Here is a 288,358-nt window from a genome sequence, read left to right on the forward strand (position 1 = left end):
GAAGGAAGAGGAGGAGGCGGCTTTCGACGCCGCGGCCGGGGACGCGAGGCCCCTTTCGTGATTCACCCCGTCGTAGCCCCTGCTATGGCTGCGCCTTTCGCAGGGCCCTCTCCCTCCCCACCCCCGGCGTGCCCCGGAGAGGTGTCCACCGGGCCGCCGCCTATCCGTCCTCGGGGTCTGGCGCCACCGCCGCGCCGCGCTTGGAGCTCCGGGCGGGGGAGGGGAACGGAGAGGACGGGAGGGGAGGGGCGAAGGGAGGCAGCGGTGGCCGCTGTGGGGCCCAAGCTGCTCCTCGCCTCCGCTGCGTCTCTCCCGAGCCTCAGGATCTGGGGCTGCGGGGGGGCCGGCGGGGGGGCGGGAGGAGGAGTGAGCGGAGCCAGCCTGAGAGGTATCCAATGAGGAGGCTCAAGCACGCAGCTGGGGCGGGGAGAGGGCGATCACCGCCCAATGGGGGAAGGGCAGAAGGCGCACTCGAAGCGGGGTGAGTGCAGGCAGGAGACGAGTTGGTACGCGGGCTGCGAGCGGGGAAGACCCAGTCGCCGCCGCGGCCGCTGCGGTAGCCGCGAACTCGCTTGTGCGCGGGGCGCCGTGTCGGCGGCGTGCACGGTGCCGCAGGACCGGGAGCCGTCGGGCGAAGGACGAACGAACGGACTGACGGACGCCGCTTCCCGGAGGGAGCAGCGGGCGGAGCCGCAACCGCCCGGAGAAGTTTGGCTGAAGCAGCGGCCGCCGCCGCGAGAGGAAACTTTCCTCGGGAGGCCAGAGGCGGGGACAGCGGCGGCAGGAAGGAGCCGCGGCACACTCAGGTCCGCCCGCCCGGTGAGGGGGCTTCCGAGAGGCTCCCCCCTCCCCGACGCAGGCCGGGCTGCGGTGGCCGGGATGTACCTGGCAGCGGTCTCGGCGGGGAGGAGGCGCCCGGGCGGAGACAGCGGCTGGCACCTGGCGGCGGCGGGGTGGCTGCTACTGCTGGCCCTTCTGTTGGGCGAGTCGGGGACGCGGGCTCTCGTCTGCTTACCCTGCGACGAGTCCAAATGCGAAGAACCCAAGAGTTGCCCCGGAAGCATCGTCTTGGGGATCTGCGGTTGCTGCTTCATGTGTGCTCGGCAACGTAACGAGAGCTGCGGGGGAGTCTACGGGTTGCATGGAGCTTGCGACGGGGGCTTGCGCTGTGTCATCCGACCGCCCCTCAACGGAGACTCCATCACCGAGTACGAAGTGGGCATCTGCGAAGGTAGGAGGCGGTGGGACATCATCCATCCCCCGAGGTGGGACAGCGGGGAGGGAAGGAAGGGCTTTAGGGAGAACCCAAGGCGCCGGTGCGCCCTCTTCTCTTCCCCTTCCTGCTGTCCACCTGTCCCATCTGCGAGCGTCTCTTAACCATCCCTGCCTAAAAAAATTCCCCCTATTTAGAAGTTTTACCCTTAATTTTCTTTGGGTAAACTTCTAGGCTCTTAATACTTTCCATAGTGCATCACTGGGGTTTATTTTTTAGCTAATAGCTTACGCCATCGACCCATGCTCAACAGAAATTCCTTGCTAAAGGGCTTGGGAAGGGTTCGGTAAATGGAAATCGGTGGAAGTCGGTGATGCACACATGATGCCTGTTCCGGATTCCCTCCTCTGTAAGGAAACACAAAGGCTGATCATCTGTTGTAAAGTTTTCCTTCCTTTTCCTGTCACTGAGTTATCTCCCTGCCTGTCCAGCTCAGTGTATAATGATAAGGGATGTCTCTTTCCCTGCTGGAGCATCAAGAAGGAGGGAGAAATTCCCCCTGCAGAACTCCTTTCAAAGTCACTTGACTGCTGGCTGCTTGTGAGGTGATAAATTGTCATGGCATGTAAGAGGAGGGGTTCGTACACACACTCTTCGCCTGCCTGTATCTAACAGAGACCTTAAGATTTAATTTTCTGTATTTAACAAAAGGCGAAAGGCAAATTTGCAGTCTCTTTTGGACTTGTACAGCCAGCACCCTTTTCCCTCAACTTGAGGGAAAATATGGCGCTGCAAAGAGGTTACAAATAAGCAGTAGTTTGGGGTATGTCTAAATGTATGTGAGCCTCTGCGCGGGAGCTCCGACAGATCTGGAAGGGGCGCGGGAGGCAGCCGCCTTGCTGCGGGTAGAGGGCAGCAGGAGGTCCGGGGAGCTGGTGAGGCAGCATCTGGATGAAACACTTGCATTTAAAATGATGCACTGTTCTCAGAGAACTAAAACCAGGCATTTTCTAGTCGGCAGCTGACCTTTCCTATCGCTCATTATTTGTTTAAAACTCCATTTGCCTGCTTAACAAATAAATTGCAAACCACAGCAGAGCAGGGCAATGTGTCCTGCCCGTGCTGTAACCAATGCCATCAGACCTTGCAGTTGTTGCTTGGGTAGGATGAGCTGCAGGGTTAAAAGCCTTTGTTGTTTAGTACTATTTTTAAATGGTTTAACTACTTTGAAGACCTTGGTTGACATTGTGTTGCTGAATATGTACATTGCTGTAGTCTCTTGTTATTTATAATATGTATCCAAAAAGGGTTTTTTTTTTTAAATAAGAAGGTACAAAGAGGGAAAAGATTCTTTAAAATAAACTCATCCAGAAACAGGTAGATGATCTTTTTGTGTGTTTTCATGTAAAAGCTTGGCTTAAACATCTTCCCTACCCCCACCTCTTGTTTAAAGGAACTAAAAGCCTGCAGTCATTAAATGCCTTAATCTTCCTACTCCCTTACTGTATCACAGTACAGATGTCTCTGGCAGTTTAGGAGTATTTCATTCCTTTGAAGTGATGCAGTGTGTACGTTTCTGTAGTTCAACTCGTAACATGTCCTATCTACTGTTGAAAACAGTATGAAGCATTTGTTGGCAAGATTGCATTTCAATTAGTGTTGTGGTTTGGAGCTAGTTCCAACTGTCCCTGTAGGAATAGTCAGGGAGACAACTTATCTCTTTTCATTTATGAGAATGACAGTTCAGCTCAGTTGCATTGATTTTCAGCCTAATAAATAGTCCTGGAATACCTATTACTGAATTGTTAGGAAACTGTCTAATTCTAAGCAACAGAAGTAATGTTCTCTTCTTTGTGGTGCCTGTTGTACACAAGGGGTGGCAGCAGGGGAAAAAAAGAGGGCCTAATATGCTACCTCTTATCACTAAAATGAGGTTGATTAGCTCTCTGGTTTTGATCTTGGTGACCTTATACAGTTGTGCAGTTTATAGGCATGTGTGCTGCAGGCTAAGCTAGTGATGCCTGGTGTGTCAGTTACACTAAGCCTTGGCTTTATCCATTAAGAGAATAAAGGCTGCTCTTTTTTTTAAAAATCCTTTTCCTACCCAAGCTCAGGGAAGAGGTAAGGGAAGTGACTTACAGAGCTGTGTGAATAGAAATTGATGGTTTTACTCTCCTTCCTGCCTCTAGCCTTTTCTTTCACTGCAATTTTTTACACTGAAATGACCCCTACTGGCTACAGTTATAAGCATTTTTTATCATTTTTGAAGCTTCAGCAGTGTCTTATTTCAGAGTATCAACACACACTAGGCTACAGGAAACTGGAATTAAGAGCTGGAATTGCAGCAGGTAAAAATTCTTGTCTGCTAATGTAGTTTTAATATTTAATGCACTCAGCGTAAGTGAGCTCTTAACACCTGATGGAGAAGTCTCTGTGGCATCTGTTGCTGGTAGCCTCTCTTTCTGAAACTAGAAATGGAATACTCTTAGAAAAGGTGTTTATTAATGAAATCCATTGCTGATTCTGGATTCTCTTGGTTTTCTTTCTGAAACCTGAAGTATGTCCTTGTTAATTTCCCTACCTTAACTATTCACATCTTTATGCAATTCTAATGCTCTGTTTTTAGCATTATCCTCAAGTATGTAAATACTCTTTCTGAGTGTAGCTGTGTTCTTGGTAAATAATAATTCTGAGGTCAGCTTTCGTTGGCACGGGTGAGTACCCTTCCTGGAGGGCAGTCTTCAGGAATCTCGAACCTCTGGCTTTACTGGAATGCTGCTGAATTGGTCCGATGAGGTGCCAAGAACCTACAGCCCCTTCTAAACACTCTTAGCATTGAGAAGTTTTGAGTTCAAAGTGGGGACTGCTCTTGGTCTCTCTGCCTTTGAAGGTAGACCTAGAGCTAACCCCCTAATGAGACTGAAGTTCTCCAGAAACATGTTAGCCTTGGCTTTTCAGCAGTCCAGCTGAGCAGGGCTTCTGCCTTCTAGGGTGTAGGAAAGCCTTGGAAAACCTCTGCCAAAGAAGTTTGGTTACCTTCTGAAGGCATTTCTTGAGATGACTCTTTCCTTGTCTCAGTTTCAACACTTCCCCAGTTTCTGGTGATGAAGAGGCCTTGATTGTTTTGCTAAGTTTTTCTGAGGCATAACAGTAGCATATCAACACTGAAAATGAGCTGAATTTTTTTTTACCATGTAATATAAATGTAGGTTTTTGTGGTAAATTTGAAATGCATGGTTAACAGGACTGCTAATGTCACTGTGTTCTTAAATTCCTTTTAGAATATACTTCTGTATGAATTAACCTCTAGGTAGTCGTTGAAAGAAGATTTTTCTGCTCCGGTAGCTTACCAATAACATGTAGTACTTTGGGTTGGTGGGGTTTTTTTTGGTAGTGTTTGTGTGGGATTTTTTGGGGTGTTAGAGTTGTTGCTGTATTCTTTTTGCCTGCTGTAGGTAACTTAAGGCTGGCCTTGAATACTTGGGACTTGTCTGCCTGGCGCATAGCTTTTGAACCGGGGTTCCCTTGGGGCTGGGAGAAACCTACTGTAGCAGATTTTAGGCAAGTATCAGGAAGTATGTGGGTTAATCCTCTAGGATGATGAAAACCTGCCCTGCTCTGGCTAGTCCTAGTCTCTTCTACTGAACTGCATCTTTTTGGGAGCTTGGAGAGTTACTGTCTGTCTGACTCCTTCTTGGGACAAGCGGGGAGAGAGCTTGGGTATTCCTGTAGACACGAACCTTTAAGCTTACTGTGGACTATTTTTCCTCCCTGGAAACCTGTAATAGCATATGATCTGTAAGAGCACAGTATATTGTACTGAACCTGAGAAGAAAAAATGAAACTTTGAAAACCTAACTTCCAAAATTGGGAAGAAGAGAGTTAAGCTCTTTTTTGTTTTGTTCTTGGTGTGTGTTTTTTTTTTCCAGGCATTAGTTTATACGCAAGCTAATGGAGTTCTCTTCTGCTCTTCCAAAGTAAGAACAACTTGCTTACAGACTTGCTAGTATTTTTTCCACAATTAGTACTGCTGCTTGTAACTTCTACAGCTAGTACCCTTGGGACAACCTTATTTTCAGTCCCGTGCATTGTATCTAATGGGTCAGTGGACCCTAAGCCTAGAACATGATGCCTTGTCTCCAGACAGACATAAGCATACAACATGCTTGGCTTCCTGCCTGGGATGCAGGTCCAGACTCCTAAAGATCAGGTAGTATTTTGCTTTCAGTATGATTTGCTGAAGTTCAGTTACTTTAGAAGTTACATGTGAGTAACCTAGTTTTTATATGTTTGGCTAGAACAATGTAGCTCAGATTTCTTAACTTTTTGTTTCTTTGGGTGTTATTTTCTCATTCTGTTGTGTAGTGAATGGCTGGGGGAAATGCCCAGGTAGTTCTGATGTCTTTCTGTGTACAAAGAACTTCCTCAACTAACATCTAGTGTTATAAGTGATGATCTAGTTGGGGGCTTAATCAGTGGTGCACCAAATGATTGTTGGCATGAAGACAACCAGAAAACTTGGTTCAAAGGCTGTCAGCAATCCAGACTGTTGGGAGGATGAGAATGGAAAAGTTATTCATGGTATCAAAAGAGAAAATTATCACAGAAATTACAGAACTTGTGAAACTAGGATGAGAAGTAATTCTTTGGCAAATATTCATCTTCTGATATGCTAGTCTTGATCATATTTAAGTTTCCTTCCCCTGTCCCCCAGAAAACACTAGGCACACACTGACTTCTTATGCACAGGCTGGATAAGCTATTTCTACTCTGACTTGTGTCAATGCCAAAATCTTGACATCAGTAAGAACATGTGTGGTGTGGAATTTGAGCTAGATCAGGTATTTTTTTTTCTTGGAAGTGGCTTCTTGTCTGTTTCTGGTCATCATGTTTTTATTTTAGAAATTGCATGGTTCCAATATTTCATCAAAAAAGAAACGGAAAAGTCTGACAAATATGAGGAGGGATATTGATACAGGAATTCATAGTTTTTTGCTGTTGTGAATCAGCACAGTTCGTTTAAAACTAGAAATCTCACTGTGGATGGGCCTAATAACTAAATCTCTTAACTTCTGTTTAGAGTTATAGAGTTAGTTAAGAGGAATACCTCAGAGGGGCTGGGGGGTTTTACTTTTTAAAAAAAAGCTATTTGATCTCACATGATTGTATGTCAAGAATTCTTTGCTGATGTGACTTTTTTCCCAATAGGAAATGATTATTTCATCAGGTTCCCCAAAATCATGCTGCTTATAAAGATTTTTTTTTTTAACTACCTCCAGACTTGTCAGTAATTTCTGCACCCCTAGGCATGTTTGTACTCTCTCTAGTTGACTCAAGACTATTTGCATATTAAATTTCTTGCATAGTACTTAGTCAACCAAAATGTCATTTGAGTGGCAGGTATATTATGCACTAATCCATTAAAATGGTTCAAAAATACCCTTCTCTTCCTCTTCTTCCTTTGCAGCCCCTCAACGATCATTCTTTAGTCTCATTGAGACTAAAGTTTTTAGTGTCTTGCAGACAGGATGAAGTGTTTCTCTGTTTTAATGGATTAAATACTTTGCAGAGTGACCTATTCAATATCTCTATGACTTGTAAATGACTTGCATTTGAGAATGTGTTTAATCTATGGGGAACATAGACTTTAAAATGGTGAATTCCAGGTTTTGCCTGAGACTTCATGTGACAGCAGTAGTGTGGTCTGGCACTGTTAGGTTTTACCCTCTGCCTTTTAGTAAGTATGCGTGCAATTTGGACAATGACTGATACTGACATGGAAAACTTGTGTTTATGGAGAAACTTACCCATATAAACTAAGATGGAAAGATAACTTTGTATAAGAGGTATCTAGATTAAATTCCACATAAACATATGGATTAAAAGATGGTCCCTGAGAGAGCTCTAGTCTAAACAGACTAGTTTGGCCAGGGTTGGGGGAAATGAGCCCTTAGTAATGACTGAGATGAATGGAAGCAGTTCACACCTTTACCAGAGGCAATATTCAGTCCCTAGCAGCTTTCACTGGGTATACTGGATACTTAATTACAGAATCTGCAAATCATGTTAATGCCTTGTGGGTCATGATTGTATCTGTCTGTCAATAAGAAAAAAAAACCTGGAGAACATAGGGTTGTAGACAGGAAGAAAAGCACTGACTCATGCATGCACCCATTCCTATATTCTTACACATTTCCGAAGCTTTAAGCTTTATAGAGCCAGCTACCTTGATACTGGTGGACTTAAAGTGGTGTTTTTTAACTTAGTGAAGAATCTAGCAAGCCTAATGTTTCTGAATATGAGATAAATCATTCAATTGGGTCACTTATCCTTGAAAGAAACTTCAGTGTTTCGCTACAGCCAGTGTTCAGGGTTATTTCAGAAAGGCTGGATGTATGCATGTGGGGGTGTTTCTTCCCCTCACTCATGGGCTGTTAATAAAAAGCTGGGGTCGTACCACTAATGGCATTAGATGTCTAACATAAAATATGCTCCTATGGTATGTAGAAATGCTCAAGTTAACATGTATTTCCAAGCTAGTTTCTTTTTTAAAGAAAAAATAAGATAAAAGAATTTGATTATAAATCTAGGATATGTAGCGATTTTCCTGCAATCTTCTGTTACTGTACACTAAGGAGTGTAATTCCTCTGAAACATCCTGCAATTTTGATGTTCAGTGATGCTGTGTTAATGAATGGGAGGAAAGGTGACAAAAGGTTTAGAGTATCAAGTTTCTTCTAATAGCATGGACTGTTCTTAGTATAAGTTGCTTTATTCATAGCTCTGTTCTAGAATTTGTCTTATGTGAAACTTTTCCTGCCCTTTCCAGTTTGGCTCTGATGAGCCAGTGGTTTGCAGTGAAGCTGATTTGTGGTGCTGTAGGTGCAGGCTTCGGAAGCCTGGGGGTGTAGAGTGTAACATGAAAAAATAAAGAACTGGAATTTTAACCTCCTTTGGAAAATGAGTGCGAAGGTTGTTGCCCACTCCCGAGGCTTTTTTTTTTTTTTTTAAATTTGCTTTCTAGAGGTAGGGGAAAATCTGCTAGGACAGCTGAAATGCTGCTGTCCATGCTCATTCTATTCAGGGGAGTAGTGGCAAAGGTTCTGATCAATGAAGGCTTGGGACACTGTGTAGTATATTCATTCAAATATTTGCAAACAGGACAGGGTTCTGGTCTATTGGAAAAAATGTTTAGACTTGTTAGGGGGAACCCTAATAGTGAAAGTCTTAAAAAAAAGAAACAAAACCAAAACAGCAACCAACTCCTCCCTGACACCCCTCCCCCCCCAAAAAAAAAAAAAAAAAGGGTGAGAGTAGACAAAGGAAAACTTTTAAGACTTGAAATAGTTGTCGACATCACATGTTTCACTTAACTCTTTCATTCATTTCCTTGCTTTCCTCATGGCATCTGTGGAGTTTCTGATAATTGAGTGGAAAGCTGGCTTGTTTAAATATTTTCTGCTTTCCTTAGTGTGAAATAACTGCCTTGAGACACAAGCAGAGCTGCTGCAGTGAAAATATTTCCCACTGTATTAGAGATTTGATCACCTGAGATACCCACTATAGTTAGGATTAAGAAGCAGACAGTCAAACTTGAGACAAGCCTTACGTGTATGGTGTTCCTGAGTTAACTTTAAATGTTGTGGTATGGTTTTTCTTCCTAGCTTTAAGTATAAATTTTATCAGGAGACTGCAAAACCCTTATACTGACTTGCCTTCCACATAAAGATTTGATCTCTAAAACTAGACCTCTCTAAAAGATGGGCAACTGCTTTATTGTAAAAATCTCATCTGTGTGTCTTGCCATGAAAACTTTTGCCAGCTCTGTCCCCAGTTCGTGACTTCACTGAATGAATAAGTTACGAGAGGGAAGGGGATTGCAGCCAGTATATGAGCTCAAACTCACTTCAAGGCTAGCCTTCCCTTCTGCTGCTTTTCAAGGTCTGGGGCTGGGTTTCAAGCATTCTTTAGTGGTGATTAGTCACTTCTATTGTTCAGCTCCTCCAAAACATGAATTTCCTTTCCATCATTCTTTTTTCCTGTTCAAAGAGAAGCCAAAGCCTACTGGCAAGAAGTATTTCCGTTTTCTTTTTATATTATTTTAGAAAGTCTGTAGAATCCTTTCAGAGTCTCATACTGTCTTCATGAATACTGATGATTTGAAAATACTGTTATGTTATAACAGTGTGCCGGAGTGATGCGACTTAGATGTTGGGTCTGGCTTGATGGATAAACTTCTGAAAGGTTCTCTCGTTCCCCAGAGGGCAGTACGAGTCTCACTAAGGATCGCTTCTGTGTCACTGCGAAATCTGTTCCTCTCCTGCTTCAAATGCAGGAGTTAAAAGGATGCAAGAGACCTTAAGGTATGTTTCACTTTCAGATCAGTAGTGTGTTTCATGGTCTCTTTGCACCTTCAGCATCCTGAGAACTTGCCTGTCATGCTTTTTAAAAAAGACAGAAATAGTCAAGTAACATGCTGCAGTTAAATGTAAATTATGAGAGTTCACTCAGTTCACTCCAGTTATATTTACCCTCCCATCTCTGAACTGTAACTCAAGATTATTGAGGATTTTCAACAGGCGTATTTTGGTGATAGTTCCAGTGTGTTGCTTGCTGTTTTGAGTGAGTCATTATAAACATTGAAAGAGAACAATATACGGTTTTCCAAACAATAGCTAATATTCACTAAATGTCCAGAAAGGGAGAGAAAGGTTGGGGCACAGAAGAGAGGATTCTATGGCAGGCAGAAGGAATTCAGAGCTTGAAGTAAAGGTAAGCAAAATCTTAAATGGAGAAGAAGCCTTTGTAAAGGTCATTCCTTGTACCTTGAACTTCTGTCTGTTTTGGCCTGATCCTTGGCATATAAATACATGCACAATACATGTATAATATATATAATAATAATAATAATATTATACATGTATAATAATAATACATGTATAATACATGCACATACATGAACAATAAATGCAACTATATTGAGCTACCATGTACTTGAAAAGTAAGGCTCCAAGTTAGTTCCTCGTAGTTGCGTGGTTTTCTGGAAACACAGCTAGCTCTGAGGGTGAAGAAGACAAATACTTTAGTTATGAGCAACACTTCACATGCTGCTGTGGTGCTTTGTTGTGAGTGCAGATATGTAGGATTTAGCATGGAAGTGATGGAATGCTGCTTACTTGAGTAATTTTCAGACTATTCTCAGTCTGTTTCCCAGACTAGACCTGTTATTTAAGGACCTCTTGTTCAACTTGTTAATGCCTTAATCCTCTTCCCTACTTAAGATGCATACTATGACAGGACTTGGGAGTTCAGCAACCTAAAGCAGCCCTTGAGTTGACCTGCTTCTGCAGGGGAGTTGGACTAGATGATCTCTAAAGATCCCTTTCCCCCTACGATTCTATGATTCTACAAATCTATGATTTGCTTTGAAGAAAGCAAGTAATTATATAAATGATGGAAGAAAATGGAAAAAAAAATTGGAATTAACATGATACCTCCCTTCCCATGACTTCCTTATGATATGAAAGCATACTTAGAAGTATTACAGTATTATGTCCAAGGCTTAACTTTGGTCTGAAAAAACGAAGAACTGCTTTATTGTCTGAAAAGGGAACTTGCCTGAATGAATTGGAAAGAATAGGAAACTGCATGTAGATGGAAATTATTTGGAAGAGTGGCTTCCAAGCTATGGTTATTGGCCTGCTGGGAGCACTTGAACCAGTTCTAGGTGTATGTGCAAAAGGTAGTTGAGTGTCTATATAACAGTCCAATCTCAACTCAGGATTGCTCAGGAGAGTGGCACTCTCCTCTTTTGCCCCTACCTACCTGATGCTAGCACAATGAGATGGTGGAAATTGCAGCTGAACTAAGATCAATTTGGTTGAAAACTAACAGTTGGGCTGCACTTCAGCTGGATAAAAACTTGATGTTAAACACCTACTTGATTGATTTTGTGTTTTGTTTTGTATTTTGAAGTGTCTTAGAAGTCACCTGGTGGATGCACATAGTGAGATTTGAGAGGCTTTTGAGTTCTTACATTTGGGTTTTGTTAGCCCTGCTTTCACAGAAGTGTTCATAAATTATTATATCTCACTTTTTTTGTTGTCTGAATTTCTGAGAGGTATGCATGAAAGAGCATTCTCTGAAGAGGAAGCCAAAGAGAAGGTCAAACAGATTATGCAAGAAAATGTTTGTGCTACAGACTGGAATTGTTCATGAGCTGTCACAGGTCTCCACCGATATGTAAAGTTCGTGTTTTGGAATAGGCCACAGTACATAGTGATTCGGGGAATACTAGAGGCTAGGTTATGTGCTTCATGGAGCCTACACTTTGTTCAAGATTGTATCAGTTTCCATTATCAGTTGAAATACTTGTGACTTCTTAACGAACAGGTGTGCTGTACTGGACCACCATTTATATGCATCAAGCAGAGCACTAAATGCCTTTGCATGAAATAACTAAAGCTTTGAATTCAAGTGAGACATTGGATTCATTGCTTTAACTCAGGCAAGTGCTTTCATGTGGTTGTGCTTTTCATTCCAAGGAATTTTGCTCTGCTTATACTGAGGATGTGACTTCTGAGGATTTACTCGAAGTGGTAAACAAGTCTTCATTTAACAGGACCTTTAACTTCTGTTTATAAAAGGACAGAATCAACTAGGAAAAGGAGTCTGCATGAAAGGTCATGCTAGACTTTGCATTGATTTACTAAACTAAGCTCTGTTCTTGTTATGTGTTTGTTACTTCAGTGATGGAAATCTTGTTTCTAAATGAATTGTGTGAAAAACAGTCCGGTAGAAGATACCCACTCGGGAACGGGATTTGCATTCTTCCTTTCTGTGGCTTTTTTGTATTCACTCTGAGTAAAGCAAAATACTTTGTTTTAAGATTCAACATGTTAGATTTACAGTCTGCAAATATTACTGAAGGATTTATTTTCTATTCCATCTTCTTAATGGCTATTGAGCTAGTTTTTGAGGTGTGTGGCACTGAAAAATTTAGGTGCACCACAGCACTTCCCATGTACCTCTTGTTTTGTTCCCATCTGAAGAGCCATGAGAGGTGGCAGCTGAGATATCAAACACTAATCTATCCTGGTAGCCAGATAATCATGTGGATAGTGTCAGAGTGTGTGGTGCATTTGCATCAAGGCATTTTGCTGTGAAGAAGAAATGGCTCTGCTCTTCATGCCAAGTGGGTCCCAGCTTATGTGAGTGAACAGCTGTTGTGTAACAGGAATTCTGCTCATGTCAGTTAGGCTCAAAATGATCTAGGGCTGAAATACCCCAGGGCAAAAACTCTCAAATGCTCTAATGTGCTGGAAAAGTAAAAGTGTGCCCCACCTGTCTGCACTGTGCTGATCTCAGGAGGCTGGTGGATAGAAGAGCCTTAGGGAGCTGGGGTCAAGCGTGAACTGCTACACAAGCCCTGTGGCCACTGTGATGAGCAAAGCTCCTGGCCCATATACAGGAATAGGGGAGAAAAGAGCCTGTGTGTCAGAAACAAGGAGTGATTCAAAATGTTTTTCTTAAGACAGTTAAACAGACTAATCTGGATGGAGCTGTGGTCCTTGTGGTTGGAGAATTTGAAACACCAAGTCTTGGAGCATAGCTATAGCCTCTTTTGTTCTTGTCATTACGTAGATTACTGCTGTGATTTGTAAAATACAAATTGTCCAGGCTGTATTCCGGCTTCTCAAAAACAGGATGTATCATTGTTCTCCAAATTCTCATGACTGTTTTTTCTTCCCTCTGCATGCATGACCTCCTCACGGTGAAAGTATTCCCGAAGCATTACTGAAGCAGTATCTTCTCTTAAAAGAATTTTAATAGTTTCTCTTCAGGAAATTCTATAATTCTTTGACTTTCATTGATACAGATACTGTATGGAAAGATAGGTTAACTTTAACTGAGGAGTGGGCCAGGGAGGAAGAAAAAAAGACAGATTAATTCCTAGGGTTAATGACTGCTCTTATGTTGCTATTTTTTTATGGAGTAGAAGAGATATGAGGTTCCCATGGACGTTCCCTTTTTCACATCTTAATTTGATTTAGTTTTTTATTTAATGCTTCTTGTCAGCAGAGTGCCTTGCCAGCTTAGAAAGAAAGCAGTTGATTGTACAGGGAGAAACATACCTGTGAGAATCTACTGTGACACTTTCTGTAGACTATGTATGGTATTTAACTGATAAACAGCTCTTTCCAGGTGTTAGTTGTTTTTTTTTTTTTTTCCAAACAGGAGAAACTGCAGGTTAGCAGGTATTCTGCATGTCTCTGAGTGGACGGTATTTACATGTCAGCCTCACTGTGTATGTGTGTATGTACTGTTTTTTTGTATATTTACTGATTGTTTTTAGACTTCTACTGAGTGGCATATTACTGAATGATATATTCATATTTGGCAGCAGCCTCCCATACTGGAGCACAGTTTCTCATAAGGCCAAGAGCAAAAAAAACCACCCCACCCTTCATAGCCAGAATATGTCTTAGCTTTTTTTGAAGTGTTTCTTGGCAGGATCTCTATTGGAAAATTGTTTGTAGATAGTATATAAAATTAGGATGAAGTAAGAGAAGGCACACACAGTGTGAGTGCTGCTGTGGAATATAAGGATGTAAAAATTGAAAATAAGTATTTGTTCCTTTTGTCATTACTAGAAGTCGGTAGATTGTGTAGTGTGTATTGTAGTATAGTAGACAGTCAAGGTCAGCAAATGATGTGGTGCTATACAGTAAAGAACACCTAATGCCTAGTTAATTTTCTTCAGTCCTGCTTAAAAGGCACATACCTTGCTTAAATTTCTGCATGGGTAAGATGTTGCTGCATGTGCATTTGACCTAAGGAAGCTGAAGTTTTCTGGGATAGATAATCTTGATGGAACTCTGGATCAATTGAATTTATTGCTTCCTGGAGAAAAAAAAAATCTTGTTGCTTGTAGCCTCCTTCTAGAAGGAAAATGGGCAGTTGTAGAGTGGGAATATCAGTTACACACATTTGGTGAGACTGATTCAAAAGGACCAGAATTATCTGAGCAGAGAGATTTGTTTTGGACCAACAATCCCCTCACCCTTGGACATCAAGGAGCATGATGTACTTGAGCAATTCTCCTAGAATGTGGATGGTAATCCTGGAAACTCCTGGTAATGCTGGAAAACTAACCTTTGGTCATATTGCAGAATCAGAAGCCTGGCATCTTGAGTAAAAACTTACCTCTGTTGTATGAGTTCTTTGTGATGTATGTTATAACTGGGTTTAAAAATGCACTCTAACAGCTGCAAATTCTGTCCAACATTCTCACTTCCATGATAAATATAACTTCAAGTATCTGCAAAAGTTATTTTGGTTAGAATACCACTCATTTGTACTACGGTTATGCATTTCCCTGAGATACCGTAGTTTTTCACACTGACGGAAATAAATAATGCCAGTAGCTGTAGCAAAATGGGCAATAGAACAGCTGTGGAACACATTCTTTGGCAAATCCCACAGTTTAATCAATTTTTCTTTTAATCTATTATCTTCTATTTAGCACTATGTTGAACTTGAAGTAAATCACATGAAACTCCAAAGCAGCTGAATCTATAGATTGCAGTCAAAATCCAAGAGTGAGCAAGAGAGTTTCTTTGTTTATTTTAGATGAAAACTGGGATGATGATCAGCTTCTTGGATTTGAACCGTGCAATGAAAACCTCATAACAGGTTGCAACATAATCAACGGGAAATGCGAATGCGACACCATTCGGACCTGTAATAATCCATTTGAATTCCCAAGCCGGGATACTTGCCTGTCGGCCTTAAAAAGGATTGAAGGTAAGCACTTGTCTTCCATAATTCAAAGTTAGTGATTTTTTTTCTGTGCATTTGATGAAAAGCTAGGGTTTACTTTTGTATGATTTATGATAATTTGGTTAGTTTCAGATATTTGTGATCTTGTACTTTTCATAAGACAGCTGAATGTTTTAAAGGAAAATAGGAATTCAGTAAACCTGGCCTTCCAAGTGCCTAGATTCAAGAGTGGAAGGAGCTAATGCTTTTTGCTTTGTCTGTTGTGATATTTGCAGATTTTAAGACTAAAACTGTTCTACTTGTAGTGTATGGTAGCTACCTTTGTGTATCTTCAACCCTACAGTGGTGTAGAAAACTCTTTTTAGATGTATTGATTTGACTGAACCATGAATAAACAGTGGATTTTAACAGCAAAGGTGTAGAAAAAGGAATAGTTGTTGGTTATATTTCTGTCTTTGTGCATATGAATGCATGAATTGCCGTTTTATTTAGGCTTACAAAATATACCGTTACTTTAATGCTCATATTTTTCAGTTTCTTTGTTCCCTTGATTAGACTTTCATTAGGCCGTATACGTTTATACTTCTGCACATAAATGATTTTTTTTCAGGTTTTTCATTTTGTTGGGAGTGTTTTGATTTTTTTGTTTGGTTTTTTTTTCCCTTGTTTACTGCTGAACTAGCAATGAGTTGGCTCAAACATATCCAGTTGGAATTAAATTCCCATGGTGTTTTCTAGCATTGTTTAGAACAACTGTCAAAGATTTTGATGTCGGACCTTTTCTACGATGATATATTTACTGTTTATTTACCAGGAAGGTGCAAAAGTTGAATAGTGATGTGAATCTGCTTAGTTAGTCTACTTTAAATTTTAAAGTCATAATACAAAAGTAAATGTGTTTATAAGGCTACCAGTCATATTTAAAGTTACTATCTGTGGGTTAAGGAAGTGTGATCTGATGTCATCTGGCTTATTCCTTGTTTGATAAGAAAATTGTTTTTGAGGTACAAACTTTAAATAAGGGAGTCATGTGAGGAAAATGTAGCTGGCAGAGACATGTTCATTGCTGTCGGTCGTGATATTGCACATAAAGGCATACGTGTGCTTTGTATGGTATTTGGTGGAGTTTTTTAGCTCTAGGAAATGAGACACAATCTTTCACCCAATACATTTCTGTAGTAGTGCGAAGTAGCACATGAGTTTGTAAGCTTACCACTTTTTCATTTACTTGTGAATGTATGACTAAGTCTGTAGTAGTTAAGCAGGCCTCTATTGGCATTACAATCTATCATGTGTTTAACTTGCTAGAAAAATCTGCCCTGGCTGCCTTTTTGGTTTTTTGCAGACTTGTAAGAAATTGACTTAGTTTGTAGAATGGCATAGCTAAGAGAGATTGATTCTTGGTGTAGCTTACCTTCATTGAAATTCTCCTTTAGCTAATTTTCCATCTTTAGAAAGAATAATATTTTCATCTTAGCCACAAGGTAACAATAATCTACATGTAAACTGTCTGGTATGACAGCAGTAATGCAGATTTTTTTCCAGAGATGCAATTTTATGTTTTGTTTATTTGTTTTCTTGGTTTTACTTCTCTTTTTGGGGGGAGTGGAATGTGTGTTCTGCCAAAGCCTCAGACTGTAGGCCAGCAGTATGAGAGTTTAGAACCTGTTGGTTTTTAGTCCTTCACAGATAGGAAGGATAGCTGATGCAAGTGATAAAATGACAACAGAGCCTTCAAGTACCAGAAATCTAGCAGTTATAACCTGTTTCTTACAACAGTCCATCTTTTACTCATAAGGATGGGAATTTGCATTTGCATCCTTAGACTGTTAAACCTTACCATTGAGAAATATTTGAAGTCAAATCTATCTGTACTTCCAAATAGAAGGGCAGAATTCATAGTGTGACTTTGATTTGTCTGTGTTTGACAGCTGTAGTCAACAGTTTCAACACCAAAATGGTGGTTTGCACTGATTTTGGTGTTTTGCACTAAATGTTTATTCCTCTTTCTCTAGAATTGGGAATTAAATGTGAATTGCTTATGGAGGTTGTTTTAAATGCATTGCTACTTGTTTTGGTAATTAAGATACATGCTTCATTCTGTACTTAAGTTAACGGAAAAGAAGAATAACTTCTGTCTCCTTGTGCTTGCCACAGTCTGTTTGGTAAACAAGTCAAGTCTCTTAGACTCCTGTAGAATGGGATAGACACTTTGTGTCGGAGCCAGTATTTGCTGTTTGAGTATTCCAGACTTTCAGAGTTTACAGTCTAATAGTTGAATTAATGTATTCAGAAAAGTCCACCTGAAACATGGCTTAGGGAGTATGCAAACCACATACTTTGAGCATGTTAAAATAGAGAAATGTATTTCCATTTTTTTCAAGGCAAGCTAAATCTTAATCTGCAGTGTCATGTAAAAAGACATGATTCTTAAGATGTGTTAAATACATCTAATTGATGTTTTCCAACAATCTAAAGTACTGATGTATATATTCTGCTGATGTACTGATGTATATATTTTGGCTTGTCTGTTAAAGATAATAGCAGGAAGATTTGAAACTAGTAGCTTAAATCTTGAAATACTGTAATTGAATCTGCTGCCATGGAAAGTGGGACCAAGAGAGTAATCTAACTTCTCACTATACTTTATATGAATTAAGTGTGATTAGAGACGTAAGTTGAGCACCTGAATGACAGATACACCACAATCAAAGTTTCTGAAGAAAACTTGATGTAGAAAAGTGATGCCTAAGCAGCTGCTTCCGGTGTCTCCGACTTTGAGGATACTTACTAAGCAATTGAATGTTTGTATTGTTCAGTGATGTGTCACTGTGCAAGACTTTTGATATTCATTTTAAGTCTCTGTATCATTCACATGGTGATGAACTTCCATAACATAACTGAGGCATCCTACTGAGGGGAAAATGGGTCGGGTATTGGGAAGTATGAACATCTTATCAAGTGAGCTACTTTTTTTTTTTTTTGATGGTACTATTCTTAAAAGCACAGCTAAGATAGATGTATAATTTTACAGAATATTCGTCAAATTGGAACCTAGAAAATTAACTTACAGTGGTATCTACAGAAATTCTGTCTCAGGCAATTTCATTAAAGTTGCATAGCTGTGGCAAGTAATCTTAGGTTGTATAAATTCATTTAATGGAGGGCCTGTCTCTCAGTTTCCTGAGCAGTTTCCTTCCTATCTGAAGGCTAGGGCTATCTAGAGGCCAGTGGTGCTAGATCAGTGTGGATTGCTGTTCTGATTAAAATGTATTCTGTGGGTTTTCTTTCTCTTTTTTTCTCTTTTGGATTTTTTCTTCTTGAACAGAGGAGGAACGGTGTAGTTAGTCTGCCCCAACCATACCAAATGTATGGAGGTTCATGCACAGGAGTTGCTGCTGCTAATGCATCGTGTTAGTTGTAGTTGTCAGCTCTGCCATCCTGTATGGCTCACTGAACATCACCTTTACCTGAAGCTGTGGAGTCTGTTCTATAAATATGACCTGGCAAATAACAAGCAGTAAGCTGAAGTCTGAGTCTTGTTTCCAGATATTAATGCCTATGTGCTAAGGAGTCAGGGCTTTTGCATGTACTTTGGTTTCCTGTGTTTTTGTGCTTGCATCTTCCCCTTCAAGTGGTTTTCTAGTCATCTTCATTTTTTTTGTCTTACACTTGAGCTTTTTGTACCTTGTGTGGTCTTCCCTTCTGGGCTTCAGGTAAGTTTTAGGTTGCTTAGTTAGCCAACCCAAAGTTCTATCTTATTAGCTTCATATAGGAACTTTCTTTCCCTGTGGGCTCATGTCTGCCTGCCTTCCTGAGCTCCTGCATGTTTTGTTCCACGTTTACCTTTCCCTGCCTCCTTTTCTTGCTTTCTTTGCCTACCTGTTTCATCCTGTTGGCACCTCAGTTCACTTAAATCACATGAAGCAAATAAGACAACTTTATCTACTCTTCCTTCACAAAATCAGGCTGCGTGGGCTCTAACATTACATTGCTTATGTGTCATTGACAGGGCCCAAAAGCCATGTTCTTCGTTTTGTCTCTCAAAATCTTGCTCTGCCCTGAACTAGGGAAGCCTGTAATGAGAAGAGTTTTTTTGGTTTTTTTAATCACCACTCAAATATATGCAACTTCTGTAAGGGTTCTGATATCCATTTGCAAGAAAGCACTGGGGCTCATGCGAAGTCTTGGTGATACAGGTACTGAAGGCAGTTGTCATCCCCACCTATTGCCCTTGTCCTGAAAAACAGGAGGATTAGATATATTTGAAAGTTTTGGTTTTGTTGTAAACTTGATAGCTCACTTCCAAGCATAGCTGTACTGCAAATGTTCAAAGACTTGTTACTTGAATAGGGTGCCATATAGCTTGAAGAAGATTTGAGCTTTAGAGGTCTAACTTAATTTACCGGGCTTAAAGTGTCTGCTTCTCTACATCGACTGTCAGTGCGTTTTCATATTGAAGGTTTGTATAGTGGTTATAAATTGTCTTACGATGAGGAAATGCACATATTTAGGACCAGAAGCTGTCTGGAAAAGCTATTACATACCTAAATGATAATAGATCTGTTGGTTTTTTTTTTTTCTTTAAAATGCTTTTGCTTTTGGTTGTTGTGTTGATGAGTGTCTCCTCTGATGTGGTTCAGGATATCCTGTGTTCTTGAGCTTGGAAAGCTTGTTCCTATTCAGGAGATTGATGACAACTTGGTTGAAGTGGAGACTGCTGGAGTGGACTGTGGAAAACAGCCAGAGAGTGAAAAGTGACAAGATGCTGTCGTGTCTGCTGAGCCACAGGAAGAGGCAGAAGTCTAATAAGCTGTGCCTATGCATTCTCATAGTCATGGTTTAAGAATTAGCCGGAAATGGTACAGAAGAGTCAGTTCTTAAGACTTTGTGTGAGACACAGAGGATTAGAGGTGAGGGAAGTAAAAGAAGAAGCATTTTTTTTTTTTTTTTCATGAAGATAAATTTGTAGGGCATTGGTAGATAGTAGCATTGGAAACTTGTTGTATAGTGCTAGTCCAAGTACTTTGAAATCTTATCTACTATGTATGAAGAGTCAAACAGGAAGTCAGTATCTGAAGTGACCCAGCCTCAGTAGTTCAAAAGACTGTGTCCAGTTCTGAGATTTCCTTCTTTCTCTCCCTCTGTGCTAAACTCTGTCAGCAGTTCCAATATCCAGTAGAGCTTTAAAGAACAGGAGCCTAATGATGTCTCCTCCTCCTCTACCAGACAGAGCAAGTCATGATCTGTATTCTGTGAACTGCCTGTGGGAAAGTGGTGTGCTTTGCCACTTTGCCCCTTCAGAGGCAGTGACAGGTCTTTAGAGTAATAAATCCCACCTTAAAAAATATTCCTTACTAGAACAGCTATCTCCTCTTCCCTCTGGAAGGTCGTGGGTCAGAGGGATTCAGGCTTTCACAAGGTGAGATATACTTAAGGTTGAGATCTCTTCAACTGGATTTACTAAAAACTTCAATCTGCAGATTCTTTCAAAGATGAGAAACCTCCTGGTATTAGCTGGCTCCTTTAGAGTAATTTGGCAGCTGTGTTTTGATAATAGCAAGTACTGATGTGACACAAGGTGTTCTCAAGAGAGAGCATAAGTGCCACTAGCTGTAGCAAAGGTGGTGGTTTTGTGTTTCTCAAATTCTCTCACTGTACATTTGAACTCTTAAGAGGAATCAACTTTATCAGTTCATACTCTACTAAAAGCATGAGTATTTTCCATGCCAAAGTTAAGCCCAGTCTTTTCAGAATATGTGTAAAGGATAAAACTTGTGCCTTTTTAATGACAGATGTGATTAATGCTTTGGGTAAACAAACACCATTCACTTGCATTGCTGTCTGCATGTAGAACCTGCAGCTGATACTAAACTGCTATTTTAACAATTGCTTCTTGGTTACCTGACTTGCACCTTTCTGAGCTATTCACTGCTGTCCTTCATAGGTGAAAGGAAAAGGTCTTTTAAGTCTCTGGTATCTATTAAACTGGCTTATTGCAACATACTCCTTGCATTCCATTATTTTTTACATGTAACTGAGTAACTTTATGCTGGCAAAAGTAGCAATACCTGTTAGACCAGTCCTGGAATGACAAATATGAGAAGGTAATTTTATTCTGAATGCTTGTTTGTTGTTGTTAAGTCTGATTTTGTGTTAAACTTCACTTGTGTGGTCTTAATAGCTGCAGCTACATTGAAAAACTAGAATTAAAAAAAGCGCATCAAAACAAAACCAAACTACAATAAATGCAGTTTTATGCTGAATTATCAAGCAGATAGGAGAGTGAAATGTGTTTAATCTGATACACTTTCCACTCCTCTCACATAACAACTAACGTATGTTTTTACTCAAATAATTGAACTTACAAGGTTGTCATATATTTGCTATAAGGAATGCGCTTGTGGCAAAGGTCCAGATTTTACCCTTGAACATGCTTGTAAGAGCCAAATAAATACATTTGAAGGCAAAACTTTACATGAAACAGAGGAAAATAGCAGTATATCTTTTGGGCTTTGCTTTGCATAGGTACAGAAGGAAAAGCCATTTGATCTGGAAGTAGTACAAATTAGGAATGCTGGTATAAACTGGAGTACACAAAGAAATCTTCCAAAAAAAATAAAAAGGGAAGATAGCTTGCTTGTTAATTGCTAACAGGATTTTGTAACACTGGCACATCTGGCAGTTGCCTTCACAGCATAAAAGAGCAGTGTTCAATTTGCAGGACTTCTTGCTGCTTCAACTCTAGCTCCTCAGAGAACTGTTCCCTGATCAAGGAAGTATGATCTCTTTCTGATGTATTGGCTCTTTTGGCATGTCCTGTTTTTAAGATGAGTTGACACACAGAGAACATCTGTGCCACGAAGTTTCAAGCTAACAGTAAAAAAAACCTTGCAGAAGTTTCAGAAAGATATATCAAAAGGGAAAACTGACTTTCATATTTCTTTAGTGATGTGTCTGGATACATGATTTTATTTTTAATTAGACTATGAATAATACTGTTTGTAATAATGGAGGGAAAACAGCATTGCAGAAAACATTAGGAAGGAAGATTGAAGAAAAAACCTCAAACTAAGCGGTTGGTTTAAAAAAAAAGCCCTTACAATTGTAGCTAATGTTATATCTTTGTGCTTCTATTTTTTTGTTGGCATTTTCTGTAAATGTAGTGTTTTTACTGCATAGTAACTGAGCACATTGTCTTTCTGTTCTATGTTTGCTTATGTGAGCTGCTGGACTGATGCCACCATTGCCTGCCCTTCTTCCAAATCCAAGTCTGTTGGGTATATAATGCTTATAGACAGTATAGCATTTTCAGTTTGTGACACTTGAGTATCTGTCAAACTTACAGTTTCTGAGATTGCTGTGGAAAGAAGTATAATGTTAATGGTAGGCTTTGAGATAGGACTGGGAGACAAAATACATCCTACAAAGCTAGTAATTAGATGTGGATGGTCAAAGCATGTTTACAAAGGAGGATGTTTCTTGCCTTTTTCTGTTTCGAATGCCTACCTGCATTCATCTGAAACTGAATAGAAAATTTTTTTTATACCTGAAGCCTCTATAAGAGGAGAAGAACATGGCAGGTATCTTACAGCTGGTAAGATCTTGCTTTTGATAAGTTCAGTGCCTTCTAAATGTTCTTTTCCGTGTTGGTAAGTAAGCTGTGCTGAGGTTTGTCCCCTCTAACTGTAGTGGCAAGTTACAGATTTTAATGGATGCTTCACCTTAATTTCTGTTAAAGTTGGAAAAGAGAGGGGAAAATGGACCACGTGACTTTTAGCAGAATGCTTCCTGGTGCAGTGTTGATTTTAAGGATCAAAAGTTATCTTCACATGACAGAGGAGACCTGAGCAAAGATCTTGAATTGAATGGTGTGTAAACATTAGGCTAATGTTGCATACTAGCAGGAATCAATATTCCTGTGGCACTTGGTGTGCTGGGTCACAGGTCTTGTTTTGACAGGGCAAGTCTTGTTTGGCTACATGCAGCATTGATACTGACAGAAGTGTTAGATGAATGTGTCCAGTGATAGTGGAATCAGTGACATACTGGTCAATACGACAATTCTACTAGAATGGTTATGTCCCTGTAAATAATGAGGAAGATTTTATTGGAAAAATGTCTTTTTGTTTGATCACCTCTGCTAGACATCACAGTAGTCTCTCTAAAGAATGATACACCATTTTGTAACTCTGAGTAGTAGTATAGCATAGTGACAAACTGCTTTAGCTCTTTGTCTATAAATTTAGGCTTCTAATTATTTTGTGAAGTTTTGTTGTTGTTTGGGTTTTTTCTAAATTATACAAACATAGTGCAGCTTCCACAGCATTTCCACATGCTTTTCTGTGCAATGGAATGAAACATTACCAGCAAAATGTTTGTCTCTAGGGTGGATGGCTGGAGACTAGAGTCAAAGCAAAATCCTGTGAACTGGATGAGTTTTGAAGGAACTTTGAAGTCCCTTGCAGAGGATGGAAGGTGGGAGGGGAAAGGAGAAAGAGCAGTGTTTCTGAAAAATTTCTACTTCAGAACAGGCTGCAGATAGGATGCTTAATAAGCTTGGTTTGCCCCAGCAGCTTTTGAGTAGGGCAAGTACACTCATATAGCTGTTCGAACAGTACCCTCTTTAAAATGTATGAGTATTTGACTCAGTCCAACTTAAACATTCCAAAAATGTGCGTGAACCTGTCTCTTGTCTGTATTCACTACTAGAAGGAAAACTCCTTCCTCCCTATTGAAAAGCACTTGATGATTAATACCGTAATAGAAGAAGTCTCTGTCAAATAGCTCACAATTGTAAAGTTGTTGCTCTGGAAGTAAGCAAAATGATTAATATGTAGAATATAATGGTGATATTAGCATGATAAGAAAAACAAAGATATTCCCCTAACAAATATTTGTGGTTGGTTGTTTTTTTTTTTAAAAACAGATAATAATATTTAGCATTCTGTATATTAACTTATATGAGACTTGGCATGCCTTTTCACTGTTGTTTTTTCTATGCTGGTAAATGAAGGGGAATTTTAATTGCTGGTCGAGCTTTTTGAAACTAGCTGATCTCTTGCCTACCTTTTCTCTAACCCAAGGTTCTGCTGACCTACATGGAGAGAGTCTCCAGTTTCCACGTTCAGTAGAAGTGTTTCAAAGACTTGTGTAATGACCTTTGGAAAGTAATGTTGTAAATCAGATGCTGTCCTAAATCTATCATGGGGCTCTGCATTGAGCACTTGCCCTCTGTTGTTTAGTCCATTTTTAGTGTATGTTGTGAATCATTTCATGTGGAATACTTGACCTGCTTCTGTTCATCTTCCTTCATCCCATTACTGTTACCCACTTCCACCAGCCTTGAGCACGAGATATTTGGTTTGGGATTATTCCCTTTCAAGAAAAGGCAAAGTTTCCTTTTGTGTCAAGTGAATACCTCATCAGATTTAGCTATGAGGCACCTCTCTAAGAAACTGTCCTTTCATTATTACTAGGTGTGATTATTTCTCTAATAGAGGTGCAGCTTTGGGGAAGAGCACTTCTATTATAACAACTAAAAATCACGTCTGAATTTCCTCAGATGTGTGGCCATCTACTTTTCATCTTACTGTGGAGCTGAATACTTGTATGGAATTAAAAAAACCAAAGCATTTTAAAGAGCGCTTTCAGCTACAAATTATCAGTCCTTATTACAGAATCAGAGCATGGTAGGAGTTTAAAGGGACCTGTAGAGGTTGTCCAGTCCAACTCCCTTGCTAAACCAGATTCACCTTCATCAGGTGACACAGGAACGTGTCCAGATGGGTTTTGAAAACCTGAGAAGGAGACTCCACAGCCTCCCTGGGAAGCCTGTTGCAGTGCCCCTTCATCCTCAAGAGAAAAGTTTTCCTTCTTGTTCAAGTGGAACTTCCTATATTCCAGCTTGTGCCCACTACCCCTTATTCTGTCACTTGGCACTACAGAAAAAAGACTTGTCCCATCCTCTTGGCACCTGCCCTTGAGGTATTTATAAGGGTTGATAACATCACCTCTCAGTCTTCTCCAGGTTAAACAGCTCAAGGTCTCTCAACCTTCCCTGATGAAAGAGATGTTCCAGTCCCCTAATCATCTGAAGAGAGTCCAGTGGATGGTACCAAGAAGTTCTCTGACTCTGTTGAACTGGGGAGTTCAGACTGGATGCAGTACTCCATAGCCTTGGTAGGACAGAGCAGAGAGGTAGGATAAGTGCCCTTGACGTGCTGGCAATTAACTTAATAGCACTAGATCTGGCTGATGCTATGTGACAAATCCATAGTTTGCCCTTCCCTTTTTGAAAAGATGTGGGTGTGTGTAAAACCATTTTGGATTTTTCCTGTAGCCATGAACTAGCTGTAATCTGTCACCGATAGCCTGTTCTAATGACCTAGGCAGAAAGTTTTGTTCTGAGCTTATTACTTCTGTCTGCCTCTTGCTCTGCCCTTCTGGGTTCAATATGAGCAGGTGTTGCTTGATTGTACCCTCCTGCCCCCCAGAAAAATAACCTTGCATAAAAGTTTTTTTGTAAGTTCCTTTTTTTGTACAAAGACCTCTGAGAAGAATTTATCACTCTGCCTCAGTGTTAGCAGATGTATAGCTCACAGTATAAACAAAAGTTCAAATGTCAGTTTAAGGGTACAGAAAATACCTAGTTATAAACAGGCTTTTTAGGACTCAATTCCACCATTCTCGATGACACTGTAGTGAGATGGTACTCTGTCCAATATTTTTATGTGCTGGAACTGTGTGTGTGGTACATGTGTGTGCTTTATGGATGCTAAAAAATATAATGCCTGCCTTGCAAATGCTGAGGCATCTGTCTGTTCATTGTCAAAGTATTTTGGGCACGTGATTGTGCTTATAATTACTTATAATGGATTCATCTGCACAAATAATACGGGAGAGGATAGATATTTTATAGGCAAGGCACTAACTTCAAGGTTGAATGGTTTTCTCAAAGAAACCAAACCAACAAGCCCTAGCCAAAGGTGGTTTTAGCCATAGTGCCAACCAGCAGTAGCTCTCCCCATCTTGAATTTCTATGCATGTTCTCTTCCCTGTTGTTTTAGATTCCCTAAGTTGTTCTGTATTTAAAATATTATTTACATGATACATATGATTTACATTAAATATCTTATCTAGAAGCAAATGTGTCAACTTATGTTAAAAGATGTAAATTCTGCCTTTCTGTCCAGAAGACGTAAAGATTTCATCAGCTTTTAGCTTCAGTTTGGAAGAGAACAAATAGTACTATTGTATGATCAACTTTGTTGTAGAGACATGTAAAAATTGTTGTCATAGTGACAAACCAATCTACATAATTTAAGGTGTTAGAATTTAAATGGCTTGTCAGATACATATGCCAGAATCACAGCTCCTATAAATGAATGCACTAATATGGTAAGTGTGTTTGGCACTAGCATATAACTGCAGAAGGGCAAGGAAAACACACTCTTGATTTAAACAAACAAAAAAAAACCCCAAACTGAAAACTCAAATCTGATTTGACCTCTGGCTGGAAGATAGTCACATATAGCAGTGGAGGAAATGCCTGACATTCTGGCCTTCTGAGCTGGGACTTCCAGCTCTTTGGCAGACTCCCATGTGTAGGTCTGATGTTTTTACTTAGCTGTCATTGCAGACTTCTTGTAGAAGTGAATAGGGGACAGAGTAATGCCAAAAGCAACAGGTTTCATCTTTCTGCTTTGAGTCTTTCTGTAATATGTATTAATTGCTTTATGAGAGTTTGGAAGGCAAGTTCCTAATCTCTTGTATATTTTTAGAAACCAATTTAGAATATTAGTATGAAGATGTTATAATTTGAGGAAAGGTACTCTATTTTTTAAAAAGCCATTCTGCATGTTTCTGAAGAAAACCACTTCAAATGTCAAAAATTGTCCAATAAACTTGACTGATACACCATATGGGAATGATGGATAGAAAACAAAATGTAAAATAATTCTGTTAAGCAAAATTTTCTAATTATTGTGCCATTATAGTTTGTGGGCAATGTGTGTATTCCTTATCTGTATAGATTGCATGTAAGAGAAGACTAAAATCAATCTCAATGGTGCTGCTTTTCAAAAGTCTTGCACTTCATACTGGCACATCAGCCATGGAGTTAGACCACATACTTTAGTTTGTGATGCTGTTCTAAGCATCCAGTCCTTACCTGTCTTCTGTGTGCAGACTACTGCTTTTAGCTTCTGGCTTACAATAACTGGATACCTTCTGCTGGGTCTTTGATGTTTTGCCAAGTAGGCAAACTGAGTAAAAGGACAAATACATTGAGCCTGGATCTCACTTGGCTGAGCTAGAGAACTGCTGGGAGCTAAATGCTTTCGTGTCTTGTTGAGCTAAGTCTACCCCAGAGCTTGATGCCTGCAGCCCCAGGAGTCATGAAAAAGAGCATAGTAAGGCAGGACTCCTCATCACATCTTTCTAGGACCTGTAAACACCGATTGAACCAAGCAAGATAAAATGGGAGTCTGTATGTGTGGGGAGGATGAAATCAGAAAGAAATACTTAACTTTTTTTTTTTTTTTTCCCCAGACATCTCCTCCTAGTGTTGGAGAGTTAAATTGCTCAACAGATCAGTCTGCTAATGCTGTTCGTTGTGTGACATTAGGTGTGTTAAGCAAGAAATTAAGTACTTTAAGAAAGTGGAATTTTTGAGAAAGTACAAGTAATGGAGAGTGGATGGGGCTCAGATCCTGACTCAAGGGCTGTGTCTGTATGGTAGGGCTCTGCTCATTATAAAGAACCAGGCTGACCAAGTGATTCACCGATAGGTCTGGATCTCTTACCGTACATGATATGCATACCATCTAATGCATGAGTCTGAAGCACAGCTCTAGAGAGCCCTAGAAATGAAGAGAGAAAATGCCCTCCTCAACATGAAAAGTGTGTTGTTTTAAAACTTTTTATTACTACATAAAGTAATTCTAACTTTTTTCAATGTGTGTTTCCTTAGTCTTTTTTAAAACTCTGGAACATGTTACTGAGGTTCCCTAACTAGGTCTGTAGGAACTGGCATCATCTAAAATGATAATAGATATTGATAGTGACTAAAACCAAATTTCTGGTTCCTATGCTATTCTGAGCAAGCTATTTCTTGAAATGAGGCATAAATAAGGACTCAGTTTAACTTCTAATTAACAATACCTTGTGAGGATTGCCCTATACAAGAAGATTACTTATACAGTTTACTATTTTAAACTTTTATACTACTGTACTCTGCAAGTTTCTTAAGTTGCAGTTGAGTTTCAACAGTTGAGGTGAAATTATCTCAGTCTTCAGGTTTCACTTACAGATGTATCTTCACAAAAGCACATCCCTGACCTCTTTTGAATGGTACCATGACATTCCAGTAATGTGAGTAGCTTTCTACACATAGAGAATGAACGCTCACTGTAAGAAACTCTAACACTTTCTGTGCTGAGTTATCGCTACTTCAGTTCAGGACAGAATAGCAATCTGTGTGGCTTTTGATTACGGTCCTACATTTGTGAAATGTTGCAGAATATGTGTTGCCAAAGCAGTAGTCTTTGTTTTCGTTCTCTAGGAATCTTTGTTTTCGTTCTCTCAATCCTAGAGCCTATTACTGTGAAAGCTGCTAGCTTGTTGACAAAGGAAAGAGCTTTGCTTTCTAGCAGAAATATAGTCTGTCTTTACAGCTACAGTCCACACAATTCATCACTGAGTGATCAAATATGGATTCACATCAAGGTACGCATGGTACGCATGCACCTCTTTATCACGGAATCTTAAGGGTTGGAAGGGATGTCAAAAGATCTTCTAGTCCAACCCCCCCTACCAGAGCAGGACCACATAGAGTAGGTCACACAAGAACTCATCCAGGTGGGTTTTGAATGTCTGCAGAGAAAAAGACCCCACAACCCATCTGCACAGCCCATTCAGTGTTCTGTCACCCTCACAGGGAAGAAATTTTTCCTTGTATTTTTTTGGAACCTCATGTGTTTCAGTTTATATCTATTGCCCCTTGTCCTATCATTGGACATCATTAACAACAGCCTGGCTCTATCCTCCTGACACCCACCCTTTACATATTTGCATACATTAATGAGGTTACCATTCAGTCTGCTCTTCTCCAACCTAAAGAGCCCCAGCTCCCTCAGCCCTTTCATCATAAGAGAGGTGCTCCACTCCATCATCTTGGTGGCTCTGCACTGGACTCTCTCCAGCTCCTTGTCCTTCTTGAACTGAGGGGCTCAGAACTGGATACAGTATTCCATATGTGGTCTCATGAAGGCAGAGTAGAGGAGGACAACCTCTCTTGACCTACTGACCCCAGCCCTTCTAATACACCCCAGGATGCCATTGGCCTTCTTGGCCATGGGGGCAAATTGCTGACTCATGGTCATCTTGCTGTCCACCACGACCTCCAGGTTCCTTTGCCCTACACTGCTCTGTAACAGTTCATTCTCCAACCTGTACTGGTATATGGGGTTATTCTTTCCCAGATGCAAGACTCTACACTGAGCCTGTCCAGGTCTCATTGGATGGCAGCACAGCGTTCTGGTGTATCAGTCACTCCCCCCAGTTTAGTATCATCAGCAAACTTGCTGACAGTGCCCTCAACAAGGTCATTAATGAATAGACAGAACAATACTGGTCCCAGCACTGATCCCTGAGGGATTCCTCTAGATACAGACCTCCAACTAGACTCCGCCCCATTGATCACTACTTTACCTTCTTTGCTTCAACCAGTTAACAATCCACCTCACTACCTGATCATCCAGCCCACACTTTCTCAGTTTTGTTTCAAGGATGCTTTGGTAATTCTTACATGTTTGCCTCCCAGATGTATCTCTCAGCTGAAATTTAAATTTGTGGAATACAGAGTAAGAAATAAAACTTACTGAAACCTCTCTCCTTTTATTTTCTGATAAAAGCCCAGCAGACATGTGGGAATCATTGCTAGCTCTGCAGTATTGGCCCACCTGTGGTCTCCTGTGACAGATTTTCCTCTTTTTTTCCTTCCTACCTCTTAGAGGAAAAATTGCCATAGGCTACAGCTGAAGAACTTAAGGAGGAGTGCAGGATTGCAATGGAGGCAGGCAAAAATTAAGGCAAAGGAAAAAATGTCCTAAGTATATGACTTACAGATGCATAGTGCTTGTGATCTTGCATATGCTTTGGGGTTTTTGGGTTTGGGTATTTTTCCTTGTTTATATTTTGTGGAGGTTTTTTGTGTTTCAGGATTTTGGGGCTTTTTTTTGTTTTGGCTTTTTTTATCTGTTTGTTTTCCCCTGAAGTGAAACTAAAATATCCAAACCTATCTACTATTTACTAAGGAATCTGTAGTAGATGCAGCCTCGAAGTGCTCGTGGGTTACCAGGGTTACGGAAGTTTGCACAGGTACATAGCCTAGTAAGAAATCACTTCAAATAACTTTGTCAGTAATCCCACTGAGGAAGCCTATCTGTTTTACATGGAAAAGGGTTGTTTGCTACCTCTGAGTTATGTTCTATGAGTATGCCTTTGATAAGAGTTTGTTACTTAAGTTGTATGTTGCTCTGCACTTTGTAGTCTGGTGGCTAGGTCTGATCCTGACTGAGCTGAATGAGTGATACTTCCATTCTCGTCCATATTTTGTGTAAACAAAGACTGACCTAGTTTAGGCATTAAAGTGCTTCTGGCTTTGAATCTCAAGTGGAAAAGGGGACTTTATGGCCTGGCAAAAAGTGAGGATTCTGCTAGCTGTTTGCCTTGAGTCCCCACCTATGTGCTACCAGTGTCTGTGTTGCCTTGATATGACATGCTATGGGTCCATGCTGTGAACTGGGCAGGGGAATTCTTTAAGCTGTTAGGACTCACAGAGATTTTTTTATTGACAAACTGCAATGAAGACAGTCTCGTGAAGAAATGAGATTTTTATCATTCTGCTGCTTCCGTGTCTCAGACTCTGCCCTTCCCTGTTATTACTTTTGAGATTTATCAGATCCCAGCAGTTATGACAAATGGATAGGGACCTGAAAGATATTATAATACTTCAAGTAGAGAAAATGAGCAGCCAACTGAGGGGGACTATACAATACGAAATCAACTTCAGTATTAGGCAGCAGAGAATACAGGAGCTGGAGGATGTATGGAGAGAAGTATACTGTGACTTTCTGAACAGATAGAAAAGCATTTGAAACTCTCATCATCTTGGGTGCTACAGAATGCAGTTGTTTAAATGAAGCTGCAGAGAACCAGGCTTGGTAACTTCAGTGCAAGTGAAATTGTATTCTCTGTTCTGTTCCATGTTTTCAAATGTTTCCAGTTAAAACTAATAAGAATAAAAATGTAATAGTAATGAGTTAGAAACAATACCTTGAGGCTCTAGGTGCCACTAGGTGGCAGAACCCCTGCATCTATTCTGTGGATGTCTTTTTTAGCATCTTGGCGGATTCTTCATCTATAACAAGTGCTTTTCAGCTGTAGTGTAATGAGTACCAGACATTAGTAGGGATGCTTAGGTGGTATCCTAATAGGACTCATATTGGCTGTTGCAGAAAACATACAGAGCTTTCAAACTATATCCTTTATTATTCAGACTTGAACCACTTCTGCAAAGTCTGCAACTCAAAGCAGTTGTTGGCATTTAGGTGTCACCATGTGACTTACCTATCCCTCTTTCTTGATTCCATTGTTAGATCAAAAAATGAGGTGGTGACAAAGTGATGCTTAAGAATGCATTGTAAGAACTGTCAACAGTGACTGAATCATGAAAATGTTGAACGGCTTTAATCTGTGGTGGAAGGGAAAGTACAATTGAGTGTCGGAAGCGTAGTGTAGTGTAGTGATTCATTTCTGTTGGTGAGATTATTGTAGCTGGGTAGAGTTACCACTTGGAAAAAAATGTATCTTGAAGCATCACTTGTTTAGTGACTGTCTTTGAGATTCCTCTTCTCTTATTTTCTAGTCTTGATTCCAAAATGCTTGTCATTTGTTGAGTGTGGGAGGTTATTTTAGCTTCATTTTATTACTGTTTTGACATACAGAGCAGCTGGATAGATGGCTGAGGACAACTCAACAACAAGGCCTATATTTACTAGTAGAGGGCTATCAAGGTCGTGGGTATGGGGACATGATAAATTCTGCAATTATTTTTGTATGTGTGCTTATTGCAATATCTGAGGTAGAGCCCTCTTATCCTGCATTTGGGGATTCACTAGGACAAAGTCAGAAGATATCCCCATCCTTGTGATCTACTTCATAAATATCCCATCTCTTCTAATGAAGACCTTGATGAGTGGATGCTCAGTAATGAGTCCACTAAATACTGAATGACAAATCTAAAGGCAACAATATGGGTGGGTTTTTTTTCTATAGGTGCTTTGTTTTAAAAACATATGGATATTTCAGCTTGGAGTATTAATGCTGATTAAAACTGATGTGTCAGATTTCAAAGCAACTTGATTAGGGTTTTTGAAAGGGATTTGAATCACTTGGCAGAATGTGATGCCTACTCTGAATTTCGTATACAGTTGATGCTCTGCTGCAACAGAACAGTTTGATACAGATATGTCTGTTCACCGTGAAGAAATACAGAGGAGTGCTAGCTTATTGCATTTGTTGGGTACCTGTTGTTAGTTGATACTATCATTTTGCAGTTCTGGAATAATTGCATGAATGAGAGTGAGCTTTTTGTGTAGTACCCTGGAGGAGTTGTACAAGTCTGTTATTTCTCAGTAACTCCAAATAAAAGTTTGTATGTAAAAGGTTTCTCCCGCTTGTAATTTTCTTCTGGTGCTACATTCGGCCACGCATGACCTTCTTACTCTACCTTTCTAGCACATCTACTGTGCCTACTCTTGACCATATTTCCCCAGCTATTCTGCATCAAATCAGTCCTCTCTTCTGATGATCTTCATGGACATCTCATTCTTGCTTCATCTTCCATGGATCTACTCTGAACAGTTGATCAGGAAATACAAGTGCTATTGCAGCCACTGTCCAGTTCTGCATTACCAGTTTGAGCATGTGTTACAGATGTTTTGGAACTTCTACTTTGGGTGGTGCTAGGTATAATTCTCATTCTAGTCTGTACAGTGATAGTTTGGTTTAGGTTGTTTTGTTGGTTTGTTGTTTTTTTTAAGAAGAGACCTTAGGCTGTCAAATGCAGGCAGTGTGGCCTATCTGGAAAAGCTCTTTGTCTGTGTCTGAAGAGGGTTTGTCTTTGTCATTCCTTTAAGATTATTGCTGTTTAACTGAAGAGTCTTTGTATAATCTGTAAGGGAATGTTGAAGGAAGCACTGTGAAAGGAATAAATTCAGCCAAAAATTAGGGTAGTGTGTAGGGAAATGTTACTTTGGCTGTAGGTTTATTTATTATAGGAAGATGAGTTAAAATAAAACTGCCAAATACCAAGGAGTCATCTGTTTTTAATCTATGTATGTCTTTAAAAATACACTACCCTGACAGAAATACCTGAAACATCATAGTGTTCAGAATAGTGTCCTGTTCATGCCATCCAACTCCATATAATGGCTTCCTATAAATTGCCACAGAGATCCTTCAGCAGGCTTTATTTGTGGTGTAAAAGCTATGGGTGAGCAAGAGTGATGCCTTGCCATCTCAATTTTTTTGACTGTTTTGGTGATGACTTCTGATGAAGTCAGCCCTAAGATGCTGAAGAAAGTAAGTGTTGGTGAAGGGGATTGCTTAAAAAAAAACAAATACAAAACAAAACCCCACAACAACAACAAAAAAAAACCAGAAAACACCTCCAAAAACAAATTACGAAAAAACCCAACATTGGGGTCATGTGGAGATACTGAAAATAGTATTTTACTGATAATACCCTGAGTATAATTCCAAAGATAGCTGTGGAGTATGCATTCAGAGAAGCAGTATTGAAGATAAAGGTGTATTTTTATCCTGTTGATGAGAGGATGAGGATGAATAACATTTAAAAAGTTTTCCTTTGTGTCCAAGATCTTACGTGGGGACCTCATGAGTTTTTTTTCTTTGTTCAGAGAGGAAGTGAAAATATACAGTGAAGGAAAGTATCTTGTACTACCGGCCTTTGATTGTATTAGATGTTGTTTTAGAGTATGTGAAATACCATAGTATGCCTGTGAAACTGCGAGACATGCTTGAAGAGAGGCTTGGTTTTAAAACACTGTTTTCTGATGTACAGGGTTGTGCTGAGACTGTATGAGTGCAGTGGACTTTATTTAGAAAAGTTATTTCTGAATTCCTGAAAGGATGACAATCCTTTAGTTGTTCTGAAATGAGAGACAGAGAACACTAACAGTGCTGGCTTATACATTCAGATTGTGGCTGTGGTCTTGTCAATCTGGGGAGAAAACAGTTCAAATAAGCTTTGTGCCAACTTCTGTGTGAAAAAGTTTAATTTCAGGCTCAGTTCTTTTTCCACTTGACTGAGATGTAAGTGTTCTGATTCTGCAATATAACTTGACTTGGGATATTAATTTTCAGCTTATGAAAGTGCCTTTGGGGAGCAATACGTTGGTCTGGTGTCTTTGTGCTTCCTTAGGGACTGCTGTCATCCTGGGCTCTTGGCTGTAGATCGTTTCTGTGCCTCTGCCTGGCCAAGAAGCTAGAGAATCAAGTTTTATAGGGATGTCACACTGGGTTAAGTAAATTAGTTTTGGACTGTGCAGCCAGTGGTTCTTACCAGCTCCAGCATGATCCTTTTTAGCAGGTGGATTAAGTCTATCAGCTCTGCAGTCCCTGGCTTCCATCAATCTTGAGCCCGTGGATTCGTTGACACTGGAGAAGGTAAGTCCCTTAAAAGGGAATTTTCTTTGGAATTAAAAAAAAAAAAAACCAAAACCACAAACCACCAAACTCGGCATACTTTCAATTAGTTTTTGAGGAAGTGTTAGTACTGTGTGTTTAGACCTTTATCACCAATGCTGCACATGTCGTGTGATCATATTGTGGTCATAACTCCTGCAGAGAAGCATTTCTCTGAGTGGCTTTTTGAGACTCACAAAGTTCTTTTGCTGGATCCAAGGGGATCACAGAGTATTCAAGAGTAGTACCACATCTCTTTCGCCTGTGTGTCTGCTTTGCTCTGTTTTGCTAGTGTGGCAGATGAAGAACAGGCTGCAGTTACTGACTTGGGAGCATTTGCAGAAGCTACTGACAGCTGTTCTCCTCTGAGGGAGACAGGCCAGCAGCTGCTCCTTGCTCCGCTCACTCTGTGGTAACTGAGCTGCAGCTGATACAAAGAACAGTGCAAGAACAAATGAGCCTAGCAAATACTGTGCTTTCCAAAAGTTTTGAGACACTCTGTCTTTGAAGGTGTTGACCTTCTCTGAAGATGGTGGTGGAATTATTTTCTTTTGAGTGTAAATAAGTGGTTGTTGCCTTCCCTGCCCCATTAAGACTTAGAAAAAAGAATGCTAAATGTGCAGATGTTCTATCTGTGGAAATGTGAAATATCTTTTTTTGTAGTCATGTCGTAAGTTCTTTTATCAAATCTTAAGCAGTTCATAAATGGACTGTGGTTCTTAATATAAAAAAAAAAAAGATTAAATTATTGAGACTTCTACTATCAGTAGCTTAAAGGTATCTAGATATTTGTGATTCCTACTGTTCTGCCATGAACTTTGTGTAGGACTAAAAACAAAGATAACCACTGTATAAGTCAACTCGCTTGCTCCCACCTACAGGTCTGGGCCACATAAGAATCCAACTTCATTTTCAATTAGTAATCTATAAATCATTAAATATTAGTTAAAAAACATTAAGAAAACAATGATGCATCAAGAATTTAAGAATTGGGGAAAAGGTGTAAGTGTGCCCCTTGGCTCATTTGTTGGACATTGAATAACAAGAGTGTTTTGGGTTTCTGGTGCACAGAGGGTTGAATCTTCTCTGTAAGGAAATTGCATTTTTACCTTGACATAGTTCCATGCTTTTGGGTTGGAAAACTGATGCTGAATCATGAGTGAGTGTTCAATGCAAATTTAGGGTATTGGTGCACTGTAGTTTTCCCTTCTGAAGTTTCTTTTGGAATAAATAAGAGATTATTATAATTAATGTTATATTGTTGGTAACTTCCTCTTGGTTCGTCAACAAACATGGTGGAAACTGTGAATCTCCTTTCAGTTTTCTTGATAATTTTACATATTACAGTTTTCTACTTGTAGTCACTTTTTACATACTAACATTTGTGGTGATGTTTTTTTGAGAGGCTAGTAGAGGGAGCTTTGTATTCTTAGATTTCACTTAATTCACCTATAGGGTTAACATTTTAGAGCACCATTCACTTTTCTCCATAATAAAATCCTTTCACCCCTAGTAAAGACATCAGCTTTATTATGTGCTGTATCTTCCCAAAAACTATGGAATGTTCCCTCTTCAATATTATGCCAAAATTGCTCTTTGCTTTTTGCATGTGGAAGTACAGAGTAAGTTTTACCACTGTTTGTAATACTTTTGTTTCTATGCTTCCATCCATGGTCGAGGAAAAAAATTCTTAATGGATTTTTAGAGTTCTGTCATTAAATATTAAATATATATTTAAATACAACAACAACCACTTCCTCTTCGCAAAAAAAAAAACCAAAACCCCGAAAACCTCCAACTGGAAAAGGTAGGAGAAGCAAGAAGCAGTACCTTTTTCTTTCTAGCTCTTCCTTATAGGGGAGAAATGGAGACTAAAGTGAATTACTTCCCAGTATTTTGCTCTTGCATAGTCTATTTAGGTTCTGCCTGCCAGTTAAATCCAACTTTTTTTTTAAGAGTTTATGATCCATATTTTCTTGAAGTGCCAGGTTTTATAAGAAGCAGATCATTTTTGCTAGGTCAGCGAATCTGTAATATATACTATGAAAACCAAGTGCTTGGAAAGCTTCCTAAACTTTAATTATGGTGGAAATGTCCTTACAGTCATCAGCTCAGAAGCAACCTCATTCTCATGCTTTATTGGTATGCTTGCCCTTTTAACATGAAGATGAGTAACATAAACAAAAGTAGTCAAAATTTGTTCCTTCTCAGTTTTCTTTAATTCTTGTGTGATATACTTCATCCTGCAGATTTGTTTTTGGGGTTTTGGAAGTGGTCTTATTGATTGTGACAGTCTGCGTAATAGCATTATCTTTTCTGAATGCTTTTGGAATATAAAATATTTGATATGAGTGTTGAATAAATCTCAGTTTTTATCCATTAATTTTTTTTTTCCAGCATTCTGGACAAATCTTTGCCAGTCTTAGTCTTCACTTGTAATATTTCCACCACTATTAAATTCTTTTTACTCTGCTGTGTTGTACAAGCATAATTAATTATTTTTCATAATTCAACACTCATCATCATTCCTATTGTAATGTATTCCCATTAGTTCTTAGTGCCCAACAGTGATTCTGTTTTATTTAATATAGGAAGTTTTTCTAATTGCTTTTTGTTGTAGCACACCAATAATTTTATTCACTGAGTCCTCCTTGTTATATGTATTTGTGTATATAATGTATATGATCTCAGGTTATCTGTTCTTGTATTCTTTTCAACTGATATATTGATGACTTAATTCTAAATGTCAGTTTTTTTGTCTAAAGTCTTAGTAAAAAAAATAAAGGACTTTGTGTCCCTCTAAGAGTTCAAGAGCAACACTAAAATATTTTTGGAGTAATATAATGTTGTACTTAGCCTCATTCCTGTCTCTGCATTGCCTGCCTGTTGCCTTTTACTTTCAAAGCTGGTGATACAGATAAACACTTCAAAGATTAAGGAAGAGGATGCACTTGAGCTCAAAGCACTTTAGAGAGGAAGTACAACTGACCCATCAATGAAATTCTCTAAACAGCAAATGCTGGTAAGTGTACTACATGAAAAAAAAAAAAATTACTTTTAGCAGTCCTATAATAGGACTACAGTGTCTAGATGAAAACATATGTTTGCTTTTCAAGTTGAATGGTGCTATTTTAATCATCCTTTAATCATGTCTTTAATTCTTCCCTTCTTTTGTCTTGACTTTAAAATTGACCATTTCTTTCAGATAATACAAGAAATTACTTTCCCTAGGCTATTGCCTTTTCTTGGGCAAATTTCTTTACTACCACATATTCTGTTGTTCCTTTCACAGTAAGAATATTTCTCAGCAGCAGCTCTACTTATCCATGTATGATCTTAAAGCATAGGTTTTCTAGTGGAGGAGGGAATTATTTCAATGAAGTATCAATGGAAGCATATAAGAAAGTGTCTCGGGTCCGCACATAAATTGTGTTGATTATTTGCTAATAATGTTAAGTGTCTTCACTGAATGTCACTCAAACCATTTGGAATCCTTCTATAATCAGATTTGTTTTGTCTTTCTAAAATACAGAGGTGTGTGATAGTACCTAGGTGTAGCTAAAAATAAGCTCAAAATTAAGATTCATAAGTTTAGTTGGAATTTGCATTTGGGAGAGTAAGCACTCTGTCATTTCTTGTCACATTTAGCTGATAGGTGGAAGCTGATTAATAAGTATTTATTAATGAGTATTTATTCATTAATACTATCTTATAAGTAAGATAGTATTTATATGGTTTAGATAGCATATTTTTGTATTCTTGTCCTTGGCCTCAATGGAAGTACTGAAAAGTTAGAATTTGACCAGTATTATCCATCCTTGATTTTTACTCTCTTTTTATACTACACTGCAATAGCTAATACTGTTGCTCTAAGTTAAAAGATCTTTTTCTTCTTTTTTTTTTCATAAGCCTGAGAGAGCCCTTCCTATAATAAAATAGATGTTTGAAATTTCTTTTAGAGAAATTGTCCTTGTGGTAATTTCCTAGAAAAATTTACATAGGCATTGTCAAATGCTACAGGTTTGATTTGACTCTGAGTTCATCCTCCCCACCCCAAATATTTTTCATTATATATTCTGTTGATGCTCAATGTCTTCAGATGCTTAATTTTGAGTTGCTTCAAGTGTTAGATGTTCATTTCATTGACTGAAAAGTTTGGTGGAAGTTTTGCTTAGTCCAGTAATCCCAGAGAGACATGGAACTTTTGTGCATTTTTTTTTTCCGTTTTTAGGAAAGCTGCATGTAGTGGGCTTTCTGTTGATAGTCTGGAATTGTTATTTCCTTTCAGCATTTTCAAACAGGATTACTGATGGCTTGAGTCACTGTATTTTAAGTAAGTCACCGCTTGTCTTACAGACTAGGTTTCCATTAACAAAAGCAAAAATGTTTTCTAAAATACTAGTTGCCCCCTCTGCAGCAGAGTTGTTGAACATTCTCATAGAATCATAGAAAGGTAGGGATTGGAAGGGACCTTTAGAGATCATCTAGTCCAACCCCTCTGCAGAAGCAGGGTCACTTATTTAAGGTTGCATAGGAACATGTCCAGGCAGGTCTTGAAGACATCCAAGCAAGGAGACTCCACAACCCCTCTGGGCAGCCTGTGCCAGGGCTCTGTCACCCTCACAGTGAAATAGTTTTTTCTTATGTTTAAGTGGAACTTCTTGTGTTCCAGCTTCATCCCATTACCCCTTGTCCTGTTGCTAGCTACTATAGAAAAAAGGGATGTCCCAACCTCCTGACACCCACCGTTTAGATGTTTATAAATGTTAATAAGATCTCCCCTCAATCTCCTCTTCTCCAGACTAAACAGCCCCAGTTCTCGCAGCCTTTCCTCGTATGAAAGATGCTCCAGTCCTCTGATCATCTCGGTGGCCCTGCACTGGACTCTTTCCAGCACTTCCCTGTCTCTCTTGAGCTGAGGAGCCCAGAACTGGACACAGTACTCAGATGAGGCCTCACCAGGGCAGAGTAGAGGGGGAGAAGAACCTCCCTTGACCTGCTGTCCACACTCTTCTTGATGCATCACGGAGTTCCATTGGCCTTCTTGGCCACAAGGGCACATTGCTGGCTCATGCTTAGTTTATTATCAACGAGGACTCCCAGGTCTCTCTCTGCAGAGCTGCTCTTCAGCAGTTCGACCTCCAGCCTGTACTGATGTGTGGGGTTGTTCCTTCCCAGATGCAGGACTCTGCACTTGTCCTTGTTGAACCTCAGGAGGTTCCTCTCTGCCCAACTCTGAAGCCGGTCGAGATCCCACTGAATGGCAGCACAGCCTTCTGGGGAATCAGCCAGTCCTCTCAGTTTGGTGTCATCAGTGAGGGTACCCTCTTCTCAATAGCATTGTACTCAGTTCTAGCTTCCCTGGTGTCATTCCTGGTAAAACTTCTCAATGTTATAGTTACCAGTGAATTTATAATGAACCTTGAGAAGAAAACAGGCTTTCTCAGACATTTTTTTTTGTTAAACATGAATGGGAACTTGTATTATCTTAAATAAAGACTGAAGTAAAAGAGATACTGTCTCACGGTAGTGCTTTGGAGCTTAAGGCTCTAAGGGGCTTTCTATGGTCCAAGTTAATTTTTAACCAGAATGCAGCTATGAGAAAGCAAAATTCAAAGAGCAGAAAATGTAAGACCTTCTGTTTTACTATTGAGTCAAATGCTGTTTCACAAAAATTCATATTTATGCATTGCTTCTGTCTGAAAACATCTGTACAGAAGTGTCTTCCTTCAGGATGTAGGGAAGTGTCAATGTTTGTACATGATTTTAGTAAACATTGTGCCAGACGGATGTAGAACTGCAATGGGAAATTAAGAAATGCAGTAATACCACTTAACAGGAACTCTAATTGAGGAAAGAAACAAGTAGTAGTGTGGCCAAGAACTGGATTTTTTTATGGTTGAAAACTGGAGAGGGAAATTAAATAAATAGTAAAGTTGACAGCTTAGGGCCTGTGTGAGAATCAAAAGAAGAAACGAGGTGTGGTCGTTGCCGGTATGGTGCACAGAAGGGTCTGGGAATGAAACAATAACACAATTCAAGAGGATAACTGAGAAATGATACATAACTTCTGTGCCATTTTGAACAGAAGAAAAGGGAGAAAATGAAGGTGACAATCACTCAGAAAAATCCTGACTCTGTAGCTCCGGTACTAGGTAAGAATAAGCTAGTCATGCAGAGGCTGCAAGATCCTTATGCTGCTTGAGAGCAGTTGAGAAGAATGCCTGTCACCAGGAATGGAAAAATGTCACTCTTCTTAAGGAAAATTGTTTTTCTGGAGGATGATATGAATTGGTGATGGAAACTACAGAAGATACAACAGAGGGATGTGAAGAGTATTAATTCTCTAAGGCAGAAAGGTCAACTGTGGGTTGGGAATTCAAGGACTCTCTTTTCTTTTGAATTTGACAGAAACATGACATCTAACAGAAGCAAATGATATTGCCATCTGGAAAGTCATTGTAGTGTTAAATACTTTTTGAAGGGCTTTTGGCAGCCTAATAGTTTACAAATGTTTTCAGAAAGCATTTCATAAGATAGATGCTGAGTAGTGGCAAGGTGCATTCTGTCAGGGTGAAGAACCTCACAGTATTTCCCACATGGAAGCTTGTTTTCTTGAGTGAACACATAGAATCATAGAATTATAGGGGTTGGAAGGGCCCTTTAGAGATCATCTAGTCCAACCCCTCTGCAGAGGGGTTCACCAACCCAACTTGCTGAGGGTAACACTCTCCCCCCATCTAGGTTGTTGATGAAAATGTTGAACAAGACTGGTCCCAGAACCGATCCCTGTGGAACTCCACTGGCCACAGGCCTCCAACTAAATTCCGTGCCATTGATCATCACCCTCTGGACTCTGTCATTCATCCAGCTCTTGATCCACCTCACTGTCCACTCATCCAAGCCACGCTACTTGAACTTTCTGATGAGGATGTTATGGGAGACAGTGTCAAAATCCTTGCTGAAGTCAAGGTAGATGACATCTCCTGTTCTCCCCTCATCTAGCCAGCTGGTTATACCCTCATAGAAGGCTATCAGGTTGGTCAAACAACGTTCCCTCTTGGTGAATCCATGTTGACTCCCCCTGATAACCATCTTATCCTTCATATGTTCAGTGATAACATTCAGGATGAGTTGTTCCATCACTTTTCAGAGATGGAGATGAGGCTGACCGGCCTGTAGTTTCCTGGGTCGTCCTTCTTGCCCTGGAGTGGCAGACTGGAGTGACATTGGCCTTTTTCCAGTCCTGAGGCACCTCGCCTGTCCTCCATCATTGTTCAAATATGATGGAGAGAGGCTTAGCAATCCCATCAGCCAGCTCCTTCAGCGCTCTAGGATGCATCCCATCAGGACCTATTGACTTATGAGGGTTAAGCTTGGCCAACAAGTCTTTAACCTCTTGCCTCTTCCACCCAGGGCAAGTCCTCTGCTCTCCTGGTCATCCTGTTATCCTTGCTGGATTGGGCTTCCCGAGGGCTGGCTTTGGCCATAAAGACTGAAGCAAAGAAGGCATTCAGTACTTCGGCCTTCTCTGCATCCTTGCTCACCAGGGCACCCTCATCATTTAGCAGTGGGCCCACATTCCCCTTTGTCATCCTTCTGCTGCTGATGTACTTGAAAAACACCTTATTGCTGTCCTTAACATCCCTGGCTAAATTTAATTCTAGAAGGGCTCTAGCCTTCCTAGTTGAACCCCTGCATGCCCTGGCAGTGTGCCTATACACTTCCCAAGAAGCCAGCTCCTGTTTCCACCTCTCATACATGGCTGCTTTCTGCCTGAGTTGTCCCAGCAGATCCTTGCTCATCCATGGAGACCTCCTACCTCCTTTTCCTCTTTTCTTGGGACACAGTGATCCTGGGCTTGGAGGAAGTGCTGCTTGAAGATTGACCAGCTCTCATTGACACTTCTGTCTTCTAGAATCATATCCCATGAGATCCATCCAAGTAGATCTTTGAAGAGGCCAAAGTTGGCTCGCCTGAAATCCGAGGTCACAGTCCTGCTTTGTGTCCTGCCTCTTGCACACAGGATCTTGAACTCTACCATCTCATGGTCACTGCAGCCGAGGTTGCCTCCAACCTTCACATCCCCAACCAGGCCCTCCTTATTCGTCAGCAGCAGATCCAACAGCACACCCCTCCTTGTTGGACTTCTGTGGAAGAAATGCTCATTCACGTATTGTAAATAACTATATACTGGCTAGGGGAGGTGGAGGGTGGAGTAGCATTTAAAACAACTGGTAATTGGTTAGATGTTTGTCTGAAGGAGTTTTGTGCCTGCACTTTTCCAGTGTTTCTTCTATGGTACCTACTGGGTCAAGATTTTTGAATGCAGTGTGGATTAAATCTTTAGTGCCCAGGGCACGTTTTTTTTAAGCTATTGGACTTCATGCTTCATGAGAAATGGTTTAGTCAGCTTCTGGCTTCAAACTAGGAACTTTCAACTCCTGTTCAATTGTCCTGTCTAATTCCACGTGCAAAGGTTCTCCACTTTGTTAGGGACGTTTGAGTGTTTTTGAGTGGCAGGAAGAGTGAGTACTGCTTCTGTTTTTATTGTGGTCTCCCATAAGCTGAATGCTTGTTTCCTTACTTATTTAATATGCTTCCTAATGTTCCTTTGTCATGATTTTTTTTTCTGCTTGTATTTTGTTGGTAACTGTTACCATCATTTCAGGGTAGGTTTTTTGTTTTTAAGCATGATCGTAAAAATCCAAATGCCAAAATGCAGACTCTGTTTTTGCAGAGAAATTAAATTGGAACATATCTAATTATCTCTCTAAGAATATCCTCCAGGAACAGCCTTTGGCAATCTGAAGAAACTCCATTGTTTCAAAATTCTCACCTTGGTGAATGTTGTGTGTACAATGCTCACCTTAACTGTAGTGAGCGTGCTGGGTGTCTCAAGTCAATAGTTCAAACAGCTATCACTTTTCTCATATACTGTCTTTATGTGTGGATTTTTTTATTTGGCACATGAGATATTTTCTGTGGTTTGATTTTTTTTTTTTGTCAAATAATGACAATTTCTTGTTTACTCATTTCATCCCTCTTAAAGTAGCTGTAGTTGCTGCTTGCTACAACTACATGTAACAAACTGTACAGAGATAAAATATAAAAAGGTTGTTTTTTGAGCTTTCTGTCTTTAAAGAATAGTTTGTGTAAATGGTAGTAATATTTGACTATCCTTGAAAAATTTATATGAGTTGTTGGATCAGTGGTTTATTTTTTGATTCTCAGCTCCTAAACTAGACCATTTATAACACTTCTGGTAGAGAAACGTTCTTTACAAGAAAGTTAGCACCAGGGAAAGGTGAACTTCAGATAGAAAGATGATCTTATTATTGTTTTCTCTCACCACCTCATGTATCGTCACATTAACCTCTTGTCTATAACTAAGCTTTCTATACCTTTTGAGTTCTACAGACATGAGTTTTAAATGTGATAATGCCAATAAATTTGGCAGCTGAAATCCCTGTCTCTTTCACTTCAAAACAAAACCCACTTTTTTTTTTTTTTTAAATAAAGCACTTTTAATACTTGGAAAAAAGCATGTTAGAGGCATGAATTCTTATGACAGCTTTGTCAGGTGTCCTCATTTTAGACAGATAAATTGTCTTACATCAGCTTACACAGTTCCTAAAAACAGTTTTACACTAGTCATTACATTTTATATTCCTCCTCTTCAAAGACTTCTGAGAATAGGTAACTTTTTTCTTCTGTATAAAGATTAGATTAATTTAGCAGATTAGTACCCGTTCTTTCTGTTGGAATTGATAAAAGTATAATATGCTTATCCAGAACCTCTTAAAGAATTTACTGATACATGGTACAGACAGCATAGTTTAAGATGCATTATGTGCATCAATCGTACGTAAAGTCTTTTCCCTGCAAGTTACTTTAATGGAGAAACATGTCCTTGCACATCTGTTGTCTTCAAAGGACAGTAGCCATTACAGCGAACAACTGCAGATACTTGAAATTTCTAGTCGCAGTAGCACATCATCTTATTGTACTAGCAAAAGTAACTGTTTGTAATAGCAACAAAGTCCTGTTTCTTTGTAACTTGCTATGTGCCATTAAGCTTCAGATGTTCTCCCAATGTTTAGACTGACAGATTTGGATGCATGCCTCAAGCATGCATTTGGTCTCCAGTAGCCTTTCTTTTCTTTGTGATTTCTTTAGCAGAGGCTCCTATTTAAGAAATTTGTGGCAGGGGAGAAAGAGAAATCACCTACAAGCCATCACATCTCTCCAGCCTCCTGCAACTACTTTTCTTCTATTTCTTCATTACTGTTTTTGGTGTTGAAGTTTTTCTAGGTTCTTATATGTAGTTTAGGTCTCCATGCTATGGAAATGTAACTGAGATGGAAGTGCACAGACTAGTACTTCCCAAATAACCATGATTGACAATTCTTTTGCTTCCTGGTAGGTGGGAGCCATAACGCTGGAGGAAGAGGAAGACTGCAATAAACAGGGCTACTGGTAAGTAAGATGTCCTCTCCTCCCATGAAAGTCCTTAAAAATATATGATGATTGTTCTGGAAAAAAATGATTGATTCTAGATGAAAATGTCTGTTCCTGAGGTTTCCCAGGAAACTTTCTATATTACTTGGGCATGCATCTTAAACTCTTGAGGAGTCAGAGTGCAAAGTGCAGTCTGAACTTGAGAGGCTTCAAAGTAGTGGGATTTTCAATCTGCAGCGTGTTTCTGGATGAAAAGAGCTCAAATGCAATGTTAGGAAGCATCTCAAGCATAGAAAGTTCACCCTCAACAAAAGTTGCCTGACAAAATCAGATGGAAGAACATTCCTAAAAAAGTCTGCTGTTTAGCTGAATAGCATTTCAATATTTCAGGCAGCTTATGTTCCTTAATTGACTTACCTCTGTTATGTGCTTGGAACGATATGTTTAATTCCAATACGCTTTAAAAGTCTTTAAGATTTTTAAGTGATGTTATGATGGACTTGAGGAAGAACAAGATGTTGTTGTTTGCATATTGGCATTGATAAAGCCCATAGCACATTTGCTTGTAGCCAGAGGAAGAGAAGTGTGAGTGGTGACAACTGCCTGTCTTATCTGTCTGTACGTGAGAAAAATGCTACCTGAATTTGTTATCTGTTGCTCTTTGTATAGCCTTGGAGAACAGGCAAAGTCTTGGTGCGGTGTGATGAAAATTACTACTTTTATGTATAGCATCAATGTTTCAGCTCTCTTTCAGTGTTGATTTTCAATGGAAAGTGCGTGGCTGTTACTGCTATGTTAGAGCCAGCACTAAAAATTAACAGAAAGGCTGCTGGAATCCTCCTGGCCATGTTCCTACACTGAAGATTTTTCCTGACTCCCTAATGACTTTCATAAAGTATTAGAAGGTAATGATAGTACATTAAAAAAAATCTGGTCACAGTAATGTGTAAAAGTTACTGTTTTACAAGTAAACTTTGTAACAGCTTCATAAGTGTAATCACAAAAACAGGTTGTGGGATTCATCAAATGGTGTTTGACCCCCTTGTGCTCACCTCCCAGTGGGCACCTCTAGGAAGAGCTGGCTGCTGCTTTCTTTGTAGCTGCCTGTCAGGCAGTGGAAGTCAGCAGTTAGATCCAGTTCAGCCTTCTCCTTGAGACTGAATGATACCATTTCTGTTTGCTTCTTCCTGTATGTTTTGTGCTTCAGAGCCAGTTCATCTTGGTGGCTGTTTAGAGCTTGCTGCAGTGGATCAGTACCTCATACTGAGGATACTGAAACTATGTGCTCAGTGTAGCATGCCAAGTCACAGAGAGAAATAATTTTCTGCTAATTATTTTTTACTATTTTTTGCTGAATATAACTCTACAGGCTAAGAGAAGCTTGACCCTTTGTAAAAAGACGATTTTCTTTGCCATGCAGCCTGGTGTCTGGTAGCCTGTGTTGCCACAAGGCTATCCTGCAGACTCTTGCAAGCTCTTGTCCAACAGCACCCTTAAGCTGTCTTCTGCAAAGCTGGTTTCTGACCAGCTAACCCCAGCCCATAAAGTTCTGTGGGATGACTTCAATCCCAGCAGCAGTGCTTTTGTGTTCACTAAACATGTCAGCCTGTTTCTCCAGCCTTTAAGGATCCCTCTAAATATCCTGTTTATCAGCCACCCCTCCCAATTTAGTGTCATCTGCAAACTTGTTGAAAGTGTGTTCTGTCCCATCATCCAGTTTCAGGAAGATACTAGACTGCATCAGTTGCTGTAAAGGTGCCTGAGGAGCACTACTAGAAATGGGTTACCCACTGTACACCAAGTCTATGAGCACCATGCTTTAAGCCTGGTAGTGTAGCAGGTTATCTTGTGCTCATCCTGTCCAGTCTATGTCTCGCTTCTTTGGTTAGAAAGATGTTATGGGAGACCTGTGTTGAAAGCCTTGTTAAAGTCAAGAGGAATAACATCCGCTGCTTCCCCCTCATCCAGCCTTTTTGTTATAGGGAAGTGATTAGATGTAATTCAATTGATAGTGGCCGTTCCAAATCACATAACTTCATGTAAGAAATGGCTTCCACAACACTTACTGCATATTCTTCTTGTGAACTGAGGAATCCTGTATGTCCAGCTTGCTCTTAGCAGTCTCTAACTTCATCTTTCTCAGCCCTGTCCTTTATTCTTACAAATGTGCAGTGATACTCAGGAGGGCTGACAGCAGACCTTGACAAGAAAGACTGAGGTAAAGGAGGTATAGTAAATCAGTCTTACATGTATGTTTCTATTGCTAGATTTTTTCATCCATTGGGCAGCTGCCCTTGCTTTCCCTAATCTTTTTGCTACCAGTACAGCCTGCAGAAGTCCTTGTGGCTTTTACCCCCACTACCAGTTTGAAATCCAGCCCAACCTTGGCTTTCTTAATTTTTTCCCTTGTGTGTCTGAGCAATGTCTCTGTATTTCTCATGAGTAGCCCAGCTCCACTTACACTTTATCTTGAGTTTGCACAGGCAGAAATACCTCACTGGAGGATAGTCTGGGAAAAGTTTGGTTTTAGCTGTTCACAGATTAGGGCTATTTTTTACTGAGTATTACTCTATGGACTAAGAGAAGCTTGACCCTTTAAGACAAACAAATTTTAAGATATAGTTTGCAGCAGTGGAGTTAACTACCTTTCAGGTATGCAAAAACAGGAAGGAGGCTTCTCCAAAAATCAGCATTAAAAATTCAATGTAAAGCATCAATGTTGTCTGTTCTGGTTCCCAAGGTACTAAATGACATCCTTCATGAAGTTGTAAGGAAAAAAATATTGGTAGTTGAAGTACAGATAAAAACTTTAGAAAACTAGCATTTGATAAACTTTATTTGTAAACCTTAAACAAATATCCAAAAGACCAGATGATGAGAATTTGGGACTTACTTGCTAATAAGTCCTAATTAGTTGGGGTTTTTTTACTAAGAAGAAATAAGTTTTATTACAGTATAGATATGAAAATCTGAAAAAAAACCCCAAAACATAAATGGCTAGAAGTAAGTCTTTTTTTATGCTTTCCTAATAAATGCAAACATTCAGAAATTTTAACATCAACATTTTGTACACAGTGAAGGCAAGCAAGTGGCCTTGTGCCTGGGTCTGTGACCAATAACCTTTGCAAGGCAGAGCAGCACTTCCCACAGTCAGTTCCTTAGCACAAAGTCCTGATAAGAAGCATCTTGGAGGGGGGATACTTCTCCCGTGGAGATTTCTCACCTTGTGTGTGCATTTGGGAGAGGATTATGTGCTTTGTAGCTCTTCTGCCCTTTAATTTTTCACGTTGATTTAGTGATCTATAGCCTCCCCATTATTTCTGTTTGCTATAGTTATTAAGTACCAGCAGTATGAAATAAGTGATGGAAGACTGTAGAACCATACAATAGTAGGGGTTGGAAGGAGCCTTTAAGAGATCATCTAGTCCACACCCCTGCAGAAGCAGGTTCACCTAGATCAGGTCATGTGGGAATGCGTCCAGATGGGTTTTGAAAACTTCCAGAGAAGGAGACTCACATCCTCCCTAGGCAGCCTGTGCCAGGACCCCCTCACTAAAATAGATTCATCCTGATGTCTAAATGGAACTTTTTTGTGTTCCAGCTTCATCCCATTACCCCTTGTCCTGTTGCTAGATACCATTGAAAAAAAGTGAGGCACCAGCCTTCTGACACCTACCATTTATATACTTGTAGATATTAATGAGGTCCCTCCTCGGTCTCTCTTTATCCAGACTAAACAGCCCCAGTTCCTTCAGCCTTTCCTCATAAGGAAGATGCTCTAGTCACCTGATCACCTTGGTGGCCTTGTGCTGGACTCTCTCCAGAAATTCTCTGGCTCTCTTGAGCTGAGGAGTTCAGAACTGGACATAGTACTCCAGATGAGGCCTCACCACGACGGAGTAGAGGGGGAGAAGAACCTCCCTTGACCTGCTGGCCACACTCTTCTTGATGCATCACAGAGTGCCATTGGCCTTCTTGGCCATGAGGGCACATTGCTGGCTCATGTTTAGTTTATTATCAACGAGGACTCCCAGGTCTCTCTCTGCAGAGCTGCTTTTCAGCAGGTCAATCCCTCAGCCTGTACGAGTGCATAGGCTTGTTCCTTCCCAGATGCAGGACTTTGCACTTGTCCTTGTTGAACCTCAGGAGGTTCCTCTCTGCCCAACTCTCAAGCCGGTCGAGATCCCACTGAATGGCAGCACAGCCTTCTGGTGAATCAGCCAGTCCTCCCAGTTTGGTGTCATTGGCCAATTTGCTGAGGGTACACTCTGTGCCCTCACCCAGGTCGTTGATGAGGATGTTGAACAAGACCTCGTGGACTGTGTGTGCTTGGCTGAGTGGCTGAGGTTGAAGTCCCCCATGAGGACCAGGGATTATGACTGTGAGGTAGCTCTCAGCTGTTTGTAGAAGGCTTCATCCACTTCCTCATCCTGATCAGGTGTCCTGTAACAAACTCCCACAACAGCATCACCTGCCTTACCCTGCCCCTTAATTTTCACCCACAACCACTCAACCTGCCCGTCATCCCCACCCAGACACAGCTCAGTGCACTGTAATTGGTCCCTCACTTTGAGAGCAACTCCACCTCCTTGCCTTCTTGGTCTGTCTTTCCTAAACAATACATAGTCACCTATGACTGTGCTCTAGTCGTGTGAGCTGATCCACTATGTCTCAGTAACTGCAATGAGGTCACGGCCGTGCGTCCTCACCCACATCTCCAGTTCTTCCTACTTATTCCCCAGGCTGTGTGTGTTCGTGTACAGGAAATGCGGGGGCTTACTTGAACACATAGGTTTCCCTGGATGGATGCAAGAGGATCATCCTGATCTTATACTCTCTCATGGTCAGCCTTTTGCATCTCATCTTGCGGTGCAGCTGAGGGACACTCATCACTGCATTTCGTGCCCTGCCCTGTTTCCCTGTTAGATGGGGTGGTTTGTTCTTTGCCATTTCTACCCTCACCCCCCAAGTCCTTCAGTTTAAGGCTCTCTTGATCAAGTTGCCCAGTCTATTCCTGAATATTCCAGTGCCCTTGTGAGAGAGGTATATTCCATCCTGCCCTATCAAATTACAACCATCACATAAGATCCCTTCTCACCAGTGCCAACCTCTTAGCCAGGAGTTAAGTTGTGCAATTTCTGCATTAGTGATTTCCCTTTTTCTTTTGGTGGGCAGGATGGAAGAGAAAATAACTTGGGCACCCTTAACCTTCACTTGCTCTCTCAGGGTTTTAAAATTCTTCTTGATTTTGGAAATATCTTGTCTCATTACATCATTCATACCCACATGGAAAAGAAGTAGGGATGTGTAGGTGGTTCATGAATTGTATAAGCAAAATAGGAAAGAATGGGTGTCAAGAACACTGAGTTTCTCTCTGGTGTTTTTATGATGTTGTCAATTATTCACTTTTATTGCGGAATTAATGTCTGCTTTAAGCAAGTATTAATGTAATAAAGCAGCACTTCAGATGCATTTGAAGCTGAAATACTCATATATTGGAAAATAGTCTAAGTATAATGAAGAAAAATATCAAATGTGACTGAATGTAAGAGTACTGTGTATGTGGTTACATACTGCGTCATGTTGATAGAGTAGGTTTTTGTATTGTCAGACAATGTGGTAATAAACTATGTAGTAAAGCTCCCACATGATTATGACTTGAGTTATTTGTGCTAGAAGTATATTATTAATCCAGAGAGACTAGAAATATGTAAGAAAGTCTTCACTGAAAATTTCTGTGCATACTGTTTATATTTTAGAGGGAGGCTAAAGAGAGGAAGAAATGTAAGTAATTACTAGCTTAAAACAACCCCAAACCTGATAATTTAATGAATGATGAAGTGATTGAACATCTGTTGAGATACAGCTGCAAGGATATACTGTGATTAGGTCATTCGATGATCTGTTTAAATAGCCATTGCATAGAGGAGCAGGAGTAAGAGTTGTTTCCTGAAGCTCAGCATAGATACATCAACTGTTTTATCATCCTTCCTGCACTAATTTATCTTACTTCAAATATATATACCTTGGATCTATTTGATTTGAGATTTCATAAATGGAAATTTTAGGTCTGGTAACAGTTTTGAAACTTTCTAGTGTTGAAACTCTATTTTTCTCCTACTTTATATAATCAGTAGTACTGATTATATTACTCTTGTAGTAATTTCTGTACACAGGAGCATGTGCAGACTTCTGCAATTTCAGAACTCTCTGTATGTCTTGGTTTTACAACAGTAATTTTTAAATGTAGATATCAGTCATATTTTTAGGATGCAAAGGAACTGTTTATGACTCTTAGCTTTCTGACTCAGATTGTAACATAGTCAGATCTAGCAGTGACATACAGTGAAAGAACTTACTGGGAACTGTCATTCATGGAAATTTGACACTTTATTTTTACCATGTCATGAAAATTTAGTTTTTCATGCAACTCTGTGTTCTTTAATTATGAATTCTTACTTGTGTGATTTAAAAGGAGCTCTTGAGAGTTTAATTGCTGGTTCATCATCTCAAAATGGTACTCCACTTTTAAGTTTCTGCATTTAGAATAATATTCAGCAAGGAAAGGAGAAGTATTTTCAGCAACAAAGGGGAATGTTTTTGGGAAGACAAGCCAAGAAGCAATGGAGAAGATCCTCAGGACTAATTCTCTCATTAAGTTGCTTTCACCTTGTGCTACAGTACAAATGTGGGAGTATAGTGCTACTTATATCAGATTTGACTCTGAAGTAGTAGAAATTAATGAAATGCAGACATCTATTTCCTGCATGTTGTTTTAAAAAAAGGAGATTACAGTATATGTAACGGAATTCTGAAAGCTGTTAAGGTTGGAGTAGTAGTTCCAGTAGGCTTATTAATTACCCCTCATAAGAAATTTTACTGTGTAAAATTCAGCATACTTTTAGATTAAAGCATTTTCAACACAGAATTCTTGTAGTTTAAGCCAGAATATACCCTCCATTCCTACCTCCAGTTTAAAATGACAAATATAATTTTAGCCAGTGGAACTTGAATTGAAAAGATTAATAGCAAGATGATCCAAAGACAAAAAAAACAGTGAAAATATTTAAGTGCAGTAAACACCTTAAACCATAACACTCCTTCTTGTTCTTTCCAAAAGAAACTTAAGGTTGAAATTTAGACCTTACTGTAGGAGAAAGGTAGGCATTCAGAACATAAAGAAAAGCAAATGTGCTGGTTAAAAAATTGCTAGTATATAATGTAAAAATTTATTCTTGGAATAATTTTAACATTTTAGAGAGACAAAGATTCTTTTTGTATTTGTGGTGATGGCTTTGATTTGGATGGCTTGAGGTAGAGTATCCTGCTCTATACTTACAGCGAGTCTCTCAAAATACCCAAGTATTTCCTTTAAAGGTAGATTATGTAAGAGTGCAAAATACTAACAAGTCAACCTGTGTACCACAGGAACTCATATCTGCATGGTGAAATGTTAAGATTAATGATTTCAAATCAAAGCTATCAATTCTATATTGCAGAATTTCACTTTCCAAGCAGGCAGCTTTCACAGGTGTCACAGCAAGCCTTTCCAAATTCTCACCTAGACCCTGGGAAGATCCTGTTGTCTTTCTCATATCTGTGACTTCTTTGTTTACCCATTCTCTGCTTTCTCAGGAGTCTCCTATGCATTGTTATCCTGCCCTGTTGTGCCTCTCCCTGCACGCTGTCTCTTCCTGGCACTGTAGTGACTTCCCCTGACAGAATATGGTTAGCTGCCTCCAGGGAGAGGGGCACTTTTTCCCTTTTTCTAAAAGATCTCAGATGAAAGATATCCATAGGCTGGACAAAGTAAACAGGCAGCTTTCCTCATGACTATTTCACCATACTCAGTATTTACATCACTGAAGAATAACACACTCAACACCGAGTGCTACAAGTGTGCCTCTGAGTACAGCACACTGCTATGGGGATACCCGTGCATGCTCTGTAAATAGTTGACTTGGATACTGGAAGAGCATAGCTGTCTTAATGAGTACTTGACAGATTAATCCACGATGTGTTGTCTCTGCTTTCCCTCTGATATGTCTGTATGGGAAAGTGGCTGAGGTCCCCAGCAGCCAGTGGTCTGCCTTGAATTACTGTGGTAGCCTCACAGCATTCCAGCTTATGGTTCACCACAGGGTAGCTGCTTTGTGGTGAACCATAGGAAGTCTGACTGGAGACTGTCCCTGGCTGTTGTTCCCAGTACAGCTGGGTATGTTCCCCGTACAGTTCTGATACAGCTCCAGAGGGAGGAGAGAGGCAGACCTAAAGGAGAGTGGTACGACTAGTAAAGCCAAGGCAACAACATAAATCTAAAAATCAGGTCTTTCAAGTAAAACACATCTTGTTCCATTGTGACTCGTCTCCAAGGCTTTGTACTAGCCCTTTCAAAATGCTTTTCTGGAGGAAATTTTCATTTCACAAGGAATAATTATCTTTGACTGAGTCTTGAAGTTTCTCTGTGGCTGTTAAATATGAGAAAAATCCCCACTAATCTCTCATGCTCTGGGGACTTCTGTTCTCTTTCTCTTGGGCATAGTCAGGCACTCTGGTCTCCTACCTACTCATCTATCATACTATATCAGAATGTGAACTTACTCGCTGGTTTGGGTTGGCAGTTTCTTTTTCATTGAAATGTAGCTGATGCAACTAGACAGGAATCTTGAATTTCAGAAGCTACCAATTTTAGTATATCCTCAACATAATCTTACACTGCAGTCATATGCTGATGAATAGTTCTTTCACTTTGTTTTATCTACAGTATGTATTAAAAATGGATATTTTTGCTTTGTTGTGAATTGTAATCAAGTGTAGTGGTGAAATAGATTGATCACTGTGGCTAGCAATATAGGCAGATTGGGTTTGCTTTTTGGGTTGTTTTTTTGGGGTTTTTTTGTTTGTTTTTTATGTGCTTTGTTTTGTTTTTTAATTTAATTACCGTCATGTGTGCCTGGCTCAAATTGCATTAGAGGTTGTATAGATTCAAAACAGAAAGTAGGTTTTGGTCCAACTTATACAGAAAGTAAGCAATGGATACCAACAAATGTGTAACTACAAAGATTTCGTGGAAGTTTGTCTAGCATGGAGGCTAGCACTGGAAATATAGTATTGTCAGTATTTAGATTTGTTGTCTTAGAAGGATCTTAATAAGGATTTAGCGATGATGACACTATGGGACAGTCCAGTAATCTCAGGGTGGCAGCCACTCTTTGTTTTGGAAGGGAAAGTATGCATTTGTCCTTCAGCCTTTCTATTTGACTGTCATCATTACTTTCTCTGTTTTCTTTAATTTATGGTTACAGTGAGATAGGATTAACATCTCCAGATAGTTATGCGACTTGAATATTCACTCCTTGATTACGCAGTGAGCAAGTACAGGTCAGTTAAAGCATAGGTTGCTTTTTCAGGGCACAGAACTAAACCTTGCCTTAGGTTGTGGTGTTGTACGCTCTACTTGTTTTACTTTTTTTTTTTTTTTAATTTGTTCTGTATGCACAGCACTCTCTAGTACTTGAATACATTTCAAGGAAATTAAGGTCATTTAGTATTATTTCAGAGCTCTTCTGTTACTTCCTTATGTACTTGTTCAAGAACTTTACCAATGGTAATTAGCTTGTGTTTTTCTTAAAAGATTTCTAGATGTGTTTGGAACTGTTTTTAAGAACTGTAAGTTTTTTCTACCTTGTAAAGCAACTTGGTTGTGTTTAGTGTATAAAGAGAAGTTGTATTTGATTGTTTTTCTTACAATTCTGTAACAGGAGAATATAACTCAATAGGGTGGGCAAGTGGGTTCGCAAGATGGTGTAACAAATCTAGGACCCTTAAGGTAAAGATTAGAAAAGAATCTCATTAATGTTAAGACTGCTTAAGCTGTAAGGTTTTTTTTACTACCACCTGCAGTTTCAAACTCAAGATCTGTGTATCTTTCTAAAAAGATTCTTGAGCTTCATTGGAGACAATATCTGCTATGATTTTGTGTGTGTGTTAGATCAGTTTATATAATACTGATTCTTCCTCTTGGTATTAAAATATTTCAGGGAGCCATATGTATGAAATATTACAAAGATTATTTGAATGGATTGTAAAGTAAGGGAGCAATGGACATGTGCTACATTAGGAAAGACAAGAATGTCATCTGGACTAGTCAGCATGGATTCAGCAAGGTGAATTCATGCTTGGCTAACTTGGTAACTTGCTTGGTATGTGAGGGGAGAGCAAATTCACCTTGACTTAAGTCAGGCTGTTGGCACTGCCTCCAGTAATATCCTCATAGAGAATCTCATGATGGTTGGATGATCAGACAGCAAGGTGAAAACAGGCTGAATGGCCACGTTCAGAGGGTTGTGGTCAGTGATGCAAAACCTAGTTGGAGGCTAGTAACTAGTAGTGTACCACAGGAGTCAGTACTGGGTTCAGTCCTATACAATAACTTCATTAGTGATCTGGATAGTGGGATAGAGTGTACCCTTAGCAAATGAACTGATGATACAGAACTGGGTAGAATGGCTCATGATTAATGACTGGAACACCTCTCCTGTGAGAAAAGGCTTGAGAGATATGGGACTTTTCAGCCCGGAGAAAATAAGGCTCAGGAAGAATCTCCACAATAGATATATATGCTTGAAGGGTGGGTTTAAAGAAGACAAAGACAAGCTTTTTTCAGTGATACCTAGTGACAGGACAAAGGGCAGTGGGCAGAAACTGAAACACAGAAGGTTCCCTCTGAACCCTTCACTGTGAGGGTGGCACAGATTGCCAGAAGAGGTGACAGAGTTTCCGTCTTCAGAGATACTCAAAAACCATCTAGACGTTGTCCTGGGCAGTCTCAGGATGACCCTGCTTGAGCAGTGGAGTTGGATGAGAAGAGAGGTCCTCAACTACTGTGTCATTCTGAGAAGTAAGACACTTTCATAAACTTTTTTAAAAAAATGGATCTTTTACAAGATTTTCACCAAACTGAAATATTTTTATTATATGTATGGAATACTTAAGTAAAACTCTCGTGCTTAAATTGTTTTTCAAATTGGAACTTGTGTATTTCTGTCTGCCTTAGGTAAACAGAATAGTACCACTTGTCAACCTCTAAGCAAATTGTGTGCCCCAGACAAAACTTTGTTTGGATATTAATATTTTAGCAATGCATACCCCTGCCTTAGTCACAAAACTGTTGACTTTGTGGTAGAAAAAAAGTGGGTTTTTAAATTTTTTTTTTTATTATTTTAAAAAAAGCTTATATGAAAGGGCTTTTATGCCCTCTTCCAAAACTCTTAACTTCTGTATAGGTTTTTGAAGAAGAGAATGTGCAATATCCATTGCTTGACTGGAAAAGATGCAGTGTTTGCTGCAGGAGAAATTTTCCAGAGTGGGCTCATAATGGCATCTAAGACAGGAAGGCACTGCCTGAATCGTACCATTCCCTCCTTTGAATATAAAAACTAATCATTGCTGTTAGTACTACTTTTAAAACAAATCCTTGAGGGTTTTGCATCTTTCAAAGAACTATGGACTACTAGAAATAACATACAATTCAGAAATTGTGATAATTATGGACTAAATATTTAGTTTTAATCTTCTGTTTTCTGTGCTCTCATATTAGTGTCTTCAAATTGCAAGAGTTTTGTTATGTAAAAATACTAATGATACATTCTGCAACAAATGATAGCTTTAGTAGCAGTGTTAGAATACCGTGGTATTGCAGGAAAATGATAGTTTTCTAAAATAAGTTTCTTTTTTTTTGAAAGCTTATTACAGTATTCTGCCTTTAAACATTGGAGGAGGAAAATATTGTGAGAATGTGTCCTGATTTTCCTACTGCCACCATTCTAATTTGGAAGAAAATGGCACTTGGTAGTGTGTCTCACCTTCTATACAACAGTCATTAATGTATACTCTCTCTTCATCCTGGACAGGTTTTAATTTCAAAGTCCGTTTGGAACATTATTGAATTGTTTCTAAAAATAGAAGTAACCAAGTAAATTCAAATAAAAAGTCATTTTGGGAACACATGCTGCTGGCTTTACAGCTACTGTTACTGCTTCAGCATCTCCTGATATTTAAATTAAATGGAAAGGAGGGGGATTATCCTCAGTGCAGCTTTGATGTAACCAAGAAGTAACCAAGTCTTGTCTGAAGAAATCCAACCTTTGAAATAGAATGTTTGAAAATACAGATGCTAATGTACATTTTTAGGGAGGAAAAAGTCCCAGATTTTGGCATCTAAAATTAATTTTCTGAAGTAATTATGTTGCAAATAAATCTGGAGTAATGGCAAGAGCTTTTTTGTTATTCTGCTTTTGGGGTTTTGTACCTCTCTGTTGATTTACATCAGTGTCCTACTTTTCCTCAGCAATATTTTGGTGTTTTCTCGGTTCAGTGAAAGTGCTGTAGAGTTCAGCATTTTGACAGTGTGAAAATCCTGACTTGCACTGTAGATCAAACCTTAACTTTCTGTTAATATTATTATGGCTTCTTTAAAATAAAAAGATAAAAGCTTTTTAGTCAGATCTCTATTGTCCCATGAAGTACTTAATCCTTTAATTCATGGTGCTAATTTAAAGCTAAAGAAATCTTGCAAAAGTACAGTATTTCTGGTTTTGGAAATGCATTTTACCATGTTGCTTTAGCAAGAGAACTTTAGCAGGATGGGAATAGTGTTTTGTTGTATGAGAAGTTTCCTAGACACAATTGTTTGCTGTCTTCCCTAAAGCCTCATTGAGGAAGGTGTGCGAATCAAGATGTGTGCACTTTTTTTCATGTGCTATTCACAGTATAACTTTAAAGCACATGGTGAAGTAATCATCTGCCACCTGTCTGTGTTACAGTATTTGGAGATTGAGAAAGCTACTGCTTGAGTTAATGAGGACATTTGAACTTCTGTCCCTGAACTAAAAGGTCTTCAGAAAGCATCTTTATAGAAAAGAGCTTAAAGCTCCCTCTTCAAGAAGCAGTAGGAGCTGTTTGAACCATCTCACAGTAAATTCTGGGTGCTTCCAGTATGGAGAGTTTCTTTACTTTGATGGTTGGACAGCTACAGCTCCTCTCATCCACTTCTAATTGTTAGTTCAAATCAACTTCCAATCACGCCTCTGCTACATTGCAGCTTTTACCTTCTTCTCTACTCTTTTGTACAAATTATGGCATGTAGTTTGTAAATAATAATTATGACTATAGCTCTTCTTACTTCTAGCTTGCTTAAAGTAGTGTTTTTCATAGCAAAGGTTTTGTACAGTGTCTAGCAGCATTGCAGCATACTCTCAGTCTTGGCGTGGTTTTTAGCATATAAATGTAGATTTAGTATAAAAATTACTCATAAAAGTGGATAATAGCTTAGGCTTTTGCTTTCTTAGAGTATTTTGTCCTTGCATCCTGTGTCTCTATCTGAAGAAAAGCCCCTATGATTTTACTTCTTTATTGTCACTACTGTATTTCTCCTTGTTTTCCTCAAAAGTTAATATTAACTTCTTTCCATTTTATGCTGTGACACAGTACTACTATACATCATAAAACACCATGATACACCTGTTCTCTCAAAGGGTTGAAGATTTTACTGTGGGTTGTTTTCTGGAAGTTGCAGTTCTGATATTTGTTTTTTTTATTTTTTTTTTTTAATGTGTCAAAAGTATGGAGTTGTTGCACTGTGGTTAATGGGGAAGCTGAGGAAGATAATCCAGGCCACCAAAGGCCTGAATTGCCTTTGCATATATCCAGGCCCATCCATAGGATTATGGCAACATGGGGAAATTTGTTTCATAATTTAGATGCTTCAAGTTGAGTGCATCTAGGTGGTACAAAGCTTGTGGTCAGTGTTATGCAAGCTTATGTTTTATGTTTTCCCAATTCTCTACATCTTTAATGGCATCTGGACTAAGCAAAAAAAAAAGATACACGGTATACACTAAGGGCTAAAATTGTCTGCTGACTATTTTTAAAAGACAAAACAGTATTAAAGTAGAACAAATAATCCCAAACAGAAAAACCCTCAAAACACAACACCCACAAAAAATCTTCCTAACAATAAACACCCACCTTTTCTTATTTTCTGTATCTCAGGCCACTAATTGAAATAATAAAATACTGACTTTATTCCTCATTACCCCATACCTTTTAGGAACTTTTTTCTTGTATTTCAAACTCTGTAGTTATTGGACTGGAATTGACAAGAAGTTTAAAACCTCTCAGAGGTGCTAGCAGATGACATACGCTTCGGAAACTAAAATAAATTAAAAAAAATCACTTTGCTTTCAACCCTGCCAAGAAATGACAGTATTGCTTCTCTCCTCTCTTTTCCTTTAAGAAATCTGAGTAGAAATTGCTGAAATGTGGTTTGGGTTTTTTTGGGTTTTTTCTTTTGGTTGATTTTGTTGGTTGTTGTTTTGTTTGTTTTGTTTTAATTTTCCTTGATAGTAGAGCCTGGAGATGAAATATAAACAGTTCCAAGTTAAAAGGGATGATTTGCCAATTAAAAGCAACCCAAAAATGACTTCAAAGGGAAATGGCAAATTATGTTATCACATTTCATCATTAGAGCTTATGACCAAATTAGAGATTTCTGCACTTTTTTTTTGTTGTATTGGGTTAGTTTTTCCCACTGTATAGTCTTTCAGCCCAGTGTATTTTTTTATTTTAAGACTTTGGGAAATATCCATGACATTTGTGGTTGGGTTTCAAAGAAAACCAGACACATACATCTGAAATGTGCTTAAAATCAGGAGCTGAAGGGCAGTATGGGTTTGCAGACCTAGTGACCTGATGCAAACAGATTATTTTAAGACTGTCTTTGGAATGGAATTGGCCAGCTACCTAGGCCTGAAGAAAAGGTAAGGCTTCTATAGTAGACAAGTGAGTTAGTGTACTTGAAAATATGCAGCAGATACATAGAACACTGGGAACCTTGGTAGATGGGATAAACTTCTCTAGATGAAAAGGGATCAATGTACTGAGTAGACAAAAGAAGAGGAGATTAAGAAAATCAAGTAAAATGGGGGGAAGTATATCTGAACAGAGTTCAATGTTAAATCAAAATAAACTTGATAAGTTGCACTGAAGACCCCTAACTTTTGTTCGCAAATAATATATATTTTTATATAAAAAAGTAAAGATAACTCAGTCTATCTTGATAGGAGAAACATATGAATCTTCTGCTCCAGAAAGGTTGAAAGGAGTCTCTTGAAATCAAATCTGAGTCCAAGATTATTCTTGCTGTTGATGATCGGTTTCATATTCACTTTTTCTGATGAAAATATTTGCAAGTCTCAAACAGAGTATAGCCAGGCGTTTGAGAAACACTTAAACCAGAGCAGCTCTACTACTTACAGGTACACTAGGGTTCTTGCCTCACAGAGGTAGCTGCCACTTGCAGAGGGCAGTTGTTCTTCTGAAGTAGATTAGAAGTTGGACAGTTACAAATGCCTTTATTCTGCTTCCTATTTTGAATCTTACAATTGCCTATTTGTTGAGATAATTAAGTAATTTAAAAGATTAATTGGTTTCATAACTGAATTTGCATTCCAGGGATTTTGAAATTGCAGGAAACTATTCATGCAAAAAATGCCTTTGTGTTAATGCTTAATAGCTCTATAAATTTGAGACCTGATTGGTTTTATGACTAGCTTTTAAACAAATAACTCATCTGTCTTCAACATGATTAATTATTTTAAACATTTAGGGTGACATTGATTGTCAAAGGTGATTAAGATGCTTTTATCTAATATTTTTCAATACAGAATTTAATTAAGAGGTTGCTATCAGCTGTCTCCTACATGGAATAAAATATTCTTTGTGTACTCAATTAACAATAATGATTGGCAACAGATCTATTGAAGTTTGATACTGTAGTGCAGACAAAAAAAAGTAGTAGTTGAGTTTGTAATTTTTGTTTAAATAAAATGATATAGGTAAACTCCTACATTTCTTTTCATATAGCTTTGACCAATAATTTAATGGATCTCCATATTGATAAATTTCAAGGCCCAGATTGTGATAGCATGCCATAATGGATGTCACATTGTGGTGCAGTGTAACTCTTAATTTTCTTCTGACATAACAGCATTTTGAAATTTGGGGGAGTGGAGAAATATTTATATGAAAAAATGTCCCTTCTCTTTCCTCGAAGTCCCTACTTTATTCAGATGCAGTGAGTATTTTGTTCTAGAGGGTATTAAGCAGTTGATAGGTGTCACTGCCTTGCTGTGGATTGTCATGGATGTGGAAATTGAATTTGATAAAATACTGGTTTTATGTATTGGATGCAGCTTTCTCATAGTTTCTTCTGGTTAATTTTTACCTGTTGTTCATGAGACCAGTTCATATTTAAACTGAATTCCTCATATTGGTGTTTATAGTTGGAATGTTTGCAGGAATTTCTTTGGGATAAAAACTTCCATTTTATTAAAAACACACTAGACAACAGTTTCTAAGCTTGCAATATGTAATTTGATTTCCTCTAAAGTTTCCAACATATTATCTTAACAATTTAGGATCTAGTGAGCTTGACCTACCTCAGTTTCCTTGGTTTTATTTTTGTTTTCATTTTGTTTCTAGGTGGTCTCATCATTTTCCTGGTTGCACAGTGGTATTTTTCCCACTACTGCTGATGCCCCAGATGATCGCCTTTCAGGAGGAGCCTCAGCTATTCTCTTGGTGAGTAGAGGCCATTGGGATGGAAACCTTTGGACAGTAGTGTCTCTCCTCCTACCTATTCATCTTCAGTTCTTTCCAGGCAACATGTAAATTCCCCTCAGCTGTTAACTATATGGCATGCAAGGTTTGCATTTCCCTCCAGGTTATAGTTATGGCATAGGGGTCTTTTGACGTATGTTTTCATCTGGAGAAAACTCTAATAGTCTTACAGTTATGTAGTTATCACACTATGCCTTTCTGCAGCTCTTGGTCAATCTGTTAACAGCTTTTTTTCTTGTTGTGCTGAGAAAGAAGCATCCATTCCCATGTCCTTCTTAGTCTCTGTGGTTCCTTTCTTTCATCAGTAATCTTTGTCAAAAAGACTACCAAGTGTCACATCTTGAAACGTATTCTTGTGCTTCCTAGTTCTTCCTCTTGGTCCTGCTTTGTTACTAAAAATTGGTGGAGTAGTGCAGGACTGCTGTTAAAGAGTGGGAGAAGGAAGAATGAACAGAGTCATACCTTTTGTTCTGTTTGTTTGTTTGGGTTTTTTTAATGTTTGTTTATGTTATTTGATGGGACTCCCATAACTTAAATGTTTTTGGAGGTGGTTAGCTAGGAAAATCTATTCAGCTCTACACCTTTTTTAAGACTGGTTTCTGTTACTGAGGTAGAGATATTTAATTTGACAACAGTAGATAGAAAGGGTAAGGAGACAAACTTTAGATGTAGTATCTAAGTTCATTTTGTTGGTGACCTTAATACCTGCATGTCACCCACCAAATCCATGAAAGAAATCCCTGGTACTCAGGTGTATGTTACTATGAGTTCTGGATAATAGAAGTATATTCTAGATAGACATAAGATTTGAGGGAGAAAAAATATCCTTATCTGTTATAACTGACATAACAGCATTTTGGAAATTTGGGAAAAAATGCAGAAATACTACATCCATATAGTCAATGTAGCTTTTTCTTTTTTTTTGTCCATAAAAAGAATCCTCTTCATGTTAAGAACTGTCTGGTGTGAAGATATTTGGAATTTCATTGCACAGCTACGTCCCTTCATTCTATATAGAAAGATCTTTGTAGTATGAAGCTATGTATTAGACATTTGTCACAAATTGTATTGAAAATACTTTTTCACTATTAGACTGAAGACTGAAAATGGTATGAAGATTATCTTTGAAGCAGATATTTTTAAGCCCACCGTAAAACTATGATCAGATAGGTAAATGAGTGGATGTAGTGCTTGCAGGTATCTGTAGCGCTTGACTCCTCGGCAAATGACAGGAGCCATTACTGTCTTTACTGCGCCTTACACAGTATAATATTCCTTAACTTTATTGCTTCCTCCACTCCTTTAACATTCTACCAAACTAAGTCTTTACACATCTGATGGTAGCGCAAGAGCTTGTTCAGTGGTTGATTCTAGCATTGGGCAGAATTGTCAGTCTCTTCAGTTTCTCAGTAAAACAGTGTCCTCACCTGTTTGATATTCTAGTAAGTTCTGTATCGTTTTTAATAATATCATCACAAAAGAATAGTGGAGCTGGATTTAGATAACTTTTCTCCTGTATCTGCTTTTATAGACAAGTACATCACTTGTTTTGTCCCAGTGATAACTTTTGATGGAGAAAACGTGCTTGGAGCAGGTATCCAAAAAAACCAAAAAAGCTGAAGATTGGTCTGAGGATCAAGTAGGTGTTCTTGGATGACTGCTTCCAGCATATTCCTCAAGACCACACTTTCTGACAAACTGATTAACACATTGGCTCTTTTTCTTCATTATCATCATTAGTTCTGCAAATACAACCACCTACTTAAAAAGAAAAGGCTTTTTTTTGTTGCATCCTTTATTTCTCAACAGCTTCTGTGATGGTATGGATCCTGTGAGGAGTCTTACTCATTTTGCAAGGGAAATTATTGTGGTGAATACAAACAATTCTTGCTCTGCAACATTGTCTGTTTGATGGTCTGGATTATTTAGTCTTTGCCATGTTTTGCAGTTGTGCCATTCCTCGTGATGTATCAAATGTAATTAACTTTTCCCAAACTTTTTGGACCTCTGAGTAAGTTATCTGCCTTCAGACAAAATGAGTATTTCCTGTTCATTTACTTGTAGCTTGCTTCAGTGATGCCCCTTCAGAGATTCTCACCGAGGGAGGTGTTTTTTGCTACCTCCTTAAACGCAATGCGATAGCAAATACCTTTTCTTTTAAACAAAATGGAGCTTTTCAGATTGATCTGGATGTGTATTTTTGTTATCCACATTTGTGGTGATGCAGATAATTAGAATATCATTAAAGAGATTTAAATAGCAATATATTTTTCAAAGTGGTAGTAGCTTGGTTTTTCTGACAATGCTGATCTGGTAGATCTTTCTTTTCCAGTAACTCTTTATGCTTCTGATTTACAGTTAACAACAACAAACTGGACAAAAATCCACCAACACGTTTTATAACTGTTGTTAGTAGTAGCAGATGTACAAATAATACTGTAACAAATGCAATGATCATTTTAGTGAGTGGGTTTTTCAGGATGTCATAGTATTGTGGATGTGCTTCATGTCTGTGTTATATGTGTTTTATACCTGTAGATATGTTTGACTAAAATTTCATCGTATGATGTAGTGCTGGTTCATAATCTGGAACTTCCTGAATGTGTTTTTTATAATGTGAACTTCAGGGACAAAGGAGGCTACTGATGTAAAATATGGGATTTATATTTGTGTTTGAGGGGGAAGGGAAAGGTCTTTTTACAATGAGCAGTACAGTTTATTATTTTGGGCTTTTAGCTTATTTGTGTGGAAATGTTACTACAACTTTAATTCTTAAAGAAAACAGATATGTAGTTCATTGCTTCTGTATCTCTTCAAAGAACAACTCTGTCTTACCATCTTAAATGTTTCTCATAGTTCATCATCAGAAATACATGGAGACAAACTGTGCTTTGAGAAAAAAGTGCATTGATGACAATGAAAGAGTGGTGGTTTGTTTCTTTACCAACATTTATCTTACAGCCTTAAACTTGAAATATAGTGGTTACTTTTTTATTGCTATCAATGATATTTAACTTTATTGTAGAGTAAAATGTTAAGGTAGACTTGATTGTCTGTAACGAAGCTGCTATGGAGTAACCGTGAGGGAGGTTATACTGAGGACTAAAATAAACTTGTCTTACAAACTATGGATATTTTGAGTTGCCTGAACCTTATGTTTGTATAAGCCGATTGACTGTTTTATTTACTAACATTTGTCTAAAATAAGACTTAATAATTTCTTTACTTTTTCCCCACTTTGAAAACTAGAGTAGGATATTAGGCATTGTTTTCTATCTTAATATTTGTTTAGAACTTTACTTAGTAAAATATGTTTCTAGGCCACTTATTATAAGCATGTGCATTTCTACATAGATTTTCTTTTGCTCTTTAATTATGAAGATATGTTCCTGGCTATACATATGGATGCTAAATAGTTTTGTTTCACTTTTTTCAGTTTTGTAAGCACTAAAGATAGCTTTACTTACATGATACTGATGAAGTCAGGAAAACTAGGAACAACTAAAATTGCCTAAGTTTTGGTGAATTAGGCCATTAAGGCACTGCCATGGTCTGTTTTTGATAGAGCTATACTATGTGGAACAAATATGCAAATACACTGAATATTTAGTTCTCTTTATGTTAGTGACTAGATCATGACCCTGTTTTATATCACATTGTAGGTGCAAGTTTTAGATTACTAGCCCTCTCAATTATGTTACTATCTCTGAAAGTCACTTATACAATTATTGAGTTCTAGCTGTCTTTCTAGGTTTTGAATGTGCATGTCAAGTGTGCTTCAAGCTAATGATGAGTTCTATTTTTTGTGTGTCTATGTACCTTTAAATGTAGGAAAATATGTTACTTAAGTCTTTTCAAGAGGGCAGCCAAGGTGTGTTTCCTTCTACTGTTTGTTTCCTTCTGCGTGCATTGTATGGTACAAGACAAAAAGGCTATTCAGACTGCCGGGGATGGTTGATGTGCTCTTCTCTTGCCTTCTTGATGACATTTCTTATGTGAGATAAAGTAGGTAGGGAGTGTCTTAACTAATATTGAGATAATTCAGTAATTTAAATATTTTTATCATCAGTTGTGTAGCTCTGATGAACTTTAAATGTGTAAATTGAAGTGCTCTTTGCTACATCTGCTTCTGGATTATTTAAAACCAAAATGAGAACAACAAAGTGCAATCCAAAAGCAAACAATCAGTATAGGGGTTTTTCTTTTTTTTAATTGAGTACATTGTACGGTTCACAATTTAAAAAAAACCAACCAAACAATGCTTTCCTATGGTGTTTTCACAGAAAAGCTCTGCCATAGGCATAGGATCATAGAATGGTAGGGGTTGGAAGGGACCTTTAGAGATCATCTAGTCCAACCCCCCTGCAGAAGCAGGTTCATCTAGATCAGGTCACATAGGAACATGTCCAGGCAGGTCTTGAAGACCTCCAAGGAAGGAGACTCCACAACCCCTCTGGGCGGCCTTTGCCACTGCTCCGTCACCCTCACAGTGAAATAGGGTTTTTTTATGTTTAAGTGGAACTTTCTGTGTTCCAGCTTTATCCCATTACCCCTTGTCCTGTTACTATCTACTATAGAAAAGAGGGATGTCTCAACCTCCTGACACCCACCCTTTAGATATTTGTAAATGTTAAGAAGATCTCCCCTCAGTCTCCTCTTGTCTAGACTAAACAGCCCCAGTTCCTGCAGTCTTTCCTCATATGAAAGATGTTCCAGTCCCCTGATGATGCAGTACATCAGACTTAATTTTGACATTGATAATTTTTATACTTCTAGATAACTGGTGGGGAATCTGTATTTGTTATTATCTTTCCTTCGTGATCTGTCCCTTTTGGTTTTGATATGACATTATCTTTCAGAAGATACATTGCTTGTAGTTGAGCAGGGTACAAACCATTGAGAAAGCATTTGCAGATATTTAATTAAGATGTAAGAAAAGACTTTCCTTTCTGAGTTTTCAGTGTGCTTTGGACAGGAGAAGGCTGAGGAGGTTTTCATGCAATCTTGTAGGTCTGTTTTGTCAGCTATAAGGACTGAAAGCAAGGACAGACTCTTGTTCTCCTACTGTTCCACTCATGCTTGGACAGTGTGTAGAAGGAGCCTATTTGAACTGAGTGGAATAGTGATGGGTTCTGAGGAGGAGCAAGGAAGTATATGGAAGAGTGGAGAGGACTAGGAACATAATCATGAAATGACTGAAGATGAGGGAAATGGCGACAAGAATTCAGAGAGAAAGAACTGGAACACATGAGGAGGGTGACAAGGGACTGACATTTGAAGAGGACATAAGATCATCCACAAAGACTTGGGTCTTTGTACCTTCTACCTCTGCAATCTAAGCTTGGAATAGTCAAAAAATATCATGTATTTGTGAACAATTAAATGTAAGTTGGGTCTTGACTCACTCCAGTGTTGATCCAGATGAAAACTCATAACTTTATCTTACAACATGTTACTTTTAGAAATTATTTATCAACACTGTAAAACTGTGTTGAATGTAGTAAATAACCTTTGTATTGATGAATCGATACCATTCTAAATGATGCAAATTGATATTCTATTCTAAAAATAGACAAAAGATTCTAGAAGAAATGTCATCTCAAAAATAGTTGAATTCATGAGGCACAAGTGAAGTTACATTCAGAGGGATCCATAAATATTTATTTGTATACATATGTTTTTAAAAGTCTTTCCACTTCTGACATGAAGTAAAATGTTTCTGCATTTAATGACTTACTAGGCAATCATAGTGGTTCTTGGATGTGCATAAACTGATATCCGGATTGTGATGCAGATAGAGTTGGTCTGAGAATATCAGGGAAAATATTCCTCTAATAGGAAAATATGATATTTAACTAAATTCTGATCTTCTTTGAATATCTCAGAATAATCAGAGATGATTAATCTCTTAAAAATGTGTATTTCGAGGTGGATAAGGCTGTACCTCATGTATGCATGCAGCAGAGTACTACTTTACAAGCTGAGTTTTGTTATTAACTTGTGCTGGTTTTGACTGGGATAGAACTAATTTTCTCCATAGTATCTTGTATGGTGCTATGTTTTGAATTTTTAATGAAAGCAGTATTGATAGCATGCTGATATTTTAGTAATTGCTAAACAGTGTTTACATTAAGTCAGAGCCTTTTCTGCTTTTTTATGTTGCCAACCAGCAGGTGGTCTGGGGATGCCTAAGAAGTTAGAGGGCAAACAGCTGGGGCAGCTGACCACAGAGAGATACTCCATACCATATGACATCATGATCAGTAACAAAAACTAGGGGGCAAGTTTTGCTAGCACCACCATTGCTCTGGGAATGGCTGAGGATTGGTAGTTGGGGAGCAACCGGGTCTTTTGGGGAGCAACTTGGGGTTTCCTGTTTGGAGTGTTTGTTTCTTAGGGAGATTTTTATTTTTCTCTTCCTCCTTTTGTCCATATTAAACTGTCTATCTGAACCCATGAGTTTTTGCACTTTTACCTTTACAAATCTCTGCTGCTAGTAGGTGAGCAGTGAGTGAACAGCTATGTGGTAATTAAACTGCCAACTGGAGTTAAACCATGTCATAACTCCAATTAATTTATGAAGATTTATAAAAATGAAGTCCTCAAAAGATTGGCTAATTGCCTGCTGAACATTTCAAGTTAAAGTGAAATTGTAATCTGGATTCTCACATGCTTTCAAGATCTGCCAGTGGCTTTGCATTGTTTCCTCTGTACATGCTGGCTTGTTTTAAGACTTCATCATATTCATGTTAGATTTGACATTTCTGTATTTCACTTTGTCTTACTCTGGAATCTAAAGTATTACAGAAATTCTTTTGGTTTATACTACTGCTCATGAAATTGAATCACTCTGGTAAAGTTGAAACCATAGCAAGCCTGGTACAATTGAAATATCTCTGCTCCACACAGAGATAGGTGCTGTAAGATGTTGTTCAAATATTGCTTAAAATAAACAGACTTTATTTTTAATATACAATATTCTACTGTCTTGTCAATATGTCCTCAGTAAATTTTCTTTTAAAGTCCCAGCAGTGTTTATTTTCTGCTTAAAAATGTTGCAAGTCATTCTAACTTTAAAAGCAAGAAGAGATTTTGGTGTTCTTGGTCTTCAGGGAAAAAAGTGTGATGCATTAGACATTTGGACTTTGTCAATATGCAGATCTGAATTTAATATATACAAAAAAATATTATTATACCAGATAGCTTTCTGTTATATATTAATATGTTATTAAAATATTTGTATTATATGTATAAAGAAAAAAATATCAATCTCTGAAAGAAACAGCTTGAGTTGCAAATTTACCAAAATAATTTTCATTTAGCACTATTTGTAAAGTAGATCATTATTTTTATTTAACTGAAACATGTTTTTTTTCTTGAAGCACAGAAGTGATGTAGCTGCAGCATCTGAGCTGTGTTAGCATAGTGAACGTTATCCATTTACTGTTGGCTGCTGTCTAATTTTATCGCCTTTATTTTCTGATCATTACTACACTGTTGTTTGGTGGTAATCAACTGCACTGTTGGGGAATTCGTATGCCTGGTATTACAAAGCAAACAGAGCTGTTGCCCATAGGCATGAATGCAAGCACGTTTGTTTTATTTCAGTGTTCGTAACAACCAATTTTTTTTTTTTCAGGGCAAGGGCTTTGTAGTGGAAGTGAAAATTATTTCTTATTGGAAGTTTTACTCATTTATGTAGAGTTCTTACAGAGAAAAGGCCAGTCATGCATGTAAGTTAAACACAATGTAGGCATAAATAATATGTATCTGTTTAGTTATTCTGTGTGGTCATTTTGATTTGATGTGTTACCACATGTGTGGTAAACCTGTCAGTGTAATTGGAAGTTTTTAACAGTTAGACTGTGGTTGTTGGTATAGGTGAGTATGTGTAGATTGAAGAATGTAACCTGTATGTCAGGACATGCTGTCCACTTGACTTGTATAAACAAGGGTATAATCTTTTCAGACTTGTCTGGACAAGAATGGACATCAGAAGAAAGGCTGTGCTGACTGAGTGAGGATGGAGGAGATGATGGCTCATAGGCTCTATCAGCCTTTTAGCTCTTGGGATTTCTGCTGGGAAGCAGGTGGGCTTCCAGGATAACTGCAGGTTATATTAAATATTTTGGGACAAATTCGTCTTGGAGTTCAGGGGAAGAGTACTGTTGTTTCTCCTCAATACAGATACTCCCCCAGCACACCCTCCTCCACCCCATTCTCAAGTACCAGAAATAGAAATGTTGAGATGAGAGGGACAATTGTAGTAACTCATTGTAATTCTTTTGGCATTATCCTCATATATCAAAACAAGTCAGTAAATTATTGAAGATGGTATGTTGACTTCAGATGGAAGCTTATTTGCTCGTTAGTGTCCATATAGCTCTTTCTTAGCTAACTAATTAAGCTAAATTCAAAGTTAATATTTAGATCAGGAGCAAAAAAAAAGGGCATCTGATTTGTGTGGATATTGTATTGCATACTAAAACTGTGATGGCTTGATGACAAAATATTAGGCAGGATTGTTTCCTTCATAAACCAAACAAGCTTGAAGTCCTAATAAAAGCAATGAGTACTTCTCTATGAATAGAGCATTAAATAAACTATAGTACTCTGAAAAAAATCCTCTTCTTTATTCAGAGTTTGTCTTCTCTAGTTGAATTCAGGCCACAATTGAAAAGATGAGCACATAAATTCCCTACTGCAGTAGTAATTTGTGGAAAAAAATTTTTTTTGCAGTGAATAAGCCTGTTTAAACAGCTTCAGGAAACATAACTGAGATGGAAGAAGGATAAAAACTGGATCCAAGATTGAAAAGAAATAATCTTTGAACTTTTCATCACATTTCTTGGTCAAAAATATCTATCGCCAAAAAAAAAAAAAAAAAAAAAATTTGAAGTTTCTGTTTGTCTTGCTGTAGAAGCAAATATCACCTTGTGGCAATATATTACTAACTGTAGAAATTTCTCCACTCATGAAAACTTTAGCAGAGTAAAAGCTTATCTGTCATAGGTAGGACTAATGACTTCTCCTGCCCAAGACTGACAGTGCAGTGAGTTGAACGTGAGTTGGCAGTGTGCCATTGCGGTGAAGAAGGCCAACTGCACACCAGCACAGCCAGGATAGGATGGGAGACATCCATACCTCCTCTTCAGCGTTGGTGAAACCTCATCTGGAGTGGTGTGCCTAGCTTTGTCGATCCCTAATGCAAGAAGAGTGCTTGAGTAGTAGGCTGGGGAACACAGTCTACAGGGAGTAGACGGTTTGTTCAGTCTAAAGAAAAGGAAGGAGCAGAAGGGACTTCATTGCTGTCCTCAGCGGCCTCAGACTTGGTTACAAAGGTTACAAAGCTGAGAAGGATGAGAAGCACCAGACATCAGCTGCAGCAGGGAACACTCCAGTTAGATGCTGGGAGGTGCTTTGTGAAGATGGTCAAATAAAGGGCAGGCTTCCCAGGGAGGGAGTGGAATTACTGTCCTCAGGGTTGTCCAAACTCATGTAGATCTGAGCAGCTGACCTAGCATCAGACCTTGCCCTGGGAGAATTAACTAGAAATTTTACTTAGCAACACTTAACATTCTTGAGAGCAGTTCTGGGCTGCTTATTACCTGCAAGGGTTTGTTCTACAGGACCTGTTTTAAATATTACTGGACACTTCCACCCCCCAGAATAGCTGGACATTCCCTGCAAACGGCAAGAATATTCCTATTTTGCAAGGGGGAGCATTTCAATGCTGTATTTACAAAGTATCAAATAGAAGACAATATATGTGATGTATGTTGTTGTGGTTGTGATTTCCCAGGTGTCTGTTTCAAGAGAACTCTAATATTCTCTCTCTTAATGTCAGGTGCAGAAATGTTTGGAAAGGAAGACCTCAATAGTTTATTTAGCTATCCAAATGCTTTACAGTAGATGTCTTAGGGATTAGGAAGCTCATTTCTAATGGAAATTTTTTAAAGAGTTCTGAGTATATGTAGAAGAGCACAGACTTCACGTCAGTGTACTGGAGCACAAGTATGTCATCTGCTGTTATGTATTCCCACTTGTCAATGTCAACTCACAAGGAGAAGTAAAAGGTACTAGTATCATTACTGTGATTTATGTTAGGAGATAACTCAGTCCTTTCTCAAAGCAATTTGGTGACCCTGTAATTCTGTTGTGTTGCACATCAACACAACACATTATTCAGCTGATTCTAGTCCAAGGAAGTATACTCAGATGCAATTTTTCTATTGAAGAAAAACGTTTTTCTTGAATATTCAGATTTTGTAGCAGCTGTATAGTGATTTCAGAAGTAGCATTGTTTCCACTTAGAACCTTGACTAAGATGAAGGAACCTGCTCTGGCAGGTGGATTCGGCTAGATGAACTTTTGAGGTCCCTTCCAACCCTTAAGATTCTGTGATTTTGTGATTCTGTGAATGTGTGTTGGACAAAACATGGTTACCACTTGCAGAACAAGTTCCCCTGCACTTGCAGAACAATTATGTTTTTTATAAAAGAGTGCTGGATTGAGAAGTGAAACAGGAGCAAAATAGCTTTTCTGAATTACTGAAGATAGGAAAAAATCCTCAGTCCAGCTGAATATGATGCTAAAATTTGGTCTTAGGTCTTCTGAATTCTCTGTTGGAGCATCTGTTCTGTGCATTCAGTGTCTTTTGGTTTGGCTTCTTAGTTATAGAAGCCTCTATATGCTTTCCATATGTATTTGTTTTCTTTTCTTGTGAGGCTTTATTTGCTTATTATTTGTTAGAGCTGGAAGGTGTTTGTTTTGTTGGGTCGGGTAAGTGTTGATCATGAAGTTTAAATTATTTTCTTTACTCAATACCTTTGGCTACCACATTGTAATCAAGGACTTCAAAGTACTTACATGAATGTAGACAGTCTTATGTCCTGCACATTACAAAGTCAAGCATCTAAGGCAATTCACTCTAGCTGAAGATTTGTTCTAAAGTCTTGCTAAATAAATGATTTCTTTAGAAAGAAAACTTTTCTATATTTCTTAAACTAAGTGTTTACAGGTTATTTGAGCTTGTTCAGTTTTATATGTGATGTAAATTTTGATTGTTTTGCAGCATAATAGAAGTTGTGGGTAGAGTATGACATTGAGTTTGGGGGTTTTTTTTCTTCTAAAATGGTATTTAAATGCTGTTTTAAAATATATTGAAACCTGCAACATGATTCAGTAAAACTAGATAAATGGAGGAAGGTCAGCATGTTAAAGGTGATATTTAAAAAACTACTTCACAGGATATGAGTTGGGCTAAACATAAGGTTAGGATCAGTACTGCAAGAATGTGAAAGACTTATTAAAATAATTAGCTTTGTTTCCTTTTAAGCACTCCCCTAAGACATTAATATGACACTGCATGGGGAGGATATGCATGTGGTAAATGTAGAATAGAATTTTGAACTTTTTTCTCTTGTATTTCAGTTATTCTTTCTTTTTGTCTTGATGAGATTTTGAAGGCATACTTGGCAACTGAGCTGATAGATTTGCATCCTATTTTACCATTATTGACATATCAGTATTACTTAGCCTTGTCTTTCCTTCATGCTTGTATTGCAGAGATTTCTAATAAATCTTCCTAACTCTTGAACCAGATTTCCATGAAAGCAAGTATTCATTCTCTGTTGAGAAAAATGCATTCATTGGATAGATTGGAAGAAAGATTAGAGGAAAATTGTTTTTGTCAGGAGTGTTGTGTTATGCAACTTAGTATTCTTATTGAAACAAAGTGTGCATTTTAAATTGTACTAATGAAAAGTCTCCTTTAAAACTCCCCTCATTGACACCATCTTCATTAACAATGCCTACACTGCTTCAACTAAAGATCTGGTTTAGAGTATAGGGAAACATTTTTCCTTCCGTCTTACTCATTTCTGTTGATGATTTACTGTGAGGAACTACCGTTCACTGAGATATACCATAGAGAAAGTATCTTAAGTGACATGCGAAATACCTAATCATCTAATATTCTAGATTTTATTCTCTCTGGTGTCTCTATCCAGTCAAATGGGGAAAAAACAATGAAAACACAGTGTTGTTTAAAGTAGCATTGCGCTGCTTTGAGATGTATAAGCATCAACATCTATGGTATTTGGCAAAGCTATTTAGTAGTTATTGCTTTCTAATGTTGGCTTGTTGGATGTCAGTAGGCATTCCTAGTAGGTCAGCACTGCTCAGACTTTGCTGACTTCACCTTGGCCAGTATTGACAGAATATATTCTCAGCCTTTGGATTTCTTAAATATATTGTGTGAGTTTATATGATCAGTATAATATCTTGGTTGTAACATCTCTGCATCTTTTGAGATACAATTTCCTAGTGTTTGCTGGTAACCTCAGCTTTTTTTCTTTTAATTTTCATTAGTCTGGTTTGAGCAATGAGGTGATTCTGTTCTCAATAGCTCTTGATTAAAATTCTGGTCTTACTGCCAGTGTTGCCTTCCAGAGTGTGTTTGAGATAGAATCACTATAACTAAAATGAATGTACAAAGTCAGTTCATGAAGTACATCATTGATGTGTCTCTCCTGTTTTAGAGATGCTGATAGCAGTTTTGTAAATTACATGCCATCTCATATACTTGACCAATTTATTAATAAACTGATATGCCTTGTCTCTGGTTGCTTAACCTTGTATTCTGTAAATTACCATGTTTGTTGAAAACTGATCCATAGGATTCATGTACATATGTGAATGAATCTCAAGCCTATGTAAGTAGTGATCAAGGGTATAGAACATCTTTCATACGAGGAAAGACTGCAGGAACTGGGGCTGTTTAGTCTAGACAAGAGGAGACTGAGGGGAGATCTTAACATTTACAAATATCTAAAGGGTGGGTGTCAGGAGGTTGAGACATCCCCCTTTTCTGTAGTAGATAGTAACAGGACAAGGGGTAATGGGATGAAGCTGGAACACAAAAAGTTCCACTTAAACATAAGAAAAAACTATTTTACTGTGAGGGTGAGGGAGCAGTGGCACAGGCTGCCCAGAGGGGTTGTGGAGTCTCCTTCCTTGGAGGTCTTCAAGACCCGCCTAGACATGTTCCTATGTGACCTGATCTAGATGAACCTGCTTCTGCAGGAGGGTTGGACTAGATGATCTCTAAAGGTCCCTTCCAACCCCTACCATTCTATGATTCTATGAGTGCCATTATGGGAATCTTACTGGAAATAAGGCTAATTTGTTTCACTTACAAAGTGCAACTCTGTCTGCAGTTTCCTGTCAGCAACTTCTGTCACTATGCATAACATTCCACAAAAGTATGTAGCCTACATTTTAGTACTTGTAATTTAGATCTGCGTTTAAGGCTTAGCCAAACTGCCCTAATAAATTACACTAATTAAATTTTTCTGTATCTGAACTTCGTAGTCCTTTTTCTAGTTGTGTAAGGGAAGTTGATATGCAAAATGCCACAAATACACTTTTCCTCAGGATTTAAGAGGAAATAATCTTTTGTATAAGAGTAGATTGTTACATAAAGCAAGTGTGTTGCTGTATATTGTGCTAATGAGGATGTAAATATATTAAAGAATATGAGAAGCAGATTATTTTGAGGTTTACTTTAAAGAGGACATAAACAATAAGTAGATCATGTAAGAAGAAAGGACAGTGAAGAAAGAATGAGAAAGGCACAGGGTAAAGAATCAGAATAAGTCTCCGATCCAAGGTGATTTGTGATGCTCTTCTACCTTGATAGTTCTGCTTAAAAAAAAAAACAGTATTTGTCTATTTGTAACAATAGACTTGGGGAAAACAGGATTGCAGTCATCTAGATCATTCTGCTTGAAGCTGCTCTTGGAAACAAGCTTTCTAGTTAGTTAATACACAACTGTATGCTGCAAATGAGATCAGAAACTGCATCTAATTAAAGAGTATACCAGCCAACAATATTCTGAAATAGATTACTTCGTTTTATATTTGGCATGGGATTATTAGCCTTTTTCCAGGCTTGCTGTCTTTTGTTGATATTAAAAGGTGTTGGCATTCATCCAGCTTGAAATAGAGGGGTCCACATTTAATGACTACTGCAGTCATTAAAATATTTGTACTACTGTTAACAGCAACTCAGGGCTGCTCTTTCTGCTTTTTTTTTTTTTTTCAGTTCTGATATTTAATTCCCTCTGTAGGATGTTGCTGCTTTGAGGTAGAATAAGGTATGCTGCAACAGTGTGGTGTTGTCTAGTAGCATTTAATGTGTGATGGACATGAAGCTGTGTTTAATTGATGTTGCTTATATTGAGTGTTTTCTTTATATACCTGCACAGCTTTGTGCAGGCACCTGTTTAGTGACTGTGAGGAATATTGCATGTTTCTCAGTTTCTGTTAAAAGGAATCTGACTTACTACATTGGAGTTTTGTCTGGCAGTGTTAAAGAATGGAGGAACTTGTTTGCCTTTCCAATACTGTGGTTCCTTGTGGTTTTAAGTCTGTTTGAGCAACTTATGAATACATATGTGCACATGACTTAAATTGCTTTTTTTATTTTATTCATAAATGTGTAGCTATCTCTGGTTTAGATACTGTTGTAGTTTGGAAGCAGAACAGTACAATTGTCTGTTCACTTTTCTAATCAGTTCTCAACCTTTTGTGCAAACAGTTGGACAAATTTCTTCTAAAGCTTAAACTGTGTTTCTTAGACTAAAATTAAAATTTGATCTGCTTCTTTTTATCTTTTGATGTTATTTCTCCCAATAAATACATTTTTTTCTTTTTGTATATGTAAGATTGATAGTTATTAAAATCCAGAAACCCATCCAAACTAGCACTGAAAGCATATACTGCAAGCAGGAACTTGGAATTTAATGAAATTAATTGTATGATGTTTAAGTGCTTAATTTCATTTTTGCTAGTTGCACATTTTCTTTGTATTCAAGAAAGCCTATATCAAGAGAGTATTGTATTTTAAATATTCCATATTTTTATATGGAATATGAGAAATTGCCTCAACTGTGAGAAGCAGAGTGCTTTAACTTCAATGACTGAGTCTTCTGATATGCTGTTTTTTTTGTTCTTTTTGCCCCTGAAGTATCAGATGCGACAGTTCATTAGAAGACTTTGTCTTTGGAGAAAAGATAATGTTTTATGTGGAATAGCTACCATGTCTGTATTCAGTGAAATACTCTTAAATAGAGTTTTGTATTGCCACTTCTCTGTAAAAATAAATCTAGTGAAACCGTATCTACTTTTTCTAGAGGATTGAGCTGTTTAGTAAATTATTTCCTGTTGGTAATTTTTCTTGTAATCGGAAAAGTAGTAAAAATAGTGTAGAATCTCTTCACTGTAAAGCACCAAGAATTTTTACATGAGAATTCACCATGCCAGTGTATGTTTCACCCAAAGTTATAATGGCCCCTTTTGCTTTGCTGTCATGTTTCTCATTATAGCTGAGGTCTTTTTTTTATTGTCCTGAGTAATGTGTAGAAATTTTATTCAATAAGTCAATGCAGATTTGTTAATTGACAAATTGGAAAGTAATAGTTATAGTAGTTGGTATTAAAATTCATTCTAGATGAGGCAAACCTCAGAGAAATATTAATGTAAAAAAAACCAAAACCAAACAAAAAAAAATAAGCATTCAGGAGGTTAATATGAAAAACGTTACATAATAAAAATGCATTTCTATTCTAAATGTAGAGAGACTGTTTAGAAGAACTTAGGAGGAAGATAACCCAGAGAAGTCAAGAGAGATGAACCATAGCAGTCGGAGAATAAAATGTCTTGAAAGGCTTGGGCTTTGGCTTAGACCATTGAAATAATCACCTTTTGTTTGCCTAAAAGAAGGAAGCTGTGCCTGTCTTCATACTTTCTAATAACCATGGTATCTTAAGTTAGTAAAGAAGAGAATGAAATGTTGAATAATGTTGACTTTTCTGATGTTAGGTGTCTTGAGTGTTTTTGTGAAAGAATTTCGGCAATATGTAGTTAAGCTGCTGTCTGACATACCAAGGTCCTTTGAACATAATAGCTGGGAAGACTAGTTTGCATAATGGAATTTACTTGCCAGAAATGTCTTAAGGCATTTAAGTCTTTGTTTTATTGTGTGTGGATTTGACTTTTGGGATTTGGGATTTTTTACCATTAGCAGAGATCAGAGAACTTGAAAACACATATCTTAAATTTAGTTTTATAAACTTAACAAAAGAAAGCACTAAAGGGCAGTCAGGAATTGATTCAGCATCAGTAATAAGAAAAAGTTGTATCCCTTTGAATATCAAACCACGTGCTTCTGAGCTAATTTTTACTCCTCAGCTGCTTTTTAAAAAAAATAGCTTTAGAAAACTAATTGCTCTTCTCACTGTTACAGGTCTTATCTTGGTTGCTAACTTCTTACACATGTGAATTCTCATTTCTTTGTAAAATCATGTATTTATTTTTATTACAGTTGGCATTTATTGCAATTGTGCATGTTTTCAAGGTGTGTGTTGCAGTACTTCTCCTTCAGTGAATACTTGTGATTAATTCTCCAGATGTCAGATAGCTTAGATTTTTCTTAAGTAGAATTCTGAAGCAGAATTGTTCCAAATATTTGTGCTTTGTTATAATTTGAAATGCATTCAACATTACCTTTGGTTTGCAGCTTCTTATATCATCATGATAAAGAATACTTTCTGCTTTAGGTGAATTTACTACTGATATACATTTTTGTAAGTCATTGAAGTGTATGCAGTTTATGCTGGTTCTGAATTCAGTGTTTTCATTTTTGTATTCACATGCAAGATACATGACAAATCCTCACTGATTCAGTTAAAATAATTTCTTTCTTTGATAGACAACAGTTTGGGTTAACGCTTGATTGCAATTCAAGTGGGTATTTGGTTTTGAATTACCACCTTTATTTTTTAGACTTTCAGTATGGGAAAAAAGAAAAAGTATACGAAGTATACTAAGAGTATGTCCTAATAACTTTACTGTCCAAATTAGACTATAATCTTTCTTGACTCTCTCTGTCTCAGTGTAATAATCCTTGTTTGTGGCTGTTTGCTCCTTGAAGAATCTTTGACAAATCTATAGTGAATACCATGTTGCAAAGTTGTATATTAACAAATGCATATTTGGTAAATTCTAGTCTATGACTCTCTTTCTGTGTGTGCCTTTTTTTTAAAATTCAGGTTAGTTGCAGACTGTTGCTGTTATATTAAAAGAGGATTAGTCTATAATATGGGTCAGACTCGGTACTCCACACTGTACTACATAAAATCCAGAGTGCTGGAATGCTGGAAAAAGATGCAAAACTCATCCATAAAACAGAATGGATTTTAAATAAGGTTCAGTTTTAGCTAAAAGGTCAGACTCTAGTTCCTTTTTTTTATTTGTAGCAATTCATCCGTATACAATGCTATGCATATTGTATGTGTAAGGTAATCTCATTTTTTAATCTACTATAACTATCCTTTTGATTCTTGAAAATCCTTTTGGGTATTTTGCATTCCAATATCGATCCCTGTCTGTCTGACTATTTCAGCTGGGTAATCATTTTTATTTTTTATCTCTAATCCTTTTAATATTTCCTTCCTGACGCTGTATAGCAGTACAGTATGCCTATTGTTTGGAATGTTTCAATGACTGTAAGACTAAAAGTGGCTGCATTTTAGCCAAGATTTCACAAAACTGGTTTACAATGCAACAAAAACGCAAAACTGAACAATATGACTTCAAAGCATGTATGCTGACCTTAGTGCATTACTTTGCCATACAAAATGTTTGTCTTTATGAACCATATTCTATTTTGAACTGCTCTTGAAATACAAAGCTGGCTATTTTGAAATGCTGCTTATTCTGTATTCTTCTTGGGAAAATCATGGAAAAAGTAAATTTTCTCTCTTTCTCTGCCTAAATATATGTTTATCCATATGTGTATGTATAAAAAAATTGTTTTTAAAGGAGAAGCTGTAGAACAGTTTAAGTATTTTGACAACAACATTCAAGCTCAAGTCTCTGATAGTTCTTCTCAGCCTCTCCTTGAATTAAAATATTCTGTCTTTGTTTCTATCGTGATTGAGTAAAGGCATCTCTGATAATCTGAAGTTTTAACAAAAATTATAGAAATCGCTCCCTGAAAACGTTTCCAGAAAGGTACAGGTCTATTTCATTTCACCTGAAGAATGAGAAGACCCTCCCACCCCCATCAGGACTTTTCTTCTCTCTCCCACATTAGGTAGTACCTTAAGATATTTTAACTGTGCTAAGCAATACTTTAACTATTCTGCTTTTCTCATTAACTAAACTTGGCATATACTTTCTCTGCATGTCAAAAGCAGAGCATGCAAACATATAATGAGGGAAAAGAATTTAATACAGAGGTGAAAGCAATGTTTGTAAATACTACTTCAGGAATCATTTTTGTTTCCATATTGCTTTGAAACAACTTTGGTATGTATGTTTTGTTACAACAAAACTCCCTAGGATCTAGATGTCCTGAATAAAACCAACTCTGACTAGTGGCTGGTTTGAGTGAGTATTACATAAACCTTTCAGCTATATAAGGAAGTACCTTCTTTCAGAGAAGGCACTGGTTGTAATATAAAGACTTAAGTAACTTGCTGTTATACCAGCTTTAGTGATTTCTGATAAAAGACCATAAAGAGAATGTGTCCCACAGACACCTCGTCAGTAAACCAACTGATAGTTTCTGTTCTTTGTGTAGTTATTTGAAATGCTGCTTTTTTGAACACAAAGGCAATATTTGCAGCCAACTAAGTTTTTCTTAGTGGGTTGTAGGTTATCTGTTCAGACTTCATTTCTGAGAAGTTTGATAGACAAATCCTTGCTAAGTGGCTGTTCTTTTTACTGGTTTCTTTCCTTTTTTTTTTAAAGGGGGCACTGGAATTGGGATTTAGTTGTATGGGCTTTTTCCACTAACAGTCTGATTCTATGAAAATCAAACAGCGAAAGTGTATACAACTCTTGACATCATTAAAATTAATTTATGATTTGCATAAGCAATTTCTTACCCTGCTAAAACTATCCAGTTGTTAAGTGGGATCTACCAGCTGTTTTAAGTGTAGAGGTAGAAAAATATTTTATAAAAATGTATTTTAATTAAAGTGATAAGTGTCCTGAGTACAAACTCTTAATTAGAAAACCAGACATCTGCTTTAACAAATAGTTTTATTGTCTTTCTACATAAAATTAGATTTGCATGAAATTATTCTTATGAGGCAATCCATGTTTTGGATGTGGAGAATATGATGCATGTGTATCTTCTTGCCATGTAATCTGTGTGTAAAGATACATCTTTATTTAGAAATAATTATCATATAATTGCTGTGCTAGTTTATTTAATAGCAAGTCACACACATAGCTCTCCCTTTCCTTGAAAAACTGATATTTTAGGTTTAAGACTCTGCTTTGAACAATGAAATTCTGCTTCTGTGCATGCGTAGTAGTTGTTTATATTCTATCAAAATTAAGACAATGAAGTGATGTTTAAGTCCTGATGTCTTGTTTGACTTTGAAGATAGTGGTTAGGGAGATGCTGACTTGTGTAATGAACAGTAACTTAAAATATTATCAGGGGGACAGTTTAGTGCTTCATATAGTGTGTGTCTGTGTTTTAGAGAGAAGCAGTAGGTTATTGTTGTGAACCTACCTTGGTTTGTAGAGAGGCTACTTTCTAATAATTCCTATTTGGTGTATAAATGGGATAAAGTAACTATGGTGAGTGATTTCACATTTACTTTCTCTTGGATTGCAGCTTGCCATTGTCCTGCCTTTCTGTCTTTTGAGATAGTCTGTTGTTGGAATTTTTGTTATTCTGCCTTGAACTGTTTTCTTAGGTGTTCCTTTGGTAAGAGATGGAAGCATTTGTTAATAAAGGAAAAAAGAACTATGAAATGATTCCTTGTGTTTGAGGAAATCTGAAATGGCTGTATGTAATAGAATTAAATCAGGAATCCTGCTAAAGCAGTGAAATTTATAGCTCAATGTTTGTAATTTATTTTGAGAACAAATTCGGTTTTGATGTCTTCTTCAATCAAGCAGTGAAAAGGTGAACAAATTTAGTACAATGAATTGTAGAAATATGTCTTATAGACAAACCTTCATTCTTGTAAGAATATGGGTATGTATGCCATTTGCTGAGATAAGAGGAAAAGCCTTGAAACCTATCTTAATGTTGCTTGAAAGTGTAACGTCTTGCTTGGTGTAATGTCAAGCTTGGTTTCAAATTGAGGAGTCCGTGTCAACTTTTACTGAACTGCAGTAAAACAGAACTCCCATTTTCTTATATTGCAGTAAGTGATGACTGTAGGCCACAGTTACACTGGTGTGGTGCTAGCTGATTAAAGTTTTAACTAAAATACAGTAATGCTACACTGGGAGCTGATGGATTTTCATGCTCTAGATAATGAAAAGTATGAAGTAGAGACCTCACAAGAAATCACTTTAAAAAACTGCCAGTCACACATTGTTTCAGCCACTTACTTCTTTCCACAATAGGAAAAGCACATCTACACCAAGAACCAAATCATGATGTGGTCTGCAGAAAGCTTCTTTACCTGCCCTTGACTCTGATGTGAACTGGAGTTAGAGAAGCTGAAGGACAATTGGCTCTTGTCTAATCCAGCTTGGGTTAATATATTTGACTTTCCTGTTAGTCCAATACATTTTTATTCTGGGAGGGAAATGTTCTACAATAGTTTGCTAGTACAATTTGGAAACACAATGTTTACTCAAGTAGTAGTGGGAGGTTAGGTTTTTTGGTAATAAATTTCAAATATAAAATACTTGTCATAGTGCTCTATTTCTCTCTTGTGCAGCTTGCAATACTTCTTACATGCTGATAGCAATATATCCATGTTTTTTGCTAGGTGATTTTGTTGACTCCAACAGTAGGTTTTTTATTTGTCTTCATAATAAATACATCTAGCATCCTGATTAGTTTGAATGCTAACAGTCTGACATGCATTTCTGATAAACTTTGAATTTCTGAATGTTGGCTTAAATTGATCGAATACAAATAGCCATTAAGGAAACAGTTATGTTGATAGATATGTATGTGTATAAATACAGTAAAAGTAGTAGGTAAGCTTTTAAAAAGATATATAATACAAAGTCTTTGCACAGGAGAGACTGCATGAGGATGGCCTTACCTGTTAGGCATGGAAATCAGAGAATCATTGGATGCATACTGCTAGGGCAGATCAAGTAAGGAACAGCGTGAATTTAAGCATATGTCATAAGCGTGAACTTCAAGGGCTGACAGTGCACCTACTGTTCTATCACTTCCCTGTGCACAATTGAACAACATTCACTGGAAAATGAGAAGATTCTTAAAAGCTAAAATGTCAAGCCTTTTATTATATCCATAAACGTAAAAAAAAAAAATCAATAAAATACTGAAACTAGTATCTTATCTATTATTTATACAACTTTCTGCAGTGAACCTGAGTAACCAGTAATTTTCCATCTGAACAATGTGTTTAATAAAGCACATAAGGGTAGGTTTAAAAAATACGGTCTTCTGTTTAGCTTCTTACAAATTTTTTGTAAAATTCTAGGCAAAGTATATATATAGCTTAGACTATTTTAAAGATAAATGAAAATAGAGGTTTTAACTGTTAAAAAGAGTTATGCTATCTAGTATCACATTTAAGTTGGTAATCTATTTCTTATAAGAAAAATGTCAAGAACTTCTACATGAGGCAAATACATGTAATTATTTTTTATTCTGTTTTCTATATTTGCCAATTAAAATTGAAGCAAATGTTTATATTCGTGATTTCCTTTTGTAATTACTAATCCTAAAACCTAGATTAATATTTTTCCAAGCACTTCTATGTTTGGGCATTATATCTCTTGAAGTTTAAATTGAAACTAAACCACAGGTAGGAAATCGACCTTTTAGAGAAGCAAAACTGCATTGATTCTTCAATATGACCTAAAATTCCAAAGAATATACTCAAGTGTAAAAATAATAATAGGAGTAAAGAAAAGGAGTAAAAATAATACTACTTCTGTTACTGACATTCAGTGTATACTTGGAAGCAGAATGACACATTTGCTGTGTTGTTTGTAGTTGAAAAAACCCAAAGAGTATATCGAATAACTTTAACTCAAAAGATAGTGAGTTGCCAAAATTTCTAGAAGATTCTTTTGACTTTTTTTCAGATGTGCTCATATTCAATACATTTTATTCAATCATTGAAGTTATCACTAGACATAGTTTTTTAATTCTCTGTCTTAGTGTTTATGTGGCTTGTCACTGTTCCCACCAGCTTTTTGACCTTGCTCCTCAATATTCCTTTTCTTATTGCTATATGCCTGCAACCAGTGCCTCATAGCCCTAGTGTCTGTAGCCAGTGCTAGTCAGACCTCTTCTCCTTTACTGTTCAAGCCACTGAAGTACATAGGAACAACATTTGAATGTGAGTGTTGGGTATACAGGGAAAATCCTCTTCTGCTAATGTATGGACTCATAGAATCAGAGGATGGTAGGGTTGGAAAGGACCCTTAGAGATCATCTAGTCCAACCTCCCTGCAGAAGCAGCTCCACCTAGATCAGGTCGCATAGAAACATGTCCAGGTGGGTCTTGAAGACCTCCAAGGAAGGAGACTCCACACCATCCCTGGGCAGCTTGTGCCAGGGCTTCCTCACACTAAAACAGGTTTTTCTTATGTTTAAATGGAACTTTTTGTGTTCCAGCTTCATCCCATTACCCCTTGTCCTGTTGCTAGATACCATAGAAAAAAGTGCTGCCCTAACCTCCTGACACCCACCCTTTAGATATTTGTAAATATTAATGAGCTCTCCCCTCAGTCTTCTCTTCTCCAGACTAAACAACCCTGGTTCCCGCAGTCTTTCCTCATAAGGAAGATGCTCCATTCCCCTCATCATCTTGGTGGCCCTATACTGGACTCTCTCCAGAAGTTCTCTGTCCCTCTTGAGCTGACAGAGAACTGGACACAGGACTCCAGATGAGGCCTCACCAGGGTAGAGGGGGAACAGAACCTCCCTTGACATGCTGGCCACACTTGATGCATCCCAGGATGCCATTGGCCTCCAAATATGTTAGCTATTAAACCACTTTTTGAAGTTCAAATCTTTTGAATTTAATAAATCAAGCAATATGTTCATAATTTAAAGTCTTAGGAAACTGAATATGTAGGTGTGAACATCAGAGTTGTGCATGATGTATTATTAATGTCATGACAAATGTATAGCTGTTTTTCGATGCTGTGTGGATTCACCAGTTATGCACAGAGAACAAATTAGAATCTTTGTAAAACATTTCATAATGCTGGTGCCCTATTGAAAATACCAAGTTTTTTGTTTTAAAGCATATTCTATGATTTTTGCTACTCAGTTCAGCAGCAGCAGTTTCTATTTAATGTTCTGGGGAGAGGGAGAAGAAAGGGAGCTTAGTCTGAGTTCCTTTTTACAGCTTCAGTACAAAGTTTTACTGACATTTATGGCATGCTGATTTTTCCTCTCCATTTCAGAAGAGAAACCTGATTGTTCGAAGGCCCGCTGTGAAGTTCAGTTTTCTCCTCGCTGTCCAGAAGATTCCATCTTGATTGAAGGCTATGCTCCTCCTGGTGAATGCTGTCCGCTCCCGAGCCGCTGTGTGTGTAATCCTGCAGGCTGCTTGAGGAAGGTTTGCCAACCTGGCTATTTGAACATATTGGTTTCTAAAGCATCAGGAAAGCCAGGGGAATGCTGTGATCTCTATGAATGTAAACCAGGTAAAAGGCTTTTCCATTTTTTTTTTCTGTCTGACAAGCACAATAACTTATATCATTACATCTAACAAAGCATAGCTAGCCAGCCTCTAAATTAATATGATTCTTCTTTGAAATTAAAATGATTAAATGTGGGCATACATGTTAAAAAAAAAAGCAACATTTCTATAAACTATTCTTTTTTTTTTCTTCTCTTTTCCTTCAGATACTAACTTAAACTGCGCAACTCAGGAAAAGTAGCCCAGTGAGAATATTGCAGTTCTGTTGATGCTAACAGTGAAAGTTTTATACTTTATATACTCATTAGACTGTACAAAAGTTTTTCATCATAACAATATTTTCTGCATGAACAAAGAATTAAGAAATCTTAAGATTTCTCTAGATCACAAAGTGATGGCCCTTAAACTGGAGAGCAAAAAGATTACAGAGGAGAATATTGAAAGACTTTACAACATTTTCAATATTCACCCATTTTACATTTCATGAGAACGGATATCTTGTGATTTATTATTCTTGGTGAAGTGGAAGATACTGACACTTCTTTTTGAAGGAGACTTTGGTAAAGATGAATAATAAAATTAGAGGGATGAAAGCAGGCATTTAACTTGTAAATCTTACAGGTGGACAGACTCAAGTATGCTTAAGCTGTGTCTTTCTTATGTTTGTTTAACATTTTCTCAAATCCTGCACAGAAGATTCTACAGTATTTAGATTTTCTAGTGCTTCTCTTTGTGTTTCTTTAATATCCAAAGCTAATCTACCTGTGTAGAAATGTAATTAAACTTTTTTGTTATCTGTCCTGAGTAGCTGGTGAACAAGTGTTTATAATAATTTTCGCTCTGTAACATTTTTGTCCACCTTAGTTGTCTTTCTGTAAAATTAGCTGTAATTTCTTATGGCATTTTTTCTTTGTACTTCTTCCTTGTTATGTGGCTATTCTCTAAGTTTTTCTTAAGTTGATTTGCATCTCTTTAAAGCATACTGTTCTTTCAGGTGAGTCTTCATTGGCATTAAATGCTATAGAGTAGTTACTGTCTTTCATGCAATATTCTAAATAAGAGCTGACTCTTTTGCAAGGTTTACATTTAGTTTGTGAAACACATGATCCCAAGATCTTTCTGTACTGTGACTACTACTGAAGTGCTATATTTGTACATTTTAATTCTTCCTATATGTACTTCAGATATGCCTTTAGAGAATTTTATCTGATTATTTATTTGTCAGTGTTATCTCTGACTTACGTTGTTATCTTGTAGCTTGCAAATAACTCCATCTCATCTTGCTAGTGTTACAGAATCTTCAATTAAATATGTGATATTTTTTTTTTAATTAGATCAGTGGATTTATATAACCGTATGTTGTTTTTTGAAGCAGTTTGTATTTTTTTGTTGTAGGGAGTCAAAAGGTGAAGGTACATGGGACTGGAAAAAGATACATGTTAGAAGAATACTGAAGCAGGGGCTTTAAAGAGATTGGGGAAGGAGACTAAAAGAATTTTAAGAGGAATCTATAGCTTTGCAGTGTGGGTTAGAAATTGACAGGCTAAGGGAAAGCAGAGAGTTCTCACTTCAGGAGATGATGAAAGTCTGTTTCTTAGGCAGTGAATGAGAGACTGAGGAGTGTGGGTGTTTACTCTTGGGCGTCTCTGCAGTGATAGGTAATGAAAGATGTAACGGTAAAATGACAAACTACGGATCAAGTGGGATCCTTACTTGTTGCAGTGTCTTTTTATTAGGGACAGAACAGGATTGCTCTTAATATGGGATTATTAGTCACTACATAGCCTGATCTTTGTCCAGTTAGATGTTAGTGGTTGTCCATGTTGACTTTCATCACTTTGATCTAGGTATTTCTTTCTTTGCTGTTTGACATAGTGGAAAGATCGCAAAAGAAGAACAAGCCAGTGCAAGACTGGAAGACAGGGAAAGGAGCAGATGAATGCTGACAAACCGTAGTAGGTTACAAATTCCTTACCACAGAGGGTTTCTTTTTAATGCCAGATCTTTGCAAATGCAAACTTCTTTCACTTTTCAGACAAACTTTGTTTTCAGAGTGTAAACTGTACTTCTATAGACAATTTGTACTTAAAATATGAAGAAAATTACAGACTAAAAAAGATAATGAATTTTTTTTTATGCTTTGTTCTTGTAGAAAGCTTTAGGCATTTCAACCTTGTACATAATTTTCCATCTTAAACTATGCCATCATATTTACCACTGTCTGCAGTTTTAAATATAGTTGTTTAAGAACAGGCAATGGGATATCTTGTTTTATTAGGATTGTATATTCATAGGCTCATAGAATTACAGCATAATTTGAGTTGAAAGACTAGATGACTGGAGGTAATCTAATCCATCTTGCCTCTTCTGCACAGTTTTATGCCATTTATTCTCTTTGTGTATATACATGTTCTACTGTATGTGGGATAGCATATAACTGTTCTTATGTATGTATGAATACTATGTGAATTATTTATGTGGATTTGCTGAAATAGTGGTCATAAAGTGCAGTCAGATAATGTTCCTTACATAGTAGACTTATTTATTTGGTCCATGGTAAGCCTGGTAACAAACTTTGTGTCTTCAGAGTTTGACTTGATATCCAAAAGAATTGTAGGTAAGAGGAGCTGGAGAGGAACTGAACTAGTAGTGCTCTTTCATGTTTTTAATGCCATGCTGCTGAAAAAAAAACCAAAGATGACAATGAACAGTAGAAAGTCTTTTAAATAGTGTTCCTGCCGAATTTCTTATGGGGCAATGAATAGTCTCAGCATGTCTATGGAGTTTACATGTCCAGCAGAGAAAGTTGTTTTTCCATACTTTGCCACTGACCTAAAAATTTTAGTGCTACTTCCATGGGGATTTTGCACAAGCTTTCTGGTGGAAAGAAATTGCTGGAAGCTGGGAGGACTACTTCTGATGATAGCAATGCTGCCCTATGCCAATATAAAGTGTTTGTGTAATTAAAACATAAATTGTGGTTTATTTCTGTTACTTAAATAAGATGTTGCTACTGTCCAGTTTACAGCCACATTTGAGTTTGGAGTCTATGCTGAGAACTGGTTATATTCATATACAGTGATTGGCAACTATTACTGAAAAGAAAATAGGAAGTGTTTCCTTAACACTAAATGCTAGAATAGAAAGAAAATCTTTCTGTTTGAGATCCACTTCCTCTTCTACCCTTTATCATTTAGAAACACAATGTCCAGTTAAAAATGGACAGTGAAGAAACTTAATAGTTTAGTCACATTTGTCTATGAAACACCAGATTAAATTATCTTAAATGTTCTTACCCACCTCCACCAAACATCTCACCACAGTTGTGGTACCTACTGAGAACAAGTATGTTATGTTCTTTTTGTTTTGCGGTGTTTGCTAAACTCTGAGTGAGAACAGTGATCTGGTGCCTTAAGCAACCTCCTTTGTTCCTGTGAGCTGTGTATAACTGGCCATTCATGATCAGTGAATTTACTGAATGAGCGCTGAATTTAGTTTTAAACTTGGACTTAAACTTCTTAAAAAGGGGTTTTTTTTTCTTAAAAATAGTTTGTATGAGCGATCTCAAATGGAACTGCTTAATGTGTTAATAGGAGAAATAAAAATAAGCTGAAGTAAGATTTGTGGGAGTATTTGCCTCTTTTGCTAAAAAGCTGAAAAGTATAAAGAATCGTGTTTGTTTATTAAATAATGTTTGTTTTAAAAAATCATATTATTGCAGTTTAATCTAAAAGTTGTGATAGGAGATCTAGCTGCCACTTCTGAATAAAGAAAGGTAAAGAGTTTACAATGGCAGCTGTCCAACAGATGGTTCTTGTATCAATAAACTTTGTTGGTGTTGTATACGGTGAGATGAGAAACATTATCTCTTAGCTTCTGGCATCCTTAAGAAAGTATTAGGAAATGTCTGTCATGCTAGAGAGAACCTCTGTTGAAAAGACTGCTCATTTGTCATTGTTCTAGCAACCTTCCTGGCAGAGCTTTCGTATTGAAATTGAGGGTTTATATGTGTACTGAATTTTGGTTTAAACACATTTGTGAAGAGAATATTGTTGTTTGGCTTATTTCTTTGGGTAGTTTTGGGATTGATGGTAAATGTTAAGATCAGCCACAAAATTCAGTAGATATTGTGTAATAATGCATGGGGAAGTAGCATGTGCTCCACTCTGGCGTGGCTTCTGCATTGAAAACCAGGTCTGGAATTTTTACTCTTGCACTAAGGACAAGGGTCAGCAGAGTCAAGTTTTTATGCATAGGTTGAGAGAAACAGAATTATAGAATTATAGAATTTTTTTTTGTCCTCCATGGCCTACAGAAGTAGTACACGTGTTCTTTTATTGGATGCTTTGTTAGAAACTGATCCTGAGAGAACTTAAAGAGATGAGACTGAGAAAGGACTGGAGAAAATGAGTAGGTAAGAATTACGTTTCTAACAGAGCTGATGAAATGGCTTAAAAGTTGACAGTGATTGTGAGGAAGAGGCAAAAAAACTAACTTGACAAATGGAGGAGTCTGTGTTGGGAAATACCTGTGATAGGGAAGTTAAGGAAAGGTTTTAAACAGTGATACAGCTCCATTGAAAGTCCAGGATTGTCATCTGTTCTAGTTGTATTTAATACAGTCACAAGTGTAAAAAGGCTAATGCATTGTTGTGGAGTGATATATCCGTGCTTGCTTTCTCCTTCTCCCAGAAAGTGGAACTGCCATTATCAGAAGTAATCATGTTTTGCTGCATTATTTCTGAGGGACCAGTGAAATGCATCTGAAAGCAAAGATTGTTATGTTATGTGATGCTTCTTAGCTGCTGTAGAATCAGAATGTGTACACTCGTACTGGACTCTCAGAAGGTTGTGACTCTGGAAAAACACAGACTTTTCTGTGCTAAACCACTGTGTTACATCAGAGACGTAAATGCTGCCTTGATCCCTGTAACTTTAGTTGCATAGGTCTCACCCCTGAACTACACATTCTGTAACTTGAAAAGCCAACATAATTTGTAAAGTTGAAACTTAATATACATGTGTTAACACTTTCTACTATATAGTTATTTTCACCTAGATATTAACCATTTCATGATAAGATATCTTTGGTTTTGTTGTCTACAAGGGAGGTTGCACATTACTGCAACTATGTCACAATGATGTCTGCAGCCGTGGTAGGTTTTCTGCTACATTGTTTTAGAAAATGTTATCTCAGATACTACTGTATACAAATTCAATGGGTGAAAACTGTCCTGAAGACTTGTAAGCAAAGATTGATCAGGTGTATCTCCACTGATAGGAAATTGCACCATGTTTATGAGTTCTTGAAGAGATATATTTGTGAAACTTTACATTTAGAGAGTAAATTTCTGGAATAGACAAAACCAAATTTCTTTAGATGGGATTTTAATTTTTTAGCTTAAAACATGTAATAGCAGCTTATAGTAAACCTGTTCATGAATAGTAAACTTTTTAATTATTGGAGTCAAAGTAAGATGTGAAAACAAAACTAGTATTGCAGTTGGCTAATGTTTATTGTCTTATTTTTATGACAGTAGTTCAGCTAATCTGCACTACTGTTACATGTTTTTAAGTAATGAAGAATCCACTTATGGACTGTTCTGTAACCTTACAATATTTTCAGCTTATCTGGATGTTTTGCTCTGGTTTTTTTTCCAATTTGAGAAACCCATGTAATTCAGGGGGGAAAAGTTATGAAAGTGGTGCGTAAGTTCAGGACATATCTGTTGTTCACCACAATCTACTAGTTAATTGTTACAGAATTCAAGGACACGCTGGTACTAGTAAGAGAACAGTATAAAATACCTAAAATATAAAATACCTAAATACCTATAAAATACCTAAAAGGTACCTAAAATACCTGAGAGGACTGGCTGATTCCCCGGAAGGCTGTGCTGCCATTCAGCAGGATCTTGACTGCCTTGAGAGTTGGGCAGAGAGGAATCTCATGAGGTTCAACAAGGACAAGTGCAGAGTCCTGCATCTGGGAAGGAACTACCCCATGCATCAATACAGGCTGGGGGTTGAACTGCTGAGTAGCAGCTCTGCAGAGAGAGACCCGGGAGACCTGATTGATAATAAACTAAACATGAGCCAGTAATGTGATCTCATGGCCAAGAAGGCCAATGGCATCCTGGGATGCATCAAGAAGAGTGTGGCCAGCAGGTCAAGGGAGGTTCTTCTTCCCCTCTACTCTGCCCTGGTGAGGCCTCATCTGGAGTCTTGTGTCCAATTCTGGGTTACCCAGCTCAAGAGGGACAGGGAACTTCTGGAGAGAGTCCAGCACACAGCCACCAAGATGATCAGGTAAATGGAGCATCTTCCTTATGAGGAAAGACTCTGAGAACTGGGGCTGTCTAGTCTGGAAGAGACTGAGGGGGATCTCATTAATATTTACAAATATCTAAATGGTGGATGTCAGGAGGTTGGGGCAGCACTTTATGGTATCTAGCAACAGGACAAGGGGTAATGGGATGAAACTGGAACACAAAAAGTTCCATTTAACCATAATAAAAAACTATTTTAGTGTGAGGTTAAGCGAGCCCTGGCACAGGCTGCCCAGAGGGGTTGTGGTGTTTCCTTCCCTGGAGGTCTTCAAGACCTGCCTGGACATATTCCTATGTGACCTGGTCTAGGTGGAGCTGCTTCTGCAAGGAGGTTGGACTGGATCTCTAAAGGTCCCTTCCAACCCTACCATTCTATGATTCTACCTTAAAATGAGTTAGTCAAATCATGTAAGAACCATTGAATGTCAGCAGCCACTTAATTACATGAGAACTTTTTATTTGAATCCTCTTGATTTTGATTTTTTTTTAACTTTTCTTAGATTTACTTTTTCTTTCAATAAAGTTGGAGTGTTTGGGCTGTTTTTCAGTGTTAGTGAGCCATGTAACTAGCACACTATAACCACTGGAAAGAATTTTAGCTATTTAGGAAGAAAAAGCACACCTTAGTTGAGACTTGATGTTGTGATTATGGAGTTTTTCCTCCCTAATTAATCCTTTCTGGGGTTTTGTTGTTGTCATTACCAGTATATGGGACACAGAAGGAGCTGTGCAGTAGCATTTTGTTGGTGAAACTTGTTGACTTTTTTCCCAGATTACTTACCTTGTGATGAGACAGAGGGGGTTGGAATCCAGGGGAGTAGAAAGGCCGGTAATATAAATTCAGGAAACAGTGTTGGTAACTACTTGGCACAACAGAATTGTGCAAACTGTATTGGTTGTGTTGGACCATACTGCCAAGCTCGAAATTCTAGATGTCTGTTGTGATAATGGTGAAACAAGATGTATAGTTCTTATGGAAGAGCTGTTTCAAACGTGATTTTTTTTAAATAAAATGGAACATAAAGCTCTGAACTTTTCAAAAGTGAAATAATATAGACTTGAGGTTTTTTTTACTTAAAGGCAAATAGGTATCTTTGTGTGTTTATGAAGAAGCATAAAAGTCAATTCGATAATTGCCATTGTCGAGTAGCTGGAACATTTCATTGAAGTTTAGTAACTTACTGCATTGCTCCAAAATGGATCCTAATTAAATTTGTGCATTTCTTGGGGAGAACTTGAACTTGTCAGGTTGCTCTGATCTGGCATATGGCTCTGTTTCCCAAAGAACTGGAAAAAGGTCGATTCTGAGTCTCGCTTATACAGCGGATACTCAATAGTCTTGAGGACACACCTACTGACCTTAAGCTTGATGAGCTGCAAACAGGTTTCCTTGAACCTGTGCTTTGATTTAGGTGCTTAATGAAAAGTGTCAAGTAATTCTGAAACCAATGACTAAACTATTAATGCTGTATACCTCTGAGGATCAAGCCTGGAAAATTTAAGACTTAGAAGGCAGAAAATGGGACTTTGAAAGGTATCAGCTCTTGCTAGAATTGTGGTATACCATTGCTGAGCTGCTTTAGCACTGCAGTTAGTGGTTGTAATAATGTCAATAGTGAAGTTAAATCAGTAATCAGAGATATCATACTGTATAATTTTCACCCTCATAAGTCTGTTCATCCGGCCTACTCAGTCAGCAGGTAGCTAATTTCTTTAAAGAGGGAGCCTTGATATATTCTGTACTTTCTAGGTATAATTATGATAAAGGATAGCAAACAGGTAATGATTGAGCTGGTATTGTTTGTTAACATGGAAAATTTAGGATTTAATAAGATAAATATGTAGTGCAACTAAATATGTATTGCAACTTTCCTGACTATGACTCATAGGATTAAATGTATATATAGCCTGATTATTTTTGCATTTCTAAGCATTTGTTGCTTTCTGAAAAGCATCAGTCAGTCTTATTAGTTGTGTAGAATTCTTCATCTTGTTAATGTGTGTAGATTTGCATTTATTTTTTGCCATATGTAAATACCTGAACAGCACAACCTAATGAAATGTTCATTAAAAACATAGTTTTACATGTGCAGGCATAAATCTACAGAGTACCTTTAATTTTTTTTTTTTTTAATTTCCTGTAACCCAGATGTTTTAAACAGACTTTAATCAGAAAACAAAAAAACCAAGGAGTTCCTAAATGCTTCAAAAGATGTGTTTAAAAGATACTTTAAAAGAAAAATGCTTTAGAAAATGTATTTTCAGTAACCTAGTGTATTTCTAGTAAGTAATATTATTCACAGTTTTAATAATATTGCCTGTTTATCTCTTAAATTTTTCTTTTATCAACTAATATTAATTTGGCTTCTTCTTGAGTCAGTTTTTTAGATGTGAATTTGAAAGAGAATGGAAGTTTCTTTGTAATGTTACCTACCGAGCATGCATTCATTAGATAATTTTTCTGATTTAAATTAAAATGCTGATGCATAACTGTTTACTTATGTTGAAGTAATTTGCAAAAAGCTTCTAAAGAATGAATAAAAGAAATTTTCTTCTTACTCCATAGTTTTCAGTGTGGATTGCAGCACAGTTGAATGTCCTCCTGTTCAACAAGTTGTGTGCCCACTGGATAGCTATGAAACCCAAGTCAGGCTGACGGCTGATGGCTGCTGTACCCTGCCCACAAGGTTGGTGTTTTGATGCCTGAGTATTTTTAACTTGTTCTCTACAAGTCAAGTACTATAAATACAGGGTAATAATGCATACTTCAGTAACAATACTTGTTAATGCAGAGTAAATGATATATGAAATTGGTTGAAGGTTTGTCAGGCTGGTAGAAATAGGAAATCTGTGTTTTTGAAGCAGAAAAAAATTCTTATCGGTGCAAATGCACGGAGCTGATTTCTGCTAGAATTATTTGAGGAGATTTTGCCTCTAGATCAGTTTTCAGTTTATACATTTAATTTTGCAGAATTATATTAAGGAGATAAATAATGGAGATGGCAAAAGATATTCCAGAGAAAATCTCTTAAAGAAAAAAAAAGAAGCTGAAAAACAGTGGCTGTCTAGAACTGTAGGGAAACAAAAATTTCAAATATATGCTTCCATGTCATTTCTTTTTTTTGTTCAAGTAGGTATAATTTATTACGGTTCAGAACAATAAGACAATTTGGAATTGGTTCTGTTCCAAAATTTAGCACCACTTTCAGATTCTGTTTTTGGCAACAGACTTCCCAAAACCTGATTCAGCAATATGCCAAATAAATATAAATTCAGGGAAGAGATATCATGAACGAAAATACATTACAAAAAAAAGAAAATATTTCTTGTAGGTGGAAAATATTTCTTGTAGGTATAACCATACAATATTGCCATATTCTCAACCCTTTGTGAGACTGTAAAGGTATGATAGACTTACAAGTAATTCCAAAAGTAGAAAATGGCAAAGGTGGTATAATGAATCAGGGATCGTTCCTGTTAGTTACCCTTTGGGTGCACATTTATTATGGTGAAGTCTTTGAAACTATTGTTTCCTTGAAATATGAAGGTCTCTTATTGCATGGAGAGTGACAGATAAATCTATTTTAAAAAGAAAAAGAGGAAGTCAGGAAAAGATATGTGAATAACTTTATATTGTGCAGTTATCTGGTCTACTAAAGTTTGAAAATATATTTCTAAAATTGATGAATTTAATTTGTAATTGTAGAATAAACTTTGTAGTCTGCTACTTAAATATTTTTATTGTCCATATTTCATTCATAGTTGTTTTCTTTTCCGTTTTCTGAATTTTGTACCAAAGATTGATGTAGCTTCTCAGTATCTTCCCTTTATTCGTAGAATCATAGGGGTTGGAAGGGACCTTTAGAGATTATCTAGTCCATCCCCCCCCTGCAGAAGCAGGTCCACCTAGATCAGGTCACATGGGAACATATCTAGGCAGGTCTTGAAGACCTCCAAGGAAGGAGAATCCACACCCTCCCTGGGCAGCTTGTTCCAGTGCTCCATCACCTGAACAGTAAATAGAACTTTGTGTTCCAGCTTCATCCCATTACCCCTTGTCCTGTTGCTAGCTGCAACAGAAAAAAGGGATGCCCTAACCTCCTGACACTCACTATTCAGATATTTGTAAATATTAATAAGATCCCCCCTCCGTCTCATTAATGTATTTTTATTAACTTTCTTAGGAATTACAATAATTTCATATTAGTTGACACAACTGGTTAGGAGGAGGCCGTAGATTTCAACTAGTCATCACACTGGCATTGCTGGCAATACAGCTCAGCATGCTCGAGACCACTAGAATAAAGTTCTGTTAAGGAGTGTATTCAGAAAGACAGATTATAAAGTCAAACAAACAACGTCAGTTGAAAATTTAAGTTTCTAGTTTAGATTAACTCAGAAACTTTGACACAGTAGAAAGATTAATAGTAGACTTTTACTTCTAAATTTGTTTCAACTTGCTGGATTAAAAAGTGATATATAGGCCAAATTATTTTTGTTTCCTGAAAGTAGAGTTGTTTTCTATTTTTCTGCAGTCTAACAGACGTTGAACTTGGAGTTTTCTATTGCTTGGGTGGAAGGAATAAAAAATATCCACTTTATTTTTGTAGATGGTAACTTAAGTGTTGCTTCTATTAGGGTACAGAGAGTACCAAGAAAATAAAATGTCATTTATTTCAGAAAAATGACCAGTTGGAAATATTTTTTTTTTTCTGGTGGACGCATGGGAACTGATCTTAACTAAAAGACCTAGAGCAGACATGTATTTGGAAGACTCTTTCTTTCTTTACTTATGTTAAAAATAAAACCAATTGTTTTGCTATGTGTTAACTGTAACTGGTATCTGGAGCTTACTTGTATATGTGCATATCTAAGTAACAAAACCAGTATTCTTGTCTCCTGCACATAAAGACCCCAATTGTACAAGCAGGTTTAGAATGTATGAATTAGCGTAATTCACAATTATGTAATGAAACCTCTTGGAGACTGGATTATTGTGCATAACTGGGATCAGAGTTGAACGAGACATCAGAGCTGGGGTAGATGAGTTCTTAGGTCCTGGAGTCCTATGATCAGATCTGAGGTTTTATTGTATTAGAATCTCTGTCCTTAATGTGCAAAACTGTAAAAACCAAAATTTACATAACCTGGACTCTCAGGAGGTGGGCTGAAACAAATATAGGTGGTTTATACTCCTCCATTAATTTTTAGTTTTGTGTCTCAATTTATGTTCCTGTATACAGTTATTGTGTGGGTTGATAGATTTTTTTTTTTTTTTAATTACCTTAATTCATTCAAGCAATAAAGCACTTTTAATAGAGTTGGTGGGAAGAAGAAAAGCTGAATCTGACAGCAGTACCATATGCATGCTTTACATATGGTACCTGCTAGACATCTGGTTACTTATTTTAATAGACTGCTGTGCTTCTTAAGGAAGACAGTCCATAGTTGATGTTCATGTGCTGTAGGTAATAAACATTGACATAGGGATAACCAGAAGAGAAAGATTAGATAAAGGTTAGAAGGAAGGGATGTACATGTATGAAAAGAGAGAGAGCAGAAAGGGAGATTAAGTTCAGTTTCTTGGAACATGAAAGTCAGACTATTTGAATTCGGATTCAGTGTTTCCCCAGATTTGAGGAAACATTGTTGCTTTATATTTCAAGACATAACTTACTCTCTAACTTGCTTTTCAAAACTCTAGGGAAAAAGTCAGATAAAGTATAGATTTATTAATTAATAATTCTTTAATTTCTTGGTAAATTTATGATGAAATATTAACATTACATTGATTGATTCAGTTTAAAGTCACCTATATCCATATCATATCTCTTTTTAATTGTTAGAATATAAGTTCAAAATAAATGGCACTATATTTTAATGTGCATTTGAGAACAATTTATTAAACACAAAGAAATAGTCATAGTGTTTAGACTTCATGAAACTATTTTTGTGAAGATTATGGACTTTTTCAAGAAAGTGCAGTTGTTTACTGCTGCTACAATAAAGCTCAGCAAAACTGGAGAGCGGTCAAGTGCCATGGTAAAGGGTGAATGTCATGTCACTGGCTCAGTTAACAAGTACCTGACAACTTCATATACAACAAGAATAGATTGACTGCAGTCCCACATCCTGTTCTTGGCTGGTTTTTGTATGTAATATGCTAGGAAAAAGAAGGTCCTTAAATATGATGATAAGTTGCCATTGTTTTTATAAGTGGGCTCTTGAATATGTATTTACAATACTAAAAACCCTTCTAGCAATGTCAGGGGAAAAGTGAGAATAAAAAACAAACATCTGATACCATGAGTTCTTGTAGTTGCATTCAGAGGTTACATTTAGTTTCACGCCAATTTCTAATGACATGGTTCAAACAGAACAGCCTACTGATTTGGTTTTGATATCAAACTGTCGCTCTTCAGCTTTCATCAGACTGTTGTAAGACAGCTTACATTTCCAGCTGTTACGTTAGAAAGGCTAAATGATATGTCTGTCTCTGGTCTTGGTAAAGATGCTGTCTTCTCCAAGGAGCTTATCAAATAAAAATGTATTTGAGCTCTTATTGAGAACGTTATCACATTTTTCTTAATATGTGCATCATCCTCTTATTACAAAGTTAAATGATGGGATGATCAATATGTAGAATGATCAGTATGAACTGTACAGTATCTGTTTATCTTTGGAAACTTCCTGATTTTCTGTTTTCAGTTATTTTTTTTCAAATTTTCAGATTCCTTTTAGAATGTATAAGGAAAAAGTCTTTATCAAAAACTGTTTATATGTTTATGAGGAATGGATTGTAACAAGAGCTGATTTCAGTAATTAGTGTTGTCTTGTATCTGTACATTTTTCACAGGTTTATATGCAACAAAGTAAATGATATGTTAGGATAGCTGTGCACCAAATATTTTTAGCTTAACTTTTTTCTTTTAGGCTACTCTCTTTATTAGAATGGTTGAATGAGCTCTTCCACCTAGTCTTTACTAGGTCTCTGCTTCTTGCTCTAGTTTTATCCCCCTACTTGTGTTCTGTTTTCTGTTTATGTAATCTTAAGTGTAGTCTTTTCCCTTATGCCAATTTCCATTCTTGCCACTGTTGCCTGTTACTAATATGGTAACCTAAACTTTCATTCAGTGCTCTGTTATTTCAGAGATTCCCCATGACCCCCTAGCTATTCTAGGTCAGTCTTTTAATAGAATCAAATAAATCAAGAAAATTTTAGAGAACTAGAAAGGTGTTAGTACTGTGCCAGTATGAGGAAGAACAGAAACTAAGTAATTAAAGTCTGGTCATCTTGATACCAGTTCTGAGAAAAATAGTGGGAAACTGATAGAGAACTGTAGGATGTAATTATAGCTAAAAGCAACCATTATTTGACAGAGGCAGTTTTATGAAACTTTATGTTGTTTTTTGAAGACACTAAGCTTGCCTTAAACCTGACCATCTCAATTTCTGTCTTCTATAGTCACAAACTGTAGGACTTTATTATTTTCTCACAGGTTTTATTGTATAAAATTGAAATGTATCTCCACCAAACTACTTAACATTGAAGAACATTTCCTGCACCCTCTCTGCCCTGGAATTTGTAAATCAGTTCTGACAAGTCAGCGTTGTGGTCCTTTACTTCTTGAGATGAGCTCTTCCACCAGGCACATGCTGGCTTGAGTTGTCTTGCTGATTTCTCAGAAGGGTATTATTACATCCTATGTTAAGAGAGACATCCAGGAGTATGTTCACCAAATCCTAATAATGTTTGCTTGACATACTTACTTACAGAAGCTTACACTATAAGCCTGAATATGTTCTAGTTTAGAGAAAGTTCAGAAATAATTGATGTATGTTTATCCACAAAAATCTCCAGTGGTTTATTTTCTCTCTGAGTCTTAGCTTTAAAAAAACAGTTTCAAGGGTGAGGTGGTGGGAAGAAGAGGGGGAAAAATAATGTAAATGAAGTGTAACAAAGCAGATAAATTGCACAGAAACACAAACTTTAAGGGCAGTGAACTGATGAAACAGGAGTACAAGTCATGGTGGATATTTCCTATGTCAAAAAAGGGAAGAAGAGCTTTTTTTATGGATGAAATCTTGCAAGACTGGATCCCAGAAGGCTTGACTTTGAAGGATGGGCTAATGAAGACTTTGAATCAGACCATTTCACTGTCACTTTAGTTACAGGTAGCTGAATGGCATTGCAAATGCAAACCTCTCAATTGGATTGAGTAGCATGGAAGACTAGGATTATTGGCTTATTGTTTAGAGTAAAACCTCTAAAAAAGCTTCTTAAATGAATTAGTCATTGAACTTTTTGTTTGTTTGTTTGAATACTCTTTTCCCTATTGATTTTTCTTTACATGTGACTGAAATGTCTCAATCTGGGTCTGCTGTGAACTGGGTCAGTGCCACAGTTTGGTCTGCAGTATGGTGAAGAAGTGAAGTACACTTGACTAGCAAAAAAACTGAAAAATACAGTAAAATATCGTTTTGACATTGTAATTGTCTAGTCAGTGCTATTGGAGGATCATAAGGACAGTCTTTATGTGCATTTTGTTTTTCCTGAGCTTTACTTAGAAAATAGCCCTGCTCTACTTCTTTCCCCTCCCTGCCCTGTTCTTAAATACTTGGATTTTTTTACAGGTCAGGAAAATCAGTGATACCTTGATGTAGTAGCAAATCATTTCCTTACCCAAGGATTATGTGAAGCTATATTTGGACAGAAATTAGAACAGTACAAAATGTGATTTTTGTTGTCATATTTGAGAAAAAATACCTTTCAAGGGGTTAAATAGTAGGAAAAAGTGTAAGATTACAAAAACATGTTTCACTTAAATACTAATCTGTTAAATTAAGAAAACAGTTTTTTGTATCTGTCCTGTACTAACATATTTTTGTGTGCTTTATTTAGCAGAATATTAGTGGTTTATATTAGAGAGACTCTTCCATATTACATATTTTGTTTTATTCCAAAGGAATAAATTGCCTGTTTTGTTATTTGTACTGTTTTGCTTCTAATACAACTTAGTGTTGTCTTAGGTGCAATGTAGATGCTGCTTGAGAAATTAATCATTGGCAATTTCACTTATGTTTTTCAGAAAATTCATAGATAGCAGTTAAGTCAACATTACTGTCTCTACATGTTAGTGAACTGAAACACAAGTCCTGAGGCAGCTGTTTATGTAAAAGTCACACTTCTTCAGATGTCATTTCAACTTACTTATTAAGTTATTATTATTTTAAATAACTTTGCCCAGTAAGGAATTATACTTTATCCTCTTTTATGATGTTAGAACCTGTTGTCATTGTGTCATCTATTGTGTCTACAACCTGTCATGGTGTTAGACTTACCAGTCAATATTCTGTATTACATGTTTTACCAGTGTCTAGGGGATCCTAGTAGCAGATACACATAAAGAAGCGGAGTTCCTTTCTTATTTTATGGTAGCCACCAGAATCGTAACTGGAAAGTCCATAGTTGTAAATTGTCTTTTAAACTATTACCAGTTTATATTTTCACTGTATTTGAGAGCATCCATACACAGCTTGCTGAATAATAGGTTTCTTCTAATAGCATCTGTAAAGGTGGCCTCTGAATCCCTGATAACTTTTCATCTGTCCCACTCAACAGGAGGGGTACTGTGCACCCTTTCTGTTCATTCTTCTTAGCTACTTGGCAGGGCTAGATATTTTCTACATGGTTTATCATCAAGATATGACATAATCTAGACTAACATACAAGAAGCACTTTCTTAGGTCTTGTCTTTGGAAGACTTTAATTTCATTATACATTGCTTGAGTGCTCAGTATAGGATTCAATGCTTCATTTTTCCCAACTATCTTTAGAGGACAGTCATGATTTTCAAGGAGGTGTAACTTTTTTTCTCTTTCCTTTTTATACCAGTCACCTCTCTTAAGCAACTTTTGCTGATACAGAGGTCTCCCTTGTATTTGTTCTAGAATTTTAGATCCTTCTCCTCCACCCATGTCATCCTCAAGAAATGTATCCAAGAGAAAGTGGTTGTGGATCCCAGCTTTTGTTAAAGGAAATTTCAGCTGGAACTGGTAAGACCAAAAAAAAAAAAAAAAAAAAAAAAAAAAGATCCAAGCACCTGTATCATTCTGAGATTTCTATTCAGGGCTTGACTTCTGAGGAACCTGGGTAGCTGAACCAAAGGTCTAACAAAAGCATGTTAAGCATTGCTTCTACAGGGAGGTTGGGCTACATGGTCCCTTCCAACCCCTACCATTCTATGATTCTGGAGAAGCTTTGCTGTGCCTTCAGTTCTGGCTATCACGGACAAGTTGTTACCCTTCCTGTAGTTTAACTCTAGCAGACCACTTTGCCATCTCAAGTACATCTGGCTATCTGGTACCATGGTGTTATAAAACTTGGTAATGAACTTTTCCATTAGGAGCCTTTTCCTTGCTGAAGAGGGAGGTTTTGTATTGAAGGAGAGCTCTACTTGAGTAGAACACTACAATTTTGTGAAGTTTTGTAATATCTGAAAATAGATGTTCAGGCATTTTCATGTATTTTGGTCTTTAAAGAGAAATCCTCAAAAGTTAAAAAACTGCAAATATTTTTCCCAGCAAAACAATTTTACTTCATTCAGGTACGCTAAGAAAGAAAGTAGTATTCAGTCCTGATTTACAGACTCCACGGTACTGGATGTCCACAAAGAACAGGAATAAAAGGTCACCTTTATATGTGACCCATGCCCCATCTCCATTTTCTTCATGTTAGTCTTCCAGGAGATATAATGAACTGCTGAATTCAGAGTTCAGGCATTCTTCTTCCTTACCATAGCTGCCTCAGCAGTTCCTAAATGTTATCATTGTGATGATAGTTATTGCTGCCTTGATGTCCAGCCTCACAGTGTGAGTTGTTTTGGCAAGCAAATATATTTTCCCGAAGTCCACAAATAACAAAAAGATGGTAAGTTTTGGGGTATTTGTTTTGGTTGTGGTGGTTTTTTGTTTGGTTTTTTTAATCTCAATGAAACTTGAGCAGAAGTTTTTGAAGCATGATAAATTTCTGGAGCCTGATGGCTGACTTCTGAATGTCAGAGACCTGTAACAAAGACAGGAAACATTGAAAATATTTTCAGAGGAAACAGCATGTGAATCTTCTTCAGAAGAAGCTGTAAGACATTGGAAACAGAGGTCCTCGTCTTTTGTAAGATCAGCTTTTTGCACTTGTGTAACTTAAAAGTACACAGCCACTCTCTTCCACCCACTCCTAGGAAGTACTGAATGGCAAAGCCTCTAAAAGGCAATGCCACCTAAAGGAAGGAGTACATTTACCATAAGTTAAAAAAAACAGAATTTGCACAGGGGGAGGAAGTATTGAGTGTGGCTATGCAAGCAGCTTCCTTTTTTTTTGTGTAGAAATATATGTAGTACTTCAATCTGACCATGTGCTGTGTTAAATGTATATTTACTCCTTCACTGATGGGGAGAAATTTTAACCCCCAATGAAGTAACTCTTAATTATATCTGCTTTTAGATGGTGTTTTATCCTTGGAAGCAGAATGACACTGTAGTGTCTGTTGAATTTGATTTTGTTTGCATTCTTGATATGCAGTCTGGTGTTTGAACTCTTCCCATTTGCAATAAGCTGGTATACATCTCTTTATGTTAGAAAATTTTGTTTTCACTTGTCAGTCTTAGTGTGTACCTTGATCACACTAAATGTTACTCATTCTCCTACCCGAGACTTGCCACTCTATTTTATTCCATTTCTTTTACTTAATCAGTTATTAACTTGTTTGGAAATGGAATAGGTAATTTAGCTCAGAATAATTTCTGACTTGAACAGACAAATTTTTGTTTGTATCTCAGAGGTCAGTAATGTTTTTTGTCAGTTCTCTTCAAATTCACAACTGCTCAGATGCCTAAGGAGGACCATATACATAACAAAGCAATAGAATTATGACTTGAATGTTTGTATTTTAGAAGGGACGTAATCAGAAGGGAACTGAAGGTTGTGGGTCACTTTAAAATAAGTAGATTCTCATTACTCATCCTTGAAATGTCACTGCTGGAATTTCAAGAATCTTGTTTCTAGAAAAGAATTGCAGTTCTGCATAGATGATTTCTATTACATGAAAAAAGTCTCATTACTTGGAGTTGTTTGATTTCAGAAACATTGGGGTTCTGGAACAATCATCTAGCCTAATTTTTTAATTTAGTCCATAATGGAATAAATGCAGAAGCTAAATGATCATCTAATGGTTTTCCCCATTTTTGGAAGTTCACGTTTACCCCTTCTAGACAGTTCATTTTCTGGCCTCTTACATGAAAACAGCATGGAGCAGTTCTCAGAGTCGTAGTCAGTTTTTCCAATGCATGGCTGGAGACAAACTTGGCAAGGGATGCAAAGAATAGTAAAGACTTTGATGGATATGTCACCCAGAAAACAAAGGTTAAAGAAAGTGTACACACCACCTCGATGAACACAAGTGGCAAACTGAGAACAATGGATGAGGAGAAGGGTGAGATACTCAACATTTTTACTTCTGTCTTCACTGGCAACCTCTCTTCCCACACCTCCTGAGTGAGCAAGGAAGCAAAGTCCCTTCCACTGTAAGAGAAGATCAGATTCATGAATGCCTAAAGAACATAAACACACATATACCATATACCTATGAGATGCATCTCAGAGTCCTGAGGGAACTGGCTGATGTAGCTGCCAAGCCACTTTCCATGTTATATGAAAAGTCATGGTAGTCAGATGAGGGGAAAGATTGCATCCAATTTTTTTAAAAGGTAGAAAGGAGAACCCTGGGAGCTGGAACTTGTGCCTGGAAGATCATGGAACAGATCCTACTAGAAGCTATACTAAGGCACGTAGAGGATGGGGGTAATTCAAGACATCCTTGGTGAAATGCACAGCATCCTCCTAGAATAACTGGCTGCCCATGGATGGAATAGACCTACTCTGAGATGGGTGGGAAAACTGTCTGGATGGTTGGGCCCAGAGAGTTGTAGTGAATGGAGTTAAATCCAGTTGGCGTCCGGTCAGCAGCGGTGTACCTCAGGACTCAGTGCTGGGGCTTCTTTTGAATAACATTTTTATCGATGATCTGGATGAAGGAATCAAATGCACCCTTGTTAAGTTTGCAGATGACACCAAGCTGGGCAGGTGCGTAGACATGCTTGAGGGCAGGAAGGCCCTTCAGAGGGGCTTGGATGGGCTGGAGCAATGGGCTGAGGCCAATTGAAGCTCAGTTCAACAGGGCCACAGGCTGGGTCCTGTGCTTAGGCTACACCACCTCCATGCTACAGGCTTGGGGCAGATTGACTTGAGAGTTGTCTTGCAGAAGAGGACCTGGTGATGTTTATCAGTAGCTGGCTGAATACAAGCCAGCAGTGTGCCCAGGTGGCCAAGGCGGCCAATGGCATCCAGCTTGTGTCAGGAATAGTGTGACCAGCAGGACGAAGGAGGTGATTGTCCCCTTGTACTCAGTGCTGATGAGGCCACACCTCGAATACTGTGTGCAGTTCTGAGCCCTTCACTACAAGAAGGACGTAGAGGTGCTGGAGTGTGTCCAGAGACAGGCAACAAAGCTCATGAAGGATGTAGAGAATAGATATGATGAGAAGTGTCTGAGGGAGCTGGGAATGTATAGCCTGGAGAAGGCTGAGAGGAGATACTATCACTGTACAACTACGAGGAGTTTTAGTGAGGTGGGGGTTGATCTGTTCTCTCCAGTAACAAGTGATAGAACATGAGGAAGTGGGTTCAAATTGCACCAGGGCAGGTTTAGATTGGACATTGAACTTCTTCATTGAGAGGGTTATTAAGCACTGGAACAGGCTGCCCAGGGAGGTGATAGTCATCATCCCTAGAGGTATTCGAAAGATGCACAGATACTAAGATCCACAGATACAAGTACTGAGGGATATGGTTTAATGATGGACTTGGCAACGTGAGGATGCTGGTTGGACTCAATGATCTTAAAAGTCTTTTCCAACCGTAATTATTCTATGGAACCATGCTGTCCAATCTCACAGCCTTCTGTGAGGGAGCAACTAAATCAGTGGAAAAGAGAAGACCTAGAGCTGTCTATCTTCTCTAAGGCTTTTGGCACAGTTAACCACAACACAATTCTCTCTAAATTGGAGAGGTATGAATTTGATGGGTGAATGAGGATTCAGATGGATAGTCACAATAGTGACTAGTAGTGGTAGTGACTGGTAGTGGTCAATTGCTCAATGTCTGGATGGAGACATGATGTGATGTCCCTCAGGGGTCCTTATTGGGACCGGGGCTGGTTTAATACCTTCATCAATGCATCCTGGGATGCAGAGAGGATACCAGAGAGCTACATCATCAATGCATCCTGGGATGCATCAAGAAGAGTGTGGCCAGCAGGTCAAGGGAGGTTCTTCTACCCCTCTACTCTGTGCTGGTGAGACCTCATCTGGAGTACTGTGTCCAGTTCTGGGCTCCTCAGCTCAAGAGGGACAAAGAACTTCTGGAGAGAGTCCAGCACAGGGTCACCAAAATGATCAGGGGACCGGAACATCTTTCATATGAGGAAAAGATGCGGGAACTGGGGCTGTTTAGTCTGGAGAAGAGGAGATTGAGGGGAGGTCTTATTAACGTTTATAAATATCTAAAGGGTGGGTGTCAGGAGGTTGGGACATTTCTTTTTTCTATAGTAGCTAGCAACAGGACAAGGGAAAATGGGATAAAGCTGGAACACAAAAAGTTCCACTTAAACATAAGAGAAAAACTATTTCACCGTGAGGGTGAGGGAGCAGTGGCACAGGCTGCCCAGAGGGGCTGTGGAGTCTCCTTCCTTGGAGGTCTTCAAGACCCGCCTGGACATGTTGCTATGTGACCTGATCTAGGTTGACTTGCTTCTGCAGGGGGGTTGGACTAGATGATCTCTAAAGGTCCCTTCCAACCGCTACCATTCTATGATTCTGTCATCAATGACAAAGCATCATCGAGTGCACCCTCAGCAAGTCTGCAGATACCACCACACTGAGTAGTGCAGTTGACTTGCCTGAGGGATGGAATACCATCCAGAGGGATCTGAACAAGCTTGAGAAGTGAGGCCATGTGAACTTCATGAGATTCAACAAAGCCAAGTGTGAAGTTCTGCACCTGGGTTAAAGCAACCCTTGGTATTAATACAGAGCAGGGAATGATGGGATCAAGAGCAGCCCTGAGGAGAAGGACTTAGGGGTACTGGTTGATGAAAAGCCAGACATGGGCCAACAATGTGTGTGCACAGCCCAAAAAAGCAACTGTATCTGGAGATGCATCAAAAAAAGCATGGTGAGCAGATTGAGGGAGCTGATTCTGCCTCTCTACTCTGCACTAGTGAGACCCCCACCTGCAGCACTGCATTCAGCTCTCTGGTATCCTCAGCACAAGAATAATATGAAACTGTTGGAGGGCCACAAAAATGATCAGACAGAACACCCCTCCTGTGAGGAGAAGTCGAGAGAGTTACGTTGTTTAGCCTGGAGAAGAGAAGGCTCTATGGAGACATTATTGCAACCTTTCAGTTCCTAAAAGTAGTCTATAAGATGGGGTCAAGCTTCCAACAGGGCAAGGGGTATTGGTTTGTCGTGGTTTTGCCCAGCCGGAGCAAAGGGGAAGAAAACCGCGACTCCTCCCCCTCCCCCTCTTGACGGAATGCGGAGGGGATCGGAGAGGGAGGAAAAAAAAAGTAAAAGAGCCCGCGTAAGTTGAAATAAGAACAGTTTACTGGGGAAATTGAAGAGTAACAACTATAACAAAGACAAGGGAATATTACAAAGAAAACTGGTGAGTGATACAATTGCTCACCACCCGGGACCCGACGTAAGCGACCGCTCCCGACCGGCGACCGAGAGCCCGCGCGCGCCCCCGGAAGAGCTTATACCGGGGCAAGCGCTTATTCCGGCCAGCCCCCACCTGTACCCTGGGCATGACGGTTAGGATGGTATCGAATACCTGCTGGCCAGCCTGGGTCAGCTGTTCAGGCTGTGCCCTTTCCTGGTTCCTCACGGGAATTAACTCTATCCTGGCTCAAACCAGGACATTCCACCCCTTATTCTATACCATCTACACGTCATGTCTAGGTTTACACATCATAATCACCTACATATACATAACATAGAGCAACTATAGGAATCGTGACATTCAACAGCTATCATTATACAATTTAATTCACGGATTATTCTCACCCAGAATTAAATTCCCTTGAGGCACACATTGGGTCTTCCCATCCTTACACATCACCCACCAAGTACACCCAGGTCCCTGAGCAAAAATAATCCCACGGGTGGGTTTGCCTTTACCTGAAGCAGGACACACCCAGACTGCCTTCCCTAACATGTCTTTTATATGTACCACAGGGACTTTGTCCCCTTCTACAATATGTAAGGGTCCTGATTGGGCAGGGCCAGCTCGACTGACAGATCCTCTAGAGTTGACTAACCAGGTGGCCTTTTCCAAGTGTGTATCCCAATGCTTGAAAGTTCCACCTCCCATCGCTTTCAGTGTGGTTTTCAATAACCCATTGTATCGCTCAGCCTTTCCTGAGGCTGGTGCATGATAGGGAATATGATAAACCCATTCAATGCCATGCTCTTTGGCCCAGGCATCTATGAGGTTGTTCCTGAAGTGCGTCCCATTGTCTGACTCAATTCTTTCTGGGGTGCCATGTCGCCAGAGGACTTTCCTTTCAAGGCCCTGGATGGTGCTCCGGGCGGTGGCATGAGACACAGGATACGTTTCCAACCAGCCGGTGGTCGCCTCCACCATTGTGAGCACATGGCGTTTGCCTTGGCGAGTCTGTGGCAGTGTGATGTAATCAATCTGCCAGGCCTCTCCGTATTTATATTTCTGCCATCGTCCTCCATACCATATGGGCTTCAATCGTTTTGCTTGTTTAATTGTAGCACATGTCTCACACTCATGGATAACCTGTGCAATAGTGTCCAAGGTTAAGTCCACCCCTCGATCGCGAGCCCATTTATAGGTGGCATCTCTGCCTTGATGACCTGAGGTATCATGGGCCCATCGAGCTAAAAATAACTCCCCCTTATGTTGCAAATCCAGATCTATCTGAGAAATCTTAGCAGCCTTGTCAGCTTGCTGGTTATGCAGATGTTCTTCTGTGGCCCGCTTTTTGGGTACGTGAGCATCTACATGGCGCACCTTCACAACTAGTTTCTCCATTCGAGCAGCAATGTCCTGCCATAGTGGAGCAGCCCAGACGGGTTTGCCCCGTCGTTGCCAGTTGTTCTGTCTCCATTGCTGTAGCCATCCCCATAGAGCGTTTGCCACCATCCACGAATCAGTGTAGAGGTAGATCCTTGGCCATTTTTCCCGTTCAGCAATGTCTAAAGCCAAGTGGATGGCTTTTACCTCTGCAAACTGGCTGGATTCACCCTCTCCTTCTGCAGCTTCTGAAATTTTGCGTAGGGGACTCCATACAGCTGCCTTCCACCTTCGATGCCTTCCCACAAGGCAACAAGAGCCATCAGTAAACAAGGCATACCGCTTCTCATCTTCTGACAGTTCATCATACGATGGGGCCTCGTCAACACGTGTCACCTTCTCTGGTGATATTTCACCATCTTCACACTCTGGCCAGTTTGTGATCACCTCCAGGATTCCAGGGCGACTGGGCTTCCCTATGCGAGCTCGTTGTGTGATCAGTGCGATCCACTTACTCCATGTAGCATCAGTTGCATGATGTGTAGGGAATGCCTTCCCCTTGAACATCCAGCCCAGGACCGGCAGTCGAGGTGCTAGGAAAAGTTGTGTTTCTGTGCCAATCACTTCTGATGCAGCTTGAACTCCTTCATATGCTGCCAGTATCTCCTTCTCGGTTGGAGTGTATCGGGCCTCGGATCCTCTGTATCCCCGACTCCAGAACCCGAGGGGTCGGCCTCGACCCTCCCCAGGTGCTCTCTGCCAAAGACTCCAAGTAGGGCCGTTCTCCCCAGCTGCGGTGTAGAGCACATTTTTAACATCTGGTCCTGTCCGGACTGGCCCAAGTGCCATTGCATGAACAATCTCCTGTTTAATTTGTACAAAACTTTGTTGCTGCTCAGAACCCCATTCAAAATCATTCTTCTTCCGTGTCACACGGTAGAGGGGGCTAACAATCATACTATAATTTGGAATATGCATTCTCCAAAAACCCACAACACCTAGGAAAGCTTGTGTTTCCTTTTTGTTAGTTGGTGGAGACATGGCTGCAATCTTGTTTATCACCTCTATTGGAATATGACGACGTCCATCCTGCCATTTTACTCCTAAAAACTGGATCTCCTGTGCAGGTCCTTTGACTTTCCTGCGTTTAATGGCAAAGCCAGCCTTTAGAAGAATTTGAATTATTTTCTTTCCTTTATCAAGGACTTCCACGGCTGAGTCACCCCACACCACAATATCATCAATGTATTGCAGATGTTCTGGGGCCTCACCCTCCTCCAGCGTGGCCTGGATCAGTCCATGGCAGATGGTGGGGCTGTGTTTCCACCCCTGGGGCAGTCGATTCCAAGTATACTGCACCCCTCTCCAAGTGAAAGCAAACTGAGGCCTGCACTCTTTTGCTAAAGGGATTGAGAAGAATGCATTGGCAATATCAATGGTGGCATACCATTTGGCTGCCTTGGACTCCAATTCGTATTGGAGTTCCAACATGTCTGGCACGGCTGCGCTCATCGGCGGTGTGACTTCATTCAGGCCACGATAGTCTACTGTCAGTCTCCACTCTCCAGTAGACTTTTGTACCGGCCATATAGGGCTGTTAAAGGGTGAATGAGTTTTGCTGATCACCCCTTGGCTCTCCAATTGGCGAATCAACTTATGAATGGGAATCACTGAGTCTCTGTTGGTGCGATATTGCCGACGGTGCACTGTTGTGGTTGCAATTGGTACCTGTTGCTCCTCAACCTTAAGCAAACCCACAACAGAAGAGTCCTCTGAAAGGCCAGGCATGCTGGATAATTGTTCAATCTCTTCTGCCTCCACTGCAGCCACACCAAAGGCCCATCTGTATCCTTTTGGGTCCTTAAAATACCCTCTCTTAAGATAATCTATACCTAAGATGCATGGAGCTTTGGGGCCTGTCACAATAGGATGCTTGTGCCAATTTGTGCCAGTCAGACTCACTTCAGCTTTTAATACAGATAGCTGTTGAGATCCCCCTGTCACTCCAGAAATACAAATGGATTCTGTCCCTTTAAAATTTGATGGCATCAGAGTACATTGTGCACCGGTGTCCACTAAAGCCTTGTATTCTTGTGGATTTGATGTGCCAGGCCAACGAATCCACACAGTCCAATAAACCCGATTATCCCTTTCCTCCACCTGGCTGGAGGCAGGGCCTCCCTAATACTGGTCATCGCAGTCATCATTTACTGTTTCTCACGAAACACCAGAGGTCCCCTCGAGGGAATCAGAATTGAAATCAACCCTCCTATCTTGTCTAGGAGGTTGCTCACTGGAAACTGGAGCGACATTCCTCCAAGGAGAGTTACTTCTTTTAACCCTTCCTTTACGCAACTCCTGTGCCTGTGCTCTTGGAGTAGATGGGGTAGGTGGCCTATCACACTTGCTCATATTCTCTCCTTGGTCCTGTGGATGGGACCGCGAAACATCCTGGGGTGTATACTCCTTATGTTCCTGCTCTTGAGCACGGGGACGCTTATTCTTAAAAGCTTGAGTACTGGCAGGTGGAGAGCGATACATGAATTGGTCAAACTTCCGTGACATTTTCTCTACAGCTGACACAACAGCCTGTAGGGAACAAGGCACATTTTCTTCATATTGCCGAAGTTGAGCGGCTAGTTGTTCCACCGTTTGCCTCTCATCTTCTTTCCAGGAGACAACTGCCAACGAACTGGCATAGCTTGGTGGTGCACTTCGTAGGAACTTTCGCCACATAACTCGTGTGCATTGAATTTCATCTGGGTCTGTGGGTGCATAGTCATTATAAATAATCTCCAGCACAGCTAACTCCCTCAAATATTGAATGCCTTTCTCCATGGTGGTCCACTTACTTGGGGGGCTTGTAATATCTTCCTTGAAGGGGTATCTTTCCTTCACACCCAACAAAAGTCGCCTCCAGAGGCTGAGGATTTGTGACGGTCTTCCCATAGCCTTATCAATGCCCCCGTCCCGGGACAAGGAGCCCAATTGCCTGGCTTCTTTGCCCTCTAAGTCCAAACTGTGGGCTCCATTTTCCCAGCATCGGAGCATCCAGGTGATAATGTGCTCACCTGGGCGACGGCTGTAATCTTTTCGCACTTCTCGCAGTTCGCTCAGGGACAAGGATCGGGTGATTATCTCTGGCTCTGGCTCTGACTCTTCCTCCCGTTCCTGTGATGACACTGGTTCATCTTCATCCCTCCCAAGGCGAACTGATTTTTTTATGTGTTTCTTTTTCTGGACAGGAGCAACTGACACTGCCACAGGTTGATCCTCTGCCACAGGTTGATCCTCTGATTCAGGATCAGTGTCTGCTGTTGGAGTTAGGGCAGCAACAGCATCAGTTGCCTCAGTTTGAGTAGCCACAGTGGTTGCTAGGGTGGCATTCCTAATCTGTACAAGTAAAAAACTCTTCCAATACCTGTTCATATTCTTCTGTATATCAATCCCTCTGTAGCTGCCCAACCTCATAACAGTCTGGAAAACACATTTCACAACTCTACCCAAGAAAAACACCCTACCTAGAGGACAGAACAATAAAACCACAATGGCTGGGACATCCCAAGTGTGTTCGGAATTGTCAAAAGCTATTGCAGTTAACTTGAATGAGTAAGGGAGGATGGAAAAAATAGAAAAATTACGTCCCATTTTTCCCATGAACTGGGTGTCATTACTGTCACTACATTCTGAAAATAAATGTCCAAGTTGCCGAAATGCCAACCAAGTCATGTACAAGTATTGGCCTAGCTCCACACCCAGTGATAAAACCATACCATAAGCCAGTAACAACCAGTACATCAGAACGAGTGCTTTCGTCCCTTTTCCAAAGGACATAAACACTATCAGAGAGAATACATAGTGCATATGACAAATTACGGGCCAACAGCAGTTAAGCAAATACATCAACATTGTGACAATTCTTTCAGCCTACTGTGTCTTATTTCAACCCTGCGGGCCCCACGTTGGGCGCCAATAATGTCGTGGTTTTGCCCAGCCGGAGCAAAGGGGAAGAAAACCGCGACTCCTCCCCCTCCCCCTCTCGACGGAATGCGGAGGGGATCGGAGAGGGAGGAAAAAAAAAGTAGAAGAGCCCGCGTAAGTTGAAATAAGAACAGTTTACTGGGGAAATTGAAGAGTAACAACTATAACAAAGACAAGGGAATATTACAAAGAAAACTGGTGAGTGATACAATTGCTCACCACCCGGGACCCGACGTAAGCGACCGCTCCCGACCGGCGACCGAGAGCCCGCGCGGCCCCCCGGAAGGGCTTATACCGGGGCAAGAGCTTATTCCGGCCAGCCCCCACCTGTACCCTGGGCATGACGGTTAGGATGGTATCGAATACCTGCTGGCCAGCCTGGGTCAGCTGTTCAGGCTGTGCCCTTTCCTGGTTCCTCACGGGAATTAACTCTATCCTGGCTCAAACCAGGACATGGTTTTAAACTAAAAAAGGGCAGATTAGGACTAGATACAAGGAAGAAACTTTTTACAGTGAGGGTGGTGAAATACTGGACCGAGTTGCCCAGAGAGGTGGTAGATGCCCTGTCCTTGGAAACATCCAGGGTCAGGCTGGACAGGGCTCTGAGCAACCTGATCTAAAGATGTCCCTGCTTATTGCAGGGAAGTTGGGCTAGATGACCTTTAAAAGTCTCTTCCAACCCAAACTATTCTATGATTAATTCCTAAACTTGTACAGAATTGCTTTCAGGGGTATGACTAAGCCATGCCTGCTGGCTTAGTTTAAGAGAGATATGTATTTCAAGATTTAAAAAGTTTGGAGTCAGAGAAATATTGAAGTTAGAGAAATAAAACTATTATTTGTAAGAGAGTTTTGAGCTAAAATCCTTAGGAATTGGTTTTTATTTGTAAGAGGATCATGCGTTTAATTCCTTATTAAAAAGTAGTTAAATAAGAAAAGAAATAGGTTCTTATAATACCAGATAAGTAGCCTTTGTATAACACCTTAACTAATATCTTTAGTTTTTAAATGTTTGTTGTATTATTGAGACTGGTAAACCTAAGAAAAGAGTAACTGAGGTACATAGTGGTAAGAAACAAAGAGATCTTTAGCAGAGAAAAATGTAAGCTGGCAAAATACAAGAAGTGCAGAGTTGCAGTGGTTTATATTGTATTTTGTCATATACTGAATTCAAAACATATAATATATATATCAACATACTTCAAAAAATCAGTACACTTAAAAAGCTAATGCACTTGGCCAGTGCTTGTGTGTCTACTGATTCCATGCCGTGACTCTTTTGTGACTATTCTCTTTTCCTGCCTCATCCCTCTGGAAAACAGACCAGTTGATTTAACATTAATCAAAAAATGAAATAAAGTCTTTTAGTCAAATGAATTGTTTTGAATCTAATAAGAAAGATAATATTCAACTTTCCATTGGAAAGACAATAATCAAATTGATGTGAATGATGATTTTATGACTTTTTCCCTTGGTTAGCTTGTTTGCTATTTCCTAAAGCTAATAATATGCAAAAGATGCACATAACCCATTTTTTTCACAACATTTTTAATTAAAAACTGGATAGTTGCCTTTTGTAACATTTAAATCCCCCTGTGTGTAAAGATTACCATACTCATAGGAAAATGCAGTATTATATTGGCTATCTGTAACAATATCCAGAATTTGAGAAAGGAATTCTTTATTGGGAGCACACTAGCTTTGATTTCTCAGTAGGTGAACTGCCTGGAGAATTAATATAGGAGGAACTTGCAGATGAATCATTTAGTTTGTGTAGAAGTGATGCAGAACTTTTGAGCATTTTAGAAATGGTCTGATAAAAATTGTAATATGCAGCTTTATCAATTCTTCTGCTTCATTTTTTTAGAGACTTTTTTATTAATCTCCCAAATAAAGTGCTAAAAGCTTTTCAGAAAAAAGGAGTATTTTCATTATTGACTTGTTTAATCGTATCTTTAAACCTGAAAATGCAAAATGCATAAAACAGTGGCCCTAAAATTGTGGGCAAAAACTCTTTGGTCCGAATGTCTGAAGACTGAGGAAATGTCTAGTGGGTAAAAGCTCTCCAGTCTCTGGATGTCTGAAGATTGAGGAAGATTCTAGCTGAGTGTCTTGGATGAAGTGTCCCAATGGTTTTGTCTTTGCCTGCAGTGTCACTTTCTGCGTACGACTGGATGGAGTCTAGTATTTGGTTGATTCATTAAGGTATAGCTTGACCAGTTTGAAACGCATCATCTTGCCTACTTAAGGGAGAGTAACATGGACAGACTCCTTCACTGATCTCATGAGACAGCTATACTTAATGTTTCATTTTGCTGCATTGTCATCTCTTACAACCTATGCTTGATAATAGGGAAGTCTTGCATTCAGTTGCTTTTCCTTGCTACTCGTTCATCAAGTCTGATAGTGCTGACAGTTCTTTTCTGGAAATTCCTTTTTCACTGTGTCCTTAAGATTTTTTTATTATTGACACATCTGTGGGAGTTTTCTCTACTACATTTAGGTCACATAAGTGCTACTAATGTTAATGAAAAATGCATTAGATTCCTTCAAAGAAAAAAAGGAGGACTGTGATAAAATCTCCATAGGAATAGGATGTATGTTTCAGGGATGCTTTTCTCTAGTCTTGGTACTTTAGACTGAATTTTGGTGTGATCCTCAAAATAAATATCATTCTCCTCAATACACTCCAACCCTAACCCTTCCCACTCACTAAATCTTTTCTCTAAGATGCCCATTCTTATTTTCTTAGCCATTATACCTGGTACTCAGAGAAGTCTTTCAATCCAACCATCAAAAAAGCTTTTCTGAATCAAGCCTTTCTCTATTTTCGTCTGTTTAAAAACAGAAGTAGATGAGCCAAGATACTTACATTTTAAATAAAAATTTTCATTTACAAGTGTTCATCTTGATTTTTTTTTCTTTTTCACTTTTGGTGACATCAAGTTAAAAGGAAATTATCTAAAAGCAAAAAAAAAAAAAAAAAATCTCAAAGAAAACAAGAGTCTTCTACCCTTAAACATGAAAGAAACAAGTAATGAAATTATTTCTGTTTTTAAGAACTTAACCTAAATAAAAAATCATTTCTGTTACTGAAGTAGCTACCTTCCTTCATCTGAAAGCACTGGTTAAGGAATATCATCTTGGTTCTGCTTCTTTATATACTTTATATATTTACATACTTTCATATATTATTTTATATACTTTTCTCAGTTCTTGAAATTTCTACGATTATTACTGTTATTACTGGTTTGGGTGTTTTTAACCTGAAGAAGTGGAGGCTATTCCTTTTACCAATCAAGTTGATTCTGTATTTTAAAAATTTAAACTGACTTCTTCCGTGGGGTTCTTGGTTCCTTCCAGGCCGTCCCACCACCTTTTAAGCTGCTTGATGCTCTTTTATTTTTTTTTTTTCTCTGGGCCCTCTTTTCAGGGCACATAGTAACTCTCACAGAACTATTCTTCCTCTTTAAAAGGGCATGTTCTTCTGGGCTTGACTTGAGCACTTGTTATAGTGTAACATCCCGTAAGAAATGTTTCCTTAGAGCTTCTGCTAATAAAGGTGTGTGAGAATCAAATACTGAGGGCCAGCTTCTCAGTACCTCGAGTACTGACCTGCCTTTAATCCTCAGTCTTTTGGATGTCACCATGCTATTTGATGTAGTCGTGGTATAGTACTGTAGGGAAAGTTTTGCTGTAGTAACTTCTGTGATAATTTTCCTTAGGCAAGTTAGAGTTGTGAAGGCATCTCAGAAGCAAAATTGTGCCCTTACTGATCATAAATCTGAACAGCTAAATTTCATAGAAATTACTTTGAGAGAGACTGTGGCCGCTGTGAACAGCCTTAACACCATCTGGCCTGCTAAACTTCCTCAAGTATAATGATCAATTCCAAGGCTAAGATACACATACCCTAAAGGTGGCTAGCAGCCTGTGACAGAAAACTGAGCTGGCTTACACTTCTCTTCCATCTGTCGCTCTGCTCTAAAAGGTGCTTCAGAAAAATGTAGTACTACAAAGTTCATTTTGTCCTCTGAGAATGGGATCACTTTTTCTGACTTTTCAGATGTTATTCTTTTGGCAGTACAACTGCCATGCTTGGCTACCAAAATTCTTTGGGTTCCTGAAAGACATCTGCCTTCAAAACAATGTTTTCCATGCTAATAGACTGGATAATAGTCAAAGGTTTTCCTAGCAGAGGTGGATGAAAAGGAAGCAGACTATTTTAAAGTCCATCTGAGACTATTTGCAACTTTGACATTCTGCTATGTGTGGATTACTTTTTAAACAAATCGGAAGTCAATTTTGGATGGTGAGATTTTGTTTACTCACACTGTCAATGAGTATGTGAAGCTTTGATTACTCTGAATGGTAGGGAGTCTTCTCTGCAGAAAGGAATGTTGGCTCCCACCAGTCTTTTAAACATCCTTTTCATCCCTCCTCTGGAAGACTGTCCTATCCTAATTTTTTAAATGTGGCTATTCATATTTTTTTGTTGTTGTTCCATTTTGTGGGCTTAAATGAAAATGAGAGGGGAAAAGTACAAGTTATCTAATAATGTAGTACTCTCCTGTAACCTAAATCATTAATGATAATGAGTGTGAGGCAAATAGTAAAAAAGATACAAGCATGTCTGAAAAAGCCTGTCATGAAGGCAGTAAAGCTAACAGTGGTAATTTCAGCTCATTAGACTGTGGGGAAAAAAAGGTTCACAGCTATTATTTCCATCACATGTTCCATTTTCTCTGTGAAAGACAGGAATTTTTAGGAAGTTTGATCTTCCTATTTTCCCATAGGGTATCTGGATTGTAAACGTAGAGTGATTGAAATGAAACCTAGTATTTCTATCTAGGTTTTTAATACCACTTCCAGATTGCATCTCTTCTAAAAGACTTTTTCCTTCCTTCTTTATTAATATGTAGATGCTTACTTCTGCTTCATTCATCTCACAAGCAGAGCATCTTCCAAAGCAATGTCTGGTAGATGGATTGAGGTACAGATTCCTTGAACCTGATAGTGATATTTGTTCTTTTTCACTGATTCATAGAACCATAGAATGGTAGGGGTTGGAAGGAACCTTTAGAGATCATCTAGTCCAACCCCCCTGCAGAAGCATTACCCCTTGTCCTGTTCCTAGATACTATAGAAAAAAGTGCTGCCCTTACCTCCTGACACCCACCATTTAGATATTTGTAAATATTAATGAGATTCCCCTCAGTCTCCTCTTCTTCAGACTAAACAGCACCAGTTCCCACAGTCTTTCCATGTATAAAAGATATTCCAGTCCCCTGATGATCTTGGTGGCCCTGCACTGAACTGTCTCCAGAAGTTCTCTGTCCCTCTTGATCTGGAGAGCCCAGAACTGACACAGGACTCCAGATGAGGCCTCACCAGGGCAGAGTAGAGGGGAAGAAGAACCTCCCTTGACCTGCTGGCCACACTCTTCTTGATGCATCCCAGAGTGCCATTGTGCCATTGTGTCTCATTGGCAATGAGATCACATTACTGGCTCATGTTTAGTTTATTATCAATCAGGTCTCCCAGGTCTCTCTCTGCAGAGCTACTCTTCAGCAGTTCAACCCCCAGCCTGTACTGGTTCGTGGGGTTGTTCCTTCCCAAATGCAGGACTCTGCACTTGTCCTTGTTGAACCTCATGCGATTCCTCTCTCCCCAATTCTCAGGCTGCTTGAGATCCTGCTGAATGGCAGCACAGCCTTCTGGGGAATCAGCCAGTCCTCCCAGTTTGGTGTCATCGATGAACTTGCTGAGGGTACACTCTGTCCCCTCATCCAGGTCATTGATGAAGATGTTGAACAAGACTGGCCCCAGAACCTATCACTGTGGAACTCCACTGGCCACAGGCCTCCAACTCAATTCTGTGCCATTGATCACCACCCTCTGGGCTCTGTCATTCAGCCAACTCTCAATCCACCTCACTGTCCACTCATTCAAGCCACACAGCCTGAGCTTTCTGATGAGGATGTTATGGGATTCAGTGTCAAAAGCCTTGCTGAAGTCAAGGGAGATGACATCCGCTGCTCTCCCCTCATCTAGCCAGTTGGTTATGCACTCATAGAAGGCTCTCAGGTTAGTCAAACAGGATTTCCCCTTGGTGAATCCATGTTGACTCTCCCTGATAACCATCTTTTCCTTCTTATGTTTACTGACTACATTCAGGATGAGTTGTTCCATCACTTTTCCAGGGATGGAGGTGAGGCTGACCAGCCTGTAGTTTCCTGGGTCGTCCTTCCTTCCCTTTTTGAAGAGTGGCATGACATTGGCCTTTCTCCAGTCCTGAGGCACCTCACCTGTCCTCCATGATTGTTCAAAAATGATGGAGAGAGGCTTAGCAATCTCATCAGCCAGCTCCCTCAGCAGTCTAGGATGCATTCCATCAGGTCCCATTGACTTATGAGCCTTAAAGCTAGCCCAAAATGTCTTTAAGCTCTTCCTCTTCTACCCAGGGCAAGTCCTTTGCTGTCCAGGCCATCCTACTATCCTTGCTGTACTGGGCTTCCTGAGGGCTGGCATTGGCCATAAAGACTGAAGCAAAGGAGACATTCAGTAGTTCAGCCTTTTCTGGAAGAGCATCCTCTGTGTTTAGTAGTGGGCCTACATTCCCCCTCATCTTCCTTTCATGTCATCTTTTTTACTCCCCCCTAGAAGTAACTTCCTTTTATTGGGGCAGCAAAAGGAGAGATATTAGTACAGAATTATGTGAGATAACTTGCATACATAGTCATCTTAAAGGGAACTGCTGTTACAAGTCCTTTGGGATTTTGATCTGGTGTAGTAGAAGCCATTACCTTCTACATCTCTGAAGGCAAAGGGCATATACTAAAAAAAATAATAATTCCCTTTTCTTATAAATTTCCAAATAAGTTGAGAAGAAAATGTTAAAAGCAAAGATATGATAAATAAAACTTTGGTTTCTGTTATGGTAAGCATAATGTCATGGAAAAAAAATTATCCTTGAAGTACCTTTTTTAAAATTTCCCTATACCATAATATGTATGTGCATGTAGAGTTAAATTGCTTCACTTTGTCTTGACATATCATATTTTACAAATAATGGTAAATATAATTAATACTGCTTTTCTCAAGGACTCATACCCTTAATGATCTGCAATATTTTAAGATATAATAATAGAAGTTCTTTGAGATCCCTTGACTTCACTTGTACTTCTTGCAACCTCCCTTTTGAGTAAAGAATGAGTGAAGAATGTTGCAGTGTTATCTAACACTGATGGGATTGAAGGGATAAATATTCAAACCCTGGCTGCGTAGGTGGCTCTTTCTCATTCACTGAACACTGGTCTGAGATGCTTCATCTCAGCACTGGCTGTTGTGCAATTAAGGAGACATGCGTGGTAAAGGAGAAACAAACGTCTTGCTTTTTAAGCATAAAGAATAAGTAAACACATTAAGTGCTGATGATACTTCCCACTAATGAGTTGTTTAATTTGGGATTATCTTAGAATACTTAAAATATTTGAAATAATTATTAACAAGTACAGTTCTTTTTGCTTCTTTAACTCATAATTACATGATCTTCTAGTGAGGTTTTTTTTTCTTTTTGAAATTCATGTGTATTTGTAGCATACTAAATTAATCTTAACAGTTTTTTTTTACAAAAATCTGTGATTTGCTGTTGAAAAATATATGTACTGTTCCATGAAGTTTCTCAGCTATGATATTTCTGGTTTTATCTTTCTTCATTTTGTCTTGCATTTTATTGAACCATTACTACTTATACCTATACTGTTTCTGTTCAGGGGAACAGCTCTGTTTAAATTTATCAGAGATCTTAATGATTATGTTTAAGACTTGATCAACATATAACACACTCTGTTAATCAAATAATCTGGAAACAAACATGGGTATTGTTAATCTACATTTTATGTCTTCCATTTCTTTAGGCTATTTCCCTTAAGCAAATAAATACTACTTACATGGCAAAATTATTCTTTTGAGAAGGATCTAATCTCTAAAACTAACCACAATGCTTAAAGTAACTAGCATCCCACATTATGACATCTCATATAATTGGTTGCTCCCCCATAAACTTAAGCAGCACTTTGAAAAACCAAGAGACAACGTGCAGTTATTTTCATTTGGCTTTGATTTAATGATTCTGCATGGTCTTCCTTTCTCTTTGCTTATTCCTTACATAAAACTGAGTATCCTGTGATTTCCACATGAGAGAACACTTTTGTGATGAATGACTACACTTCTATTAGTGTTTCACCAATTTTGATTTTTCAGAGAGAATTGAAGATGCCCAGTTTTGCAAGTCTGGAGAATACAATTATTTTCAAACAGTCTCTAAGTACAGTTTTCTATGCTTTTTACACAAAGCACTAGGGAAGTGCTGGTATTGCATAGTACCACCTTCTTGTTACCTTATCCAGCAGAGTTGAGATGGTTAAAAAAAAACATACTTCAGATTGATAAGCAATTATGGTTGTTTAGTTAATAAGAGATGATTCTAAGATATGAATATGCTAATATTGGAACTTCAGCTCTAGCTTTCAAATTTCCATTTGCTTATTCTTTCCCACTGAATGTGGCTTTATTTATTTATGGGGTTTTCCTTGCTCTTCTTTGGTTTCAGATGCGAATGTCTCTCTGGTTTATGTGGTTTCCCCATGTGCGAGGCAGGCTCCATTCCCCAGATAGTCTCACGTGGAGATGGAACACCTGGCAAGTGCTGTGATGTCTTTGAATGTGTCAATGGTATGTGAAGCTTTCTCTTGCACTTGGAGAGGAGGATTTTATATGTCTGGGAGATGCAGGACATTTGGTTATTTTTATTATGTTGTCAAGATCTAAGAGAAATCACTTTCTTGAAGTTTGTTCTGTAAGAAGGGAACTGGAATGTCAGCTGAAGATACTTACAACTGTCATTTGTAAGTTGTCATTGTTGTTTTGAATTTCTAAAGCACTTTTCCTTGTGAAAGAGGGAATTATAGTTTTAACAAGACTTCCTCGTTGCATGTTTTTCAGGTACTCCTTTGCTAGTAGCAAACATTAGAATCCTTTTAGAAGTTAAATTTTTGCTAAGTTCTGCAACTGCTTTAAGAAACATTTTCAAAGTATTTTTTAACACAAACGTACAATTGGATATTGTACATTTCATGTACAATTTGATGTACAAATCACAATTTGAATTTTGTGAGAACCAGTGTAAGAATAGACCGATTCTCATTCTTAACTTCCTGATGTAAGTATTTAGAAAATATTTGAAACCTTGAATTTGTTATATAAATGACTGTATCTCAGAACTGCTCTATGCTATATATAGCACTTCATATATGCCATATCCAGTGAATTGTGAAGAGACTTAAATATTTATTGTTACATACAAGGGGAAAATACTCTTGAAAGTGCAATATTTACTAATTAATATTTATTTAGCAATATTTCATCTTTAGTAGTGCTTATATCATATGTTCAAAACAGCTTATATTTTACATTCTTCGTTGCATGTGTACATAAACTTACACAGAGAAAGAGAAACTCCTCAGGAGAATGTTTGTGATATTTACACATAGCAGTAATTTGAATCCCCAAACGTTAAGAAACAATACTTAGTGTATATAATAAGATGTTACATATAAAAATGGCTTTGCTTCATATGAATAAAAGAGCTTGCATTAGGAAAAATCACATAGTCTTTCGCTTTCAGATTATTTCTTTTCAGTATTTGGGATGATTGTAGATACCGTAGAATTAATGCAATTCATCTAATTTTGTTTATATATTGCCTGTTACACTAAAGTAATACACATCTTCCTTTATTTCATATTCATGTCATTCTGTTAGAGTATAATTTCTGAATTTGTTTTAACTGTGTGGCACACCTCAATGCAATGATTAATTCAGGGTTTACTTCAGCACTTCGAGCAGGAAATGCAAAGCCAATTGCTGATATGATGTGTTTGCTGGTGTGAAACAATCTTGAAGGTGCAAACCACCCTGTTAACATTCCTGTTTCTCTTCAGTCTGCAAGTTATTTGTGGGTACTGATACCAAAATTGTTGCAGTATATATCCTATTAGATGTTAGGTGTAGCTGTTTAAATTGCCCATGTTTTGTCCTTGGTCATTTTCATAACCTATTTGTAATGTTAACAGTGAATTTGGACTCTCATCACTGTTGCCCTGTGTGTTATTGCCTTATTCCAAAGGCTCAACGTGCTTTTCAGTCAGGATTTCTTTTTGCCTCTCAAGACTTTCCAATTCCTAATCTTCACCTTACTACCCTGTGAAAATGGAGTAAAATGTTAAGAAAAAAAAATTTTAAAAGGGATTTTGAAGGGAAGTTGATACCACAGAAGGAGGCAGAAAGGCCAGATTAGAGGAGAACAAAGGTTTTTAAGAAGAGATAATATTTTGTCTTGTTTATGTCCTTAAAACGTCAGTATTAAAATATTCTGGGCCAGTATGAAAATAACTTTTTTTAATGTTACTCTTAAAAAAAAATCTGAGAAACTTGATCAGAAGATTTAAATACTTGTTTTGTTTTTAAAAAAAATATATTTGTCTTTAATGCTACAATCAGATTTTTAAATCTATGCTGTTACTTGAAAGCACTTTAAGTACATTCAGAAGTGAGAAACCTCCAGGTGCAATTATTAATGATGCCTCATTTTGGAAAGAGGAAATAGTTATAAGCTTGAATCTAGTAGTAACTGTAAAACTACTCATGATGAGCTCTATATGCAACATTTGGATTGTGTGGGAGATTAGTAAAGAGGTGAGAACAGTCATGGATCTTGCTCTGCATTGCTTTATAATTTGGGGTTTTTCAACTGCGTTTTAGGATAGTTAGCTGGTTCTTAACATCAGGGATAAATACTGCAAGGCATATCTCTAAAACCTGTAAATTCCTAGAGCATTAATTCTGATGAGAACTTCTTAGATAAATGTGCAATGCAATGACAAACTGGTAAATATATATAAATTCTCTACCATTACTTCTAACAGTTTAAAATCAAGAGAAAGCAATGTTGTTTCTGAGAGTGATAGTTGAATATAATATCCAGGTCTGTTTTTTAAAAGGGTCTTGAAATACTATCAAATGCAAAAGAGATGGAGTAGATATAAGTGACAGATGGAGAAAATGTCTCACAGTGATAGGCTTAGATCAATTTCTTCATTAAAAAAAATGCCATCAAAGTAACAAGAGCTAAATCTGTAAGATCTAGGACATGCTGTTCTCAGCAGTGAGGGTGGTTAGCTGTTGGCACAAACAGCCAGGAAGATGCTGAATTCCTTATCTTCATCCATTCCAATTAGGATTAGATGCCTTTTTAAAGACTTTGTTTTAATCAAATGCATGTTAATGGATTTATAGATGGTAAGTGGGGAAGTTGTGTAATCAGTGTTCCAAACAAGTTCCATTAGTTATTTCTGTGTTTGAAAACGTCTGAAAACAGGCAAGAAGACAGAATAAAAGATAGTCACATTAGTATAGTTTTCCTGATGTTATAACTTCTGTTTAATGTTAGAGGTAAATAATTGGAGGTGGTGGGTGGGGCAAGGGCAAGAAAAAAGCCACCAGGAATTATACCGATGATCCGAGTTACTTTATTTTAAAGACATCCATTACGAGTACATATATGTAGACTGCAAGAAAATCACTCTGTGTATCATGGAGTAACGATGTGCAGGGTGTTACTCTTGGAATATTTATTGTGAGTATGTGCTAATGTGGTAAATGCAGAGTTGTATCTTCAGAGACAGGAGGTTGCCTTTACTGTGTAGGAAAGAGGTCTGCTCTTGTTGCAGAACAGCATTGGCTGATGTTGACAAGGAGATAGTTAATAAATAAGGGAAGCAAAATATTTGTCGCCTGGAGACTCTACAGTATGTTCTCTTTGTTGTTTGTCAGCAGTTTGGGGACTAATCAGTCATTCCTTTGCAAATATTTTTCCTGGATTTAATATAAAACTGATGTAGGATCTCTACAATATGTCTCTAGATATATTGTGTAGATTTTTATGTGCCACTCTGTAGATCTTTATTACCAATACAACTAGCTTTTGGTTAGTCTGTCTTAGAAAGCACATTAATCTGCAGTGAGGGAAACATCTTAAGTAATTATTCTTTGCAGATCGTGGAGTTGTTGTTCCTGTCTGATTGTATATACGGCAGTAAGTCAATACACTAATCATTATTTTTATGCTTCAAATCTATTTTGAGTGTGTCATTATACCTCCTATCATGTGTGATTTGCTATTTCTCATAGTTTGTTATGTAATTGTATAGATATTATTTATCACCAAAGCAGTGTTTATTCCTGCTTGGAAATGGTTCTGAACATTTTTTTTTATTTAATTGGGGCTTGTTGTTAAGTACCTACTGTCTGTGGCTGTCTATTTTTGTGTAGATCAAGCTGATTCTTGGGATTTTTTTATATAGGGAATAATTTAGGAAGTGTTGAGAACAACTTACTCATTGGTAATGAGAAAAAAGATACATTACAGAGAGATGATGCTCCTAGTAGTTCCATATGACATTTTAATCATCATAAATATATGCAGATAACAGAGTACTTTACATAAAAGTGTTACTCCGACTGAAGACATAAGTTTCAGCTTTTTAAAACACTTGAGGTTAAAGTAATCAGTCATTACAATTAATGCCACACACCTTACTACCATTAGAATGTGATTCTTGTCCCAGAAGTCAATCAACTGAAAGGTTTTTAAGGAATGCATCGATTTCTTTATTTTGAAGGGGGATATCTTTGCAAATAAAATAATTCTTAATTTTTTTTCACATTGGTAAGAATCAAGCCAAAGTTCCCTTTTGAAAGTTCCACTGCCATGATTTATCCAGTATGAGTATGGCCATCCCAGAAACATACTCTGCCTAGTCTTTGGCTGTCAAAATGACAGCTTGGACAGCCATGATAACTGCAACTTCATTTCTTGATCTTAGTTCCTTGTCAAAAGAAAGGCCTTTACTGTTTAATTTGTAAATTAAACCTTGCAACTCCTGTTAAACACTGGTTTACAATGCAATAGTGATACAATTTTGTCAGTCATCTTTGCTTAGAAGGTGGCAAGCTGGCTATTGTTCCTAATCAATCTTTCTTGATGAACCTCAGAGCAAGCTCCAGGTTGTGCATGTAATAGAATTTTGGCCTGGAGGAGACAGAAGCATCAACTATTAAATGTAAATCTAAATCATATAACTAGAGGTCTAGCTTGTGGAGTTATATACATCACTGTGTCATGGTTTTGTCCAGCCGGGGACAAAGAGCCATGAGGGTGCTCGCTCACTCATCCTCCTCCTGGTAGAGCGGGGAGGGGAACCAGTGAAAAAAGGGGAAAAACCTACATAGGCTGAAATAAGAACAGTTTAATAGAACAACAGTAAGAAGAAGAAAGTTCAGGAAAAAACAGTTATAACAGTAAATGAGGGGATATACAAAAGGAATGGTGCATGCCGCAGCTCCCTACCGCCCAGGACCTGACACGACCGCTCCCAACCCGTAGTCGAATGCGCAGCTCCGCAGCACTGCCCCTGACTAGCTCCCTGCCTATATGTACTGGGCATGACATCAGTAGGGTATCGAATAGCCTGGGTCAACTGCCCATGCTGTACCCCTTCTTATTTCCTCATCAAAGTTAACCCTATCCTAGCCCAAACCAAGACACAGTGGTTGTTGCATATGGGAATCAGACGTTAGTATAGTGGTGTTCAGTAGTAAGGTTTACAAGGAAGAGCTACATCCCTAATCAAACATGCTCATTCCTGATACGTGTGAGTCATTCAGAGAAAATAAGGCAAGATGGGACATTTTTAACAAGTAATTTAATCTTAATGTGTGAAAATGAGGTTTTGCCTGTTGTGCAGCTTCAGAGTAACAGAGTGCATGTTTCAGTGAAAGGGAGTGTGTATATTGCTTTGTTTAAAGGAAAATTATTCCAGTTGCTGTGAAGTTTCCCTGCTTGCACTCATGTGAAATTTGATTTCCATCTAGAAAATAATGGGTAGTATATGATATAAATTTGGAGAATATTAAGCAATGTATTTCCAAGAATATCCAAGATACAGTCATTCCCAAAATCTTGCATTTTTTAGAAGTTAATTCAAGGTTTCTTCTGATCCACTCAAAATGTATTACCAAGATTTCTGCCTGATAGTCCTGATTATCATTAGATCTAATGCCTTTTCTCATGAGAGCCTGTAAGGAAAAAAAATGATTCATCATTAAATTAGAACATCAACAAGTGAATCTAAAGAGATTGAAAGCTGTATGTGCAGCAATGGTAGAAATGTTTTGAAACAGGAGAGTATCCAAAATTGCCTGTTCTCTTTGGGTATTGGTGCATGAGTCTCATGAATCTTAAGTTGCACATACTGAGTCCAAGGTCTGTCTTAGAAATCGAGAGAAAAATTACTAAGCATCCTGCAGCTGCTTCCTTCTCTCAGTCGAGGCTCCCACTTCTCGGTAGGTTTGACTGAATACAGTCACTGCTTTAAAAAGGGTCTCTGCTTTGTGAAAGATGGTAAATAGTGTGTGTGAGAGTGGTCTTCATTAATGTGTCCATGTGGTGTCCAAGCTTGAGACCAAGCTTCTTTCTGATAAAACCACACATAAGCTGTAATCGGAGAGTGCTCTGGAGCCTCACTGCATGTCGCTTTCCCATAGAGATGAGTTGTGGACTTTCATTGCCCTGTCCATTAAAATTGGACTGCATGATGCATGCGTGACAATAACTGACATTGATCCAAGGAAGAAAGGATGAAAAGTTCCCTTGGAACTTGAGATTGTGACCCTTGCTATACTGCTGTTTCAGGCTGTACTACTGATCAAATGGTATAGAAATGATCTTCTAAATCATTGAGCTCATTCATTTGACTTGACACACAACTGCATTTTATAACTGCCACTAATTTTTTTTGCTTCAAGAAGATACCACTGACATAAATGAGACATTTTTCTTTTCACTGTGCCTCCTGGATTTCTTCTCACTTGTGTCTCTATACAATGGTACTGAATTGGAGAAGAGATTGAAATACCTCTTTAATCAGGCTTCTTGTCAGCTACTGATGCACTTAATCCTCACAACAATTGCAGTTCCATTATTAAGCTCATGATTTGGAAAAAGACAAAGGTTATTCTATTATTTCTCAGGAGAAATAAGAATCACCTAAAGGGTGCATCAATGAGTACTAAAGAGACTTGATGAGGAATATTGGATTAGCAAGGAAAATCTACTCTGAAGAAGAATGTAATCGAAGTGAAGCACCTTACAGGCACCGTCTAATTAGCAGGAAGTTCCCATTATTTATTGTACTAATCCTGACAGAACTCATATTGCACTTTCATTAAGCTAATTTTACTTATACTCTTAAGTTATAAGGTTTTGACCAAGGTAATAGAGTCTGTCACAGATTAGAGCCCTGAATGTAGTCCTGATTCTAATTAAACATTACTGCATATGTGTCTTTAGGCATCCAAAACCACAGTGTGATGTGGTGGACTTTAGATACTTAAAAATAGCAAAATGGAAAATGCCGATTGCAAGAAGCAAAAGATAATTGTTTGGTAAGTACTAAAAGGAATATTAATATTAAACTACGTTTTAACTTCTCTCGTGCACTGGAGGCTTATCACAGATTTACTATCAATGATTGATGGTCGATGCCAGTATCTTTTAGTGGTGCAGACATTGTTTCAGATGCTTCCAACCTGGTGACATGCCTAGGACTAAACTGATCACAATGTGTATTTTCTCCTATAATAGACTGACAAGAGACTACTGGGATTGAAACACATTGTTCTGTTGTAAGGAACATGGCTTGCTTCCAAGAATTTCTTGGTGATTTTATGGAGAATAATTTATAACTATTTAGGGATTTTAGAGCACAGCCGCTGCCCTTGGTGGCCCCATCTTGTCCTTTGGCTGTCCTGGTTGTCTTCTATGGTAGGGCTGTAAGGTAGTGCAAGATGTTGTAAAGCAGCACTGCCTAATTTCCAGAGGGGAGGTGTAGAAAAGAAGAGGATAGCCTAGAGGAATGCCACAGAAACAGTCATACACTGAAAAGCATGACCTGATGAAGAAAAAATTGTAAGAAAAAATGTCTGCTTTTTATCTGTATGAAAGAATGGAGGTAGAGACAGCCAAGATGAGTCCTCTTAGCAACAAATTTGCCCAGTGCAGGAAGGTAAAAACCAGTAGACACATACCTTAAAGATGGGGAAAGTAATGATACTTGCAGAATGTCCTTTTTCTCTGTTTACTATTTCTGACCTGGATTACCCTTGCTATGATTTCAGCTTAGTTACAGTAGTTAAAACTATGGAATCGTTCAGTAGGCAGGTTGCGGTTTTTCCATTAGCAGTGGTTTTAAAGCAAAGGTGAAACTGGGGATGTGTCAAGTAGAGCTGATTTTTGTCAGGGGAATCTTTTCCTGCTCCTTTTTCATGATGCAATCTCCACCTTATACAGTGACTTGGGAGTAATTCTTCTGTCTCTATGGGGAACTACTCAGTTTTGTCTATTGCATGTGAAAAGAGCATGTATGTCAAGACCTGTCCCCTGAAGCTGCCGAAAGATTACTAGATTGGACTCTGATGCTGAGAAAACTTTAAGACTGTTGCTGAAAGTTGGGACTGTATATAGACTGAGGCAGCTGCAGTGGTTTCTAATGTGATGTTATGGACTTTCTCCGCTAGAAATCTTATTATAAAACTCAGATTATTTCCATTTTGATTTAAAGGTTAATTGCTGAAGTTGATTTGCTTCAGTGTCCAAGTATCTTTCAATATCTTTTACAAACCACAGGTGCCACAAAATGTATCCTTTAAGCTGTGCAAGTAGGTGTAAGTAATTGTATATCAATGCTTGAATAAATAATCACATTGATTTACAAATAATAGTTACAGAGTTGTTTTAATTCTGATATCCGTTTCTGGGTGACCTTTTTAGAAGACACCAGACCAAAGGACTTTCAGAATGGTGTGGCAATTGTGTTAATTGCACTGCACTAAGCAGTACAATCTCAAGAGCAAGATCCCAAATATCTTTTTTTCTACCTAGCTTGTTTTCATATATTTGCAAGGAAACAGAAGTGCATACTGTGTGGTCCTTTTAACATTATTATAGGCTAATTCAAGTGAAATGTATACTTCTCTTTTTTAAAAAAAAATTCTTTGTCAACCCAGCTGTTGAAAAACAGAAGACTTTTCTGTGTTTTGTTTATATGGACACAGGATTCAAGCTTATCAGTTTCCTTCCCTTTCATTTAATTGAAAGTTCACAGCGCTTGCCCCAGTTGCTTCCAAGAGCCTGGTGCAAATAGTTTTGTACAATGAAAGAACATCTGAAGTACTGGAATTGTGAACCTTTTAATCCTTTAAACAACAGAAAAACGTTTTGAATCTCACTTCCCCTTTGGGAGCACTGGAATTTTTGACACTGCAAATGAAAATGCCCAAACTTGCCTACAAACAGCTGATGGGTGAAGTATCGCATACTCTCAGACTGTACGCAGAATTGCTGCCTTGCAAGGGATGGATTGCCAAACTTGCGTGTGTTTCTCAGCTGTTCCATGACTCTAATCAAAGAAATCCACAAATACTGGGGAAACTGCAGAAATCTCTGTAACAGAAGTTTTCTTTTGGGCTAATCAGCCAATAGAACTGTATTTAGTTAGATGTAAAAGCGTAAGGTAAAATACTTCATAAAACTTATTTACTGAAACAAATTGTGTTTGTTTGAAGTTCAGATTGGAGATAAAAGTCTTGAGAAATAATCCTGGTTTCTGGTCTGCAGTGTGAGGCTGTGTGACTTAACTGCAGTGCTGACTTTGAGGACTCCCTCTCCCAGAACAAAAAAAGGCCATGACTGTGAGATCTGTAGAGCTAAATTTGTGCCAGAACTATTTCTCATTTAACTCTGTGATGGGAACTTTACTTCCAAATCAAGTCCAGTCTCTTAGTCATGCTTAACTTTATATAGGAACAGAGTTGTGATACCATCTGTCCTTCCACAGCCAGTATAAACTCTGTATTGTTCTGAATACTGTCTTCTCTGTCTGGGCTCCTTTCACAGATGGGCAGTTGTACGTCTGTGCTTGGTCTGGATCAATCTTGTATTACTGGGTTATCTGATAGCTGGCAGACAGTGAATTCATGTTGATGAATACATAGGCTGGATGTCTGTCTCATGCCCATGGTTTTATTCTGTTATTCTGCATCAGAAATGGGATTTGAGGTTTTGGATACATTTCAGCACTCTGTGATATGAAGTTCAGCCAATTTAAATTACTTTGTCATGCAGTGAATCTTTGGTACTTGAAGAATTCTACCTGTAGCATTCTCTTTATTGTCAGAATGATGAATTCATGGTTGTTAGCCTTTGGGGAAAGTTCCATTATTTAATGTAAACTTTATGTTCTTTCACTCCATTTTGGCTGCTGTACATAGATCAGCAAGGCAATTAAATTGGCACTTTTAAAAAAGAGAGAGAGAACTGAGAGTATCTTCCATCATACTGTGTTGGAAGAAATGCATCATTACAGTTCCACAGCATTATGCTCAATCTTTCTTCAAGCTTCCACATCATGAGTATCTAAAGCTAGAGTTCTTTGTTTAGTGCTTGTTTTGGCTTGACTGAGTCTTAAGATTGCATTGTTACATATGGTTTTAACAAAAGTAATCCTTGTCTCATAGATGGAGATATAGACTTCAGTCAGTAGTTTAGTATTAATTTATATATTACCATAAGTCTGGATGGTAAAAATGCACAGGAAGTGAAATTGTGTGGTGATTTTCATTGTATGAGTAAAACATACTGATTCTTTTCAGGACTTAAAGTTGATTGCTTGAACATTGGTCTTGTTTGGATATTTTAAAACTGAACGATAGTTCATCAAAGACAGTGTTTCTACTCCTAACTAGACAGGAATTTGCATCTACTGTTGGGGGGATAGGGGAAATTAGTTAAAATCTGGAAAGCTGCAATCAAAACAGTAAAGTCAGAAGCCAAGGGTTTAAAGGCCTTTTGAGTTGTGTTGGCATTTTTTGAGAAAGTTTTTAAACTAACAGCTTGAGCTGCATAAACTTGAAATATTTCTCAAGCATTTGTTTATGTGAATTGCTTTCTAATGAAGTCATAGCTGTTTTGCCGGACACAGTGGTATTTCCTCCTATTAAACTTTTTTTTTTTTTTTAATGCTGCTTTCTACATTTTGCCTCAAAGACAGAACAGGCAAATAAAAATGAAACATTGCTCAGGAGACTTGAAAGTTTCAATGACTAAAAGCTGGAGATCAGCATAGATGTATGTGGAAAAAAATAATTTACTCCTTTAAATGCTTTAGAATTTTAAGGAAAACCTGTATCATTGTCAGGAGTAACTCAGATTACAAGTTTTTGTCCTCTAAATGTAAGAGTACTGAGGTAGGTGGAAAGGAATATGCAAATGCTGAATTTTCATTTAAATCTTTTTAATCAAAAAAGAAAAATCACCTGGCCACAAAGTGGGCAGAGTTTTCAGCCCTGCATGACTAGGTATTACACATGTAAGTAAATAAATATTCTTTTCCGTCTGCTCTACAGAAATCAGGCAGTTGTCCTTTCCTTTTCTGTGTTTAGTTCAGATGTAATGAAATTTGATGGGCTTATGTACAGTTTGGTAATATTTTTAATTTTTACTTTGTTGCTGAAGTAAAGAGCTCTCTGCTTGCAGAACCTTTGCCTTTTGAGAGTGCTAGATTTGTAGCTTCTGAAAAATACTTTGTTTACTAGATACAGGTTTACTTCAGGTACCTGTTTTCAAACACCTTGGGCTAGTGTCATAGAGGTCCATAGAGTGAGGAAAAGAGAGGAGTCTGAAGTCATGATATCCTAATGTGTGGTAGTACAGATGAACATAAACCTGGAGTATGTCTTCTGTGGTGTCTTTAGTCACAATAATTCAGCCCTGGGCTGTGGAGCTGCAGTGTTGTATATATGTGTCAAGCTCTGCTGGCAATAGGTGAGGGAGATGAAGGAAAGTTTGTATGTGTGAGATAACTGGTAGGTCAAAAGCCCTATGGAAGCCTTATTTGTGATGTGTGGATCTTCTTCATAATCTGGAATCAAACCTTTTTGGTATTAAAAAGTAATAATTATTAAAAAGATATTTAATATGCAAACTGTTTTGTTGGTTTAGTTAGCATATTTTTGGGTGATTTTTTTTTTTTAATGTTAATAAAGTAAGTATACTATATCCTTCCAAAATACTTAGGAATTTTCTGAGGGTTTTAGTTTCTCCACAAAGTTTGGATTCAATTATACGTTAGGACTCTACTGTAGAAGGAGGCATACAAAAAGTAGTTTTCTTGTGTTTTTGAAACACTAAAGTGATCACATAATTATTTGAGGTTGTTTTCTGTACGGAGTACAGATGTGAGCTGCCTAGTACGTCTCCACGTTTCTTGAACTGAGAAATATTCAATTCTGCATAAATAGATCATGCAGTCACAGAATATGTTTGTTGGGGTCTTTTTATACATATCCCTATGGATTGAACAGCTTTAGTGCAATTTACCCACCTGTGTACCAGGTCCTCCAGAACTGAAGACTACATTTAAGAAACATCAGAAACTGTATTCTTAAAATGGAAAAAGTCTATTGCTTTGTGTGCTGAAATTTGAAGTAGCTTCTGGCTCATCCAGAATGAGAAAGATTTAATACTTGGGAATCACAGAATCATAAAATGGAAAGGATTGGAAGGGACCTTTAGAGATCATGTGGTCCAACCCCCCTGCAGAAGCAGGTCAACATAGATCAGGTTGCATTCGAACATGTCCAGGCGGGTCTTGAAGACCTCCAAGGAAGGAGACTCCACAACCCCTCTGGGCAGCCTGTACAGCTGAAATACTAGTGCTATAATCTTCCTTCAGTAGTTTGATTTTTTTTTTTTAATGGAAACCTTTAATTGTAAATAACTACTCTGAAAGTAATTTCAAGTAGCATTTTGTTTTCTTGCATTGTTGAAACAGACAATAAAATATGCCATGTTCTTAAAATTGTCTTTAAAAAAAATAAAGAAAAATCAACTATCTCTTTTATATAAATGTTTTTGTCAGAGGCAACATGAGTTTAATGATTTCCTGCTTAATAATATCTGTAAAATACCTTTTTTTCTTCTTCTTTCAGAAGTGAAGCCAACTTGCATATTTAACAGCATGGAATATTATGAGGGAGACATGTTTCGAATGGATGCTTGTCGTTTTTGTCGATGCCAAGGTGGAGTTTCTATCTGTTTCTCTGCCCAGTGTGGTGAGCTGCACTGCGACAGGTACTATGTGCCAGAAGGAGAGTGCTGCCCAGTATGTGAAGGTACAGCACCTTTTTTAATCCAGTTTGCTTAAATCTGCTACTTATTTTTTATATGATTTTTCAATGCAAATGAGCAAGCAGGTGCTCTATTTTTCCTTCCAAAGTTTGCAGATTCCTCTATAAGTCAACTTATTTATACATTTTTGCTGTGTCTGTGTGCTGTCTTGTTCTTTGCAGTGCTTCTCTGATACTGGCACTGTCTTTTTTATGTAGAGCTGTTCAGGTTTCCTTTCAATCTACATAAGAGCTTCCTTAGACATGGTCAAGTATGCAGAATGATTTTGGGGGGGGCATCTTTCAGAGGACATAAGAAGCTGTTCATAATTTCTGCACCAGGTATTTAGAATGGCCCCTCCAAAGTAGTGGTGGCTCTAAGACACATTTCCATTGCTTTGCAGCCAACTTATTCTAGTCTTGTTGTGTTCAGCTAGAGCAATGCATACACTTTCTCATCTCTACAAATCTAGCAAAGAAATGGAGCACTAATCTGACTTCAGTGTTTTCCTCCATTGCTCTCTTGGCAGCCTTCTCCTCTGCTTCCTAGGCCTATAGTCTTCCTTAAAAGTATTCTGTAAGAAATTTCACGTTGGCCTTCTTGCATACACTACAAAATATTTGACTCATTTTCTGTCAGAATACTACCACAATTCCAGTGGAGGGAGATAGGGCTGGTACTCCATGCTTAGATCTCACCCCAATGGGGAGCAGTTTATGGCCACAACATAGACAAAAGTCCTGTCCCTGGTCCCTATGTTTAAATGAGACCTTAGGGATAACTTTTCAATAAGTAAAATAAGATGGAAAGTATCAGTTTTTCTGTAGTTCCTTGCAGGAGCAAATAAACCAAAAGATCTGTTACAATTGTGATTCCTTCCAAATAGAATTATGAAAGTGAAGAATCTTGTAAAAATGAGTCAAAAATTAGTTTTTAACAGAGTTGGGCTTTTTCAGTCAGCACAGTATCTAGTGAATTATGCTGTTTTGGTGACTTGTTTTGTTACAGCTATTGAAAGCTTCTTCAGAGATTTTTAAAAGGCCCAAATCTGGAAGGTAGGAAGTAGGAAGTAACTTTTTTAAGTATTTGTGGGTTTATATGTTTTATTGTATCACTTCATATCAGATAGGTTCATACATGGTGTTCACATCTAGAGAAGCTGAAATAAAAATGCTTTAGACTTAAGTATTCGGAAGAGATACTAGTCCATGTTTGTCCTGTGTTTAAGATCTAATCAAGACTTTCATTATTGACTGTGGTTGGAGGCAAGATGTTAGACTTTGCAGTCTTTTCTGGTACAGTTGTGCTTATGCTTTTAAGAGCCTTCAAAGTTTGTGGGGAAAAAAAAATCCAGTGCTGTAATTTAATGACAGATTGAAAAAGTTTAGAGAAGGTATGTCTGATGTGGTGTAGATCCATGCCTGAAGAAATTGCTGTATGAGTTGCTAACTTTATGTGAAGTCTGTTGTTTTTTCCTATAATTACTGTTTTTCATGTATGTGAATATTCTGAAAATTGGCACTGTAAAATTATTACGACGGCATGTAGATGCATCAATAGTGTGTCTATATACCTTATGGGCTCTGTATCAGTTCTGTCATATTCAGATGTGGGTGCTGATTGTCCCCATCGGACTTACAGTTCTAGGTATGTCCTTCATCCCCTTTGATTCAAATATTTAGCTGTCTTATAATGTATCAGGAAATTGTTGTGTTAAGAGTTGATTTCTCTACTTTGGTAACCTTTGAATCAGACTATCGAGAAAACCTTTCAGCATTTCATTTTGGGTTTGAGTTGGTGTGTATTAGGCTTGCAATGGAAATTTCTTCTTACTAGATAGAATACAGTGGATAATGATTTATAATTATTGAGTGCAATCTTCTTTTTCAAGGGTTGTCTGCTCACATAATTGAGATGCCACGTTACAGGGTCTTTCGTTAAGACATCCAGCACTGTTTGGCTTACTTGTTCCTATTGTGTGCTTTCCTCATAGGGCTTGTAGCAATAAAGTGTGATTTCTGATTTTTTAATGATTACATGGTAAGATAATATGGGTTTTTTTTACTACAGTTCCCTTTTGAATTAATAGAATTCTTGTAGGTGAGGCTAGACTACTGGCTCCATTAACATATTGTAATTTTACTTGTTCCCTTAAGCAAGATCAGAGCTTTCTAAATTTTTTTAATAACTCAGCTTATGTTAAGTAACACTTAAATTTATAAGGTAAGTCTTTAAACGGACAGAATGTATACTTAACAGCCCATTGATCGTACTTTTCTAGTAGATGAAGAGGTGGCAATTTTTTCTGTGTACTCTTTTTCTATTTGATTTTCAAGGTAGTTGACTTATGGATAAATGACTTGTGCATATTTGATGTCTGCTGTATTACATCTGCTAAAAAAATACTTTTAGTTGTATTTAGTTTAGCATATTAAATTTGCTTTGATGTATAATTTATATTATTACTTGAATTGAAACCTTGATCTAGTTACTGTACATTATCTGTACTAACAGTTATCTTTTTATTAGGCACTATAAGCTGCATACATTCACATAATGCATTTTTCCCATTAATATCAGTGTTATTTTTTAAAAGTAAAAACTGCATTTATTTCAAGTAATAAATAATCATATATAGACATCATTATTTATTTACATAAAACCTGAGGAGAAATTTTACATAAATTATTTTCCCCAAAATTCTGTTATTTAAATACCCGAGTCTTAATTAGGTTTGTTAGCAGATCTTGTGACTTTTAGGGGGAAAAAAGCTCCAGCAGAATCATAGAATGGTAGGGGTTGGAAGGGACCTTTAGAGATCATCTAGTCCAACCCTCCTGCAAAAGCAAGTTCACCTAGATCAGGTCGCATAGGAACATGTCCAGGCTGATCTTGATGACCTTCAAGGAAATGCAATTGAAAGTTGAACTTGGTCATCTGTTCAAGTAAACTAGTGTATATCTGAAACTGTGATGATTATCTAGCTTAAGGCAATCTCCTTGTTCTAGCAGAAAATGTGCTAGATGTCACATCTTTCCTCATACTGCAAAACAGTGGCACAATGCTGACCCAAGTCTTTCCAACAACTTCTTGAGATGTTTTCAGTTTCCCTCAAAATTTAAGATGGTACATTTTGTTCTGAGGAATGAATCGCAAAACCAAAAAATTAACCCATGTAATTGTTACCTACAAAACTTGAGTTGGAAAAGTTAAAAACAGAGTACTGAATCTATACATGTTCAGAGTAAGTTGACTGGACTTCTTTGATGGTAAATTTCAATATTCAAATATTTAACTTGTTGCCTATCTTGTGATAATACTGTATATCACAGTTTGGTTCTTTCAGTGTTTGATAGGGACTGCACCTAACCCTTTCTAGGTAACCTAAACATATGGCAGTTATACATAAAGTTTAGGTGTAAAAGGGAAGATAAAACTTGTTCTTCTGTAATTCCTCTCATTTCAGACCCAGTTTATCCAGTGAATAACCCTGCTGGCTGCTATGCCAATGGTCAGATCCAAGCTCACGGAGACCGCTGGCGAGAAGACGACTGTACTTTCTGCCAGTGCATCAATGGAAATCCGCACTGCGTTGCAACAGCCTGCGGGCAGAGCTGCCTAAATCCTGTTAAAGTCCCTGGGGAGTGCTGCCCGGTATGCGAAGGTAAATTTGACTTCAGTCTGTCATGACTGCTGTATACATGGTAATTTCTGGTATACTTTAGAATTTTGAAGGTTTGAAGTAGCTGGTACAGCATTGCCTGTGACTGAATAAATTAGTGAGGACAGAAAAAATAAGTGGCTTAACTATACCTGTATGTGGCAATGAGCAATACTCTTTTGGCCCAAAAGTGTTTGGTAAGATCACTTAAGATGAGCATTGTTCACTAATTTCATTCTTAGTTTTGCTTAAAGCTGATTAATAAATATAGGCAAAGCTAGAAGTCCAAAATATCAATCGATTGGTATTACTGATAATTGGATTATTCACGATTTCTTACTCATAAGTGTCATTTAGGTACAACTGAAAATCTCTGTGCACAATATATTTTTATATTGGACATAAGTATTTCAGTGAAACTTACAAAGGATGTTATCTTGGAGATAGTTAATTAAAACTCAGTCAGTTATACAAGGAATGTGTATATCCATAAGGTAATGAAATCTGCATTTTAACCTCTAAAAATTAATCTATGTGGTAAATGCTTGCCCAGCCTGGCATTGGAAATTGGAAGGTTTGCAAATTGAAACATTAGGAAAAAAACCTCTGTATGTTCAGAGTTGCTTTTCATGGAGTCGTTGCTCATCATGAAAAACATTAGATTGCTAAATTACAACACCTTGAGCTTGTGGGTGCTCAGCTACTGCTTATTTTTTTCCTATTCCATTTGTGATAGAGTGAAATTAATCTTTTGTAACTGCATGTGTCTCAAGACCCTTCTTATGTTGTGGTATCCATCCAAGTTCAGTGGGATACTTACTTTTTAGGATGAATCTGAGGAGCATACAGATTACTTAGAGGTGCTCTTCCATTCCAAAATTCATGTTATACGATATGAGAGTGTCAGATAATATATAAAAGCTGATGGTGAATTGTAGAGAGTTGCTACTTGCACTGAATTAATTTTACAATGAGGAAGCAGATTAACTGCTTTTAAACCTCAGTAATCTCCACATGATGGATATCCCAGAGTATTTGCTGTTGCCCCTCATTATTTAGCATGTATTTGAGCAAGCTTGGGAAGGTAGCATAGACAGAGGTGTATGGAAGCATTTTAATATGCTAAGAATTTTTTCCTTCAATGAGAAAAGGGTAGGCAGATTATCAGTGTTTTGTGTTCTAGACTGGAAAAAATGAATGAGAGATAAATGCTTACCTGTATCAGACTCTGATAGTTATGATGAACCATAGGAAGCAAACTCAGGGTGCAGCATAGCATCATTCTTTAATAAAGATTTCAAGGTAGCCAAGCTGGTGCTTCATTAACATGCCTCAATACTGTTTACATGCCTCAATACTGTCCACAATGCTTTCAGTATACAAGTTAGCTCATCTGGACTAAGTTGGGCAATTCTGTGCTATAAAACGTTTTTAGTCATAGAAGCAGAAGTAGGTAGCAACTGCTTAAATCCATAAAAGTTGTTTTGTTGTTGTCCAGAGGGATGGGGTGTTAAATTATACTTGTCGTACAAATTATGTCAGGTAGATCAAGACTGACACAGTAGTACTACCGAATCAGGATTTAAATTAGAATTTTGGGTCATCTTAATTATATTATCTCATAATCTCACTTGTTATCTTGTTTGTTATGTTAGCTGTTGTGTGGTGTACACTTAATTGCGGTCATCTGGTTTTGAGTGTGTTGTCTGCAATACTGAATGACATGAGTGACTTCGTAAATTTTAAGCTTAAAAGCACTGAGATGGGACTGAGATTTGGGAATATTTCAAGAATCAAAATCTAGACTGCTAAAACTCAGCCCTAAATTGAGATGCTAGAACCCAAGACTTAAAAAATTCAGTTTGCAAGAAGCAGCTTCAGACAACTTTCAGATATTACTCAGCATCTGAGACTTAACGTACCTTGCGATAATAATAAATCAAGAAATCCCTGAGAAATTAACTAGTCAAGAATATCAGTAAATTTCTAGAAATTATTTTGGGGGGCATCAAATGAGCTCAGGGCTGCTATGACTTGTGATTAGCAACCAGAATAAAAATATTTACATATGTTATCAACTGCAGGGTGTTACCAGGTCAGAGTTTTGTTAATTTTGGAAACCTGTGTGTCTTTCTGAATCTGTTAGCAGTGTTTTTTGAAAGCTCACATTAAGAAAATCCCAGAACATCAGGTAAAAATAATAATCTTTTAACACAGTATGCAAGCAGCCAACATCTGTTTTCTTTTTTTTTTAAGTAAATGTTTCTATCAGTTTTTCACATTAAACACTCTTTTAATTTCTCATGCTCCTGTATATGTATCCATAGTGTATATCCTGTATGTGTGTGTATGGAGCATACAATACACATTCCAGTGTTGACTGGACAACCAAAATGGTTTGAACTGCACCATTTTCTCAGTGCTTGTCAGGGATTTATTGTACTTAACAAAGAGTGTAACTGTTATCTCACCTCTTCCATACATGAACCTTGTCCACCATTGCTGCTGGTGGAAGGGGAAGGGTGAGTGAGGCGCTTGAGAGACTCTATACTGCAACTCTCTGGGGGAGGACCAGTAAGGAGGGAAAGATGGGAACATGGGGTAGATGTATGGAGGACAGGGGTATGCATACCTATGGTACTTCAATGCAGTGAGTTCATATATGCATTTAGTCTTCAAATCTGTGAGCAGCCTTTTGTGAGTTGCATTGTAGTTGATATCCACTAGCATCTGTGTTGGGTCCAGCTCTGGTGTTTTCCCTAGCTCACATCAAAGCTAAATTTATATTACTTACAGACAACAAAGCTAAAAAGAGCAGCCAGTATCTTGGAGAGCAGAATATTAATTAATATATTTGTTCTAAAGCAGAGCCTTGGAGGCAAAAAAACACTGAAATTAAGATCAAGAATAAAATTTGCAATACCTGAAGTCATCCTCTTTGCTCTCTTTCCTATGGGTAGGTATGTCTCCAGCTGACATACTAGGCGTTTGGTTCTTTGCTGGATATTGTTCCTCTGAAAAAGACAGAAGTGAGCTGGAAAGAGTCAAAAGGAGAGCTGTGAGCAAAGTCCAAAATCTGCAAAATATGTTCTAGGAAGACAGACTGAAGAAATTAGGTATATATAGCTTTAAGAGAAAATAACAAAGTCAGAATGAGAAGATAAGATTCTTCAAGTGCCCAAAAGGTTGTTGCAAAGCAAAATATTAGACAAGAAAAATGGAATTGAATTGCAAGAGGGAAGATGTGGTTTAGAGAAAGGCAGAAAATTGAGGAAAACAAAATTCCACCTATGGCATATCATGACTAAGATTGGCTTTTGATGTGTTCAGTGTATCGCAGTTTGTATTTCAACCTCAGTGAAAGGAGATTCTCTCAGGAAATTGGATACATAAATGAATAGTAATAGTAATTCACGTGTAGCTTCTGATGTTTATGCAAGTGATGGATGTGGCTCACCAACCTAGAGGTGTGGGGATTTTTCGAAGTTATCAAAGTGATCAAAGCTCATTACAAAATGTCCACACCTGTCATTGCTTGTCATTTTTCCAACACCGCAATGTCTATGGGGTTGTGCAAGTGGTGTATAGATAAAAAACCAAGGTGTGAGCAGGGGGCTGGCTATTTTGAGGTGTTTCTGGGAAGGGAAGGCAGAAAGCAAGGATCTATAAAGCATGTGAGGCTAAAGACAGAGACAAGTTGAGAGAGTTTAGTGTGAACGGACGACCTTCTTTCATCAGCTTGTCCCCAAACTCAAGCTCTTCCATTGACACAGTGATGAGAGCTGGGAAAAGCAGGCACATAATGTTTTGTGGATCCATATCAAGAAAACATCATGTTTTAAGCTGCTGATGAATGTTTCTATGTGGCTTCTGTAGCTGCTGTAATGGTATTGTTTTTTTGGCATTGGCCTTTGTCAATTATCTATTTAGTCAGTTTTTTCTTTCTTTGTTTTCTCAACTATACTCATTAAGAACCAAACCTTAGGTAATCCTATTGGCCCTTTGTGCTTTCCCCCAAGTTTTAGAGCCAGTGCAGTTCAAAGAAGTCTCACAGAGAATCCATTCCTACAGATGTAATGAAAGCAGCCAGGTAGAAGGGAGAAAGTGACATAGAAACTGCAAAATTTTGGTATGTGCTCACACTTCCTTACACTTGGAGTTTCTTTACAGGAGCTGATATGTGTACCTGCCCTGTTGAACGTAACCAGATCTATTTGTATTAGTACTGCTGCTTACAAAGCTGTTTGCTTCCCTCTTAACAATTGATTCTTTCTAAATAAAATTGGTATGGTATAAGTTAGCAATTCAATTTTTAATTGATTTTGCTGCAAAACAAAAAAGTGGATACCGGGACTTAAAATAGCTGTTTAGTGGCAACATATCATAGCATGTGAACAAGCTACAATAATAGATAGAACCATGTTTCCCTCAGGCCATCTGCATCTATGGACAGCAATCTGCAAATTGTAATAATAGTTTCACTTGCTGCAAGTAAATATTGGATAGGGTGGTGTGAAAATACCTGATTTTTATTTTACAGGATAATAAATACAAGTGCTCAGCACTGGCACTGATGCCAAAAATGTTCCTTAGGAAAGTCTATGCTTGCTTCTGTTCCCTTGCATCTCTCAGAGGCTCAGGCTTATTCATAGGGAAAGCTGCAACCCAGTCTGATGATGCAGAGTAATTGGTTATCTCACAGTACATCCTTCTGCGTGAGAGCCCTCAGGTACAGGTGGCAGGGTGCCAGCATAAGCTGTGAATGAGAAATTAAGTGTTAAACAACATCCTGTCAGAGCATTTTCATGAATAAGGCACACAGTACATTGCTGTCATTATAGCTGACACTTTGTTCACAAAAATAGATTAACATTCTCATCAATAAATGGCTCCAAACTCTAGTTGAGGTGTAACTCACTTCAGTTTCTTTAGCGTGTCCGGCACTTCATTAAGTTAAAACAGGCAGCAGAGTCCAATGAAAAGAAATTTGATTCATTCAAGATGAAGTCAGTAGTAGTAAGCAGTGTTCACCGGTGCAGGATCTGAGCCCAGAGATCTTAGAGCATGAAGTGTAAGTTATTGTTTGGCACCAGCACCGTAGCTCCCAACGAGCCCTTTCATCAAAGTCAATTAAGAGATGCAAACACTCTGCTGTAGAGAATTGGGCTTACGTTTGCCAGATCATGATTTAGTATAGGAGTTTTAGACAAAGCAGCTGAGTCTATTGAACCACATCATCCAGGGTATAATGAAACCTACTGCCAGTGACAGTCTCTGAGTTTAAGAAAGTCAGGAAGGCTATACTAGTATAAAATAACATTTTTCTAGTTTTCAGTGATTCATCATTAAATTCAGTGGAAGACTACTGGAAAGATAAATAACCAAAGAATGCTAATGACTATATACATCAAGGCGGCTAAGAATGTCTCACTTAAAAAGAACCTCATGGCATTCATAGATGTGTCCCAGATGCACACTAATTTATTCTTTCACGTATCTTTACTTAGTAACAATAACTTGAATAGCTTTCTTAACTTATTTGGACATTTCTTGATAGGTTTAATTGGTTCTGCTTTAAAAAAGGTGGTTATTTCTTAGAATCACTCCACCTAAAATTGACAAAAAAATTCTTGTCAGCATTAAAATATATTTGAAGAGTATGCGTGCCTGTTAAACCAAAAACAAGAAGAACTGATGACAACAGACAAAGGTTTTTAACTTCACATCTTGGGAGTTGATAGCTTGTGAGTATTTTGATTGCATTAACTACAAAAGAGAACCCCCCCACACACACATACACCCTATGAGTCTTTGGTTCCCAGTAGGCCTCTTCAATTTGCAACTATAAGTAGTTTTTCATTAAAATAGTTGTCAATAGAAAATATACATTTGAGTAGTTTCAGGTTGACAGTACACATAAAATCTGAACCAAAGTCTGCCAAACTGAACTATGAATTGGGAAGTATCAGTAAATATATTTTCAGAATTATTTGTGACATTAGAAAATTGTATGATCTAGTGTCCTTGCATACATTTTATAAACAGTTATGTGATGCTGTATTACTGAATTCTGATAGTTAACACAGCTAAACACTGGGAAAAAAAATCCTGCAAGGCATTAGTCATTTCAAACCCAGGAAGGAAATTCTGTTGCCAAGGACTTGGGACTGATATTCTTCGTGTAATGAACTGGAGGGGCTGAGAAGGCTGGAATGCAAACTATGAAGATGGAAAACATTTAGTCACTCTTGGAATGATATGAATGTTTTTACAGGAAGCTTAAGTAAACACACATGCTGCTGCTTAGTACACTGCAGTTAACTTTTTTGGAGAGCAGACAAAATGCTAACAACTATGCAGACTCCAGTGAAAGGCTGTTGAGCAGCACACCCTTCAGGACTAGTTTTTAGCCAGTTATCACATAAAGCCTTAGGTAAAAAGTGAGACTATTATTCTCATGCTACTTTTTTTTTTTGTTAATAATTTTAGTAGTAAATGTTTGAATGCACTGGTGCTATATTTCTTTAAGTCAATTGGTGTCATTTTCATAGGATCAGAACTTCTTCATCCTTTTAGAGGTAGTTTGTGCTATAAAGTAGTACAGAAGAGGGAGCTGTTTCACTTTGCCCAAACAGACATTTTTTTGATTATCAATGTTAGGGGTCTTCCTCCATGTGTAGACATGATTTTGCTTAATTTTTCCTTCCTCTCCCAGAAGAGGTTTTCATTTCATGCTCCTAATGAGATATTGAGCTTTCTAGAAACCTCTTCTGTTAAGCTTATTCTTTGCACATGGCTAACATTTTCTGAAAAAAAAGCCCAAGAGCAATCACTGCAAATTCTAAATGCACTGCTGTTTTAAGAGTTGTTCTCTCTGAGGTTAAAAGCTAGTGTAAATTAAAAGTGTAAACTTCAGAGAGTTATTCTTTGCATTTGTGGCTGAGCACAGTAAGACCATTATAAAGTTATCCCTTGTAAAATAAACGAAAAAAAACCCCTCACACATTAAAAAAAAAACCCACACCAAAAAAAGCCTCTTAGTTTTGGTAAAGTACTGGAAATATCAATGGGCAGAAATTTTTTTTCCCCCAATTTAAATGGAAAAGAGTAGCTTTTGTGATCAATACTGTTTGTCTAAAGGTAGGGAGTGCGTACACAGTCGTGCTCACAGGTGGGTATAAAGCTTCTCTGTGCTATACACTGAAAATGTGTTTCCGTGTTCCAGATTTTTTAATAACATTCACAGGGTGTTGATCTACTTTATCTTTCTTTAGTTTAATTAATTCACACTAAAAAAATGGGAATATGAAAGGGGAGGTTGGGGATTTGTAGCAGTGAGTGGTGAAGCATACAATCTCACTTCTTATTCTACAGTCATGATTACATAGTCCTGACATCCTCCTAAGTTTAGGATTATTTTTAGGCCTGGTGGCGTCATTGTGCCACGTAACAGTTAGTTGGGTAGTTTTGAAAAGTTCATGTGTTACTGTTGGTACAAACTTCTATTATGAAATTATCTTGTAGTTGGAATTTAACCTTTCAAAAGCAGAAGTGCTTTTTTTCCGTACTTTTCTTTCCAACTGTTTTCCTTGTACATGAGAAGAAATCACTGGCATCTTTATCTTCCAGTTGCATTAAAAATATTCTCCAAATATTTAATCAAAATATGTTGATAAGATAATACTTGTTATATAATAAGTGTACTTATACAATAACTAAGAAAACAAACATCTGAAAGCATGGCAGTAATATTTGTATATTAACTATAAAATAAATACAAATAAAATACAAAACAGTTTTTGATGGGTTCCAGGGACAGTTTTTTTCATGTCCATTAAGGTAAAAATTGTTCACTTGGCAATGAATTTAAGGCTTCTGTTCTTAAATTGCTTTTTAAAGATAAGTACTTGTGCTGTAGTTTGCAGCCTTATAATGAAATTCATGATATCTGTGGTGGTGTGTGTATTCAGAGGTTCTCAAAAGGTAATTTTCAATATCTATATACTAATGTTAGCTATAGAGCTGATAATTTTGTACTAATGAAGAAATTTATTTGTATGACACATTGAAACTTCTTTGTTATGTGAAGATTGCTGGAAATGCTGGCTTTATATGAATACAGATAAATTTATATATAAAAATCTAATAAGGCAGGAAAAACATGCATGCATACATACACACATAAAATGCTTGCAGCTTTGGGGTCCAAAATGGCCTCTGTTTTCCAGTTTTGCAGACTGCTGTCAATTCACACTGTATGATGATTTGTTATTATAGCACTTGCAAATAGTATTGCAATATGTTTGGGACACTTTACACCAAATGCTGGTAGGACTTGCTAGTTTTCAAGCATGTACATATAGGGTAATACTGAGTGGAGCTCACTGGGAGTGCCCATGAAGATGATGAAGGCACCTTCTGTGCCTACTTAGCTGGAGTATCCATTGTGCTTGAATCAAAGTAACTGAACCCAAGTGTTCAATGCATACTTTTGTCAAAACTTTATGGCAAGGAAAAACACTGTAAATTTATTATAATAGGGATTTATTTCTTCCACTTCTGTATTAATAAGGCAACGTTTGTGATTGGAATTAAAATCTGAAATGTAAATTTACCTGACCTCTTAAATTTCTGGTACTTTTGGGTTAAGAAAAACGACAGTTCCAATAGAATTTCCCTATTTACTTTTAAATTCATTTGTTTAACAGTGTGCTGAAGAAAAAACTTGATGGTTACTTCCCTACTTAAAACCAGGTTTGTAAAAGCCTGGAATAGGTATTTCTCTCACACTGAAAGTGTGAAACAAAACCTGTTTTGAGTTAAAATACTGCATTCCGAGTGAAACAAAGCAAAGAGCTTGTTATAAGTGCGTTTTTAAAGTAATAATAAAAATACCTTGCCAAGAGGTGAAGCATGGGTAATGTATTAACTGAAAGAGGACAGAAAAATGACACTGATTGAAGGAGGCTGTGGCTGTCACTAAATAATACTTCCGAGAGAATTACTGTTAAAACTGCCTGGAAGAATTTTTTTTTCTTGAATAAAAAGCTACTCTTTAAGTCGTTAAGTAGGTGTCAGAGACATGGTGTTAGGCAAATATGTACTATACCTTTCTTCCACAATAAATCAGTACTTGTCAAAAGCATGCAGAAATCATCAGAAATTGAAATATTTATATTGGAATTTCAGTTTCCTGATTAGGATCTGTCAGAGATATTGCTGCTTTGACTGGAAATGTACTGTTTCTGTGAAAGTAAAATTCACGTAGTCATGCGAGTTGGAAAGGGTCAACAGATATTTTCTTGTCCTACCTCCTGCTGAAAGCAGGTCCAGCAACAGCACGATTTCAGGGCCTTGTCCCAATTAAGTTTTGAATATTTTGGAGGGTGGAAATCTAACAGCTGCTCTAGGACTCTGACATAATTTGACCACCCCTGTGGTTTAAAAGAGAGAACAAACCAACTTTTATCAACTTGGAATTTCTCATTTTTGTGCTTTGTGTTCGCCTTCCAGATGAGCTAGGCCTTGTTGTCTTCATACTCTTGCGTTTAGGTAGTGGTAGACAGCAGTAGGATGCCCCACTTGCCCTCCTACTCCAGGCTGAACAGGCCTTGATGTCTGAGCTTCTCTTCATGTGCCATCTGCTCCAGCCCCTCACCAGCTTGGTGGTCGTGTGGTGCACTCATTCAGATGAGTCAGCATCTCCTACTGAGGCATCTAAAGGTGACCACTGCTCCAACTATGGGCTCATAAGTGATAAAGAGAGGGGAAGCATCACTTCACTACTCCTACAGGCACTACTCCTGCTCATACAGATCCCTTTTGTCCTTTACACAAGCTAAAACTAGACATTTGGTGCACTTACAGTACACCTGGCTTTGCAGTAGTACAGTGAAGTGGAATCCCTCTTCATTTTTCTGATATTATTTTAATAGCCAGAGTTCAGGTTTTTAACAGCCAAAGGTATGACAGGAAGATGGGTGTAATTTTTCATTGTTACCAGCCTTAAAGAGGATTTTTTTGTTGTTGTTGCTCTCTTTAACTAAAGAATTATGTAAATGAGATCTCTGAAGTTAGAAGGAAAAATGAAATCTTCAGTCAAACGGTTCATTTTTAACATTCAGATAATTAGTAGGAATCAGCAAGATTGCAATAAATTGTCTCTGATATTTCCAGGGCTTCAACAGTCAATGGTGAATTTCAGTTTTCTTTCACATCTTTTTGATAACTTTAATTGTTCAAACTGTGTATATGATAAAATTCTAATCCTGAGAACGTCTTTTTCCCTTGCTGTCTTTGTAACTTGTATGCATCAGTTTCTCTGCATTTCTGAATACTTCAGCCATGTTAAGACCTCAGTACTCATCCAAGTATAACATCATCTGTACAGGAGGCACTGTACTAGACCAGATTGACTATCCTGTGTTCTTGTGTGTGTGTATACATATAATATTTTGTTTTCTAACGTAAGAATAGGTCTGTTATTTGTAATATAAGCTGTCACATCACTCATAGGAGAAGTGAGAGGTCTCAAAACCCTCCCTCCTAAACAACTGGGAGTTGTTTTTATTCCTACTGCAAAGATATCCTGGGTAGAAAAATACTGGTGAAAATTGTTTTTCTTCCACCTTGAGAACTTCTTTTTCCTATTTGTGATATCTAGTTTTTGTGTTGGTATTGCTAATGTAGGCTGTGTAAGGACAAAGCCAGCTCCAGGCATTATGTGGATGTCACGGTCTTCCCTTCTTTCCCCATAAATGCACAGTTCGATTTCAAGCTGAGATGAATGGGACTCGGAGTTTTGATCACACACATAGCATTTTTCAGAGGAGCAGTCAGACTCTTAGACCACCAGTGGCTGAAATGTCCACTATGGATTTCAAAATTATTGAAGTTTACAAGTAAATGGCAGTGTAGAAAAATAATTAACAGGCAAATTAATAATCCTCTTCACTAAAGTTCATCTTAGAAAGTACCAGGCTCAGTGAGAATATAGGAAAGCAAGATGTTCTAATAGAAATCTGCATTTCACCTAGTATATATGCACTTGACATCAGCAAGATCTCTGCTGTATTAAAAAAATCCATTTAAAAAAAATCTCTTCATTTCCTTCTCCCTTTCTACGGTATAGTTTTGTTGTTGGTAAAGCACACAGACAGAAGCAGCACCCATTTTTCCCACCCCATTGTCCATGCATTTGTGCACTGGATCTTTCTTTTGCCATTTCTATCAAGAGCAGCAGTGAAAACCTAGCTCAGATCATGTGGTGGTACATGCTTTTTCAAGCTTAGCTACTGCTTGCCTATTCAAATAGCCAGAAGCCTGGCAGAGCAGAACTGGCTTTATTTGTTGAGTCTTGTCCAGTGAAGTGAAAAGGACTGATTTTTTTTTTTTTTTTTCCAGCTGCATTTTTGCACATGTGGGGGTAGGGAATGAAATTATTTCTTTTGTCCTCTCCTTTCAGCTCATTGAGAAGCAGGCATGCATATAAAATTACTGTATCTCAGGGCTTTACCTTTAGGGACAGGAGGGGGAAAAAAGAGATTTGTAAGTTTGTCTGGAAACACTGAGGATTCTGAGAGCAGACACAAAAGTAGGAGGTAAAACACAAGAGAGGACAAAAAAACCTTTCGAATTAATATGATGACAGTTTAATTTTGTCTTCTTACAAAGAAATACCACATTTCTGAATGTATTAGAGGGGGGCAAAAAATTGATATGTTGTGTGTCCAAGATACAAGAGCTTCAAAACACAAAAGTATAGGTTTGACAAGTAGCCACAAAAAATACATAACAAATATCTGCTGACGTTTTTTCTAGGTATTAAATTATACCTGCAGTTAGTGAGAAGCTACCTTGAGGGGGCTGTGCCTCAAGGCTATTTAACTTTGGGGAGTGAATTTCAGGGATAGGGAGTGCAACGCACCTGTTTTTCTCTGCATTTAGATTATACTCAAGTGAATCAATGACTGCTGTCTTGCATGTCAATTTCCAGTGAGCTTTTGTGGGTTTTCTGGCTACATATTTTACCTAAACTGTTCTGCAGCAAGATGCTAAAGCTACAGTCTCCTTCAGTTCTCCACTTGCAACTGTCTGTGAATTTTGCTTTAAGTGGCATTAATGATTAATATAATTTGTAGTAGTCTTTACCAGTAAGTATAAGCATTACTCTTTTTGTCATTTGAAGTGTAGAGTTTGGGCTGGCTGACCGGTAACTTGGATATGGCTTCAGGATAACTCCTCCATTCCAGTCTGTTGTATGTGTAGGGAATTGTGGGTATAGAGTGGAGTGATGTAGGAAGGGAGATTTTTGGAACAGGTGCCAAATGCTGAGAATCGGTTTGTTTGCAAAACTAGTTTCTATAATCCAAGTCCTAAATAGACAGGATTAATTAATGGAGTTTCTTGAATGTATCATATTATTGTACATATCAGTATGTTCTCGATTTCTAAACTTTGTTGAAATTCCAAATGTCAAATATAAGACACAAATACGATTTAGTCAGCTAGTTTACTGAATCACCTTAAAAACAAATGCAAAGAGTTCACGGAGATTAAAAGAAGTCTAGTTTGGGAATAAATTGATTCTAAAATTCGTTACTCACTATGGTCACTCTTCCATACTACACATGCAAACTCAGAGCTGTGAAATGATGAATTCACAGAAATTTGTACAATTTTTCCTTTGACTTACAACCTATTAATCTACATTACGCTCTTAGGAAAAAAAGATCTGTAACACTTCTAATTCAAATTAGAAAGGATTTGAGGGGCCTACATAGACATGGATGACATTATAAGAGCTTCCAACTTGCATACAAAACACCACCAACAGCTTTGTTCAAATACATGTAAACTGTATAGTCATGTGAGAACTACACATGCAATAGAATTTGTATGTTACTTTGAAACTTTCAACCTAGTGAGGAATGAGGACCTCTGAGATAAACCTGGAGTGGTCTACCCTACAGTCTCTTTCATGCAGTTTTTTCTTCCAAACTCTATACTTAGCTGACCTAATTTAAATAGGATTAAAAGTGTTCATCTGCTGTATAAACTGTTGTGAATGGAAAAGTAGGGCTGGGGAGAAGCTATGAAAGCTGAAAATTGTTAATGAATGCAGAAAAGCTGATTCTCATAATAGGATAACTTTCACTTGACTGGAAAGCATGGAGGCAACAACTGCCTACTGGACATGGAGCCAATAGGCACAGAAATTTGTGTGTCTAACAGCTTAGTCAATGTTTGAGTAGTATTTTACTCCTCAGTATGAGAGTAAAGGCTAGCTGTCTTTAAGTAAGGATGGCAAAATCTGCCTTTCAATCTATTTGGTATGAGAATGAGATGGCAAGATGTGGCCACCTCCAGTCCATGAAAATGTGCATGTTGTATAAAACATTATAATTTATTGTCTTGATGGTTAGCATACCATTGCTCCATATTTTCACAATTTATCAATGCATGTATTAAAAGAATTTACATTTTAAAAAAATTCAAGTCCTTATTTTTTGAGATGGAAGAACTCAAACAGTTGAAACAGTGAAGAGAAAGCTGACAGTTCTTTAAGAGTTGTGTAATTTGTGTTTCCTGAATGCTTAGCACAATATTAATAATGCTTATAACTATGAAATAGTTGGTTCTTAGGTGCTTGAGTTCTGTGCAAAATGCAAAATAGACTTAATTAGGCTCACAGAGCAAAAAGTCATTCAGGCAAAGATGCATATCCTGTTTTATGATGACAGTTTTGAGGTTCTATGTTATTTTCATACATCTTTAGATATTATTTTGTTCTAAATTTTTTTATACTGAAACACATTATTTCTGGCTACCCCAAAGTATTAAGGTATTCTCTAACACTTTTAAATTGTGTTCAAAACTAGATACTGTATTCATCATAAATAGCTAATTATTTGGCAATAACATCCTCGACTTCAAAAAGCATAATCTGGTACTGCAAAGTATACTGTAATAAGTGCCACTTTCAATGAATAGACGTTTTAAATGGTTTCCAGAGATCTTTCACAAACAGTGTATTTTATATTCCCTTTTGGTATTAAGTGTCTCATCTGCTTTAAACTTCAGTACAAATGATCTTATTTACACAAAGACTTCATCTGTTGAGTCACATTGATTTGCAGCTTGGTAGTATTAATCAGATGAGGTCTGGAGAAAGTTTTGTAAAGTAAGAAAACCTGCACAAAGTTTTTGTTAAATATTTTTGGAGAAAAGTGGGTGAAATAAATATTTGACATTCAGTTTTAAACTGCATATGCAGAAAAGTTGATTTCATAGTGAACAAAAAAAATGTAGAATATTTAAAAAATACTATGTAGCTTTATACTGCTTATAAAATTGTGCATCAAAATAAAGTCTGTTACTTGCATTGTTTCAGAAGTACCAAGAATACTCAGCAATCAGAAGCAAAATTAATTAAAAATTGTTCTGTCCACTGTTGCATTGCATTTGCCTTTTTGTGAAAAAGTACTCAGGTATTTATTTTTCCTTACCTTTAGAACCAACATATATCACAATAGGTCCACCCACCTGTGAGATTTTGGTGAACTGCACTTTGACTGAAAAAGACTGTATCTACAGCTTCAAACTTGACCAAAATGGTTGCCGCATTTGTCAGTGCAAAACTAGTGAGTATGCAGAAATATGATAGCTTCTATCTTTTATATCAAGCTATATGTGAAAATGGTAGTATGCTGGTTTATTGCCATTCATAATGTTGATTATATCTTGTGTTAGTATGCATGTGCGTTATAGTTGTTCATCTTTAAAGGATAGATCCCTGATTTTTGACATTTCTTGTCATTTCTCTATACGTGTAAATAATTTAAGAGGATCTATATATGTGCACTTTAAAACTCCCATTGCTAAAAAGCCTATTTCCAACTTAGCTTTTTTTTCCTCAAGGCAGGCTTTGAGGACAAAAGTTTGAAAATTATATGCCGTGGAGTGGGGCTTGTATATATACAAACATTATCTATATATAATTTTATAAAATATCATAGAACCATAGAATGGTAGGGGTTGGAAAGGACCTATGAAGATCATCTAGTCCAACCCCCCTGCTCAAGCAGGTCCACCTAGACCAGGTCACATATTCATATATTTATAACATATATTAAGAAAAGGTCCTGTTAGGATTTGTGCAGGGTTAAACATCTATTTCTTGCCCAAAGAAAGTGACTGCCTTGTGAAAACTTTGTATCAGTGAAGTAGCAAATATGTCTTTTCTCTGTGTGTTTCCATAAGAATTCAATGTTTACAAATGAAAAGTAAAGCAAGGTCAGGTTAATTGTTAGAATTGCTTAACAAACAACACCTGTGAAGTAGTAGTCTCAGCTGCAGAACTCATCTCTGGCTGCCACCCCAGCCTAGGAGTGGCTTTAAATACTCTTTATTTTTTCTGTAGTCCTGCAGTGTCCTTGTAGCCTCTGGGGCTTTCACAACTGAAGCATTACTCCATCTCCTTTTTATTTCAATCCACTCATTCTCAGTCACTTTCTAAATCAATAAAACTATTTTAGGGGTCCCCACTAGAAACAGTCAAAATAAAACTCTTAATTTTTACAATTGGATTCGGTTTGCTTAAGGAACAAGGTTTGCTTAAGGTTTGCCCTGGCTTTTTAAACTTTTTTTTTTCTTGGGAAAGGGACAGCTTTTAATTTCCATAAGCAAAGGACAGGGTATTTTAATAACAAGGAAACATATGTCAAGCAATAGTGTAATTATGGTAATACAAAAATGATATCTTTGATTACAAGATCTATTTGTGGCAAGTGCTACTTTCCATAGATTACAGCCAAGCATGCATTGCATACATGCCTTATTTAGTTCTTTCTAATAAAAAAAGTTTTAACATTTGATTTTCCTCCTTTTTTTTTTCCTACTCTTGTTAAATTGATTTGGGACTTTGACATAAACAAGAAGATCAACGTACTCAGCAGATTTCATCATCTATGCAGTCATTCCCTCAAGTTTGGTGCTCAGGAGACTCATCTCTCCAGAGGATCATTTCTTTTTTCCCAGATTAACAGATTACACGTGTACACATACTACATCCCAGAAAGTCTTTGTTTTTCCTTGGAGTGTTTCTGATTAAATAGTGCTTAAAAACCTTTTCAAGGGAACTTTTCTTTTGCCACATTTACTTGAAATTATTTTGATTTTGCAGTAACAAACTTAATAGTATTTTTTGTCAGTCATCTCTTTTTCAGTAACTTGAATTTTCAGTATTTCCAAATTTTCAAGTTATTTTCAATAACTTGAATTGTAGATAGCTTAATAATTTCCTTAGTCATTGGGAGAGGGGAAGCCTTTATTTTCTAAAGTAGTGAAGAAAAATAGTAGCTTGGAAGTCTTCATCACTTGCTGGCTATCAATCAAAGTGACAGAAATACAGTTTTTCTGTCAAGTATTGTCTCTTGCTTGCAAGGCTCTGCACAAATGAATGTGAGCCCTGAGAAGAAAGGAGTTTTAGGTCAAATATGTTGAAAACTTACTGCTGTAGTTCTTACTTCCTCTAGTTTTGAGATCCTACGTACTTTCATGTCCAAACCAGTTTAGTTGCATCTCGGCTTTCTAAGAATGTTAAGAATGTGTATTATCTTAAGCCTATGCTCATGGACTTTTGGAAACATCACTATCTTTATATTGAACCCACTTGTTTCTTGGTGGTCTAAGATGCTCAACTTGAATTGGATTTAAAGTGCCTGTGTAAAGGATGCCCATATGTCCCCCATTACAGAATCACAGAATTGTAGGGGTTGAAAGGGACATCTGGAAATCATCTAATTCACCTAGATCATTGTTTGAAATCTTCATATCTTTATCTCTTTCCAATAAAGTTTCCTTTTTTATTAATTTTCTTTTTAGATAGCTCTGCTGTTTTATTTTATATTTTCATGCTGTTCATGATTCATTATACTTCAGTCTATTTCAGACAAAATAAAAGCAAAAATGATAAAGTGGAAGAACGTGAAGCTATAAATTGTTCCTCAATATTACCTTCATTTACATTCCTGTAACTAGAAATCAGTACAACAACTTTATTGAAATAGTCCTTTAAGTATGATACCATGAATCTTGCCTGGTGCTTTATTGTAATTTAGTTTCAGGTTTCAGCTTGACTGAAGCCAACCACAGAATAAGAAGGAAGGAAGGAGCAAACTGTAACACTTCTATAATAGAGTTTTAATTGAAGTACTTTACTCAGTCCTTTATCTCTCTGTCTTTGCAGTGAACACAAAAATGTGCTGTAACAACACATAGTAAATGCATAGATTCTATAAAGTAAAATATTTATTTTCTTTTTTTTTTTATAAAGTAAAAGCAGAGGTAGACCACAGTTGTAAGAGAAGGGAGGAAAACACCAGCCATGAGAAAAAAAGGGAACACTAATAGATATGGGGGGAAACTTCCAATGAGTAGAGATGGAACCAGAAGTGACAAGGGAGTAGGAGTGATCACACTGACAAGGAGCACATAGAAACCAAAGCAGCACTACACAAGGATAAAACAAAACATGTATAATCCAGGATAAACTAAAAAAACTGCTGCAAAATCTTAAGAATAAAACTAAAACAGTAGGAAAAACATGGATTGTGTTACTGTAAACAAAAAGATACACGAGCAAGAAACAAACAGAAAAAAGTAAATAAGTAAAACATTGTTTCTTGTAGGCTGTAGTAATTGCCATTCAGTTTGGAGTGTCTAGGCCTTTGCTTTCATAGTGAGATCTGGAGTGGATTAAAAGATTTAGGAGGAGGAGTCCATTGAGGGAATGAAACAAGACCAGTGGTTGGCTATTTGTGGGGCAGGACTCCTGTTGCTCCAAAGACTAACAGGCACATTGAGTAATGCCTGCTGATTGCAGTAACATAGGGTTTTAAAATCTGATAGTTGCTGCTGAACAATAAATCATTCTTCAGTAAGAGTCTGCAGTGAGTGCCACTAATTTATCTAGTCTTCTCTATTCTCTATATTACGTTCATTGAATGAAAAAGCCTTTAAAATCTCTCCTGAGACTTAGACTATAGTGTTTTACCCCAAATGACTTGAAAGTGGCCTACTGTTTGGGGTATGACTGTGACCATGTATGACTGTAGTATTTTTTTGTCCTTTCAAATATTACTGAAATTGAATGAAAATAGAACATCACTGCCAATGTTAAAAATTGCTTGCTTCATTTAGAAGGCTTACCTTTGCAGTTACAAGAGGCAACTGTCATGCAATTTCATCAAGTCCTGACTGCTTATGGAGAGATGCAATTGTAGAAGGCTAAGATGAGTCATTTTTCCTGCACATCGTTGTGCATCATCATCTACTTTGTGTCATGCTCTCTTTTGTCTGTCTAAGCAAACCATAAAATTGCTAGTCAAAAACTGTAAATATTGGTATATTACATGTTTGCACAGTTCTCTAGACATAAAACCACTCCTTTCCTCCAAACACATTCTATAGAGATGCAGAAATATTTATGGAAGAGTGTGGTTACTTTTTCCTTAAATTAGAAGAAAATATTTTCTACCATAGCATTAAAGAGAAGGTACTGTCATTCACTCTATCCTAGCAGACATCTGCAGTATGGATTTCAATACTCTGGCAAGTCACACCATCTCCCGTTATAGCTGAGGAAGTGGAGTGAAATTCCAACACAGAGTTGGCTCTGTGGAAGTTCATTTACTTGTGTAGGCTTCCAAAAGTAGAATTGGAAGGTTTTAGAAAAATTAATTAGGTGCATCTACAAGCTGTCTCCATATAGCAGGAGTTAAAAGTGTGAAGAAAAGTATGGAATGAAGGTAGGAAAATGCTTAAGAAAAGCTTTGCAGGCACTATAAATGGGAGAAAATATCTCAACTCCTCTTTTCTGTGTCTTAACCATTCAGTTATGAGTTTGGGATTTGTTCTCTTAACCTTTTACTCTTCCCAGCCAGAATTTGAGTATTTAATTCCTGTCTTCCTGTAAATAATCCATCCTCGGGGATGTGTTTTGAACATTTCAAAACTTCCTCACTGTTAATTCAAATAAGTATATTTTCCGTATATTTTGATATCAAAGTGGAACAAATAATCACACACTCTAATCATACAAAATGTACACTTCAGGCAATAAAAAATTCCTGGAAATAATAAAGTAAAATATAACTATATAACACTTTTGTATTTTAGCAACAATTACCTAATTTTGTTACCTTTATTTAGTAACAAATTCTAAGGAAAAAAAAGTATAAAAACAAAGCCTATGTAGCCTCCCTTAGTGCAAGGAGAGAGTACCTTGGGTTTTTGAATCACCTTGTAGATCTGGCAGAAGAAAAGATATATTATCTACCTTCAGTGATGTGAAAGAGAATAGCTATTATATGTTTGACGGCAGTTAGTGAAATACAGCCATGGAAAATTGAGGACAAAGCATGTTTCTTAAAAATTTAAGACTTAGGGGGAAAAATCATTTTCTAAATAGAACAGAAGTATTAACTCTTAAGTATGTATGTGGAAGACTGTGGAAGCGCTCACTGAAGAGAGTGGAATTATGATGAATTACTCATGCTCAACAAATAATATCTGTCTTCTTACCAAAATAAAAGTCTGGCAGGGATATCTGAAGATCACAGTGATAGATTGGTTTTAGTAATGCTTACAATATATCTATTGCAATAAGAAGCAGATAAGAACTTCACTTGACTTGTGGGGAAAAACGGAAAAAAGAAACCCAATGTGCTGCTGTGTTGAAGGTTTGTGGAAGCTTGATCATTTTCCAGTAATCCCACCTTTGAGATACCATTGCTGCAAATTCATTTTCATCAAATCATCTTTTGTATGTGAATCCTAGAGTTACTTAGACCAAGTATCCAAGCAGGTGACTTGCCTCAATGGACTCATGAAATTACTTTTTTTTTAAACAGGGTTTTTTAGCATCACAGTGCCCAGTCCCTTCATTTTTATCCAGCTATTGTGAATTGTGAGTTAATTCTAACAAAAGGAGGGAGGGTTAGTGTGGATCTGTGGAGGCAATATATCCAGAGAATTCCAGTTACTGATAAGTAACCTAGTTTTCTCCTTCATAAATTTGCCTCCCCAGATCCCCACCCCTGAAGATTAACCAGCAGTAGCAATCCACACCGAGAGGACGGCTGAGGAGTGCTTAATTATAAAGGTACTGTGAAACAGTTCTCCTGATATGATCTAGCCTCAGCATCAAGAAAATAATGATGGTAAAGGTATGTAGCTAGCTTTGTGTAGCCATGCTACAAATCTTTAAAGAAATGGACACCACCCAAAGCAAGTTGAAATACTGACATAATTCTTGTCAAGTATTTATTCTCTGGCAGTTTTCTAATCTGTGAATTAGTGGATTGAAAATGGAAAGTATTTCAATGGGCTGTGTACCTCTAGAATGCATTTTCAAAAGTTTTTAGACTGAGAAGATGTGTTTTAGTCTTTGCTGTACAATTATCAATGTGTCCAAACGTAAATTAATAAACTAGAGAAAAAGAAATATCCCAGTTAAAGAGCTTAGAGCTTTTTAGATACCATATGTATGCTAGGAGGAGGATATTGAGAAATCCTTTTTTGAATACGAGTTAGCTGGAATTAAAGTCGGGCTATTAAAAGTTCAAACAGAAGACCTTTATAGACCTAAACCTGAAATTCCTGAAATTTACTTTGATTTACTTTTTAGTTTGATTTTTGAGCAGTGGTTTATAACACTCCAAATACAGAGGTGGGGATCTGAGCACTCCAAAATCAGGAATAAATCATGCATCTGGTAGTTTTAATTTAGGCCAAAGAATTGGGATTTCTTCTGAGATATGTTGCCTCTGAAATAGCATATCTGAGAAGGAGACGTTGCGTTGTATCTGAAATACCTGACTGCCGAGTAAATCCTCACGAAAGTGAAGACTGCCAACATTGCATATCCTGGAACAGAATTTTATCATTGTCTTGTTTGCAGGGTGGGTCCTGCACTACAGTAGGTCACATCAGTATATTAACTGCTCTTATATGCTGATTTTTGTGCCTACCTTTCTCTCCTTGAACAATCAGTGACTGTCTTACGGAAGTCCGACAACCTCTTAAAACAAGAGTTGACATTAGTGTTGAGGAGAAGATACTTATGGAAAAGAGGTTTAAAACACCAGGTAGTTTGTATGCAATGTGCTGTGTAGAGCCTCATGTATCTCTTTGTTCTTAAGACAAATGAGAGTCTTGTATTTTTCAGAGTCTTGTCCTGTCTCCGATATCCCAAATGTTCCCCTGAAACTGTATCATGCTCTTCTAAAACTCTAATATTTGTCATTATAGTTTGAGTGTATGAAACTCTTTGAGAGTGGGTGAAGAGAGGAGGAGAAAGAAACTACTATATTCTAAATGAGTTTATGGGCTAAAAACTCTGGTGCCAATATTTGTCTGTTCATTAATAATTTACAAATGTTTTTTGGAAGACCAATTCCTCTTCAACTATTCTTTCCCTTTATACTTGTCAGTTGCTTTTTTTCCAACAGCATCTTATTAAATTTATCCAAGTGAATCCAATAATTTGAAATTCCTATATCTGAATCACCGTATAATGTGTTAAATTGTTGCACACTATGGACCAAAGTGTATATTAGAACTGCAGTGTTAGTAGGGGTCAAACTCTGTAAGCAATAGCTCTTTCCAGTGTAGTGAAGTCTAGTGAAGAGTGACTAGAAATGTGGACATGTTGATAGCTGACTTTACTGCTACTTTTGCAGTCATGGTTACATATGGAAAAGAAAACTGATTAGTCTTGTGTGGGCTGGATTCACTGCTATAAGTATTCGGTCCATGTTTGTCCTCAACTGAGTATTCGTTCCTAGCAAGAGACTATTTTGATTCTTTCATTGATTAAAGACAAATAGTCTTTCAGTGATTATTGTCCTAGCCTTCTGCTGTGGAAATTCTTCTAGAATTTTACATGCTATTTCAGCTAAAGTCCATCCTTACACTAACAAACTATTTGTGGTAAAGGTACAGTTGTATTAGTGCAAGTCATTCAGGAACACATTCATCAATTTCTGAAGTTTCAATTCAGTAATATCATTCTGCGATCAATCCATATCCTGCACCTGAGCTCAGCTTGTAGCACAAATTCTGTTTTATTCCCTAAGAGTGGTATGACTTTATACATTTCCAATACTACATTTCACCTCACTGTTATTATTTTATCCCCCTAAGCTGTCCTTGTGTAGAAGGATTGTACTGACATTACCTCATTGACATTTCACGTTTAATTAATGAACATTTCTACTACTCATGTAGCACTCTACCCTCCAGTTAGATATTTCCCTAAGCAGCACAATGAAAGATGTCATCTTTAAAATCAATTTCCTACTCATCATTTTGTTTCTGGTTTAGTCTTTTACTTCTTAGCTAACTATTAGTTTAGTTCTTTGGGTAATGTTCTTAAACTAATCAGTCAGAGAAATAAAAATGTCTTATATTCTGTGATCGGAAGCTTGATACCATTCTCTTAGAATTGCAGTGATGGGCAGGTGTGTAATGCACTTTTCAAACTACAAAAGGGAGTTTTCCTTCTGCATTAGCTTTTAAAATGTTCCTTGTCCTCTCCTTGTAGACTGTCTGGTTAGCCCTGTTATGCTTTTGAAGCAGTTATTTGCCCAGTTAGGGATGATATCTGCTCTGCAAATACATTCCATGATTTGAGATGCTGATTTCTGACAAAATTTATGTAAGCAGAGATAGAGAAATCCCCTGAACGAGTAACATCGTAACATTTGCTCATCATTTCGTTGCAGCTGACTTTAATGAACTAGTTCTCTTTATTCTTTAGTATTTGTTACTTAAAAAGTTTTTCTGCGAAGATTTTGCATTTATATTTATCCTTTCATAATGAACTTGTGATGATTTTCTTAATTATGAATTTAAAGCTATAGCTAAGGCCATAGTCAGGATCACAATTGCATACACTGAACTTAATTCACATTTGAGTCTTTAAGCTTGCAATCTTTTTTTTTTCTTATTCTGAGAGCTGCACTCTGCTTTGTAAAATTGATGGTTCGCTCTGTTTTGTGAAAAAAATACCCGTTTTAAAACAATGGACTAGGATTTTCCACAATCCTGTGCAGCAGATGTAAAACTGTATACATGTACCAGATGGTATTTCAGTTTGAGACTACCTGCAACTGTCAAATTCTTAATAACTTTTCAGTAGGAGAAATTAAGATGTTTAGGTGTGAAGTCAGAAAGTGGACCAGAATTCACTTTCAAGTTTTCATTACACTAAATTTCTTTGTAATTTTTTTCAAAAACTGCTTAAAATGTATTTTCACAGCTTGTAATGTCATATTGCTAGAAATTTAAGTATGTTAGCATGTTAATTTTAGTAACAGTAGTAACAGCCATCTTCTCACACTGTGAGCAGAGGTCTCTGGAGATTATTCTGATTTTCATGTATAGCTTTGACATAACGCTAATAAGTTCAGATGTGAATAGTGGTCTGTATTGACTTGAGCAAACTTTCTCTATACACTTGATGTAGACAGAATCTTAATGATATTTTGCATGCTCTTCAGTGTCCATTCCTAAGAGGCAATGATGGAAGTCAGTCTTCCACTCCAAGGCTGTGAAGAGCTTTTCCTCTTGGGCACATATAAAGTAAAAATTGTTTTGAGGACAATTCACTATGTAAAGCTTTAAGCAAGGAAAATATTGCCTTGAAACTGGATCTTCTGGTTAGTATGTCATAAGTCTATCTGAGTTTTAACTATATTTAACATCATAAGCTATTTGGGGTGAGACACTGTCTTCCTGCTTGCATAGTTCTGTCCTAGATATCTTGACTATTTTAAGAAAGTGTACGAACTATACTCATATCAAACTGGCTTCACATCTCTGAAAAGCAGTTTCAGTAACCAAATCAAAGCAGAATAAAAGACCAAAACCAAAATCTTACTTGGTTATGGGACTCTGAGGAATCCTTATTTTGCTGCCTTCTATAACTTCATTTTCAAATGTGTATATTGCACTTTGATAGCTCAATACAAATGTGGAGGCAAATAAAATGAAGAGCAATGCCAACTAATAAAAAATATTCTTGTTTCTATTTTTTTAGATTTTTTTTTTATTTCTGCCTCATTTATTTGTTTCTCCAATGCCTTTGCATTTGTACCTTCTTGTTTCTTGACATATCTTCCATGAGCCTGATGTTGATGGACAGCCATCTAAACTCTTCGTTTCTGTGACAACAGTGCACTTCAGAAAAATTAATGGTTCTAACAGATCCAACCTGAGCAATTCCAGGATTATTCACTGATCAATTTTGAGCATCTGCAGGACATACCAAACTTAACACTATATCACAGGTCATAACGGAACTTAATTCTTTCTGGAGATACTCCAGTACAGGTGTACTTTTCAATACATTCTTTAAGAAGTTCAAGTCTAACTGTGAAAATTATTACTTCCTTATAAAGTCATGGGTAATGACTTTATTTTTATATCATGATATACTATCACGGAATATTTGCCTGCAAACATCTTCATGTAAAAGGTCATAACTTATAGTCAAATTCATATTATTTTAACTTGCTTTCAAGGAAAGTCTTTGTGTTATACATACATCATTTTTTACCAGGGAAGTGTATCGGTTTTCTCTGTAGTATGTTTTTAACCAGCATTACTAATTGTGTATTAAAACGGTGTAGTATTCTTGTTAAATCAGCCTGAACTCTATCCTTCAAGAACTTCTAAGGCTTCATGAAGATCTTTGCATATATGTTTCTGTCTGAATAGAACATGAACCTGAGGTAAGGATTGTCATTGCTCTGCAAAGGTTAGATCTGACTGAGAGTAAATGCTTAAATCTTGTGCTGTTGGTACCCTGCTGACAAAGACAACCTGTAGAGATGAAAGGATCTAGCATTTCATTTTCTGTATTCTGAATGACAAAAAAACCTTGCACTGTTTTTGCTTCAGACACCAAACTCACATAAGAGTGGAGAGGTGAGAGCCACAAAACTGATGGTCTTCATCCCGGTTAAACTGACAACCCTTCTTTGGAATAGTAAGGCGCTGCTTTGTGCTTGTATGCCTCAATTCCACTGCAGCAGTAGCCAGTTTTCTCTGAGGTGTCATTCTCATTCTGAGGTAGTAAGAAACGTGCCATCTTTATGAAATGAGCATTAACCTGGTAAAATAGGTAAGGAAACACCTTAAGTTCAGCTGATTAAGTATATGTTTTGCAGTCTTAAATCACAGAATCATAGAATGGTAGCGGTTGGAAGGGACCTTTAGAGATCATCTAGTCCAACCCTCCTGCAGAAGCAGGGTCACCTAGATCAGGTTGCGTAGGAACATGTCCTGGCGGGTCTTGAAGACCTCCAAGGAAGGAGATTCCACAACCCCTCTGGGCAGCCTGTTCCACTGCTCCCTCACCATGAAATAGTTTTTTCTTATGTTTAAGTGGAACTTTTTGTGTTCCAGCTTCATCTCATTACCCCTTGTCCTGTTACTTTCTACTATAGAAAAAAGGGATGTCTCAACCTCCTGACACCCACACTTTAGATATTTATAAATGTTAATAAGATCTCCCCTCAATATCCTCTTCTCCAGACTAAACAGCTCCAGTTCCTGCAGCCTTTCCTCATATGAAAGATGTTCCATTCCCCTGATCATCTTGGTGGCCCTGCGCTGGACCCTCTCCAGAAGTTCTCTGTCCCTCTTGAGCTGAGGAGCCCAGAACTGGACACAGGACTCCAGATGAGGCCTCACCAGGGCAGAGTAGAGAGGGAGAAGAACCGCCTTTTCTTGCTGTCCACACTCTTGATGCATCCCAGGATGTCATTGGCCTTCTTGGCCACGAGGGCACATTGCTGGCTCATAGTTAGTTTATTCTCAATCAGGACTCCCAGGTCTCTCTCCACAGAGCTACTCTTCAGCAGTTCAACCCCCAGCCTGTACTGGTTCGTGGGGTTGTTCCTTCCCAGATGCAGGACTCTGCACTTGTCCTTGTTGAACCTCATGAGGTTCCTCTCTGCCCAACTCTGAAGCCGGTTGAGATCCTGCTGAATGGCAGCACAGCCTTCTGGGGAATCAGCCAGTCCTCCCAGTTTGGTGTTATCAGCCAACTTGCTGAGGGTACACTCTGACCCCTCATCCAGATCATTGATGAACAAGTCTTGTTGAACAGGACTTGGACAGTCTTGTTGAACAAGACTGACCCCAGAACCGATCCCTCTGGAACTCCACTGGCCACAGGCCTCCAACTCAATTCTGTGCCATTGATCACCACCCTCTGGGCTCTGTCATTCAGCCAGCTCTCGATCCACCTCACTGTCCACTCATCCAAGCCACACTGCTTGAGCTTTCTGATGAGGATGTTATGGGAGACAGTGTCAAAAGTCTTGCTGAAGTCAAGGGAGATGACATCCGCTGCTCTCCCCTAATCTAGCCAGCAGGTTATGCACTCATAGGAGGATATCAGGTTGGTCAAACAGGATTTCCCCTTGGTGAAGCCATGTTGACTCCCCCTGATAACCATCTTTTCCTTCATATGTTCAGTGATAACATTCAGGATGAGTTGTTCCATCACTTTTCCAGGGATGGAGGTGAGGCTGACCAGCCTGTAGTTTCCTGGGTCGTCCTTCCTTTTTGAAGACTGGTGTGACATTGGCCTTTCTCTAGTCCTCAGGCACTTCACCTGTCCTCCATCATTGTTCAAAAATGATAGAGAGAGGCTTAGCAATCACATCAGCCAGCTCCCTCAGCACTGTAGGATGCATCCCATCAGTACCCATTGTCTTATGAGGGTTAAGCTTGGCCAACAAGTCTTTAACCTCTTCCTCTTCCACCCAGGGCAAGTTCTCTGCTGTCCTGGCCATCCTGTTATCCTTGCCAGACTGGGCTTTCCGAGGGTCAGCCTTGGCCATAAAGAATGAAGCAAAGGAGGCATTCAATACTTCGGCCTTCACTGCATCCTCAGACACCAGGGCACCCTCAGCGTTCAGCAGCCGGCCCACATTACCCCTCATCATCCTTCTGCTGCTGATGTACTTGAAAAATGCCTTATTATTATCCTTAACATCCCTGCCTAAATTTAATTCTAGAAGGGCTCTAGTGGTCCTTCCTAGTTGCACCCCTGCATGCCCTGGCAATGTTCCTATACTCTTCCCAAGAAGCCAGCCCCTGTTTCCACCTCTCATACATGGCTGCTTTCTGCCTGCGTTGTCCCAGCTCATCCATGGAGGCTTTCTACTTCCTTTTCCTCCTTTCTTGTGTATTTGGATGCACTGATCCTGGGCTTGGAGGAAGTGCTGCTTGAAGATTGACCAGCTCTCATTGGCATTTCTACCATCTAGAATCATATCCTGTGAGATCTGTCCATGCTACATGACAAAAACAGAAGACAAATAATTTAGGTAAAACAAAGATGCTTTCTGTGGTCTACCTTTAGTATATTATCATGTGTGAGATGTGTAGATTATCTTTGTATTTCAGACACACAGAAGTAGTATAAGGAACAGAATAAGTCAATGTATTAATCTCTTTGGAAAAACTCTGTCCCTAAATGTTCATAGCCCTAAAGGAGAGTGGTCTTCAGCTCTTGAATGAGGAGCACATCTGGAGGAACACTCTGCAGCTGCTCTCTGTATAACCAACACTTCGTAGTAGTGTGTAAGTTTAAACTAGAAGTCAACCACTCTTTAAATATCATTCTGAAAATCATCCCTTTGGATATCTCACTTTGTATTCTTCTGCAGAAAAATCTCAATTACATTTCCCTCCTTTTCTGTTTGAATCTTGCTTTGGCTCTTGTAATAATGTGTTTTGCATCCCTGGTGTAACAAAAATCATTATTTTCTGTTTACTCTCACCTCTGCAAGCAATAAATGAACTTTGTATCCCAAAGTATATTAAGAGAGGTGTTTCTGGCACTTCTGTCAAGAACAAGAAGAAACTAAACATTTTCCAAACAGCAAATTCCAGTGAGATTGAATATAATGACCATTATTTATTTCTACACCAGAGAAATTGAGATGTCAGCAATCCAGCATTTCCCTTACACCACAAGAGGTGGATAAAACATGGTAGTGCACTTCAAGAGACAGGTCTTTTTATCTAGTATCACTAAGCTTAGATCACGTCTTGAGGTATTACAGTTTTATTTTTAAAAAGCAGACCTTAATCACCGCATAGTTGGCAGCAAACAGCATATGGAATACAAGTTAATATATCCCAGCCTTTCAATTCTGTTTAGAATGAATAGAAGAGAAATACAAATGCTCTATGTTGAACAGAAACCTATTATACTTTCATTACATTATATGGGTTTATGTTAAGTGTTTTATTAAAGACCAAAAGAGTCATGGATGTTGGACTCCTTTGGCTGTGCGTCTATTCACAAACTCATGTTAGTTTAGGTAGTACTCTCCAAGTTCTTTGCTGGGACTGAAGATATTCTGTATCATCTGTTGATTTGGTTTGGGCAGTTAATGGAGAACTCTGTCAAATACTGTAAAATTAGGATAGTCCAAAGGTAAGAATTGCCCGTATTTAAAAAGTTATGAAGTAAAAGGGAACAGAAGATTAATCTGCTGAAGATGCTGTTGTCTGATATAAGCCATTTTCACATTATGATAACCTGCATGTATCCTTCACAGGGGAGGAGCTGTGCACCGGCCTCATTTCGGGCTGTTCCTTGGACTGTTCCTACGGCTTCCAGACTGACATCCACAACTGTGAGATCTGTCAGTGCCGACCACGGCCTAAGAAGTGCAAACCCATTGTATGTCGCAAGTACTGTCCCTTTGGATACTTGTACGTATTCTCATTCTGAAAGCATATTTAATACAGTCCCTGCACATTTTGAAAATATGTGAAATTCAGGCATATGTACTTGTGTTTACTTTGTGGTAAAGCAGGGGAAAATGGGTCAAAATAGAAATGTCATTACTTAATGTATTCTTCCAACAGATTAAGAAACAGCAACTAAAAAAAATAGTGGCAGATTATAAAAACAAAGCATTACTTATGTTTTTAAGAATGTTTACAAACAGGGTGAAAAAGCCAATTCTAAGTTACATTTCTTGCTTGCAGCTTTTTGAAATTCTATTTGCATGTTCCATTGTGATAGCCTTTCAATTTTTAGCCCATTTATTTTATTCAGATGCTTTTCTAATATTACAAGGGTTTTTTTAATGTTAATATGACACAGCAGACTGGTTTTAGTGAAACATTTCTGGTACTTTACAGGATTCATGAAGAGCTGTCTCTTTGATCAGTTTTTGTAAATGTGTTCAAAACCTATATTATTGTTGGAATTGTTTCTCAGTAAAAGGAAATATATGCGATATTTATTAATCTGTGGAACAGATGACAAAAACTGGGCAAATCTTTTGTCACACAGAAATTTCTTAGTAATCATTCTGGTGGTTTCTATACGTAACTCACAAATACATTTTATTTTTGATGGATCCATTCCATGCTTCTGTCTGCTTTTAGTAACAACTTAATTTCTATCTCATGACAGCTGATCTTCAGATAATGTTCATATGTAATTTTTTTCTTTAAATATGTAATTTTTGCTGATATTGCAACCTTTTGTGTTTAATACTAATATTCCTTTAATTTTAATTAATATAATGAATTTCAATGTTTGAAACTTTTTCATAAGTGCTGCAGGCTTTTATGACAGTAATCTATACTGTAGTCTGTCCTTCTCTTAGTATGCAGTTTTAATAAAGTTTGGAGAAATCACCTGAGTGACCAGAGAGGTACCAGAGATTTTCAAGAAATAGAAATCAAGCTCTCATATTCTCATAGATTAAGTCAGCTGTGCTCATAGATGGTGCCAGTGGACAATTTATATTTTCTCCAATTGTGCTGCCAAAGTGGCAGAAAAAAGGGAAAAAAAAAGGAATACCAGCCCTACACCTTCCTTTTAATCTTCATGCTATTTTTATCTACAGTGTAGTGTTCCACCTAGGTGAATACAGTGTTCTGGTTGACCTCCCTCTTACCTACAGCTCTTGCACTGTGGACAGTGCTAAATAGCATGTGGCATTACATCAAACAAAAAGCAGATTCACATGCCATGAAACAATAACAGCACAAAATATATTGCAATACATAGCCAAATAAAAAAATAAGAATGTTTGAAGAATGTTTGCCTTGAAAGCATTGAGTCACTTCTCTAGGTTAAGAAGGATGTTTCATTTGTATCCTTGAGTCATTCTTAATGAAAATGCTCATATAATAACGGCCCAGCAAAGTATTACCATTTGGTATAATCCTGTATCTGTTACTTGAGTGTCATGGTTTAGGCCCATCAGGGAACAAAAGACCACAATTAGACTCAAGTACCAAATACTTCAGAACTACTGAAGGGCAGGGAGGGCTTAATTGCCACTTATGGTCCAGGAGAAAACAGACCAGGCTTGGGGAAGAAAACAGAAAATAATTTAATGCAGCACCAACTAAAACATAACCATAAACCCCAAAACATAACAAACTTAACACAGAGTGGTACAACGATGAAGAGTACAACCAGCCCTTTAAGGCCACCTTCTCCCCACCTCTTCCCAGGCTCAGACCCCTGATCCCAGTGTCTTTTTCTCCTTCCCCACTGAACAGCTCAGGGGCAGGGAATGGGGGTTTCAGTCTATTCCTGATGGCTCTCCTGAGGGCAGGCAGGGGCTCTGTGCCAATGCTCCCTGCTCCTCCACAGGGTACCTCACACACCTGAGAGCTCTCCACGGACAGTTCCAATATCCATTCAACCCAAAGGCTGCAGCTCCTCTCTACCTCTCGTGTGGGTCTGCTCTGTGGTACACAGGATCTCCAGCACGGCCTGCGCCATGGCCACCTTCTCACACACAGTCTTTTGCCTGTCGGGGCGCACTCTCCCGGAGCTGCTAGTGGCTCTCAGTGTCCATAGGTTGCAGGAGTACAGCCTGCGTTCTCGCCACAGCTTGCAGAGGAGTCTCTGTTCTGTTGTTCCTTCTTCCTTACTCCTTCTCTGACTGTTGGGTCTGCATGGTCGCCTCGATCTTGTACCACTCTTACACCTCCTCTCAAGCACTTCAATTTCCTATCCTAACGTGCAAGAGAATAAATCCACTGTGTTTTTGTTGTTGGATGAAAAATGTTTATAGTAAAACAGAGTAATAGCAGATTCCTACCCACCCCCCTAACTTCTTCACAGCTTTATATGTTGTCTAATTTTTCACTTGAAAAAAATAGTTGATCATCAATAGTAGTCACAAGGATAAATGTTTGTATCCTGCGGGTTGGAAGTACCAAATACAGAGATTTTCCGAGTCACATGGAGGGAGCACATGTCAGGGATGGAAACCTATGTACCTCACAGAACCACTAAACCTAAGGGTGACAGTTAACAATAATTTTCTTTGTTGATCAGTTGCTTTTTTAGTGGATGCTTTTGGTTTTGTTTTTTTTATGGCATGTCAATATTTAAAAGTGACCTGCTGACCTTTTACAAATTGTTTTGGTGATCTAGGAAGAACAAGCATGGCTGTGAAATCTGTCGATGTAAGAAATGCCCAGACCTGCCTTGTGGTAAAATCTGTCCAATGGGTTTCCAGCAGAACAATCACGGCTGTGTTATCTGCAAGTGCAGAGGTACGTGCAAGTGCATTACTACCTCTAGTTGTGACTTGTTTTAAAAGTAGTTGGAAACTAGAGCAAAAGAAAAGGAATACTGCATAGAATATGTAAGAATTGAAATATGGTAATTTATGAGGGAGATGGTTTCACTTTGCTCAAAGGAATATATTGTTTTGTAGGTGTCTGTTACGTTCTGTGTTCATCTTGGCTTCAGTAGAAAGCCTCCGTTCCACTTTCATTTCGCGTTGCAAAGTCACAAAAATCAGTTGTTATCATTAAGAAAAATTTGATTGCACTTTGAAAAACTACTAGAAATAAGCTCTAAAGGTCCCTTCCAACCCCTACCATTCTATGACTCTATGAAGGGTTTGGGCTTTTATTGGTAGCAGTGTCTGACTTAGCTTCTTCACCATTGTCTTCTCTTCACAAACTTGAGTTGTGGATTTGATATATATATCCCGTTCACCGCCTAAAATTAGAGTTCTGTTTCACAGGCATTTTTCTGGTGGCTTCAAGGAACAATGAATTGAGAGCACACTTAGCCAGGAGAAAAGACTTGGTATTCTTAAGCTAAAGATTTCACACACCACATACCAAATTTGTAACAACCAACTCTGAGGTAGAGATTGAGATAAGATGTTCTTTAGTTATCTGCTTTAGTTTTGTGTTGCTTGCAACATGTCTCATTTTTAAGATGTTTTCAGCTTCTATTTTTAATTACTCTGAGTACCAGATCCTCCATTGCTCACCTCTTTGTGTTATATTTAATAACTTTTTGTTTGCACTCAGACTCTATCTTACCTTAACTGATCTTTCATTTTCTTTGATTTTCACTTGTGTGTTTTGTTTTCTAACGATTGGTGAGTAAGTTTGAGTATTTTCCCATTGTTCTGTGTAGTAACTCCATTCTTACCTTTTTTAGCAGCTATTTCTTTTGCATTTTAAAAAATGATAAAATATAGTGACAGATTATGGGAATATGGGACGGGAAGAAAATGTATGAGTTCCTGAAGTCACTGTCCTTATGTTGAAGGCAAACTTGCAGTCATATAAATCAGAATGAATCAACATTATGTTTTCTCCACATGACATCATACACTGCAGACAATTACAACAAAACAGTAAGACTTCTAGCAAAAATAAAATTGGAGTGTTATAAATGTACCTTGCAGATATGAGAAGTAGAGATTTCACTGACATAAACTGCAACATGTGAGTTTTACTAGAAATAAAAAAGTAAGAAAAGGTGACTGTAGAGTGGAGTCACATCAAGAGAATTCTCATCACTTACCATGCCATTCATCTCCACACTCAACACAGCTTTTCCTGATTGCCATGATGTTGTGATGGAATATACACTAGGTGTTCTCTTAGGTGTGCCATAATTCCATCCCAGACTACAAACTAATGCAACTCTTCAGTTACTAATTATGTATATGCACACTTTTAAGTGCTTTCCTTGACAAGGATAGATTTTAAAACATGCACAAATATTTTGAAATAACTTGATCCCTCTCTAAGTAGTATTTATTGTTACCATGATCATTAAGATAACAAGCTATCTGCATATCACTTAACAACACTTCATTACCAACTTGTCCAAAAATAATTAGAGCAATCACCAGTATATTCTGAGGGAGCTATGAGTCCTTGTTGTAATTTTGACCCAGATCTGTAAGTAAGAGGAAGAGATGGGTAAATCCCCTGCCTGTGATTTAGCTCCACTTTCTAAATTGCTTCTGCCAGAAATAACTTATGCTAGGATTAATAGAGGTAGAACCATAGAACTACAGGGCTGGAGTAGTCCTCTTGAAAACTGAGAGTACATTTCATCTGTCCTCACATAAAATAGAGTGTGTCTGGATAATCCTTGACAGATGTTTGTCTAAGATTTAATTTATTAAGAATCTCAATTCTTAAAGAAAACTCAAAGAAACGCTCTGAAATGGTTTCTTGTGGTTAGCAATACATGATATTTTCAAATAAATTTTCTAATATTTCTATCTTCCTTTGTACAAATTGATCCAGTCACTACTTGTTCTGAGCTCAGCAAATGTATGGAACAGCTAAGCACTGTTTCCTTTAGAATTCTTGCAGTATTTAAGGGGTTGCAATGCTGAAGCTTTGGGGGTTTTTTTGGGGGGGCGATGGGGTGTTCTAAGCCAAATAAACCCAATTATTGTGGTCTCTCACCATGGTTCAAAAACTGGATATTGTACTTTAGCTGTAGCAAAACCTTCAAACTAGTAGAGACAGTTGTACTAGTACTGTTGCATGTGAACTTACAATGCTCCTGTACTTGTATCTTACACTGAACTTGCCTTCTCTGCAGTGCTGTCACTTTATTGACTCAGTTTTACTTATGAGCTACTATAATCCCAAATTGTTTCAACCATAACTCTGGTTGTCTAGTTATTCCCATTCTGTATTTGGGCATTTGGCTTCTTCTTTAAATATTAGCTTTTGTACTAATTTTAAATAATTCCCAAGAAGTGGAAACAATCTCAGTTTGTGAAGTTAATTTTGAATAGTTGCCTATACACTTGGTTTGTTTCTCCAGGTTTTTGGAGTATACTTTAGACCCTGTTAGCTTGCTTGTAATTTTTCATCATTGTGATAGAAGGCCATCCTTAGCTCCTGTAAATGCTTTTATATTCTACTTGCTATGAGATGCTCACATTATAGGTAGTCTAATAGACTGTAATATTTTTTAAATCTTTCATTTTAAATATCATTTCTGCTCTTTCCCTCCATTGCATGTTTCTTTTCCTGTATTATTTAGCCAGTACTACATTTTTCTGTGTTTAAAAATAGAATAGCTGCAACAGAAAAAAGTGCTTATATTTTCCAAGGAAATACATTCTACTACATCCTACCATACCCTACAATATGTTTCATATGTGTTGTTACTTTTATTTCTAAGTTTGAATGATAGAATTATTATTCACTTGGTCTCGTGTGCTTTAAAAATAAGTGCAATCTAGGCAACAAACTGGTATGGATATTTTTCTTTCGAAAGCAACACATGCTTATCAGGACACTTTATTCTCCTTCAATTTTTTGCAGAGGCAACTGCTTCTCTCATGCCTCCTGTTAAAGCAAGCTCTTGCCTTTCAATGGATGGGCGCCGACATGAGAACGAGGAGAGCTGGCACGATGGCTGCAGGGAATGTTACTGTCACAATGGACGGGAAATGTGTGCCTTGATCACTTGCCCCGTTCCTAATTGTGGAAATCCAACCATATATCCAGGGCAGTGTTGCCCATCATGTCCAGGTAACATACTTTCTTCTATATGCGGTGTAATCAGGTTTCCTAATACGTGAAAATAATCTCATGCATCATTCAGGAATAGCTATATATGATGGTTTCTGTCCCCAAATACAACGTGATGAGTGGCTTTCATTATGATCTCAGATGTGAATAATGGCAACTTAAATATTAAGCAATTATAATAGCAAATATAAGCCATTAGATTTTTCTGGCCATTAGATTCTGAAGTGTAGTTTTATTAAAATTCATCTCATCTGCATTTCAGAACCCCTCAAAGGAGTACACATTTAAACAGATGTCTGAAGTAATTGAACATAATAATTCTGTATTCTCAGCGAAGGCTCCTATGCCACCAGCGGTAGAAGATTATTTTAATGCTTTTGGTGGGAAGGCCAAGTACAGTTAATGTTGCATTCTAACACAATTTTAATCATAAATGTTAATACAAAAAAATATTAAAGTTGTTAGAGTGTGGGGAGATTATAAGATTAATAACTTCTCTCTTCAGAATAATTTCTACAATATTTTACATGCTAAATAGATTAATTTGTAATACAGTGATATTGTCTATGACTATTGGAAATCATGTTAGAAGTAGGAACAAGACTTGTGGTACTACTGTAAACAGCAAAATGACAGGACAGCACTGAGGGGATATAAGCAATTACACACTGTTTCAAATTCTTTGTAAACAGCAGGGAGTTCTAGGGACAAAATAAGCAGACAGATCCTCTCTCTGAAAGTGACAGTGTTTCCTCCCTAGAACCTAAGATAACCAATTTCTTTAAATTGCTTAGACAAATGGTGATCTCCAGTCCAGTTCATGTCTTGTGGTAACTGGAAAAACATAATCCCCAAAAAGACAGGAGACACACCAAAAGGTCTGTCACCCTTTCAGCCTTTCTCGGTCTGTACCTATCTCCTCCCCTTAGTACTGAGACAGGGCACTGCGGTTTCATGGCTCACCATGGTGTTGCTTTTGGCACTGGCTTTCGTGGAGGCACAGCTGTCTTCAGTACCAAGTAATTTAGCAGCTGTTACTGCAGCCAAGCTCTTAGTATTTAGCATCCTAGTAATGACAACCACTAATGAAATTTTTAGCTGAGATGGAAACACTAAGGAGGATACTCCACCAGTTACGCACACTAGGGGAACCATACTTCAGTCACTTCCTTCTCTTCCATTACAGACAATTTAGAAATAGTAAGATTTTTTTTTTTTTAAGGGAGCCATAGGAGTTTATGATTTTGGAACACATTTTTCCTTGCCACAGCAGTAAGCAATGTCAGCCCGTATGCATAATGTCGTTCTTTCCTCCAGCTCCTCACACACGGATATATCTACAGTGAACCGCAGTCTGTCTTAAATAGTACAGTTCTCTTCCCTATGAAACCTCAGTATGGCAACAAAAACAGCAACAAAAACCAAATAGAAAAAACCCAACCTCCCAAAAAAATGAAACAAACACCTAACAAAACAACAGCAAAAAGAAGATTCACTTGTGAATATTGTTCCATAAGGAGCAAACAGCAAATAATAAATACAGAAAATCATATCCCTAAAGTTATGTCACTGGACAGGGATGTTATTTTCTATTCACACTATCTGGAATTCAGGGCTGCAATTGGAGTTGGACTACTTCTCTTGGATTAACCTCAGTAGACATCTACCTTTTATCATTAATTTCTGTATTTCTGTAGAGGATAGTATACTTCATATGGATGAGGACAGGTTAGCATGTCAGATGGTTAGCATGTAGGATGGTTGTTCCAGCCTAACATTCAGCTTCTGGAAGAAAGATCAGTATGACAATAACAGCACTTACCTTCACATGCTGTATATCTCTTGTGCATATAATCAGTGTTTGATTCTGAGCACCAGCAATGTTGGTCTCTTGCATAAAAGAGCAGTTGTTTACCCAGTAGCGTCTCTTACTTTGAGATACGGTGTCTGCATAGGTTTCTCTAACACCCTTCCTGCTTTCAAGGTACTAGTCACCTAGCTTCTGTGTTAGCAAAGTCGTAATTGATATAAACTCTTTAAAACACTAGGACAGACATGGCGTTAGTTTCAAATGTTTGCATATATAAATGTATTAATTAATATGGCCAAATTAGTCTCTGTGTGGTTTTGTTTCCCCCACTGAGGGTTTATGTTTGTCAGAAATGTACTTCTTTTGCAAGGTATTGATTCCCCACTGATGTTAAGTGTCAGGGCTTTCAGTAGATAGGAATGCGGCTTGGAATTGTGATGCTGTGAGCATGTCACTCAAATGTGTCTGGCATAAGGATGTGCAATAATTAGTAGTCCTGATGTACTGAGTTTTGAATTTCACTGTTAACACATCGACAAGGAAGTAGCAGCTCTCGGAAGTCTTTTTTTCAGATAAAAAAAAAAAAGTGGTTATGTTCAATTCCATACAGAGCAAAGTGTACCTTGAGTACTATGACATTCATTATAACCATGTTTCTGTGTATTCAGAGGATTAAGCAGATTGTTACAATGTTTGTGAAAAGCCATGGTTTTCCTGTAAGATCTAGAAAGCCATTAACTGCTAGTGTTTTGCAGAACAGTGTTATCCAGAAAGTGTGTACTTGTTTGGCTAATCACTCCTTCAGGAATATAGTAGTTATATATTTATAGCCATCAGCTGCAGTGATATATCAGTATCAGTGCTGCTAAAGGAGCAGTAAGCAATACCATATGTACAGCAGCACTGTCTGGTTAGGCTTTTCTGATTATGAACAGTATATGAGCTGCATTAAATAGGCCTGCGACTTCACAAGAATTAAATGCAAAGGAGACGACTCAGAAAATAATTAGTATTGCTTTTGCCATAGTGAGTTAGGATGCTACTGCATAAAATGTAATATATTGTTCCTGCTGAAGTACAATCCAAACAGTGACCAGACAACAGACTAGCTATCTCCCTTCAGGTAAATGTTCCTGAATCACACATGTGGTTCATAAATGTAACCAAGAGGAAAGGCATGGCTTAGGCAACTCAGTGAAAGACAAAGAAAATAATTCCCTGAAAGAAGAAATGCACAAGTACTTTGTGAACAGAGTAAGATCAGTCAGAGCCAGGTTACTTAAGTTCTACTGATCATTCACAAAAAAATGAAAACAAATAATTGAATGGGGAGTATTCTACATTGCAATGTCATAGAGCAAAGGGTTGTTCTCCAGACAAACACATCAGTGCCATGAACGTGCACTTTCTGAGCCTTGGCCTGCCTAAATGGCAAAAGGAGGTGATATCCATTTAATTTTTCTGCCCTTAACCAAGGTACCTGGATTAGGATGACATTCACGTTAGGCATCTTTCCAATTAAGTAGGGGAGAGACACTTTCAGAAAGTGGTTTAGAGATGTAGAGTCACTACCTCTTTCTCTTCCCCTCCATTCATAGCCCAGGAAACCTGAGGCAGCTCAGTTCTTAACGTAGGCACCTAACTTAGTTGTCTAACGTTAGATGGGTGCAATTCAGGCCGAAGGACATAATTTATGAACCTGAAGCTTCATGTTGCAGCATGTAGCTTTTAAACTCATGGCTTCCATATTTCAATAAAATATGCTGTGTGAGGCATCTCAATTCCTATACACAGTGCATGGGGAAAAGCTGGTGGACTCACTCCAGGTCCAGCATGGTAAGCTGGCAACTATTATTGCCCTTACTGCCCTTTACGTGGGGTTGGCCTTTAAAACATTTTAAGCAGGCTGCGGGCGATGAAATTTCTGGCATAACCTTTTCTTGATGGTGAGTACTTAAACACTGTAAAAGTGACAGACAAGTTGCTTTTTAAAAAATCAAGTAAAGATAATTTGCCCATATGTTTTTTAGTACTGCAATACTTGGAGGACACCCATGCTGAACAGGGAACACAGTTTCAGTTCCTTTCTTAACTTGAAAGAGGTCAAATGTGTTCTCTAAACTGCCTGGCTTAGAGGCTGGGTGAGTCTTTTAGCTGTAGAGGTAATGTAGTTGTGTGAAAAGGAATTCAGGTTCACTTGGTGTGATACAGTCACAGGAAACATGAATCTACACACTGTGGCATCGCCTGGGTGCAGTTTTAACTTCAAAGACTGCAGATAAATATTTATTTATTTATTTTAATGGAACAAAGTGATGAAGCACTTCAGCAGTGTTGTTTATGTTTCTAGGCATTTGGGTGGGGAATTCTGTTTCTTTTTTCCTTTTTTTTTTTTTTAATTATGTTGCACCAAGTGGTACAGACACATATCTCAGGAAACTTAAGGTTGAGTCTGGATTTCCTAAATCCCAGACAAGAATCATACTTATCCATCCTTTCTGAAATTGCACTTGATGCAAATTTAGCAACTAAGAAACTCCAATCAGTATAATTTTTCAGAAAATGACAGTTATATCTTGAAATTCCCACATCACTGATTGGTTCAAACTTTTCTTCTGAAATGCCAGGAATGCTAGAAGTTATCTGTAATTTATATTAACTAGTATTTCTTCAGACTGATTCTCAAATTGTTTCATGTTTGTGTTTTTCCCCTTTTTCATGAGATGCATGTGACATAAGTTGAAAAGAGCTTAATTAAGATTATATTTATAGCTGGTTTTGTTATTCCTAACATTTTCAATTGGAACAGAAATTATTAATCTTGGGTACTCTTGTTAATCATTAGAATCACAGTTGATTTTGCCTGTCTTTCAATTCTGTTTATCCTAGATGAAATAATTGTGCAGAAGCCAGAGCTCACCAGTCCATCGATCTGTCACGCTCCCAGTGGGGAATACTTTGTAGAAGGAGAGACATGGAATATTGATTCTTGCACACAATGTACATGCCACAGCGGACGTGTCCTGTGTGAGACTGAAGTCTGTCCACCTCTTCTTTGTCAAAACCCCACTCGCACACAGGACTCCTGCTGTCCACAGTGCCCAGGTATACATTGACAACCAGCTTTCATCAGAGTCTTTTCTTGATCTGAGAATGTATGTGAATATCGAATGTTTCAGCATGTGCACAGTTGGTTGTTGCGGTGCCTTTGTTCTCTTGGAGTGAGAGCCTGCAGTCCTCTATTTCAACTGCAAAACTTGACTGTGTGCAAGAATAACGTTCTATGTAAAGTGGAGTTGTGGCCTTGAGGTTTGAATATCTTTGAAAGCAGTCTAATAATGTAAGGAGTGCATGAGAAGTAGAATCCTAGTTGAAAGGATGATGAAATATATACTGGCTTATTTATAGAAATGTGCAGGATTCGAGAAACTCTGAGAGTAGTTGAAGCACTAGGCAGACACAAACATGTTTCTTTTTGTTTCTACACACCTTGGTTTCTATAAACCTTTTTGTTATTACTCTCTTGTCTACTCCGGATTTGGTCTCAAAAAATATTTCTGTTTGATTTTACCTTTACCTGGTATGATTTGAGAGTGACTTGAGGGCAATTGAGTAATATCAAAGCATTCCAGCCCAGCAGGTGTGTCAGATTCCTCCCAGACTGCCTCATAGTGTCAAGAAAGTAAAAGGATTTGCTTTTCCTCGAGGCAAGAGGTGCAATTACAAATGAACGTGAATTCCTATTCTACATATTAAATGGAGGAGTTTATTGCCGTGGAAATTTAGTCCAAAACTGTTGAGTTGTGTGTAAACTCACCAAGAAAATATTTGTCTTTATTAAAAACAAGATTAGGAAAAGAAAAAGTTATCTTTTGCCATTTCTTTCTTTCCTCATTGGCTATATAAAGAACTTAGTCTCATAACTTATGCAGTTGGATTGAGAACCTGATCAGAGCGCACTTATAAGTCCTTTTTTTTCCTTCTTCTTTTCTTAAATGTTCTCTGCACATACAATTCTATTTCTTGATCTATAATGTCTGTTAAGAAATAACTTGATTGCAAAAATGTCTCCCCCTTGTATAGATCTGAGAATTAAAGAAGGCTCGTTGGATGTTTCTGATGGTGATTGTTTGTCACTTTGCTGTCCTTTTTCTCTTATAATTTTCTTTTTTTTTTTTTCTATTTTCTTGAGTAAACTCAGTAAAGGTCTAATAGACTTGTTTTTCTGCAATACAAGAGATACTCATCATATATAAGGATCAAATATGCATATAAAGCTCTGTCCTAGATATCTGAAGTAATAAGACGTATTACAATTCCATTATGTTCTTCAAGTGAACCCTCTGTTGAAGAAATATGAAAGAAGTTAGCTACTGTAAGTTAAATAACTTAATCTGTTTCTGTTTACAGATCAGCCTCTTCATCCCTCTTCATCAAACAATGAAAGCATGCCCAGTTATTGCAAAAATGATGAAGGAGATATTTTTCTGACAGCCGAGTCTTGGAAGCCCAATGTCTGCACTAGCTGCATTTGCATGGATGGTGTGATTAAATGCTACTCCGAGTCTTGCCCACCAGTATCCTGTGAGAGACCTGTTTTGAGAAAGGGACAATGTTGCCCCTACTGTATTGGTAAGCAGACAAAAGTAGTTGATAACTTGCTGTTCCCTTCTTGGAAATAAGTAAGAAGTTGTATTTCCAAATTGAAATATATTTTCCTGTTTTGGGGAGATGCAGTTTGTGCTTTCAGTTGAACTGGAGAGTGAAATCTACACAGGGCACTTCGAGAATCAAGATTTATGGTTTTAGGGTGAAAGTGGAGGAAGATATTAATGATTTGCCTACAAAAGAGAACATCCTCCCAAAGACTTGGTAATATGCCTTCCTAGATGAAAACATTACATAGAAATTGGTTTTTTTTAGATAATGGAAGATCTTCCATGTAACAAAAATGTCAATATATGTGATAATATAAAGAAAATATTGATTACAACTGCAGAAGACAAGCTGAAGCATTATGAAATTGCACAGATGGAGAATTGTCAATAATATATCTAAATAAAAACACAAGAAAAATCAGGAAAGTCATTAAAGATAGTTTTAGAGGTAAAATAATGTATCTGAGAAAAAAATTAGGGATTTTTTTTTTTTAATTAATAATTAAAGGCCATGCATGGGGTTTAAATTTGGAGTTCAGGTAAATGGTGGATGCTGTAGATAGTGAAAACTGCCAAGCATTCTTTAAATTGCAGCATTTGAGATTATTTATCACTTTTTCATTGTATTTTGACTAGAAGCATTTATTTACAGATTACTTTTTTTGTGAGTTTGCAGTAAATAACAAAGGCTATAGAATGGAAGCTGCTGATAGAGAGCAACTGTATAATGAACTTATTGAAATTAAGTCTTTGTAGCATTGTTGGAAAGTGTTCAGAGCTTACTAAACTTTCATTTCACAAAGCAGTAGGGAAGATAGAGTAGGAAAGACTTCAGTAAACGTAAAAAAATGGCAGAATTTAAGTATTGGTGATTAAACATGTAAGTCAACTTACCCATCTATAAGCGATACATTTCATCAGAAAGATTGTGAAGTCCTTTAAGATAGATACCATTGATTTAGCTCTTGAAATCTTTAATTAATTGCAGATAAAATATCTTTAATAATAGGTGATATACTTTTATAGAATATGCAAGGAATTCCATCAAATAAACACCCAGAGAAGTTAGAGAGTATCAAAATTCTAGTTGCACTTGGAACCCTACTTAGATTCTTGATTAAGACATTTTGAGAGGAAAGTACTGCTTTCTTATCATAGTTTGCACAAAAAAATTTGAATAATTTAAAGGTTCTTTGACAACTGTTAAACTTTTCTTTCAGTAATTGACTTTGCAACCATAAAAAAGGCAGAGTATGTGCTAAGTTGGGCATTCAAACCAGTAGAGTCAGAACATGAGTCTGCATGGGAGATTTCTTTAGGTAGAGGAAGAGATATGGACCACTGGGACAAGTGCCATGAACTACAAAAATAAAACCTCTAGAACTTTGTGCCTAAACCTTGTGTGTCAAGTTGACGAATATATACACACGCAACGTGCACATAAAGCTTTAGTTTACTTTAAATCCTGTATAGTTGCATAATATTGGAAATAGTCAATCTTCAAGTGCCATTTCCTCCAAGCCCAGGATCAATGTTCCCCTACATGTAGAAAAGCAGGAAAAGGAGGCAGGAGGCCTCCATGGATGAATCAAATTCTGCTAGGACAACTCAGGGAGAAAGCAGACATATACAAGAGATGGAAAAAAGGCCTAGTTTCTTGGGAAGGATATAGGAACATTGCCAGAGCATGCAGGGGTGCAACCATGAAGGCTAAAGCCATTTTAGAATTAAATCTGGCCAGGAAAGTAAAGGGAAACCAGGGGTTTTTCAGGTACATAGCAGCAAAAGGAAGATTAGGGAGAATATGGGTCCACTGCTGAACACAGAGGGTGCCCTGGTGACAGAGGATGCAGAGAAGACTGAGCTACTCAATGCCTTCTTTGCTTCAGTCTTTATGGCCAAGGTTGGCCCTTGGGAAGCCCAATCTAGCAAGGATAGTAGGATGGTCTGCACAGCAGAGCACTTGCCCTAGGTGAATGAGGAAGAGGTTAAAGACTTGTTGGCCAAGCTTAACCCTCATAAGACAATGGGTACTGATGGGATGCATCCTACAGTGCTGAGGGAGCTGGCTGATGTGATTGCTAAGCCTCTCTCTATCATTTTTGAATAATTATGGAGGACAGGTGAAGTGCCTGAGGACTGGAGAAAGGCCAATGTCACGCCAGTCTTCAAAAAGGAAGGACGACCAAGGAAACTACAGGCTGGTCAGCCTCACCTCCATCCCTGGAAAGGTGATGAAACAACTCATCCTCAATCTTGTTAATAAACATATGAAAGAGAAGATGGTTATCAAGGGGAGTCACCATGGATTCACTAAGGGGAAATCCTGTTTGACCAACCTGGTAGCCTTCTATGAGGGCATAACCTGCTGGCTAGATTAGGGGAGAGCAGCGGATGTCATCTACCGTGACTTCAGCAAGACTTCTGGCACTGTCTCCTATAACATCCTTATCAGAAATCTCAGGCAGTGTGGCTTGGATGAGTGGACAGTGAGGGGGGTCGAGAGCTGGCTAAATGACAGAGCCCAGAGGGTGGTGATCAGTGGCACAGAGTTGAGTTGGAGGCCTGTAGCCAGTGGAGTTCCACAGGGATCAGTTCTGGGGCCACTCTTGTTCAACATCTCCATCAATGATCTGGATGAGGGAACAGAGTGTACCCTCAGCAAGTTGGCTGATAACACCAAACTGGGAGGACTGGCTGATTCCCCAGAAGGCTGTGCTGTCATTAGCGAGATTTTGACTGGCTTGAGAGCTGAGCAGAGAAGAATGTCAAGAGGTTCAACAAGGACAAGTGCAGAGTCCTGCATCTGGGAAGGAACAACCCCATGCACCAGTACAGGCTGGGGGTTGAACTGCTGAAGAGCAGCTCTGCAGAGAGAGACCTGGGAGTCCTGATTGATAATAAACTAACTATGAGCCAGCAATGTGCCCTTGTGGCCAAGAAGGTCAATGGCATCCTGGGATGCATCAAGAAGAGTGTGGCCAACAGGTCGAGGGAGGTTCTTCTCCCCCTCTACTCTGCCCTGGTGAAGCCTCATCTGGAGTGCTGTGTCCATTTCTGGGCTCCTCAGCTCAAGAGGGACAGGGAACTTCTGGACAGAGTCCAGCACAGGGCCACCAAGATGATCAGGGGACTGGAACATCTTTCATACGAGGAAAGGCTGAGGGAACTGGGGCTGTTTAGTCTGGAGGAGGCGGCGGGGGGGTCTCATTAATATTTACAAATATCTAAATGGTGGATGTCAGGACGTTGGGCCATCCCTTTTTTTCTATTGTATCTGGCAACAGGACAAAAGGTAATGGGATGAAGCTGGAACAGAAAAAGTTCCATTTAAACATAAGGAGCCTTGGCACAGGCTGCCCAGGAAGAGTGTGGAGTCTCCTTCTAGAGAGGTTTTCAAAACCTGCCTGGTTGCATCCCTATGTGGGCTGATCTAGGTGGAACTGCTTCTGCAGTGGGTTTGGACTAGATCTCTAAAGGACCCTTCCAACCCCTAGCAATCTATGATTTTTAGGAGCAGCTGTTTGCTCAGCCATACAATATACAGAAGCTAGATTTTACTTCATGCTCAGATATGAAGACTTTCAATGTTGATGCATTTTATTTAAGCTTTACTAGATTGTCTGTATGTTTTGTGGTCCATTTAACTGAAATTAATGAAAACTTACCTGTTCTAATGATTTCTTTAAACTACATACTTTTTCCTGTAAAAGGAGTAAGATCACGCACTGAATTTTTGTCTTCCTGTTTCTTACTGTTTTACTCTTCATTTCTTCAGAACTGTGAAGCACATCTTCATACAGATTCTCACTATTTTCCTGTAATAGTTAATAAAATGTTTACTAGGCAAACTCTGGAAACAGATAGGCCTTGTTAGTTTATTGGAACTTTAAAAATTATGTAGTGTTTTAGCACTGTATTTTATTCTGCTTCTTTCTGGATCTAGATCTGATCAACACCTAAAAAGTTGGTATAGATTGAAGCTCAAAATTTTAGAGGTCTTGGATGCTTTATTGTCCATCTGAATCCTCAAATCCATCCTGTGTGTTCAACATTCTGCTTTATCATGCAAAGAAAGATCAATTTGGAAAGATAACCATCTACTTTTAAATAGATAAAGAGGTATCTATTTGATTAGAGGCAGGATTAGTCTTCTGCAGGAAACAGAACCACAACTGTTTGTTTACCCAATGAGATTGATTTATCTGTGCAGGTAGAGAAAATTTGAGAGAAGACAGGTAGAGCTAGATACAGCATTCTAAACTGCATTTTTGTATGTCAATTTCTTACTGCAAGTCTCTCATTTCCACTATCCTTGAGCGCTTGTTGGTTTTGTATACTTCATCTTCATTCTGTGCTTGTACTTGATTAGAGATGAACACCAAAATGGGAGATGCACATGAGATAATGCTTTCTTGGGGCGCCAAAGCTTCCTGTTGAGGTTCAAAGATGCAATACTACTGTTGTAATTTTTTTAGTTTTTTTCATTCTTCTAAAAAACATTTACTGTATTCGATTGTGGTATGTTCTTTACAAACTTGTAAAAGGTTGAACAAGTTAATGGACTTTTCTTGCCAAAAGATCTGCTGAGTTGAAGAAGCTGGCCTAAGTGAGGCAAGGTTGCACCCGGAGAGCAAATCAGCCCAGAGTGCACAGGGAGTGCTCAGCTTGAGGTCTGCAGAGGACTGCTCAGGCTGTGTGCCTCACCTTCTCCCTAGCCGTGTTGGCTTTCTGACCAACACAGGGCTCTACTGGCTCTATATACCAACATGCAAGTCATCTATGGAAGAACCTGATGTCCTTTTTGCAGTTTGCAGCCATCTTTTCCTCCCACTTTTCTTTTCCTATGTCCACTTCATATTCACTTTCAAAATCTTCCACTTTGAGAGTATGAGACCCATACTTACACCCATGGAAGCCGTGGGATACCCATGCCACAGCTATCTGGAACATTTCTGCTTTCCAGATAATTCCATTAGTATTTTCACACTCATATTTCTTGCTAGTCTCCTTTTGCATTTCAATTTACTCTCTCCAGATCTGTTGCAGTGGTCGACTGATTGCTAACCTTGTTATTCCAAATGGTATCAATCTATCATGTTGTAATTTGTTAAAAACTGTACTGATGGCCAAATTATTTAATAAGCCTTTTTATTTATATCTGAGTGGTGATTCTGGCATATTTACAGACATAATTTATGTGAATGTTAAACCAATATTTCTCTGACAGCTTAAGAAGTTACATTGTGATCTCATTTTGTTATGCATATCATAGAATCATAGAATGGTAGGGACTGGAAGGACCTTTAGAGATCATCTAGTCCAACCCCCCTGCAGAAGCAGGTTCACCTAGATCAGGTCGCTTAGGAAAGCGTCCAGGCAGGTTTTGAAGACCTCCAGAGAAGGAGACTTCACATCCTCCCTGGGCAACTTGTGCCAGGGCTCCATCACTCTCACAGTAAAATAGTTCTTTTCTTATGTTTAAATGGAACTTTTTGTGTTCCAGCTTCATCCCACTACCCCTTGTCCTGTTGCTAGATACTCTGGAAAAAAGGGATGTCCCAACATCCTAACATCCACCATTTAGATATTTGTAAATATTAACAAGTTCCCCTCACAGTCTCCTCTTCTGTAAACAGCCCCAGTTCCCACAGCCTTTCCTCATAAGAACAATGTTCCAGTCCCCTGATCATCTTGGTGGCCCTGCGCTGGACTCTGTCCAGAAGTTCTCAGTCCCTCTTGAACTGGGGAGCCCAGAACTGGACACAGTGCTCCAGATGAGGCCTCACCAGGGCAGAGGGGGAGCAGAACCTCCCTCAACCTGCTGCCCACACGGTTTCACCATCATAATTTCTGAGTCTTAAGAAGAAAAAATGGAGAGAAGCAAAGTTAAAAATTAAGTGCTGCCTGGCTTGTGGAGGTTTTCTGCTGTGTAGTTTTGAGTGCCTGTGAAGTTCTATAGCAGCAAAAAACATCCTAGGCTAAGCAATTCATGACTGTCTTAACAGTGGGACAGGAGATATGCTGCAGACCACCTAAAAGGCTTGCATAGGATGCAGCATAAAAGAAATAGTGTATTGAATGTTTAGGCAAAAAGTGTAATGTGTTTTTATCCTGAGACCTACTTGTTTCACCAAGTCCAGGACCCTGTTAAGTACTGTGTCAAAATCTATTTGAAAAATTGTTGACTTTACAGCTCTCCAGCTTTGGGAAGGGTGTTCTAGAACCTTACTTTTTCTGAGGGTTAGGATCACAGCAGTTTCCAATTTATAGAATACTAACAAGGAAAAAAACCCCATTTCTTTAGTGCCATTTTCCATTGATGCAGTTTCAGGGAATGATTTCAAGGAATGAAAAAACCTATTGTATCAAAATAAATAGTCTTAGACACTTCCAGTTGTGTTCCTTGAGAGTTGTTTCATCCTTCTCAGCGCCCTGCCTATTCTTTTCTTCAAGTATTCCAGACTGAGTTCATCTTTCTTGAACTTTGTTAATTAGAAATGTAGGTAGTTCAGGATTTTTCATAGTTAAATAGGATTTGCTAAGAAACAATTACTTGGCAATTTCAAACAGTCAAACAGAAAACATTTTTTTCTTAATTTTTCACATAACTTCTGACGTCATCATTTCATGTCTCAGTCATCCATCCTTAAGCCTCTTGCACGTGGAAAATGAGAAGCAGCTCAGGCAAACTATGTACTTCATAAAGAAGCATAAATGACACCTTTTTTTTTCACAAATACTTCCTGGAAGATGTTGAGAGACTCTTGTAATTTTAGCTAGGATTTCTTTGTAGCTATTGTTTCACTTTTGTGTTTGAGGAAAAAATCAGATTTATGTATTGTTGGCCATTACTGTGTGATCACACCACTCTGTTTTCCTTTAACAGAAGATACAGTTCCAAAGAAAGTGGTCTGCCACTTCAGTGGAAAAACATACGCGGATGAGGAACGCTGGGACATTGACAGCTGCACACACTGCTACTGCCTCCAGGGTCAGACTCTCTGCTCCACTGTCAGCTGCCCACCCCTCCCTTGTGCTGAACCCATCAATGTGGAGGGAAGCTGCTGTCCCATGTGTCCAGGTAATGGGATGTGACAACCCAGGTTATTGTAATGCTGGTTTTCCAGGGCTGATAGTAAATTGGCTTTTAATTGGTTTTTGAAGGTCAGTCCATGTTTGAACACTATCAAAAAGACAACAGACATTGAGACTTCAAGAAAATTAATATTCTTAACAGACGGTATATAGTTTGGATTTTACTTACTCTGAGAACTCTGAATTCACAAATTAGTTGCCTGCCCTTGCTTTGTCATTTCACAAGGTTATGAAAATACATTACTGAAGTCAGAAAATGAGTACTCGTCCATCTGTGCAGATTGTCAGTGTTTAACATTTCTGTCCTTTCCAAGTCTCTTCAGCACTTTTCAAATATCTCATTGCTTTATTTATCTTTTTAACTCAGCTTAAAAGTAATAAGGAATTTTCTTAGCTATGGACACAAAGGACATAAGAATTACAACTAGTTTTTAATGCACATCCTGACATACTTCTGCAGAAGTTTGCACATTTTGTTTAGTCAGCTAGTAACTACTTCTGACAGGACAACTGAGGGTATTCAACCGTAGCCCCTCTTGGAATTCTTCTGCTTTGAGGAGTACAAAAAACAGGAAGGCAAAGAAATCAGCAGTGGTGGTTTACATATTGGATAGGAAGATGTAGCCCTCCCTTGATATTTTTGTTGCTTACTACCACAAAGGAGCAAGATTGTAGTAAATGGAAGTCTGAAATCATTACTTTCACAAGCAAATTTGTCCACACAACTGTATTCCATTAACATTGAGATAATGTTACAATGTTATTCCATTAACATTGGGATAATTGGAGGCCTGTGGCCAGTGGAGTTCCAGAGGGATCGATTCTGGGGTCAGTCTTGTTCAACATCTTCATCAATGACCTGGATCAAGGGACAGAGGGTACCCTTAGCAAGTTGGCTGATGACACCAAACTGGGAGGACTGGCTGATTCCCCAGAAGGCTGTGCTGCCATTCAGCGGGATCTCGACCGGCTTGAGAGTTGGGCAGAGAGGAAACTCATGAGGTTCAACAAGGACAAGTGCAGAGTCCTGCATCTGGGAAGGAACAACCCCATGCACCAGTACAGGCTGGGGGTCGAACTGCTGAAGAGTAGCTCTGCAGAGAGAGACCTGGGAGTCCTGATTGATAATAAGCTAGCCATGAGCCAGCAATGTGCCCTCGTGGCCAAGAAGGTCAATGGCATCCTGGGATACATCAAGAAGAGTGTGGCCAGCAGGTCAAGGGAGGTTCTGCTTCCCCTCTACTCTGCCCTGGTGAGGCCATATCTAGAGTAATGTGTCCAGTTCTGGGCTCCTCAGCTGAATGGGGACAGAGAACTGGAGAGAGTCCAGCACAGGGCCACCAAGATGATCAGGGGAATGGAACATCTTTCATATGAGGAAAGGCTGCGGGAACTGGGGCTGTTTAGTCTGGAGAAGAGGAGATTGAGGGGAATTCTTACTAACATTTACAAATATCTAAAGTGTGAGTGTCAGGAGGTTGGGACATCCCTTTTTTCTGTAGTAGCTAGCAACAGGACAAGAGGTAATGGGATGAAGCTGGAACACAAAAAGTTCCACTTAAACATAAGAAAAAACTATTTCACTATGAGGGTGACAGAGCAGTGGCACAGGCTGCCCAGAGGGGTTGTGGAGTCTCCTTCCTTGGAGGTCTTCAAGACCCACCTGGACGTGTTCCTATGAGACCTGATCTAGGTGAACCTGCTTCTGCAGGGAGGTTGGACTAGATGATCTCTAAAGGTCCCTTCCAACCCCTACCATTCTATGACAATTATCATGGCAGTCAGCATGTATCCTGTATGCAGTATGAAACAGGTTTTAAAACAAAATGCCAGATGAGTAATGGTGCTAATTCTGGAAAGAATGAAAGGATTCATACTACAAAGCACTGCAGGTGGGCAGGTACATTTTCTGAATTAAGAGCAGCGCTGGGAAGTTAAGCAGCCTGTAATTTGGGAATCACATTTCTGTTTCCTAGAAATGTATGTACCAGAACCTACTAACATCCCCATTGAGAAGACAAATCTTCGAGGAGACATTGAACTAGAAGTACCAAACTGGCCAACACCAAGTGAAAATGACATCATCCACGTTCACAGGGGTAAGATCTGATTTAAACTGAGCTATCTGAAGTCTGTGTTTATAATGTATGTTTTAATGCTGTATTTGTTCTATTCAGGTAGCATCTGTGTAATGCTTTAAAAGGTGTTAATCTGAGAGTATTCTTCATTGCAGAACTCTTACATGCTATTTGCTTTGAGTAAAGATGAGTCAGTCTATTAAATTATATGTATGCAATTTGGTCTCATTACCATTCCGTCTTCAGCTTGGAAGAAACATCTGTGTTGTTACGATGGAGTCCTAAAAATACAAGAATGCGATAAAATGATGAAAGAGGAGTGATTCTGCAGTGTCTTCTCTGATACAAAAACTAGAAAGCCAGCTGTTATCAGGCCACTGGAGTTGATAGAACTTTATTTGATACATTTGGCATTGTTATATTGATAAACAAACCCGGGAAAACATGTACCACAACTTGACAGATATCAGAGACAAATGTCAGAGTTAAAAAAAAACACTTCAAGTGTAATGACACAGAGATTATAAAGTTGTCTAAAGATGTAAATCCATCTTCTGTTTAAAACTCTGCAGAAATCGTCATTCCAAGCGGGGGAAACACTCTATAACATGGAACACAAAAAGTCCTATTTAAACATAAGAAAAAAACTATTTCACTGTGAGGGTGATGGAGCAGAGGAACAGGCTGCCCAGGGAGGGTGTGGAGTCTCCTTCCTTGGAGGTCTTCAAGACCCACCTGGCCACATTCTTATGTGACCTGATCTAGGTGGACCTGCCTCTGCAAGGGGGTTGGACTAGATGATCTCTAAAGGTCCATTCCAACCCCTACCATTCTGTGATTTTCTCCTTCTCTGGGGACATTCAAAACCCCGTGGATGAGTTCCTGTGACCTACTCTAGGTGGTCCTGCCCTGGCAGGGAAGTTGGACTTAGATGATCTTTCGAGATCTCTTCCAACCCTTAAGATTCTGTGTGATTCTGTGTGTTTGATTATATACTTGAAGGACTACCTAAACTTGTCTATTTTGTTTTAAAATCTAAATATCATCTCATAGCATACTACTTTTTGGAGAAAGGATATATTAATTGTAAGTACTTTACTAAATTATAAGCTTACATTTCTAAAATTTTAGTGTTTTCATTTCTCAGAGACATTAGTATCTCGTTTGCAACTGTCCGAGCTAGGGATTTTAAGCTCATGCTGCAAACCATGTGGGAATGTTGTATGTGTCATTGAAAATTACCATTCTTTGCAATTACATGCAAAACTTGCTACCGTCTAGTAGACTGCTGGCAGTCCGTTTTCACAGTCTGAGTGGCTCAAGTATTGTAATATGTTCTCAACACAAGAGAGAAAAACCACATCATATTTGCCTTACTAGTATTAAAAGAAAAAAGAAAAGAAGAAAAAAAAATTACTTTCATCCTAAGATTTCTCAGTTTTTCTCAGCATAGTAGCAGGATGGGTTTGGGTTGCTTGGTTTTTTTACAAGTGGAAATTCAGATAAGATAATGTGAACACAGCTGAGCTAAGAGGTTACTGTCAGTTGCTTGTTACTGTGCTTTAGATTCTATCCTATTTCCTCTCCTTTTGATGACCTTTTCCCAGGTAATACAGTCACTATACAAGATACTAGCTTTCAATTGTTCTAATTTATAAAAACAAGGTGACATTTCAGGAGAGTCCAAATTCACACGAGTGACAAGAGCCACAAGTGGGACTTTTATAACTACGTTCCATTTTCTGGTCAAGGCCCATTTATAATTACTGACAACTGCTGGCGTTCTTGCAGACATGAGTCATCTCCAGGGAGAGTACAGGAGCAGCAGCGGACCGCACCCCGGTGAAGATACGTCAGTTAGCTCTGTTGCCTTGGTGACGATTCCGATCACGATAGCGCTCTTACTGATCATCGTCCTTCTGCTTGTCAATCAAAAAAAGCAGTGGATTCCAGTGTCCTGCTACAAAGCTCCAACAAAGGTGCCACATTTATGTCTATTTCCAGGCTTTCACATGTTTGGAAAACAAGATTAACTTGAATATCATGTGGGGTGCAATCGAGTTTATATAATGCAAACTCTCTTATTTTCTCCTTATATCTGAAACGATTTTATACCAATCAGTCTCTTGGTAATTAGTCTTCTAAATGGTTGGGGTTTTTTTTTCCCCACTATCAACTGAAAACATTTCCTGTTCCATGCAATAATGAACTATCACTAGCTAGAAATCCAAAAATCCAGCTCTATGAATGTGTAGGTAAACATATGCAATTTTCTTATCTGCACTCAAACTCTTAGGAAATATTTCTGCTTTCTTAACTTTCATCCTCTTTAAAGGTCTTGTCCAACATTAGGTACTGTTTGTACTAGTAGTGTTTATCATTTTTTAATAACTGCATTGTATGGTTCTGGGATTAATATTTTAAGAGAGATCTCAGGAAATACCTAGCAATTAAGTATTCTCAGAATACAAAAAAAAAAAGTAAGAAGCTTGGAAATTAACAGTAAAAATACAATTCTATCAGCAGATTAAGCCCTTACTCCAGATTCAAATGCCATTTATAGCGGTGCCCCAATTTATCTCACTTGCGCTTCTTAATTCTAATCAAACAGACTTTGCCCATACTTGAACCAATTTGAGAGCATTTTTAATTCAGTTCTACCTAGAAGATAATTACAGTAATTTTAAAATGGTGTCCATACTCCTTCTGTCAGTGCTGCAAAGATTTTTTTAAAGTAATTTCAAAAAAACACATACAGTCAAAGCATAAAGTTGAATTCAATTGTAAATAAATGAGAAGCATGAGGAATCAGTATTATTCCATTTCCAGTCTTTCAAGACAAGTAAGCAATACCAGTTTCTGAATTTCTTAAGAAATAAATTTTTAAATTATTTAATTCTAATGGATTCCCTCCTGAACTGTCAGAAAAGCTACTCTCCATCCAAGTGCTTTGTGACAAAATGGTTGAAGCTGAAGTGAAAATCGTAACTCTCTAACTGTGGAACTATAGTCAACAATTTTATGTACGTTTTACTTACATCATTTTTCTCAAACACTTCACGTGCTGAAACATCGTTTAGTCAGTGTTACCAAAAGGCATAGGCTAAGAATGCCTACTTTGAGCCGCACGCAGACTCAATGGAAGACTCTTGATATACTGAAACCCAGGTTTCTTGTGAAGGTCTTTGTCATAAATTTATCTTTTAAGATTTCTTGGACCCAGTGTCACTCATTCACTTTTTCTTTTCTTTTGACAGTTGCCAGTAATAAATTTTGTTTTGGCTTATATTCTTTATGTTCAAAATAGTCCACCTATTTAATAAAGAACAAATCAACAACTGTGCTTAAACCATATCAATACCAAACGAAAGACAATCGAAAAGATGTTTCAAATTACAAATGTACTGCTAATATTTAGCCATGATTCCATTACAACAGTGAACCTCAGGACTTCTTTGTGAATCCAATACACAGACTTTTGAAGAGCCAAATGTAAAAATTTTTAAAATAATGGTTTGTAACAAATATCTAGGTAAAAAAAACTTTGTCATAAGGGCTCTGAATGTAAATTTTCAGTAAAAAGAGAAGCTACATCGGTGGAAATAGGAGTTTTTAAGAATTGCACTCCACTTGTGCAATTAAATTGCAAGCTTAGATATATATTCTCACTGACCTAATCTGTATCCATAGAGTATGCTTACTGCCTGTCTCCTTCATTCTTAGTGCATAAATATTTAGGGTAGTGTGTACTCAGGGTCATTTCATCTTTCTTTCAGCTGCAGAACCTTTCATTTGAAGACTTCTCAGGTCTGGCAGGTGTGGAAAGCCAGTGCACATAATTCATCTCTATATATTTTATATTTGAGCAATATTTTATGTTCATTCTTGTGTTAGATCATTACATACTTAAACCCTCACTTATATTTGCTTAAAATTAAATTCTCTATTCTACACTTATAAGCAAGTAAGAACAACTCTACTAAGTGCCCCATGACAAAACACTTCTGCAATAACACACTGCCTTGCAAGGGTGTAAAGCCTAGCAAATACTAGATAAAAGGTGAATGATTTCCTAATTAAGTAATACATCAACCACCTCAAAAAGGAACAGAGGATGCCACAGGACACCCTATGGCTGGGATTAACTGTAACAGCTGAGATCTCTCCCATTCTACACTTGTAATTCCAACCAGGAGCAAAACATTCTTGAAAATGATCAGCAATAAAAAGGCTGTTTAAACAAGCTGCTGCATATCTGGGGCAACAAGGTTAAGCTCTTGTGTGGTGTTTTATACTATCAGAGAACAGATGAACAAACTACCTGAGGTATGAGAATACCAGAGCTCCATTCAGAAGATGAAAAATAGTGATTCAGAAGAGGGTGTTGTCTATTATTGTGCCTGGCACAGTTTAGCAAAAGTCCAGACTCTTTCATTGCTGATCTGATTTTTTGTGTGTGCTTTTTTAATTATATGTGGAATACTTTTTTCTTTTAATTTACTCATTATTCCCTTTCTGTTATAACAGCCTTCCTGCCTAAACAATCAGCTGGTATATGTGGACTGCAAGAAAGGTACCATGGTCCAGGTGGACAGTTCTCAGAGGATGCTAAGAATTGCAGACCCAGATTCAAGATACAGTGGATTTTACAGCATGCAGAAACAGAACAACCTACAGGCAGATAATTTCTATCAAACAGTTTGAAGAATTGCACCCTTACCAAGGATTTAAGGAAGAGAGAGAGAGACTGTCTGCTATTACAATAAAACTAGAATTGTGCACTTGCTTAGTGGATTGTATTGGATTTGTGACTACATGTACAGCTCTAAGACCTTACTGGGATGAGCTCTGACTTCTGCAATGTGCCAGAAAAAGCATTCCCACTTTTCCTTGAGATAACTGACCAAGTGTTTTCTTAGAACCAAAGTTTTAAAACTTGTTAAGATGTATTTGCTTGTAACATAGCTATAGAGATTTTTTTGGGGAGGGGGAATCACGGGCTAGGGGTAGGCAGTGAGGTAAAAGGAAGCTTCAGAGAAGAAAAGCTGGTTTTGCTGGACAAGAAACTGAATAGAGAATACTGTCAAGCAGCAGGATAGTATTTTTTTCTTGTTGCTCTGAAACTGCATCTGTTGCAGCAAAGCCTAACCCCTGGTGAAAAAAAAAATATGAAAAAGGTCTGATTTTTTTTTTTTCCCCCAGCTGTTGCTACAGTAATATAATCCTAGAACAGCATTTGTCACATCACAGGTGTGGTGTAACTGCAAATATTTTTCTATATGATGAGAAGCTGCAGTAGTTAATAAAATAGCAAGGAAAAGGTTATAGCAGAAAATAAAGGGTGGATTTGTTAAGGATGTATAAAATTATACCTTGTGCTGCTTTTTGTTTTTATTTTTGTTTTCTTCGAAGCTGATTGGCTAGATTAGCCAGACTTTGGCAGAGTTAGCAAATGACTGAGGCCTAATTCCTGATATGAGCACTGGATCTTTTCACAGCAGTATTGAAGGAAGGAAGGAAAAAGTCAAGAACACCATGCAGTTCCAGGGGCTTTTGTTTGTTTGTTTTGTCTGTTGTGGTTTTGTTTTGTTATTTTATATCAATCTCTGGTTGTTCATACAGAAGGAAAAAATGTTGTTGTTGGACAAAGCTCTTGCTTACAAGAGAGTAAAAAGAGACTGTTTTAAGGTTGTCTTTTTTTTTTTTCCTGTTGATGTTCTTATTTACAGGTATGCAGATTTAGAAACTACTTCCATACTAGGAAGCTGCTTAATTTTAATTGTATATTACTCAAGCACCTTTTTTGAAGCTCAGAAAAAAAAAAATCATGCTTCTTTAAACTTTAGCATTATAGGAATATTTATGTAAATATAATTATGCTAAAAACAACAAAGTATTTGTATGTTTGTGTATATATATGTATACACAAATGCATGTAGGTATACGTTTTGTATATATACATGCATGTGTATATACACTATACAGATATATACTGTATATATAAAATACTATGTATACAGTATATATTTTTTTCTATTTTTTTTCTTGTTGAATGTATTTTTATCAGAGAGAGATTTTACTGAGAGCAGAAACAGATAAACAGGCATTCCATATCAATGCTTAATCGCTTGTGAGTTTAGGAAAGATAAGAAAAGAGCATCTCATTCTACCTACAGTTTGATTTGATTTGATTTGAATGTGTTGGTGTGTGCGTGCGCATGTGTGCGCGTGTGTGTGTGTGCACTCTTGTGTTTGCGTGTGTATAGTATGTGCACGATTATAGCAGTAAGCGTTGCTCTTGCTACTTGCTACATTTCAGGGTGTTTCTTATTTTTCTTTTCCTGCTTAGCCTTAGAAAGGCTTTTTAATGAATGCATTGGCTAGAGACACTGATGACAATATACATACAGCACTAATCAGCTCCATAGAGTAACACCATCAGCGCCTGGATTTTCCTTTTTTTTTTTCTTTCTTTCTTTTTGTTTTTGGGGTTTTTTTTTCAAACAATTGTTTGAAACAACTACTGGAATATTGTCCACATTAAGCTGGAAGTTTGTTGTAGCTTGCCTCATTTATAACTCTGACTGTATAATACAATGTTAACTTTCCAGACAGGTCTTGGCACTTTTATACTAATTACCCATTTGTGCATTGCCTTTTTTCTTTTACAAATGCTTGTCAAAAGAGACACAGATACCCAGTATGCTTAATGTGAAAAGAAAATGTATTTTTTGTAAAGGAACTCTCAAGTATTGTTGTAAATACTTGATCAGAGGTTGCTGAACTTTAAAACTGAAAAAAAAACCTAATTTATTATTATAATGACCTAATTTATTAATCTGAAGATTAACAATTTTTTTGTTTTAGAATATCAAAAAGGTGTTCTAGCTGTTTGCATCAAAGAAAAAAAAATAGGTGTATCATTAAGGGTCAACATTTTTTCTGCTTATACAACTTCAGTTTCCAACCACCAATAAGAAAAAATGTAGCCTCCCCAGTGCTTTGTATTCAGTCTGATTTTGAAACAGAGATGTTTCTGTCCAGTTACTACAAAGATTTTGTCAAGACAAAACATCCATTGCTTGCTTAAGAGTAAGCAGTCTTTATCCAGAAATTGTACATGCTTGCTTTTGTTTTACAATCAAGGCCATATTCTGAAAATATTAGCAGGATATAGGACATGGTGTAAAATGTTTTTTATTATTATTATTTTATTATTATTATTTTAAAGATATGATTTATCCTATGTGCTGTATCCATTACACTCTTTTACTTTGGTTCCTGTTGTGCTCTTGTAAGAGAAATGCAGATATAATTTTCTGAAAAATAGATGCATATGTGGCACTCAGTGCACTGCAGTTCAGCAGATTGCTTGTTTACTTTTTTAACTGTAAGGCGGTTTCTTGTAATTTGGCTCATGGCAGCACAATAAAAAAATTTTAAACCTATTGATGCATCTTTTCTTAAATATTCACATTTATTGTTTCCATTCCATGATCTTTGAGACGATAGATGAAATCTTGATAATTTAGTGAGGTTTTTTTTCCCTGGGAGTAGGAAATTGTGTTACTGGCCTGCTGACCTTTAGGTCAGAACAGATCTCAGAACATACTGTGGGTAAAGAACAGTTTCCAGTTCGGGAAGTTCTGGAGTTTACACTGAAGAATTTTCACATTAGAAGGATTTGTGAAATATAAATAGTGTCAGCATTCAGTAAATTTTATCAAATGCAAAGTTAGACTTTTGCCCTGCAACTGAGTCCATGTTGTATAGTTGTACATATCAGAAAGACAAAATCACTATATGAGGACTCTAATACATGGTCCTATGGAAAGCGTCTGGAATCATAATTTGTACTTCATGGACATACCTGTTAGCCTATAATGGTTTTTTTCTTCTACTACTTTGTAAGTTAATGGATCTGATGTAAAGTTCTGGTAAGTAACTTCCTGAGGCAAGGAGTTTTTAAGCTTAACTACTTGTTCTATGAAAAACAGCCTCCTTTTCTTTCTTTGAACATACTCCTTGATTATTGTCATTGCATATCCCTGACTTTCTGCATTCAAAGCAGCAGTGGATCAGTGTCTATATGCCACCCATTAGAGAGCTCTGTCTGCACTCCATTTTTTCTCTGCTAAAAAGCCCAAGATGAGTCTTCGGGAGCTGTTCCATACCTGTGGCTACCCTTGATGTGCTTTCTACTTCCCATTCTATTGCATCCTTTTGAGACGCATGGTAAAAGAACTGGAAATGTCCACATTTTTCAAACATAGTACACCCTGAATCTAGATTGCTCCTAATCACTGCATCAATTCTTGGACAGAAGTAGCTGTAATAATCAAGTGTCCTAATAATTACTGCAAAGCCCCTAATGACTTACTAGGGCAGACAGTTATTTTTGTGCATTTCACGCAAGGACACAATGTAACGCTAGCAAGGGAGAGGCACAGGAGACACTGTACTAATAACAACCAAGTGTCTCCAAAACTTAGTTTTATAGGTGTTAGGTGGCTGAGAGAAAAATGTCAGCAAGAGACACCCATCCCTAGGTTACCAGGTTACAATAAAATTATTGCAAACACACCTCCTTCCCCTTTCACATCTAAGTCAAATGGCCTTACTTGCTGCCTCAAAAGCACCTGCCATAAACCTGTGGCTGCTGTGTTTAGCATACAGAAAAAAAACCTGAGAAGTGGCTGGAAGTGATGATGCTCACTGGGCCAGTCCAGTCTGGCTTTCTTTCGTAGAATCACAGAATTTTTCATGTTTGAAACAACCTTTAAGATCATCAAGTCCAATTGTTTACCCAGCACTGCCAACCACTCAACCCTGTCCCAAAACACATCTACATGGCTTTTAAATACCTCCAGGTATTAAAAAAAAAAAAAAAAAAAAATCCTGGTACCTAATCTAAACCTCCCCGGGTGCAACTTCAGGCTGCTTCTTCGTGTCCGATGACTTCTTGCAAGAGACCGATCCCCACCTTGCTACACTCCTTTCAGGTAGTTGTACAGAGTGATCGTGTCTCCCCTCAGCCTCCTCCAGAGTAAACATCCCGAACTCCCCTCAGCTGCTCCTCATCAGACTTGTTCTCCAGACCTTTCATTTGGGCTTCGTTGCCCATCTCTGGACACGCTCCAGAACCTCAGTGTCTTTCTTATAGTGAGGGGCCCAAAAGTGAACAGGGTACTTGAGGTGTGGCCTCAGGAACGCCGAGTACGGAGGCTCTGATACCTGACACAAGGCTGGCCGCCACCTGCGTCCCTCCCGCTACCGCTGGGGCCGCGTCGCCTCCCTCTTCCGCGCGCCAGGCCCCGCCCACTGCAGCCGTTGGGCGGCCCCGCGCCGCTACACGCTCCGCCCCACCTCTCCCCCCTGCCCCCGATCTGCGGGAGGCGTCGGGAGCTCGCAGCGCCGGGAGCCGCGATCGGGGCCGCGCGGCCCGGTGTCTCCAGCTGCGGTGGCAGCTATGGCGGCGGCGGCCTCGCAGCGAGACCCGGGGGATTGGCAGGACTTCTCGGGCTTCCAGCCTTCGGCAGGGAGCGGTCCCGAGACAACCCGCGACAAAGGCGGCTGGGGCGCTGGGGATTTGGGGGCGAAGTTGTCCTTCTGTTTTGAGCCCCCGCAGGCCCGGACTGGCGGTGGCGAAAGCCGCGTTCCGCTGCGGCCCCTCACGGAGCAGAGCGCCCTGCAGGATGACGAGTGAGTGCAGGCCCACGGGGGAGACAGGGAGCGGAGCGGCAGTAGCTGTCCCACCGCAGGAGAAGGCCTGACCCGGCCTGAGGGTACCGCCGGTGCGGGGACGCGGGCACAGGGAAGGGACGGGGGTTCCGCGGCTCGCTAGCACTACCCTGAGCGTTGTCCCTGGGCCTTCTGGCCTGGGCCTTCCTTTCGCTGGGTCCCGGCAGGGCTTATGGGCTGCGGGAGTTGAAGCCTTTCCCCGCCCCCGGGACTGCAGCTGAGAGCCGCTGAACCCGGGCTCGTGCCCGGGCCGCGACTGCGACTCGGAGCCGAGGGCAGTTGGGTACATTCAACCTGCGCCGCTGTCGACGGGTTTGACAATGAGCCTTCTGGTTTTCCTCCCTTAACCGCCGGGGAGCTCTATGAGCATCCCGGCACTTTTTAGTTCCAGGGCGAGAAAAAGTAGCAGCTCTGAAATACAGAGAGATCGAGGGTACTGGTTTTTAGCGTTTTGCGAAATGCCGCTGTTTCAGCATTTGAAATTGAGCGTGGAAAGTACGGAAAGCAGAGGGAGAATAAAATCTCCACTGCAGCCGAGATAATAGGGTTTTTTCCACCCAACGATAAAAACTTCCTGATCTGTGCCGTTTTCCTGTTTTTAACATTATTTTAGAAGTATTTAACTTGTTATTTTACAGTAAACTTTGGTAAAGCTTCATTAAAAATACTGCAGTTTTTATTTGAGGTAACTAAACTGTGTGTCTTATTCTAAGAGAAGAGGGACCAAAAAAGCTATATATTTATGGTACTAACAGTGTGGTAAGTTTAGAGAACCATGAGTCAGAGACAAGTTGGGCATGATGAGGCTCTGTCTGCCCTTCTGTGTTTGGTTCAACCATTCCTCTGGCCGCCCCAGAGCCTAGCTAGGCAACGGCTCCAAACATGCACCCATAGCCCAGTGCTTAGAGGCAGATAACTTGAGGCAGCAAACTGCTAACAAGGCTGCTTTATTTCAGAGACTGCCATACACCAATAGGGCTGCATATGCAAGCTTCTAGTACAGCCGGAGAGGTTGTACAGTCTATAAACGCAGTTAAGATCAACTATGAACAAGAGTGGTGAGCTGAGCTCAGCAAGAGTGCTTCTGAATAGAACTAAATTCTTGCAGAAATTTAGTACAGTTTGTGCATGTTCATTATTCAGTAATAAATGGAAAGAAGAAAGATTAACCCAAGAATCTGATACTCAGCCTCTACTGAGTTTTTTTATTTTAATGTGCAAAAAACAAGGAGAACAAGAACAACACTAGCAATGGAATTTACAGCTCAGCTCGGATTTCATTAAAGAAAGGTCTCATCCACCTGCAAGACAGATTTTTGGTATGGTTATATAATTAGTAACGAAGCTGTCTCTTCATCACATTGCTTTATTTCACTTATGTGCATACGTTGTTGGTTTAAAAAGAATAAATTACATTTGTAGAAAAAGCCTTTTAGCTTCAAAACATTAGAAAAATATTCTCAGTAACTTGCAGATGAATATTTAGGGAGGAAAAAATAGTTGTTGATAGAAATACATTACAATTATGAATATGTTTACTGATAATCAGTTGCTACTTGTTATACGATGTGCATTTTTATTCCTTTATTCCTCTCCTCAGGATTTGGAATGCTTTGACAGATAACTACGGTAATGTAATGCCAGTTGACTGGAAATCTTCCCACACCAGAGCTTTGCACTTACCAACACTGAATCTTTCAGAAAAAGGGGTGAGTTCGGATCAGCAGAAGTGCCCCCTTTGGGTATTTTATACCCAGCAGGGAAATAAACAAATTTGTATAAATGAGTTTTGTTATTAAATGGCTTAAAATATGTTTAGTGCTTGACATTATACATGAGAGGTTTTTAAAATCAAAAATAATCAACTCATCATGCATCTTTGCATCTCCTTGGGTTGGAGTAACTTGAGTTAGCTTTAGATGGATGTTTGATAGGGCCAGAATGTGATAGAAGAAAATGTAAACCGAGGAAGCGTTTCGCATGAAATCTTTCTCCTATCTGTTTCATGTTGAATGTTATTCTGGGTAAGGGAGGAAAAGAGGTGGAAGTACTCTGATTTAGTAAATCCAGTGTGGACCTTTTTTAAGTTCATCTCATACTGCAGTCAGGTGGAGGCTAAAGTGCCTTCTTTTACAGAAAAGGTCACCCAGGAGACACTGAGGTTTACTTTGGTTTGCTTTTCTTATTTAACAAGTAGAATAGTTGGAGGGAGCAAGGAATGGAGCTTCAGAGAGGTTTATAGAAAGGGTTGTCCTCTGATCTTGTTAAATGTGGATTAAAATGCTTCAGGAAGAAAAGCTAGGAAGATTCTCATCTCCCAGGTCTTCTCAGGAAACGTGTGGCTTATCTCTTAAACATAGTGGAGTTGAGTTATGTTGTTAAAATATCTGCCTGCATAACATGAGAATAGAGTAATGCTTTGACTTTTGCCTTCCATTATATAATCCACAGCCACTTTTTACTGTGACAGGAACAAAGGTTGGTCTATGGGAGAGGGTAGTTTGTGGTTTAGCAAGGGAAGATGGCAATTTGGAACTTTCTTGATTTGTGTCCCGTGGTTTGACTTGTGTTTATTCTAATTTTACACTCTATTAGAACGGGTTTTGTTCAAATTTTTTTAACTGATGTTAGAGTAATTAAATCCTTACATTTAAAGTAAAAAGATATACAACCCACTATGTTAACCCCCCTTGTTGTATGACTGAAAAATGGACTGGAAGACTGATTTCTTGATAAAGAACTGGGTGCAGTAGAAAAAAATGTTTCACATAGTTTTTTTAATTTATTTGCAGGAAGTTATGAAGGAACTACATAAAAAAGTAAAATGGTGTTGCTGGATTAGAAAGACTTTTAAGTGTGCTGCCAGTAGAAGGAAAATCAGTTAATGGATTAAATATATCTCAGGTTTTTTTCAGCTTTCAGTCCACCTGGCATGCCCTTTGATGTGTAAAGCCCATCTGTTTGGGAGCATTTGACATACTTTTTTTCCTACTTCTCTGTGTTTCAGCAGTATTTCTGGATATGTGACAGCACATATGGACGAACTAGTAGCTTGTTTTAACTTTCATATAACAAATACTAACAGCAAGCAATGCTTCCTTCATGCATTTGTAACTAATAATATGCTGTCGAACTTGTGTGTAAAGTATTTCTCTTCTTATTTTAGTAGGAAAAAAATGTAAGATGAGACTGATTCATCTAATCTTTGTTGCTTCACATCATGGTTCTGTGAACGCTTTTATACAGTGTGAACAGTGAAAGAAGAAGTTAGGTGGAAGTGTTGTACAGTGGTATAAGAAACAGTATTGTGCAATTGCTGTTTATTGTTAAACTACTTTTAAACTGATCATTTCCTGGTAGGAGTGTTAGGACAGAAACAAGCGTGGAGTGTGGCTGGGTGGAAGGCCGGGTAGTGCATTTGACATTAACTGTAACTTGGTAACTTAGGCTACTTTAGGTAGTTTCTAAGCCTGAATTATGGAGATATATTCTGATTGTCTCTCAAAATGTTGCTTCTGGAGGTGTCAGGAGGGGAAGGTACCTTCATTTTTTCAGTGGGACACACAGTGGAGTCAAGGCTCGTTTATTTGCGGCTGATTGAGGTAATCCAGGGGTTCCTGGAGCATGGGGAGTGGAGGAAAAGCGAGGAGAGCCACCAGGACCAGGCAGCTCTAGTGAGGGCGATGGTCTTGCCGGGAGGCGGAGCCGCAGCAACCATGGGGGATTTAATCATCTCCCAGGGAGCGCCAGTGACCAGGAGCATGGTGAACAGAGGTGGCAAACAGGGAGTGATGCGGCACCCAGGTGTGGCACGACAGTTCATGCAGGCAGGGTGAGCAAGGAGGATGGGCAGGGAACAACCCCACGGCCCACATACAAAAACAGAAGTTAGAGAAGTGCCCTAGCTTCAGCCTAGCAAGAGCACTCGCCTGAGGACTAAAGCCAAGGCTCAGGTGGACAAAACCCAGGTGAAGGTCAGTGCATCCACCCAGACAGAACTGGTTAGTAGAGACACTTCAGTCCAGTGGAGTACAGGGAGTGTTTAGGATGCTTAGTGACCTATGCTTTTGAGGCAACCATGTGTCATAGGTGCCCTCAAGCTGAAAAACTACAGTGCCTGGTGAAAGAGCTGCAGGAAACTGTGAGTAGACTCTGTAGTATTAGAGGGGCAGAGGTGGAGAAAGACAGAGGCTTCCACAATCAGGTGCAAGCCTCCAGTGGATCTAACAAGCCTTGGACCCTGGTAACAAAAAAAAGGACAAAGATCAGGGATGTGGCCGAGAGAGTGCCACGGCTCATCAGGGATGCAGGCCACTACCCCTTAGTTGTGTTCCATGTAGGTATGAATGATGTCATGAGGCATGACATCTCCAGGGTCCAGATGGATTTTAAAACCTCGGGGGAGCAGATAAAAGGTAGAGGGGCTCAGGTTATTTTCTCCTCTGTCCAATTCACTAGAGATAAAGGGGGAGTCTGCAATGGAAAAAACAGCCAAGTGAACTCCTGGCTGAGAGGCTGGTGCTGGCAGGAAGGCTTTGGGTACTTTGACAATGGATCCTTCCTTGGGGACTACAGCTTGATAGGACGGGATGGGATTTATCTCTCCTGTAAGGGCACTGGAATATTTGGGAGTAGGCTAGCAAACTTAATAAAGAGATCTTTAAACTAAGGGAATTAGGGGGTGGGAAGAGAAGCAAAACAACAAGCTGTCCTCTCTAGCTGGGAAACAGGGCAGGACAGGGAATGCAAGGATAAGTGCTCTTCATCTGCACACTGGGCTGAGATACGGAAGGCTTGACCACCCTGAGAAAGAGTCAAACCGGGGAGGATCCTCCTGCATCCACCCAGGGAAACCTGTGTGTTTTGAGTAAGCCCCTGCACTGCCTCTACACCAGTGCATGCAGCCTGGGGAATAAGCAGGAGGAACTGGAGATGTGGATGCGGGGCTACGACCTCACTGCAGTCACAGAGACGTGGTGAGACAGCTGCCATGACTGAAGCACAGCCATGGAGGGCTATGTATTGTTCAGGAAAGATAGACTGACAAGGCATGGATGTGGAGTTACTCTCTATGTGAGGGAGCAATTAATGTGTACCAAACTGTGCCTGGGTGGGGATGAGGAGCAGGTAGAGTGCTTATGGGTAAAAATTAATGGGCAGGGCAAGGCAGGGGATATTGTTGTAGGAGTTTGCTACGGGGCACCTGATCAGGAGGAGGAAGTGGATGAGGTCTTCTGTGAACAGCTGAGAGCTGCCTCACAATCACAATCCCTGGTCCACATGGGGGATTTCAACCACCCTGATAGTTGCTGGGATAGCCACACAGCCAAGCACACACAGTACAGGAGGTTCCTACAGATTGTTGACGACAACTTCCTGTCGCAGATGATTGAAGAACCAACAAGGAGGGGTGTGCTGCTGGACCTGGTACTGATGAATAATGAGGGCCTGGTTGGGGATGTGAAGGTTGGAGGCAGCCTTGGCTGCAGAAACCACGAGATGGTAGAGTTCAAGATCCTGTGTGGAAGAGGCAGGACACAAAGCAGGACCATGACCCTGGATTTCAGGCGAGCCAACTTTGGCCTCTTCAAAGATCTACTTGGACAGATCTCATGGGATATGATTCTAGAAGACAGAAGTGCCAATGAGAGCTGGCCAGTCTTCAAGCAGCGCTTCCTCCAACTGCAGGATCAATGTGTCCCAATGCGCAAGAAAGGAGGAAAAGGAGGTAGGAGGCCCCCATGGATGAGCAAGGATCTGCTGGGACAACTCAGGCAGAAAGCAGCCATCTATGAGAGGTGGAAACAGGGGCTGGCTTCTTGGGAAGAGTATAGGAACATTGCCAGGGCATGCAGGGGTGCAACTAGGAAGGCTAGAGCCCTTCTAGAATTAAATTTAGCCAGGCATGTTAAGGACAGTAATAAGGCATTTTTCAAGCACATCAGTAGCAGAAGGATGATGAGGGAGGATGTGGGCCAGCTGCTAAACTCTGAGGGTGCCCTGGTGACAGAGGATGCAGAGAAGGCTGAGCTACTGAATGCCTTCTTTGCTTTAGTCTTTACGGCCAAGGTTGGCCCTTGAGAAGCCCAGTCCGGCAGGGAAAATGGGATGGCCAGGACAGCAGAGCACTTGCCCTGGGTGGAAGAAGAAGAGGTTAAAGACTTGTTGTCCAAGCTTAAGACTCATAAGTCAATGGGTCCTGATGGGCCAGTCAGCCTCACCTCCATCCCTGGAAAGGTGATGAAACAACTCATCCTGAATGTTATCACTGAACATACGAAGGAAAAGATGGTTATCAGGGGGAGTCAACATGGCTTCACCAAGGGGAAATCCTGTTTGACCAACCTGATAGCCTTCTATGAGAACATAACCAGCTGGCTAGATGAGGGGAGAGCAGCGGATGTCATCTACCTTGACTTTAGCAAGACTTCTGGCACCGTCTCCTTTAACATCCTCATCAGAAAGAAATCTCAGGCAGCATGGCTTGGATGAGTGGACAGTGAAGTGGGTCGAGAGCTGGCTGAATGACAGAGCCCAGAGGGCGGTGATCAATGGCATGAAATCGAGGTGGAGGCCTGTGGCCAGTGAAGTTCCACAAGGATCGATTATGGGACCAGTCTCATTCAACATCTTCATCAATGATCTGGATGAGAGGGGACAGTGTACCCTCAGCAAGTTGGCTGATAACACCAAACTGGGAGGACTGGCTGATTCCCCAGAAGGCTGTGCTGCCATTCAACAGGATCTCGACTGGCTTGAGAGTTGGGCAGAGAGGAACCTCGTGAGGTCCAACAAGGACAAGTGCAGAGTCCTGCCTGCCTCTGGGAAGGAGCAACCCCATGTACCAGTACAGGCTGGGGGTCAAACTGCTGAAGAGCAGCTCTGCAGAGAGAGACCTGGGAGTCCTGATTGATAATAAGCTAAATATGAACCAGCAATGTGCCCTTGTGGCCAAGAAGGCCAATGTCATTCTGGGATGCATCAAGAAGAGTGTGGCCAGCAGGTCAAGGAAGGTTATTCTCTCCCTCTACTCTGCCCTGATGAGGCCTCATCTGGAGTCCTGTGTCCAGTTCTGGGCTCCTCAGCTGAATGTGGACAGAGAACTGGAGAGAGTCCAGCACAAGGCCACCAAGATGATCACGGGACTAGAACATTACGAGGAAAGGCTGAGGGAACTGGGGTGTTTAGTCTAGAGGAGACTGAGAGGAGATCTTATTAACATTTATAAATATCTAAATGGTGGGTATCAGGACATTGGAACATCTCTTTTTTCTATGGTAGCTAGCAACAGGACAAGGGGTAATGGGATGAAACTGGAACACGAAAAGTTCCACTTAAACATAAGAAAAAACTATTTCACTGTGAGGGTGAGGGAGCCCTGGCACAGGCTGCCCAGAGGGATTGTGGAGTCTCCTTCCTTGGAGATCTTCGAGACCTGCCTGGACATTTTCATATGTGACCTGATCTAGGTGACCCTGCTTCTGCAGGGGACTTGGACTAGATGATCTCTAAAGGTCCCTTCCAACCCCTACCATTCTATGATTCTATGATCTAGAGAAGATGTTATCCTTGCTTACTATCCCATAGTTGATGTCATAGTAATATATACCATGGAAAAATATTTGAGGACTGAAGACATTAAAGAATATCAAAAGTGAGATGTGAATAGATATGCTTTGTGGAACCTTTTCACTGCCTCATTATTGGAATTCTGATTCTGGAAAACAGTGGATGTTTGACTTCGTTCTAATGTCTGATGAAATACAAATTATATGTTCTCCCCTATAGACTTGCTGTCTGGCAATTTCAGTAGCACCTTCAAAATCAGTGCAAAAATTATTAAGGTTTCTGAAGAAACTTTGGAAAACTGAGGGAATTGTAACTAAAAAAATGAAAACTGTTACAGTAAGACCAAAGACAGTTGGTCACAGTTAGCCCAAAGATATGTTAAAGCAATTGACCTCAAAATGTCAAAAGGTTGGGGTTTGCAGCTTTTAGGAGGTGTGGGGATTTTCTAGGTTGATTTCTAGTCTGGAATCTACTAATAGATGAAGTGTTTTTTTTTTTAGTATCTGTACATATTTGATTTTGAAGGATGAGTGTCATTTGATGGTGTATTTGTGGGAACAACAATATTTCTCTTTCTTTTTGAAGAGACACCAAGATACTGAGCAATATCTTTTGAAAATAATCTGGGGTGGTAACCATGTTCTATTTTCTAAAACAATTTTCTTTATTTCTTATGTGAAAAGGTAAAACTACAAAAGCATGTAAAATAACGGGTTTGTGTAGTACTATAGTATATGGCAAATATCCATCTTCATTTTAGATTTAAGTATCTACGTTGGATTGATTGCAGATAGCTGCATGTCATTGTGTATATGGCTTTCATATGCTGTGAGCATCTAAAGACTGAGCTGTTTTAACTTTCTTCAATTGCAGTTCTGATTTCAGTTATTAAGGTACTTCAGTTTTTTACAGCCAAAATTATTTATTCCACTTTTAGGGGCAAGAAATCTGTTTAATTCTCAGTTCTTATGGTTTTTTTGTTTTTTTTAATGCATATACACATACAAATATGTATATGTATATATATATTTATATGCTCTCTAGGTAAATGATAACTTGAACCTTGATCTGTCAGATGATGAAGAGCTGAGAGAACAACTGGATATGCATTCTATCATTGTTTCCTGCATCAATGATGAACCACTCTTCACAGCAGAGCAGGTAAAGTGTTCAGCAAAGACAGTGTTGTTGGTGTAGTATTTTCTTTAAGTCTGTAGTTATTTTATCTTCTTCCTTGCTTTTTACCATAACTAAGGTTCTTGATTTTCTTATTTAGAATCATAATAATGTGTGAGATATTACTACATCAAAAATTATTCCCGTGCTTCAAGTAAGGTTGATAGTCCAGGATCTTTGAAATCTTTATAAATTTCTTTCCATGAATTAGTCAGAAATACCGCTTAATTAAATATGTGTGTTAAGAAGCAAATGTTAGTGGTATTGTAGAGTTTGTAGTTTTCCAGCATGACTGTGTGGCCATTAATATCTTCACATGACTTTATGATTAGTAAGAATTCCTTGAAGTTTATGCCTAATATGAGAACAGATCAACAGTTGTACTACTAAGCTGTCAGATTACTTAGTGTTTAAAGGCTTCTGTTCCAAATATGTGGATTTACTTAAGTTATCTTGAAAATTGCTCTTCTGAGTCAGGTCAATGACCATCCATTAAGATCCTACTTTAGCAAGCAAACAGAATAATATATATTCCGTTTAAATGTGAACTCTAATGGGCATGGTTAAGAGTCTGAGATTGCTTGAATGGCCTCAGCTCTTTTTTGCTGCGAGGTGGATCTCAGCACTGTCTACAGCCTTTAAACCTGTAAAAGATGGATGTGCTATTTATTCATCCCTTCAGTTAATAATTTAGCCTATAGAAAAATACAGTCTTTCTCCCCCTTTCTCCCCCTTTCTCCCCCTTTCTCCCCCTTTCTCCCCCTTTCTCCCCCTTTCTCCCCCTTTCTCCCCCTTTCTCCCCCTTTCTCCCCCTTTCTCCCCCTTTCTCCCCCTTTCTCCCCCTTTCTCCCCCTTTCTCCCCCTTTCTCCCCCTTTCTCCCCCTTTCTCCCCCTTTCTCCCCCTTTCTCCCCCTTTCTCCCCCTTTCTCCCCCTTTCTCCCCCTTTCTCCCCCTTTCTCCCCCTTTCTCCCCCTCTTTCCCCCTCTTTCCCCCTCTTTCCCCCTCTTTCCCCCTCTTTCCCCCTCTTTCCCCCTCTTTCCCCCTCTTTCCCCCTCTTTCCCCCTCTTTCCCCCTCTTTCCCCCTCTTTCCCCCTCTTTCCCCCTCTTTCCCCCTCTTTCCCCCTCTTTCCCCCTCTTTCCCCCTCTTTCCCCCTCTTTCCCCCTCTTTCCCCCTCTTTCCCCCTCTTTCCCCCTCTTTCCCCCTCTTTTACTTGAGAGTAAAAAAAAAACCCAACAAATCTTAGTCTCTTAACAGTTTCACTTTGAATTGCAGACTGTTTTTCTTCATGCAGGAAGGTTTTCACAAGGGTTTTCATTTTTTTGAAGGTGATTGAAGAAATAGAAGAAATGATGCAGGAATCACCCGACCCAGAAGATAATGAAACACCTACCCAATCAGATCGGCTCTCCATACTTTCCCAGGAAATTCAAACACTCAAGAGATCAAGTACAAACAACAGCTATGAAGAGAGTAAGTGATATTAATTTAGTGTTTTGCTCATATGCTTATTGAAAATAAAGGATAAGTTTGCCATGTGTTTGATTTATAGCAAGTCCTTCTAATGAAATATCCACATTCAAAAATATTTCCAAAATGCCCTGAAAGAATAAACCAGATTTAGAACATAAATGGAAGACTTATCTTCTTAGCTTTCATAACTTAGAGTAAAAATAAGTCTTTATAGAATTGCAAAATAAAGCAAATATGCTAAGGCTTGATTCACTGGAATGAGATCCCTTCCTAAAGTAGTGATTTAATCATGTTTATTAAACTTCATTAATTTCTATATTTTAAAGTGAGACACTTTCTTGAGGCCAATGCACTGTGATTGAGAAGATTTGCTAAAGCTCTTGAAAGCCATGCAGTGAATAATGAATATGGTGTTTCTTTGATACTGTTTCAGTCACTGCAGCATATCTTGATATACTATACAGAAAAATAAGGCAACTGTTGTGGTTTCCCCATAAGGACGTTGAATTGTTTTTTCTCCTCCTTGTCTGTTCCTCTTTAAAAAAGCTTAAGAGTTTTTTAAAAACCTTTGCATCTTTTTCTACTCATATTAAATAATCTGTTCTTCCTTATACAAAAGGAGCAATTACATGTATAGTTTAACTGAGGTACTGAACTTTCTGTAACAGAAAGCTGTGATTAATCAGTTTCATGATGGAAATTTGTTTCATCTGTGTGTTTGTCAAAATTAGTTATAGTAGGTGATAGGTGATAGGAACACAAAGAATATTTGCTAGATGATCCTTCTACTTAGGCTCCTCTTACAAAGTTTGGTGCTTTGTTTCCTGTAATCTGGGTCAGCAATATGAATTCTGTAGAAGATTCAGACAACTAGCTGACCTTTGGTTACATGATTTACAGTTTCTGCTACACGTCAGATTTATAGAGAAGATCCCATTTTCATATTTGGACTCTTAGCTGTCTCAATCCATAAATTTCAGGAATGTGAAAGTAAAGTGTCTCCTCAGCAGGGCTTCTTGCTCTTCTGACAGTTCCATATGTCCGTAGGTTTGGACCTAATCAAGCTTGCTTGGTGTTTCATATCATATTTATTTTGCTTTGCCTCAGGAGCTCATCTTGTCTGTTGTATCTTTATGGTTTAAGTCAACCTTGGCCAAAGCAAGCCTTGAGTTGCTTTGGCAGATAATTTAACTTTGCTTCACCAGTTCCTCAGAATCTGCTTTCATCTCCTTCAGGTCACTTTTATGAAAAGCTCTTTATACCTTTTTTATGTGCCAAGCTACTCCAGAGTTAGTCTGTATCTCTCTTAAATAGTTGCAGGGTGTTATGATTTTGGCCCAGCTGGGCCAAAAAGAACCATAAGCAGCCACTCACTCACTCCTCCCACTCTGGGATGGGAAAGAGAAAAGTAACTGAGGACCTTTGGAACTCCCTAAGGACAGGGTGGGCTCACTCATCACTTTCAGTCCTGGGCAAAACAGACAGGGCTTTTCAACTTGGGCAAGAAAACAAAAATTAATTTAATCCACCAGCAACCAAAAGTAACAGAAAACAACACAGATTGAGACAATGATGAAGAGCATGACCATCCCTTTAAGACCACCTTCTCCCCACCCTGCTCCTTTTCCCAGGCTCAGAGCCTTGATCCCAATGTCTTTGCCTCCCCCTTTCCAGTGGTACAGCAGGCAGGGATTGAGGGTTTCAGTTTTTTCCTGATAGCTCCTGCTGCTTGTCTCTCCTCAAGGCAGATGTAAGTCCTCGCCAGTCCTCCCTGCTCCAGTGCACGATCCCTCACAGGCCAGGCAGCCCTGCACAGACTTCTCCAACGTGTGTTCACCCCGAGGGCTGCAGTTCCTCTCCACCTCCTGTGTGGGTCTCCACGGCCCAAATTCTCCCCAGCATGGCCTACGCCATGGCCGCCTCCTCACACAGTCTCCTGTCTGTCTGGGCTCAATTGTTCCCAATGGGCTGGTGTCCTTGTTAGGCTCAGTCATCCCCCACTGGCATGGGGTCCTCCCAGAGCTGCTGGTGGCTCTCAGACCTACCATTAACCTTCCGTGGGTTGTAGGGGGACAAACTGCATTCTCACTGCAGGCTGCAGAGGAGTGCTCCTCCGATCCTCCTTTGCTAACTACAGGGTCCATGTGTTGCCTCCATTGTGTACCACTCCCTCCACCTCCTCCTATGCATGTACCAGATTGGCTCAGCTGGGCCAGAAATGGGTTCAGCTCAGAGCCAGGGGAAGTTTTGAGAGCTGTTTATGGGGGCCAGCACTGCAGCCTCCTTCCCCTGTTTACCAAGCAAAATGCAGCTTCACACAAACCCATCACACAGGGTTTTCCTAGAAATTGGCTTTCACAAGACAACTCAGAGGCATTAATGTTTAGGAGTGAGAGCAGGAAATTGAAACTTGTATTGACTTTTTTCATGGATAAGACATGTATTAAGACAGTCCAAATATAAAACTCTGGTTACAGAGGTGAGCCCTACATACCTAAGGTAAAGTAGTCTTCTGTACTTGAATTTCTCTGTATTCACTCATCTGCATCATCTGAGTAGTTCTTAGGTAGCCCTTTTGTAGGCTTTGGTAATGACAACTGACAAGTCAGGATTGCAGTTGTTATCTGCACCTTAGTATTTGAAACAATTGTTTCTTAGTCTGTAGAGATGGTTCTAAAATGTTGGGACTCACTAGAGCTCTCTCTTACTTTCTTTCACAAAAACAAAACAGTGATGTGACCGATACTTTTTACCACACAGTGTACTCAGTTTCATGAACTCTAAGGCCTGGTCTGCTACTTGCACCCACAGAATCCCAAATAAACTTGTCACTGAATTTACCTTTGTTTCCACTGCTTATGTTTGGGTTGGTGTTGCTATTTGCTATTGCTGTCAATGAGAGTTGACTTTCCAAAAAGTTAATGGTGTGATAAAGACCTACTGTGGTACATGCAATGAGTGTGAGCACAGCCCATATCTGTGTTGCATGTAGAGGCCATCACCTGCACACTACATATGTAGAATATTTCAAACAACAATATAGGTGATAGATGGTTCAAACTACTTGAAGAGATGATCTCTGAAGTTCCCTTCCAACCCTACCATTCTATGATTCTGTAATTAAATCCTTAAGCATATGGTATTGTTACAGAGTTTTTGACAGAGTTTAAGGCCTAGGCTATTCCTGTAGCTCCTTGCCAAAGAATTGCCTTAACACATTTCATTACTTTTTCTTTAGTAAATGATGATGAGATTTCTTCAATCAATTTTACCTGCTCTCATTTGAGAGAAAAGTGACATATCACCAATTACCTTTGATGCTTCTGAGAGCTAGATGTTTTTGTAGTTTGTGGCCTTGTTAGTATTTTTCAACTCTTGTCTATTTGTGCTTTTCCTTAGAACAATTTTTTAGGCGTGACACTTACTAGACTAATGCAATATAACCAAATATTTACAGACATCTATGCAGTGTCCTTAAACTGTACCCTTCAGCGTAACCAGGACTAGCCATTTCTCAGATGACATAGAAACTGCTGGGACATACTAGCTTCCTAGGTGTGTCAGACTTAATTGGGAATGGAAAGCAGTCCTCAAAGAACATGCTCACTTTTAACTCAAGCAAGTCTCAGAACAGTCCTCTTGGTTATAATTTCACTCTCTGTAATACATGACTTAATAGTACCTTTAAAATGCAAACCCGGAGGGATGGTTTTTTTTTGTTTCCAAACTGACATGTTACAGGCTTCTGAATTAGCTTTGACCAATTCAGTCTCATAATTTCTCAAAACTATTAATGTTTATTTTTTATTGAAATTAAATCCTCAGCTAATTTTGATCTGGGTCTTTGTTTTAGGCCATATAAGGCCATGCTTTTGACTGTAGTCACCAGACAAAATTTGGAGAATTTTGCTGGATTTTCTAGTAAATGCATCTAAAAATTTTTCCATAGAAACTTGGCACAAGTCTTTATTAATATACTTGCATACCTTAGTAATATCCCCCCAAAGATTCCCTTGCTTGGAGTGTAGTTTCTGTATTATTGTGGGTGAAAAATCCCGAAACTTCAGAAATGCCAAAAGTGGTGGTTGCTGTGTCAGAAAATACGGAGGCCTTTTATTTTCAACAGTGAGTGTAGGCGGAAAGTACTACTTAACAGAGGTGTCAGTGTTGAAGGTTTAACGCTTACTTCAGCTTCCTTAAGCACAACATACACTTCGTATTTGCAGATTTTCTCAGAAGAAAAGAGTTTAACCATCTCCTTGTTACTAATCTAGTTGCTTCTGTGATGTGTTTACTCCTTTAGGAATATTGGTTTTGTTTATATTAGTTTAGGATTGAATTTTTTGTTTGAAAAATTTTAGGGTATATTTTTCTTGTAATTCCCACAAGTATTCTCATGCTTAAAATCCTGACAGATTCCTTTTTATATCAACTGTTTATAGGAGTAAAAAGATTGTCTGTTGCTGAGTTAAATGAACTGCTAGAAGAAATTGAGACTGCTATTAAGGATTATTCTGAGGAACTGGTGCAGCAGTTGGCTCTACGTGATGAACTGGAGTTTGAGAAGGAAGTGAAGAACAGCTTCATTTCTGTCCTCATTGAGGTACAGAACAAACAGAGAGAACATAAAGAAACGGCAAAGAAGAAAAAGAAGCAGAAAAATGGTAGTCCTCAGAATGGCAAACAAGAAAGAGGTCATATGCCTGGAACAGTAAGGAAATTTTGTTAACTATTTACATATTCCATTTCTTTTTTGTCCCCTATGGGAAGTAGCAGTTCAAGATAACTGTTAGATCTACCTGGGAGTCTTGATTGATAATAAACTAACCATGAGCCAGCAATGTGCCCTCGTGGCCAAGATGGCCAGTGGCATCCTGGGATGCATCGAGTGTGGCCAGCAGGTCAAAGGAGGGTCTTCTCCCCCTCTACTCTGCCCTGGTGAGGCCTCATCTGAGTACTGTGTCCAGTTCTGGGCTCCTTAGCTGAAGAGGACAGGTAACTTCTGGAGAGAGTTCAACGCAGGGCCACCAAGATGATCAGGGGACTGGAACATCTTTCATATGAGGAAAGGCTGTGGGAACTGGGGCTGTTTAGTCTAGAGAAGAGGAGACTGAGGGGAGATCGTATTAACATTTATAAATATCTAAATAGTTGGGTGTGAGGAGGTTGGGACATCCCTTTTTTCTATAGTAGCTAGCAACAGGACAAGAGGTAATGGGATGTAGCTGGAACACAAAAAGTTCCACTTAAACATAAGAAAAAACTATTTCACTGTGAGGGTGATGGAGCAGTGGCACAGGCTGCCCAGAGGGGTTGTGGAGTCTCCTACCTTGGAGGTCTTCAAGACCCACCTGGACATGTTCCTATGTGACCTGATCTAGGTGACCCTGCTTCTGCAGGGGGCTTGGACTAGATGATCTCTAAAGGTCCCTTCCAACCCTTACCGTTCTATGATTCTATGATCTGTTTCCATGCCTTCATTTGCAGACGAAGTTTAGACACTTCCTGTTGAGATTTTTTTTTCATAAGGTCATATCACTTTTTATTCTTCTCATACTAAAAAAATATTATTTTTTTATTGTTTGCAAATTAGCCTGGAGTCAGCATACCTTTCTTGCAAAAAATACTGCATTTGGAAGTTCTGCTTTCTGTTCTGTTGTCAATAGGCAAACTCATTTATCTGTTTGGTTTTGCTATGTGAATTTTTGTATCCACGTACCACTGTTAGTCTTGCAGGCAATTCAGTTGCATTGTTGGTGTAGTTGTACAGATATTTATTGATCTACTGGCTTTTTAGGTAGGAATAAACTAAAAGTCTTAACCTGGATTTCTTGAAGCCTGTGGCAGAGTTACTACATCCAATGCGAGACTGGGTGAGGCCAAAGTGTAGTGCAGAGGTGCAGGGAGGAGGTAATTTAATTTACTCTTTACAGAACATAGCAACAAAAGGAAAAATGCCTTTCAACAGTTTGAGTAATAAGACACAGAGGACAAAATAAATTAGATTATTTTCCTCATCCATGCAATTTTTCCTTTCTTATCTTTCTAGTATAATTTTAAATTATATAAGTGGGATATTAACATTAGGATTTCTTAGTGTCTCTTACAGGATGTGGAGAACGTGGTTAACATATTGTAGATCTTTGCTAAAGTTTCAGAAAGGATATTTCAGTTTGACATCAGAAAGTTTTTGGGTTTACTTTTCAAACATAAGGAATAAACATATGTAATGAAACATAATTCATACAAGTATAAGATACTTGTGATGTAACCCAGATGAAGTTCGGATCTTGTCCATCTAATGAAAAGAGTTCCTGTACATAGCTAAGTTTTAACAGAATGATAAGAAAGTATACATCTGGAAAACAATACAAAATTGTCACCCCTCTGCAGGAGCACGGTGAAAACTTCAAATGCATTCTTTTTTTGGTTCTCAATCATTGAAAAACAAAATCTAGTATTACAGCTAGAAGGAAAAATAATTATTTGGTTTTTAACCTTTAGTCAAATGACTCACAAGGTATTATGTTTCTTTTCAAGTTGAGAGACTTGAATATTTGCTTTCAAGTATAACTGTGCATGAACCCAATACAAGACATTTTTGTTTTGGTTGCTTCAAGATATAAATATGTCAGATTGCTTTCTGAGAGGGATTGAACACATTAGCTCCCAAGTAAGACTGTAGGCTGCAAATGTGTGGTTCCTTTGAAAATGGTTTTCACTATTGCCAAGTACAGATTTGAGAATCTTCTCCCAGAAAGAAGTGCAAGCTTCCTTCCTTCGCTCCTTTTCTCTTTCCTTTTTTTTAGGGAGTGCTGAGAATGTGCATACAGATAGTATGTTAGAGTGAGTTTCTGTTAATAAAAAATGTATAAATTATTTTATTATGTAAAACTATAATGAAGTCTCATTTAAATAAAAAGCTTTGAAGTAAGTGTATGTTTTTATACTCTAAGAAAATCAATTCTCCTGTAGATACTATAATTGAATTTTAATAAATAGTAATTTAAATTCTTTGTCCTTGACACAGGCTTTGGGTAAATAGCTTGCTTAGGCATCTAAAACTTCTACCTCTCTCACAAGGGCAAACTGGGGAGTAATTAAAAATAGTCAAGCCTTGAAGATATTCTACTTAAATGATATCTTTGGGGTATCTTTGAGTTAAGATTGCTCTGGCAACAACTGTGTCTGTTTACTGACCTCATTGTGCTTTAGAAAGCAAATGAATACTATATTCCAGCACTGTTTCTTCCCTCTCCCATAAATAAATACATTCAGATAAATGTGCTAGGATGCGTGCATCCCACTGCACCAGGTCAGCAGCTTGATGGTTTCTTCATGTTCTTTTCTGTTGTGGATTTTTACATCTCATACTAAACATAAAATTGGTTTGATTTTTAAGTTTTATTTTTGTTTTTTTAACTTGTCTTCTGCAGCAAGCAAAAAGGATTACAAAGTTCATGAAAAATACTCTGCATGGATTATATGTTAATTTTTATTTACTTGGATTCTATGATTCCATGTAAAGGAAATTCCATGAAATTAATATGAGAGCATTATTAATTTATTGTGTCTTATTTTATCATACTACCAAAAAAATGAAGAATGCAGTTGGTAGCTAATCATTCCTTCAGTTGTGGAAAAGGAAGCATGAAAATATAAAATGTTTTAAAGAGGTAAAGTTGAAAATTACTACCTCTGAACAATGTTTCTAGTAGACACTTAAAATCTGAAAAATTGATATCAGCAGTGTCTCAAAGTGTATTGCTCACACACGAATCATAAAGGAGATTGTACTATGAACTAAACTTTCAAAATACTGTATTTCTACCTTTCAAAATAAAACAGCCTTAAAAGGCAGATCTTGATTATCAGGTCTGCAATATGAAGACTTTGGTTGAGTTTTGATGTAGATACACTGCTTAACTGCCATTATAAGGTTTACTTTTTAATTATAAAAATGAAGTAGATTAAGGAAAAAAATAGAAATGTGCTGAAATACTTGTTAGAGCTTGTCTTTGTCATTTGTCTTTTATAGTCTTGATAAATGCTGATTAATAGTCTTCTGAACTTTTCTCTGTCCCTTTTCTTCTTTTTGCTGTGTTTTCACTACTTTTAGCGCTTCAGCATGGAAGGGATCTCAAATGTCATACAGAATGGCTTCCGCCACACGTTTGGAAACTCAGGTGGAGAAAAACAGGTGCTGGGCTCTCTTCTCTCTTTTCTTCATTCTTTCCCTGCACTTTCAGTAGGAGATGAGATCTTAAAAATGGACAGTGGTTGAAGATAAATGCTGACACAGGAAAAAATAGAACAAAAATGTTTAAATCTGTTCTCTTTCCCTGCCTCAGAACTCTGATCAGACTACAATCTCTGTCTCTCCTCAACAGCTGGAGACAGTCAGGACTTGATATCCTAATGCACTGAAGTACTAGACCTTACTTCTTTATCCCCAACTAAAAATCTGTGTTGACATAATGCTTGCATGAAATACATCACATGTCAGTAAAAAACTAACATACCAAGGAAGATTCTGTGTAAGGTTAGGTGTAGCGTTCCATCCTTCAGCATTAAGGACTTGGGTAATGTGTCCAACTCAAAAAAGGTTTTGTTTTCTTTTTTCTTCAAATGTTCAGAGCTGATACATCTAAAACCAAGGTAGTATCTGGAAAGCACATGGACTGTACTGTATGTCTTTTTACCTTTGATATACTGGTATAAAATATCTAAGCTGTAGGCAACTTTGTGCCTTTTCATTGGCTATTTAAATGTTGAAATACATAGCACATAGACCCAGCTTCAGTGGACATCACTGTAGATATTACCTGTAGCAAGATTCTTATGCTTTACTTGAAAATAATACTCAATGGATAAAAACACTTGTGCTATTGTTTAGGCTTTTGGCACACATTTCACAATACTGGTACCTATAGCTGCCCACTGTAGTTTATGCTGTTGTCAGCGGAATGTGTTAGAATTTTCTTTCCTTTTCTTTTTCCCTCTCTTGGTGAGAAGTCCATTGAAGCAATAGACTCCTTGGTGGTTTAGAAGTCATGCCTGATTAGGCTGTTGTGTGGAAGATAACTGGAGTATCCTGCAGAGTTCAGGAACTAAAATAACTCCTCTCAAGTCAATCCTTAATCATGAGCTTAGAAATCGTGGACTTGCCTTATTTTTTAACAATATATGTGTGAGAGTCCATGAATACATAGATCCAGCTATTTGTCCCCAGCTTCGGGGATCTTAAAGACAGGTACAAAGCTTACCTCATTTTTTTTTTTTTTTTTACCACTCTGTGTTGTATCAGTACTGGTAAAGTAATAGCTGTGCTGTTGTTTTTTTCTTTGCAGTTTAATAATAAATTACAGCTGGTTTTACCTGTATATTTAGCTATTTTAAATATAATATATTTTCAAAAAGTGAATATATTTATCTATGCCAGCCTCTCTTACTTTTGGTTATGTGCCTGTTCAACTACACCTTTTCGTCTTTGACTGCCTCCTAACTTTCTAGACGTAAGTAGCATAATAATGTAGTAACAATAACACTGATTGGATAACTCTTCCAGTCATTTTTCTGAGTTAGTTCATTAATGTTTTTCTTCAAGTTGATCATACTTTTCCCCTGATTTGTCTTATACTATATTATTGTGAGCAAGGTTATGGGTGTTTTTTACCTGCCTGTATCCTAAAGCCGGTCATGGAACTAATAAGAACTTCAAATAAATAACAGGGGAAAGAGGTAGGAAAGATACCAACTCTTTTCTGATCTAGTACTGGAAATTGGTTTTTCTGTGGCATTTGAGTTTGGAATTTTTTGGTTGGTTGATTTTTGTTATCAAATGCTATGTTATCAAAATCTGTTCCTGCTTTTAAAATGTTGATGTCATCTTATTATTGCAACAAGGTGCAAAGGAAAGGAGATATCTGATGCTTAGTTGCTTAGTGCTGCTTTCAGAATATTGAATGTTTTTTCTTCATTGAGTGTTGTCATTCTAAACTCATGCTCAGGTGTCTTCAGCTGGAGTTGTGCTCAAAACAAACCTCAGGAAAATTATTTGTGTGCCTTAAAAGGTAGAAGTTCACACACATAGAGTCGCAATGCGAAATTTATGACAAATTTCTAGTTATTTCAGAACTCTTTTCAGTCTTTAAATGGTGTTTCCCACATTTACTGTTTTTTGGCTGGTATTACTCTGATAGTTGGTACTTTCCTTTTTAACATTTTAATCCTTTTATTTGTGTATTTTGAGACATAAGTGAAAAATACTTGGAATATTCCAACATTTAAAGAGAAATTTACAGTGGGAACTACCTATTGCCATCTGATGATGCAGTTGGAAAAAAACACAGCAACTGTATAAAAGCTACTGAAATGTTGGTAGCTCATTCTGTGATGGTATTTCTGGAAGAAAGCTAGTCATCTTCATTTTGATTTTCAGGCATATTGAACACTTTTTATAGGTGACTACAAATCACAGTGGGAATTGCTGCTTACCTTATTGTCAAATCTGCTTCAATTTAGTGGTAAACTTAACATTTGAGCATGTCAGTAAGCTACACTTAAGTAATTTTTCTTCTTTTTCATAATGTTAACACTTCTCACTGCAGTCCAGGGAATGGGTTTTTATAGTGCTGTTGTAGAGACTTACTGTTTCAGCAGCAAAATATTGTTGTGAAAAGCAAGATGATTTCTGGGAACTAAGGAAGAAATTACTTAGTAATTTAAAAGACAATAATTTAAAATAAATATGTTACTATTAGAGAGGAAAATTGGAAGGTGGAATTTACTGGAGAAGAAAAACAAGAGATTGTGTTATTTGGTCCAGTGAAGCATATCCTAGTAATTTCTTGTCTAGATAAAGGGTGGAATGCCACTTAGTTATGAAGGCTTGAAAAGACATCTGATTTCTAAGTTAGTAGATCTACTTTTATCTCTGACATAGCAGATGTAACAGCTTTATATATAGCTGTTGATTCCATTAATTTTAGTGAGGGTGCAGGTCCATAATGGTAGCTGTTGATTACATCTACTGGGAAAGAAATTGGAAATTGCCTGTTTTTTGAGAAATGTTGTATACCTTCCTCTGCTGTGTGAAGTGAATGTGAGGAAATGCAAAAGGAAAAGGAAAGAAAAAAGCACCTTGAGTTCGGATATGGTCTTGGTGAGTCATCAGTGCATCCCTTACAACAGGTTCCCTTAAGTGGCACACGACTGAGTCCGTCCGGCTTTTAGGCAGAGGACAGGAGTGTGTGAGGTGCGTGATCCTGCTCTGAACATGGTAATAGTTATAGGCAACACCATATCTCCTTCTGCAAAGTGAACCTCTTCACCAGAGTCTGAGTTACTCTTGACTCTTGCTGAAGTAGCACTCCTAGGACAGAAGGAGAGACCTTGTATGGAACATGTTTTCTGACTGTTACATGGAAAACCATGTATCTCAAGCTGAATGAGAGACAGAGAGTTGCTTTGCCTACTGCCTGTTAACCCAGCTGTTAACCGAGAAGGAAGATCCTGTGAAATTCTTAAAAACTGAAGCTTTTTTAATTAGAGAAAATTCCAGTGATTTCAGTACTTTTGAAATGTTGACTTTTTAAGGAAGATATGCATTCATATAGATTGCAAAGTAAGTTATCACCTAAATGCATTTTGATAGAAGAACAACAGAATTGCTTCAGGAATTTGAAGGTATGAAAACTCCTGAAAGATTTATGAAAATTTTGCTCTTTTTTTTTTTTAAACTGGCAAGAATGAAATATTTCTATGAAAAGTAAATGGAACAAAAAGGGATTTTATTTGAAACTGTTAGCACATTCGCTGTTAATACTGAGAATTTAAATCAAAATCCTAATGGTAGAGTCTGAGGTTTAATTATGTGCTTTGTTCCTTTTGGTTGGAAGTGTATAGCATTAGGAGGGGAAAGCTGTCTGTTTAGATAATTCATAACTATGAGCAGCCTAATTTCCTTTGCACAGACTTGTACATCACCTTTGGGGCTGGGGCGATGCTGTCTGATCTGTCAAAATCCTTGGAATGTTTCACATTCTCAGTGAGAGCTATCCAGTCACTGAGAAAATCCTAGAGCTGTTTTGAGGGTGTTCAAACATAGCGTATGCTGAGTTTGATGATTCTTGCCCCCAAAAGCCTGGTTAGCACATTCCTATAAACCTGAAAGCCTTATTTAATAAGGCACCTCCACAGTCTGTATCGGTTTTGCTCTGAAATCCTTTAAAAAGCTGACTGTTAGCAGTTTCCCAAGTTGTTTGAAGGTAGTATCTTTCAGATTACTTTCTGATTTTTTGATACAACTAGTGACACATGATTTGTTTGAAAACTGTTCATCTGCACTGCGAAGGTTGTCCTGTAGGCTTTTATTTGATTATAAGAAGTACTTTAAATACATTAAGGACTTGTGTTTGACTTCTGGAAGCAGAAGACGAAATATTTTACTATTGGTATGCATGGACGCTGAGAACAGAGAAGCCTTTTACTTTAAACAGCTCCATTGCTTTTTTAGTTTTAGCTGCACAACTTCTTAAAGTAGTCACGTAACTAGGCAGAAAAAAGAGATTGAAGTTATCTTCTGTGATAAAAGCTTTGGGATAGGAAAGGTAGAATCTTAATGTCTTGTGAAATGTGATCTTCTGAAAAGCTTTTATTTGTGACTAGCAATTTCAATTGCTACCATTTCTGCAAAGTAAAATACAAGCAAAATGAATTGCATGAAACGATTGTCAAGTAACCATGTTTTTCATTTGACAGTACTTAACAACCGTTATTCCTTATGAGAAGAAAAATGGACCCCCATCTGTTGAAGATCTTCAAACATTAACCAAAAGTGAGTATCTGAAGTTCCACAACTGATCATTTCTTTTTATTTCTAACTATAATTGCTCAAAACCAGTGAATCCATACAGTTATTTTGTATCTCTTACACTGTTTCATGTGTGTAACATTGCATTGCATCATTTTTAACCATGCAGTCTGGACAGATTTTACTCTTTTTCTGAGCTTTCACAATAAGTTTGTATTCTGGCTGAGAAAATGCTAGAGTGCATCAATATATGTGATCAAATCTTGGTGCAGGGCTTTGGATCTAACCATGTCTTAAGGTGCTTTTTAGCAGCACATATCTGTGATTTCCCATAGGTGGCTAAAGGATGGCAAAAGACTCATTGGCTGTTTCCTGGAAAGAGAAAATAAATGTTGTACATATTCTGGAGTAAATTAAATGTTTAAGCAGGAATTAAATTTCCTTTCTTTTTCTTCAATAGGCACCTTAGCTGGTAATTGATATATATTCTGACAAGTGTATTTTTCATTTTATATTTACTCCTGCAGAGAAACCTTGTCTTCTTGCCATATTTAAATTTGACTTGAAAATATTCTCAAAAATTCAATATTAAGCGGAGAGAAGTTAAAGAAAACATCTTGTGCAAATGCACCGTAGAGAGTATTAACAGTCTTGCCTTATGTGAACTGGTTGGAAATTGATTCTGTGACTCAGTTGCAGATTTCTGACTCAGTCTGTTGTTGTTAAGGCAGACAGTAAAGCAAGTATTTGGGATTGTTTGGTGGTTTTTCTTTCAAAGCTGTGTATTCCCTAGTTAAGAACACTAACCTTTGCAACATAAAAGTTGAAAGAAAACACTTGTTATATTTTTAGTTCCATTTATTAAATACTGCTATTCAGTATAATTTTGTTCATTTGATTCTTTCAGTGGTGTCCAGAGCACTTTTTAGAAGATTGGTTTTGTTTATGGAGTAACAGCAGCCTTACATATGTAAAGTTGAGCTAGTCCAAATGTTTTTCCTTCTTCAGGAATATGCAAGGATGGACAATTTTGGTTTGATATGTCACAAAAATGCCATTCTGGCATTATTCCAAGAGAATTCCAAATTCAGTCATGTATTTAAGATTTTTCTACGCCACAGCTGCTAATGTTCACCATCTCAGGAGAAAAAAAGAGATACCAACATTTTCATCAGATCATGCACAGCAGTGTTTCTCCAGAAAAGTGCCATTATTCAGTGATTCAGTGTGAAGGTTATACTCCATTACTGGATTAATTTCTTCTTTTTGCCTAAGATTTCCAACCCTGCAGTAGTTGTTAGCACATTTTAGTTTTGAATATGATGACTTTCAGAGACTTATTTTTTTTACAGGGAATATGTGCTTTCTTGTTATAACTGAAGAGATTTTTGTTGTAATAATTAACTGCATAAATTGGATCTCCTGCATCCATTTATTGTGGAGTACGGAGATAATTACACCAGTGAAAGGTGGAGATACGCTATGCTTCATTGTACCATCTTATATTCCATTTAAGAGTTTTCTTATGAATCTGAGGGTAGTATCCCTATTCGTACTTGAAACAGGTCCATGGTTTTTCTTTTGAGAGTATTGTCTTAATAATTTGTGACTAAATATGTGAATTTTACTTTTTTCAAACTTTAGTCCTGCATGCCATGAAAGAGGATAGTGAGAAAGTGCCAAGCTTGTTAACGGACTATATTTTAAAGGGTGAGTACATTTCTTATCTGGGATTTTTTTTTAATTCTAAATTAACTTCATGTACATAAAAAGCATATGTAGCATTCCTGAATTATGCTGTCTTTTTATTGAGCACAGGTCTCAGTTCTATTTTGTCCAAGTTTTCTGAGGATATAGTTCGCAAATAAAAGATGTTTCTTTTCTTTGTGGTAGTATAATATAGCAAAGTCTGTGGTATAGATTCAGATAACCGAAGGAGATCAGCAGGAGCAGAGCAGTCTGGCATTTCAGAATCAGAATTCAAACTGTGATATTAATGTATTTGCTAGATGATGTGCATACAGCTTCATCTTAAGTGTTAACTTTTGATCAATGGTAAAAATTATTGCTTTTACATGTACTTGTTATACCTACTTCACATTTTATTTAAAAGTTTTGTGTACAAGTAGTTTATTTTCCAGCAATTCTATTTTCCAATGTGATCTATATACATTGATTGTATAGGACTGATACACATCTGATAGAATGTCAAACATTGAAAATCATTACTTGCTTTAGCTTTAAGGAGATATTTCAAGTAGTTTGCAGATTGTTAAGTTACTTTTAAACATTTTTTTCTTCTAACTTAATTTTTGTCTATATCTTACTAATCCTTATGTTCTTAATAAATTCTTAGCATATATAGCAGCCTTTTCTTTAGGGTTTAAAATTTAGCATATGCATGAAACTCCTATGATCTGAACAAACAGGTATACAGACAGAAGATGGATGCCTTTTTATTTGCCACTTGAATGTATATTGTGTTCTGCTTCATATTTATATGCGGCAAAGCTTTTCTTTTCTGTTGGTGTCGGGATTTCTAAGTCACGCTATGTTTTCAAATAGAATCATTTGACTTAATTCCCTCTGTGTGTTTCTTAAAGGTTTTTGTATTTCTTGCACATTCTAATCACTCTCATCTCACAGAGCTTTGAAAGTACTTTCAGGTTTAAAGTTGAGAATGAAATTAGGTGTGTGATCGCTTCAGAAAAATGGAAAAGAGCACCATGCAGCATTCTAGAAGCTCGGACAGAGTTCCTGTTGCAAAGTTTTGTGTAGGGTTGCAGAACTACTGCATAGAGTAAGAAGGTGGAGATCCTTTCAGTTCATTCCTTTGATTTCTCCGTTGTTTACTTACCCTTTCTGAACATCCTTTTTAAATTAGGAAAATGTATTTGCTTATGAGCTGAGAGACATTTAGGCTCAAGATAAAGGTCTTTTCAATGGTGATGGCACTAAACTACGGTTTTGTGAAGCGGAATATTTGACCCAACTGTTGGCAATAATTAAAGCCATTTGCTCTTCATTATAATATATCTGGTAGAAACCAGTTGGAGTGAATAGTGCTCTTTACAGTGTCTGCTCTTATTTTTAGATGTAGTTATCCAGAAAAGCTTTCAGTTTACTGGGATACTAAGAAGAAATTGACTGATAGGGAAATGGAAACATATGACAGGATGATCTAGGAAGCTTGATATTGAGGTTCCCTCCTACCTCTGCTTGCTCATGACTTTGAAATCACCAGGCATGTTTGTCTAGCTAGATGCAACATTGCAAAGCCATCATACTCGCAGTAAATGTATTGGTTCAAAGAAGTCATCATACACAAGCACCATATGTTTCTAAATTGTAAAACCCAGAAGATGAGAATATGAAGAATCATTCACATCACTTACACTGATTATTTCCTCTCAGCTACTTTTTCATTACTGAACAAAACTAAGCCTTTCTTGACTTTCTGTGGGTCTGTTTGCACAAACAATAGCAAGCAATCTACAAGCTAATGAGCACAGAATTTTACTTTTCCTTTCAGTATAGTCTTAACAAAGCTTAATATTGCTATGTTTAGAGTACGTTAAATATTTAGAGCTCATCTAACAGTGTTACATCATATGTAGATTTATCCTGTGGAATATGCAAAGTCTTTCCATTGTTTCTGAAGTTGTAATCTGTTTCTCTCTTTCTGCCACTAAAATTTCTGGCCTAAAGTCTCAGTGAAGCTTCCTACATGGCTCAAAATACTCCCAACCACCTGTATTACTGTCTGGAAATTATTTCTAAAGTTTATTAAAAATAGATCAGATGGTTCTATACAGTCACTTAACTTTCAATGCAGCTTTTGTACTTTAAATTCCAAATGTCTTGAATTTAAAAATAAAAGGAGTGACCTACTTTTTGAAGAGTCTGTTCTCTTCACTGGAAAGATTAAAAATGTCTTGGCAAGTTTAAAATGATTATGAGGATTTTGGGTTTTGACTTTATCCAAAAGAAGCAGAAGGATAACAAGTTCTGGACCCAGTGATAATCATCAGTATGGTATAGTGATAATTGCATTAATTTTATGTTTGTGTACTGTGTGATCCAGTCTTACACTGAATGGATTCCATTTCTTTTTATTAAGCTTTAATCAAGAAATGATTCTGTTAACTTTTTGTTCCTTTGAGAATCACCTTTTCCAGTCTTAAAACAAAAAGGGGGGCAATAAATTACATATAATTATAGGATATATGTAACTCTATGGAAAATTTTAGTGTGGCATTTGTAAGCACAGGTGAAACCTTCCATTTTACAGAGCAAAGAAAAAAAAAATCTTGCAAGTAAATCTGTAGTGATTTTTATTTTAAAGCAGCACTATCTTTTTATTCTGTGGTATTTAAAAACTTAGAACATGCAGTCTTACGTGGGTGTTACAGCTGTCCAAAGAATTAGTAATAAACTTGCCCAGATATTGTTGGTTACTGTTGAGAAGTTACTTAGATTGCTTAGAAGTAAGAGGTGAAGAAAAAATGTTAGGAAAATAGTGATTCTAACAATTGCCATGGCATTGTTGGTATCATGTAATAGGACAAATAAAAGAAAAATGTCATGAACCTGGAAAGGTAATTAAACTGTCAGACTGAGCAATAAGGGTTGATTTAACAAGAAATCTTGCCGAATTCATTGGTGTTCTGATGAAAACAAAATGATAGCAAAATAAGTTTATCATTTTCTCTGAATGTCGTAGTGTTATGAGGAAGTATTGCCATCTTGAATATCTTGAGCTACACGCCTAAATGATTCAGAAACTTGCAAAAGACTAGCTTTGGGTCATGTAGTAAGACACACACAAACCCCCTCCACGTGTGTTGTCTAGTACTTGACATCTTCATTTAATAATGCTCGAGTAAATTTTTGGCAAAGCAGTTTGACATGGACTGGAACATGGAACTGGAGCTTTATGCCACCAGATCTGCTTTTGACATTCTGTGTTAACATGGATCATTCTTGCACTTTTTTCATAACCAACTAATGCTTCTGAAACACTGGAAGTAGAAATCCTCAGAACGAGGGATGTGCAAATCCAGTACAATACAGAAATGCAAAAGGACAAGACAACTCCATGTGTTTCATGTTTGGGAAAAAACCCAACTTCATATGCACTTATGAATGGGATTATTAGTTTTGAAGTTATTTCTGGTGTTTACTTTTTTAAAGTTTTCCCTTTTCCCAGTTTTTGCCACCCCCTTTTGTTCCTCCAAATGTTAAATATCATTGGTTTATCCTCATGCTTAAGTGCCTTTTTCCAGTGATCGGTTAACTCTCCCCTGGATCTATTCCATAGGGAGTACCTACTCAGAGGTGAGCATCTCAAAGGCAGACTATGTACATATTTTATGTAGAATCTTGTACAACGTAGTAACTTACCTTCTCTTGTTCATCTTACTCTTGATGCAACCTCAGTTATTTTCAAGGGTATTATTTCAATTTCATGGAGTTTCATTTCTTCTTACTTTTCAGTGAACATTTCCATTCTGAAGCTAGTAATAATGGAAAGGGCTTAGTGATTTGCTTTGCAAGTAAATTGTAGTTCTCCCACCAGCACATGATTCATATTCAATTTTATTGTTCTAGAATGAAAATAGATGGCAATGTGTAATTTATAAGCATTTGTAATCAAGCTTATATTTTTCTGAATATAATGTAATGTATAATTGTTATAATATTTTATCACTAAGAGTCACAAAGTAGAAACTGAAATTTGAAAGAGGGTGGGGGAATAATGTATTTGCTGACAGGGAAAAACAAGTCAAGCCAACACTAAAATTCTTGATCTTGGAAAGCACACTTTTGGACTGAAACTGGCAGTCTAGTAAGCTCACTTTATTTAAATGTAGTGGGCTCATGTTTATGTTCATCTTTCTACTGAGCTTTTCTGATGGTTTAACAAATTATAATGTGCTTTGAAAACATTGTGTTTGTTTCCATTGAAAGACCAATGCAGGCAAGCAGCAAAGTCTTGTGTGCCCAAGTTAAGCTGAAAGCAGGGAGCACAGATGGAGATATTTTTGTCATATTTTGTAGTTGCTTTTAGATGCCACAGCAATAATAGGTACTGTATCCTTACATGATAGAATGTTTGTTTTAACTGAATTTTAATATTTTTTTCTACAGAAGCGTTCTGTCTTTCTTCTTGCTTGTATAATGTAATGACTTTCTGCATTGTGATTTTATTTGCTAAGTACAATAAGACAACAAGTAGTAGCATGTGTAACCCTTAAAGTATGTGAGTTTAGGTTGCTTTCTGAGGAAAATGCCTCTATGTAGTTGTCTGTCTCTTCAGCCTCACAGATAATAATTGCCAATTAGCAACCCCACAAGAGTTGTGGAAATAACTGCATTTCACAAATACTGCAGGAGACCGCATCTAGATCAGAGGACTGAAAACCTTCTTCCTATTGAGCTAAAGGCTATTAGCTTCGAAAAGCCAACATACAGTCAGCCAGATAGCGTTTATGTATTCACATACTGGTGAATACACTTATAGTAGCTCCTCTCAGTTTGGGGGCATGAAGAACAATATGGGGAGGACCTCTGGGATGGAGTTCATACCAAATTTATAGTAGAAGCTGAGGAAAGCATTGTGCAAAGAGGAATTACCTACTTTTGTTGTTAAGGAGAGTAAGGAGGAATACTGGAAGCAAGAGTTTCTTTAGCAACTTGGGGAATTAATCCATTATGTGTGTGAAATGTTAGCCTGAGGACATACACAGAATCAAGATGTTAGGGGTGGATTGTCTGATATCACATGTAGACACATTATTTGATGATTATTAGTTTCTGCTTCCATTTTTTTTACAGAATTTGAACATACTTCATGTACAGGAATAATTTTAGAATATAATATACTACCAGTATGATACACAAACTGAATAAATCATTCTCTGTACCCCTGCAGGGTTCATTTTTTCCTTAATTTTAGAACACATGTAAGTGTAAATAATTGTGACATTCTTATAACTATTATACATAACAGTATGTAAGTATGTATTTATAGCTGAAATAGATGCCTTGAAAATCAGATGTCCTTACAGTAAACTGTTCTAAGGTACACTTATTGCCAAGCTTTGTGTTCTTTTCCAGTCATCCTTAAAGAGTAATTATGACATAAATATATGGTGCTACAAATAATGATATACATTACTACAGAGTAAAATGCATGGAATATGTCTAGTATTATTTTCTTTTAGTTGTTTTTCTGAATGTAGATGATATGAAAGGAGAGTCATTTTCCATCTTAGCTTGGTCTTAGTAAAGACTTAAGAAAACACATTTTTTGTTTTAATAAAGCAAGAATTTACGCCTTGGTCTATCTTTAAATTATGCCAGTATTTCAAATAGAGGAACATTGATTTTCTTACCTTTGAAGTTTTTGCTTAATTATTACACCTGACTTTTTTATTTGCTTTTGTATTGTACTAGCATTGGTTTGAAAGCTGGATTGCTCAGAGGTTTGTGTCTCACATGTGAAACAGGAATGAGAAACACGTGAAGGACATGTCTTATCTTCCCACTGTGTGGTTGATGTACATGCACCAGGATTAGAAAGTAGAGATAGCATCTCAAATTTTCAGTGCATATTTTTAAAATACAACTACATGCTTCACCTTTTATTTAATGTTCTGCTTGATAATAGAACACCTCAAAAAGCACTGTTTTAAGACATGACCTTTAGTTAACTCATTTCTGGGTAATACTAGTTAAAAGATAGTGGGTTGTGTCAAATATCTTTTGAGAAGAGGATGATATTTAAATTAACCAGTTTGAATTGATTTCTAGATTTTAATGTGTTACTAATACGGTACAATTCAACACTTAATATTTTAGTATATACAATTGTTTCTATGTAGACTAACCTCAGTGAAGTTTATCAAGATGTATTTGGTTCTTTTTCAGTTCTGTGTCCTACATGAAGAGAGCTGCCTTTCAGAATTAGCCATGCTCTTTCCTGTGAAGAGAAGCATTCTGTGGATATAACTCATAATATTTTTTCATTTGGCACTATGTCTAAACCAGTATGCATTTACCTCCTCTGTGTGTGCGTGGATTTTCTGATCCTACAGTAAGTCTTCTGGGCATGACAACTTATCCATTTTAACTTAACAGTGCAATGAACTGGAGCAGGGAACAAGCTTTGTACAGTTTTACTCACATTGTTCAGGCTTTTTAAAGTCTATTTTTACATTGTATAGCATGTAGTAAATCCTTCTGCACATTTTGTTGTTGGAAGGAAAAGTAAACTTTGAACAGTGTAAATACAATAAGCTTAGTTTTAAGGGATCCATATTTAAAAGCATCCTTAGTTCCTTTAGCAAAGATGCAAAAAAGATGATAGTCAGGCATGAACTAGAAGATTCAAGTGAGTTCTTCAGAAAGCACTCCAGAACAGTGGTGGTGGAAGTCAGCATTCAACACTTAACTTTCATTGAACTACACAACAGTATTGTTCATACAGTGAACAAATCCAGATCCTTTGATGGTTTGGCATAGGTAATTAGTGTGTTACCTATCCTTGTTATTTAACACAAACATCCAAATAATGTAATATTTCATATTTGTTTTTATTTTAATTATTAACGTTCACGTGGCTTAGGTGTTCTCTGATATTGCTGCTATAATTATACTGTTTTTAGCAAGTGTTTGATCTTAATGAAAATGCTTCAATATATAAACATTTTAAAAGGCTCTTTTTAAAAAATACATGTACAATTTGAAAAGCTTGCACCTGGGTTCCAAGTTAGTATTATATTGATGCATTTGTTGTTGTGTAAATTTTACTACAAACCTCTCTTGTAAACTGTATGCACCATCTCCTCTGTGATGATGTATCTGCGTTCAAACAGATGAGAATGTATTTTACAAATCCTGTATAAGAAACGTACCCCATAATCTCAACATTAAATACTTGACACATAATTTTGCCAGTCTTAAATATTAGATTTAAATATAAGGAGTACTAATAAAGATAAAGATTTAATTCTTTAATAAAGATCTAGATTTAATTCCTATTGATTCTCCAGATTTATATACTGTCTATGTGAAGGCACTGGAAGGTTCGAAAGAGATGAACATGTCTTGTCTTCAAACAGGTTTTTTCCATTTAAAATCTTCAGTCATTTTGTTAGTTGAAGAGAAATTTGCTCCTGAATACCTTGTGTAACTTATTTCATGTTTAATTTTATCATCACCAAATACTTGTTTTGACCAGTAAAACAGTTTTAAAGTTGCTGTCATAATGCATTCTTTTTTAAAGGCCTCAATATTTTCCTTTTGTGCCTTTTTCAATCAGTAAAGTTTTCACCATAGAATTGTTTCTGCCTCTCCTACCAATGGATACTTGCCAGCCTGCTCAGGAATAAATAGATGTTTTACGTAAGTGTGTCATGTGTGAGGAAGGGCTTTTTTTTCTTCCTTTATTCTATTTCATTTGTCACTTCTCTAACAAGAAACTGCCATTTACTTCTTTAGTTTATGTGTTACGATCTCATTATGGCATGCTTTCGCTGTAGAAATGCTTGATGTTGACTATTTATACCTGGAAATTGTCAAAGAGAATGACCCTGCTTTGCTTCATATTTTAAAGAAAGGTGCTCATGTTGCAAAATACCATGTCTCCAATGACATCAATTCACCGATATTTCGAGCTAATTTTGTGGCTTGAGGTGACGGGGTAGAACCCAAAAAAGAAAATTAAGGGAAGAATTTTTGTTGTTGTTGTTAAAATGCTTGCCAAAGTTTGTGTTGTTAGTTGTAGCGATCTTGGATGACTGGATGTCACAAAATGCTAAAAGTAATAAAGCTTGAGAGAAAATCTAACACAAAAGACCAGAAACAGCTTTAGTGAGTTAAACGTCTGCTTGTATATATCATGCCCCTCATCGGACTAAACAGGATTTCATTATGAAAAGTAACAGTTTAGCCTTGTATGTGGAATCCTGGCATTAAACAACAGGTGTCAAAGGTGGCAAGTACTGTATATATACCTATTTGTGTACATAAAATAAATAGTTCTCAAAACATTTGAATAAAAAGAACCATGCAAATCTGCTTTTCTGGTGAGTTTTATGTACTTCATACTTTCTATTATGCATCCTGTTTCCAGATGCATTATTGAATCTTGCTGGGTTTCTTTTCAGTTTTAGCATGTGGTAGGCTGTAAATGGCCACCCAAGAACAGTTGCTTGACAAATACCCTAGAGAAGAGATTAGGTAAGAATACATTTTTAACAAAATCCATTCCGTTTTTAATATGAAGATTCCTAGGGGCAAAGTCTCCTTAAAATCACAGTTGTGAGATTTTGTGTTACCTGCTTTAATAGCTTTTTTTGCTTTTCAATTAAACCATTTTTCTAGGTTTTAGCTATTTTATTTGATTTAAGCTTATTCACTTACTGGGTAGAGTCATGGTCTGTCTGGACACTATGTCAGAGGTAGTCAAGAGTCCTAGAATTATGTTTTTTTCATTAAGGGAAAACTTGAAAACAATGTCAGTTCCTTTCTGGTGAAAGATAATGATTTAGCTGAACCCTGAGCTACTGTAGATAATTGGTGATAAAGAAAATCTACTGTTGCCTGTGCCGGGTAATTGTAGCCTTTAACTTGGAGTGTTGGTTTTATTGCAGCAGCTCACATCATTCTTGCTTACAGACTGGAGTACTTTGATGTTCCTTTGTGCATGCATATCACTTGGAAACTGCAGCTAGCCCAGAAATTACACTCTCGGTGCTTGGCAACAGTGTTGATAATCAAACATGTATCTTTACACAGCAGCTGCTGCCTCATTTCCAAGGGGACAGTTGAACACAGAGGTTTCAGTTCCTAAAGCTATAGATGTTGCAAAGCCCGCTTCTCTGGCTGTGACAGCAATGGGCAGTGGAGATCAGCAGTTTGCTCCACCTAAAACACCATCTACCCCATTCAGTTGGGCAGGACCTAAAAGTAAATCTTTCTATCAAAGGGGTCTGAGCTTCATCGAAGCCTGAACGTATCAACTCATTTCATTATTCTGCAAAATGTATCTTTTGATGAGGCTGTATTATAACAGTAACACAATCCATGTGGGTTTGGAACTATTTTCTTATTTTAATATCAGTCCTGACTTTTAAAACTTCGCAAGTTACCTCCAGATCTAAAGTCACTCCAGAAACCTAACATTGCCATCCAGTAAAATATGAAATCTCAGAACAAAATGGATCTTGAAACATGTTGGGTGAATGGAGTGTTCTGCTTCTCACAGGGGCACAGCAGTGTTTAGTTTAAGTCAAAGAAGGAACTCTGATTGTCATGTAGGAGATCTACCTGTTCCTGACACTAAGATAATATAATTTAGTCTACAATTTTGCAGATAGAGGTGAGTGCTCAGAAGGTTTTATAGGGCCTGTCTCATGGTGGAGAAATCACAGAATCAGAGAATGGTAGGGATTAGAAGGGACTTTTAGGGGTCATTTAATCCAACCCCCCTGCGAAAACAGGTCAACCTAGATAAGGTAATTTGTAATCTTGTATAAATTCTTTTATATTTTATTGCTGGCATTTGCTTTCTCAGAACATGCTTTTATCTCTTTGCCTATACGCAAATTGTAAAATATTGCTATCTTCTCTGAGGAGAAAAGAGAGGACTAATACCTTCTTCTTTTAACAAAATGTTTTGTAAATTGATAAATCAAAAGCCCTAAAGGCATTTATGTTATTTTATAAATAGAGTAGATTTGAAGGACATCCATTTCTATCCACTTAATATATCTGGGAAAACCAACTCACTTGTCAGCTAGATTATTGACTCTATTGACTTAGTTTGTGATTTTATGCCTTTGTAAATAGCAACACAGTTTTTAGGTATTGCCATATGTGGTATGGTATTCCATGACATTCTGGGTGAGATGATTGACCAGTGGCAGCTCAGCAGACTACATGCCCAGGTAATAAAAGCAATGTTAGACAGAAAGTACCAAAATGAGATCTCACAGGCTTCCTTTCTCCTACCATTAAAGTACTTGGGAGATTACTGAAGAAAATGACAGACAGCATCTCTGCTGCCAAGTGTCTATACACATTCCTCATTCCTCACTTCTTCCAACATAATGACCCATTCATGTTGATCATAGAATCGTAGAATCATAGAATGGTAGGGGTTGGAAGGGACCTTTAGAGATCATCTAGTCCAAACCCTCACTATAGCAGGTCAACCTAGATCAGGTTGCATTGGAACATGTCCAGACAGGGCTTGAAGACCTCCAAGGAAGGAGACTCCACAACCCCTCTGGGCAGCTTGTGCCACTGTTCCGTCACCCTCACAGTGAAATAGCTTTTTTCCTATATTTAAATGGAATTTTTGTGTTCCAGCTTCATTCCATTACCCCTTGTCCTGTTGCTAGATACCATAGAAAAAAAGAGATGCCCCAACCTCCTCACACCCACCATTTAGATATTTGTAAATGTTAATATGATCCCCCTCAGTCTTCTTTCTTCTAGGCTAAACAGGCCCGGTTCCCGCAGCCTTTCCTCGTATGAAAGATGTTCCAGTCCCCTGCTCATCTTGATGGCCCTGCGCTGGACTCTCTCCAGAAGTTCTCTGTCCCTCTTGAGCTGGAGAGCCCAGAACTGGACACAGGACTCCAGATGAGGCCTCACCAGGGCAGAGTAGAGGGGGAGAAGAACCTCCCTTGACCTGCTGGCCACATTCTTCTTGATGCATCCCAGGATGCCATTGACCTTCTTGGCCACAAGGGCACATTGCTGGCTCATGTTTAGTTTATTATCAATCAGGACTCCCAGGACTCTGCAGAGCTGCTCTTCAGCAGTTCGACCCACAGCCTGTACTGGTGCATGGGGTTATTCCTTCCCAGATGCAGGACTCTGCACTTGTCTTTGTTGAACCTCATGACATTCTTCTCTGCTCAGCTCTCAAGCCAGTCAAAATCTCGCTGAATGACAGCACAGCCTTCTGGGGAATCAGCCAGTCCTCCCAGTGTGGTGTCATCAGCGAACTTGCTGAGGGTACACTGTCCCCTCATCCAGATCGTTGATGAAGATGTTGAACAAGACTGGCCCCAGAACTGATCCCCGTGGAACTCCACTGGCCACAGGCCTCCAACTCAACTCTGTGCCATTGATCACCACCTCTTGGCTCTCGTTCAGCCAGCTCTCGATCCACCTCACTGTCCGCTCATCCAAGCCACACTGCTTGAGCTTTCTGATGATGATGTTATAGGAGACAGTGTCAAAAGCCTTGCTGAAGTCAAGGTAGATGACATCTGCTGCTCTCCTCTCATTTAATCAGCCAGTTATGCACTCATAGAAGGATATCAGGTTGATCAAACAGGATTTCCCCTTGGTGAATCCATGTTGACTCCACCGATAACCATCTTTTCCTTCATATGTTCAGTGATAACATTCAGGATGAGTTGTTCCATCACCTTTCCAGGGATGGAGGTGAGGCTGACCGGCCTGTAGTTTCCTGGGTCGTCCTTCCTTCCCTTTTTGAAGACTGGCATGACATTGGCCTTTCTCCAGTCCTGAGGCACCTCCCCTGTCCTCCATGATTGTTCAAAAATGATGGAGAGAGGCTTAGCAATCACATCAGCCAGCTCCCTCAGCACTCTAGGATGCATCCCATCAGGACCCATTGACTTATGAGCCTTAAGCTTGGCCAACAAGTCTTTAACCTCTTCCTCTTCCACCCAGGGCAAGTCCTCTGCTTTCGTCGCCATCCCATTATTCTTGCTGAACTGAGCTTTCCGAGGGTCTAGATATCTTCCTTTCAAAGAGTTTCTCGAAGAATTAGAAGGAATGTCCTAGATGGTGAAATGAAGTGTCTTGTTCCCTTGCTCATGTTCTTATGATCTGGACCTAGCTCAGGACTTGTTGCTTTTTTGTTTGAATGTATTGATAAGTGATAGCTTTCTGTATTAGCTGTTCAATGTCTGGCTCTAACAATAATTGTTGAGGAAACTGTATGAACTGGGAGAACTAGTTACTGGATTTTGTCACCATGCTTTTGTCTTTCTCTTCCATAATCTGCAACAGATACCTGGTTCTGTGGGGGTTCTGCAAAGGTTGGATAGAAACCTCTCTTTGCACTGAATGCTGATTTAAACAGAGCTCATCATTTTGTCGTTCATTTTCCTACCTATCTTTGTGTTTGGATTTTACATTCATGTTATAAATATTAATTTATATTTTCTGTAGCATTGCATGCAAATTTATGATTCAAGTACATGTTTCTTGTGAACAGAATGGAGTGAAAAACTCAGCAAAAAAGGTAAAGTTTTTTCAATCGGGAAAAAGTTTGGAGAATGCCCCAGTTTTTTATTTTAAACTGTGGAAAGCAAATTCTGATCCTACATCTATGCAGTCCTGCACAGTTCTGTGGCTTGGTAATATTCAGGGGACTAACCAATTCAAAGAAAACAATCCAGATTTTTCCACTGACTGCATTTTTGGCCTTCAGGAACATTCCATTGCAGCTCAAGCAGGCTGGTGTACAGGAAGTCTTTGGAGTGGAATGACAGTGTTGCTATTAAAATGTCAGTTCATTTTTATCTGTAGACAAATCACTGACTGCTCCCAGGAATGTTTCTCCTTCTGCTTGTATTGCCTTCACAGGAAAACTAATCATGTAAAGCCCTATATAGACCATACTGCTTATCTGTGTATTTTGGAAGAGTCCTAAATCAGCATGAAAGTTGCTCAAAAAACCCTACAGCTATTTCATCATGAAAAAAACATCTCTGTGGTGTTACCTGCCTTTTCCCAACCTGAGTGATAGAAATTATCCTCGAGATAAATTTGAAAAAGACAAATGCAGAATCTCTGTCTCTTTCAGTTACAGAGAAGCTGATGTTGTTTACTAGTGATAGCATGAAAGCAGTTGAGTAGAGCGAGCTGCTTCTTTCTATATACATCTGTCATTGATACATTGAGGGAGCAGTCTAAACTGCAATGAGGATCTAAGCCTCATTGTAACCAGAACCACTCAACTTTTGTCTAAAACTGAACAATTGCTTCCTCTAAATGCATATCAAAAATCATAAAAGATCATTCACTTTGTGTTGGGTGCAGTGGGCGATTCTCCTGTGAACATTTGGGACACTGGAGCACAATACAGCACTGCAGTTGCCTGTTAACACTGAGCAGCAAGAGAGTGAGCTGTGCTATGTAAGCACTTAGCACTGAAGGAGAGTGTGGCAGAACCACTGCAGTGGAGAAAGCTTCAGCTGGACAGGTCCCTTGACATCCGTAAGGTTCCTGTAGGGCTTTTCAGCTATGAAGGATGGACAAGGATGTCTTTTCTCCAGTTTCTCTAGATGTTGCTTTCTCAGGGTCTTGTAAATTTTTGTACTGCTCTGAACTGATGTAAGAAGTTGAATGACTTTGGCTTAAGTGTTGAAGTTTGGGGTAAAAATCAAGTATCAGCCTGTAGTCTTCAGGGTAATTTTAAGAGCTCTGTATCTAACCATGCATATTTGTTAATGATGTTAATCATGTTCCCTTCGACATCAACTGATAGTGACATTTTCTTTTGAAGTGTTGATCAACAGCTCTGTTGGCATCCTACAAACAATTCTGCACTCTTACAAATGGCTCCCAGAACAAAGTTCATCTATGTACCCAGAGTACTTTTCAATATTCTCAGAGTTTTGAAAAGCCTAATTAAATAAATAAAGCATCTGAAGAAAACAGAATGAATTTCAGTGGACTTTGCATTAGTATTATCCCTAAACAATGCATAAGTATGTTTCAGTCTTTAGAGCAGTAGCAGGAACATGAGATGAGACTGTACCATGCAGGCCATCATTCTCTTGCAGTAAATTTTATTCCCTGCAACAGAGAAACACTTCCCTTCTCACAGCTGTAAGCAGTGGCAATCTGGACATCGCAAGGTGTCAGAAGGTCAGGAGATAGCTATGTTCTTTGCCACTGTGGAAGAGCTGAGGAACTGGTGGAGATCAGCTGTGGATGGATGGACTTCAGAAGGTAAGACTAGATAGACTGAGTATTATCAACAGCAGTAATGTACTGTCTCAGGAAATGAAGCAGAATGACCAACTGGAAGGTTTGCATCCTTCTGGCCTGTACCTCTCATCAGCCTCTGTTTCCTGAGCTGGGCTGAGTTTCCACAGTGACCAACTTTCCCTGTCTCTGCCCGTTGTTCCTTTCCACGTGCCCTTCCTCCCCTTCCCTTGTCTGTGCTCCCTCACACACCTTCTCCTGCGTGTACACCTGAGGTTACACCAGTGGTAACCCTTGCTCCCTGACTCAGTAAGAGGAGCGTGATGGGCTTACTCTCTCCTCTTCATACTCCAAATTCATGTTTTTTCCTCCTTTCGCAGTCTTGTGGCTCTTACTAGCTGTAAGGCCCTTCTCCTTTTTAAATACCCTATGGAACATAAGTAGTTCAGACTTGCATCTTTGAAGATAGAAAGTTCATGATGGAAATGGGTGTTGTGGAAGTCTTACTTATCTGAGTAAGTCTTACTTATCTGAGTAAGAATATGAGAAACTGAGCAAGTAATTGTAGGGGAGTGGTAACAACAGAGGGCAGACAAGGAGTCACAAGGCTGTTGGCTGTGGTGGGCTGTTAGCACAGAGAGGCACTGTTGGAACCAGAGATAGCTGCTGAGGCAGTGGTTGTGAGGCTGATGGGCAGAAACACAGTCAGACTGATGCAAGTTACTGAGTACTGAGCCCAGAGGAAAGGAAGGGACTGCTGAGAAAGAGAAGGTCTGGGTGAAAAACAGGAGGTTGTTAGTTCATGACTCAGATTAAGAGAATGTGCTGGGAGACTGAACTATTTTGTCTTTGCTGGTGTAAGTTGGTTGGTCTGTGGAAGCTATTATGTTGGTAGTTCTCAGCTGAGTATAGAGAAAATGCAGTTTTTCCACCTGCTCTGTCATTAAGTGCTAAAGGGCAAACAAGGCTGGGCTGTAGGTGCACAGCAGGCAGAGTCCTGCTGTGGTCTGCTGTGGCTTCTCATCATCTTTGTGCAGACTTCACAGTTCAGAGATGATGCACATTGTTACCCTTCCTAATGTCTACTTGCCATTTAGATTTAGCAGTCTAGCTGGATGCTTGTTCTTCTGAGGTCTTGGGCAGCACAGGTGAAGCTAGCAGGAGGTAAGTGATCTTTACTCTCCTGTGAATTGGACTTGGACCCCCACAGAACCGGGTATCTGTAGGGTAGAAAGACTCTACCCTCATGCTTTAAAATTGAAGCATTCACAATTTGGCATCAAAGGCAGGTACAGTATAGATAACCTTAGTGCTTTTGAATTTGTGGTGTCCAAGGTCCTAAGGGTGTCTTAAGATGAGCCCATCTACTTGCAGGATGCGTAGGACTCCTGCAAAGGCTGCTAAATAGTATTGTGAATCCTTCAGCATGTTGCATCAAGAACCTGTGAGAGAAACATGAACGTGGGGAGTGTCTTGCTAGCAGAGACTGTGGGAGACCAAGTGCAAAGTCTCCTGGGGTCCACTCTTAAAACAGGGCCTGTTTTAAGGGCTCAGCACAGCCTACAGTAGGACACAGCAGTCTTTTACAGGATACCAGCCAGTTTTCAGTCCCTGTTAATTCATTGGTTCTTTAACAATAATACAGTTCTAGAAACTTGAGTCTCAATTGTGGTCATGTCTGTCAGGGCCTGCAGAGTCTCAGGTCTCTTGAAGACTGCTTTTCTCTGTTCCACTCAGGTTTGGTGTCTAAGACCCACAGCATGTTCAGCCTTGGCTAAGGGTGAGATTTAAGGCCACACCTCAACAGTCTGGTCTTTTCTGCGAGGTATAGCTTCTCCAGGATTGCATCATCACTGTACTGTTTCAGGGAATTCAAGGGTTTTTTTTCCAGACTGAGATCTCTTAAGCTTTCAGTTTGTCTGTTTCTGGAGCTTTCTAAGATCTGCTGTTAGCATACGACTAGCTTTCCTTCTGTGGTATTTAAGTATTTAAATGAGCTAAAGAGTGTTCTTTCTACAATGACACCTTTAAAGGAGTATTTTCTCTTTGGCAAATGTCAGTCTGAAATATATGTGGCTGCCACAGGATGGCAGCAGTTACCTTTGAAGCACCCACTTTCAGTTCGACTGTTCAAGATGAAGTCCAAAGATAAACTATTCACATTAGATCACTCTGTGAAGATATGACAATCTCAGGAAAGCCTTTGTATATTCTTAGTCATCATTAATAATGAAAACCGTGGTTTACAACGTTTATTACAATATGGAAATTTGCTTATCTACAAAAGCTGGCTCGGGGATGCGCTCTGAAAACCTTATCATATAGTATTTTGCATGGGAGTTCATTCTTTGAGGGATTAAATGCTGAAGGTGAGCTATGTAACCTCTTTAATGCTCCCTAGTGAGTACATATTAATTTCTTAATAAAATCTGAGGGGTCTCCACCTTTAGACCTGGGTTTTCAGTGCTTAAGGTGATCTAAATAATCCATCACTGCAGTGGCACACCCAGCTGTCATATACCTTGAGTTTCCCTGGAATTCAGTGCCTGTTTGAAGGCATTCAGTGCCCAGAGGTAGTCATTAGCATTTTAATGTGTATGTACATATACTTAGAGCTAGTTTGCTGCCATCTCATCTGAAACAATATATTAATTTTTACATCCGATCTTCTGAGTCCTTTGTAGCTGTCCCTGGTTGGTTCTGTGGTCAGTGTCATCAGCTGTGATCAGTGATCTGTCCCAGCACTGACTGGTAAAAGCACTGTTATTCAGTAAGACTGTGTCAAAGCTGAAGGGGATTTATAGCCTTTACTGTGTAAAGGATTTTGTGCAATTAACTTGTTCCTTGAAAGTCTCACTTTGTGAAAACTGAGCTCTTTTGTTAGAAAATACAGTTTTAAAAAATCAAAAAGAGCAAGCATGATGCAGGATTTGTAGTCAGTGAGCAATCTGCCCCAGCAGAAAGTATGCCCTGCTACCTGTAGCGAGGGGCCTACATCTCCATCTCCACCACTGCAGGTGCATGCCCCAGCGCTGGAGTACAGGGCCAGGCTCTCTTCCACCACCAACACTAATAAGCTTTACAAATGTGAGTCATGCTGCTTGGGTTGGTGCTGCTGAAGAGGTGCTTTGACTGCTCACCAGCCAGTGGGGGAAACAGCTAGGGCATCAGCTTCCCTTACCAGCTTGACTATCTGCTCCACCCAATCTCTTCTCTCTTTTAATAGGTGTGAATGTTCATAAATATCGTCTTTTAGATGTTTTTTTCTCTTTCACTTGGAGTATTTGGCAGGTGCCTGCGGTGCAGCCCCTCTCTGTGGAGTCAGAGAGATAGGGTACATGTCCGTGGGGCAGCATATAGGAGGCAGGAGTGTGCAGCATGTGGGCAGCCACAGCTGAGAACTGCAAAACAGAGATGTGTCCTCCGGGGGGAGGGAGCATCACAGACTAGAAACTCTCCAACAGGGCATAAAACTAGTTATGAGACAGTCAGCATGGTGGCTGATGTAAAAGGGAATGAGAGGAAGACAAGTCACAGAGAAAAAGCCCTGGGTTTCAAGAGACCAGATTTGGGCATCTTCAGATGGCTTGTAGATGGGGTGCTCCGTTTCACAAAGATAGAGGCAGCAAAGTAGAAGAGTAACATGCAGGAAAATCTCAGCTTCACAATGAGTAAAAGATGGGTGCTATAAATTTCAAGTGGTTTGCTAAAATAATAAGCTTGTGTGACTCAGTATGGAGAGCCTTGTACCAGATAAGATGTGAGAGTCTTTCAAAGCTGTTAATATCACTATGGCAGGTAGACTTTCTTGGCTGCCTCTTCTAGCCCACATAGCAATGTATTAATTGCTGCTCCAGAGCAGCCCACCAAAAGTATGCTTCATGTTGTCCATTCTTTTCCCTGCACAGATGATGGAAAATGCCCTCAGTGCCTTTTCCTAGCTGTTTGATGTGACATCTCTTTGGAGTCCGAAAAGTCATTTTCACTATTTGAAGGAAAGTATCCTGAGACAGTATAATAGCGGGATCACACATTTTGATATCACAGAAGGGGATAATCTGAGGCTGTGCCAGAATAGAGAAGAAATGCTTCTGCTCCTTTTTACTGCAAAGCTCTTTCCCATGGTGTGGGAGACTCCTTCCTATCGTCAGCCAAGTGTGATGGGTTTAGGTTGGGGTACATCCACATCTAAAGAGAAAGAAAGCATACGCCCTGGGGACTGGTGTGGGAGTGCTTGGCATCAGAAAACAAAACCACATGGGAAAAGCCCTGAGGGGGGTACAGAAGGCACAACCCAGATCAACCATGGTTGAAGATGTCAGACCAGGCTAGGACCTGTTTAACAAAGCATACTTCTTGCATATCCCTGAGCTTACATAAGGAGAGGGAGTTTTTGAGCCATTGATAAGATCTGTATGTTCTCATATGGGACAGAGATTTAGGTTATAGATTTAAAGATTTAGGAGAAAGAATATGAATTAGATGTGTTCAGTCAGAGCTCTCAATTTGTCACTCCTGCAGTGCCCATGCAGACTCCTGAGCTGTATAGTGTCATGGGGACAGCATCAAGAAGGCATCTAAAAGATTATTTTTCTCTACTGTTCACATAGGTCAGATTTTTATTCTTGGATAGCAGTTGGTTGCAGTCTTTGTGTTTGTCTATTCTCAGTCTTCTGCTGGCAGCAGATTTTCTTTCTAGAAATTCCAAACAGGGTGAAAAATCTAGTATTTCTGCAGAGCTTTCTCACTGCCATGCTGTGAATGCCTTACCTGGCTCTTTTGCTGTGGGGAGAGAAGGGATCTCTTAGAAAAAGGAGGCAAAACCTTCTGTCTAAGACTGAGCACCATCAGTTTTGTGAGATGTCTCTGTCATAATCTGGATGTCTTTCAATATGGCTTTATCTTGCCCCAAGTGGAAGTAAAGTACTGCCAAGGCATGGCTCCACTATCTAGCCAGGCTGTTAACAGATCAGTTCTTGTAGCATTTTAAAGAAAACTGTCAATAGCCTTGAGCTTTACAATTCTCCATCTCAAGAGATGCAATGTGATTGAAAACACTACAAAAAAGCAAATACATGTGGTCTCTGACCTAGTATCAGAAAAGATCCCTAAAACTCACCACGGATGCAAACAAGGCTCAGATCGCTCAATTAATGTGTGACCAAGCTCAGAGCTTGGCAGGGATCTGTTGGGTTTACTTGGGCAAATAAAATATCCTCTGTGGAAAGCCTTGGCATCTGAATGGGGAAAACTGATGTTCAAATTTTAGGCTTTATTTTTCCAGTTTGCTCTGGTAAAGTGACCTGAGGACTGTCTGACAGCATTTTGAAAGCTCAGTTTTCTGTGTGTCTATAAACAGTGATGGTCTCTGTTTTTCTTTCAGTAGATGCAGCCCTGGCTGACCTGCCTGAGGGATTATGAGGGAAAGTGGGCAACCTGGTGCAGTGTCCGACTTCTTGGCCAGGTTGTCAGGCTGCACAATTTTTTTCTGAGTAACTCCTCACCTCTTCTGACCTCACTTGGTACCGTGTGATCTTGCCCAAATAAGCAGCCAAGTACAAGTTTACTTGTATACCAAACAGCCCTGAAAAGCCAATGCCACTCCTTTTGAAGTCCTGAAGAGCTTTGCCATTCATTTGCAAGGTCAGAGAGCCTGTGTTTTTCAGGCAAGCCACTATTGGAGTTTGTTCCTGTTTCTTCTCTGAGAAGTCATCTGCTCCAGTCCTTTCCCTAAAGTGCTGTCAGAGCAGATTCCCTGCAAAGAGTACAGATGTTTTAAAACTTTCCAGGGCAAGAAGAGACAATATTTTATCTTCTGCTTAGTGTTTTTCTCTTGCAGGAATGCTGTGTTCAGTTAGATGGTAAAGCTGTTTGTAACCCCATATGGTTCTTCAGTGGAAGCTACGAATACCTATTACGTATCCATTGTTGGCCTTGAAGTTGTAGTGTCAGTATAATTTTAAGTAGATTAACCGAGAAATGTAAAATGCTTGAAGATTTAAAAAATAAAAAAATAGGAGTAGTCTTGTCTCTCATCAATTTCATAGTGAGAAGGGCTGCCATCTATGGCCTTTCTGTGTACCACCATGGTATCTTAAAGACTGCTGAGATGATGAGACTGCTGGTATTTCTGTCTTCTGTAAAACATTGATCCTAGCCTTGTGGTGAAGACACAGATAGATACCACTGTTGTCCTTTCTTAACATCCTTTTAACAGGAGAAAGCATATTAATAACTCTCACTTGATGTTGTAAAGGCTGAGAAAGCTTTTCCTGAAACCTTTTGGAATCCATATGTCTGAAACTACTTCTCTGCTGTTGGCAGTTGGAACTGACACATAGCTTCAAATTTGCCAGGGAGGAGCGGGCTGATAGAGCGATGACACAACTACTTTTTCTTAAGGAAACAATGCTGAAAAGCTGCCAGCTTAAAAAATGCTCAAGAAAGTGAGAGATTCTGCCATCTGGTTTTGTACAAATCCTAGGTTTTGGTTGGGAAAGAAAGTAAATGAGCATTTCAACTCCATGAAATCCTTACAGAAGAGACTGTAACGAGAATCAACTTTTCCCTACACACAAAAGGCTCATGAAGAAAGAATGAGGTGTGCAATCATGATGGGGGAGACAGGAGTTGAAGTGTTACAAGAGATACAGACGTCTTCCTCTGTGTCATCCCAACATCACCCCCATTCTTTGGTAAATATATATGACTACTTATGTGCTTTATCCATCTTTAAGGTAAATTCTGGATCTTTCACATTGTAAATTCAAGAAGCACAAGCTGTTCATTGGAGGTGCTGGGGTTGAAGCATGGGTGGTGGTGGTGATGGGGCTCAGGTGTTAGAAAGTCAATTGAGCTGGAGTGCTGCCTGTCCTTTGACTCCGAGGTGCACTTTTTTGAAATAATCAGCTGGTTGTATTCTATCTATAGGATAAACTATAATGTATCTACAGTGCTTCCAAGATATTCTTAGGCATAGGTGTAGAAGCCTAAACCCCAACATTTCACAGATTTTTCTGGCATTACAAAATATGCAGAGATTGTGACATTTTTCACTTTCACCTCTCTTGTTGCAAATGAGCATGTGTCTTGTCTTTATTAAATAAAATTTTAATGGAGTCAAAATTTCTTCTGTAGATTCCCACTACTTACATGATGTGCAACTCTTTCTAATAGAGTATAATTTGGTTATAAAATACTGTATATACAGTACATTGTCAGAAAGCCAACTTAAACTGAGCCAGAATGGAGTCCCTGCACAAAACTCTTGTATTCTGTGACATAATGATGCTTCTGTTAAAATTGTTCATGTTAGGAAATAATGTCTTTGATAAAGCTCATGTTCTTTACCACATGGCCCAGATACCTGGGATTTATACAGAATTCCTTTGGCAGTCACACAAAAGAGACAGTAGGTACCCAGTTGGAATCCAAACCTTAGTTTGTTTTTCCAGAAATTGCACTTGTGCTTTCTTCCCCAAGTTTGGAAGAGAGACTGAAATGCCTTGTCTAAAAATAGTGGTCCCACTAACTTTCCAGAACATGGACATAAATCTTGTATTTCTATATCCTGTTCAGCAAAGGATGTTAACGATTGTGTAAGAGCACAATGTTCAAATCTTTCAATGTATTTCTGATGTGAGGAAAAATACCATCCTGAAGTAAACTAATTCATGTAATGGGAAGGACAATTCTATTTTCCTCTTTCTTGGGAGCTTAGACATAAAAGCTTGTGAGTGCTGCTATTTGAATGTATGAATCAAAACCTATCATTGGAGAAAAATAAAAGGGTAACATTTGATGGGAAGGAAAAATGAGTAGGAAGCAAGGAAAAGGTCTGGTTCTCCATAAGAACTTTATATTCCTGAGTTGATTAGGTATTGTTACCTATTGTTCATGAGTAATTTTCTGTCTCCTTGTAAATATTTTCAAGTAATCTGGTAGATGCTTTGAAAGCTCTAATTTCAGCCGAGGTAGTGATGTTCTTGGTAGCCTGGAAGTATTTATTAGTCCAGTTAGTCCATGGGATGTGCAGGAGCGTGAATTAGATATCAGAAGAAAAAGCATTTTACCATTTTCAGCATCCTGAGAGGATGCATTCCTTCTGATTTCCAACAAAACAAAACAAAACAGTACTAAACAGCAAGTGTATTGCATGAGGTCCAGAAAGGGTAAGAGAAGAAGAAACCAGCATATCTAGGATTCCTCTGCTATAGTGGTCACCTAGACTGTTATTGTTATGAGACACTTCTGTTATCTGCTGCCACATCTGCTGGAATGTTCATATGTAGGACTTCATAGAAGTCTATGATTTATAGTTTATAATAGAAGCTGGCATCTGGAAAAAATCAAGTGCTAATACCAGGTTAAGATTTTTTATCTTTTCAGTGATTTCCTCCTCCTGCATTGTATTTTCTCAATCCAGGATTAAATCCTAATTGTAGCTAAGTAACTGGAAAGCTCATCCATTTGAATAGAAGTTTCAGGAAACTAATAGATGAGGTCTGAATGGGAAGTTGTAGGGTGTGAATCTTACTACTTTGGAATTTCTGGACATTTTATCCAAGGCAAGCACAAAGTACATAAAAGGAATGACCAGAGAATCCTTGCAAGCTCTGTTCTAGTTTATGATGGAAAAGGCAATGGAATGAAAGCACAGTGCCTTGGGTTTTGCTCTCATTTATGCTGCTTGCACACAATCTCATACAAACACATTAAGATAAAAATCTGTGTTGTTTTGCCAGTTTGGATATTGAAGTGTAAAGCAAAAGAATCATCCAAAAGGAAACTTGCATTTTTTTTCAAAGTGGTCAGAATCCGTCAGTGCATAATTTGACGCAAGACAAGAATATATGGAGGTAAGCAGGAGGTTTGCTTTGTTCTGTAACTTTTACATTAAAGAAAAAACTTCACTGAAGCCAATGCAACTCTATCCAGCTGCTGCCTGATCTGTGTAACCTGTAGCCCCACAAATACAGTTATTGCTATTGATAGTTATATGCCACAGGTAATATACTGACATTGCAGTATTTGGACATGTCAGGCTTACTTTGCCTCAAATTGCCTTGACCTTATTTATTTATTTATTTATCTATTTTAATTGTCAGTTGGCTATTGTTTGATTTATTTTACTTTGGTCTTTTTTTTATAATCTGGAGATAGAACCATAATTTCTGTACAGCCAGGAGTAGCAAGTAGTTATCCTGAGTGGAACTAAATACTTATAACACAGTCTTACTGTTGCAATGCAGGGGAATATAGGTCTCGCCTGGCAGAGAAGGGCTTGCCTGTGGCAACTCAGATTTTCAGGGGAGAGTGCAAACATGGGAGGATGAGAGAACAGGGCACAGGATATCAATTCGGGGCTGTGAACAGCTCAGCAGCAAACAGGTAAACATAAAACTGGGTGCAGGGAAAAAACAGCTAATAGGTAACAGAGAAAACAGGTAAGAATCATATCACATATGTAAGATGAGACATTCAGACATAATGTAGTGTTGTAGACCAAATAAGAGCAAGATGTCAAGCATGAAAATGTACAAAAATAGCCCCAAGTAAGTAAGTCTAAGTTGCTTGTCCCCCTTCTGTGGGGCCAGCCTGTAGCTGAGAAAGGGGCCCTTAAGGTCCTTTCACATCCAAATCATTCTTTTTCACATGCCTTCTGACATGCGTGCAACAGTCATAACTATGCTGAATACAGTAACTTCTCCATACCACCTCAGCAGTTTAGTTTTTCTTTTTACAGAACTACCTGCAGTGTATACTGCTCTAATCTTTTCAAAGCACTTTGCAAAGATAGTAGAGGCACTCAGGGATAATCTCTGTGAAGCCAGTAAATTGGTCACCACTGAAGCACTGAGTGTCATGAAACGAGGTAACAATAATCTGCAGAGAGTTCCTCTCTGCTTGGAAGTACAGTGACCTGTGGACATGTGAAACAAACCACAGGACTTTGCAAAGCCTCTGTCATTTATTGAATTCTAGAATCATTTAGGCTGGAAAAGACCTTTACGAAAATTGAGTCTAACCATAAACCCAGCCACTGCTACATCCACTGCTAAACTATGTCCCCTCCAGGAATGGTGACTCAACCACTTTCCTGAGCAGTCTGTTCCAATGCTTGAGAGCCCTTCTGGTGAAGAATTATAATATCCTGTCTAAACCTTCCCTGGCAGAACTTGAAGCCATTTTCTCTTGTCCTACTGCTTGTTACTTGGAGAAAAGACTGACATTCACCTTGTCACAACCTCCTTTCAGGTAGTTGAAGGGGAACTCATTAATATTTACAAATACCTAAATGGTGTGTGTGAGGGTGGTTGTGGTATCCCTTCTTTTTATGGTAGCTAGCAACAGGACATGGGGTAATGGGGTAAAGCTTGAACACAAAAAGTTCCATTTAAATATAGGAAAAAACTATTTCACTGTTCAGGTGAGGGAGCCCTGGCACAGGCTGCCCAGAGGGGTTGTGAAGTCTCCTTCCTTGGAGGTCTTCAAGACCCACCTGGACATGTTCCTATTTGACCTTGTCTAGGTTGACCTGCTTTAGCAGAGGGGTTGGACCAGATGATCTCTAAAGGTCCCTTCCAACACTACCATTCTATGATTCTATGAAGGATACCACTGAAAGGAATGAGGAGAAAACTACAAGCTGGTAAAGTATATGACATCCAGGGGAGGGAGGGAGGAAGAATCATCAAAAGAGACACTTGACCATGGGGAACAGTTCACCCCAATTCTTTTTTTTCTCCTTGATAAAAGTGTCATTTTTGTTTTTTCATCGTGGTATTATTGCAAGGTTCAAGGCTTGGCAGAAGACTTTCTCACTGAAATGAGAAGTTGAATGAAGTGTTCCTGGAGTTTTTGAATTGATATGAATCAAAAAGAAAAACACAGCTGGGAAAAGTCAGGATTCAAGTTCAGGCTATCAAGTTTAAAAATATGATTGCCTTTTATTATAGCAAAAAGGAAATCGTGATCATTGTTACTTTGTTACCATTTAAAGTGCTTACGCCTAAAGAGGTCATATCTGTGTAAGTTACAGTTTCCTTGAAAGAGCTTGCACGAAAAATATTCTCTGCTGGTTGTCCCTGTCTCTATTTAATCAATCACAGACACTGGCATTTCTGTGACAATAGGTACCAAACTAAGACCTGGAAGGCCAAGTCTTTGATAAATGCCGTGGAAAAACTGCTTGTGCATGAAAAGAAGTGGTTAGTAAGCAATGTTCTGTTGCCTCGGTGCTGCCTGTGGTTTAGGATATCAGCACTGCCTGTACATGCTGTGAGCATGGCTTCCTGCCAGGTGAGGACCAACACCTGCTTCCAAGACACCAGATCTGGTTACATAGCAGGAGTGATCGACATAGGGGAAAAGACACCTCATCACAGGAGGAAACTCATCGAGGAGCTGTTCTCTTCACTCTCATGAAGCTGAGAGCTCTTGCCTAGAGGCCTTATACTTGTCCCACAAGCGAGCTGGTAGGTGGCTGATTCATTTTCAGTGAGAGACTAGAGAAAGCATAGACCAGGTAGACAGTTTGTGCCATCCCTTTCCACATCTTTCTCTTGGTAGGTAGTGAAATATGCTACAATGAAGATGTGAGCATCTGTAGACAGACACTTTGTGATGAGGTTTCAGATGACAACCTCTTCTTTGACTCAAGCTGTATGTCCTGAGGAGTTGGGCTTTGTTGTGGGCCTTCATGAGTATTTGTTAATTTCCCGGGCACTGCCTTCAGGAACAAGTTTATCCCAAACCCCTATCTGAACAGTGATCTACTTACAGACAGACTGGCAGACAAACAGCTAGAAATGGCTGCTGTAGCGCAATTTTAGAAAGCTGCAATTGGGCACATCTTCCCTGTTACAGCTGATGCACAGCCAGAGCTCTGCTGGGGACCACAGGACACTGAAATGGCAAACTCAAATAGCAGAACCGTGGCAGAAAAAAAGCTACATGTAGACAGCCTTGTGAGCACTGTGTGCATGGTCAAGCGATGCTCTAAGATGGAGTAGTAGTGGGAATATTAAGGGCAACCTGGGAGTGTTACAGAAGCACAGTAATGAAGGACTTTGGCCTTGAAAGCACTGCTAAGGCTGTTTTTGATCCCAGGTCACCCTGTCAGTCTGCAAGTCTCCTGGTCTATAGACAGGATTAGGAAGAGATCTCTACAAATAGTTTCCGGGAGTTTGGCTGTGGTTAGTGGTTGGGTAAATCAGGCCATTGGGCTGCTTGAATGGGATCTACAGGAGTTGACAGCCCTGTGCTGCAGACTTTAGGTTGGAGAAAGAGAGAGCAACACTCCAGTGATTGATACAAGAGAGGGGACAAGTCAAGCCTAGCAGCCTCACAAAGGGACTTCAGTGAAATGAGCATGTGGATCATTATCCTTATCAGCAACAGGAAGGTGAGAGGCTTCTGTCTTTCACTACAACACTGTAAAGGATTGCTCTCCCCTTTTAGTCTTGTCACATTACCTTTATTTCCCTCTCCCATGATGAGACTGTAGTAACAAACATGGGGAATGCTTGATGGGAGCAACTAATCTGCCTCAGGAGGGATAAAATCAGCCCAGGGACAGTGGAAGTTCAAAATATGGTGCCTTGTTTCCTACAGCCATGTGCCACCCCAGGGACTGATTTGTTGCCCAGGGAGGGAAGGGACAAGCTGGTCAGGGCACTGAGAGGGGCAAGAGAATTTCAATGCAGTAAGAGTGTGTTGCTCACTAGTAAAACTTTACTGCTCCAGGTGAATTTATTCAGACACAAGTCTTTCCATTATGACTACAACCTATAGAGAGGCCATATCTGAAATACAATCATTGATACCTCAGCAACGACTAAAAATACTTCAGATTGACTCATTTAAATCACATTTAATGAGTTTCCTCAGCAAGATGAGATCTCATTTTTGAACAGTGTGGGAAAACCCTACAATACTTGGAGCATGCTAGATTCAAGGGTGCTTAGCAGTCTATGATTCAAAGGACTTAACATTTCTGGTTTTTACCTGTATGGGAAATACCCTTCTTCTTAAATTATCAGCTATCCTGCTGGTAAAGTACCTTTGTAGCTGATCTATTCTACTATGTTGAAGCCACTTTCTCTGGCAGTGACACCTTCCCGTTATGTTTTACTGTGCCTTCTTTTTTTTTTTAATATGTGTGAAATTTTTTTCCTCAATTTTATTTGAACTAAAACTCTGGTCTTCAGTGAAGACAGAAAAAAAAAAAAAAAAAGAAAGTACAGCTATTTTAGCAACATACAATATGGATAATGTTTGTAAGTGTGCCTATGAGCCTGTAGGTTATGTTGCATCCCCCTATTTTAAAGGAAGTTGTCTTTTTGTCAGATACCTGCTCTTATTTTAAGATTTCTGCATGTAGGAGTAATAAGGATATGAGGAAATCTTCTGTCTGGGGCTGGCCACAGTTTCACAGGCTATATTAATAGATAGGATTAGTGAAGAACAGGTCAGAAGACTGTAAAGCTCCTGTCCCTCGAGATTTCCTTCTTTAGAACACTAGTCGCATCGAAGAGCTCACTTGAATACACGGAACAGAAACTGAGGAAAAGGCTGTAACCATTTTATTTTGCTGGGACATACTGAGGCAAGAGTAATTTCTGGGTCATAAGCTCCACTGAAAATGTCTCTCCAGTTTTCTCCACAGGCACCCTGGAGGAACAACAACATCAGTTTTCTGAGCAGAGAGGCAGCTGTAACAGAGCAAGGAGAGACTATCATAGGTTTCTACCTACTGACTTTAGGTATGTACTCGGCGTGGATGTGAAGGGAAGCTCCCAAGTAGAGTTTGGTATAAAGTTCCAAGATGAGATGAGTTCAAAGATGAGATCCAAGATTTGGATCTCATCCCTAATGGAACAACATGTTAGAAAATGCAATTTTTTTTTCAGCAACTGTTAAAGATGAAAGAGGTGTGGCTTACTTTTGTTAAAAAGAGATTCATGATCAATGCAGAAAACTTGAGGGACAAGTGTAGTTGAGCATGTGAACTTTTAACTAGTGTTCACTAAACTTTGTATGTGGAAAGATAAAAAAGCACCTTATCAGAAGCAAATGATACTTCTAGCACAGAATTAATGTTCTGTGATTTCCAGAGTTTTGACTGCTGGTAGTCAGACAGCATCCCACAATTACCTTCTGCAGGGACAGAAAACATGCTTCTGCATTTTTAAACTTTCTTTTAAAAAAAGCACTTTTGGTCTTGCTCTTGCATTAAAGTTTGATGCACATAGAAATAAATTTCTTCAAACAGGATTTATGAAAGATTTAAGTACTAGAACATTATCCTCTGCTAGAGGAGTTTATTTTGGTTGTGCTGCAAGACAGTTATTGTAAGTATGTAATAAGGATTTGAAAATGGCACAAAATATCAACTCACTTTGATCTCAGTGAAAATTTGTTTGTTTAAATATTGTCTATTTGGGGCAAGCGCATTGCAGAATAAAAGGAAACTTCATGAAATTTCAAAGACTGCAGGTTTACTAGGTAATCAAAATTTCCAACCATATAGCCTCACAGGAAGATACAAAAAACCAGCATATACAAAACAACAGCATATACAAAAATGTTTCTGTTTTTAAATGATCTATGGAAACAGACTTTTTCTAAGCTCATCACATATTGCAAGTAGCTTACTAGCACTCAGCTTAAGCTTGAGAAAGGTCTATAGAAGACACAATGTAAAATGCTAAAGTATTTTAATATGTTTATGTGAAACTTTTGGGTTTTTATCTATAGGAACTGGGGAGGAAAAAAGTTGTGCTTAAAATAAAAAACAGAGATTCTAGTAGAAAAATGCATGGCTTCTATCTTAGGAGACTTAATTAGAAGAGTGGCTGTAAGATAAATCTGTTGTTTCAATTTATCCCCAATCTGTTAACACCTGCGTATCCCTTCATGAATGATTTCGAAATGGCTGCATCATCAGCTAATGAATTAATCAGTTGCACTTAAGACTAGAAAGAACACCTTAGGTCAGCAAGGCCAGTCCCCTGCTGTGACAACATATAATCTCATTTACAAAGCTGCTACCTCATATAACTGCCAAGGGCTTTTTTTGTCCCGTTAACAGCCTGTTCCCGATTTGTTCCCCTGTTAGCAAAAGTGATCACACAAAACTTATACCTTTTTGTCACTCCTTTTAATTGAAATTGTTTGTTTGTTTGTTTGGGGTTTGGGTTTTTTTTTGCCTGCAAGTAACATCCTACAGACAATCTGTGTTCTTGAAGGACCAATCATACCAAATGAGGGTTGTTTGATTTGGAGTGTTTTTTTATTTATCTTCTATCACAATATCCTTTCCCCTGTCATCCCAGCATATCATCCCAGCAGCCTTTTATGCTGTCCTTTCCAAACTGGACTCCTTTATTTCTTTTCATTTTTTTTAATAGCCAGGCCTGAGTACAGCATCAAAGCAAGGTGTTGCCACTGACATTCAAACTAATATTTACACTTCCTCAGCTCTACTAGTCACTGCTAGTTGCCTTTGCATCACAATGGTTGGTTCAAACTTCTTCCATCAATAGACCAATAGAGGTGTTTTCCTCTGATGCTTTCTAACAGTGACCCCAGATCCTTCTGACAAGCTTGTAAGTGCTTGGCATGTCATAGCTGCTATTCTTGAAACTTACCTTCATATTCAAAACTCAAGTTGCACTTCATGCAGAGTAGGTATAACCAGTAATAGCACTACTCCAAGTTAAGTCTAGTGTAGATTCAGTTAAATATGATGGTGAGAGGTATACCTTTTTGCAATAGGAACTTTTGAAAGATATTTGTTAGTAACACATAAATTAGAAAAGTCCTCATGCTTTTTTCTTCTCAAAGGTCTACTGCCACACTTCTGCAAGCACCAACCACAACAATTTTCAGCTATTAGTTTTATGCACATCCATATTTTAGTCTATGTGGGGAGCAGTGTTGTGGCAAAGCAAAGTACTCATCCCACCCTCTTATCCTTCTTGCAGTAGAGGACAAAGGCTAGTCTGTTAGTTAGCTTCCCAAATTAGTGTTTCTTTAGAGGTCTGGATAGACAATCTGCATTTATAGGCATCTATGGGTACTCTATTATACAAAGTCCCAAAGATGCTCATATTTCACACTTTTGGATTATTTTGATACCTTGGGAAACAGCTTCACTTCTGTAACTGCTACATATTTTCTTCTTTCTTGAATCTAAGTACACCAGTGCAGCCTTTTGCAAAAAGGGATGTATGTGATCAGTGTTTGCACTTACCCAGAAGATGGAGTTCCTCTGAATCTCTTCACCTTCGCAGGATAAAGACCAAAAAACGTAACTATATTTGGTTAAGTTTTCCCACAGTCACACATCTTGATAGAGAACATTAATACCCAAGAGCCTTGATCTAACACTTTTTGCTGAGATAAGGCCTCTTTTCATGTCACTTCCGGAAATTCTCATGTGTCACAGGTAGTGCAGATATCATATGTGACAGACAGGACACTGACGTATGTGTTGTGCGTCGTACACCAGCCAGGCTACATCAGCTCTAGAGACAAGGGTCCTCAGCATTCTGTATGGAATGCTAATGCATGGAATTCCCAAAGCCTACACTGGTGTAGGTATCATACACCAACATCACAAGCAAACCAGCGTTGAAGTGCTGGTGGATTTTGAGATCACTGTACTGCTTTTGGCATCTGGATCATCCTTCCATCATTCTGGTTGCTAATGCTTTGGCCAGGGGACCAGCAAAGTGGGAGGAAAACACAATGCCAGTACCATAGTGAAGAGCCAGCATAGAATGCTTAGAGGGACTATTTGCAGGTGACAGTAGCCACTGTGTCAACCTCTTGGGCCAGCTACATCAGCAGTCTCTTTCTTTCTGAAGGCAGTGCTCTCCTTCCATCGTTCCCTTCCTTGAGCTCAGAACTGTCTTTGACAAGCAGGTGGGAATTTGTCTTGTTTCTAGCATCACATCTTACCCTTTTTTGCCTATGACCTAAGTGTACAGTACTGTGGAAAATCCTTGTATAGTTTATTAGGTGCAATTTAAAAGTACTGTCCACGGCTGCTAGCTCACTGGACGACAAAAATTAAGCATTTTTTCTTTATAATTATTTATTGGAATTCTTAACTAAATTGGAGTTTTTTCCCACATTTATACACAATTTATTGTGTGCTTATTTTCCTTAATTTCACAGGTAACTGAGACTGCTAGAGTGAACGTTTGGCATGAAAGGAAATTTTAAGTTGATAGGAGAGGATATTTGTTAGAGAATAAATTCTGACTTTTTGTGGGTGCTTATATCAGAAAGACAAGCATTGCCAGTCCCACCAGAAAACTGGAACAGACCACAACACCCAAACCTTTAAATGGCACATATTTCTGAATGGTAATAGTAAACTGTTACTTGACAAGTGACAGAATGAGTATTATTTTGGGATTAATCTGAGAAGGTGAGAAAGGAAATGAGCTATTCACAAAACATTCATTGATAAAATCATCACATTTATTGAATAAATAATCTCTCCACACTTTGCCAAGTTTAAAACATGACAACTCTTCTCCTTCCTGCCAAAGCTGGCAGCATGCCCTGGATGGGATAATTTTGGATGTATAATTAGCAGCAGAGACTACGAACAGAGCAAGGTCACTTCGTAGTTGCAATAGTTAATGACAGCTTTGCAAGTTCTCTAGATTTTATCACTGTTTTAACTGTAGTTTTGAAGTCTGAAAATCTTTCACAGCAAAACTCTTCAGATAGATCTTTATGTTTGTTTCTAGGTAGTCGAATCAGTAACTGGCTTCATTCATGCCTGCTCTATATCTAGATTTGATTTCTGTCCTAGAGATAATTCATCCTAGAGGTATTTTCTTGAGGGAAAAATGTAGCCCATCTTGTGACATTGAACCTTCACTTTTTGCTCTCATTTCTTTAATTCGTCCACCTAAGGCTCCCTGTATACTTTAAACTGCAGATGAGTGAGTCGTAGCACTCATTTTTCTAATTCATTCTTGTCAGATTTTGCAAGTAAAGGCCATGCAACAATGTAAGAAAAAGTGCAAGTACAAAGCATAATAAACTATCTTAGCTGGGCGTGGGTGCAGTCATCTGTAGGAAATGAGAATGACCATCTTGGAGCTATCAGTTCCTCTGTACCAAATTCAACACTGCAAAAACATAAATGAAAAGTTAACAATGAAATTTCATGCAGCCTCAGGTGTTTATTGCTTGTTCAAAGACCATCTCAGCTACATGAGAGAAAAATAGGCTATGTCTGGATGCTCAGGTGTGAATAATTTAGCAGAAATCTTTGTAAAATTACTGTGATTCCTCTTAGCTATTACTGGAGCTACATAATCTCACTGTTTGCAGTTGCTTTCAGCATAGACATTTTCAATATCTTTAGTCACTCTTGTTGCCTACTTTTACAGTGCTTTCTTTGCAGAGGGTTGACAGGCAACATAATGATACAAGATTTTGTTGATGAGCTTTCAGTTGCTGTCTACCACCTCCCCCAGAAATCATGGATGACAGCCCCAGCTTTCTTTATGGAGCACTTTTGACATCTGTGGATCATGCTCCATTAGGATGTATTATTCAAGGGGAATAATTACTACTGGATTATATATGGGCAATGCAACATTTTTAATATTGCTAAAATATGTATTGCTGTTTTTCATGGCATTTTGCTCAATTTCTTCCTTAAGGTACTTTAACTAAAACTCACCCTAGAGGTTAGATGGAATTTGCTTGGTATATTCCCAGAAGATGCATGTGTTTGACATTTTAAGGATAGCCCTCCTATCCATTACCCCACATTGGCAAAAGTTTGCTATTTACAGAGGAGATGCTACTGCGTTTTGTCTGCCATTTTAGCACTCTGACGCCATATTAACAGGGGAAAATATTTCCATGCTTACTGCTCTGAAAACTGTCTTACCTTACAGAGGACAGAGCCGATGTGGACAAACAATACAACTGCTGTATTTGCATTGCAGACTGTCCTGATGCATTCCCAAAGACACAGATCTAGTGCCCTGATCTGATGATTTACAATAGCTAGATTTAGACAGAAGTCAGAATCGAATCCTGACTTAAAGTGCATGCAGCCATTGGATGGAAATGAGACTTGATTAAGAAACATTGTCACCTAGTGGCCAGAAGAAGATGCATTTATTACTGTTGATCTTATAGCTAGACTATATAGACTAAAATCTACCTATATTTCTTAGCATATCATTGCACCAGTGACTATTTATGGTTAATAACATATGCCGACATGTCAGGTCTTCCCAATTTAAAAGATCTTTAGTAAAGCATGTGCATTTGCTAAGCAAGCCAGAGCAGCAGCAGCTTGGCAATTCTGGAAAAAAAAAAATCTCAAAAGGAACTGCTCCGCAGAAAAAGCAGTTCATAGTACTGTAAAGAGACTGTCCCATCAACCACCTCCCCTCCCACTCCAGACTACCCAGAGCACCTCACCAGGCAGTAAGTACTCACTTTCTCTCTTTGGAGAATGAGCACCTTGGCATTTCAGCACCTGATACTCCCAGATGGCCTGGAGATTCAGAAGCAATTTCCTCTCCTCCTTTCCTAGCCCAGGTTGCCTGACAGAAGAGTGCTGGATTCCTGATATACGGGCTTGTTGATGCTTCCTGAAGGAAGGCAGCTACCCTCTTGCTACAACGTGAAACCTGGCAGCCATCTTCCGTCTTGTGAACTACTTTGAATACTCAGAAATGTTGTGCAATGCCATTGCATCACATCCCTCTTCAGTTCGTCTATTGACCTCTTGCCGCATCAGTATCAGCACCCTTGCTCTGGGATATCTACTGTGTGTGCCTGGAGAAAGGGCTCTTCTCAACTCTTTTCTCCCTCACTGGTAGTTAATGGTGCACCCTGCCATCAACTGTGGGCAACAAAACTACCAGCTGCTGGGTTCCTAAACTTGCCCTAGGCTACAAACCCTCAAAAGAGGTGGTATTTTGCTCCATATTGACAAGCAAAAGTGAGGTCATCTATGTTGACAGTGATAGAGCTGATTTGGAGGGTGGAAATGTGAGCCAACGGGGAGACATGTGCTGCTCAACCTGCTGCTCAGACCCATTCCAGCAGCCACCCTGGAGTCATCCTCTTCACTGGTTAAGCCCCATTTTCCACTCTGAGCCTAGTACTCATGAGTAAATATTTTGTTAGAAGTAATTAATTTCTACATGTCTACATCATTCCAAAAAGCAGGATGCAAACTACCAAGGTCTTACACTGATGGGTGGTGTGAGAGCCATGCAGATTTGGAAATTAGATCTCTCCAACTAAGTGAGTGCCTTTCATGAGATTTACAGTCTTTCATTTTCCTCATGTAACTAGACACATACGAGTCAGGCATTTCTGTTCCTGGAAAGTAAGAGAGGATTCAACTTTCTTTAAAAGTAAATTTAAAAGTAGAACAGAACTTTCAGAAGCTTTAATGTTCTCTTCATATAGATTATCAGGTGTATTACTGAAATTATTCCCATCTGGGATAAACCTTGCTGTAAGGAGATCCTAGACTATTCTAAGAGAAAAAATTTAATCATATTAGCTGCACTTCTCCAGAGAGGACTTGTAAGGCAGCTCTCAGGCTATGTGCATACAACATACCTAAACAGCTGCAGCTTTAGGCAGGTTGTTTGTAGTCTCTGCTTCACTGTACTACTTTTTCCCCCTTCCTTTTTTCCCCATGATTCATAAATTTCATCTATCCACTTCTAAAACAAAAAAACCCACCTTGTCTTGGCATTGAAATGATGGCTCTTTGACAGACGCAACAGCAGCTCTTTGTGTTTGTTTTGATTTATCACCAGAGGTGTTCACTTGTTCCTGCTTCCGAAATGTACTCAGCTACATAAAAAGTTTTAATGCATAGGTTTTACAATGGATAATATGGTTTAATTTGTTTCTAATGGAACAAAAGGATAACTTTGGAAGAGTCACATTTATATGCTGAACTGCTTCTTGCTTTAGTCATGGATTTAATTATTTTTTTCCAGGTTGGCTGTCTTGGTTTGGAAACAGCATTGTGATTTTTGTCCTGTATAAACAAAGACATCTGCTACAGCCCACTGACTATCTCACATTTAACTTGGCAGTATCAGATGCTAGCATCTCTGTGTTTGGTTATTCACGTGGGATCATTGAAATCTTCAATGTCTTCAGAGATGATGGATTCATTATCACATCGATATGGACTTGCCAGGTAAGGCTGTATCACACTTCATTAGACAAAATAGATGCAGCTATTTCTGTGCATACTGTACATAAATAACCAGATAGGCCCATGAGAGTGAAAAGAAATACTGACTAACCTTCCAAAGGGACAGTGTTCTCTTCTTGTTACACCCATAAATCTATGCATTTGATCAGTTTTGACCAATTTGCAGTGACTTTTTCTATCTATTTGCTATAGTCCCTACTAGTTTTGATTTTTTTACTCATGCTACAGCTCCCACTCATGTTGGAAAGCTAAATTGTAGGCTGTGCTTCAAGTCCTCAGAAGTCAACCTGGTTGTTGGCACTTTGACTTAAAGCAATGTAGCCTCCTACTTGACAAGGCATGTAGAGAATGGGTATACAGAACTTGGGTATACCCATATATTTTAGCATACAACTTGTTACACTAAATCAATCATAACTTTTCAATCTGATCCCTAAATTCTTGGTTGGTTGGTTGTTGCTTGTGGTAGTATGAATGACTTTATGTTATCCCTGAACTTGAAGGCAGCTTTTTGTTGGAGAACTCAGAAAATATTATTATTGTTAGTTCCGAAGTGTGCCTATGTAGACAGATTTTAAATATACTCCATGGACAGATAGGCACAAGACTGGCTTCCTGGTGCTTTCAATAACGTCTATGAGAAAGATTATGCTTGGTGGGTCTGTTTCATAAGGGAATCAAAAACTCTGAAAATGACAGGGTAGCCTACAGTAAGGTGTAAGGAAGACCATGATGAAGGGAAAGAGAGAGAGAAATAATTCACTTTTCTTGTTTTGGTTTTGGTTGGTGTTGGTGAGGTATTTTTTCGTTGGTGGTGGTTTCAATTTTTTTTAATTCATTTTTTTAAAGAGGAAGTTGAATTACTGTGCAACACAGATGAAAGAGCTTTTACAGCTAATGTCTCCTCCTTTTCAAGAGAAAGGTTCAGTTTACCCAGAGAAGTTATTCTCTAATGAGAACACCTACACTTGCAATCTAAGGTCTGTTGAGCAGAAACTTTGGGTTTCTCTTTAATTTTTGTTATTAATGGTAACCTTTGAAGTCATCAAAGACGTACCGGCAAACACTAAAATTCAAAGCCATACTATGAATTAAACAGATGCATGTTTTTAACTGTTTCGGGGAAGGCTGGAGTTATGATTGAGAAAGGAAAGGTAAAATTTGGATCTCTGGGTTTAATTTTAGCTTTGCTGCCAACTTCCTATGTAAGACAGGGTAAGACATTCAGTATGAAATCCTGAACCAAGATCTGTGGCATAATTTAACATCTATAATCAAGCAAGTTGAAAGCAAGTTAAATGCCCCTTCTGCCTCCCCAGTCCAAGCTCTTCCAGAGCCCTGTCTACATTATGGCACCTTTTTTGGGCTGTAAAAAACAGCATACACAATAATCAACATGACCTGACTCACTGTGTCCATTCCTCTTGATCTGCATGGGAGTCTTCTGTCAGCAGCCTTACTGCTTTCTTCCACAGTCCTTCTGCCTGGGAGTGCCTCTTTATCTGACTTTGAGCTATTTAGAGTCTTGTTATGATGATCTGTTTTTTTCTTTAAATATAAAAAAGACTGGGATGGAGGTGTACTTGAACTTAGCATTGGTAAAATATGGATATCTAGCAAAGTTTTAAGGTGTTGGAATTCAAAGATTTTGTTCAGAACATGAATAATGCATTGACTTTTCTAAATGCTCTGATTTGCAAAATATTTAAATTTCCTCTGTAAGCTCTAAAAGTTAGCATTTCAATTAGGAAATGATACTGTATTAATGCTAACTAAAAATTCATGGTAACCTGGAAAAGTGAATTTGTACTGTGAACGAATAGTTTGAATTGGTTCTGACTTGTTGAGTGCTTGAGCTGGTTGTGGCTTGTTGAGAGAAAAACATGTGGGATTCTTGTTCCCATTTAGGATTTTGTCTTGTGTTGGGAGGGGGTTCCAAAATATGTTTAAACCCTGACATCGATTTTTTTGATTATTAAGCTTGACAAAACAGAAGACAGCAGTGCTGAAACTTATGGAAGCAGAGTGACTGGGGTTTTTTGTGCAGAAATAGCAGGAAGAGTCTGTGCATAAAAAAGAAGCGAACATTTCCACGTGCCAGCACAAAGGTCATTCTAAAAATGTTCATTGTTGAACAGCAGTAGGGTTTTAATTGCTTGTTTTTTGGTATTTATAAAACATTATACATTTATAGACTGGTCAGAACAGGTCTCACTCCTGGAACGTGAGGAGTGAGTGGCTTGGTGCCAGAAAGGTGAAGCCCATGCTTCCTGTCACAGGTCTCCAAAGTCAGGGTCTCTTGATGCCCTCACTACACTTCTCTGCAAGCAGCTGGGATGAGTATCAGAGCAGTTACACACATGAATATGACTCTTTTCTTACTGTGACCTGTGTGTTTTCCCTGACTTTGTTTGTTTTGCTGAATCTAGAGGATGGCCTTGGATTCCTGTCATTCTCTGTTTCACTACACATTTGCTTCTATTTGATCAGTCAGCTTCTACTGTCAGGTACGCTTAGGGAAACTTTAGTTTTCCAAGCTAACCTATCATTTCTGTTTATAAAGAAATTTCATGAGCTCACCTCACTTAATCCACCTAACCATTTTCCTTTCCTCTGACTTGGGCCTCCTTCTGTGCCCTCAGGTAATATTTTACAAAATTAAGGTTCACCATTCTTAGCTGTCCCAGTTAGAAGGAATGGGGAGAAGAGAAACAGATACTACTTCTCTTTCAAGACAACCTAGTCTGTGAAAAAACTCTCTAACAAAAGATGAATCTCCAGCTAAAAGGTTCAACTCACAGTGTACCTGCTGAACGGTTCTCCTCTTCTGTATTGAAGGAATACTACTATTCTTCCCCATGACAAACTTTTCTTTTTGGAGGTCTGACAGAGCTCTGCTCTCAAGATTGAAGTTGCAGGATAGGTCTGTATACCAGTGCTGCTCCTGCTGGATGCTCTGTAAAGACATGGTTTCCCAAGGGTTGTTTTTGGACTCAGCTTTCAATTCTTGTTTTTCCCCCTCCCTGCTCTACCACCCTCTTGTTTTTCCCCATATCTCCTCTAGTCTTGATCTGGACAGAGGGAGAACAGTCAGTCTAACACATCACCCATTTTTCTGCCTCTGGTAATATTATCTGTAAGTAAACTAGTTCATAAAGTTCAGGTCAGGAAATGTAAACCAGTGATCAAGAGCCGTCTGTTCCCCCTTTTACCGTATATCTAGTGAAAAGATACTTCAGGATATACTTTTTGTCTTCTCATATCTTTTAAATTGATATGTTTGGTTGATTTAGAAGTTGCACTGAAACCTGTAAATAGCATTGCATGCAAATGTTCTTACATGTAGGAAGTCTAGAAATATTAATTCCCTTCAGGTAAACACAACAGTTTCTTCTAAACCTTAATCAATCAACGGGAAGCCTTTCTTGTATCCATTAATCATGTAGTGAATGCAAAAGATGCAGGCTTCAGGAAGTTTCTAAATACAGGGAAAGAATTATAGCCCATCTGATCCCCTTAGGTCTATTGCATTAATGTCTGAAACGAAGGATGGGCTGTGGGATGTCTTAGATTTTACATCTTTCGTAATCTTGCTACTTCAGTTTTAATTCATTTGCACTAATTTACTGCGGTTTCCTTTGGTTGTTTTTTGGGTTTTTTTAGAATTGACATTAACTTCATAAATGTTGAAAAACATTACTACTCAAGTCAATAAAATTGACTGCTTTTGTCATGTGCTCACTCTGTTGGTATAGGCTTCTTTAAAAAAAGAAAAGGTCATTTATTTCTAACTGTTTCTCACATATAAGTTGTACCTGGGCTGTATGCAACAAAGCACAATGTAGTTATCTCCAGGTGATGATACCATCACAGACATACTCGCTGCTGCCAACATGCTGACTGATGCCATTAGCACAGATGCTCTCACCTCACAATCAGTCTAGGTATTGCCGGTCCATCTGGCCAGCCAGATGGTGACAGAGCATCCCCAGCAGATCCAGCTCTGCACAGAAACAGCCTCAGGAGGAACCAAAAAGAAAAAGAAAAAATGTTCAGCTTTGAGGTATGAATGAGCACTACAGTAGCCTGCCAGACAGGATTCAGCCCATACTGCCTCTGTCCCTGCAGCCTTCCCTCACAGTCCCATCAAGGGTCAGCCTAGAAGGACCTGCCTTCAACCTCTTTTGCTGAAGTTACTTTGTGTTGTGCAGAATAATAAAAGCCACAGAAGGGAGCAAGAGAAATTGAGGAACTGACTTCACCCTGTGGTTGAGTTTACTATATAGCAATAAGGAAATCCTGCATTGCCTAATGCTTTGATGCTTCATATAATATTTCTGTCTGACATAATCTGGACAGAAAACCGGCAATGTAGTGAGCAGCAATAAGCCCCACAGCTGCATGCCTGCATTGTTTAACTCTGTTATCCCTATCTCATTGGTGCCTGGTTTGCCTGACAGTGCCAGCCCTGTGATATATGTGCATCCTGAATGGGAAATCAGAAAATTTTTAAAACTGCCAGGCTTAGGGCACATCTATTGAGTAGGGCATGGCCTGCAGAAATGTCTGGGATGTCTTGCACTTTAAATGACATGCCTCAATTGTGATGGTGTTTTTGATGTAGTTGCCAGCTGAAATTCCAAACACATGGGGATTGCTAAGAAAAGCTGGACGTGCGCTAGCCCTGCTTTAACAATGCTGCTATTGGACAGGAAGGGTTCTCCATCTTCCAATGGTGTCTGAACACTCGTGTAGGTGGTTTCTCTTTGGCACTGGTATTTGTTTGCTCCAAGGAGAGTGGAGCATCCTCGTATGATAAATAGTCTTGGGGCTTATGTTTATAGACTGGAGTTGTGGATCTGAGCATCTTTGAATGGAGAAAAGTGAATCCTGCTCTCCTACTCCCTCTGTGAGGCAAAAGGTAGAAAGGATCAGCAAGCCCTTTGCTTTTCACAGTGATAATGCTTAATTTCTGGAAGATCTTGTGCAGTTAATGGCAAAAAAAAGCCAAGCTCAGAGGCACAACCCTCCTTGCACCACATAAGCAACCAGAGCCTGCAAACCTGAGCATGGTGCCCCTTAATCCCTTTTGTAAACTCAGTTTCCAGTCACTGCTCTTGCTAGCACATAAAATTCCAGCATTTTTGATGTTATTAAAAATTTAGAGGTCTAGAATGACATTTCTGAGAAGAAATAATGACCACCTTTAGTACAAATTAGAGGTTGAAATCTGAAACACTAAAAAGAATATTGCAGAGGTAGGAAATTCTGAGATCAGTAAGATGAAAATATATGGGCTCTTTACAGAAGATTTGTAATCTTGTATAAATTCTTTTATATTTTATTGCTGGCATTTGCTTTCTCAGAACATGCTTTTATCTCTTTGCCTATACACGAATTGTAAAATATTGCTATCTTGTCTGAGGAGAAAGGAAAGGACTAATACCTTCTTCTTTTAACAAAATGTTTTGTAAATTGATAAATCAAAAGCCCTAAAGGCATTTATGTTATTTTATAAATAGAGTAGATTTGAAGGACATCCATTTCTATCTACTTAATATATCTGGGAAAACCAACTCACTTGTCAGCTAGATTATTGACTCTATTGACTTAGTTTGTGATTTTATGCCTTTGTAAATAGCAACACAGTTTTTAGGTATTGCCATATGTGGTATGGTATTCCATGACATTCTGGGTGAGATGATTGACCAGTGGCAGCTCAGCAGACTACATGCCTAGGTAATAAACTTTCTGTTAGACAGAAAGTACCAAAATGAGATCTCACAGGCTTCCTTTCTCCTACCATTAAAGTACTTGGGAGATTACTGAAGAAAATGACAGACAGCATCTCTGCTGCCAAGTGTCTATACACATTCCTCATCAAACTTCTTCCAACATAATGACCCATTCACGTTGATCATAGAATCGTAGAATCATAGAATGGTAGGGGTTGGAAGGGACCTTTAGAGATCATCTAGTCCAACCTCCCTGCAGAAGCAGGGTCACCTAGATCAGGTTGCATTGGAACATGTCCAGACAGGGCTTGAAGACCTCCAAGGAAGGAGACTCCACAACCCCTCTGGGCAGCCTGTTCCACTGTTCCGTCACCCTCACAGTGAAATAGTTTTTTCCTATATTTAAAGGGAACTTTTTGTGTTCCAGCTTCATTCCATTACCCCTTGTCCTGTTGCTAGATACCATAGAAAAAAGAGATGCCCCAACCTCCTGACACCCACCCCTTAGATATTTGTAAAAATTAATAAGATCCCCTTCAACTACCTGAAAGGAGGTTGTGACAAGGTGAGTGTCAGTCACCTCTTCCTGATAGGTTTTTCTGGAAAAAAAAATCTCAACTATGAACCCTAAAGTGTATCCTTATTCTTGTTTCCTTGCATAAGTGATATTTGGATACTGAAAGGGGGAAAAAATAAAAAAGAAAGTGGTAGAGATATTAGTTTTGCCTATTTCTTTATTTCTGATCTGCCTTGATGTAATCTGAAGAGTGTACACATTGCAGTCAGAGAGGTAAAAGCAACTCATGTAGATAACTATGAGCTAGATTTTAATTAGAAAAATACCTCACCTGCAGGGAAGGGGAGAATAACTGTGCCTTTGCACAAACAGAATCATTAGTAACATAGAAGATCATTTCAATGTAACCAATGCAACTGTAGGGAAGTTAATGCTAGTTTTCATTAGCCATGAATTCGCTTTCATTTTCATGCAAATTATTATTTCTACAACCAATTGCAACAAATTAGTTAAGTTACATATTTGTTACTTGGAAAGTTATGAATGCTGAAACTATCTGTTTCCTTGTTTAAGGAGTCTGATGTAGCCCCTCCCTTGCCACCCAAGCACTGCATCAAAGTACATGCTGCTGCCTGGAAAGGACATTCATTGCCTGACAGTGCTCCTACAGGACCAGGAATTTGCAAAGCCTAAACTTTGATTCCTGTGCTAGCTTTTCCTCTCAAAGGGCTTTTAAACATCCATTTTATTCTTTCCTATGCAGAAAATAATATCCCTCTTCAGTCTTCTGTGCTGCTATTCTAAGAGATTGAATGTCTTCTCTTAAAAAATACTGTCCATCACTTACCTTCAATGTTCAAGATCATGTTCCTCTGGCTCCTCCCTGTGTACCAGATCATCTCAGTGACTTTTAAGCAAATTTTCATTTGAAATTGAAAACTCTGATAATATCTTAAATAGTTATTCCTCACACTTAATCATCTATTTCACAAATATAAAATCCATTAAATCAGTACACCACTAGTGTATAGAAAGAAATCTGCATCCTGATCTTGAACCTGTGCTGATTAAATTGATGACAACATTGCTTGTAATGGACTGTATGGGACACAACCCCTAGAATTTCCACACTGCTGCTCTTACAGAAGGGATGACATTGCATCTAGCAGCTTTCCAGATAGATCTACAAGGGCTAGAATAACTTCTATCTTTTACACTTCTTTCCAGGCTGTCCCTGGGCTACTAGGACTTCTTGGCAATGCATATAACTCTCTTGTTAAGAGCTGTCAGGTCCAGATTATCATACACAGTTGTGATGTAAAGACCCTTACAGTCCATACTCATTTTAGGACTCTAAGCATTTTCTTGGGATAAATCACTTCAGTTTTTCTGGCTATTTTGGTACAGGATCCAGAGGGGCTGAAAGTATCACCCTAAGAGTAGCTATGCAGCTTTTTCAGGTGTTCAGGGGCATAGCATGTTCTTGTCTTGGCCACTTAATGGCTGAGCTGGTACCATCATCAACTTGCCCTCTCTTGTGCCTATGAGCTTTATGAGCAGAAGACTAAGTAAGTTAACTGGTAGGCACTCAGCCAGCAATCAGAGATGACCTTGTATTAACTTGTTTGTGGTTGTGTAAGCAGATTCCTTCTTGCTGGGAAACAGCACAGACAATTGTACTTTGAAGAATACGGAGGGTCATGTGTAATCTCTGGGCTGGCCTGACAGCCATGAATATTCTGTGGAACCTCTGCTTCCCTTGAGACATGTGTAAGCTTCCAGAAACATTTACCATGATATTCTGAAAAGGCAATGATAGCACTTACTTACTTTGAAAATAAAGCCATGTCTTTAAAATGATGTTAACGATTTTAGTTATTGGGGTAGGATCACCACAGCCTTGCTTTCTGTGGAAATTAAGAGATAGGTGACTGTCTATTTTCCTCTTTTATCTGTCTTTGTATTTGTGTGTTTATATTAATGGTGCTGCTAGCAATAAACAAGTAGGCTCTGAATTAACATCACCAAAGTGGAGCAGAATTTTAACTTGGGCCCAGAGTTTTAGACAGTGTAGCACAAACATTCCCAGAGGGTAGTGCTAGAGTTTCACATCTAGCATTTCTTAACTTCCCTACAACAATAATTCATAGAAGCAAAGAATCATTATGGTTGAAAAAAACACTCACAGAAAAACACTGGTAATACAACATTTAACCTGAAGATGGGAATCTTTCCACTGTATCTGGATCGTCAGGTGGTATGAGCTACATGCTTGGTTGCTTCACTTTCATTCTTCATGTGTGGACAAGAAAGACTTAAAGCTTGCCATGATCCCACAGTATCAGCCTACAGCTAGAAAACAGGTGTTCCCAAGCATGTGGAGATGGGGCACTTGAAGAAAGATTATAATCTGACAAGGCTGTGTAATTAAATTTTTAAAGACATTTTTATTTGTGCATTTGCTAGGGTTGTTACATTCACAGCTCAGTGATAAGGGCATGTACTACTACAAATGTAAATTGTGACCTGAGAGGACTATGACTCTAAGAGGTGAAAGTTGGTGCAAAGTAAGTATATGTTGAATTTCATTTGATTAACCCAGCGTATAAACCTACAATAACATCAAGAAAATAATTAGATTTATTCTGGATTCCCTAACACTACTAAAGCTAAAACCTGACCTCCATATAGTAATAGCTAGCACTAAATGTACATTTAACTCTACAGTATACTTAGTATAATTACATATCTATATACATAATTGTATAGCCTAAACATTGTAATAATATTTTTCCTATCTTTAAAATATATGCCATCATCAGAAAGGTTTAACCACTCGGTGAATGCAAAATACTAAGTGTCTGATACTCTCAGTGGTTTTAACTGTCTAATCCTGGAGCATATTAGTTTTCATTGTTTATTAGTAAATGAAGTGCTGTTTCTGTCAGAGACCTATAATGGGTTGGGTTAATGCAATCATGTCTAAGAGCTAGCATTGAAGCTTGCTGAGACATTTTAAAAGGCAGAATGCAACCATACCAGAGCAATGTCACGTGAGCAAAAGCCCTTGTGGGAACTGTGGTAAAAGATAAGCTTCTTTTGCTTCATGTATTGCAGGAAATCTTAAAGAAACTGGAGTACTTTAGGAACATCATGCATTGGGAATTTTAATTGCTCTCCTGTGAAGACTACTTGTGATTACAACCCTTGATAGTTCTTGCATTTGACAGAAGAGTTACTGTAGTTTAGTTGCCAAATTATTGATGTATTGGAGAGATGGGAGAACTGTTGTGATCAGACTCAAACAGAATATTTTCTCACTTATTGCAACCTTTAAGAACTTGTTATATTTTAAAACATATTCTGTTCAAAGGTACCTGCAATTGTTTTTCAAAGTGTATTTCTTAAAGATTGATTTAGGTGCTATTTTTTCTCTTGGAGCAGAAGGAAGTTTATTGCCATTGCCTATTTACTTTATAATTTTGGAATAATCTGATCTGTATTAAGAAAAAAATATTCTGAGAGAGTTTATTGAGATTGATTTAAATATATACAATAGAAAAATAATCCCTGTTTAATGTTTCACTTTTTCTTTACATATGGGTTCTTTCCATATTTAATAGCAGAGAGAAATGAGACATTATGGTTCTGAAGGGAAACGAATAGACTTCAGTAAATTGCAACAGATTTCCCAGTTGGCCAGAGGAGGGAGCAATGCAGCCTTTCTGGCAGATGAAACCAATGTTTCCGCCTGAACTGATATGTAATAGCTATTTTGGCAATCTGTTTTTGTGCCATTAAACCTTGATTTATTCAATAATAAGAAGAACAATAGATTATATTTTACTGTGTCTTCTTTAAATGATGGCAAGGCTTACGAATTCAGTAGGGACGCATAAGAATTAAAGGTAGTAAAAGCAGGGCACACCCAAGCTCATAACTACAATTTTGACAGTGCACTGAGGATTCCTGACTCTCCCTGTGTTGAAGCAAAGCTTAAGAAATGAATTTTCATGCACTAGGGCTTTATGTATTGCGGATTGTAAATAGTACACTGAGAACATTAGTGAGATTTAAAATGGGGCATGATTAAAAAGCAGAAAAAACACAGCCTATTCTTCAGTTGTGTCTTAGCTTCCAGGCAACAGAGACAATGAGCAAGTTCTGTGAGTATCTATATAGCCAAAGGAATAATACCAGTATAGCACTGAGAGAAAAGCTTTTAAAATTGCTAATTTACTCCTGTTTCTTAATGGGTAAAAAGGAAAGCTGGTGGATAAAAATTAATGTGCAATCAGTTTAATGTATATGTCAGAAATTATTATTGTCTATTAACACTGTTGTTATTTGACCATAATTAACAATAGGAAGGACAAAATTGCATTGTACAAAAACAGAGTAAATGTTATAACTGTGGAAGAAAGGAGCTGGCTGAGAGGTAGGATAAAAGAAAGAGAATCTCTGAACCAGGAAGGAGGAACAGCATCTATCTTCCAAAGTAATAAATGTTATCTCCTCTTCTAGTACTTCCTTGACTATCATTCCATATATCTTTAAAGATGCACAAAACAGAGACTGTCATCTATTTCTGTTACCTATGTATATTAATATCTCTGCTTATAGAAATATGGACTATACTAAAGCAGATTTTCTGTTGCTAACTACTTCGGGTTCCAAGCTGTTGCTTTCCTTGCTGCCTACAGTCAGTGTTGTCTGTTCAGGAACAGAAAAAGTAGCAGAGATCTTTCTTCCATATCCAGTAGGTGTATGCTTGAAGTAGGTTGGCTACAGCTAAAGTAAGATCCTTCATTTTCTTCTGAAGATTTATGTCTAAGTGACACCAGTATAAAAGTATTGCAGAATTGATAGAACTACTGGGAAATGGTGTGTGCATAGCTAGGCTCAAAAGTTAACTCATTGCCAGTAGAAGTTTGGCAGGGACAATGGTGGTTTGAGGCTCCTACGCCCAAAGCAGCCTTAACCATGTTGAATGCTCTCTTGTTTTAATGTTCCAGATGCCACAGCCTCTGTATGGGCTGTTCTGCATCTTAAGAGCCACTTCTTGTCACTCCCAGAGCTCCCCGTCCATCTTTGCATTTCACTCTGTTCCTAAACCACCAAGCCTGTGGCTAGCAGGGAATTTGTTCTGGAGACTGCCACTATTTTGACCTTACTCCCTAGCCAAACCTTTGATGATAGCCCCCACACTAACAGAAGCAATGGTATTTTGCTCTGCTGAAATGCTGTTATGGAACAGTAGAAAAACAAGACACGGTGTTGATTGTGTCTCAGCCCTGTGAATTATATCAATTCAGGTAAAACTGCATTTTTTTAGCAAGGCACCACTCCAAAGAAAACATTTTAGTTGTTCTTTCCTTTGGTGATAGAGCTTCATCTTAAATGGTAAAGGGCACAAGTATGTTTTTAGATTTGTTTTTCTCCCCTGTAGTATGTTTAAGAGCTATTTGAATTGATCACAATATAATTGTCTTTGGTCTGATGTCGGCTAAGGGGAGGCAGAAGAACAATGGTCACATCTGAAGGTTATAAAACATACACCAATGTGTTTCTGAAAAATTCAAGCAGTTTCAGCATAGGAAGGCTGTGATGCACACTAAGAAACCTGTCCTGCTACTTTAGGATTCAATCTTACGTCTCTTTAAACTTAATTTTGAAGTGTCTCTTTTCATCATTGCTGAAATACTGCTTCCTTTCTAATATAATAACTAATGAAATTGCTTAAGCTTATGCAGCTTAGTTTCTCAGTAGTCCTTGACCACACTGTTTTCTGCTTTTATGAAGCGTTGTTAGAGTAAATGGAGAAGTGGTGGCTGTTTACATCGACAAGGATAACAAAATGAAGGGCACATTGGCATATTTGGATATTTCACTGTCTCCATGGCACACAACAGCCAAATTCAGAAAAGTGCATCTTCTAGTAAGCAGCCTCTAGTAAGTTGGTTCTATTTATGCACTAAGATAAATGGAGCAGAGGTATATGTAGATTTTTCCAGTAGCAAGTCTTGTGTGCATTTAAAATGTGGTGGGTCTGTAAAAGGCAGCATTGAGATGTATATAGAGTCAACATAAGGGTGTTGGTACTAAGAAAAAACATTAACGAAAGAAATGATGAAGCAACCCTTTCCTAACCTTTCACCCAATTTAATGTGTACAATCTGCCATGGTCTCAGCTTTAAGCCTGGATTAAAGCCCCAGATTCAGTGCTGGGATAAACTGAATTCCACAGGAGTTGTTCCCATTCACACAAAGACAGTTTGTTCCTGTAGAATAATGATGTGTCTTTCTACGGATAATGTCGCCACTTGAATGCCAAGTCACAGGTCAGAGATACTTGTTTAAAATTGCTGCTTCACTCGGTATAAAACTGGCACCTCCAGGAGCTTCTCTGCTCTAGCTGGGTTGGTATATTACTGCAAGATGATGAAAAACTGCGTGCCTCCAGTGTTTTGCTTCGATATTTCCCAGTGAGATAGTGCTCTTAGCAGATGGCTACATCCATCTCCACTACAGTCAGCAGCGACTTCCTTCCTATACCCATAAGTGAGACTGGCAGAGCTGTAATCGCTCTACACATGTATCTGTCCCGAGGCGCTGATATCAGTGGGAGCTTGCACAGCAGTACAGCTCTGCCTGCGTCAGTCAGAGGGGGTCAGGATCAGGGATTAATAAGCAGCAGGCAATCAGCAGCACCAAGGTTGAGACTCAATCTATTGGAATGATTTAGCTTTGGATAGGTTTATTTCATTTTTTAAAAAGCTCTTCTTACACAGCCAAGCCCATTACCTCTTACATTCCTCTCTCTTTGGCCTAAATTTTGACGGATTCAGATGGCACGTTTGTTCTGCCTAAGCAGGGCAGCTGCATCCAGTGTATTTTTGCCTATTCAGGATTTTTCTTCTTTTCAGTTCAACCTTTTTCTCCTTCATTTGGCGAGTCATTTCAGGGAAGCACAGATGCAAAGGCATGTTTGCTTGTTTATTTTACATATGTGACAGAGCACTTATATAATTTTTGAACATTTACCTGCTCACTGATCCTAGAGAAGATAACTGCACCTGACATTTTATGTTTCCCTGCTAGTTGGGTTTCTGGAAACACCTTCAAGAGCATTAACATGAAAATTACAGGAGCAATCCTTGTGGTTATTTCCCCCTTTAGCTCTCTGCAGTAAAAGAACATCCTGCACTGCTTTGTTTTCCAGATTGATGGCTTCCTGACGCTTCTCTTTGGTCTGGCTAGCATTAATACCCTTACAGTAATTAGTGTGACTCGCTACATCAAGGGCTGCCATCCTGAGAGAGGTAAGGAATAAAGGCAACTGCAGTTTTTCCTTCATCGAACCTGGTGCAAATCTGTATTTCTTTCAGTCACAGGCTCTATCAAATATAAATTTGATGCACTGGAAATGAGAACATAATGCAGTCATTTATATTACCAAAAATGTCTGAATAGAATCTCTCATGGTTAACCCCAATAAGGGCCAAACTATTACTAGCACATTTTGGTCACCATGGGTTACATTCACCCTCATGCTAAAGATACCACAGGTCCTCCTGACCCTCTATATTCGTCAAAATGCAACTTAAATGGCTCCTAAGTGATGAATTCATTGCTGTCTAGATCTCACTGTACGCAATGAATTTCCTCTTCTATGAAACGATGTTTGGGAAGTTGACAGTCATTGATGAGACCCTTGGTTCAGAAGGCTGCCATACATAGAAACATTTTCACTCTTCAGGGTGTTGTACCAGGGTCTGAAAACAGCAGGCACTATGCGTTGCTTTAGATGGTATGGTGGTTTAGCGCAATGTCCACCAAGTCATAAAATCACTCTCCCACTGGACAGGAGAGAGAGAGATAAATATAACAAACAGCTTGCAAATTGAGATAAGGATGGAGAGATCACTCGGCAATTAGCGTCACGGGCAAAACAGACTCAACTTAGGGAGAAAAAGGTTTGATTTATTAAAGAAACAATAAGAGCAGGGAGATGAGAAATAAAATCGTCTTAAAAACACCTCCCCCCACCCCTCCCTCTTCCCAGGGCTCCCTTTCCTTTCCCCCCCAGTGGTGTAGGGGATGGGGGCTGCAGTCAGTTCATTACAGATGGACTTTGCCACTGCTTCTTCTCAGGGGGAGGCCTCCTCACACTTCCCACTGCTATAGTGTGGGGCCTCTCCCATGGGAGACAGTCCCTCATTAACTTCTCCAGTGTGGGTTGTTCCCATGGTCTGCAGCTCCTCACAAACTGCTCTGTCATGGGGCCTTCCACAGGGGCAGCTCCTCACACCCTGCCCCAATGTGGGTCATCCACCAGGAGAACAGTCCTTCAGGGACAGACTGCTTCAGCCTGTGTCTCTTACGGGATCACAGGTCCTGACAGCAAACCTGCTCTGGCATGGGCACCTCCCCCATGAACTCCTAGGTCCTGCCAGGAACTTGCTCCAGGATGAACTTCTTACCAAGTCACAGCCTCCTTCAGGCATCCACCTGCTTCAGTGTGAGCTCCTCCACGGGCTGCGAGTGCATCTCTGCTTCCTGGTGGTCCTCCATGGACTGCAGGGGGACAACCTGCTTCACCATGGTTCTCACCACATATCACAGGGGAGCCTTTTCAGTGCCTAAGCACCCTCCACCCCCTCTTTCTCCACTGACCTTGGTGTCTGCGGAGATGTTTTAACATTCTCCCTACCTGTTGCTCCTGCAGTTTTGCAACTGCGCAACAACTTCTCCTTCTCAAATATGTTTTTCACAGAAGTATTACCCCCATCACTAATTGGCTAGGCCTGGGTCAAGTGTGGGGTTCAGTGTAGAATTGTCTGGTCTTAACCCTGTGAGCTACACGGGAAGCTTCTCGTAACTCTTTGTTTAAAGAAGCCACCCCTGTAGCCACCCTGAGAAAACCTGTCCCATTACCAAAAAACCTGTCCCAGGCGAAAACACTACAATGGAACTGGGAACGTTCAGTCTGCACACCTTGCCTCCAGTTTTTGTAGCATTGTGCAACCTGCCATGGGGGAACCCCATGCCTCTCTGGCCTCCCCTTGGTGGGCAGTTTCACACCACATGAGATGAAAACTGCTCCTACCATGCCCAGAACTGACCATGACCTGACTCTGCCCAGACAGTCCCAGTCTCCTTCCTGTCTCCCAGATCTGCAAATCAGCATCACTACAACTTCACATCCACACTTCTTCCTTCTCTACTGTCCTGTTGATCTGCAACTTGAACATCTCAAACAACCACTGTTCATTACTCTCTCTGGTGCTATAAACCTTTTATTAACAACTTTTCTTTTTTTAAAAAAAATATTTAGTTATTTTATTAAATGGTGGTATAAATGCCTTTGTAAAGGCATATGAGTGTCTCACTGTACAAATCTGGTCTGAAATACTTTCCATGTTTCTTGCCCTGTGAAGTCTTCATCAGCAAGTCATATAATATGCCATCATCTACCCCTTTCCCTTTATGCCTCTTTATATCACCACGTTCACCCCAGGCTCTCCCTTTCACAGGATCAGCAGAAACTTTTCCTCAACATTCATCCTGGACCTCCTGCCTGCTGAGAACTTTGACTTTCACTGAGATCCTTATGTTATCTCTCTTTTTTATACCTATACCATCCATAAATTCTCCTTACTCTTCCTTTCACTCATCCTTAGATAAGGTATCAATTTTTCGTGCCTTTGTTACCACTGGCTTGCACCATCTTTCAGTCAGAAACCTATAAATGTCTGTGGGAAAAGCATACATAAATACACTGGATGCATCATCTGATTTTTTTTTCTAGAAGCATAAGTTGTACTAGGTGTGAAAACAACTTCTGCAGAGAGATACTTGTTCCACAGGAAGTTCTTCTGCAACTTGTTGTGATGATAGACTTGTTGAAGTTAATTTTCAACACAAACTGCTGTTGGAACTGCTAGAATTTGGCTGTGATGTATTTTACATCTTACATTAATTGCATATTATGAAGTCATATTTAAAATTCACATTTCTTTTGCAAAGCTGAGGGTGTGCATAATTTATGTTTGCCTCTTGAGGAAATCTGAGCAAGTACCCAGTATAACTTTATAGAAATGTCCAGGAATAAAGATTGGTGGAGGCATACATTTTTTCCACATAAACAAAGAAAAAAACACAATATATGGTAACGGCAAAACAGGTTAAGTAATTTGTATTGAACAGATAGTCTAATTTGAGCATTTAATGTATTTTCTCCCTTTTAACAGAGAAAACCTTGAAATGATAAAGAAAACCTTCTGAATTCGGACTTAACCTTCTTCATTTCTCTGTAAAACTTAACACAGAACTATTTCCTGCTTTTTACAAAACTGCAAAACATAAGTGTAGAATTTCCTAACTCTGCAGTGCGCAACAAACACATTGTCTCCTGCTTAAAAGCCATTCATTTACACTGTTCACAAATGGGCTTGAACACAAGCCTGATAGATGCTTTGAATTGTAAGTTTTTCTTATGCATATGCACTCTTTTTGTCTTTTTTTTTTTTAAATAGCTGTATTTTCCTTATTAGCTGTTGGTGTAGGAGTGCATTTAGATTTCAGACATATGTTTTTCTTCCTAGATGTTGTTTTCTGACTGAACCATGCCATTGCAGGTCACTGCATCAGCAACAGCAGTATGATGGTGTCTCTGGTTCTCATTTGGATAGCAGCTTTCTTCTGGTCAGCGGCTCCTTTACTCGGCTGGGGCAGTTATACAGGTAACACGTATCTTTTAGTTTTACTTACGTGGCACCTCTACACTCAACTGAACAGAGATACTTACCTTTCTTTCTTGCTGTTTATGATAAATCAGATCAATTATAAGTGGAATTGAGAAACTCATTCACCATGTGTGACGTGGTCAGAATGTTGCCTTCTTTGGTATCAGCTATAAAGAGATTTACTTTTTTCAAGATATCACAGGAAAGACTTGGACCAAGTGCATATTACCTATGAAAAAAAGAGAGGCCAGAAATGTTTGACATGGTTAAGCAATGAGATAAAGGAAGCTATCAAAAGAGCTTCAAAAACTCTCAAGATTAGAAAGCTACAAAAAGAACACAAGTTCCAGCAAGTTAAACTTGAAACTACAATAAGACAAGCCAGGAAGACTTGGTGAAACAGTTTGTTGAAAATATGAAAACTAACAAAGCAGGAGAAGAAAAATATGTCAGAAAGTCTGTCAGTCCAAGAAGTAACTAGGTTGCAAGACAAGGCCATAACAAAAAAGGAGAAGGGAAAAAAGGGAAAAATTTTTACACTGAGGTAATTAAATAGCTAAGGGATATTTGCATACAAAAAAAACCCATCATGGGGAAAAGCTGGAGAAATTGTCTCAAATTTGACTAATCTCTAGGAACAAATGGTAATGATTCAGGAAGTCCCAACAACTGAATTCACGTGACTAAAATCATCCAGCATTTATCTGCCTGGATCTGTAGGCATCTGTGTCCTTTGAGAAGTCATGAAATCTATTAAGATTTATTAAAGCAGTTATGAGAATATATCCTCTTACTGGACTCTTGAAGTGTGGGTGTGAGAAAAGCACCCATTTCTATGATTGATTAAATCTTCTATCTTTCCCAATGCAAAATGTTACCAGGATACTAGGCTCAATAGATCTTTTATTTGAGACAAAACAAAACTGAATGTTTTTGCACTCTGAATATGTCATAAACTTGAGGGGGTGGAACTGTTCATTTTCTGCATATCTTCTGGGAATCTGTGATCTCTTGTTAACTCTTCATTTATAACAGGGTTTCTGATGTCCTTTTTCTGGCCTTAAACTGGAGCCAAAGGGCTCCAGTGATTCTTGGGCATCACTGCCTTGTCATGATATCCAAGTGCCCTCACGGATCCTGTTTGTACTTCAGATTCATTCCCTGACAGTGGTCTTCAAGACCTCTCCTATGAGCACTAGGAACAGTTTCAGGTTCCTGGGCTATCTAATTCTAAACACATTTTCCCTGAGCTGCTCCCATGGAGATGTGGGAACTCTGCAATGGCAAGTCCGGCAGCTGGCGCAGATGCTGGCAGACCACAGCACATTACACCTGCCTCCCTTGGACTTGTCACTTCTACACAGCAGTTGCAGGGGTCCCCAGGACCCAGTGGGTTTTTGGAAATGCCACTTGCCAGTCTCCCTGCAGAGGCAGGGAAACACAGCTCTGAATTCTGACTCAAAGAAAATCTGCAGGATTTTCTTTACACGTTGTCTGGAGGACACTTTCATTTCTCAGTCAAAAGTTTTCACAAGCCAGAAACCTGGAATTAATCCAGATTTTACGGTTATCTCTTTGAATCTTGAGATCTACTGATGAAAAAGGCAAAAGAGACAAAACCCTACTTTTCTTACCAAACATATCCAGATAGCAACACCTAGAGCATTTGGTGACGAAAATACAGAGTTCTTTTTGATAAGAATCATAAAAGACATTTTAATCTTCTGTTCCTTTAATTCATCTTGTCTAAACCTATCACCCATGAGGAATTCAGGGATTTTTTTTTCCTTCAGAATTATCACTGGATGTCTGGGAGAGACCTATTGCTAAATCACTAGAGTTTCTCCTGTATTGTATCTAAAGGACTTGTTAATACTTGACTTGCATAATTTTGGTTCATGCTCCATTTATTTAAAATTCAATTTGCTGCCATAGCTGTCAAGAAAAAAAACCCAAATACATTTTACTCTACTTAAAAAGAAAAATTGACAATTCAGAATCTATAGAAAACCTCTAATGTTATCAGAGTTTTCTATCAGGACACATTTGTAAACTCTTCAGAGGGTCAAAAGAAGCAAACTATTCTTCATACAAATATTTAAGCAGAGACTCCACCTTATTCCCACTGCCTTTCCTTTAAGTAACTGATCAGGTAGTGTCCTTTTGTAAATCCTATTAGCTGCAAATCCTGCAATCTGTCTGACTTCATTTTTAAAGACCTGAAGGTGCTCTGCAGTTGCAGGACTGTATTATTCCCACTTAGAAACATGTCTCATATTTCTAAGTATTTATGTTTCATCCTTCCATAATCTTTATCATTAGCTGTATCAATTTGCTCTCATGGCTCTTGCTACAGTAAAAATATAATTGCCTTTTTATTTCTGTTAAAAAACCAATATTTTTATTTCCTACTCTTCTATTTAAGCACTGACTACACTTGTCATTTTTTCTGTTTACAATTGCTTGTTATGCTGTTATAGTGCTAATCTTAGGAACTTACTATGTAGAAGATTATTACAAATAAGAGTAGAAAACACTCAAGAATATAAAATGTACTGAATTATTACCTTTTTTTTCCCCTAATGAAGTATCACACTTTCCTATCCTGAAACAGTTTGTGCACTATAGATTTACACTGGAAATCTAAACTGGATAGAATGATAATACACATTTGCTAAGGTCTAGCTGGTCTTGAAAAATTGCTTCTGTAGGAAATTATGTCATGAGTCATTAATTCTGAAAGATTAATCCATTCCTTGGTGCTTAAAAGAAGAAAAATACAGCATTTGAACTGAATTCTAGAAATGCTAACCAACTGATTTTTGCTTTCCAGATCGTATGTATGGCACATGTGAGATAGACTGGGCAAAAGCCAACTTCTCTACAATCTACAAGTCCTACATTGTCTCCATTTTTATCTGCTGCTTTTTCCTACCTGTCTCTGTCATGGTCTTCTCCTATGTGTCTATTATCAATACTGTCAAGCTAAGCCATGCATTAACAGGACTGGGTGATCCCACAGACAGACAGAGGAGAATAGAGCAGGATGTCACCAGGGTGAGTTTGGGTTTCAAGTTGGGTGGGATTTATCTCAATGAAAGCTGTCTTTCCAAAAATTGGTCCCAGCTAGGTCAGAAGTGAACAAAACCAATCAGTCTCATTTCATTTATCTATAATCTCTAGTGACAGAATCTGAACTTTGTGAAGAATATGAGATTTGTTTAAAACTCCTACCTGATCAGCTAGCTAATATTGGTCCTGCATCACAAGTGAAAAATAATCTAATCGTAGTGGGTTATACAGCAAAAACCCAAAAATTCGTTTTGGCATACAGTCTTTTCTTGCAGAAGTTTTTACTTCTGAGCAAACACAAAAGTTGCAGTGGAGCTGTCATGGTTTGGCCCAGCTAGCACAGCAGCACCACGACAGTCTCTCGCTTGGTGCCCCCATTCACCTCCACCCTGGTTAGGATGGCAAAAGCCCCAGCGAAATGGGAGTAAAAAGATGAGCAAGATTGTTGTGGATTAAGGCAAGGGCAGGGAGGGCTCGCTGCCAATTATAGTTCTTGGCAAAACAGACTCCAGTACTTGACTTAGAGAGGAAAGTAGGAAAGTTTATTCTACAAGAAACAGAACGGAATAAAAGTAAAAAGGGGGTAGGATGATGAGAAAATTACAATCAGCACTTTAAGATCTCCCTCCCCCATCCCTCCTTTCTTCCCAGGCCCAGCTCACTGCTCCCGATATCTCTACCTCCTCTGGCCTCAATGGCTCAGGGGGGCAGTGAATGGGGGATGTGGTCAGTCTCCCACAGATGGGCTCCGCCACTTCTGTCTTCTCAGAAGAGGACGACTCCTGGCATTCTTCCCCTGCTCCAACACGGGGTCCCTCCCCTGGGACACAGTCCTTAACAAACTTCTCTGGTGCAGGTTCTTCCAAGCAGCTGCAGCTTCTGCCGATAAAGAGTCCCTCACATGGCACACAGTCCTTGGTGAATATCTGGTGTGGATTCTTTGCCATGGTTGTAGTTTCTGCAGTTACAGGGTCCCTTTCTCGGGACAAGGCCTCTTTCTGGGCATAAGTTTAATGAGCTGCTTTGTCATGGGTTCCTCCCCACAGTTAAAGCTGTGGATATTGGGTCCCTTCCTCGGGACACAGCCTGCTCTGGCCATAGTGATACAGGGTCCCTCCTTCGGGACACAGCCTCTTCCGGTCATAGTTTTAAAGAAGAAAATCACTGCCCCTGGCTCGGGGTCTGCAGTGAAGTGGTTGGGTCCCCCCCACGGGACACGGCCTCCTCCGGCCATAGTCACTGTCCCTGGCTCAGGGCCTTTAATGAAGTGAATCCCTGCCCCTGGACTGGGGCCAGCTGTAGCAAAATAAGTCTCTGCCCCTGATATGGGGTCATTATCAAAATGAGTCTCTACTGCTGATGTGGGATCTTTAAAGAAATGAAAATAAATCTCAGCTTCACCAGTCCTCTCCATAGAAAGCAGGGGAGTCTCTGCTCCAGCACACCTTCTCCTCCTTTCATCACTGACCTTGGAGTCCGCATAGTTGTTTCTCTCACTGTTCCTACTCCATGCACCACCACCAGCCAGAAGAAGGGACAGAAGAAGAAAGAAGCAGGAAGAAGATGGAGGAAGAAACCTCCTCTTCCAGCTTCTTCTTAAAAAGTGATCGTGGAGGTGTCTAATTGGCTCAGCCCCAGAAGTGGGTCTGGCTCTGAGCTGGGGAGAGTTGCGAACAACTACTTACAGGGGCCATCTTTACAGCCCCTTCCCCCTTATCAGAAAAGGCTGTCATGTCAAACCATGACAGGAGCTTTCAATTTACTTACCATTGACTTAAGTGTACTCAAAATCTTCTGAATTCATATAAACATTCAGGAGACTGTAACTGTTTTAATTTCATTAAACTGAAATTTAATTTCATTAACTGTTTTAATTTCATTAAAACAGTTACCAGATGAGGCATTCCTCAAGCACACCATCAAAAATCTCAATATATAACTTCTAGGTCAGTCTGACTCCATTAAAGAAAACCCTTTGCCTGCCTGTGCTCTCCTTTGAGTCATACCCTCAGGACAATATGAATGTAGCCGTCCAGGCAAGTGTCCAGCCTTCTTCTCCCAAGGTATTGCTTTTTTGATGTTGTCTTTCAGAATAGATTTAAGACTATTCTCCTTCTGTTTTTTAGGTTTCTATCGTCATTTGCACAGCCTTCATTATTGCATGGTCTCCATATGCTGTCATCTCTATATGGTCTGCCTATGGTCATCCTGTGCCTAATCTTACCAGCATCCTTGCCAGTTTATTTGCTAAGTCTGCCAGCTTTTACAATCCCATTATCTACTTTGGAATGAGCTCCAAATTTCGAAGGGACATTTTCATTTTGTTCCATTGTGCCAAGGAAATCAAGGACCCTGTGAAGCTCAAACGTTTCAAGAAGCTCAAGCAAAAACAACAGGAGCCCTCTCAGAAAGAAGAAAAGTATGCAGGAGAAGTATATCCCTCACCAAGCCCTGATTCTGGAGTAGGAAGTCCAACCAACAGTCCACTTCCAGCAAACCGGGAAGAGTATTTTGGTATTCTTGATACACCATCTAATAACCCTGATATTGAATGTGATAGACTGTAAATTTTGCGGACACAACACACGTACCTGCATTGTGTTCAGTAAGACCCTCTTCAGATCAGTGCTCGAGTGATTTTGCAGTCCATCTGTTTCTTGCTATAGCACTGATGACTGCACAAGTCAAACAAATCAGACAGTAAAGTGGTATTTTCCTTCTATGTAGGTACAAAATGCTACAAAGCACACCCAACACCAGAAACATTTGATTTGCAGATGCATGAAAAGAAGACTGACTTGTAAAGAACAGGCATTAACTAGCAAAAATAATTAGTATGTTCCTACTCAAATTTTACTGATTAGAAGATCACACTTCCAAGCATGTCTTCTGCTCTTCAACAGTCACAGCCACATAGGATCGTTTTAGCTCCGTGGTGCTGCACAGCCCAGGCTGTAGCAGATAATGGACCCTGCTGAGATTGCTGTGGAGGAGCTTCAGTTCCAATGGCTGTGAGCTGGTAGGCAAAGCCCTCTGCTTGCTATGGACACCAAGCCATGCCCAGCATGGGGCTCCCAGGCCCCAGGCATGGATAGGTGTGCAGCTGGTTGCCTGTGCCTGACTCTGTCTGTGTCTATGCAAGTGGCAGAGTCTCCATCCCTTGAGATATTTAAAAGCTGTGTAGATGAGGTGCTGAGAGACATAGTTTAGTAGTGGGCTTAGCAGTCTTAGGTCAGTGGTTGATGATGTTAAATTTCTTTTCCAACCAAAATGATTCTATGATTCTATTAAGTGCTAGGATTTCTAGGTCTTGGCATTTTCTGGTCACTGTAGTCTAAACAGGGGCTTTGTTCTACTTGTTGTTGGGTCTATAGAATTATCTCCACCTTCCCTGACCTTCCCAAGGCCTGGCTGTAGCATCCAGATTTAGGAAAACTGGCCTTTAATTTTTATTGGTCTATCTCCAAAGTGGTTATTCTTCTACTTGACTATTAAGGTGCAGCAAAAGATGTTGTATGGGCAATGAAACAAAAAAATGACACTAAGGTTCTGAGTGTTGCAGATATAGAACTATTTACAAAACATAATCCAACACTTCACTGATGCTTCTAAAGATTTTGTACCTGCCTACAGGTAAAAAAATTACTTTTAGGTTAATGTAACTACGTAGCAATTAACAATAGTGAAATAAATAGATAAGCTGTAGGCTTAAATGAGTAGCAAGACTTTCAGATGTTATAATATTTAACTACCACACCAAGTTTATTTTACAGAATCAAAGCAAAGAAGTGTATCCTCATAATTCTCCTTCTTGGAAATTAACTGCATACTCAGAGACTTCTGTAAAAATGTGTCTGTATTAGCTGTGGAAATTGTGGACTGCTTGCAAGTTAAACAAGGAGGGAAAAAAGAAGGAAAAAAATCTCCAACAGCATTGGTTGCTAACCTCACTGCTATTTATGGCTTGTTGGAATCTCACCATCTGAGTGTGCTAAAATGTAGTTGTTTTGCAAAAGTATGCTTTTTCAGATGTGTTTCTTGGGAAAGTTACAAAGAGAGCCTGCCTTCATTTCCCCCATTACTCTATTTGTTTTGAAAAAAATCACCTGTGTTTTGAAGTTAAAAAACAAATAAACATTATAAGCAAAAGCAGGGAGCTGTGTTTTCCTTCATAGCCACAGATCTGAACTACAGGAGTATTCATTTTTGTGGAAAATTCTGAGATGTAGGTGTTATTTCATTACCATAAATAATTAAAAGCAAAAAAAGTAAACAGTTTGCTTTGAGTTAGAAGTACATGCCATAGCTGCAGAAATAGATTAAACCATTTAGGGCAAAATCCTGTCACAGCTGGATGAAGCCAGGCTGGGTTAGCCAAAGCTAGCATGCAGTTTTGAAAGCTTCTAGGTGTAGCATAAAATCCACCACAAAACCCCAAACTCTGCTAGACTGAGCCTTGTCACTGCTGAGAGTGCTTGGGTTTTTGCTCTAAATAAAGTGGAGTGCCATACATCCCCATCGGATGCAGTTCTCGGAGGTACCTGCAAGCTGAAGGTGTGCCAGACACCTGCCTGCAGAAGCTCCATGGCCATAGATGCCAGGCTAGCTTTTAATCTCTATTTCCACTAATTTATGGATAACTAGGGAGAATTCTTGCCCTGCTGCATTGTAGCAATTCTACTGTTCTGCAGGTTTCAGACTCTGACACAGAAAGATCTGAAAAGGGCAAGGCGGAAGGCAGAGCAACAAGTCCATTTCCAAGAATGCCCTCAAACCCCAGCTGAAATCTCTACTAATTCCTACACAACTGAGCATGTACAGTGAGGTTAAACTGAGGCAAGAGGAGGGAATAATAAAAGTAAATCAGAAGAGCAGAAGAAAAATATTAAAGGAGAACCAGATAAGTAAGGGAGTGAGGGGCTGAGAGCCAAAGGAGGCATACTTGATGAAAGACAACTAGAAACAGTCAACACAGAAAAAGCCTTGACTGGACTACAACAGACCTCCCTCCTGCAAGGGCTATGGCTATAGTCCTTTGTGGATATATGGTAATACCATGGGACTGCCTAACTGTAGAGCAGAATATCTGGTTTTGCAGGTTACACAGGGGAAAAGAGCATGGATACCTTTGCAGACACCAACCTGTGCTCCAGGTTCAGTACAGCAGCAGCACATTTGTCACAGAAGTTACTCACGTTAAAAAGCTTCCGGCTCTCACGCACCATGACACCAGCACGTGACTGAAGGCAGAAAAAAGATCCAGAATCCATTACTGCTGGAGTACAGGTATGGGAACGAGCTTCAGCATTTCAGTTGTGTCAATCAACACGAATTTGTAAAATGCTTTGCCTACGCCCTGCAGTTTCTCCCCTTGCCTCTAGTCCCACACATGCCTGGCCAAGGCTGGCTCCTTCTGCTGCCTCCACAGATAGGCTTGCCTACCAAGCCCACATGGCTGGTCAGGGAAGAGCACAGTATTCAGGGGCTTGAGACAGTCAGCAAGGATAGACATAGTCTGGATATTGGCCAAGAAGGCCAATAGCATCCTGGGATGCATCAAGAAGAATTTGGCCAGCAGGTCAAGGGAGGTTCTTCTTCCCCTCTACTCTGCCCTGGTGAGGCCTCATCTGGAGTACTGTGTCCAGTTCTGGGCTCCTCAGCTCAAGGACAGGGAAGTGCTGGAGAGAGTCCAGCGCAGGGCCACCAAGATGATCAGGGGACTGGAACATCTTTCATATGAGGAAAGACTGTGGGTATTGAGGCTATTTAGTCTAGAAAAGAGGAGACTGAGGGGAGATCTTATTAACATTTACAAATATCTAAATGGTGGGTGTCAGGAGTTTGGGGCATCTCTTTTTTCTACAGTGTCTATCAACAGGACAAGAGGTAATGGGATGAAGCTGAAACGCAAAAAGTTCCACTTAAACATAAGAAGAAACTATTTCACTGTGAGGGTGACAGAGCAGTGGAACAGGCTGCCCAGAGGGGTTGTGGAGTCTCCTTCCTTGGAGATCTTCAAGACCCACCTGGACATGTTCCTATGAGACCTGATCTAGATGAACCTGCTTCTGCAGGGGCATTGGACTAGATCTCTAAAGGTCCCTTCCAACCCCTATCATTCTATGCTATGCATATATTCTATGATATGATGGGGTTTTATGTTTTTTTAAGTAGCAAGAATGAAGAAGGTTGCAAACAACGTAGAAAGTAATGGAGTCAAATTACTCCTGACCATAACCTTGCTGCTCCTCACAAACTTGGATTTTCTTTTACAGTGGATGAGCTTCAGGAGCAGAGATACAAAAAGGCTGTTGTCCTGACTGATATTCTAGTGACAAGGATGTTTTCCTGGGAAATTTCAGCTTTTAAATCTGAGATGGACTTATAAAGGAAGTCCCGCTCACCTTGACGAAGCAAAGGTCTACCTGCTCCCAATGCTTTCTCTTTAGAAACTTATTTTTACTGTCTTTGAATGTAAATGCCAATGAGTGTGCCAAAGGCAGGGCCAGATGTCATATCTCCACAAGATAGGACATCCCATTCCTAGTGCTGCCACTTGACCTGTGTGAAGGCATACAGCAGTCAGGCAGTGTGGGCTTGCTAACAGTACCTGGTTCTTTCTACATGGGACCTTTCTCAATGTGTTTTGTATTGAAGGAACTGCTCCAGCCTGCACAAATGAGATTTTATGACAATTGCTAGTAGTCAAATGGTCTCTTGTCATAAGATAAGAGACCTTACTCTCTTTGGCATAGAAATCTCGCATGTTAACTCCTTCTGTCTGTCTCTCTCAGCCCTGGGTACTACTGTGAGATTTTGTAATTGTTGGGTTTGGTTTCATGTGTGACACACTAAAATTAAGTAGCATCATCTGGCAGAATGCAGTAGGCCATGCAATTCTGCTGTTTCCAAAGGATGCTCTCAGCATTTTGCTGGCTTGTTCCAGCAGGATCTGAGACAGAGGTTAGTCCTCTTTTACCCTAGATGCAATAAATCCAGCCATAAAACCTGTGCATTATCTATTTCTGTACTCACAGCCCTTCTGACATTATTAAAGCACTCCATCAAAAATTATATGTTTCACAATAGCAGAGGTCACTCTGCAAAAAGCTTGAAGCCCTCAAGCCACCCTTTAGCTAATTTTCATATTAATTTCCAAACATTTCCCAACTGTTTTGATTAGCTATTGATTACTACACTCTGCAGGTGAGTTTTTAATGGCTCCACAATTCATGTATTTACATATGCATCAAAATCTCATCAACTCTTACTTATTTCTCATTATCAATATTATTAATAATTATTAACATATCAGCATGATAGCATAATCACTGCAGTTATTAACCATGACGTGCAGTTATTAATACTCACATGTGCAACTTGGCCTTGCAGGTGTATTACCAACATCCCTGACACTAACAAAACCCTATCACATAGACTACATAGTTCAAACAATCAAGGATTACTTCTATTTAGTTTTGAGATTTAAAAATAGCCTCTCGTGCTTTGGGGCAGGGGGGAAGTTGATTTTTTTTATGCCAAGAAAACTTTTTGAGCCCACATTTTCCCCGCTGGCATTTCTGCTGAGCTGAAAATGCTTTAGGGTGTCAGCACATGGAAATACATAGCAACAATTCTTAATAGCTTTGACACTTCTAATGGTAACATGACTAACTTCAGCGTCTAGTTGTGTGTGTAGTTGGAGGGAGTGGGATAGCCTACTGTAGTCCAGTCCCTGTTCTTGGTGCCTTTTTACCTAATGACTCATATCAAAGCCTATCTTCGAGACCAGAAAACAGGAAATCTCCCTCCACTCCCCTTAATATGGTGACTTTATTGCAGTGTAAACTATTCAGGCTTGCAGTCCATTGCAGGCTTAGTCCACCTTTGCACCCCTGTAAATCCTTCATTCTTTGCTGTAGAGCCTGACAAGGTAAGAGAGATACAGAGTGTGCCCCATACAAGCAGGGTCTATGGTTTGGCACTTTCCTCAGGAGAGAGAGATGGAGACAAAATCCCTTCTCAAGTGTAGGGCTGGACAAAAAAGTTGGTTCTCCTGCTATCCTGGTGAATGCTGTCATGACAGGCAAGAATGGAAAAAAAAGTGGCTAACACTGCCACATCGGTATTTTCAACTATTGTGGAGATAAGCCAGCCTAGCAAACCAGGTTCTCTGCCTACCTCTCAAGTTGCTAAAGGCTTGGATCTTCTCACTATTTTAACAAATGCAAAGGATTTTTGCAAGTACTCTGGGAACCCTGCAGATCAAAGCAAGGGTGCCTGCAGGATCAGATGGATCTGTTATCTAATATATGGCCTGAAATGCCTCATTCCTATCTGCAGTAAAGACTCCACAGTAGCTGGCCCCCAATCTCTTCCTGGATTAATGATCTAGGGATATGGAAAGCTACAATGCCATGCAATTGGGAAAAAAAAACCCCAAAACACATATCTCCAGGACCCTCATGGTCAACATATATTCCTGCTTTCTGAAAGATAGTAATTAGGTGATTCCAGATGAAGCAGGCTAAAAGTTGAAAATGAGATCTTTTCCAGAAGAGCACAGTAAAGGTACTGCTGTATACGTATATTCACAGATCCTGCAAGACGCTTTGTGCCTGCAAGACTCTTATAAAACTTTATATACTCCTATTCAGATTAGGAGAGATAGTTAAGTGATATACATTAAGTGCAGGAGAGAACAGGAGCCTGTCATCTAGCCCACGTTTTTGTCTACAGCTTTGAGTACACAAATGAGTATTTAATATATATTTCTGAAAGTTTGTTTTCTGGGTTGGATTATTATTTTTTCTAATCTGTCTGTATGAAAATAGCTCATTATAAAAGGGAAGCAAAATTGTGTCCTTGATGTGCAGGAAACATACAAGAATAAATTTAAGATTCAAAGGACATCTAAATAGTACTATAGTAAGAACTAAATGGAAAGTAATAACCCTATTGCTAATACAAAACTCAGGGTCATATTGTATGACACAAATAAAATAATTAAAAAAAACCCCTAACAGCTGTCCATGACAATAACCATCATCTTTAATGCTCATTGAATGAGACAAAAGCCTTTTGGGAATAACAAACATACAGCATTTAATTATATAATAGGATGTAACTTAGTAAAACGGGAGTGGAAGGACATACAGAAATTACTGCAGTAAACATCCTGCCTCACTGATACTTGACAGCCTCCTGTAGCCCTTGACACTGTACACCAGCTAGCCTGGTCACTGGAAAGAACCACACTAGAGCAAAGCTGGGATGGTCCTGGAGGCACATCTGCTGGGAGAACCTCCCTCGACCTGCTGGCCACACTCTTCTTGATGCATCCCAGGATGCCATTGGCCTTCTTGGCCACAAGGGCACATTGCTGGCTCATATTTAGTTTATTATCAATCAGGACTCCCAGGTCTCTCTCTGCAGAGCTGCTCTTCAGCAGTTTGACTCCCAGCCTGTACTGGTGCATGGGGTTGTTCCTTCCCAGATGCAGGACTCTGCACTTGTCCTTGTTGAACCTCATGAGCTTCCTCTCTGCCCAACTCTCAAGTCGGTCAAGATCCCGCTGAATGGCAGCACAGCCTTCTGGGGAATCAGCCAGTCCTGCCAGTTTGGTGTCATCAGCCAACTTGCTGAGGTTACACTCTGTCCCCTCATCCAGATCGTTGATG

At 38.7% G+C, this 288,358-nt stretch overlaps 3 protein-coding genes across 6 annotated transcripts; all 3 read left to right on the forward strand.

Annotated features, from left to right (window-relative positions):
• Positions 1–461: 461 nt before the first annotated feature.
• CRIM1 (cysteine rich transmembrane BMP regulator 1) lies at positions 462–196,052 on the forward strand. Of its 4 annotated transcripts, XM_061991131.1 has the most exons (17): positions 462–1,231; positions 14,846–15,019; positions 85,355–85,597; positions 94,488–94,608; positions 121,678–121,799; positions 134,232–134,414; positions 137,876–138,073; positions 152,584–152,712; positions 166,720–166,876; positions 169,578–169,699; positions 172,751–172,960; positions 177,660–177,875; positions 179,181–179,402; positions 186,318–186,512; positions 188,503–188,625; positions 190,396–190,583; positions 193,132–196,052. In XM_061991131.1, exons 1-17 carry the CDS (start codon positions 880–882, stop codon positions 193,306–193,308), a joined length of 3,132 nt encoding a protein of 1,043 aa, XP_061847115.1. In that variant the 5' UTR covers positions 462–879; the 3' UTR covers positions 193,309–196,052. The 4 variants fall into 4 exon arrangements, with proteins under 4 accessions (XP_061847115.1, XP_061847116.1, XP_061847117.1 ...); XM_061991132.1 differs by lacking the exon at positions 152,584–152,712; XM_061991133.1 differs by lacking the exon at positions 85,355–85,597.
• Positions 196,053–197,990: 1,938 nt separating this feature from the next.
• Positions 197,991–230,647, forward strand: FEZ2 (fasciculation and elongation protein zeta 2). The gene is made up of 9 exons (XM_061991135.1): positions 197,991–198,306; positions 199,946–200,054; positions 206,959–207,075; positions 208,417–208,561; positions 213,004–213,272; positions 216,681–216,761; positions 221,324–221,399; positions 223,020–223,085; positions 229,308–230,647. The coding sequence occupies exons 1-9, from the start codon at positions 198,074–198,076 to the stop codon at positions 229,322–229,324; spliced, it is 1,113 nt and encodes a 370-aa protein (XP_061847119.1). The 5' UTR covers positions 197,991–198,073; the 3' UTR covers positions 229,325–230,647.
• A 20,360-nt stretch (positions 230,648–251,007) lies between these two features.
• On the forward strand, positions 251,008–281,245 carry LOC104563640 (opsin-5-like). The gene is made up of 6 exons (XM_061991065.1): positions 251,008–251,128; positions 258,383–258,588; positions 272,081–272,180; positions 275,499–275,603; positions 278,440–278,663; positions 280,805–281,245. Exons 1-6 carry the CDS (start codon positions 251,008–251,010, stop codon positions 281,243–281,245), a joined length of 1,197 nt encoding a protein of 398 aa, XP_061847049.1.
• The last annotated feature ends 7,113 nt before the right edge of the window (positions 281,246–288,358 follow it).

This window comes from Colius striatus, chromosome 2, assembly GCF_028858725.1.
Source record: "Colius striatus isolate bColStr4 chromosome 2, bColStr4.1.hap1, whole genome shotgun sequence".
NCBI classification, from domain to species: domain Eukaryota; kingdom Metazoa; phylum Chordata; class Aves; order Coliiformes; family Coliidae; genus Colius; species Colius striatus.

Excerpts from the sequence above, each read along its gene's own strand:
- CRIM1 (XM_061991131.1), top strand. The coding sequence starts at position 880 with ATGTACCTGGCAGCGGTCTCGGCGGGGAGGAGGCGCCCGGGCGGAGAC. Across the intron at positions 94,609-121,677 it reads TGCTGTACCCTGCCCACAAG|ATGCGAATGTCTCTCTGGTT; the intron begins GTTGGTGTTTTG and ends CTTTGGTTTCAG. Across the intron at positions 121,800-134,231 it reads TGTCTTTGAATGTGTCAATG|AAGTGAAGCCAACTTGCATA; the intron begins GTATGTGAAGCT and ends TTCTTCTTTCAG.
- FEZ2 (XM_061991135.1), top strand. The coding sequence starts at position 198,074 with ATGGCGGCGGCGGCCTCGCAGCGAGACCCGGGGGATTGGCAGGACTTC. Across the intron at positions 208,562-213,003 it reads AAACAACAGCTATGAAGAGA|GAGTAAAAAGATTGTCTGTT; the intron begins GTAAGTGATATT and ends AACTGTTTATAG. Across the intron at positions 213,273-216,680 it reads GAGGTCATATGCCTGGAACA|CGCTTCAGCATGGAAGGGAT; the intron begins GTAAGGAAATTT and ends CACTACTTTTAG.
- LOC104563640 (XM_061991065.1), top strand. The coding sequence starts at position 251,008 with ATGTCTCTCCAGTTTTCTCCACAGGCACCCTGGAGGAACAACAACATC. Across the intron at positions 275,604-278,439 it reads CGGCTGGGGCAGTTATACAG|ATCGTATGTATGGCACATGT; the intron begins GTAACACGTATC and ends TTTGCTTTCCAG. Across the intron at positions 278,664-280,804 it reads TAGAGCAGGATGTCACCAGG|GTTTCTATCGTCATTTGCAC; the intron begins GTGAGTTTGGGT and ends TCTGTTTTTTAG.